The 211,146-nt window shown below is 39.0% G+C and overlaps 2 protein-coding genes across 3 annotated transcripts; one reads left to right on the top strand and one right to left on the bottom strand.

Moving 5' to 3' along the window:
- Window positions 1-7,878: 7,878 nt before the first annotated feature.
- Window positions 7,879-141,640, top strand: LOC139950402 (uncharacterized). Of its 2 annotated transcripts, XM_071949047.1 has the most exons (37): window positions 7,879-8,613; window positions 11,208-11,345; window positions 16,195-16,304; window positions 73,592-73,696; window positions 99,526-99,648; window positions 102,190-102,312; window positions 104,551-104,676; window positions 105,438-105,560; window positions 106,268-106,390; window positions 107,060-107,206; window positions 107,814-107,936; window positions 108,400-108,522; window positions 109,200-109,298; window positions 110,965-111,096; window positions 111,918-112,046; window positions 112,911-113,036; window positions 113,426-113,560; window positions 114,214-114,348; window positions 116,423-116,548; window positions 121,195-121,326; window positions 121,941-122,069; window positions 122,460-122,588; window positions 123,001-123,129; window positions 123,583-123,711; window positions 124,584-124,712; window positions 125,151-125,279; window positions 126,622-126,750; window positions 127,216-127,341; window positions 128,295-128,423; window positions 128,780-128,908; window positions 129,468-129,596; window positions 130,260-130,388; window positions 130,955-131,083; window positions 133,224-133,352; window positions 133,996-134,253; window positions 134,847-134,975; window positions 135,359-141,640. In XM_071949047.1, the coding sequence occupies exons 1-37, from the start codon at window positions 8,474-8,476 to the stop codon at window positions 135,418-135,420; spliced, it is 4,770 nt and encodes a 1,589-aa protein (XP_071805148.1). In that variant the 5' UTR covers window positions 7,879-8,473; the 3' UTR covers window positions 135,421-141,640. The 2 variants fall into 2 exon arrangements, with proteins under 2 accessions (XP_071805148.1, XP_071805150.1); XM_071949049.1 differs by lacking the exon at window positions 116,423-116,548.
- Window positions 141,641-147,638: 5,998 nt separating this feature from the next.
- LOC139950697 (uncharacterized) lies at window positions 147,639-190,257 on the bottom strand. Its single transcript, XM_071949491.1, has 2 exons — window positions 189,984-190,257; window positions 147,639-152,315 (listed from the first exon to the last, which is right to left on the bottom strand). The coding sequence occupies exons 1-2, from the start codon at window positions 190,065-190,067 to the stop codon at window positions 151,005-151,007; spliced, it is 1,395 nt and encodes a 464-aa protein (XP_071805592.1). The 5' UTR covers window positions 190,068-190,257; the 3' UTR covers window positions 147,639-151,004.
- Window positions 190,258-211,146: the final 20,889 nt, after the last annotated feature.

Here is a 211,146-nt window from a genome sequence, read left to right as displayed (position 1 = left end):
TTGGAATGAACAGATCTGATCCTTATCTTTACCTTGATCCGTTTTGTTCATAACACATTCATTAATCTTGAGTCAATGTGCTGCTCGAAGACTTCCCCTTATCTGTTGTTTTAAAGACCGGCTAACCAAACAGCCAAACAGTCTGTCTAAATAGAAACTAATAATGGGGAACAATGTAGAATGAGTGATGTGATTAGAGCTCAATTTCATAAAGCTGTGTATATAAGGAGAAAATACTGTTTGGCGAACTTCTGTGCTAAGCAAAAGTTAAGTCAGGACACCAGTCACGAATTTTGGGCTGGCAACCTGAATCTGCTAAGCAATTTACTCTTCTGTATTCAGCGAATTTCTGTGCTGACAGGGGCACCCCACTAAATAAAAAATTAAATCGTTTGAGCTCATTAAGATTTTGTGTTGGCCCTCAAAATAGTGATTTGAGAGCCCCCCCCCCCCAAAAAAAAAAGGAAATTTCAGCAGTGTAAAAATTATGCCATAATTGAGATCTTGACTTCTTGAGATCTTGAGTTGTTGACTCCTAACTAGATGTAGGATGACATTGGGCCGGGCCCTATACAATTAGTCCTGTTTGAGAGGTGTACTCTCTAAATGCAAAGGAGTGAAAAAGCACTATTTTTCGAATGGTGTTTTACTCTTTTAGATTGAAGTTTGCATCCTTTTATAAAGTGAATTTTTACTTTGTCCTTGAGTGAAACCCTCTAAAGGAGTGTAATAACCACCACTCTTTTGAAAGAGCCATATGACGGACAACTCGAAATGTAAAGAGTTTTTTTTTCTTTCACTCTTATACAGTAGAGAGTGGCATTAAATTTTCAAGATTGACGCTCGGCGTATTATGAAAAAAAATTACACTGATATGTGGGGGGGGGGGGGGACTCGCTCGACGGGCTCAGTGACTCACCATTGGGCAAGATGAATTTGTCCTTTATTGTAAAAAGCTCTGAGGCTTCTAGCTGCAGAAAAGTACTTTTCAATTCAGCGATCCGACCACCAGCCACTGCCGAAGTTGGTGGTATGGTAAATGTAGAACAGCGCCCTCTTTTTAGAAAACCTTATCTTAAAAAAAGTGTTATGAATGGAATTGCAACCATTGAGCCCCGGAGGTTGGTGGGGATTTACGTCTCACTCATACCTCTTGCCAACATCCCTACCTGGCAATGCATCCGACCTTAAAGCCACTGGACACTTTCGGTAAACAGTATTGTCCAAAGGCCCACACTTCGTGTATCACAACTTCTATATAAATAACAAACCTGTGAAAATTTAGGCTCAATCGGTCATCGGAGTCGGGAGAAAATAACGGGAAAATCCACCCTTGTTTTCGCATCGTTTCGCCGTGTCATGACATGTGTTTAAAATAAATCCGTAACTCTCGCTATCGAGAATTGATATTGTTTTAATGTTTTCTCAAAAAGTAAAGCATTTCAAGAGAAGTCTTTCACCATTACCTTCTGTAAACCCTGTGAGTTATTTGTAAATATGTGAACTTTTTGTTTTTCGGCCGAAAGTGTACAATGGCTTTAAAGCCATTGGCTTTAAAGCCATTGGACACATTGTCAAAGTCCAGCATTCTCAATTGGTGTATCCCAACATGCATTATAAATCTGAGAAAATTTTTGCTCAAACTGGTCATCGAAGTTGCAAGAGAATAGGGAAAGAAAAGATACCCTTGTTGCGCAAATTTTTAGCGCTTCAGATTCCTTATAAAAGGCTTCAGACATCAGGCCTGACGAAGTCTTTTGAAATTAAGAGTGAAACAGAAATTACCTCTTCTCGTTACTTCAGAGGGAGTTGTTTCCCACGTTTTATACTATTGCTCGTTACCAAATAGAGTTGTTATGCTATGGTATATTTTGAGTAATTACCAAACGTGTCCAGTGCCCTGAAAAGCACTGGTAATTGCTCGAAATAACTTCTAGCATAAAAACTTACTTGGTAACGAGCATTGGAGAGCTGTTGATAGTATAAAACAATGTGAAAAACGACTTCCTCTGAAGTAACATAGTTTTTGAGAAAGAAGTAAATTCTCACTCAAATATTTTTATTGATTAAGATACCTCAGCTGAGGTCTCGAACAACAAGGCATCATCGTGACACAAGGGTGTATTTTCTTCCGTTGTTCTCTCTCGCAACTCCGACGACCAATAAGTCCAAATTATCACATGTGTTTTATTTTATGCATACGCTGAGATACACCAAGTGAGAATACTGGTCTTTGACAATTACCAAAAGTTTCCAGTGGCTTTACTTTAACTATACTTGGTAAACAGTGGAGCACCTTTGCCCCGATCTCATTATCACTTCCCGCCAGCATGTTCTATTTTTACAGTTTAACATTTAACACTCGCACAAGAATAGCCCCAAATGACATACTGAATCATCAGCTCCTGTGTAACACAATCCTGAGGCTTTTAACGAAAAGGTTAAGGCCAATAAAACAAAATGATTGTCCGCTTCTACTACTCACTCAGGTTTGGAAAATATTTGTAAGAAAACAATACTTCAGTTGTTCTTTTCGTTTTGTTTTTCCTTTGTCCATGTTTGCCCATTCTGTGTTTTCGAAGTTGTTTTGGGGGGTTAATTTTCTGTTATTGCAAAAAAAAATAAAAAAATGAAAGAACAAAAAAGGGAAAAAACAATATTTTATACTATCAACAGTTCTCTGTTGATAGTAAGTTTTTATGCTAACAACTATTTTGAAGAATTACCAACAGAGCCCTTAAAGGAACACGTTGACTTGGATCGGACTCCCATAAATGGCCGACCGTGTTATTGGACGAGGTAAAAAGAAAACCACGCAATTTCGATGCATATTTGTGTAGATCATTGTATTCTACTTTTACATCATCTTTCTAACCATATGCATTCTATAACAAACGGTCACAAAACGCTTTTCAAAGACCAACTCGACAAGCCGCTCTATGAAATTGAGCCCTGTTATGCACACTTGAGACTGTTGGTAGTGGCTAATAATTATAAAGAGATACCTGATTCTTAATCAGCACATGCTATCATCAACCGAATATTTCCTTTGCTCTTGTAACCTATTAATCATGGATGATAGATACCAAAGCTATACATTATCTCGTATACTATTTACCCATACTATGAGCTGTGGGAATGGAGCTTAATCTATTTACCACCATGCATAGATACCTCCATTATTATTATATACAGCCCCGCCCATATACAAGCCCTACCTCTGATCAAATATTGATACAGAGAGATGAGCCTGTAATAGAACAAATTATTATAAACACAAAGCGCTTGCTACCTAAATGGCAAGGACGAGTTTACTGCTAAATGGGATTGATATAGGATTGATCGCCTGCGAACACCCTTCGATTCCTTGGACTTGGTTGGGGTGTGTGTGAGGGTGAAGGGGGGGGCGGGGGGGGGGGGTGCTGCACTACAACAACATCCATCTGAATTCTAACCTTTAGGTTCGGTATTAAACGTTTGGTAATTCTTAAAATTCAATGAGAAGACAATAACTTATAGCTGTTGCAAACAACTTACTAAAAGGACCGATGGTATAACTGCAAAAAAATACTTAACAACGGCCTGATGTTTCGACCCTAGTCTTTGTGATGTGTTGAAAGTGATGGTGGCAAGCAATGATGATGGTGGTGGTGATGGGAGGCGGCGCCCTGACCCCCTCAACCCTTGCCACCCACCCCCTCCCGTTGCCCATTGCATGGATATGCTGAAAACAAAAAGGGGTGCCATTGTCATAATTTTGCTAATCCCTGATCACCGTTCCGTTCAGTACTACGTTAAAATGCAACTCATAATGCAATATGATCACACAGACGTTTGTAAGCGAATAACTCCGGTCCAAACTTTTTGGAAATAGTCAGAATGTCTTTTGTGATATAATATTCACATCTGCAAGGACCATCAAAAACTGCACCACATACAAAACAACAGATTTCCAACCCACTCGTTTATTTTCAGTCCATGCTCATCTCGTTAAGTGTAATTCATTGTGGAAGGTTAATAAAAGACAATGTACCAGAAGAGTACAAAACCTTCAAAAACGCGTGCAGCCGACCGGAGGGAAGTTGGCAAAGTTTGCTTGGGATTAATGGTTATGTTGCACGCAACACGGAACACCTATATACAGATAAACGATAATCAGCAACTGGTTTACACACATTCTATTTTTTTTCTCATCCCCGTGGAGACATCTTTTGTTCTTCCCTTTGTCCCAGTTGTTAAAGGCAGTGGACACTATTGGTAATTACTCAAAATAATTATTGGCATAAAAACCTTTCTTGGTGACGAGTAATGGGGAGAGGTTGATGGTATAAAACATTGTGAGAAACGGCTCCCTCTGAAGTGCCATAGTTTTCGAGAAAGAAGTAATTTTCCACGAATTTGATTTCGAGACCTCAGATTAATTAGAACTTGAGGTCTCGAAATCAACCTTCTAAACGGTTAAAAGGGTTATTTTTCTTTCATTATTATCTCGCAACTTCGATGACCGATTGAGCTCAAATTTTCACAGGTTTGTTGTTTTATGCATATGTTGAGATACACCAAGGTGAGAAGACTGGTCTTTGACGATTACCAATAGTGTCCAATGCCTTTAAAATCCTCAAAAAGTTCCTTGTGGAACACCCCAGTCTTTAGAATTCCCGCATGGAGACCCTTTGTTTTCTCTTTACTGTTTGTCGTCAGTCTCCATAAGTTAGTGAATATTGAATCCGTGGTTCGAACTTTTGTGTGTAATTATGCAAATTTTACCCTGTGACATGTTTTACAAAGAGCTAGAGAAGACTGGTCTTCGACAATAATTACCAAAGGTATCTATAGGCCTTTAAACCTAACGTCTGTTTAGTTGTATTACATTGGGGAATATTTCGCGCTTCCAGCGAATTATAATCTACTTTCAACTGACCGGGATGTAAAAGATATCAATGGACGGAGTGTATAGGATATCAATGACCAGATTATGACGTGCCCGGTGCGTAACATCCTAAATGTAGGCATATCATAAAACCCACATCCAGTTTATTATGACAACCGAAAGTGGTACACCTCGGCACATGGTGGGCTAGATTTCCACAAGGTATTTAAAGGCATTGGACATTATTGGTAATCAGTCAAAATATTTTTTCGGCAAAGATTTAACTTAGTGATGACCAAATGGAGAGTTGTTGATACAGAATAAAACATTGTGAGAAACGACTCCCTCTGAAGGAACGTAGTTTTGAAAAAGAGGTAATGTCCCACTCAAATATTAAATGACTTCAGGCCTGAATCCTAATAATAGGCATATCTTAAGGCACATAATTGTTTAGCAACAATGGTGTTTTTTTCCCCGATATTTATTCTTTTGCAACTTCGATGAAAAATATTCTGAGTCAAAAATTTCACAGTTTCTGATTATTTAATGCATATTATATGCTGGGATACAATGCTGGTCTTTTACATTATTACCAAATGTGTCCAGAGCCTTTAACTTCTCCAGGTGTTTGTTCATTTAGGTGTAATATAATGTCACTTTAATATGGTGTAATATTTTCTAAAGGTTTTTAGGAATACATTTCACCAGATGGAGAGGTGGGGGTCCTGGATTGGAAATGCAATCCACTTCCAAACTTTGGCTAAAAAGTACAATTTTACGCTAATCGCTTTTAGAAGATTGAAACTTTTACGCTATAATCGAAAGTGTCATTTTACTCTTTATTTGACCATTTTTCAAAAGTATATTTTAGTTGATTTAATAAGACCTTGTGTTATCAAGCTAGACGAGAAAGTATTAAACTAGGTCGCCCTGGGGTGTCAGTAGCAGAGGCGACGGGGTGATTTTGAGGCATTTCCGGCTTCCGGGTCGTTCCAGCATCTACCGTTATTGAGTCTAAATATACAATGAATAAAACCCAAGTTGAATGATTGTAATTCTCTCATGAGAGTTAGATGAGGATCCGGGGCTGGATATTACAGCATCCGGGTGTGCATGGAACTGGAAGGACCAACAGGATCCTCGGAAGTCGGGAACAGTGTTAATGGGAGGCGTTGTGCACCACCTCATGAGGTTGAGTATACGCAATAAGATCATAGGCACAACTGTATCTTACTGACCTGCCTTTCACCTTATGTGCCCGATATGGGCGGGAGTGGGGGCACGGGGTACCCCAAAATGTCCCCATACCACCATTTCCCTCCTTTCCTTGTCCACAAGGCTCTTTACGCAAGCACCGACCCGCTCTAATTCACCACGTAGCGCCGGACGACGAACTGCATAGATGCGTGGTCTGCACACGATACATAACAGTACTTGATGCCGTGGGGTCGAAGCATGGTTATTCGAGGTTTTTCAACCTCGTACAACGAAGCCGAAACAGAAGCTTTACAGAAGACAATCCTTTAATATTCCAAGCACAATGGCGATAGGCCTACAATATTATGGGGGAGGGGTACACCATATTGAACACCAAATGTTTGGTGGACCCACTTAAAGCCATTGGACCCTTTCGGTACAGACAAAAAGAAATTCACAGATTTACAAATAATTTACAGGGTTTACATGAAGGTAATGGTGAAAGACTTCTCTGAAATCCATGAAATGCTTTATTTTGAGAAAACGGTAAAACAAAATAAATTCTCGTTAGCGAGAATTACGGATTTGTTATAAACACATGTCATGACCCGGCGAAACGCGCGAAAACAGGAGTGGGCTTTCCCGTTATTTTCTCCCGACTCCGATGTCCGATTGAGCCTAAATTTCCACAGGATTGTTATTTTATATATAAGTTGTGATACACGAAGTGTGGGACTTGGACAATACTGTTTACCAAAAGGGTCCAATGGCTTTAAAATCAAACCCGGTGTCTTCTTGCAAATAAATAAATGCATTTTCAGATGACAGGATTCAAGAAAAATTGAGTCGGGGATATATATATATGTCACTCTCGTTCATTAACGTTGATGTGATCAGTGATTAGTGATGGTGAAAAGTAAGACAAAACAGGAAGACTCTTTGCAACGGTTAAAGTATTTTTTTTTTATTACACAAGTTGTGTATCGTATCTTGTGATTTTTGTTTCATCCATTAGTTTCTCTTGCTTACTTTGTAGAATAAAAGTTAAAGACACTATATTAATCTAATACATGGCCTATGTACGTGAACTGCGTGAACTGCTGGTCGTCGACATTATTTGAACAAAATACATAGGCCCCCTTACTTTATATTTTCTTTATGTGGATTTTGTTTACTATTTGTTGCATTTGGGTTTATTGTATGCAGTCTTTCTACAGTTGATGTTTCATTGCACTGAACAATTTGTTAAATGCTGGGTTTTTATGTCGGGTAGAACCGTCATGGTTTGGAAAGCACATATAATGTCAATGGTTTCCCACTTTCATGGTAGGAACAAAATCACCCCATACACTCTGGACCTACGTTTGCACTTTTGTTTCTTGTGGGAACAATCACCAGGGTGTTGAACGTTTAAAGAAGGGTTTGCTTCCGACGTAAGAACTTCAAAAGTCCATTAAAACCGGAATGACCCCTACCATAATTACCGGCGTTGTGATAAAAGCTACCGTTGATGGGAGCTTTTAGCCGCTAAACTTTTGACCTATTGGTGATTGAAATCCAAGCAGGCAAAACACGCCCACATCAGCGCTGATTGGCTGCCGTTTCATCACAGCTGCCGAAATATCTGATTGGACCAATGAAGATCACCGGCGTGCAATGACTGACAAGTTAGATTGACCAATGAAGTTGCGTAGAATACTCGCGACATGCGTGACTGGTTTTTAGTAACGTAATGTACCTGCATGCAATGCATTTACACTGTGTACAATATACACGTAATGATAATGCAGCAGGCTTGATCAAGTGGTTTAGCATGCCAAAGTTTTGTTCATTCATAGATAGGTCGTTGAGCGTTATCGGCTGACCCTGTAAAGATTTCAAGTCAGGATTTATTTTTTTGCCTCAGCGAAAGTTTATCTGTTGAACTTTGGAGCTTGAATAAGTGGGAAGAAAAGGCACCAGTATTTTTGGTACCGCAGTCACTGTTTGTAAATCAGTGTAGGATTTTACTGAACGGAATTTCTTTTTGATAGTTTTACAAATTGGATACACGTCGCCGAAGAGTTTTTCTGATCGTCTGCTCGAAGACAACGCCACGGAACCGGGAGATACAATAACTAAAGGAGAGTTTTATTTCAGATCTGCTCTCGATCCGTAGCTGTGGAAACGTATTTCTATTTTGTTGGAGTCTTTAATTGGTTTTTACCGAACGGGATTTTCTACTTGGGACCCCAAAACGCGGGAAGTTTGTGGACGTCGCGGCTAGGTTTGAGAGTTGAGAAACCGGCATCGTCGAGAGGAGGAAACTTTTCACCATGGCTAATTTATTCTACCTCATCACCGTGATGGTGATGGCCATTAGGAGAACTTGGGTTTGTAAACACGCAATACCTTCCACCAAGCGGAATGAACTATATGGAACAACAGCAACAACAGTACCAGTACGGAACAGGAGGAGGGGGAGGGGTAGCAGAGCCGATGGCCATACCGGTCAGGACGTCGGGCCTGCCCCTTGCATCGACCGGGAATGAGCTAGGCGCTGGAATGTAAGTCCCCCCTTTGATAGTGTGTTATGTTTACCTACCCGTGTGCACTCTGTTTGATACAACATGAATGCTTTGATTGTTTCTAAATAATGCACAGTGTGATATGGGCCTTGGTTGTAAACCTGAACAACTCGTCTGGCCGTAGAGGAAGATGGTGTGACCTCGATGAATTCTAGCCATGCCTGCGGTTGTATCATATAGGAGGAACAGATCAATAATTGTGTAAAGAAAGTGTTGTTTGTCGCTCGATCTCGACTCTGAAATGGCAGAGAGTCTAGAGTACAAATATTTCAAAAAGAATAGTTGGAACTTTGCATTTCCCAGCATCACGTACTTCCGGTACCCCGTACATCTTCTTGGAATACTTTTCGTATCCTGCCACCACCTTTTCACTCATATTTTACATACTCGAGTTAATAAAAATCAAATTTTTTTTCATAGTAACGCATGAAGAAGTGGTTGCAGGATACTTTTCACTTTTTGTTTTGACCACAACAAGTGAAAGTTCTTGTGTGAGAAGTTCTTAATTAAAAACGTCTCGTCAGTTATTTTATGAAAAGAAAAACTAGGATCTTGAAATCCTCCTAGCCCTCTCAGTTTTCCAATCATGTCTCTCCAACAACTGCACGTCTTTTGTCACAGTGCCTATTGTGTGAGCTTTTTGTTGATCTGTAGTGTTAGCCAAAGTGTTGAATGAACCTTTTTGATTGTGCCCTGTCACGCTATGCAATTTAGATGCTGAGCACTAGAGGTAGCATGTAGGTTGTATGGTATCATTGACTCTATTTGCATTCTTAAAGCTTGTGGTAAAAGAGAACATTACGAAAAAAGGGCCAGCTTGTGGTCAGGCAAATTGAAGCTACCAACCTGATTAAGTGTGTAGTCAATGATCGGCTTCTTTGAAAATAAAAACTACCTAGGGTTATGGTGTGTGTTGGTTTTAATCAATTTACAAAGACACATTCAGAGTTTGCTTAAAATTGACCTCATTAATTACTGAAGTCAGGTCTGCTGAAGTTTTTTTTTTGTGGCTTAATAAAGGGGGAGAGGGTGGTTGGGGTGGACAGGGGGTGTCACCCCCCTTAGAACCATCACACTAACCGTGGATGGAGGAATAATAAAGGCTGTAACTGGGGCGCTGTACTCCTTTCGAAATTTTGACATTCTCGGTCGTACGCTTGTCAAAGACAAGTCTTCTCACTTGGCGTGTCTCAACATATGCATAAAATAACAATCCTGTGAAAATGTGAGCTCAATTGGTCGTCGAAGTTGCGAGATAACTATGAAAAACCCTTGTCAGATGAAGTTGTGTGCTTTCATGAGGGTTACGTTATCACAACTATGCTTTCAGATGCTTGATTTCGAGACCCCAAATTCTAAATCTGAGGTCTCGAAATCAAATGCGTGGAAAACTGTTTATTAACCTCTCCCCATTACTCGTTACCAAGTGAGGTTTTATTATCATAATTATTTTGTGTAATTACCAATAGTGTCCACTGCCTTTTTCCATTCAGCCATGCCATACCATTGGCCCAATTTCATGGCTCTGCTTACCGCCGAATTCTGTGCTTACGATCACGATTCCCCGCTAATGTGCAAGCGCCAAATTTCTGCGCTAGCCTTGTAAGCATAGAATGCCTTGTAACGTGGAGTACGCATGTGCAGAAGCCAAAATTCGCCACTAACCCGTGAAATATGCTTGCCGTAAGCACAGAATTCCCTGCTTCTGTAAGCGCCGATTCTGTGCTTACGGTAAGCAGAGCCATGAGATTGGGCCCTAGGGCCAATTTCATAGAGCTGCTTAAAGCAAAAAATTCGCTTAAGCACAAAAATAGCTTGCTTGTTTTACACATGTTACTGGCAAAAATGTTATGCCACATACATTGCTTGTGACTGGTATTTAGCTGTTGTTTACTTAGCATAACAATTGAGTGGAGTCTCAGCTTGTAATCTGATTTTACTAAGCAAAGATTTTTTTGCTTAAGCAGCTCTATGAAATTGGGCCTTGGTCTGTACCATGCTCTCTTTCTCATCATTGTTGTACAGGTCCAAAAATATCAAATGGTTAGCCTTCCATCCTTGCCCTTAAGAATGTTTACATTGAGTTGAAATTGGGGAAAAAAGTAAGATGTCTTCATGATAATAAAGCAGCCCATCCCTCTACCCACTTTTTGTCTCCCTTCTTCAATTGTTAATCCCTTTCTTTCTATTAGCTTTCTGGCCCTCTCTCTCTTTTCTTGTCATTTATTTCCACTTCACTGATTCTTTTACACCAGTATATCTGTGTGTGTGTGTTATGTTGTCATTTAGCCTTCAATTCAAGAAAGACTGCTTGTGCTTAGAGTCCATTTGCGTTTACACATTTTGGTTGGTAAGAAGTTTGAAACAGCTAAATCAAGTTTCTCATTAAAATAAATTACTTTAAAAAGCAACATTTATAACAGACTGATTAGACATGTTTTGTTGTAAACCCAAATTCCTCATATTATTTCCCCTAAAACCATCTTTTGGAGTTTATCCCTGTCCTCGCATTCCATTGTCAATTACACATGTCATTTTCTCCTAATTGACACACCAGATGATTTTTTTTCCAGGCCACATGTGTGCCCCTACCAGGAGCCCTCCATGATCGGACATCGAAGGCCCTGCGTGAAAGCTTACACAAGAATGGTGAAAGTATGGAGGCCAAATTGTGGCTATTCTGGACAATGGTGTGTCGGCTATGAAAGGAGGTAAGAATAATTAGTCGGGCAAAGTATGATAATGAGAAAAATAATTTGAGAGGCTAATCACCCTTACTGGTTGTTGAAATACTGAGTTGCGAAGGCTGCAGCTACATTGTGCTTGAGCTGTAGGCATGCAAGGGCGCCAGAGACATCGTTCTGGTACACATACCACAGAGTCCGATCCTAACAGAGATCAAAAGTTTTTTTAAATTTACCAGAGGGAGGAAATAATTGGGGCACATAGCGATCTCCCCAACCTCGTTCCCAGTGATGTATGGTCTGGATGTGCCATTTTTTCTTTCTTTCACAAAATGCCTTGCTTGATCTGGAAGTGTGACTTTGATTTTGAAATATATACAAATAAATGGATTGTCTAATAAGTCCAGTGGTTGATTCATTTCTGTCCAAGGGGCTATAGGTCAAAAGAGACTATAGGTCAAAAGAGACTATAGGTCAAAAGACCTATCAAGTCATAAAGCAACTAGCCCCCTCATATTCTTTATCGGTCTTGTGATGCGTTTAAAGGAACACGTTGCCTTGGATCGGACGAGTTGGTCTATAAAATGCGTTTGTAACCGTTTGTTATAAAATGCATATGGTTAGAAGGATGTTGTAAAAGTAGAAAACAATAATCTACACAAATATGCCTCGAATTTGCATGGTTTTCCTATTACCTCGTCCATGAACACGGTCGGTCATTTATGGGAGTCAAATTTTTTACTCCCATAAATGGCAGACCGTGTTTCTTTGCGACGTAAAAGAAAAACCATGAAATTCTGAGGTATGTTTGTGTGGATCATTATATTTTACTTTTAAGTTATCTATCTAACCATATGCATTTTGTAACAAACGGTTTCAAGCACTTTTCAAAGACCAACTCGACCAATCCAAGGCAACGTGTTCCTTTAACTACCAGATATACATGTACAGGGATGGGATTGTTCAGACTTTTGGTTGAATTCAGACTTTTTATGTCGGCCATGTGAATACATACATACATGTACATACCTATACCCAGGCCTGTATGCTTCGTTTTTGAAAGGGCAAGGGCACCAAGGCATTTTCTCCTTGGTAAAGGGCACCCTATGAGGAAATTGTAAATTTGTACTGGAGCATTTCAAGGGCACCAAGGCAATGACAAGGGGCAACGAAGGCAATTGCCTCCGTTGCCTCCGTGAAGTATCAGGTCTGTATACCACTATAAAGCGCCTTTGCATCAAGATCTAAAAGCGCTGGTGAAGAAAATCAGACAATATTTGTTTCCACAAATAAAGAAATCCTGCTCATTTGTCTACTTCTTTGGTGCCTTGGACACTGTTTTCAAAAGCTGCTTGGAATCCATAACCCCCATGGGTTACCAAACGGTAGAAATGGCATCATTTCAACATACCTTTGAATTTGTATCCAAGTTTCAGACTTTTTTGTTAGTAAAATGGCTCTCACCCCTGGATATAAAAGCATGATTCATAATTTGAAATGCGTTACAGCGAAATACGTGTATTTTTACACGCACATACTACAAGTAAGAGCCAAACAAGCACCCTGCAAGCTTTCAAAACTTTTTTTAGCAAGCGCTGTGATGTACATAAGCATCAGGGGTCGATTTCACAAAGGTAGTCCTAACTTAGGACTAGTCCTAGGCAATACTAAGAGATAGGACCAGTCCTAAGTTAGGATGAGTTACTGGTCCTAACTTAGGACTGGTCCTATCTCTTAGCATTGCCTAGGACTAGTCCTAAGTTAGGACTACCTTTGTGAAATCCACCCCAGGGCAGTTAACTCATGAAGAAAAGAAGTTCTGTTTTGGTCTTCTATTTTGTATTTTGTCTTGCTGATATCTGAAAAAAAAAACAAAAAAAACATTGTTTTCTCAATTGAATTAACTGCTCAATGTCATCATATTTGTAGTTCACTAGTAAATAAAGTAAGCCTCGTGCACTGTGCACTTGTGGATTTCCCAAAAAGATTTAAGCCCTTGGGCTGAATTATGCGTTTTTTTTTACTAAAACGGTCGCAGCCTCATGGACAATGACATGCTTTTGTCTGCGTTGTAGTACATGTGGAGGTGCTAAATTCTCCAGTTAACTGTGTGTTTTCTTTTCAAAGCCATCTACATTGTATATTTTAATGGTATGATTTGCCATTTTTGCTTCTTCCGGTAAACATGTAAATGTTTTCGTGTTATTGACGTTTTCACTCAGGAAGTATGAAATAAAACCTTTGAGCCTCTGCAATATCTGTCAAACAATCCAACATAAAATTAACCACCTTAACATCAGAATTTGAATGGCTGTTTTTGAACAATATTTACTGGCAACTTAAGTCACCATATCAACTTTACATTGAACTCCCTGTGCGGTTTTCTGCATTGCTGACAAAATACTTCCTTCCACACAAAGAAACACAATGCTGCTTTTACAAACATGTTCGCCGCCAGGGGATCACGCAAACTGCCTGTTTGTTGTAACCTCTTCACCGGATCGGCTTTAGAAGAGGGGAAGCGGCTGTTAACTCATTTTTCTTCCTGTCAAAATGCACCAAACAGCTACAAGTTTACAGGATACTTACTGGGGAAAAAACAAACTCCATGAAATTTGCTGTCAACTGATCATTCATACATGGATGGATTGCTGGCAAAACAAGCCATGTTTATTCATTTTAAAAACTATAATGATTGGGTTTAAGAACCTATTTGTCAGCTCTAGGTGTTTAAAGGCAGTGTATACTTTTGGTTACTGTCAAAGACTAGTATGTTCACTTGGTGTATTCCCACAGATGCCTAAAATAACAAACACAAGAACATTTTGGAAAAAATAATAGAAAGAAAAAAAAACACACTTGTTTTGCATAGACTCTATGCCATAGAGATAACTGAGAAAGGCTTTATGCTTGAAGTCTTACTCAGATTCATTTTGAAGCAAAAGTGGCCTCTTTCTCTTAAACTATGACTTCAAAGGGGCCCGTTCCTAACAATGTTTTACTATATCGGTGTTCTTTCCCAAAATGTTATTAATCTTTGGAGTAATTGCCTAATTGGCGTTCCCTTCCTTTTAAGGCATCAACTTCAAGAATAATATACACAAATGTATACTGCCTCGGAAAATAATGATCGACAGTTCTTTTGAGATGTTACAGTTCAAGGAAAGCACAGTGAATGACCCATCTTGATTTAGCTCTAGTTTAAAACCGCCTCAAGGAGAATTTTCAGGAAACTCAAGTTCGAAGACCGGAAGTATTAAGAAACTAAAAATGGCTGTTGATGTCAACAGGAGGTTCTGGAGAATGTTGACAAAACATCAGGAATTTAGGCCAGAGGCTGCATGTGTTGATAAGTTCTGAAAATGATTGTGAAATCAGTAAGCTTATTATATTAGAATCACTTGGAAAAGATTAGTGGCGTGTTTAGTACCTTTGAGCAACTGTTCATGATAAACCTTTGTTAAATTTTCTTGATACAAATTTAGGTGAAAAGAAAAGTTATTATTTGGCTCTATCACAGGAACCCTTCAGGACAGATATATATATTGAGAAGAGAACAGTGTTTGTTACATGGACTGTAACAGTGTTTGTTACATGGACTGTTTTTTCCCTGCTTTTTTATAGCCAGTAGCAAGGAGTGGGGAAGGGGCGATTCGTTTCTTTGCGCCTTCAACTCCAATTTTCCGTCCCCCCAAAAATCCAACCTCAGTTTGTTCTTGATTGATGTAATAAAATTTAACCCCAAACCATGCACCAATGTCTGTCATTGTGGGAAAACTTATCATAAAAAATTATGTTTTTGTCCATAGTCAGACATTCATTGATTCATTGTCAAAACTTGTCCGCCATTTCGCCCTTCCTCCCCATGTAAATGGGCAATGACAGGACAGACATTCTTTACATTAGAATTAAAATGCAAGTTTCAAGAATGTGGTCAAACATGGTTTATGAGTCAATTGACCTCCTGTGTAACACCTATGTAAATATTGAATGAAAGCAGATCAATGTATATTGACAAATTTCATTCACAAATAAAGGCACAACAAATAAAGGCGGTAGGCACAACAAGATCTTGTCTGAGGTGCTTGTGGTTCTGGGAAAATAGATTGGTAAATCACACTATTAAACTTGTTTGCGGTTTGTTGCGAAAGCTTTTTTTTTTATTTCATATAACTATAACTAGTGCCAGTTCTGGAGCAGGGTTTTAGCTTGAATTTTTTTATAAAAGGGTGTCCAAATTAGCTGGAAATTTCAAAACTGGGTGTTTACTTACAATATGTATTACATGTAAATTACAGATAAAATGGGCTGTCAAAAAAAACCCACCCAGACACCCCTCCGGCTATCACTAAGTTCTGGAGTGCATCTTGACGCAATTAATAGTTTTTGAAAATGAGAATGTTTTATGAAAAGTGTGACAAAAAGTTCCTTTATTTTTTATGAAGTAATACTTAAAGGCAGTGGACACTATTGGTAATTACTCAAAATAATTATCAGCATAAAACCTCACTTGGTTACAAGTAATGGGGAGAGATTGATAGTACAAAACATTGTGAGAAACGGCTCCCTCTGTAGTTTTTTTTAGAAAGAAGTAATTTGAGACCTCAAGTTTAGAATTTGAAGTCTCAAAATCAACCATCTGAAAGCACACAAGTTCTTGTGGCAAGATGTTTTTTCTTTCATAGTTATCTCGCAACTCCGACAACCAATCGAGCTCAAATTTTCACAGGTTTGTTATTTTATGCATATATAATGGGATTCACCAAGTGAGAAGACTGGTCTTTGACAATTACCAATAGTGTCCATTGTCTTTAAAAACAGTTTTGAAGTTCTTCAACTACTAACTCATCTCCAATTTTCATTGACTTTTGAACAGGACTGCATACTACACTTCATACCGTCTGGTTTATGAGAACTCCTACGTCACACGCTACAAATGTTGCCACGGCTGGTCCCGATTCAACGGTGAATCAGGCTGCATGTATCGTAAGTACACATCATTCATGTTCATTGAAAAGGTTTGAGTATTTTGACGAGACGTTTTTGTGTGTGTTCAGTCTTGGGAGTCTCGACAGGAAACTAGGCAGACTCATTGCTCTGGGATCGCCTACCTTTATTTCCCCTTCTTCAAGACAAGGGTAACAGGGATTACATTACAGAGCTCAGGGTGTGAATCACACAAGAGAAATGTGACCTTTTGAGGTCCCCCTCCCTCTATATGTAATTATTTCAGGAACCCCTTTGCCTCTGCTTGTTCAACTGCTGTTAATGCATCATAAGATTAAAGCTTAACTGTTGTGTTAGTAATGATAAGATAATGTTGAGAGACTATGGAGGCTTGCCCCTAAGACTACAGGACTGGTACGGATTGTTACCGAGGGAAGCTGGGTACATGTGACCGAGCGCCTTACCAGAAGCCTTTTGTTAACTCTCACAAGAAGCCTTACGTGTATGCCTCATATTTTAGAGTAAGGAACAGTAAGCTTGGGCGATACCACGATATTATCGAGTATTGCAATACTAATTTGGAAACGATTTCGATATCGATCGATTTGGTTTTAATCGAAATATCGCTTTATTGCGATACGTCACGATATATCGCGATATCGATTAAGTATCGCAATATTGCTATGTATTTCCTAGCTGAGACATCTCGCACCCCATAGGTTTGGAGTAAAACCAGAAGAATAGGTCATTAGAACACCTCTCTTATGCTATGACTGTCTCTTCTACAACTGTCACTGGTAGTTTGAAGACTGATGATGGCAAATTTAATTAATCACGATTATATCGAATATCGCGATATAATGTCGGCGATATATCGTGATTAAAATAAATCGATATCGCCCAAGCTTAAGGAACAGTGCTCGGATGAAGTTGAGGTGCAGTGTTGTAGCCTTGGTCGGCGGTGCTGGGCAGGCCTGCCAGAACCAATAAATTTCGCCCTGCACTCTGAGAAAAATACACTGTGTTGCCCACCACAGATTTCCCCCAGGTTGCGCCTTCTATCTTAACGTGAAAATTGTTGTTAAACCGCTCGCTCTTGGTGGACTATTGGATTTAAGAGCCCACTGCTAAAATTGGTCTAGCTAAAGCATTGTTGAGGTACATGCTTACTTCCAAGCCTGGGGAGTGTTGTGGTCAATGTAATTTTTAACAAAATCCTCACCGTCAACAATTTGATAAATGTACATAAATAAGTACAAAATATCGATGCAAAAATCCACAAAAACACCCAGTTTTGCAGCTTCCAATTTTCACTGGATCAGAAATACGTTAACATAAAAACATGAGAATAAAACAAGACCGCCAGACTTTTCTAGCATTTAGTTTAGTGGCCTATTGTTAAAACCACTGGCCTCTGCCCTAATACAGTGTAGTCAGTGTAAATTTTGCGCTCTAATCTTGATTGTCCATTTTATGTGATGTGATGACACAACACAATAAAATGCACCTAGGATTCTTTGTTTTTCTAGACATGTTGTAGTTTAAAAACAGATTTCCGAGACTTACTGCAAATCATCACTCCCTCCTTGCTGAAAGGAAATTGTAAGAAATCCTGAGTAGGCTCAGTCAATTTCCTAATTTTACTTCAAAGGGAAGTCTTAAATCGTGCCCTTGTAGTATGCTTATTACATGGAGGTTTTTGTTAAACTAACGATCGTGCATGCATTTCATGTGCAAAATTGTACATTACTTTTTAAGGTGAAAAATATACAATGCAGACTCCTTTTTGTTGGATAGTAAGTAAACTGTGCCAGATTTGATGAACGTAGATTATCTTTTGAAAAGTGAAAGCAAGTGTTTAATTTTTTTTTCTTTCTCAAAATGACTGAAAGTAATTTTTGATACTGCAAAAGATTTTCGATAAAGAATTGTGCGATTGCTAACTGTTTCCATGGCTTGCTTTAAAACTAAAACGGATCTTGCCCGCGTTAAAGAAGTTCAGAAGGGTGAGGGTCTCGCAGTTGTCTTTTCCTTGAAATTCCCAATAGATCTTGAGATTGTCCTCCTACAAGAAGTGCTATCTGCCTTGGCTCCTTGAAGAATGAGTTCAAGGTTTGACTTTTGTAGTGCATTATAAAGCTTTTGCGTTTGCATGGAGTTTTAAGTTTTGTCTTGCTGTAGGTACATGTAGGTATGAGAAGTCACAGATGTTTAAGAATTTAGAGCAAAGGACTCACTTGAAGAGCTACACTTGCAATTCACCCCCTTATCACCATTGCCATTAGTTTGTTCTAGAAGTGAAAACCTGGCATGGGTTATTTGGATTAGAAATAAACAAACTGTATGACTTCACACCAGCTAACAAATCCCCCTACCCTTTATCAATATTATCATTGCTAGGGCTTTTAACTCTAGATATTTAAGATGCCAGCTTGTAGTGTAGCTGTCAGCGGAAGATCAGTTCAGACCTTTCTAATTCTAACCTGTCAATGTGAGATGTTGGTTTTAAGGACCTTTGTGAAGAGAGCGTAATTTCAGTCTCTTAAAAGTAGGCTAGTGACATTTCTTGTGAAACTGTTTGATGTGTGAACCTTGTTCTGCATTTCTGAGAGTTTTCTTTGAGCGATATGTAAGAAAAACATGGCGGACTGAAACAACAGTTTTGCATTTTAGTTTTGAAGTTTTGTTTTGTCTATGAAGAATCACTCAGTTTTGTTGCTACTCTAGAGTTACAAAGAGTTGAGGAAATGTGCCAGGTTTGAACTTACCACCATTATTGTAATAAACAGAATTACAGACGGGTATCATCATTTCCTGCACGCGAACAATTTCCCTTTTTTAAGTTATTAAGGAAAACATGCTATGTGGGTCTACAGATGGAAAAGTAATTTGGAATTATTAGGAAACCTGGTGCATGAATTAAAAGGGGAAAGCCCAGTTTGTTTCACAACTGAATTGTTAAAAAAAAAAAAATCCAGATTTAACTAAAACATCATGTTTTCCTTGAACAGCTCACTTGACTTGATAACTGGGACTTAACGGGGATTTTAAGATTTTTTTTTAAACATAAAAGATTCAGAAGTATTTTAACACTTCAAATTCAAACAGAAATCACAGCATATGATTCAAAAGCTCAAAGAATCAAAAGTAGGTTAGTCTCTGAACGGGTCAGGTCTTAAATTCAGGTCAGAACACTTCATACAGAGGGAAATAATCAAAGTTTTAGTGTCAGTCTTGTAAACGAATTGGTTATATTCAATTGAAGTTCTGATTGACTGAATATCTAGGTTTCTACAATTTATCTTTGTCAAATTGTAAGCAACACTAACAACTGCTGTTAGATGTATAAAAGTGAGACTGGGAAACGCCACGGGGTATGTAATCAAACTTTACCACATTCTTCCACCTGTAAGTTTTTTTTTACTTGATCTGAAACGTGCATTTAGAGTTTCCAATTCATACCAAAGCTAGACTTGATGACAAGTCGTTAGGCGCTTCCTCTTTGTTACTATTCTGCCGTTCATGCAACAGTCACAGTGCGATTATACACACATGCAACAGTCGTAGGTAGCGCGTGGCATACTGGGATCGAGGATGGGTGTACCGTCCCCGTAACTTCACCGTGCTCCAACTGCACCGCTCTCAAACTGCACCGCACTTAACAATTACCGTCTTGACTTTAAGACTATACATGTACCAAAGCTACAATCCCGGCCAAAATGCTTGGGCCACCCTTTCCTGATACAACAGTTCCCTGTGCACTTCTCATTCACATTCACATTCAAAACATTTGGCCTCCGCCCCCCGCCCCCCGCTCAATGTTGACTGTAATTCGGAACACAGTCGGAAAATGGAACCAACATTGAAAGGGGGCAGGGGGGCCCAACGAGTTATGGCCGGGATTGTAGCTAGCTCAACAACTACAACTATTGATGTACATGTACACCACGTCCATTCTTGCCAAAATGCTGTTTGCAGAATTGTGTCTTCTGACTTGATTTGGTTTTCTGGCAAGTTTCTTGATACGTTCTGAAGTTAAAGAAACACGTTGCCTTGGATTGGACGAGTTGGTCTATGAAAAGCATTTTGTAACCGTTTTCTATAAAATGCATATGATTGGAACGATGTTTTAAAAGTAGAATACAATGATCCACACAAATTTGCCTCGAAATTGCGTGGTTTTCCTTTTACTGTGCGAACTAACACGATCGGCCATTTATGGGAGTCAAAAATTTGACTCCCATAAATGGCCGACCGTGTTAGTCGACGAGGTAAAATGAAAACCGTGCAATTTCGAGGCATGTTTGTGTTGATCATTGTATTCTACTTTTACAACATCTTTCTACCCATGTGCATTTTATAACAAACTCTTTTCAAAGACCAACTCGACCGATCCAAGGCAACGTGTTCCTTTAAAAAGGAACTAGTGATGACTTTCTTTGAGCAGATTTTGCATTCTGGAAAATACTTGTTGACAGGAAAATTGACACCAAATTGAGAAAAACAGGAAACGATGATCTTTTTATTTTTTTAACTACAGACAGTGGAAGGTATGAATTCCAATACAATGAACTTGAGGACAAGGAGGCTGTTTTTTTAATCAACGGTGTCTGGCATTTGCATTGAATGCAGCTCCAGATTTTCAAACATAAAAGCTCCGACTGGTCATGGAGAAAACATTCATACTGAATTTGCCTCAGAAGTTACTAGTGACTCGACTTGACTGGAATAGGAAACTGCTTTTGAGTTGGCTAGACTTGTCTATACTTACAAATCTGCAAGTTCAAGTTTTGAATGTCAGTCTAGTTTTCAATTTATTGACTGGAATATATAAACAGATCTTAAGTAATGCACACACATCTGCCAGATATACTTTCAGATCATGTGTTGCAGATGAAATCCGATACCAACACAATTAGCTTTTGTGTACATTTTAAAAGCAGCGCAAACAAACGTGGGTCTTGTTTCTTTCAAATCTAATTCATTCTGATTGTGTATGGATAGCGGAATGCCTGTATCCTGATATTTGAACCTGAATGTGGCCTGTAGAATGCAGTCTTGACATAGTTGGCTAGCAACTGCAAATTCTGTCTGGATAGCGTTTCAGCAATAAATTACACTTTTTAATCATGATCTGAAGTTCTCTGTTCCAATACTTGGTTAATGCAACCTGGACCAGTTGTATGGTGCTGCTTCTCAGACCACGATATTCTGCCCTTTCGGCACCCTCTACAGCGGGCGCTTCTATTTTCAAGTGTAGAGCTCTCTTCAGTAGACAATGCCATAAAATTGGGCTCTACATGTATACCTGGGAGGGCACATCACTTTGGTGACAATTTTTAAAACTTTTGCCTTACCCTGGACGGTCCCTATCCACCAACAAAGAGTTATGTCCAAAGATTAAAAAATACTGGTTTAGTAAAACAGAAAAATTATATCAACTCAAAAAACTTCTTGATTTCTAGGGCATAATTACTTGTTTCTTTTGGAAAAAAGGATGAAAAGTAGGTTAGCAACTTTTGACCTTGCATATTTCCACATGCGGTCTTTTGTGTCTACTGTCTGTCAGCCTTTTTTCCCACAATTTGTTTATTTCTGGTTTCACTAATATCATAGTTTCATCACGATTGTGATAATTTGTGATTTTGTTTTCAAATTTGAAAGCCCTCAGGCATATATCCCCCCTTGTTCCAATCTTTGACTTATACAACGAGGCACAATGAAATATTCTATGAATTTCTTGCTTGGTGGTTTGATTTTTATTACACTGATGACCTACAAAATACATGTACAACTACATGTATTGTAAATATGGACAGTTATTGATCGATTATCACTCGGACTTTGTAAACGGATACCTCCTGCAGTGGTAGTTTTTGGTGAGAGTTGTTCTTCAACAAAAGTGGGATGCCTTAAAAAGAACAATATCATAGATCCTCATACTGCTTTAAAGGAATTGAAAAAGGTTTCTTTGGTGGTAGTACATTTTAAAATTGTAGTAATTTAAATAGTTTCAGTTTTTTGTGAGCAAAATTGATGCTGCCCAATAGGCCTGGGCGACTAGTGAAATTTACTACTCGACTATAGTCGCACCTCAGATAGTTGCAACTTCGACTCTGGTTGTGACTAGTTCGTGAGCTAATTGAAAAAACGGTAGTTGCAACTCTACCAAGCAATCATTAGTCGTGACTAGGACACTAGTCGCCCATGCTTACTTCCCAAAATGTTTGCAAGCTGTTGAGTCACTCTGCTAAGTGCCGAGTCCACTGTCAATGTGTGTATTTTCTACCTCCATGGTGTATTTAGGCCCATACACAAACCCATAACAGACGCATTTATGGAGTAATTTACACATACTTTGCCCAAGCCCTGGGTCCAGCATGCATTTCGATCTTTGCCCTACATTTAACTGTAATGCCAACATCCCCCACTCGTCAGTCTTGCTGGCACCATTCTCAAACAAATTGTCATTTTCAGTACTTAAGATCAAGACTAGGCATTTTCATTTCCGCTTAAGATGTGTCCAAGTTCGGAGGTCAGTTTAACCACTCCTTGATTAAACATTCCTAACCATGACATTAATGGGTGAACCCAAGATAGAGAGAGGGGGGGGGGGGTTGCCAAGCCCATGGCTATGTTCTCTAGTTAGGGTTCAGGCAGGGGTCTCTGAGGCACTCATCAGGTACAGCTGTGAGTGACGCAACCCCGAACCGTTTCCTCCTGATCTGTGTGTTCAGAGACGTTGAAACCTGACAAATCTTTGTCCACTTCATTACCTTCCGATGCGAGAAGAGCTTTACCATGTTGGATGAGTTGCACCATGACGCAACGTTACATTGTCTGGTGTGGTTGGTTTGTGTGTCCCTTTCTTTTGATGCGAGGCTTCTGGGCTTAACTCCCAAGGCAAACAGCTTTTCATCGACTGCATACATTGCGTTTTCTTTTTCCCCCCACTCTCTTCTTCTGACGTCAACTATGGGTTCAGGGGGTCATACTCAAGCTTCAAGGTCATACTCAAGCTTCAAATGTCATTCTTAGGAAGCGAATGATGACACTTCTGAGTTGGGACACTTTGAAAAAGGGCACCAAGGCAAGCCCCAGAGCAATGCCGTTATGACCCAGGCAAGCTCACTCTATTGCAGTGCATGAGTAGCCATTCCCTCCATGAGACCCCTGGGCTAGACCGGGGTTGCATCACCAGGGTGTTTGTAGAACTTATCTTGTTGTCAATATGCAATTTCCTTATTTCCTTCCCCTTCCCCCCCCCTCCATTCCAAATCTGGAACCTGACTTTTTTTACCCCTCCCATTTGCTCAAAAATATTATCAGTCAAATTACTGGAGCTAATCTTGATGCAGAATAGGAAATGCTCCTTAAAAAGTTGACTGAATCATAACATTTTTGTCCTGCCCCCACACAGGCTGCGCTTGAAGAAATAAGGTTATATTTTGTTATCGCACAAATACTGTCGCTAAACTTTATTTGTAAAGAAGGAAAGGAGGATGGCTATGCATTTAAGATTGCAGCTGAATCAATTTTTTTCTCGCCTCGTTTTTTTGTTTGTTAAGAACGTTGCCTTCGGTATTCAGGTTGTCAAGAGTACCATGAAGTGCCTACGTGACAGTTTGATTATTTTGAACATGGACCCTCTGAACGGTGGACGATCTGTGTTTGTAGGTCTTGACACTGGGGTCAGATTTTCCTTGTCCGCAGTGTTCTCCTGTTAAGTCATAAACTGTGACGGGAATCTGATACAAATATGTACTTGGCTGTATTTACAGTTGAGCATTTCTGTGCTGTGTGCATGCCACCAAAGAATGCGCCAATATACGCTTTGTTCAGTTGTGTTTTTAATAACCTTGGAGAACTTGACCCAAATAGTGGAGCAGGAAAAATTGTGAACAAAAACTACCCCAAAACATGATTCAAGTTATTTTCCTAAAATGATACGCCAAGAAAGAATGAGTTTCCTGCGAGTTGATCAAGCTTTTTTTAAACTTTAGTAGAGCAAGTTTTCAACTGCACAGGGTTGTGTATGGTGGAGCAATGTTTACAGAATTGTGTGTGTACATCTAAGTTACACTGCTGTGTACAAAGCATTTACTGTGTCTTATTGCAGGCTGGCCTATTCATGGAAACAGGGTTTATATTCTAAGCCTGGACATTATTAAATGGTCAAACAGTAGGAGGGTTGACTGTGTACTGTGTAGAGGCATTCACCTCATGATATCATATTGCCTAGTTTGTAGTATCATTCCGTATTGCCGCTATATAGACAGTGGACTTTCACTCTGAATATTTTGTAACAAAAATGTTGAAAGTTGCTACTTGCACCTAACCCAATGTTACTTCAAGCAGTTTTACAATACATAGTATCTATCTATCGAGGAAAAACAATGGTTAATCATCTGCTTGCAAGTGACAGAAGTGTATTTCACTCTGCATTTTGGCTTAGAGTCTATATTGGCGAAGCGAAGTTGTTGAAATACTAATCAGATTTCTGATATTGGATTTAGGTTATACTTTGTAGCAGGTCCCTAACCAATGTCCAGAGAGGTTTGTTTGTTTGGGACCTTCTTGAAGAAGAAAAGCAGGCTCCAGGCCTTTCAGAGGCGATCCCTTTCAGCCTTGTGGCATGCTCTGTCTGACCCCAACCCAAGATGACCACACCACTTTCACCCCTGGTCATCATAAATGGTCAGCCTCTGGCTTGGATAATCAGGGATTTTCTGACTGATTAGAGCCGAGTAATTCCTCCCCCCTCTATATAGACCATGTGAAAAGTGTTTCCAATAAGTGTGACCTTGTTTTCTCTTTAGCTAGTCTGGCAGGCAAGATACTGCACTGGTCATATGGGAAAGTTGACATTTTGTCTCATAATTTCCACATCAATCCAAGAGTTATGCAAGTAAAGCCAGACAAGTTTTGAGATGTGCCCCCTTTCATCATATCAAAAGTTGATAAGAATTGGACAGTGCAATCTCCATATACTAGAACATTTTATGTTTCGTTCCATTGAGCTGTGTACAAATTATACCTGCAAGTAGTCCAGGCTTGGTGGCTCTTTTGTAAACATGTGATGTCACAGGTCACATCATCTATAAGATTTGCATTGGCTTCAGCTTTTAAGCAGTTGATCTAGCTGCTCTGTAATCTTACACTCAATTGGTAATTACTCCAAAAAAATATTAGCATAAAACCTTACTTGGTAATGAGTAATGGGAGAGGTTGATAGTATAAAACTGTGAGAAACGGCTTCCTCTGAAGTAATGTAGTATTCGAGAAAGGAGTAATTTTCCACGAATCTGATTTCGAGACCTCAGATTTAGAATTTGAGGTCTCAAAATCAAGCATCTGAAAGCACACAACTTCGTGTGACAAGGGTGTTTTTTTCCTTTCATAGTTATCTCACAACTCCGACGACCAATCAAGCTCAAATTTTCACAGGTTTGTTATTTTATGCATATGTTGAGATACACCAAGTGAGAAGACTGGTCTTTGACAATTACCAATAGTGTCGAGTGTCTAAAGAGAATAACAAATCCAATGCATAGTGTAATTTATAAGTAATGAACTGCACTGATGATAAAGTTTGTTAGTGTTATTGCATAGTTTGATAAGATACAAACAATAAACAAAAGTAAATGCTTGATAATCATGCATTGTAGTACGTGATGCTCATGGTATGCTTTATTACAAACAACTCCTCACTCAGCTGACTTGGGTGTCCTTGTATTGTACTTCACCGCAACACGCACAACAAATACCTAGAGTCTACTTGTAAAAGACAAATTGCATTCTGTCTGACCGAACTTTTAAACCTTTAAAATCATGATTGCCATCATGCATGCCAGTGCCAGCACAACATGGTTGAAATGTTCGATAGTTCAACAGGGCAACAACTCAAACTTGGTGTTATGTTTCAATTTTTAATGTTGGTAAGACCAGAAAGTGAACTTTACACATGAACCATGGATAGTTTATGCAGTGACGTTGTTGGTAAAAAGTGAGCCACAATGGACCGGTAGCTATGCTGATATTGGTTTTATGCTCTGAACAGCCAGTTATATTACTCATAAAAGCCTGGCAAGTAGTGTCGTAAATTTTTACTGAATGGAGATTTGAAAACAAATTTTATTGTATTAATTATCTATGAAACACTTTATTCTGTTGGGTGTCGTTAAAACTCTTATTTCCTTGAGTGATTGATGAGCTATGGCATCTTTCTCACTCCATTCTGTAGCAGGCCTCAAAAATAACCCACGGCACGACACCCACATCCATAGACCTTTGTCATGGTGGTGCAGCCATCTTGAATATCCCCCATTGAAATCAATGTTACTAAAACGAGGCTGGAAAAACAAAATAGTCAGGTTCCTATATTGGCAAAATGATTATTAGCATTCATTGTTGTTATTTGATACGAGGAATATGGCCAAGATGGAGGCAGCATGATAAAGGTCTTTTGCTGTGGTCCCCTGTGCTTTTGCTGTGGTGCCCGTTGCAAAGTTTCAATACAAACTTTTAAAAGTGTCCGTTAATATAACCAGAAAAAAATTGCTGTGCCCCTTCAAGAGCAAAATTCAAGACCATTGGTAGTATGACTGATTGTATAAAGCATAATCAGTTTACTACTATTAGCAGTGCAAACCAAAGTCAAACAGAATTCAACCAAAAAGGGAGTTGGTTAAAGGCAGTGGACACTATTGGTAATTGTCAAAGACTAGCCTTCACAGTTGGTGTATCTTAACATATGCATAAAATAACAAACCTGTGAAAATTTGAGCCCAATCGGTCATCGAACTTGCGAGATAATAATGAAAGAAGAAAATACCCTTGTCACACGAAGTTGTATGTGTGTAGAAAGTTGAGTTCGAGACCTCAAGTTCTAAACTTGAGGTCTCGAAATCAAATTCATGGAAAATTACTTCTTTCTCGAAAACTATGGCACTTCAGAGGGAGCCGTTTCTCACAGTGTTTTATACCATCAACCTCTCCCCATTGCTCGTCACCAAGAAAGGTTTTATGCTAATAATTATTTTGAGTAATTACCAATAGTGTCCATTGCCTTTAAGATGAATGGGAAGGGGTTGGATGGTAAGGGCTTAAAACCTGATGTTCTATACTGCCACTTGCCTCCATCTTTGTCTTGTCCCTGTGTTCAAAAGCAATTCTGATAACCAGTTCCTATGATAACTAAAAAGGAACCTGACCATCTTGACCTGCCTGCCATAGTTTAGTTTACAATGATTTGAACGCGGAAAACAAAGCAAAATAGCTGCTGTGATGATGGGATATTGTGCCACACGAGTAACCCCACTCCGGCAAGGCGCTTTAGATTTCTAGTTTATCAGGTTAATAGCGTGGAACCTTTCTCAGTCGTAATAAGCAATAATCTTATTTGTCTGTCCACGGTCTGTCTGGCATGTAAAAGTTTGAATGAAACCCTTTTTGTCTTTATTCGTAGCTTGTAAAACATGTTTTAACACAGCAAAAAATGTCACCGAGTATCAACCCTTTAACAAGATTTCTTTGTTGGTTTTTAACACTTTTAAAACACCCCTCCCAGCCTGATTTTGAACACACAACAAATTTCAAAAAAATATTGATACATGTTTTAGCTGGTCACAATAAGATCAAGAGAAATCTATGAATACTGGTGTGAACAAAAGGGAATTCCATGGAAAGCGTTAAAGCATGACCACGGAGGGGCATTCTATGCCTATTGACAAAATCAACAGCCTTCAACAGTTGGGGTAAACAGGTTGTTGAAATGTGGCTCTTGTCGTGTGATTTCTAGACTCACAGCCCAACTTTCATTTTTGTTGTCATCATTTTTGAGGTAGTATACTTTTTATTTTAATCACCTATATTTCACATTTGTCTGTAGGCTATAACAAGCGTAAATGCAAGAGATTGTCAATATTTGAACTAAGTATTTCTTGAGAGTGATCAGTCTCAAGTGGTAATACGTACGGATGTCACTTTTTAATGTGGAACAAAATGTACACTGCTGAAAGAATGAGTAGAAAATATGTAACAATAAATTTGTTGAAGCGTTCTCCCATAATAGTGGTCTGGGCCCAATTGCATAGAGCTGCTAAGCACAAACATTTGCTTAGCATGAAAATATCAACCAATTTTCCATTTGTTGCATATTGCTTGTTACTGGTATTTAGCTGTTGTTTGCTCATCCTGAAAATCATGTGAAAATTTGGTTGGTAATCCTGTTTTTATCAAGGCAAAAATTTCATGCTAAGCAAATTTTGTTGCTGGTAATTTTAATATATATTTTTGGGGGGCTGGTAGACCTTACCTTTTTCTGTTTTTTTTTTAAAAAGCAATACTTTTCTTTGATTAGCAAGTATTTGTGCTTGATGTAAAACGCTTTATGAAATTGAGCGCGGGTAAATTTTCCCTCTGTCCATTATTGCTAATCCTGGGTTACATTCAGTACTGGTTACATTGCTACATCAGTTCGCGTTTTTTACTCAACCGCTACTTGCCTACCCGAATCTCAGCCCAACAACACACTTCTAAATAAACCCATCCAGTTGTGTTGACCTTCGGAGTACAAAGGCGTGCATTCCATTGGGTACAAAGGGTGAACAATCTAATACCACAGCTCCTAGCCAGGGTCCTTGGTGGCTGAGTTGTTCAGAGGTGTAGTATGCAGTTGCTATTCCCTGTGACCACTTGAATTGGCCCAAGGTGGGGAGTCTCGCACAATGATCTGGGGTAACACAATGGACTCAGGAGTGCGCTCCATGTTGTAGGGTTATGAGAGAAAGTCTCTTGTATGAACTTTATAATAATACAAATGGAAAATTTATGATCACCTGGGCCCAATTTCACAGAGCTGCACATCAGTTTTCCTCCGGTAATAAGGGGCACTTTATGAGGAAAATGTAAATTTTGAATTGGAACTTTTCAAAGGGCACCACAGCAAAAGCACAGGGCACCACGGCAATAGCTGTGGGTGCGCCAGGTCATGAGGAGGCATGCCATTTGTATTATACACTTTGTATAATGACCTCAAAACTTATTTTGCTGCCACTTCTTGGTTGTCTTTAAATCTTTTTGAGAATGCCTGTATTTAGTTGATGTGACAGGTACTGTACTTGCAGACCAGGAATGTCTTTAAAATGCGGCGACCCAAGTCTGATGTTTTCTTTCCTTAGTTCCCACGAAAATAGGCCCAGTCAGATGAAGGTTTTTTTCACTCACTGTCTGTTTCACCAGTAGTGCGCATACCAGACCATATGTCTGTTTCTCAATTAGGTTCTCTAGTGAGCGGGCCATGTTGGGTCCGTATCTAGACACTCCCTTGGGTTGGGCTTGCATTCTAGCTCTCTTATGAATTCTAAAAAGATTAAAAGCAAGCAGATGGTGCAATGAAAGGGTTATTAGATTGTTTCATTGCATTTGTAACAAACTTAACAAGCATTAAATTGATCAATCAAATGATTAAAGGGTGTGAACAACATCAGTCAGATTTGAAAGTATAACTGTTCACAGATTTACATTTAACAGTGTTAGGCTTAGGCCTGATACTCCAAGGAGGCAATGAAGGCAATTGCCCTTCTGCCCCTGGTAGTTTGCCTTGGTGCCCTTGAAATGCTCCAAGGTAAAAATGACAATTTCCTCAAGAAAGGTGCATGCCCTTTACCAAGGAGAAAATGCCTTGGTGATGTTGCCTTTTAGAAAATGAAGCGTACAGGTCTGATCGTGTACAGTCAGGATTTGTAGACCTCACAATGCAAGAACATATAAAATCTTACATTTTGTGGAGATAGCACTATCTGATTTTTTATCAACTTCAGTGTGCCCTGAGCAGGCCTGAGTGATTCTTTGCTACTAGGTGAGATGGTGACCATGTCCCTGGCAATTTCAAAATGTACCAGTGCAAATTATTTCCCGATTTTAAATTTCCCTCATTTATATTGAGTGTCCTTGATCAATGGAAAAACTTGGCTTGCTCTAACAAGTATCTATAGGTCGGAGTGTGACTTGCTAACTTTATTTTGAAGTTTAATTCTTTCCTATTTGTACTGATGTCTTTCCACACTTTGAACGGCATGGCATGCACCATTACTGACAGCCAAAACATACTGTATAGTAATGAATATGGGAACAACATCAAAATAAGTGCTATTGATAGAAGAACTAATAATTAAGAGATAGCCTATACTATCTCTTAACTGCTAACAAGTCTAGTAGAAACGAGCGTCTTTGGGTCTAGATTGACAAGATCAGTCATCGTCTACATGTATGTGCACATTTAAAAAAATCTTTTCCCTCTTTTTTTTTTTTTTTTTTTTGAGGGGGGGTGGGGGGAAGCTGTGGCAATCCTTTCCCTGGGCAATTTCTTGTGACATTCTACTTCCTCTCATTTCTGTGGAGTCAGTTTCCCCCACAACCTTGAAATGCAATCTTATAAATGTTCCTTCCACTTCCCAGTTGTCCTAATTCCTTCAAATCGGTTCAAGATCTGTTGATAACCGTCTCTCACGTTTCGCAAACTCTCTCTCAGACAACTCATTTATTTATAACCCAAATCTTGAAAATGAATCTTTTCTTGGTTTACAAATATAATTGAAGGAGTGTGGTGGGGGCAGTTAACGTCTATAATGGATTTCAACCATTTGAAGGAAATAACAAGTCCCATAGAGGTGATGCTAATGCAAACTGATTGGTACTTGATTTGATGTGTAATTTGTAACTGATTGCAATTAATTAATGCTTTCAACGGTCGGCACTCTCTGTGTAACTTTCTCTCTTTATAACCCCCCCCCCCCCCCCCCCCCCCCCCGGAAGGAGTTGCCAGTCTAATAATTGATGTCCCGAAGTTCCTAGACTCTTCTTGAAGGGTCGCCTTCTTTGTCTGATCTCCTGTATCGAGTGATGATTAAAGCACTGACACGTTGAAGATCCCGGACCAGACTATTTAATTGTCCTACCTTAGATTGACGTGGACAAAAACTAACAAACTAACATTGATTTTAATAGGAGCCATTTTAGTTAGGAGACATTCAAAATTGGTGAGATCTTTGTTTTCAAGTTTTGCTAACCCAAGAACCCAGTTTACAGTTGTAACATAACAATAGTGTCCAGTGCTTTTAATGGATAATAGGCAGAAGTGTAAAACGGGGAACCTTAAAGGAACACGTTGCCTTGGATCGGACGAGTTGGTCTATAAAAAGCGTTTGAAACCGTTTGTGATGAAATGTATATGATTAGAAAGATGTTTTAAAAGTAGAATATAATGTTCCACACAAGTATCACTCAAAATTGCACGGTTTTCTTTTTACGTCGCGAACTATCACGGTCGGCCATTTATGGGAGTCAAAATTTTGACTCCCATAAATGGCCGACTGTGTTATTGGACGATGTGAAAAGAAAACCACGCAATTTCGAGGTATATTTGTGTAGATCATTGTATTCTACTTTTACATCATCTTTCTAACCATATGCATTTTATAACAAACGGTCACAAAACGCTTTTCAAAAAACAACTCGACCGATCCAAGGCAACGTGTTCCTTTAAGGGGATTCCATATGTATTTGTAGACATGCTGGGCTACCTGTCCAATAGCTAGAACTCCCTTAAGGCACATCAAGGTCACATTTGGATTAGGATCCAGAATAATCCACCTCTGAAAGATTGGTGCTTGATTGACAGAAAATAGCCTTTTTAACTCTCACCAACTCTGCCTGTCAGCGACACACTTTTTAAATATGAGAGAACCCCCCCTTCTTATCCAGACAATTTGTTTCATTCCAGCCTCACTTTGTATGGAAAAGGAAACCAAGAATAGTGTTTGATTTGACAGCACAAAAGGACTAGTTAATTTTGTTACACTATGTCCCCCCCCCCGTTCCCCCATTCCCACTGGACCCCGCATTGATCTCCCAATTCGAGAAAAGGGCGATCAAGACCCCGAAAGGGCGATCAACAAGAAACAGGCTCCAGTGGGAACGCGAGGGCGATCAGGATCTGACCATGCAATTTTGATCCTCCTCGGGAGTAGGATTAAAGCGGGATCTGATCGCCCCTTTGGATTAATGGGTGATCAAAAGTCTAGTGGGAACGTAAAGGGCGATCAGACCTCGCAATTTGCTAGCAAAACAGTGTTCTTTTGAACCCACTTCTGTTCCCCAAAAGGGGGATCAATGTGCGATCACAGGGGTCGAAATTGCCACTAGCCCGCTAGCCCGGGACTACCAGAGTTACGGGCTAGTTTTTCCAGTTTGATAGCCTGAAGGGCTAGTGCAAAAAATAATGCCAAAATCATCATCACAAACAATAAAGAACTATGTTATTGGTGTATTGTAAAGTTTGAGCCGCCTCGCGAGACATAATGTGTCTTTCGGGCTACCAAAATCTAATCAGGGCTACTAAAAATTGTTGGGTACTAGCCCTGCTGACTACCATGGAAATACACTTAATTTCGACCCCTGGATCATACTCCAGTGGGAACGCGATCGCGATTTCACGACGTCAACCGATCTTGTTGCGGGATCCCGATCTCGCAATTGTGGATCCAGTGGGGAACGTGGTCTATGTGTCAATGGTTTTGTTGGATGTTTAAAGCATTGCACCATTACGCACTATTTCTTTTATTTAGGCATCTGGAAAAGTTAGATAGTGGTTTTTATGAGGCTCTCAGCATTTTTTATGAGACATTGTACATCAACCATGCTGGACCGTTTCCCTTCGAAATGGCTCAAACCTTCAGGAGCAAGCTCTACAGCAATGTTACAGCTTTCTGAAGATGATCTGCAAGAAGCAGCTTTTGAAATATTTCTGTCTGGCATGCTGCTTGTATACATTTATCATAATAACAGAACTTCCAAACCGGATTCCGTGTTTCATGAGATAAAAATTTGAGTTTGGAATGGATACAAATACTGAATGTGTTTTCATTTTTCTTCTGACTCATTTGATGAAGGTCCTTTCGCAAATCTCCTCCAAAACGTGTGAATTATTATGAAAGTTACTGTGATTTTCTTCCCGCTAAAAGTAGCCTACACTTTGCTCCAAGAAAGCAATTAAAGCACCCATTTTTCTCTAATTCTCACTAGGACCTTTTTTCCTTTTCTTAATTCATGTTTTCCTGGTTGGGTTTAGATCGTTTAAGCTCAGCCTGACCGGGATTAAAAATCCTTCTCCGGCGACGGACACTTACAGACCTGAGAAGTTTTAAAAATAAGATGATGACTCAGATGATGTGTTGATACAAGACGAGGTCTGAATCCTTGCTCCCTGAGGTTAAGTCCAGGTACAAAAAGTAGTCCAAGAAGTAGTCTAAACAGAACGTTACCGTACCAGATCTTGAATAAATATTTGGATAAAAATTGGGGTGATAAAGGATAGACACAAAATGTATTACAAGGTCAGGTTTCAAAAAAATAATGCAACATAAATTGCTGACTTTTGGGGCAAATTGAGAGCTCGTTTACAATGAAACTGGTGGTTTAAAGGCACTGGACACTGGTAGTCTTTACTCAAAATAGTTTTTGGCATAACAATTTACTTGGTTATGAGCAATGGACAGTTGTTGATTGTGAGAAACAGCTCCCTCTGGAGTAGGCCTATATAGTTTTTAAGAAAGAGGTAATTTTCCACTTGAATATTAAAAGACTTCAGGCCTGAAGCCTTTTATTAGTGTGGTTCTGTGGAGAACTTGGAACTTTTTTTGATACTTTTGAAAAGTATGCTCTGTTGCTCACCAGGACATGGCGGATAAAAAATGCAGGGCAATTGGCCCACCTACTATGAATACCTGGCATTTACTTGTTAAAGACAACACGACTAGTGGAAAGGGACACTTGTTGATAATGTACATGTGTCAAATGACAAAGTGTGTACTGAGATTGTTATAAGACAATTACACATTGTAACTGCGCTGATGATTATTTATTTGTTTTACCACTGTGTGCTCTTGTTTTTGAAACCCTGGTGTTGAGAGGGTCCTTTGGGCAGTTTGGGTCTCATAGCTTAGAGCTGTTTAAAAGCTTATTTCATCAGAGAACCAATTCCCTCTTCCTTCAACTGACTCAAGGTAATCAGATTCAGACCTCCAGTTTTGTTATTTCTTGTTTTTCAGTGTTTGCTTTTTAAGCCCATGGATGTTTGGTTGATATCAAGGTTCTTGCTCAGTGTAAAACATACACCTTGGTTTGTCTTCCAACTTGGTGTTAAAGGACATTTAAATAGTTTTTTTTCTGAATCGTTGACGTTGTATGTTTAGATACTGTAAACAATTTGTAGTCCGAACCCAGGAGGCATTTTGTTTTAGGAGGTACCCCAACCCAACCTTTTGGCTTGGTACATAACTCGACACCCAAACCTACTCAAACGAGGTCATTGCTGGAGAAAAAAAAAGTTTCCCCCCATGGGCATTGGTTTGAATTAAAATGGTGCAAAGCTTCTAGATCTAAACTGATCAAATTGTTAAAAATTACTACCCTCACTGTGTTTTATCTTCAATGTGGGGAATTGAAGATAGTAACTGCAAGATTCGATCTGTCGTGTCCCATCTTCAAGTGTATGAATCACCAGTCATCTGGGATTCCCAACACACTGGTAATGATTTCTTCTTGAAGATGACAAGTTGTCATGAAATGATATACCTCACCGGATGTTTAGACTCGAGTCCCACACCCCCAAGATCCAAATGTTAGATTTTCAGACGTTAATTTGAGCAAAAGTTTACTTCAGGTTGTAATAACAACTTGTTTCTCACTCATCGACGAGGACATTGCACTGCTTACCCGCTGAATGCCTCGCTATCGGCCTTTAGAGCTTTACACTGTGCTGTAACCGCAGCATTCTGTGGTAAGAAGAGCTACGGAGGCAGGGGTCGTATTCCTAGGAGATATTGAAAACTGTAGTCCTAGTCCGTAACTCGAGATAAGACTAGTCGTAACTCTTTGTGAAATCCACCCAAGGTGGACTAGAAAGCTTCACCGTCTCACAAGTCCACTACAATCTCACAAGTGGATATCTAAAGATTTCCTGTCATCTGCCTCATCTGTACGGCACTTGAATATTCTGAGCTTGATGAAAGGTTTGTGCAGGCAGTTGTTTTAGTATGTAGCTTAGTAGAAAACAAAAATGACAACAATTAACTGGTCAGTCCATCTCCTTGGGGAAATGTTTTCCTCGTTCCTATTCTTCATCATTGTTTTTTGAAACAGGGAACATACTTTTCATTTTGTGCTGTTTTGTTTGTGTGGTAAATATTTAGCTGCTGTTGGACTGAACAAAAAAAACACCCAAGGCTGGTTGTGATTATACACCAAGGTGATAGTCCAACAAGGTATTGTGTTGTGTAACGCCACCCATTCTTACCCCTGAAAACCCTCTCTTTCTGTCTATTTTTCTGCCAAGGCCCAAGGAGTTCCACATGAATGCATTTTCCATGTTCTGTTTGAGACATTAAAATTCCTGCTTACAATGGATGGTTTCTTTGTCTTCTTCTGTCACTCAACAAATTTCAAGAAGGTGGACACTATTTTAACGCTTGTTTTGTACTCTACATGTTGCGACTACCTGAAACTTATTTGAGAATTAAGAATAATATTTTATACACGTTCCCCAAGCAAAAAGAGAATGCTGAAGATTTTATTTAGTGTTTAACGCCACTTCCTCAGAAAAAAAAACCCAAGAAAAAAGCAATTACAGAAATTACAATACTGGACAGATGTGCATAAAATCTCCATGCTTGTTACATATTCGCTATCTGTTTTAGGTTCTACATTGTAACCAAAGCCCTCAAAAGTATGTAGGCTTTTACATTCTTAAGGGTCTTAGACCTGGGGATAAAATGCATTGAGGCCGGGGTGTCTTCCTTTGGTAATAAGCAAAGCAGAAGAACACTTGAAGGCCACACAGTGATCCCACTAAAGTCCTCCTGTCCTCCTCTAGAAGGAGATAAGCGAAACTTTGTCAATAACACCATTCTCTTTAGGAATGTGCAAAGCTCTAGGGCTCTGTTGTTGGCTTTTTTTTTTACTTTTGTGTTACCTTCACAAACTTTAAAGGCAGTGGACACTATTGGTAATTTCTGAAAATAATTATTTTCATAAAACCTTTCTTGATTACAAGTAATGGGGAGAGGTTGATAGTATTAAAACACTGTGAGAAACGGCTCCCTCTGAAGTGCCATAGTTTTCAAGAAAGATGTAATTTTCCACGAATTTGATTTCGAGCCCTCAAGTTTAGAACTTGAGGTCTCGAAACCAACCATCTAAACGCACACAACTTCGTGTGAGAAGGGTTATTTTTCTTTCATTATTATCTCGCAACTTCGATGACCGATTGAGCTCAAATTTTCACAGGTTTGTTATTTTATGCATATGTTGAGATACACCAACTGTGAAGGCTAGTCTTTGACAATAACCAATAGTGTCCACTGCCTTTAACAGTCAGCTCCTAAACCTTCCATAAGTCACCCATTTTTCTTGGCTATTGTAAAAAATAAAACACCAGTATTTCAATCCTCCCCTCAGCTTTTTTTGAAGGTTGCATTTTTGAAATTATTATTATTTTTTTTTTCTCCTCTTTTTTTTTTTTTTACTTTATTGTGGCATCATTGTTTCCATTTACCCATATTTTGGGCTTCTAAGTTCTGCAAAGCCAGCAAATGTTTAGTTCCTCCCTAAAATTAATTTTTAAAAAGGCCCTCATCTTAACCTCCTAAATTTGGATCCGCGTTTTAAAACTTGTTGTCAGCAAATTCTCTCACTGCCTTTTTTTTTTTAAATGATGGTCTCTTACTTCAGTGTTACATATGCCAAAGGCTTATTTCATGCAGTTGCTCTGATTTGTGTGTAATCACTTTTTCCCTCAGACTTTCTTGACATCTCACAGCCTGACTTAACTGACAACTTCTTTATTCCCAAGTGCTAAAAATAATCTATTGTTAAATTGACACCCTGTTATTTGCAGGGTATTCCAAACTGAACAAATCCGCATTGTGCTGTGCCTTTGCAGAATACGCTGAAATCATTATACCCAACAAGAGCAGCAGACAAAACCACATTGTCCGACAGACAAATACCCGTCTTTATAGGGCTAAGGTTTAGTACGAATTCCAATTGAAGACAAACTTTTCCTTTCTTCGTGTTTGTTCTGTAAGTCCCATGTTGGTGACTCCAATTCAATGGGTGGCGTGCCAAAGCAAGAATTAGAGGCAAAGTGTGAAAAAAGTATAGTGGTGTTGAATCTTTACGTCTTCGGGAGGTGCTGGGCATTGGGATAATGGGTTTTGGAGTAGCCTCACATAGTTGGCATTGCAGGAAACACTGACTCTGTTGATCTTCGCTGTCAGTAAACTCTCTTATTACTAAGCAAGCATTGATCAAAGAGTGGATGGGAGTCCAACTCAACATTAAATCGGGAAAAATAACAAAAAAACTCAAGAGTTTGACATTCCACTTGAAAGACTCTTTGAATCTTTCTTTTGATGTATTAAACCGAGCTGATCTAACCATTGTAGAAAATCTTTAACAAAATAAGGTGTGATGCCAAATTCTTCTCACTCAGTTACTATGATCGTAGCTGTATCAGCAGTTAAATATTGAGCAACGATAGACCAACAGTTGACGTTGTAGACGCTTTGACCAGTGCTATATTTTCCTCTTATTTTGCTTTGTAAGCATCTTGTGCATACCTAGGCCTTATAAATGCATGCACTCTTGATTTGCTGAGATGTAGAACAAGGAGCCATTCCAACAGCTTTATTCCACACTCTGCATCTCTTTGGAACTCCTTGCCTGTTGCATGTCTCGGATCCCCCATCCTACAATCGTAGACTGTTTTAAGAGAAACATCAATTCCTACCTTCAGCTCTCCTGAGTTCTTTTCACATTAAATAGTTTGTCTTCGTGTAGTAGCCCCATACCAAGAGTGGCTTTGAGCCTTGTTTTAGGGGTGAACTTGCATTAAAAAATTAAAAGAAAAGTCCCATCCTCTCCTATGACTTGAATTAACGAGAATATTGCATGTACATGTACATAGCTGTGTTTTGTAACACTGATAACCATGCTGTACCTTATCTATTAAACTCACAGAGGAGGGACGGATGTCTAGTCCCTGTGATAGCTTGCTCCCTCGTGACTTTTTACAAATACAGATTCCTTTAGGTCAGGTTTTTATTCCCCCGACGCAAGTCAAATGAATTGGTCATGTTTCAGAAATATAACCTGATTATTCAGGAAGAACCCTCACCTGGTGGAACACCCAATTAAGTTAGCCTCTGGAAAATATAGGGTGACTTAAAGACACTGGACACTATTGGTAATTATCTTAGACCAGTCTTCTCACTTGGCGTATCTCAACATTTGCATAAAATAATAAACCTGTGAAAATTTGAGCTTGATTGGTCGTTGGAGTTGCGAGATAACTATGAAAGAAAAAACACCCTTGTCACCTGAAGTTGTGTGCATTTAGATGCTTGATTTCGAGACCTCAAATTCTAAACTTGAGGTCTCGAAATCAAATTCGTGGAAAATTACTTCTTTCTCGAAAACTCTGTCACTTCAGAGGGAGCCGTTTCTCACAATGTTTTATACTATCAACCTCTCCCCATTACTTGTTACCAAGTAAGGTTTTATGCTGATAATTATTTTGAGTACTTACCAATAGTGTCCACTGCCTTTAAATTATAAGAATGAATTGCAAATCTATAAATCCTTTGAAAGTAACACATAAATAGAAAGTATTTGTTGTTGTTTTGTTTTGTTTTCTCCAGTAAAAGTAGATTGCTCGTTCAATGAAATTCTGTTATAGTTTGATCTTGGAACACTGGAAATGTTAAACCTTGAACAGTCACTTTAGTTTAAAGGAACGTTAACATCAGTGAATTAAAATGTCTTCACACTTCTAAAACCAAGAGAGGACACCCAAGATTTGAAACTGAGTTTCATTAATATGTTGACGCAAATGACCTTGTGTGAAATACATGTACTAATTACAAAGGAAATTGCCCGGCAGGTGGCCAGTCTACCCACAGTCTGACCCCTGTCTGGACTTGCTTTCAATACAGTGGGCTTCATGTATCCATGATGGTGGATTCTACAATTTCATTCCAGAACAGTTAAGTCCCTTTTTGAAGGTGGATTTCTAACCTTGGAAAACTCTTGGGGAATAGCCATTTCCCAGGAAATAATCTATAGCCACCCCTACTTGGGACTGGAATACTTGTAAGGGTTTATAAGGGTTTAGCAAGATAACCCTAAGGAAGCTTGCTGAATGTTCATTTTGTTTCCCTGAGAATTGCATATAGTTTGAAACGAGCTCAGCTCGTGAGGGCGATGTGGTTGAAATCCCCCAGAGAAATTCATGAGTTCTGGAGTGGAGAATGCTTTAGTAACTTGAAGTATGTACACACAGTCATAAGCAAAACCTCACTGCTTACCTGTGGAATTTGCTTACCAGATTTTACTGCTTCTGAAAGCTGCTGAACATGGGCTTAGGTTAATATTATGAACTGAATCTTGACGTCAAAACAAAAGCTCCCTCATGGGTATTTTTAGTTTTTGCCAAAAGTTTAGTTAGGGTGGGAAAGGGGGGGGGAATCACACGTGGTTGTAAACTTTTGATGACAATTCCGCTGAGCCAAGGCCTCTTATCGTCGGGCCAGTACTACCTCAGGGACTCAGCTAAAGGTCTTGTGGGGACGGCAGGATGAATGATCTGAGTAAACTTGCAATCGACCTGGTTCATGTTTCTTGATGTTTAATCAATCTTAACAGTGAGTGTGTGTGGTCACATAACCTTAAACCGTGGTTAGTTTACATCATGACTTCACATGATCCTTTCAAGATCACATTCTGGCTTGTGAAGTTGAACACTGTCTTGGATTTGAAAAAGGTCAAGGGTCAAGAAGGAGTGCCGCATCCTGTTTCCTCAGGTAGTGCTCTTTAGACTGAGCTGCTTTACTCTAAGATGGATTTCCACAGAGCTTTTATTAGTAACTGTCTTGGGGCTGGTCTTGGGGTTAACCTCATTTATTGGCAACTTTAAAGTGCAACTGTTGGGAAGGTGTAGTTGTGATTTGAACTTGCAAAGAGAAAATTGAAGTGTTAGTCGACGAGGTAAAAGGAAAACCATGCACACAATTTCGAGGCATGTTTATGTGGATCATTATATTCTACTTTTAAAACATCTTTCTAACCATATGCATTTCATAACAAACGGTTTCAAACGCTTTTCAAAGACCAACTCGACCGATCCAAGGCAACGTGTTCCTTTAAATCCTACCTCTTCACTCAAGTTTTGTGGACAATGTCCCCTTTCAAATGCAGTGAAGAGTTGTCTAAATATAAAAGTTAGAGTTGAGAAGTCTCCCGAATTCTGAAAATCTAACTGAACAGAACTGCCCCTTTAAGGGTGGCATAAGCGAAGCCCGAAGCCCAAGCACCTATTAAAGGAAGGAACCTCCCTCCCCATGATCCTTGGTAGGAAGGATGGGGGCAAGAATGACCCCTGGGTGAGTAATACACCATGGGTGGTAGCCATGGCAACCTGTAGTCAGAATTTCACCTCTTGTGCTGTACTGCAGTGCAGTACAACTTTGCTGTTTAAAAAACAAATTGTAAAATGTCAAGTGAGTAATTGTGTGGTTTATTCAGATCGAACAGCTTGTGTTTTGAGTATTTTGAAAGTCTTATCTTGATCTTGCTGACTTTAAAGAAAATGGAAGAAATCTTCTCCCTTTTCTTAAGAAGCTTCATTCCAATCCTGGGTGAAAAACAGTCCTGAGGTTTGTTATAATTCAGACACATCAAGCATGAACATTTTTTCTCTCACCCACTAGCTTTTCAAGAAACCTAGTACTAGGCCTAACCCACTGGTTTTCAAGAAACAATGGACTCAACTAAACCCATCGACCCCGCTGCTAACCAGAATAGCAGCGTCATCGCCCGGGAAAGCTAGGATTAGGAGTCCAGTGACACGCTCCCGCCCCACTTTGAATCACTTTCCAAAGAACGGCATTTCAGTGAGATTTATGGATAGACTTGTCCACATATAATACAAGGCCATAAAAGTACTCCTTAGAGTAAAAAGAACTAAATCACTAGAGTTGAACTTGTGTGCACCCCCCCCCCCCCCTAAGATTTTGTACCAAATTTATTTTGTACCAAATTATTTTGTCTGAAAGCGCCCTCTTTTCAAACAACTTCTCATGGCCCATGTTAACTTACCCTATGGTGGAACACATACCGGTATAACGTATAACATGTACACTGGGGAACAACATTTTTTAAAGAGTTGAGACCGGCCATTTCCTCGTTTTCTTTGCAACTAGAAAGTTGCATTGTCCTAGAGTTTATATGGTCACTCCGACTTGCATGTCATAAGACACATTGGTCAGAGAAATGTCATTTCCTCTCAGGACTCAAGATGGCCAAATTAAAACAGAAAAGTCAGCAGCCTACCCCTGTGGTGTCAATCTAATGTAAAGTGACAGGGTACTAGACTTAACTGTTGTATCACCAGTTACTTAGATAATGAACTCGGACATCTCTGCATCCAGCATTTCTTCACGGTCGAAAAAACAAAACAAGTTTGTTAAGATTTAGGGTTTTGATAAAAATTTTTGTCAGAAGTCGTTTATTTTCAGCAACAAGTAGAGCGTCAGTGTGTGACTGGCAGGCCTGTATGCTTCGTTTTTTTTTTTGAAAGGGCAAGGGCACCAAGGCATTTTCTCCCACGTAAGAAGCTCTATGAGGAAATTGTAAATTTTCTACTGGAGCATTTCAGAGGTATAAAGGCATTGACAAGGGGGATTGGATATAATCACCTTCATTGCCTCCATGATGTATCAGGGCTAGATTGGTGTTGACTTCTGGTATGACACTTGATTGATGATGATTGGAAAGACATATGAATGAATTTTAATCTGAATGCATTTTTCTTCAAATCGTCATAAGATGGTTACTCCGCAATCAAAAGCTGTCGTACCTTCCTTTAAAAACACTAAATCCCAGTTTAAATTTAGAAAGTTTGTCACATGTATTTGGAAAGATCTGAAGATGGTTACTCCGAAATTGGAAACTGTCACACCTTCCTTTAAAAAGGATAAATTCCAGTTTAAATTTAGCAAGTTCCTCGCTTGTATTTGGAAATGCCGAAGTGCATTTTCCTCTTTTCTTCTGACCCCAGTAAGCCTGCTAGCTTGAGGAGCCATGTAGGAGGCAAACGAAGCAGACGACAAACAAATCCTAGCCTTTCACCATACCGTTTAATAGTGTAGAAAGGCCTAGGGATATTGCACGATATTTGTTTGCCTTCTCTAAACTTTGTGGAATAAGACAGCGTTCATCGCCGTCGCCTTGGTGTAGTTCTCATTCAGCACATTGCGGTGTCGAGACCCGCCGCTAGCCATCCCAAGATCCTTTGGGTTGACAGTAATTGAAACGAAAATGCCCCTCATCAGAATTCCAGAACCAAAAGCATCTTGAGCAGGAAATCTCGTACCATCTCAGCATGGTTTAATGGAATCCCCATTGGAGGCATAGCTCTGGCAGTGGTGAGGTCGTGTCAAACTGAGCTGTCGGGTCAAAGGTGAATCACCTGGTGCTTCCACATGTGGAATTCAAACATTTGTCTCAGAAAAGAAGCCAAACCTCGTTCTTTCCTGGCCGAGGAACTTTAAAAGGAAGTACGGAATCAGGATGAAGGTTTTTTAATTTAAATGTCTGGCTACTTATGGTTTTTAAACTTGAGTTTCAACTCGGTTAGCTGTTTAACATGTAGGCTTATGGTCCTACATTTTCCAGATGTCAAACATCTGTTCAATGTCATTAATTTCCACTTTTGGTGGATTTGGGAGGTAAAAGACCCCTGTTTGGAACAAAGTGTAGCACAGAGGTTGAAATAATGGTAAAACATTCCCCCACAAAAAGTGTATTTGTGACTGTGTTACACTATGGTTCAGGGGTCGAACTTAAGTGTATTTTCATGGTAGTCAGCAGGGCTAGTAACCAATAATTTTTAGTAGCCCTGATGAGATTTTGGCTGCCCGAAAGACACATTATGTCTCGCGTCACGGCTCAAACTTTATAATACACCATAGCACAGTTCTTTGTTGTTTGTAATGATGACTTTTGCATTGTTTTTTCACTAGCCCGTCGGGCTATCAAACTGGAAAAATCAGTAGCCCGGCTGTAAATCTGGTAGTCCCGGGCTAGCGGGCTAGTGGCAATTTCGACCCCTGTGGTTACACTGTGTGTAAGGCCTAAAGGTCTGGTCCCACTGAAGCGACAATGATAACGATAACGACAACGATGCAAAGAGAACGCATTCTATTGGTTGAATTGCTCCACGCAGAATATGCACACGCTCATTCAACCAATGGAATGCGTTCTCTTTGCGTCATTATCGTTATCGTTATCGCTGCAGTGGGACCGGGCCTTGTTACAGAGTTCAAGACACTATGGTAAAAATGCTGTGTAGGCTCAAAAAAGGATTGACTTTTTCTGAATGGGAAACTCCCCTGGTTGTCATAAAAGAAAATAATGGACTATTTATGTTGTGCCTTGATATTGCCTCTGAGGGGGGTATTCTACTAGTACTACAAGGAAGCAGAGTGGAGTTATGCTGTCTGTTATGTGGCTCATTGAGCAGAGTTAAAATACATACAAAATCCGATAAGGGCTAGACATGAAATTATGCTGGACAGGCAGTCTCATTCCAGCTAAAGGGTTTTTAGGCAACTTTCTTTAAGGGTTGAGGTGATCCGGTGATCTAAGACAGGTGTCACCAGTTTGACCAGGTATTTTTTGTTGATACAGCAATAGGTAGTTTTTCCTTCCTCTTTGTGGTTGCCTCCAGCAGAATTAAATGCCTCAAGGTTCCATTGATCTTGGAGGTCTTCTCTTAAAGGCACTGGATATTCTCACTTGGTGTATCCTTACACCCTTGTTGCACAACTGGCTTGAAGTCTTTCAGTTTTTGAGTGAGAAATTACCTGTTTCTCAAAAAAATGTGTTACTTCAGAGGAAACTGTTTCTTGCAATGCTTTATAACTATTCCTCCATGGAACAAGCGACTCATCCACCCTTGGACCGTGTCACTTCACTAGTCCTTCTCACCTTTTCGCTGGTCCATATTTTAAATGAAATAGGGATTCCTTAAAAAAATATATTGAAAACAATGCTTGATAAAAGTAGGCCTAGACTTGGTTCCAAGTCTTTGATCGTGGCCTTTTAGTCGTCCTGATAGGTCCGAATATGTGGCTTTGGATAGCTGCAACAAACAGCGCCCGCTTGTGATCAACCTTCATCAATTAGCCTACGATCAATTTAGATTGCGAGTTAAGGCGCGTGATAGTTAATAATGTGGGGGCGTTTTCGTTGGTGAGATGCAGAAGAATAACCGTGATCTAAGACTTGAATCAAGTCTAGAGTAGGCCCCATTTGTTTACTGAGTATTTGGATGCCATAGTTTGATAATTATTTTATATCACAAGAGTTTGCTGGCGTTTTTTCCCCTGGAAGTTTCCCCTGTTTTGTTTGTTTGTTTTTTTAACTTGGGAAATTGGTTTACCCACGGAGCAATCATGGTTTACCTCTCTCATGTGATCTATATATAGAAATCAATGTGGATACATTTTGAGATTTAATTGGTTGGGTGTTTCCAGAAGGGAAACAAAGCCCACCCCTGTATGTGGTAAATAGGGGACTGGCAGAGGGAATGAATTAGATTAGCAGAGGGGGGATCACAAAGACAGATCTTGGTACTGCTTCTGACATCCAGCTGGTGACCCATAGGACCTGTCAGAATAGTGAGACGGGAATCAAACAAACAAGAAAATCATGCAGTTGCATGTTATGAGTGGGGGGGGGGGAGTTGTTAAAGGCATTGGACACAATTGGTAGTTACTCACAATTGTTGTTTGCATAAAAACTTACTTGGTAACGGCAGTGTAGAGTTTCTGATAAGACATTGTGAGAACGGGCTCCCGCTGAAGTAGCGCAGTTGTTGAGAAAGAGGTAACTTTCTAACTGGTTGGGGTTTTTGAGGTATCGGTGATAATCCTGAGCGAGTATGTCCACACAGGAATCCCTAATAAGAATACATATCTGAGAAGCGTTTCTGCAGTAACGCTTCTCAAATACAAACTGATATGTTTTTACATAACCACATAGTGAAATATGGATTGTGAAAGCTGCTGTATAGGCTTCTAGTTCCACCCAACAGTTTTTATTGCCTTTTTTTAAAGAGTGATAACCAAACCTATAGGCCGGCCCTACCTTCCCTTTAATACAACTGGGGTGAAACCAATTTGGTCTGTCAAATAGTTGAGACAGGGTCGAACAAACATGAACATCATTGGACAGGGATTCCATTGCTTTCTTTGGATTGTAGGCAAACCGAGTAAAAATGCAGAGGTGAAAGAGGTCCTGTCACATAAAGAGCCAAACAGGAGTGGGGAAATTATAAGACTGATTTGTAACTTGTATTAAATTGTGTAATGCAAGCCGTCAAACAGTGAAGGCTTGTGTGTAAAAGATTTTAATAAGGTTATGCTGCAGATGGATTTGGATAGTTGAGGGTGGTTTTGTAATGTGGATGTATGACAGTCTCCTGATCGGGTAACTCCAATGTGGGAACAGGGTTCCAATATGGGAAACCGTTTCCTAATTGGGACAGTTTGACATCGATTGCTAACCCATATAAATCGTAATTGGGTACCATTGATATTCTCATTTGTACTCTCATTCTCATTTGGACAAGAGGTTCCAATCTGAGAGCTAAATCCCAATCGGGAGAGTTTGTGTAGACAGTTACAAAGAAGAAGCCGCTTTGGTCTACCGAAATCATTCCTAATTGGATACCACTGATATTCTCATTTTGTGTTCTCATTCTCATTTGGTCAAGAGGTTCCAACTTAGGAATGTACATGTATATCCCGATTTGGATAGTTTGGATTGTTAGTAACAGAGCAGTAGAAGCAGTTGCGGTGACACACAGTGTTCCTATCAGGTCCAGAAAAATATCCCCAATTGGGATAGCTTGGATGACAGATGACCAGTGGATGCCATCACTATGTCACCCGATTGGGTATCAGAAGCTCACAGGTGGTAAGCACCATCCAAACTTATTCCCCAGCAGATTGGCTCCTAGTGTGGTCCCAGTCTGATGGCAGTTGAAGGATGGCCCCATTTTATCATCTCTCATATGGGAAGCCATTTAGCCTTCATGTCTCAAGAATAATTAAGAGAACTGAACTCAAATGGGGGTGAGACTTCACAAAAGATCCCCCAAGATTTCAGTGTGAAGGGGAGACCACAGAGAAAGGACCTACAGGAAAAAGAAGAGACCTTCAAATATGTTGCGTAAAGCATAGAGAAAGCGTGAAGGGACTGATATTTTTCATGGGTAGAATCGTAGAGAAAGGACCTTTTTCTATGGTGGAATTTAGCGAGGCAGGGTATCCCCTAGGGCTGCTCTCAGAGGGTGGTAGAACAAAATGGTTACTGACCAGAAGTATCAGCAGAAACCAGATGCAAAGTGATGCAAAGTGACTTGTGACTGTTTAGGTGTCATTTTCTCTTCCATAATTATGTATCAGGGTGAAAAAAAAAAATATATAATAATAATTTTTTTTTGCCCTCAACCCTTCAAACCTCCATGTATCTCCAAAGTCTTAACCAGGCATGCACTTTTTCAGAGTGCGGAGTCGAGTCATGGTCTTGATATACTTGTGTCCTTTTGGCAAGACACTGTACAATTATTGTTTGGTCCTCCTTTGGATGGGACGCACAGCCTCAAGCAAGTCCTGTGTGTTGTTGAGTAATGCGCAAAAAATAACCAGGTACACTTAGGTTTGTTTCGACCAAGTGTTTTCTGGCATGTGTATTCCGAAGTCTGGATGAGGTTTCTCCTCGGTATATAAAGATGAAGATGATGAAGGTTCACGCAATGCCTTTTTACTCTCAGTATCAATCACAGGTAACCTTCTGTGCTGGGTTGGGCAAAAGGCTTCATTGTTCTGTTTACATCAGCGGAAGGGTTTTGTGGTCTGGTACAAAGCTCCCTTAAACTGCCTCGGGGCGAAACAATTTGAATAATATTGTCAGCACCCATTGTTCATCCTCCTGAGTACTTTGCCTGTGATCAAAAAAAAATACACATAATTGTTACAACTTCCTGTAACTGTCAGATCAACCACTCAAAGAGTTGTTGAATGGTGGCTGATGGTGCCAATAAATGCAGGATCACAACCAATTCCTGTGTGTGGTTGAAAATAAATTCAGCAGACATAAACTTTTCACCCTTGTTCCCCATTGACTAGTTAAAAATTTGGGTTGTGATTGTCGGTTGTTGGTAGCATATTTTGTAATAAAAGAAGGATAAGTTGTTGGTGATATTGGTTACACGTGTGTATGCTGGGAGAATAATGGTTGGTGGGAAAACCAGTGCAACCATCCTGGGAATGTTTGGTTTTGTTTTTTAAATTTTGTTTAGGAATTAGTACCACAAAGTGGAATGCACATGTGAATGTTTGTGTATTTTGATGATTTTGTCTGAGAAATAGTAGCAACATTAACAAATTGTTTACCTTGAAATGTTTTTTTTTTCTTTTTTTTTCTTCAATGTCTTATTATTATTATTATTATTATTATTATTATTATTATTATTCAATTTATTACAATGTCAACATTTTGAGGGCTGAAACACAGTCTGGCTCCCGTTTGTCTAATCAGAATCACTAAGCTTTACTGCTTTGGTATACAAGGAACATGTCGACATAGCGTTCTTAGGGTGACTGCTCTGGATAACTTTTTTACTTTTCTTGACTTGTCTTGAAATTGAAAACGCACCGCAAGTAATTGGCCTCATATTTGAGTTTTGTTGGTTTTGTGAATAATCAATGGAAAGCAAACAGCGGAAGTAGCTTTCTTGGTTGCGACCCGTACCTGTTCATTGTCCCTCGGGGTCCTTGCAGGCTATGATCATATGGTCCTCATCAGCTCTTAGGAAGGCCTCAGGAACACAGGCAATCAGCAACCCAAGGAACACTCTTTCAATTTTGTTATTTTCTTTTTCACAAGAAATAACAGATTTATTAGTGTTTTTGTGTCATGTAGGAAAACACTAATCCTGGCGATTGTACTAAGATTACAGCTAACCGGTTTGCTAATCAGAAATTATTGATTGATACCAGGCATGGTCGATAATACAAGCCACGGTGACCAACTCAGATAACCTGAATTCTCTACCCACTCATGTTTTTGTTGTTGTGGTTTTTCTACTCAAATATTTTTGTCCGCGGAATGGGTTATTTTTAGGGATAATTTTTTAATGAGGACCTCTTGCGGTTTTGATGAGAAAGTCCTCCTCCGATTCCCTAGGTGGTAAGAAGGGGGGGGTAAATTTACACCCCTGGTGAGACAAAACACCTTACCTAACTCCACTCCCCCAAACACCCCTTAACTATGTTTACCAGGAGGGGGTGTCTGTTATTTAGCAAGGCACAGCACTTCATTAAGAACAGCAAGTTTTTGACAATCACTATGACTAGGTTGGAAACCATTTGCTAGCTCATTATCATATTGTGTGGGGGCCTCAACAATAAATTTAAAGGCGGAGATGGATTCCAGAAGAGCATACTTCATGTGTAGGGCCATAAAACTTTTAAACGACTACTGTACATGTATTTCAAATGATAGCAAGGTTAATTTTTGTTGACAAAGCTGCAGCCAGCTTCTATACCATGTTGTAGCTAAGAGACTTCATTTAGTCTCAGAACTGAGAAATCTCCTGAATTCTGAAAATCTATTCCGTGGTAGTAGAATATAAAGCAAAACAGTTCTCTATTGAGAACAAAATCTACCTAGCAAGTAGATGCACACATGGTGTTACCGCAAACCAAATATATATTGATACCTCACCATCAATGCAATGCCTCAAATCCACAATAAGCAACAATGCTGTTCTGTACTCAATCATCACAGAGTCAAGGAGGTGTTTTTATGGTGTTTGTAATGACACACTAATCGAGGTTGGCTTACCAAGGAAAAGTCATTTAGGGAAGCTGCATCATTGTTGTGATCATATAATAAGTGAAAGTATAAAAGCCATACCCGTATACAAAGAAACTTCCAACTCTCCTCTCGCCTCTTAACTAATAAAGCATTAATCCTCTTATCTCACCATCTTCAATGTTTTGGACATCTTTTATGGATGATGCCAAATACAATACGACCTGGAAGTGTCATTGCGCCGTCTTATAAGTCATCTTCTTTGTACTTGGTGTGAAGTAATCTACTACCTGAACCTTTCCAATGTGAATGGCTTGAAATGTTCTCCTGGACGTTCACCACCAGAGCTACAGTTCCGGGATTATAATTGGTTTCTTGTGGACAAAATAGTAACATTCTTAAGATGAGCTGAGACACTGTTGAACAATTCTAGACGACACCATGGCTTTTTTCAGAGCCCAGACCTGTATGCTTCTTTTTTGAAAGGGCAAGGGTACCAAGGCATTTTCTCCTTGGCAAAAGGCACTCTATGCGGAAGTTGTGACTACCTTGCGCTTGTTTACAGGGGTTCTTCTTTTTGATAGAAATTTGCCTCTGAATGTATGTAGAACATGCACAGAATACATTTGCCACCTGTTTGACATTACAACAATGCAAAATGAACTTGAGTGTCTAGCCAGAGCTCACTGTCTGGTCCTGCACGGACACATAACCAACAGGATCTGTGTCACTATCAAACAAGGATGAGAAAAAGTGGGAAACTACCAAACAATCAGATCCTGAATTGAAGTTCACACTCGTGTAGACTACCTGCTCGGCTCTGGATGCCCAACCGAAATGTTTTATATTTATAGTGAGCTGAAGGTGCTGTCGTGTGAATGTGTAGAGTCGAGCCATGTCACAGAGCACATACTTCAAATGAAGATATGCAAAGCAACAACAGTAAACAATGTCTTTTTTTTTTCAATTTTCAATGGATCCAATTTAGTAACTCTGTTTTTCGATTCATTTCCTTATTCTACTCCCAAATAGAGGTGTCTTTTCCTGGGAAATGGCTATTTCCCAGGAATTTGCAAGGGTTGGCAATTAAGTGTGAAAAGGTCAAACAAATTTTGTGTTGGAATTTCCTGTGGATTTCTGTCTTGTGTGAAATGACACAGGTGATAAGAAATTCTTTTTTAAAATTGGCGAAAATCTACAACAGACCGTACTGAGATTTCTGACAGTTTTATTCTCAGTTGTGAGAGACCCACACTGAGATCAAATAGTCGTAAAAGAATCGTGCTGTCCGACTCCATCACATGTTGATTGCAAAAGAATCACTCTTCGAAAGAAAGGAACTCACCAACCCTGGTACAAAAACCCATTATTTGACAAAACCTGCCCTTGATGAGGTTACATAAAACCTAGCCGCGGCGATCGGGGAGCTCCAAACTGTCTGATAATGATAAAAGAGTACGTTATTTTCCCAAAGTGCATGAAGGAAATGGTGGTGCCATGGGTTGGGTTGGAAAATGGAACACAATGGGGCATCACAATAAAACTGTCCGGATTGTCCTAATGGTGACCAGTTGCGGGGAGAATAATGCAGGGATGTTTATGGCTAGACTGGGGGTCAAATATCCATTCTTATGATACTCTGAAGTTCCGGAAGAAAAAATCTTCATGTCCGTTTTAACAGAACATCATTGTTTAGAATTAGTCTCTCTCGTCCATCAGGGTACTACTTACTGTTAATGACAAATAAACTTATAAAGCGCAGTATTGCCGCAAAAACTGACTCAAATCCTCAAAGGGCTGAAGAAAAGTCTTGGAATAGTCTCAACGATTGCACTATACAAGAGAAATCATTCACTGTGAAATAATTAACAAAAATATTTATTACTTTGGGGAGTATTTTGGCGCCAGTTGAGGATAATTGGGACGAATAATCTTATGGTTTTATGCTATTGCGATTCAAATTGAAGGAAATAATTTTGTGCAATACTATAATCAAATAAGTTTAAAAGTTCAATCAGGAGCTATGTGGTGTTTGTTGCTTTTCCTGTGGCCATTGTGTAAAAATTTGCAACTCTTCAATCTCTCACTCTTCACCTGATCTGAACAAATTTAGGGAAAAGTGTTTTGTCAATGGAAAAATTACAATCTTTGAGGGTTAAATTGGTGTATCCTTGCTCGCCTGACCCCTGTCCAAGTCGGACCGCTACACCACCCACAAGCATCTAACCCGATCCAATTTGACTGCTTCATTGGCCTTTTTAGGGTGCTGAAGGGTTTATTTCAACCCCCTAAATTTGTCACATGGTTTAGGAATTAACCAAACTGTTGGCCGTCAGCTTGTATTTCACTTCAGTCCGTAAAACCCGGCCCACAACTGGAGTGAATGTTTTAAAATGTGACGGTGAGAAGAAGAAAACAAAACAAATCGAGAACGGACCATTATTATGAGGAGGGGGATGTGTGGACTCTTAGCCAATAAGCTTTCAGCCAACCCGGTTGATGTGCAGTTCGTAAACTGGAGGCCAACATGACACAAACTTAAAAGTGTAATGTGGGAAAATTTACACTCGCAAGTTGTCTGAATGTTGGGAATTCAGGACACGAGGTTGGAGGTCCAATGATCCATCCTGTGACAGCTTGGGGTAGTAGAGATGCCAAAGTGTAAGACCTTTTTCATGGCAAACCAAGAATTGGAACATGATTTTTGTCCGCGTTGTAGATTTTCAACTGAGACCGCCAACATAGGACTAAAATAACTCAGTTGGTAGAGTGCTGGCATGTTAATCTGGAAGTCGTTGGTTCAAATCCCGCTCTATTCAAAATTTTCTTAGACAGCCCTGAACAAAATTATTTGTTATGTTGGTTTTGACCTTAAACTGAAATGTGTAGGCCTACTGAGTGCTTTCCGATTCCTGAAGGGAAATGAATCAGAGGCTACTTGGATGGGATTCGAACTATCAATCTCGGCATTGGAGAGCACATGTCTAAATCGCTGGACCACAGAGTCTGTCCATTGATGAGAGGCCTGTGCAAACCTTAAATCAGCAGCAACAGCTTTGGTTTGGATGTGGGCATTTTTCTTCATGAAATTTTTACCAGAGCTGAGGCTTTAACTATTCAGAGCCTTGAAATTGTGCAAAGATGGCTGCTGTTGGTGTATGTACTAAGAGGTAGGAGTTTGTGGCAAGGCCAATGACCAAGCTGGATGTTGTTGTACATAATTATTGTACAATCACGTGAACAAGTCGTTGGATTACAACCAAGGATCCTGTAACAGAGGATATATTACATAACAGATTAGTCATTGTTTCATTTCCACACGGATTCTTTCCCAATATTACCAGACTTCATTATCAGGGTCTGTTATAATTCAAGAGATAAAATAATGCACTTTGTGTATAAACTGGTTCCTCTAAATTACATCACTGATAAGTCTGTATCAGTGAACGATATCCTTTCAGAAAAAATGTGGCAGTTGCTATTCAAAAAAACATCATTTGCTACTCAGTTTTAGCATTCTGTGTGCACAAAATCCGTTCAGTCAAAATATTTTGCTGTGCAAACTGCTGGATGAAATTCATTCGCTGTCTCATCCCCGACAACCCCCCCCCCTCTACTACTACCAACGACCCCATGGTCCTGCAAGGGCCATTGGCTGAGAGATTAGGGAAGTGGTTTTTAGTTTGATGGCTCTAATTTCCTCGTCAGAAATAACAACAGAGGTCGGATGATGTTCAACTATGCGAGTGAATCATTTGCGTTTCCTTGCGGAGTACCGGTATCCTGGTATAATTGTCTTTTTAAGTGTTCGTCAGACACTTTTTTCCTTTCAGATTTGTTTTTGGGGGTTGTGTTTGTTTTTCTTTCGATTTACCTCTGTTTGTTTAGATTTTTTTTTAAAGCTTGGCTTGTCTGGTTCTCGACAATGATGATAATGAATATGCTTCGTGATCTGTTTATTTATTGTACAGATTTTTGTTCCTGGCTGTGTTTTCGCATAATTTGATATGCATTTTGAGCAAATTAATATTAACGAGCGGAGGAAACCCACAAACAAATAAATAAAATAAAAATGAAATAATTAAAAAAACAAATAAGAAGATAAAGAAGTAGAAAGAACAATAAATAAACAAATAATGAATGATAATGTTAAATAAGAAAAAAAAAAATAAATAAATAAATAAATAAAAAAATACCTGTCAAATAAATAAAATAATAGTTAAAGGCAGTGGACACTATTGGTAGTTACTCAAAACAATTATTGGCATAAAACCTTTCTTAGTGACGAGTAATGGGGAGAGGTTGATAATATAAAACATTGTGAGAAACAGCTCCCTCTGAAGTGCCAAAGTTTTCGAGAAAGAAGTAATTTTCCACGAATTTGATTTCGAGACCTCGGATTTAGAACTTGAGGTCTCGAAATCAACCATCCTAAACGCACACAACTTCGTGTGACAAGGGTTATTTTTCTTTCCTTATTATCTCGCAACTTCGATGACCGATTGAGCTCAAATTTTCACAGGTTTGTTATTTTATGCATATGTTGAGATACACCAACTGTGAAGGCTAGTCTTTTACAATTACCAATAGTGTCAACTGCCTTTAAAATAAGCCTAAGGTGCAACAGCTCAACAAAATGTCATCTCATCAGGTCGTGGACAGTCTCACCTTATATCACAATAACATTCAAATGAAATGTAACTTTCAAATGTTACCAGTGAACCCTGGTCCTACACAAAATGTCTACCTTACTTCCAGGAAGTTAGAAAGTTCATCGCGCTTCTCCGGTATAATGCCCCCATTCCGGGGCATCGGAAGAAAGTGCTTCCTGGGACTTGAAAGTCATGTCCAAGCTGTTGGAATACGACTGGTTAGAGAGAGAGTGAGAGCGTTTGCGTGTCAAACGCTGGCTTTTGTTGCCTTACCGGTACTTTGGTAATTCCGGAATTCAAACCTGGTCAACCAGGAGGCTTTGAACTAATTGTCGTTTTTTTCGTCTGGTCTTTGCATTGATTGAAAACTTTGTATGAGGCCACATGTGGATTGATAGAGCTTTTGATGTTACCGACAAATAGAGCACTGCGTGTTTGAGAACTCTGTATTAAAGACACTGGACACTGTATTAAAGACACTGGACACTATTGGTAATTGTCAAAGACAAGTATTCTCACTTGGTGTATCCCAACTTGTGTAAAATAACAAATCTGTGAAAATTTGGACTCAATTGGTCATCAAAGTTGCAAGAGATTAATGAAAGAAAATTGTGTGTGCTTTCTTTTAACAATGTTTTATTTGAATGGCGATGAGAAATTACTGCTTTCTCAAAAACTATACCACTTCAGAGGGAGCCGTTTCTCACAATGTTTGATACTATCAACAGTTCTCCATTGCTCACTACTAAGTAAGTTTTTATGCTAACAATTATTTTGAGACAATAATTACCAATAGTGTCCAGTGGTTTCAAGACCACCTTTTTCCTTGACAATCCCGTGGGTGGCCCCCTTTGTCTAACGGGCATAGATCCCTAACTTTTAAGGTCAACTGCAAGGTGTCCATCCATTTCAAAATGTTGTTTCAACTAAATTTTCTGCAAATAATGTAGAATCATGAGTCAATAAAAATGTAATTTGCTCCGGGATGTTGGAAAGGTTGGCAGCCACTCAGGAAAATCCAACTGTGTGGTGCTCAAACTTATCAAATTTTTACTCTTTTTCTTTTCTTGGTGGAGTTCCAACGCAGCATGGTGCGCCATCCAAGTGTGCACCATCTGCTGTGAGGCAAATTAGAGTATTACAGTTTAATATTTTGGCAACAACTTTCAATTTTCGTGTGTGTAAAGCGCAAATTGTTATCATAATACTCGGGCGAGATATGAACCTCTTATGTCAATATTTTTGACAAAATGGTTTTGTGGATTTCAAAGAAGTTCGCTGTGAAAGCCCTAGCTGGAGAGAAGGGAAGAATGTTGGAACAATCTGCCATGCTGGTCGTGAATGGTCCGTGTGTACATAAATGGCTTATGAGAAGTGCAGATTCTTTGTACTTTCATACTAGTGTAACAGTCTTATTTATGTTTCCCTCCTTTTTTTGGGGTACCCAGACGTGTGTGGAGGGAAATGGTGTGCGAATGTTTTCAAACAGTCAAACGCCTTTCTTTCCTGTGAGTGGGTCACAGTTGGTCGTGAAAGTCTGTGTCGTCTTTTTGGAGTTACCTTTTGTGTTTGCTGGAAATGTAAATGGTATCGATACAGTCATAAAAAGTTACTGACTTCTGAATTTGTCGTAAGAAATATTTTCTGCTTAGCAACTTGATAGAATTTTTGCCAGGGTCGTCATAAACAATTGTTGATTCAGCGTGGTCATTATTGAGATTGATTGAGAGCGATGTTTACTAATTGCTCATAAACTTTCTACTAGATTTGTTTGTACACAGGAGACTTTGACATTGCTGATTGTCAAACCTAATAAAAAATACCACCAATTTATTTTTGTTTGGTCTTGTTGTACCTTGTAATGTTAAAGGCAGTGGACACTATTGGTAATTGTCAAAGACTAGCCTTCACAGTTGGTGTATCTCAACATATGCATAAAATAACAAACCTGTGAAAATTTGAGCTCAGTCGGTCATCGAAGTTGCGAGATAATAATGAAAGAAAAATAACCCTTGTCACACGAAGTTGTGTGCGTTTAGACGGTTGATTTCGAGACCTCAAGTTCTAAACTTGAGGTCTCAATATCAAATTCCTGGAAAATTACTTCTTTCTCGAAAACTATGGCACTTAGAGGGAGCCGTTTCTCACAATGTTTTATACCATTAACCTCTACAGATTACTCGTCACCAAGAAAGGTTTTATGCCAAAAATTATTTTGAGTAATTACCAATAGTGTCCACTGCCTATAATCTGCAGGCCATGGGGTAAGGGGAATATGCAACAAAGTGGTTTGGAAGGCGGGCTGAGTTAGGCATCAAGTCTTGTTCGTGTTTTGCAAAATGTTTCCACCTCTCTAAAGAAAGTTGAGGACATTTGAAAAAAATCAAGCGTTTTCATGTTTTTCGCATTCCTAATCTTCATGCATCTTTCTCGTTATTGGTATTCCAAATTTTTTGTTTGGACTTCTAAGAAGGGCAATCAGTTGAGGCTGCAGTGTGGTGAAGAACCTAAACCTTGCATCTATTGAGACTCCAGTTGGCTGTGTGCCATGATTTGTAGTTTTCGGTTGAGGGGGGCTAGGTGGTTATAGGGAGCTTCTTAAAGCCATTATACACTTTCGGTACAGAAAAAAAAAAGTTCACAGATTTACAAATAACTTACAGGGTTAACAGAAGGTAATGATAAAAGACTTCTCTTGAAATATTATTCCATGAAATGCTTTACTTTTTGAGAAAACATTAAAACAATTATCAATTCTCGACATCGAGAATTACGGATTACAGTAAACACATGTCATGACACGGCAAATTGTGCAGAAACAAGGGTGGGTTTTCCCGTTATTTTCTCCCGACTCTGATGACCGATTGAGCCTAAATTTTCACAGGTTTTTTATTTTATATAGAAGTTGTGATACACGAAGTGTGGGCCTTGGACAATACTGTTTACCGAAAGTGTCCACTGGCTTTAAAAAGTCTGAGGGTAGGAATGATGTTCTGATAGGATCCATTGAGCCATGTGTATCAGTAGGCTTTTCACTGGAATGTTCAAATTACCAAGCTGCAATTCTACCTTGGAGAAATGTTTGGCATAATGTCACGGATGGTCCAGCAGAACATTCTAGTTGCCCACTGGATTTGGGGCGTCTGCCTACAGGGACATTCCTTCTCACCTAGAATGTGCCCGACTTTTGAGATGCTCCCCAAGGCAAATAAATTTAAAAAATACGGACTAAAATAGCAGAGGTGGACAGGAAGTATAGTGAGGAGGTGGAAGTGAAAGCGGGCAACGTCAAGGTGCTGCGTAGGTACAGACTTTTTATGGTTCCTGGCAACTTTGTTTTACTTTTAGATCGACGCAATTTTTATGTTACAAGCTATGTGAGATATGTGATTGATTGGGTAGAACAAAGTAAAACTGCAAGGAGAGGAAAAGAAAATGGGTAGTTCTATCCTTTGGGAATAAGGAGGAACCACTTTGGGCAAAAAAGCCAGACCGAAGTTTTTATCTTGCGGTCCCCCCTCTCTAAAGTTCAAGAAACGTTAGTCATCTTACATACCCAATGTTTTCTTTGCCACTCATGAGGACAGGGGAAGGACAATGAGTGCTCATCAATCATTATAAAGACAGATGATTCTTGTCTGTCCTTGTACCCATAAACTCTTAACTTTCATGGGGTGAAGGGGTTGACAGAGGGCACAGTATGTGGTCCCTGGTCTACCCCCACTCTGTTACCCCTGGTGGTTGATCAGAGTCTGGAGAGGGGGCAGGAAGGAGTGTGGTGGGGGAAAGGACCACATAGGAAGACGTGACTAACCATAAAAACACTTTGGGTTTTCTTCTTTAAAGGGCAATTTATAATGAGTAAGTTGATTTAAACTGGACTTTTTAAAGTTCACTTTGTATAAATATCTGTCTCGGAGAATTGAATGCTGAATTTTCAGTACAAATGTTGACCTCATGAAATCATGAATTATTTTGTATAATTTTGTGCTGCGAAAATAAATAACCGGGGACACAATTTATTTCCTAATTTTCTTCAAAGACCCCTCCCATCTGCTTTCCTTAGAACCGTAAAGAAGTACCGATTACAGATCCGACCCAAATTAATGAGTCTCTTTAAGCTAGGAAACCAATGGGGGAAAAAGAAGTTAAAGGCAGAGATAAGAAGGAAGGGTCTTCTTGCGGAAATGCAAGTCTCAAGACATCGGCTGGGTGAAGAAGGTTCAGTGTTGATCTTAACTCTGCATCAGGTCTGGTTGGCATCTAATGACTGTCTCAGAGGAACTTCGTCGACCAGCCAGATGAACTTTAAAATTTGTTCTGATTTTTAACAGTGTCTAAATTACGGCTTGGTGTTGCAGATAAGTTGCAGTTGTCGAAATGGATGATATGTGTGTGGCTGAAGTGAAAAGGTTGCGCCCGCAAATAAAACAAAATTATACACAGTTTTTGTCATAGTTCAGATAGAAACTGGAAGTGCTGAAATTGATTGCTTATGTTTAAAATGAAGCTGAGACCGGAAATACGTTATTTTCTCTCAGTTTTTATTTTATTTTTAGCAACAAGTGGAGCCTTTTCAAAATGGCATTTTAAACTACATAACATTTCTCAGAAGAGGTACAGGCCTTGATTTGTTTTTGTTCTTGAAGGGGCACTGCAATTCTCCTCTGGTAAAGGGCACTTCTATGAGGAAAATTAAAGTTTGGAACTTTGCAAAGGACACCACAGCAAAAGCACAGGGCACCATGGCAATTGTTATTGGTTGGTGCCGTGGGTTTACTTCAAGGCATGTCTCCATTGTAATGGTTGAAACATTGAGTTCCATTAGAGAAGTAATGGGAAGTTTTCCGCTCATAGTTGGAAACGAAATTGCTCTAAAACTTTGTTTGAATTTACGCTAGACATGCACGGTTCATCAGAAAAGGAGGAAGTCATGCGCGAGAAATATTTTTCCTGTCATGACTACTTATCGCACACTTTAGGTTTCTTAGCGGAAACATTTCAACTGATGAGTACTAAATACTTTGGAAATATCTCAAATTCCAAACTTCATCCTGGAAATGTGGGTGAAAATATTCCTTTCGAACCCATTTCTGACAAGTGCTTGGTTCCCCAGGAATTCCTTGGACTTAACAGCTGCTGGGGTTAATCTGATGAGGAGATGATGTTATGAAGGTGACAATGTGGTTTCTTGGGGGGGCTCTTCTTTTGACAATACTCGCCCAGGAAATGAACTTGTGCTGGATACAGTCATGGTGATGGGATGAGTGTTTGATCCGTTATTCCGTTAGAACCGGATGTCTCGGGACTCTTAATTTTGTTTTTCTTGTTCTTTCTAATAAGCATTATCTACTGCTTTTAAGGACACCTCCTGTGCTTTGTATGTGGATATGATAACTACTAAAGTAGACGCTTGTGTGGTAATAATGACTTCAATGGGTGCGTTCGTTTAGCTTCCCTGGGTCTACCCCGCGGTGCTCACTCGGGTGAGCCCCTGACAAGAGCTAAACGAACGACCACTCACCGCTCTCGTAGTGACGGCGTTTACCTGGGGCCAGCCCCCAAATAACCCACTCCACAAGCAGGGCACTGGGGGGCTGACCTGGGTGAGCCCCTGGAATGACGTCAAAAGCTATTCAAACGCACCGGGGCAGACCGGGGATGACCCAGGGAAGCTAAACGAACGCACCCATTAGAACCTGCTACATAGTGATGTGAAAAAGTCAAGTTTAAAACAGGCCCCTGCTTGAACGTGGATCATCTACCACAAAAAAGAGAATCTGTAGGAGGAAAAAAGATAATTTTAGTAAAGGTGTTTTCAAGGTTCCCCAGAAATATATTAACTTTATATATCAAGCAAGGCCAAGCTCCTGAAACGTGACAAATTTTGTATTGGTATTTCACAGGTTGATGTTTATTAATATTAGTACACAAAGTTGTAAATTAATTTACACTCTGCCAATAAAAACAAAGACTGACTTTCCCTTTAAAGGGTTCGGGAACTTTTTGTAGGACACAAGACACAATGTCCACAAATTTACATTCAACTTACAGGGTTTGAAGTGTATGGTGGCCAAAAACTTGATCCTCAAAAGGTGTCAAAAACCCTTTAATCTTTGGGCTTTAGAGATCCGCACCTGCCCACAGTCCTGACTCCATATCTGTCATGATACCTATACTGGCTGCGACAGGTGAATAATGCAGCCAGGTGAATAATCATGGAGGCCTCCATGATTAAAGTAGCCTTCTGAAGGACGAGGAAAGAAAATTGATTGATTTGTACATTTTGATGAAATAATAACCCTGTACTGGTCTCCATGTGATTCATGTTACTGGGAATTTACAATATAATATGAAATCTCAAGGAAAGTACATGTATGTAGATTGATTGAAGGACAGCGAACTACTGTGTGAGTCTTGTTAGAGAGGTGTCATGGCCAAGCGGATAAGAGCACCGAACTCAAGCTCTGGTGCTTCTGTTCAGCAGAGTGTGGGTTCGAATCCCGGTTGTGGCACTTGTGTCCCTGGGTGAGCTACATAATTGCTTCTATCCTCCTAGGGGTTAATTGGGTACCGGTGAGGGCAGAGGGGGTTCTTGTGATTGATTTAGCCAAGTAGTGCATATTTGTTGCACAGGCTGTAGGGCCTATAAGGTCCACAGTGACCAGGGGAAATAGTGTTGGAAGCGCTTAGAGATGCCCTTTGGGTGTAATTAGCGCTATATAAAAACTGGTTATTATTATTTGTTTATATATAGGATTAAAACAATCAAATGGTTCCACAAATCAATTGTAAACTTTGCCTTTAAAACCGAAGCCTACCCAATGATGGGGTTTGGGGTGGGGGGTCATTAATCATGACTTTACACTCCATATCAAGGCAGTTTTATGACAGTCTGGGTGTCTTATTTAAACATTTCTATGAAGTATGCCTGGTCTGTGTGTGACAAGAAGTACTTCTCGCCCAGCGTGACCTGTACATTCCGTATAAACGTCATGATGCATTATTGTCCAAGTTGTTTAATTTACAGTAACTTTCAGTTAATGTGGACCTTTGAGTGGAATGTGCTATGTTTATTGCCTGGCTGGATGATAATGTTTTATTGGCGGAGTGGAGTGATTGTTTGTGGGGGAGCTGGGGTTGTAATTTTATGTTAGTAAGGGTAAGGGTTATTCATGAACAGATATGTAGGGGAGAGAGGGGTAGGAGTGATGTATGGGGAAATGTTTAATTATCAATCTTGTATTCAGTGTCAATTTCCTTGTACATGTTCGCATATACAACATTAAAATAGTAAATCTTCAATATTCGATCTTCAGTCTTCAGATATAAAGCCTTCCTTAGGCCTCTGAAAGCACATAATGTTATACAACAAGGACAATTTTTCTTTTCTTACTATTTTCTTGACACATTGTGACCGATTCATTCCAAAATAACGCAGGTTTGTTATTTGATGAGCATGTTGGGACACACCAAGTGAGCATACTAGTCTTTTCACAAAAATTACCTAAAAGTGTACTGTTCGTTTTTAAGCGCTCAATGAATGAAACAAATGAGAGACTATCGCAACGAGAACCTTTAAAAGTCTGTTATGTTCTCTTATCTTCAAAGGACTAAGTTTATCTCTAGTCTAGACGTACTGTGATGGGCGTACTTTTGTAACATAGTTCACAGACTACACTGCATGCTGAATCCAATCTGGATCAATTTCTTAGAAGCTCTTAGATTACTCCCTGTTGTATGCAAGGAAACCTAGATGTCTCAGGATCTCGTCTTACAATGAAAAAAGCCCCATCCTAAATTCCTCATGTTGTTTTTTCATACCTGCCGAAGAAAATCTTAAGATTGCATTTAATCGAATTCTGGAAGGAATACATTAATGATTAAAATGAAGACGAGCAGAGTATACTCTTTGAAAGGTCAACACCACACCAGCTCTTTTCAGAGCAAACACACCTCAAAAATAATATTTTACACATGGTTGTGCCAGCAAGCTTACTATTTATTAGTTACTTATGACATTAAAATGGTTTTGCAAGGATTGTGAGTTAGCGTCTCTAAAATACATCCTTCCCAGACGTTGTTTTAAGAGCCCATTGAGATCCAGTAGATTTCTCGTCTCCCGAAAAAGTTTCCCGTCGTCACATTTGGAGGAAGGAAAGGGAGTGTCGTCTCTGCATTTAGGCCCTTACTCTCAACACTCTGTAAAGAATCCCCGGCCCTCCGGCCCTCCCTCTGGCGGCCATCTACAATGACTCATTGTCTTCAGCTGTCTCTTTTAATTTTAGAGAGGATAATCTTGAAGGGAAGGGCTTGGCGAAGATGGCAGAAACCCTCACCAGAGTTTGAGTGGGTTTGGATTGTAGGCCCCTATGTATGTAGTTCCATACTTGAGAGAAGGGACTGGGTGATTAACCCTGTGGTTAACTTTGCAGTCGAAGCCTACGCAGGAACATTTTGTGAATGTGAAAGGCATTGGCTCCAGATTCGGCCGTATTCCAGAAAGTCAAAGTCAACCCTCCTACTGTCTGACCAATCAATATCCTCCACTGTGTTGGTTTTGAATGGTGGATAGTCTATGTCAACGATTTCATGTGCTGAGTGGTTTACACAGTTACACATGTAGTTGGTGCACAGTTCTGCCACCACACAGCTCATGTTGCTGAACCATGGTGGACTATAAAACGTTCATGAATGAACGGTTTCTACCATCCTGTTGACTTTCAGAGGAATGGGGTGTGCTGATGACTTTTGCACTTCCAAAAGTCAATTCTTCCCACCGCCTTTAAAAACGACTCCAGTTTCTGGGGATTTCCTTTCTGCACCTTCAGTAACTTGATACCTCAAACCCTCAGAACCCCCATGTGGGCGGACCCTAAATGATAATTCCTATGCTCATTTCAGACACTTGTTGTGATTTCCAATCATTGCCAGATTTTTCTCAACTGCTGGTTGATTTATGTGAATCTCCAGGCTGTAATTTGTTCTTTTAACCTCATCCCTACCTCACAAGTTGTACCAGTCAAGAGTGGCTTTGTGTTGAAATACCTTATAATGATTTCCAAAAACTGGTTCAGGTGTCATATATCATAATCTTTGGGTGGGCTGGATGTCCCGATTGTCCTTTTTGAAAATGACAATATTGGAGCAGACTAAACAGTAAATAAAACTAGATTCTTAATTTATTATCACACCCCTAGGGGTGTATATCAAAGAGCTCAGTATTTTGTCCTCAAGGTATTTGGATCTTCCACTCTTGGATTGGATTCTAAAGTATAATATGATTGATAGGTGTCTTCATTTGTACACTTCCCACACGTATATCATGCATCGTTCTTTTGTCATGAAGTACATGTAGTACTTGGTTGAGTGCACAACATTTAATTTTTTATTTATTATTTAAACTCAGCGAAAGTTTAAGTCCAAATGGGGTCATATATTGATGTGTTGCGTGTTTGTTGGGTAAGAAGTCTGTTGTGTGAGAAAACTGAAGGAAAAAACAAACAAAAAATAATTATATTTTTAATAATTCGTAACAAGATGAAGCATTTTACAGAAGGGGGGGGGGGGTCCACAAAAACATCTACATTGAGATATACCATGTCAGTTTGTGCAAATTGGTGAAAATATTTTCCTCCCAACTTAACCAATGGTGTACCACATCCTTTAAGACAAATTGCCTCACATTTGGGGGCTGGGGTACCTGACAACCCCAAAAAGGTACCGTAATTTTCGGATTATAAACCGCGCGGCGTATAAACCGCACTTCCTCAAAATATACAAAAAAATATTTAGGTGTCGGCGTATATGCCGCGCGGCGTATAAACCGCGACCAAAATAAAAATAAAAAACATGAAAAAACTAACCTCAAAACACGGAATTGAAGTACGCAAACCTGCCGCGCGTTACGGGTGATTTTTTTATCTCACACTATCAGTCCTGAGTTATACTTTGTTTCCATCAACAACCCTTTTCAAGAATTTGCGATTTGATGATCGGTTGTGTTGACCATGTTTTGTGAACTTCTTTAGGAACAAACTGTCCGTGAATCAAAGATCGGTCGACAACGCACACCGAGAAATAGTTGAACTTTGCCCTGCATCGCATCGCCCTCTGTAGACAAAAGTTGTCCACGTTTGATTAGACTGGGCCCCAAACCTCGAAGCGTGGGTCAGACGTTCAAGCTATTTGTTGTACAATGGGCAGCCGCTCTACTCGATCCGTCCGAAGTCGAGCCAAGATTTTATGAATGGACTTATCACCGGCCAATCAACAACGGCCAATCATCAAACGGCCAATCACCGCATGCGTACACACAAAGGGGCCGTGCTTGTTTGCGGTCCTCTTTGTGGCGATGTGCAGTGACAGGCGGGCGGCACATCAGTCAGTCTTGTATAGTTGCCGCAATGTGGGAGTTGCGTCGTAATTAGAGTAGAAATGTATTGAAGTTACACTATTGATCGTAATTGAAATGATCTATTATAGGATAGTATTCTTTTTGTAAGCTGGCAGCAACCCCCTTTGCGGGACCACATTATTGTTTTGTGTTGGATAATTATTGATGAAAGTTACAACTGAAAATACGTTTATTATTGTGATACTGAAAAAACCCAATAACAGTTTTAAAAATTGACAAAGTTAAATCCTACTTTATTTGTAGGTAAGTGAGATCGTGTTGCAATAAAAATTAACTTCAGACAGTGCGTTGACTATCGTTTCAACATAGGATTCGTCTGCAGAAGCAGTGATAAAGAAACAGTGCGAAGATTTATATCCAAGGAATCCTTTGCCTTCCGTTTTGTTTAAATAGAAAATAGACAAACCAAAACCAAACAGTCCTTTTCAGGGCTACATGTACCACAACACAAACGAGAGTTGTCTATGACTGTTGTTTCTGTTTACAATGTTTAAAGGAACATTTTTTAAACATGTAAACAGCTCCTAAAAAAATTCCTTTATAAAATATAAACGAAATAATAATGGGGACGGCTAAAGTTGTTCCCTCACTTTTATCGTATAGCGGTTGAAACAAAATACGCTACCTTATTGTTTGCGTAATCATAAGGACAGGGGATTCACTTTTATTAAACATCGGAGTAGACGGGAAATAAGGTTGAAATAGGTCTTTCAATAAGAAAAGTGGTTGTTTCTCCCTCCCTTTTATTGTAGTCCCACAACGAGGATCCACAACAGATATTGCAACGACGGACGGGCGGACGGATGTAGCGTGTGTGTAGTAATGTATCCTGCAGCGTGCACATTATGCACATGTACACATGCGAGTTCGTAAAGCTAGCAATCTGTTAATTGCGCTGCTCAATCTCGAAATTGCACAACCGATGTTGGGGGGGCACCGTATTGAGCGATGTTCGCCGACGGGTTGCGCTACGCCATCATATTTGCGCCGCCTGGAAATAAAATTCCCAATGTTACTGGACTCAACAATCAGGCGGTTTGAAAACGTTTTGTTTGACCCCGGCGCGGCATAGTTCTTTGCGTACGTCCATTCACCATTCTGCTGTGCGTGGTTGACCTGAAGAAACCGCTGGCCGGCTGACACGACGAGTGTAGCCTTGATGTCTGACGTCAGTATATAAAGATCGTGGGATAAATAGACAGGGGACGAGTCTATTTCGCTGAGACACGAGTATAGCTTGAATGTCTGACGTCAGCATGTACAGATCGCTAGGATAAATAGACGGGCACCAGTCTAGTCTAACCCGAGTTGCGCTGAGAGGGGGAGCTGAGGGCGGTTGATAAACGTTTTACAAAGGAAACACGGATCGGAATACAATTGTGGTGGGATTTTCAACAGGATTTTGTCATCACACAGGCAGGTTTTTGTTCTCGTTGAAGAAAAAAAACATTATTATTAAAATAGTTTACGAACGATCTTTCTTTTAAAAAATGCCGTTTTTTCTCTTAAATATTTATACGTCGGCTTACAAGCCGCCCGGAGAATAAACCGCAGGAGTTCAAAAAAATGTCAAAATCAACATATAAACCGCGGTTTATAATCCGAAAATTACGGTACTCATTTCAATACAATACAAAATATAGCATTCATCTTTTTACGGCTGTTTTCTTTTGTAAGGGTTCAGCTGTCATGACTGAACCGAGAAGCACAATTCGCAGAAATGGATAAGTCCTAACTCCTGAACAAATGTCCCGAAGGTTTCTGCACACCACTCAGCCCACAGTTGTTATGTACAAACAGCTAACAAACTTATCACTGTCACTGTCGATGACTTACAGCCATGTTTTATTTGTTTAGTTAAAATGAATAGGTTGGATGGTTAGCTCAATGGAAGAGTTGAACAATCTTGCATGTTGTACCTTAGTTTAATGCCAAGTTTAGACAGCTTGCCAATATGTTACTGTCTTCGGTGTGTCATCAATGGTTCTACTCGAGGGCTGTTGAGAGAGTGTCACTTATTAAAGAATTTTACCCACCCATTCGTGCCATTTTTTTCAATCAAACAAAATTACTCAACTGTTTTGTCTGAACTTGCCACTACATGTAGGCCCAGCCAACCCAGCCAGTTAAACAAAAACAACATTTTACAAATAACTAAATAACTTTTAAAAGCCCTGTTGCCCAACAAAATCAAAATGACCAGTATTTTTTGTTAACTGTATGAATTGTTTGAATAAGTTGGTTAGTATCTATCCCTAAAATGCCTTGTCCTAATTTCCCACAAATCCAGTGAGTTTTATCAATTTTTTTATCAAAAGCAGCACTTTTAAAAGCCCCTTTGCACCACAAAATGACCGGTGTTTTCTTGAATTGTTTGAATAAGTTTGTGTGTATCTATGGTAACTCTTGATTTTTACTCCGCTCATCATTAAAAGTCCTTGGAGATTGATTACAAAGACAGGAAGCGAAATCAATCACCCCGCCAGAAATAAAACCAAAATCCCAGAAAGTGTATTCCTTGAATCGTCATCGTGGCTACATAGGTTCTAAACTCTCTTTGAGAAGGTGTATGTGGTGCTGTCAATCATATCGGGGTTTCTTGCGGGGCAGTGTTCTGCCATTGAGATCTCTGTCAACTGACTTGTGGCTCCGTGATGACCTGCTCAACCTAGCCACCGATCCTAGCCGTCCCTGGCAACCTTCCGTGACACATTTCTATCTAGCTTGAGGTGGCCGCTCGGGTCTGAATGTGTCCGTTATTTTAAAACCAATACTTCACACAAACGACAACAAACAGTTAAGGATGAGACAGTTCTGTGGTATTATGTTGGCACCTGTTTTTGTTTATGTTTCAAGAAGTTTGACACTAATCAGATCAGATACGTATTATGAGTTTTTCCTGATTTTTTTTTCATTGGCCAGTTAGCTTGTCTTTTTCACTTGTCGTCAGCTTTTTCACTAGTCCCTATATGTCAATTAAAGTGCGGATGTTTTTTCAACTCTGAACGCGTCAGCCCACTGTATGGGAGAACACTGAAAAAAGAGGAAAAAAAGAAAAGAAGGTAGTACCCTTAAAAGGAAAGACAATTCCATCATTCAGAAATATCGTTTATAAAACTTTTGAAAAGTATAGGTTGCAGTTGTTCATATTGTTCAACTGCTGACCCGTTGTCCCATCAGGTACAGAGCTGTACTCTGGTTATGTTCCTTCCTTTCCTTGGACCATGGAGTTCTTAGGACAAAGCATTTTTTTCCAGATCCTTTTCAACCAAGAAACAACAAACTACAATAGTCAAACATCAACACAAACATTAACCACAGCTTCCCCCAGGATATCCTAAATCTTGACCATTACCTTCTCTGGGAAGTGGGGGTCCTTTCCCTTTAATTCAGGCCAAACGAGGATCATGCTACCAACAATAATCACTGTGGAGGTGTAAACATTGACCATCGATGGTCATGGGGAAATGGTCATGATTGACCTTTGGGTTTTTGTTTCTTTTGGGGTTTCTGTTTGAGATCTTGGCAGTCTAATTTATCAGCTCATTGAAGTGGTGTTTTTATAAGAGATGACCACAGTGACCCAAAGGAAGGTCAAATCTGATGTCAGGAGTGACCTGCTGAAAGTGATGGGAAGGTTGGTCATTTAGGGGTCATCAAGTCCACGGTTAATACCTCAATGGTTTAGGGTAGGCACTGCATCAGAATTTAAAAGCTGTCCATTCTAAGTTGATCTTGTTAGAGTCCACTCACAATATTCACCAGAGCTTGCATTTAACACTGGCCTAGCTACATTGCTTAGAAGAACCTCCTTTGGGCCAGTAAACATCAATTCTTTTGCTATGTGGGCAACTAAAATCTGTGTGACCTACTTTTTCTATATTGCTCATATTTCTTCCTGATCAAGTGTGAGTGATTTATTTCCAAAGGTGTTAATTTGTTTTATTTCCAAAATTGTTAATTTATTTTGAGTGTATTTTGTTGACAAAGAAACAACTATCTTTAATACATCAAATAATGTAATCACAAAATGTTCTAAATCGAGTACAAAAATGGAGACACTTAATAATTGACTTCCTACACTTCAAAATTCTCAACATTCCGAACATCTTATTTATGCCACAGTTGAATAACAACTCAGGGCAAATTACTTGGTAATTCATAATAATTTAACAATCAGTGGTCCTCGCGGTCATTCATTGGTGATAAATTCCTAGTAATCTGAGTTGACGTGTTATAATTTAGTGGACACCCTTCAAAGAAAAGAGGGGGGCCGCCATGTTATTATAGACATTGTGCGCTGGTTGTAAAACACTCATTAGAGTAAACCATGGGTGTTAAAGTCCATGAGGTGTCCGATTTGACCCAATTACTCACCAATCTTCCATATACCTCTGACCACTCTCAGTGACCAGGAATGCTTTAGAATCTGCCGTGTCCCCCCCTTCTTTTTGACTGGCTGGTGACTTTTTCCCTGGACCTTTTTTTCAAGAAGAATTGGAACGTACTTTGTGTTCTGTGTTCCCTTTGACTTAATTGTATTATTTAACAGGTTTTTTTGGGTGGTTGTTGAGGTTTTATGATTTTATACCCATGCAGAGATTGATAAATGAGTGGTCTGGCCAAGTGAATGAATTCAAAATAGTTTATGGTCGGGACTTTTTGAAAAAGGAGCTTATTCTTTTTCTCCTTTTTCTTCTTCTTTTAAATATAAGAGGAATGCTTTAACCCCAAGATCCCTTGAGTAGAAAAGATATAATTAGTTAATTAATTAAGTTAGACTTAATTAATTAATTGTAATAAATACTGGGGTGGCTGTGAACAAAATAAAGCAGGCACAGGCCTGATATTTCACGTAGGCATCGACGGCGATTGCCTCCATGTCCCCCTGGTCATTGCCTTGATGCCCTTGAAATGCTCTGCAGTTGGAATTGACTATTTCCTCAAAATTTCCTCAATTTCCAAGGAGAAAATCCCTTGGTGCCCCCGCCCTTTCCAAAAACGAGGCGTACAGTCAGGTCTGCAGGCAGGGACAAGAAACTGGTTTTCTTCTTTACTAGAATCTTTGTAATGTGCATTGACTAACGACATGCAGTCTGTAAAACGTTCCATGCGGCTGGGTAGGTACGTCTCCTACACACCTGTTGGCCACAGCTGAATCAACAACGTTTGGCATTGAACTTCTTACCCTCAACCAGCTGGTCAAGTGTTAAATGCCTTGTCTGCCGTCACTATTTCTAGAGTTGCAGTTTCTCAAAAGTGGTAGTTTTCAGCTCAAGTGTATGCATGGCAAAAAACATATTTAAGAGGCCTCGAACTTCGGTCTTGAAAGGCCTCGAACTTTGGTCTTGAAAGGGGCATAGCCATTTTGCTCTGGTAAGGGGGCACCTCTATGAGTAGGCCTTAACTTCACGAAGGCAACCGAGGCGATTGCCTCTATACCCCCTAGCCTTGGTGCCCTTAAAATAACTCCAGTACAAATTTACAATTTTCCCCAAAAATGTGCCCTTTACCATGGAGATAATGCCTTGGTGCCCTTGCCCAATCAAAAACGAAGCATACAAGCCTGTATGTAGAAAGAAAAAAGTAAATTTCTATTGAAACTTTGCAAAGGGCACTACAGCAAAGCACAGGCCATCCAGGCAATTGCTGTGGGTGCGGTGGGTTTATTTGAGACCTGTTTCAATACGGGGCACTCACTGCAAGGAGTAGGCTAACCATCTTGTAGAATGATGCTGTTACAGATGTCAACTTGAATTACAACTTGTGGTGGAAATAGATTTGTTATGGTTGAGAAAATCACGGCTATTTTGTACTGCACCTTTACATGTAAGCTGATTACAGAAAAAAAGTAGGAGTTACTGCCTAAAATGTGTGGCTTTAAATGTTTCTAATATATGTCCCTGCTGGGGTGATACATCATGAAGAATGGTGTATTGGCTAATAATGTTCACTCAGTTGACGACTTGTGAGGAAAATGGATTTAGAATGTTTGGGAAAAACACTTCAAACTTCCCCTTTAAATTGATAACAGATAGTCAGTGATAATCAGTGTAAATGCTGCAGGAAGTGAGAATAACAGACAATTAAAAGATGTCTAAATTCCTTAACTTGCTTTATTTTTTTTTTGAGTCATTGTTTTAGACAGTTAGAAAAGTCAAATGAAAGGGGAAGATTTGTTGTATTTTAAGGTTATGAGTTAGTGGAGGTTGAAAAACGGAAACAGTCGCGTCCACAATCTAGATTCGATTTTGAGTCATTCCGCCCGTGAACAGGAACAAAATATAAAATGTTATGACTGTGAAATGTTATGATTTTTAAAGTTCCTGACGTATAGGACGTATAATCAGCAGGGCGGGTGTGCTTTTGTGAATAGGCCGAATGTTGTTATGTTGGTTCATGATGCTGTGTGTGAGAAATCCGAAGATAAACCGTATCGGGTTTAACTTTGAGCTATCCGAACGAAGGTATTTTTATTTTCCCAACCACCCTTCACTGCTTGTAAAGTTTAAACCTGTTTGGTTCTTATATGCCGTCTGAACATGGCTATAGTTGCACATTCTGTGTACATCTCTGACCCAGTCACAAGACTAATGAAAATATCCCTTCTATTTGGATATTTCAAAGTCACACATCTGGGGGTTCTGATCGAGCACGGGCTTTCTGAGAAGTTGTTGCAGCATATCGCACTGGGAATGAAGTTGGGTAGATCCTTCGCACGTTTTTGTACATTACAGACTAAAAAAATAATAATAATGTGCGAACAACAAAAATAATTGTTTCAAATGCACAGTTTGGTTTATTTTTCTGTGCAAAGATAAGTAACGTGTGAATTATGGGGCAGTTTGGTTTGTTTTCTGCGCAAAGATAAGCAATGTGTGAATTATGAGACTCACACCAAACAGGTTCTCCTTGAAGAACTTAACACCTTTGCCAGTAAGCACTGGAAGGACAAATCAAGCAAAAGTGATGACAGAATTTGAATGCCTTCAACAATTTGAAGGCCTTCCCAATGAAGTTTCCCAACAGCTAAACTCAAACTAAAATAACATTGAAAGACTCCATGTTTCCAATTTAGATTAAAGTATATGTTTTCAATAATTCAGATCAAAATTGAGCAACACACATTGTATTTATTTCTTTTTATTTATTTCAAAGAACTTCTCAATGTTGTGACCTGTATTGAAGTGAACCCCTTTCCTTGATTAATGGTGATTTTTTAAAATGTTAATCCCCGAAGTCTGCTACGGATGTTTCTTAGTATAGCTGGCAAAGATAAGAATTCAAGTGACTTCCTTTAAGCCCAGCCCCCCCCCCTCCCGCCACCCTCTCAAATAATAACAACAACAAATACCAAGTTCAGGTTCTGGTTCAAATCTTCAAATCACTCGTCGTCGTCATCGGACAGTTCCAGACTTTTTCTCAATCATATTTGGAATGTGACCAGTCGTTAAATATCAATTTGCGAATCTCTTGGAAATTGTTTTGACAAAGTGGAATAATGTGATTTTCACTGATTACAAATTGTGAACCCCATGAGAGTAAGTTCCTCCCAAGGAAAATGTTTTAAATACTTTTAAGCAAAACCCTAAAGTCCCTTGAGCGATCTGATGACCGGATCCATCGGCACTCTAACAAAACCTAACAGCAGACTGTAACTGCCAAGATGCCCAAAATTTTGGACTCGGTTATTTTTAAAATACTAGATCCAGTGGCGAAACCAGAGAATTGACAGGGGTGGGGGGGGGGGGGGGGGGGGGAGTTCGCATCTAAAACGAAATCCAAGTAGAGCATAATCACTTTCCTTGTGAACCAACCAAAACACATGCATGTGGATTTTGAAGGGGTTGTGGCGATGTGAAGGGTTATACAAATCGCACGGACATAACCAAAAGAAAGTCGAGAATGTTTTTGCAAATTCATGCATAAAATCATTCTCTGACATTTCCATGTCTGGTTTCTAATAAAATCTGAAGTCTATTTCCAAACCTTGTTGACCCGACCTTCTTTTAGCTGAGGAGCTTCGAGGGAGGCTCTTTAGACTTTGAAAAGTCTCAAGACATGTTTCCAAAAAATAACTTCCTTTCTCTTGGGGTTTTAAGCACTCATGGGCCCAATTTCATAAAATAAAGCTGTTAAGCAGAAAACACTGCAAGTCAAATTTATTTACTAAGCAAAATTTTTTGTTCGGGTACCAGCCAAAACAATGCAAAGGTAACATTATTTTGGCTGGTAACCTGTTTCTGCTAAGCAATACTTTTCTGTGCTTACCAAGTTTTTGTGCTTACATCAGGCTTTATGTAATTGGGCCCGGGCGTTACAGGGGGACACCTGTGTGTTTTATACGCGGAAACGGAAGGGAGTTGTAAACGGTTCTTGTAGAGGGTAATTCCAACCCCTGATCCCCTACCTGTCAGAGTTGCACCACTGCCACATTTCCCGAAGGAGGAAGGGGCAGGGGGGTTTATTTTCCTGTCCTTGGATCCACAAATAATTCAGACTAAGTGTAACTCCTGTGGTGAACTATGAACTACATGTATAACATCTTGCAGTTAAATTGCGTTTTTGTGGGTATGCAACGCTCTGTTTTGCAGGTGGTCCCTGGCAAGTTTCGGTTGCCCTTTCAATGGCTATGATCTACTGCATACTTGTCATGTTCCCTGTGTTAGATAGCAATTACGCATACTGATTTCCAGTACACTAAAAAGGGACCAGTCTACTTGTTCACTCTCACTTAAAGGCTGAATTGGAATTAGCGGCAACAGCTACGGCTAGATTCCCGCGTCACCATGCGTTGGGGTATTACATGTCCTTACCAACACCCCTAGCAACAGCCGTAGCCATATATTACTAATTTGGATTTGGCTTAAGGCTGAGTTTGAATTGTGTCTACGGCTATCGCTGCAGTTTTTTGGATCGCCATTTCATTTTGAAGTGTACTGTAGGTTGTCCTCTAGCAATATAGCCTTTGTAACAGCCGTAGCCAGAGCTGTATCTGCCCAAATCTCTGATGTGATGTTTGCTTGTTGCACATGTACATACGTTTAATGAACTTTCAACTTTCTCGGTCAGGAATTTTTTTAAACTTTGCTCTACAATGAAGCTAGGGCCCTTTGACAACTTTTGTACCCCTCTTTTCTTATCAGTAGGAGGGCATGCATCTATAGCGGGGTTGGAACACTGCTATACCCCCTCATGTTTGCTAAAGCCCGTCATTAATTTTTGTCTTCCTTCTTTTTTCTCTTAATCCACAGCTTCCTGCAGTGTGGGAGTGTGTTTCAATGGTGGAACATGCCAAGGTGGCTATTCCCAGATGTGTCTCTGCCCCCCTGGATTTGAAGGGCCCAGATGCCAGTACGGTAAGTCAGTATAACAGACAATTGTCTTGTAGAAAAGGCAATTGATTTGATTGTTATCGATCAACGACCTTCTTTGGAACAGCGTTGTTGGTTTTGTTTTTAAAGGCACTTGATACTGTTGGTTTTTACACACATTTTGTTTTTAAGCATAAAGTTATTTGGTAACGAGCCCTGGAGAGCTGGGCCCAATTTCATAGAGCTGCTTAAGCAAAAATATTTGCTTAAGCAAAAATTTCATTGCTTAGTAAAATCAGATTACCGGCCAAAACTCCACTCAATTGTAATGCTAAGTAAACAACAGCTTAATACTAGTCATAAGCAATGTATATGGCAGGAAATTTTGGCCAGTAACATGTGTAAAATAAGCGAGCTATTTTTGTGCTTAAGCAAATTTTTTGCTTAAGCAGCTCTATGAAATTGGCCCCTGTTCATAGTATAAATCATTGTGAGAAACAGCTCTCTCTGAAGTAACGTAGTTTTTAAGGAAGAGGTAATTTCTCATTCAAATATTAGAAGACTTCAGGCCTGAAGCCTTTTATTTGGCAACTGAAAGCATATAAAAATGTACAAGGGAGTTTTTTCTGTCATTGTTCTCTTGGATTCTGTTCCCAGAATCTTTGTAAAATCTTTAACCCCGGGGGTTATCCAAAGGTTAAAATGCCATCATTTCAACATACCTGCTTAGATCAGGGGCCAATTTCATAGAGCTGCTTAAGCAACAAATGTGCTTAAGCACGAAAATAGCTCGCTTATTTTACACATGTTACTGGCCAAAATGTCCTGCCATATACATTGCTTATGACTAGTATTTAGCTGTTGTTTACTTAGCATAACAATTGAGTGGAGTCTTGGCCGGTAATCTGATTTTACTAAGCAATGAATTTTTTGCTTACGCAAAATTTTTTGCTTAAGCAGCTCTATGAAATTGGGCCCTGGATTAAAACAAATTTGTCAGGAACGACTCGACTTACTCAACCTTGTCAAAGACGTTCCTGAATTGATCATTGTGACAGCATATATTTGATTTGTTTCCTAAAACACTTTGAACAAGATTTAAAGGAACACGTTGCCTTGGATCGGTCGAGTTGGTCTTTGAAAAGCGTTCTGTAACCGTTTGTTATAAAATGCATATGGTTAGAAAGATATTGTAAAAGTAGAATACAATGATCTACACAAATATGCCTCGAAATTGCGTGGATTTCTTTTCACCTCGTCGACTAACACGGTCGGCCATTTACATGTATGGGAGTCAAAATTTTGACCGTGATAGTTCGCGACGTAAAAGGAAAACCGTGCAATTTTGAGTGATACTTGTGTGGATCAGTATATTCTACTTTTAAAACATCTTTCTAACCATATGCATTTCATAACAAACGGTTTCAAACGCTTTTAATAGACCAACTCGTCCGATCCAAGGCAACGTGTTCCTTTAATGTCCAGTTCAATTTGGATGATGAATTGTTACTCGTTCTTTGATTCTTATAAGGGGGTTGATGACTGTGTACGGGATAGATAAATTTCCTGTATAAACACATCAAATCATAATTGCGAGCTGGCATAGTTTTCAAAACCAATATGGATGATATTGAGTGGTCATACCATGGTCATACTGAAGCAGGGTTGACTGTACATTGTAGATGCTGTGGCGGGCACGGGTCGTTATCGGATCCGCGCTTAAATACAACTTGACCCTGACTCTTGCCGACTCAAGTTGAAGTCACTAAGCGGACTTGAGGCTGAGTGGCGAGGTTCGTTTGGGAGGAAATATACCGCCCGACTATAAAAGATGGCAAACCTCTCTGTCAAGACACACACAGTTCCCAAAATAATACACAGTTCCACAAGAGATTTATGAAGAACAAACAGCAATAGATGTGGTTTAATTGTCAACCTCTTCAGTAAACAATAAACGATGAGTAAATGTGGTTTAATTGTCAACCTCTCCAGTAAACAATAACTATGAGAAAATGTGGTTTAATTGTCAACCTCTTCAGTATCCAATAAATATGAGAAAATGTGGTTTAGTTGTCAACTTCTTCAGTAAACAATAAACAATGAGAAACAAGCATCAGTCAATGTGGTTTGAGTGTCAACCTCTGCAGTATCCACCACAATCAATGACCAATACAGAGCTACAGAGCATTAAATAATAAAGTACCAGTTACTTGCAAAAGACACCTACGTTCTACTCAACTATTACCCGTGATTCTCGCGCCTAAGCAGCACCAGCAATCGCCTAGTCAACCTCCTAACTAAAGGTTAAAACGCCACGCGTTAACAAGCACGCGCTGCAGCAGTGCCAACCACACCTCCGGTATAAAGCACAAAAACCGTCAACCACGCCGCCGGTAAACCACAAAACAGCAGTCAACCGCAACGCAGGTAAACCGCAAAACAGCAGTCACCCACACCGCAGGTAAAGCACAAAGCAATCACCCACACCGCAATATAGCCCAGCTATATCGACAACCCTAGGTAAAGCACCAGCAATTACCTAAACGAGTCCCGCAGCCGCCACGTTTGAGGAGAAGGGGACTAGCACAAAGCACAGTCTTCCCTGCTTCAACTCACGTGTACCCCCTGAGACATTCACACAGATACCCTGAACCACAATCCTGCTAGTCAACCACAAAACTAACGTTGGCTAACTCAGCGACGGACTGCTACCCCAAAAAGATCGACAAGCACTCAGCTTCCGTCAATCCTTTCACCCAGAATTTCTCACGATCAACAGCACAAAGCCTTTCAGCTAATCAGTGAGACCTAGAATTCGCTGCATATAACTTGCAATAAATCACGCACGCTAGCGCAGATTGCACAACAAATAACACTTGGGTAATAATCAGAGTAAAAGAACGTACCTGTTTCTTCCTTGAATGCTCGCTGCCGACTGACGATGCACGCATGGTCCCAGAAGTACCAGCGTGCTCCGCAAGCCAACGCATGCGCAGATCGTGCATAAGCTCGCGCATGCTCATAACTACACAATTTATAACATACACCCGGCACTGTCCGTCACAATGCGTTATTGCAGGCTGCCATATTTTAGTGATCAAATCAAAGGCTTTTCAACTTTCCAAGTTGTATGTAAAACTATACATGAAGCTGCTCACAGTTGCCCTGTTGTTGTGTTTCATGGTTAAGGGGTTGTAGCTGTTAGTTGCCAATCCAAATACGTTTTTTGATAGAGTGCCACTCACTTTCTTGGAAATTAAATTATTTGACTTGCACGCATAGCGTTGTGGTTGGATATTGAAGTACCTTTATTATTTCTAAATAAAAACCTCTCCCCCCCCCATCGAGTTAAAAACCTGCTGAAGATGTTATGATAACACCTACTATGCCAATTAAAGTTGTCTACCACAACATTTAACAACTTCTTGGAAACTTGGTTTTAAAAGGAGTTAATCCCCTGTTTGTGTACTCTGTGCTAATAATAATAATAACGGGAAGTTAGTCTGCAGCCATTGATGACGGTGATTGGAAATCACTACTTTGGCTCGTTGGTCTAGTACTGATTATAAAAATAGAACTGAGTGGTCATGAACATCCCTTGAACCAATGCTTGAACATACTTTGATGCATACTGTGTACATGTACACATGAGCCCCCCCCCCCCCCCCCTTTCACACTAGTGTATTCCCCGGGGGCAACCATGGGGGAATAATGGCCAGCCCTTCTAAACTAGGATCACTTAAAAGCAGTGGACACTATTGGTTATTACTCAAAATAATAATTAGCATAAAATCTTACTTGGTAATGAGTAAGGGGGAGAGGTTGATAGTATAAAAGATTGATAGAAACGGCTCCAGCAAATAAGCATATCTCGAGGAATTGCCACCCCTGAAGTGTAGTAGGGAGAAGTAAAGCGGTAGAACATTTTTATGTATTACTTGTTCACATTTCATGATGAAAGTTCACTTGTTGTTCAAACCTCTGAAGTTTTTCCTTTATCCAGTTCTCATGAATGTACTCCAATCGTAATACATGGATTATATCCCGTGATATGATTGGCTATCGCTTAAAGTAATGGCGCCCTCTAGAACTAGATTACTCAAATGTCAAGATAACCGATTCGGCTGGGAGCTGGTCACCAAACAAAGTTGAAGGGTTCACACTTAGTGTAGTGAACTTGTCTATCTTTCTGGAATTTGCGCCTTCTAATACTGGTAATATGAGATGACAATTTTGGGAAATCGTATCAGTAATGGGAACAGTTTTATCCCTTGGAAAGAAAAACCTGGTGTTTGTGAAACTCTAAGTTTAATGGGGAGTAGGAACAAGTTACCAGTAAACAAAATATCTGGGTATTGACCCCTCTGAAGGGGAGCTAAGCCTAGCTGGGATCCAACCACCAATATCAACAAACGGTTAGGGCTCGACCAGAAGCCTTTCGGGGTATTAAACTGCAGAGAAATGAGCCAGAAAATAACAGGTGAATGACCAGAAAGGTTGGTCAGATTTGATTTGCCTTTTTTATTTTTTGACACAGCCATGCATGGCCGGGGAGCCAGCCCAAGAAATTTTGTGACAGGCCCCAAAAACCTGGCAGGTAAAAATCGCTCAGTGGTGTGTAATAATTGGCAATACAAATAGGTGTGTCCAATAATTTTTTCTTTCTTCCCCTTTGTTGAGAGCGAGAGAAAGAGAGAGGTTTGGGGGGCTTGTTTCGAGATGGCATTCGTTTGAACCAGTTAGGCACGTAATTGAGCGTAAGCTTGTAACAAAAATTGCGACAATGACGTACATGCTTGACAAGCGGTCAAACAGAAACAGAAATGCTGTGCTGCCGATTTTGAAGTAGAAAAAAAAAAAAATCAAATTCAAAATTCCAGACAAGGTCATGGCCTTGACAAAGCTCTGCTTCTAATGTATGAAAAAAACATGACTGATATTACAGTGGGACTTTTTTTAAGGGTAGGTCTAATTAAAGCCTACATGTAGTAAAAAAGTATAAAATACCCTTGAACTTTTTTTCTTTTTTTTTCCTTTTTTTTCGGGGGGGGGGGGGGGTGATTTGCCTTTGTTAATCGGCTGTCGACTTAAAGAGTTCAGGATTTTCAATTGAAATTTGGGGGACAAAATCTTGCCAGTGTATTAAGAAAAAAAACAAATTCCTATAGGTGTTGAGTTTGTTTTCTTCATTTTTATACTTTACCAATACATACATATGGAAGAGTTCAACCATAACTAATGACTTCTTTTTTAGAGAAAGAGCCGAGAGATGTAGCTTTTTCAGGAATGAATTTTTTTAATTAAAAGTGTGGAGAGGTGAAGGGAAAGTGACAACACCTCAAAAGACCGAGGGGTTCATTAAAAAAACAAATTCTGAGGGGAACTCTGTGTGGGAGCAATTTCTACCAATTGTCATTATTTTCAATGCTTGGGAAGCTTTTAGATTTTTGTTTTTAGAAAGGAATCAATTTTAGTTTTGCTATTTTGAGTACACTCTGAAGTCCCAAATCTTGTTCCTGTCTTTTGTTTTGCAGTCCTCTTGTAAAAATAAATTCCTTTTTTTAAAGAGGTCATTAATTGGCTAGTACCAGCGATCGTGTTACTTATAATGAGAGTTGCTCTCTTCATTTTCTAGCCTAGGAACGCAGATAATCTCAGGCCTGCACCAAGGCATTTTCTCCTTGGTAAAGGTAAAGGGCCCCCCCCTACTGTATGTTAATTTCTACTGGAGCATTTCAAGGGCACCAAGGCAATGACCAGGGGCATGGAGGCAATCGCCATCGTTGCCTCCATGAAGTATCAGGCCTGTAATCTGTTTCGTTCAAACTAACTACCCAAATAATAATACAAAACACAGTGTATTGTTAGCCTCAAGGGGGAAATGACTCAATCCGATCATGTTCCTGCCACAAGCCATCCTGATGATTGGTCAGGAATCATGTTGAATTTCATGCCACCAGACACGCCAATCAGGGGAGGGAGCTTTAGACAATGCGTTAAAGACGTTCGTTGCTGAGTCATCCGTTGAGTAAAGGTGGAAGGAGCTATATTAAGCACCTTACTGTCCATGATTCCCACCCTGTGTTGAGTTCATATGGTAGAGGTTAACTCAGTATCATTATAACAAGGGATTAAGGTTTCCAGTGAAAAGCCACAGCCCTTTTGTGCCCTTCACCCCTCTTATGTTCTGCCGTTATAATAATATTTGATGATAGAAATCACTATAAATTTACAGTTATAGTTATGGTTAATTATCACAACAACAATGGGGGGGGGGGGGCGCTGTTCACATCTGCAAACTTTATTTTAATCACCTTTAAAACTCTATACTGTAGGCTAGATCCGGCTGAATTGGCGGCTCTGGCTTCCTTTGTTGCTAAGGACAGCTATAGCCAGAGCCACAAGTTTGGAATCAGCCAAAAAGATTCATATTGACCTAGACATAGCCACTTGAAAACAAAACTTCATGCTATTATTCAATTTTTGTAAAGCTTAATTGCAACTAGTTCCTTTTTTTTTTTTTTTTTTTTTACATGTAAGTGTGAATGTATAACTACAGTTCAGTCAGTTAATCTGTTTGTATTTAAAATAAATGTACCCATAACTACAAAAGGGTGGGTTATAAACCAGCCTTTTCTACTCCACGAGATTGTCCCGCTGAGACGTAAATTTAGTCATAACTTTCCCCCCAAGCTGCGCCGCTCAGAAATGAAAAGAAAAGGGGAAAAAATGAAATGGAAATGTTCCTTCCGACAGTTATATGCCCTGAAGTAATTCTTCACCTTGAATGTAAAATCAAAAACGAAACCCTTCAACAAAACCGCTAACCTCTTACTCCGGCAAATAAATCAATTTGATATTTTTCAGGTCCCTAAAAAAATGTGCTAACCTTAAATAAAAGGCAAACACCGCTTGAGCAAGGGTAGAAAAAAAAATTTCACCCGGGGGCTTCAATTATGTCATCTTGGCTTAATAATACCCTTGATGGGGAACTGTGCATGACTTTATAATCAGTTTTTGCTACTTTCTTTGTGTGGTTCGCGCCCCGAGCGTTTGTGGAGCTTTAACAAGGTGGATAGGCCAGGACTCTATAGGATTGAAGTTTTTCATTTTTGTCCGATTGCGGCTGGCCCTAGATCTACCTCAGAGATATGGGCGCACAAGGCTTCGTGGAGACCTCTTGAATAAAATTGTTTCCTTTTGTGTCCGAGGGTTATTATTTGGGGTTTTTTTTGGGTGGAGAGGGGGAATACAAAAATTCAGGCTTGTGTCTGGGCTGGACAATCAAAATTCCTTGTCATCTTCCCTAATCCTTAATAGGAATTGAATTAAGTGTCGGATAATCACTCTTCACAAGAGCGATTAAAATGCCTTTTTTTTGTAGTAACACCCAATTTGACATTGTGAATTTGTATAGTTAAATAATTGTTTTGTAACTATCCATATTTTAGATTCTACTACAAAAAATACGCCACCTCCGATACATACAAATTCATTTACAATTTTGAGGGATTTTAGATCTGGGGCAGATATTGTAGGTCCTTTTGCTTTTTGTATTCTGCCAAGGAGGCAGCTATGTGGAAGAGAAAGTGCAGTACTTGAGTACACACTGCTTTTTTTTTTAATAAGCTTTCTCTGAAACGTCAGCTCATTCAAAAAATACTTCACCTTTAAAGCCAGTGGACACTATTGGTAATTGTCAAAGACCAGTCTTCTTACTTGCTGTATCTCAACATATGCATAAAATAACAAACCTGTGAAAATTTGAGCTCGATTGGTCGTCGGAGTTGCGAGATAACTATAAAAGAAAAAATCACCCTTGTCACGCGAAGTTGTGTGCTTTCAGATGCTTGATTTCGAGACCTCAAATTCTAAACTTGAGGTCTCGAAATCAAATTCATGGAAAATTACTTCTTCCTCGAAAACTACTCCACTTCAGAGGGAGCTGTTTGTCACAATGTTTTGTACCACCAACCTCTCCCCATTACTTGTTACAAAGTAAGGTTTTATGCTAATAATTATTTTGAGTAATTACCAATAGTGTCCACTGCCTTTAAAGGAACGTTACAGAATTGGTAAGAAACACAAATCATGAAGATCATAGATTTACATAAGACTTACACGGCCTAATGATGATGATAGTAGAAAACATCCCTTGAAATATTTCTGCCTGAAATGTCAAATTTTATTAGAAATAGATAGTCTAACTTCGCGTTTGGAGTTAAAATTTGTAATCAGTTGTTCACTATTCTCTTGTGACCCAGATGGCCATTCGATTTCAAACTTCTACAGGTTTGTCAGTTTATGTATATGGTGGATTACATAAAGTGCTTACACTGCCAACAACTGTTTTGTTAGCAAAAAAACAATTTGTGAAATGTTCCTTCAAATGTATTTTTCTCAAAACATGGAATGGAATTTCAGGCTGTGGGTGAAATCACCATTTCATGAAGACAGCAATTATTTTGTTTTTCAATGAATAGTAGTTGTAGTTGCACAGAGATCTTACTGCACCAGTTGAATGACACCAGGGGATGGGAACTAACTATTACGAATTTGTCAATGATGTTTTCAACTTTTAAAACTATCAATAAACTCCAACCAATGAGTGAGACAAAATGAGAACACTCTTTCTGTGTTAACGACAGAGATAGATTTTTCATAACGTCATAAACAGATCAATCATCGTTTCAACCTGGAACTACGGTGCTTCAGTTCTTGCCTAATTGTTTGGGAAACAAGTTCTCAGCGCACCTTGATAAACAGGTAAAAGCCATTCTCTCACAGATCTTGAACTTCAAGGTTTGGGTAATTTTTGAAAAACATATCCTCAGGGAGTGATTCACACGAAGGCAAGAAAACAAAATTCCCTTTTTAATTTTTTATTTTTTATTAAGAGGATTTCTTCTAGTCTTATTCGTAAGTTCCTTCCTGATGGTTTAATTAAGGCACGGCATGGACTATCCACTTTGTCACCATTTATGTAAAGACAGCATTTCCTCGGCCGGTCACACATTAAATGAACCCCAAACTCAATAAGGCAACTTCTTTAAATGTCTTTTCCCTTTGACTCCTTAAGCTGGACGTTTAAGATTGCAATTGACACTACATCTGCCACTAGCCACTTCACATTCACACATATATTCAACAACTCATGATCCCTAATAGATAGAAGTTGCTCGCCAAACGAGGGGGAACACCACAGAATAGAGAAAAAGAGGGAACACTGTTGTCATGATTTTGAAGGCACGGTAAACACAGGATGTTCATAACAAGCTTCCTGCAGCACCAAAACCCACTTACGTGGTGACAACAACCAAGTTAGGAGTTGTTTTTTTCACTTTATTTAATAAGTTTAAACCCATCTGATGGGATTCTTGTTGTTTCCTGTTTCTCTGTATGCTTCAGTTATAAAAGGGCAAGGGCATCAAGGCTTTTTCAAGGGCACAAAGGCAATGTCATGGAGGCAATCGCCTTTGATGCCTCCGTTAAGTATCAGGCCTGCACAGTCCTGTTTGTCTGTAACACTCTGTTGCCCACCTGATACTTACAACATAAACAGTCCATTTACTAAGCAGCCCAGTCCCTTAACAAGTTAACCCATCACTGATCAACCCGTTAACTTTCCACTGATTATGGCGCGTCTCTGATCGGAGTATCACATGAGATGACTTTGGGTTGAGATTCCGCTGCAAACTCTCAACCTCCTGTTTACAGTATTTTTCCCCTGTATGGTGCAGACGCGACCATATGGCAGCCACCAAGATTATACCCAAGGACGATTTTTTGGCAAGCGATTTTAACAAAGTCTGACAGTTTGATTGAATAGGAACATGAATATCTTCCCCTTTCCCCCTTTTTTTCCCCTTCAAGCAAAAATAACCTGTCCTGGGAAGGAATATACTGTATATACCGGGCTCTGGTGGTTGAAGAAACCTTCCTGTGATGTTTGCCTATGATGAGAGTGCTTTTCTTGGTGACTGTCTTATCTCTTGTTTACCCTAAACTCCTTATGACTGTTTTGCTTTGTTTGTAAACATCTTGTAAGATCCTCACATAAATCACAATTATGCATCTAAACCCTTACTCTCAACAATGTTTCACTGTCAGGTCTCTCCTCAATCTAACAAAATCCAACGCCCTTTAGTTACTCAACACAAACTGTTTGACTCTGATTATGGTGGTAGGCCTGATCCCATGTAAAGCTCAATCAGTTTACTAGTTCAGTCCTCAGTCCAACACCATTCAGTAACTCAACACCCAAACTGTTGGACTCTGATAATGGTGGTAGGCCTGATCCCATGTAAAGCACAATAAGTTTACTAGTACAGTCCTCAGTCCAACACCATTCAGTAACTCAACACCCAAACTGTTGGGACTCTGATTATGATGGTAGGCCTGATCCCATGTAAAGCACAATAAGTTTACTAGTACAGTCCTCAGTCCAACACCATACAGTAACTCAACACCCAAACTGTTGGGACTCTGATTATGGTGGTAGGCCTGATCCCATGTAAAGCACAATAAGTTTACTAGTACAGTCCTCAGTCCAACACCATTCAGTAACTAAACACCCAAACTGTTGGACTCTGATAATGGTGGTAGGCCTGATCCCATGTAAAGCACAATAAGTTTACTAGTGCAGTCCTCAGTCCAACACCATTCAGTAACTCAACACCCAAACTGTTGGGACTCTGATTATGGTGGTAGGCCTGATCCCATGTAAAGCACAATAAGTTTACTAGTACAGTTCTCAGTCCAACACCATACAGTAACTCAACACCCAAACTGTTGGGACTCTGATTATGGTGGTAGGCCTGATCCCATGTAAAGCACAATAAGTTTACTAGTACAGTCCTCAGTCCAACACCATTCAGTAACTAAACACCCAAACTGTTGGACTCTGATAATGGTGGTAGGCCTGATCCCATGTAAAGCACAATAAGTTTACTAGTGCAGTCCTCAGTCCAACACCATTCAGTAACTCAGCACCCAAACTGTTGGGACTCTGATTATCGTGGATATAATTTTGAACTTTGATAACAAAGCAGTTCCAACATCATTCACTTACATTACTTCATATACATACACAAATTGTTGGACTCTGATTATGGTGGTAAAAGTGTTGATCAGTTTAGTCATGCACCATGCAGTTATTCAACCTAAAGCATAACAAGTTAACGCCGGGAAAAAAAGAAGAAAAAAAATAACCCTTTCATCGGTGAATTGATAATCAAACATTATCAAACATTTCCTCTTCACTACCCCCCAGCTGTAAATCTTCTTGATAATTTGTTTTTAATTAGAACCATAAACTCGGTTCTTTGAGTCGGTTGCGATGCTGTTTAAAGTATCCCCTTGAGTAATTGACATTTTCCTGATCACTGCGTTCCAACTGAGATGACCCATATTAAAATAACCTTCGTGTTGAAGGAGAAATGTCATTGAAATACAGGAAATGATTAAGGCATTGATGGCAACGATTTGTGCCACTCAAAAGTTGTGTCATTTCAACCCCCCCCCCCCCCCTTTCCAATTCCCTGCTACCTTTAAATACCTTAATATTTAATGCAGGGTGTACTTTTGGTAATAACCCCGCAAGTTAATGACCCATAAAAACTAAATTGGTAAAACACAGTAGGAGGTGATGATGTTTATAAAAGATTGTGAGAAACAACCCCCTTTTAAAATAATTTAGTCTTAGAGTGAGCTAATTTTCACCCAAACAGTTGTCAGGCATCTGAAAGCACACAATTCTATGCAACAGGTGTTTTTTTTTTCCTCTTTCAATATTTTCTTGCCATGTTGATAACCAATTGAGTCAAAATTTTCACAGGTTTGTTATTTTATGCATACATTGTATGTTTGGATACACCATGGATACACCATGTGCGGATATTGTTCGTTGACAATCACTACAAGTATATCCTGCCTTTAAAGGTGTCATTGACAGTCTGTGTTGATGAGGCTCCATGCCAAAACCAGACACTACCTGTCAAAACATAAAACACAAAACTGGGTACCCATCAAGCACCATACGCCTTTAAAGGTACCATTGACAGTCTGAGGCTCCATGCCAAAGACGGACACTTCCTGTCAAAACACAAAACTGGGTATATTTTCTCATTATATACCTCCATACGCCTTTAAAGGTTCCATTGACAGTCTGAAGCTCCATGGCAAAATCAGACACTGTCAAAACACAAAACTTTTTTTTTCTTTCTCATCATACACCATATCCAGTGACCGTGATCCAGTGGTTAGGTGAGTTGCATGACTTGCAAAATCACAAGGTTGTGGGTTCAAATCCCATCAAACTAACCACTGATTTCACACTGACTAGAATAAGTAGTGTTGTCAAGTTACTGAATCGCAATTTATTGATTTGTGCAATTCACAATGATAGACGGTAGTAATGGTATGAGATAGATTGGCTGTTGCCCGCTTGATCAGCTTGATCGTCTAAACAATCAGCGAACAAACAAACATAATAGTAAAACTTTGAATACATTCTTGGTAATTGAAGAAGGATCAATACCTTATAAAAACGCCTCTTTCCTAACCTCACCACTCCCCCACCCCCAATCTAAAAGATGACAAGGCTACCTCTTAAACTTCATAAACATTCACTTCATGTGCACTGACTTGTCGTAATCCGTTAAGTGCGGGCAGAGTGGTCGACTTGTCAATGTCTTCCAGACATGCACATGAGACATCTGGACAATTGTGTTTTTGAACAAAGACATTGAAAGCGAAGCTTTATATATTCCGGTGATGACATTGGATCAATAGATTATGGGGGTTTTATTCTGGATTGTTGGAGAATGTTTTAGTTTTGGGTGGGTGCGTAGTTTCCCTGGAAGCACAAGGTCTGTGGACTCTGATTGTGGTGATATGCCTGATCCCATTTGAAGAAAGCATGACAAGTTTGTATTATACTACGGCAGGCCATAGTTCAATGGAATCAAACGAGACATTGAGATTGAGTTTAAGCAAAACCAGAACCAGGGCAAGAGTGCTCTCATCTTGGAGGCAATATGACAGACCCGGCCATCCATAAGACATCTGGACAATAGCATTAGACATTGACAGAGAAGATGCAGTTCAGCGATGACATTGGATCAAAAGATTATGTAGTTTCTTTGGGGGATCGTTGGGGAATGCTCTAAGTTCAGGAGGGTGTGTGGTTTCTTAGAAGCTAAAAGGTCTGTGCCAGAAGAGTTTATGTGTTAAAAGCCAAGATGTATTCATCATGGGGATGGGCAGCTGACAGATTTATTCTTGAGGAAACTGTAGATGCAATTCCCCCCCCCCCCAAAAAAAAAAAGTAGAGCGTTGGTTTCTGTACATTTACTCACATTGCATGAAATATAGGAACATCCTTCATGTTTTCATATTCCACCCTTGACATGTGCCGCCCAAAACTGATAAAATTACTCAAAATGTACATGTATTTAGGAGAGGTGGAGTAATATGAAAACTGAACCGTAACAAATAAGTACTTAAAAAAGTACACATTTTATTGTTACTTTTATGTATGCACTTATTCAAGCATATGATTTCTCAGAACTTGTCCTAGTTAAGGATTTTCTCAGAATCTCCTTGAGCCTTCAGAAGTTAAGAAGTAAAGTTAGTCACTGGAAAGTAACAAAGAAACAGTCCAAAACATGTAGTTTTGTCTTCTTTGTGATGTCACAGAGTCTAGACGTGCGGGAACCCACGCAGGCCCACTTTCAGGAATTATCACATTTTGCATAAACATACTGACAATCACCGCGTTGATGTTTAAAAGAACTTGACGAGAAAGTCACCAAGAAGCTCTTGCACCACAACCTCATCATTCTCTCATTCAAATGACACCATTTTTGAAACTCCGAGTCGTTGCATCGACACGTAGTAGCTTCTGACTTATCACGCAAGTGGCTGTACTGGTCATTAGTCAAACACACCTGTATGTATACAAATAATACATACCTGGACTCTGAAGAACTTAAATCCATCCACAAACAACACTCCAACGAGAAAGTCTTGTATCTTCTGCTCGTACCCCTCTTGAAGAAGAAGGGATATAAAGAAAGAAGAGTATGGGTTGAGGTTACTCAAAAGTCAGCATTCTTACCTCTTGTTCTGAAGGCAAAACACGAGTGGAGTGCATACACAAGATTGTGAAACACACAAGTTGTGAAACATGTGAATCTGGCCACTGAAGGAGTGCCAGAGGAAACTGTGACTTATCAGAATTACAAAAACAAATTGTATAAAAAGCAGTCCGCTTCTTTCTTATGTCACAATATATTATAAATATATAAAAAAGTACTATAGGTTTGCGTTTATATAACTGGTTGAAGAGAAGCATGCTATGTTTGAATAGAAAGCACAATGACGAGGAATCAAACCCACACTTTTTGAGTTAATATTACAGACTCCACTCTCTGTTATGGGTTTGTTCAGTACCATCTGACTAATCTTTGCTGTAAAGGATCTCTTCTCTAAGTCACTCCATCAAACAGTCCTACAGATTTTTATTTATACAACTGGTTGAAATGAAGCAAGTTATGGTTAAAAGCACAATGACTAGTATTGAACCCACACTTTTTGAGTTGATATTACAGACTCCACTCTCTGTACTGGGTTACTATTATTCAGTACCGTTGAATGACTGATCTTGGAAGTAAAGGATCTCTTCTTGAAGGCACCCAATGGATTGGAAAGATCACCTTAATTTGTATTATCGATGTTAACCATGTGTCACCTCGGGACTTTTACCTACCCGATGGAGAAATAAGAAATTAACTTGTTTTCTTAAACAACAGGCAAAGAGGACAATCGTCAAGGGATGTATCAGTTTTCTTATTTAATCTATAAGACTAATTTGAGATCAAAAACTGCAGGAAACTAGTAATAACTTCAGGGCAAAATAGTTTCTTCTCTGCAAAAAAAAAAAAAAAGTACAAGTAAGTTGAAAACTCTGTAAAGACAACGGCCAGGACGGAATATGAGAGACCCTTGGTGTATGGTGTCATTTCAGTCAGTTGTTATGCCAGCATCAGGTGTCAATGTTTTTGAACAGCCAGCACGCCCGGCCAGTGGAGCCTAGAGATATTTTTGTGGGTTTTTCTTTTATGTGGCCGGGGCATAGTTTCTGTCAATATTGAATCGAGAGCAGGGAAGGGTTGAGAAAAAAATGATTTTTTAAAGATTTATGACCGGAGTAGTAGCAAGCCCTCCTGGGTCTAAAAAGATCTCAAATAGTCAAAGAGGTATTTCTTGTGTTTTTCCCAGAACTTCTTTATGCTGTGGATTTAATTGGCAGACTTGTTGTTAGACATTAATAATAGTCATAACCGCAGTCTCAGTGTTACTCATGCTGCAGACAATAGGCCTGCGGTACACAGTTATACTGACTGTTTTACTGCTTAATACCAAACCACATTCTTAACAGAAAAGGCTATCAGTGACACCCCTCCCCCTTTCTTTTTAAAGGAATACTAGATTTTGTGTCGTTAAAATCGCTGTTAGTTACTCAAGATTAACCCTCAAAGACTCACTTTAAGTCAAAGTATATCATTGGTTTTTGGAGCCATTCGATTGTTTTAATCTTACATACATGTAGATAAAATCAATACAACTAACCTGTGAACATTTTAAAAGGTGGTAGCGTTTTTTGTTTTTTTAGTTATTGCTGAAAATCTGGAGTTGTTATATCCAGGCAGGAAGAATAATCCATAATTGGAATACACAATCTAAGAAAAAAAACACACATCTGACAGTAAGTTTCTCAGGTTCAAATTTGTTGGGGTTATAAACTGATATATTTACTGGAAATGATTCTCAAAATACTTTGAAATCTTTTGCACCAAGTATGTTTTATTTTATTGCCATTAATTTTAAGAGTGACTTCTAAACGTAAACCTTTCCTTTATGGTTTATGCTTCTTAGACTTTTAGGAGCATAAACCCGCGTTCAAAACACTCAACATGAGGTTTATTTGTTGAGCGAAAAAAAAATAAATCAAAAATAATGAACGGTTTTAGGTGTCTGTGGTCGCAAAACCAAGGGGTCGTAATTAGTGGAAAGCCATGGTGTATAAATACCGCAAGTACGCTTAAAGCAACAAACAGGTCTTGTTTTTGTGACGCAAGAAGGCAACTATTTATACTTTTAGAGAGAACACTTCCCCGTTTCCATGATAAATGTGGTTGAAATCAATCCAAGAACTTGAGGGTAACGGAAATATAATTGAGAAAACTTTGGAACTCGGATGAATGTTTACTTTGTAAAAAGTCTTTTTGTTGGAAATTAAAAAGAGTGATGGTTTCTGTTTCGAAAACAAAAAACCACAGACTTCTTGTTTTATAAGAGCATGTTACACCCCAATACACACGGTCTTGGTAAAGTTTGATTAAGACCTGGTTTGAGCTAGTTATTCTATAAACTCAAACCCTTTGCGGTACCTACACTTTAAAGAGCAGGGTCTCAAAACACCCTAAAGGGGTTACTACTCCCCCCATCACGTTCCACCCTGGGTTGCTCTCTGGAGGTCAAGAGGGGACCAACACTAATGTGACTGTTGTGACTCAACGTCATCTTGGCCATAACCGCCAAGGATGAACAACAAACACATTGCTATCCTTCTCTGAGTGCGCAGACCACTCAAGACCAATGTGACAACAGCTTGGGCAGATAAAGTTACAAGAGTTATTGGTTCGGAAGATTATAAAGTCGCCCCAGTGGTGCTTTTTTTGGTTGTGGTGGTGGGTGGGTGTTCGCTTATGGATGGGGGAATACTAGCACTATAAAAACATAATGCAAGTTCCCCCAAAACAAGTTTAAGCCATTGGACCCTTTCGGTACAGAAAAAAAAAAAAAAAAGTTCACAGATTTACAAATAATTTACAGGGTTTACAGAAGGTAATGGTGAAAGACTTCTCTTGAAATATTAGTCCATGAAATGCTTTACTTTTTGAGAAAACGGTAAAACAATATAAATTCTCGTTAACGAGAATTACGGATTTGTAATAAACACATGTCATGACACGGCGAAACGCGCGAAAACGGGAGTGGGTTTTCCCGTTATTTTCTCCCGACTCCGATGTCCGATTGAGCCTAAATTTCCACAGGATTGTTATTTTATATATAAGTTGTGATACACGAAGTGTGGGACTTTGATAATACTGTTTGCCGAAAGTGTATAATGGCTTTAAAAGCCAATCTCAGTAAGGAACTGCGAGAAGAAAACATTTCAGATGAAAATAACTCAAGGGATGTAAAGGTAGGAATTGAGGTTCCTCTTAAACCAATGGAATGGAGGGAATTATGTACCAGGCAGGGAGTTCCAAAGAGATGCAGTACTTGGAACAAAGCTGTCAGCATGACTTTTTGTTCTGCAACTCAGCAGAGCAAGAGTGTATGGGGTGAGAAGAAGCAGAAACAAGCTTGGTTTCTTAACATGGAGTGTTTTGACCAAGTTTGGAGTTTTGGGGTTAAAGCGCTTACACAAGTCGAAAATCTCCTCAGCTTCCAGGATTTGTGGATTTGTCCAGGAAGCTATTTCGGAACCCAATTCATTTCACTTAATACTTTGTCTTAATGTAATCATGCTTCAGTAATGCACCTCCTCCAGCCTGGCACCACTTGCTTCCCCTTTGACCTTTCCTCTTCATTCATGTGAGGTTTGGTATTTGGAGGGACTGTCAACGTCTTGAGTGGTTTGGGGTGGACCTCTTGCCCCTTGTCCAGGCCTGGTGTGTGTTCCGTTGATGGTTGTCAACATCTCTCCCTTCTCATTTTAAGACTTAATGCAGCTGAAGACGCTGTGTTAAACATTGTTCACGGTGTGCAAATTTGTCACCAAATCATACAGTAAATTCTGATACTGGGATGATTCCTAAATGTTTGTTCCAAACTCACAAAAGTCCTGTGAGAGAAGAATTAATCAGTGGTCAGAGATGTCAAAGTTTTTGTTGGACTCTGGTTTTGTTGTGGTTGTTACCTTATGTGGAGTGTAGTATTCAGGGATGAATAGAATTTCTTTGTGAGAGAAAAATTAATCAGTGGTCAGAGATGTCAAAGTTTTGGTTTTGTTGTGGTTGTGTCCTTATGTGGGTTGCATTATTCAGTGAGGAATCTCACTGGAATGTGAAATGCTGAAAGGGGGAAGACAACAACACCTCATAGGTATCATAGTGTCCCTTAAAAGCTTTTACATGTAGTTTGTTCAACTTGTGAAGAACCGATCCCTTTTGTGAAGATGCGTGTAAGGATTGCGAGTTACTCATACACTATTCATATGGAGATGTTTTGTTTAGAGTTCCCTTCTTCTTCAAGGTGTGTGGGAAGAAAGGCAAGAATTTATTACGAGGGGGGGAATAGGAAAGGTCGAAGGATTACGTACGTGTAGCAGATGTTAGGTCCAGAAGGTTGTGTCCATGTTACTCAACCACACATTGACCATTGCAGGGGTGACCATTCTTGATCAGTCACAATGGTCATCCTCCCCTGTGCTTTTTTTTGGTCACTTGCGCAACCTCTGTGGTCAGAATGTAAGGACAAAGTTTTGACCATTCTTGTCATCAGTCCTTGATTCAGAGTTAAAAGACTGTCCCAAGAGACCCCTGACCCCATGAGTCATTACTTGATTATGCAGAAGATGGATTTAAAGAAAGTGATGTAATGGTTGTCAAAAAGGGGGGGGGGGGAGATGCATCTGCACTCACTTTCTTCACTGTGAAACAAATGTGTTTCACGATTCATCTTTAAGAACTTGCACTATCCTCTCAAGAAGAGTGAGAGATATAAGATAAAGATGAGTATTGATAAGTGCTTAAAAGTGTCCTTGTTTCATTTCAATTATGGACATTAGTGAAACAGCTGACAGACCAGTGAAATGACAAGCTAACTAGTCCTGCTGGCCAGTTACTAAAACAGTTAAAGGGCAAATCCTGATATGTTTTTTTTTGGCTGGTAATCTGTTTCTGCTTAGCCCAATCGGTGCTTAGCACCTTTGTGAAATAAGGACCACCGCTGTCTCATTCTTGAGTTATGTTTGCTTCCTATGTGTTTTGGCTGTACTTTGTACTAAGTACTTTGCTGTGCTTAGCAGCTTTGTGAACTTAGTCCCTGTACTGTCATTCTTGATTTTATATCTTGCTTCCTCTGTGTTTTGGCTGGTAATTTTTTTCTGCTTAGCATATTCTTCTATGTGCTTAGCGGCTTTGTGAAGTTAGGCCCTCTGCTGTCATTCTTGATGTCATGCCTTGCTTCCTATGTGTTCTGTATGGATGGGATGGGATGGGGGTGATGCCATAGCTAACTGATGAATATCATGTTATGAAAACATCTCCTAAGTCATCCGCCACTTCAAGACTCTGGCTTTTTATTCCAGGCAAACCCTGTTGAATACACCTTCATAGTGGTAGGCAGCTCTGCATAAAAGGCAGCAACCACACAAAATACATACAGAGGAATTCCTGCATGTTACAGTCCTCATTATTAGCCAGAAAGTTAACAATTACCCAACACTCTATTTGACAAACACAGAGAGGGACCTGTTTTTTTGTGGATTGTAATTCCCCGGCAGGAGGAGCAGTGGCCTGAGGTGCTCCCCACCGTGCTCAAAAGAAAACCCAAAAAGAAAACGGGTACACACACACAGGACTCACGACTCCATACAAATAAAAACCTGTATTGAGTTCCCCACGCTGTAAAGAACACCATCACAAAAGACAGTCAAAATTGGCTGAGGTTTCCTCTACCTGTGGATGTTACGTGTCTGTTTTCTTCTCAAGGAATCTGAGTTTCATAGAGAGAGCCAGAAACCGGGAGGGGGTGGAAATTGGCAGGAGGGATTGTGGTGTGGTGTCAGCGTGATTTTCACTAACAATAAGAAGTCGGGTTTTAATGTGTTATTTACGGGGTCGTTATGATGGATGACTAATTACTGCGATGATTGTAGTGGGTGGGAGTTTTTATACAGCAGGGGGCAGTGATAAAAATAAAGAGTATTTGGCACCTGAGTCATGAATGGTTGAGTGAAAGCATGGAGAAATAGACTGGAGCTGGGTGCAAAATGGAATCAATAAAGAGTCGGAATTTTAAGAGTCTGATTAGGCTAAGTTAAAATAAATATGTGTTTCGGTACAACCCTATGTCAGCTTGAAACACTCCAGTTTTGTATTTATAATCCATTTTTTTATATATAATTCTTTGTCTTGGAAATCCTGAACTTAAACCATTTCCTCTTTCCCAATCCCCCAACCCCTCCCCAGGTACCAATCAGTCAACAGGGAAGGTCCCAACTGAAGGTTGACCTGCCAATAGAAATCTTGGTCCTAATTGATAAGAAATGGATGGAGCCTGCTATTTGTCCCAGTGGTCAGTGGATACTTCCTCCTGTCCACACCTCTTCAAGGTGTCCTTCCAAGTCCTTTAAAGTCTTGGTGCAAGACATTTTTGTTGAGCTGGTAAAACCATAGAGAAAGGACAACTCTATGGTAAAACTAGCCTTGCTTAAGGCAGTCGAATTATTCACTCCGAAAAGAACACCGCCGCTGTATAATAAAAACCTGTATTCACTGTGCGTAACATCGCACGACACGATGCCCCCGTACACTATCCGCATGCGGTTAATGGTACGAGTGCGGATGACTTTTGTGCACAGTAGTCGTACGATGTGACAGTGTGTATACGGGTGGGTCATGCGGTGTGATCGCAAGCACCACGCACAGGGTATATGGGTGGGTTTACAGCGGCATCTTTTCGGAGCGAATAATGCGACTGCCTTGAGCAAGGCTATGGTAAAACCCATCTCTATGACTGTACACACTCACACACGTGTGTAGGGCCATAGAGAAAGTCCTTCCTCTATGGTAGGGCCTATATGCCTGCAACCATACACCTGTTGGTGTCCCTACTTTGTTTATTCTAATTTCTGGCAACCGCTCACAATATTAGTTTTGTACACGTTTTCTAACTGTGGGCTATTCCCAAACCGAGGACCTTATTGCCCTCTTTTGTTACACGTCCCCGGTTTGAATGTGTATACCTATTAAACGCTACAAACAGCATGACTATTTTCCACCTATAGATGAGTATTCCTAGAATCCTAAACAAAGGATTTGAACTGCCAGTATATATCCACTGGGGTTGTCTCAACAGTCTAGTGCTAAGACATCTATTCTAGCATTGCAAAGGTTGGAGGGTTCGAATCCCACTCGAGTGATTTGCCTGTTTTTTTGAAATTTTACATTATTGACCCATTTCACCTGACATCATCATCAGAATAATCTTGGATGCGCCATTTTGGTGGTCAATGTCAACGTGTGTTATTCAGTGAAGTGCACATTTTTAGGTGACGCGGCATTTACACGTATGCCTATTGACCACCAACATGGTGAGCGTGGCATCCGCCGCCGCGTGTGACGCGCGTGCAAGGGGTCAATAACAGAACTCTGTGTAAAGTAAGGGTTAAAACAACTTAAATTTAATTCATGTAAAACTTGCTTTTTCCGTTGTTAGACAAACTCTGAATTCTCAGTTCTTCCCAAAGCCCTGTTGATTGATAAACAGTAAGAGCATGGCGGTAGAAATAGTACTTCCTTGGTTTGGTGAGAGGAAGTAAAGGTACAAGGATGTCCCTACACCTTGAGTGTCTACACAATGCCAAGACAACAGGTAGACCAAGAGGAAACAGGAACCAGTGATTGTTTCCAGATGCCTCCGGTATTTGTTAGAGAGGCCCTAGGGTCCACTTGAGCTAAGAGGGGCTTCTGTGGCGGCCTTGTCTGGAATACTCCAAGTAATGTACTAAGGTGTCAATTTATGAGTCTTGGCCTGTGTTTTCAATGTTGGAAAACAGTGCTGGTGGACAGAGTTGTGGAATTGAAATGGCATAAATTTTGCAGTTAACTGTCAGGATTATCCTTGATCTGAGAGGTGTTTGGTGTGGACAAATTACCTTTGTCTCAATAAAGGGACACTATGCCTTGGATCAGTGCCTTGGATCGGGCGAGTTGGTCCATGAAAATCATTTGAAATCGTTTGTTTAAAATTGCATATATGGTTTGGAAGATGTTTTAAAAGTAGAATACAATGATCCACACAAATTTGCCTTGAAATTACACGGTTTTTCTTTACGCCAATTTGTGGAGTCAAGTTTTTTACTACATAAAATGGCTGATCGTATTAGTTCGCAAAGTAAAAGGAAAACCATGCAATTTTGAGGCATATTTTGTGTGGATCATTCTACTTTTAAAATGTCTTTCTTAACCATATCGATTTCATAACAAACGGTTTGAAATGCTTTTTATGGACCAACTCGACCAATCCAAGGCAACGTGTCCCTTTATTGATTGTCTGGTTATAGTTAGTGAGCCATCTGGTTAAAGGTTCTCTCCCTGGATTGGCTGGAATGATTTACATCTCAAAGAGGCAGAGGGGAATTGGCTACACCAATATTATGTTGTCATTACTTTCCATTACTTTCCATTTGGAAACTCACTGACACTTCACAGGTTGTACCCTTTTTAAGGGTTGTAATACCTTTTGTAGATCAAGTTTTTGGCCATGACCTGAATCCCTTCTCACTGTGAATGAAGGTGTATGTGATATAATATAATCTACCTCTAGAAATGTCAGCATCATTAGTCGTCATCTTTTTGAGAAAAAGTGACAATTACAGAACAATGTTTTTAGGAGATTCGCATAATCCATTGTACATTCTAAAATATTTTCTGTCTCCCTGAGACAAAAACTTTTTTTTTGTAAAAAAAGGGAAACATTTTAGTTTTTTTTTTTGAACTGCATGTCAAGACCGTTCAAAAACTACGACGAGAAATTTGTTTTCACATCCTTCTTTTTTTCTCTTTAAAAAAAAACCACAATCCATTTCTGTCATTCAATGTTTATCCACACACATCCAGAGCTATATTTATCCCTGAAAATCCCTGACTTCTTGAAGGAGGTATTAAGACTTCTTTTGTCTCTTTATACCTACCCGCACCCCCCCCCCCTCTTTCATTGCACAACATCATACACTGGGATCTTAATTCCTATGTCCACAGTAAAGTCCAAGATCGTGTCAAGTATTGACTTAAACGATCCCCTCGGCGGCCGATTGCACCTGCTGGTAGGGAAGAGAGGCAAAACAAGGGAGTCACTTCTGGAACGGTTCTAACAAAACACTTATAGCTTTAAAGCCATGGTACGGTCCTGGTTGAAAAAAAGAGAAACCGAGACTGGAGCCTTGCATGTGGGTTTTCAGTCCCTACCTATAGTTGCCTGGGTTTTCAGTTCCTACCAGGGGCCAATTTCATAGAGCTGCTTAAGCAAAAAATTTGTTTAAGCACGAAAATAGCTCGCTTATTTTACACATGTTACTGGCCAAAATTTCATGCCATATACATTGCTTGTGACTGGTATTTAGCTGTTGTTTACTTAGCATAACAATTGAGTGGAGTCTTGGCCGGAAATCTGATTTTACTAAGCAAGGATTTTTTTGCTTTAAGCAGCTCTATGAAATTGGGCCCTGATGTTGCGTGGGTTTTCAGTCCTTACCTGATTGCGTGGGTTTTCAGTCCCTACCTGATTGCGTTGGTTTTCCCCCCATAGGGTTTTTCCTCCCACATCTAAAACTGAACTTTTCTTCTTTCCTATTCATCCAACGGTTATTGGCGCTAATTGTAAAGTTGGATGTCTAATCAAATAAATACAAATAAATAAATAAATAATAGATATAGCAATTGGTAAGGAAAGATAACTTGTGAAAAGTATCTTGATATACATGATTGAATCAATAAAACCATTTAAGATATGCACTAAGGTTTCAAAAAAATAAAAGTTAATTTCCTCCCTCCTTCAAACAAAAGAAGAAGGAAAAAAAGAAAAAAAAATTAAACCATGGAGATAGAAAATAGAATGTTTTCTCTTCTACGTTTAGGTTTTCGCTCACTTCGCTTTAAGGAAGTCCTCTTAATAGTCAGAGGTGTCAATGTCACACATTCGATATCATCCAAAGTGCTACAGCACGTGATTAACAAAACATTGACAAGTTTCTAAAGTATAAATGACTGCATGTGGTGGCTAAGAAAACAGGACATTCCAGTAAGGGTTCCTCTCATGGGGTGGATGAATCAAGCCCTTACGCCTACCTCTCTCTACACCCCCTCCCCCCCCCCCCTCCGAAATGGTCTGATTTGTGGTGATGTTTCTTGCACAGTAACTTTGCTTGAGTAGGCCTTTCACCTACCTCTCTCTACAACCCCCCCCCTCCCCCCCCTCCAAAATGGTCTGATTTGTGGTGATGTTTCTTGCACAGTAACTTTGCTTGAGTAGGCCTTTCACCTACCTCTCTCTACAACCCACCCCTTCCCCCCCCCCTGAAATGGTCTGATTTGTGGTGATGTTTCTTGCAAAGTAACTTTGCTTGAGTAGTTTTTTTTCCAATGCTATTTTGGGGTGGGTTTTCTGTTTATTTGCCTCTTTGCATCTCACAATATTGGGCCTATCGTTTTGTCTTTTTCATAAACTATATTGGTCCCTCCAGCACCTTTTGTGAGTGGTACAGCGATTATCACTTAGTGAAATTTTTCTTATAATAAATTATTTTGGTCAATCCACAGTTTGTGTGGTTGGTTTTCTAATAGAACATTCTCTAGTATTAAGTTTAAGATGAGTTGTCAGTATCGCTATAGTGATTCGTATTGTGACATCACACTTTGCTTGGCAAGCTGAGTAGGATCTCTGTGAATAAATAATCGAATCAATAAATAAATAAACCAATTTGTAAATGAAATTTGCCCTGTGTCACAAGACTTTTGGTGGCTCCCTTTAATCGTCATCAAACACGCTTCATGTTTTCTCACATATGAAAAGTAGCATTCCATGGAAACCTGTGTTTGGATTTGAAAACCACCGTAGCAAATTATTCCGGATTATAGATTTGAAGTGCGTGTACCAACCAGCTACAAGTAATCCGTCCCAGTCACCCTGCCTACTTTCAACACTTACTTGTTGACAAAAGGATTATCACCAGCAACATGGGCTGACCACAGTCCCAAATCAAGAAGTCAACCGGAAGGTTTACTCCTTTTGCTTTCTTTCAAACTTCTCGATCGGTGGTTTTTCGTTTTTATATAACAATGGAAAACAAATTGTGAATGGACGTTCCAATAGCAACAACAATAATCCCTTAGTGAAACGAAACTACATGAAATAAATCTACCATGATTTGACTTTTGAATTCTACAGGGAAAGGCAACAAGGATAAAGGATTTGTTTTTATTGGTTCACATTTTAATGTCAGGACTGTGAAGTTTGTGGAAAAGTCATGCAGGAATGAAATGATCGGCGCAGGGAAAGAAACTTGTTTGTTGATTTAGGAAATTCTGAATGTTTGTTTGAAAATGAAACCTCCATGGTAGAAATGACATCACAGAAATAGGGTAGTGTTGTGAGAATGTTCTTTTTAATGTTCGGTTTGCGGGTTTAAAAATAACCTTCCCTCTCTCCCGATCAAACCTTAACTTTTACAAAAGTTGCTGTAAATTTTATCTTAGGTCAAATCAAGAATATGTTGCTGCAAGCTGCATACCAACCTAAATGGCATGGACCCAAACTCAAAGGGACCATTTGAATTTGGGTCCAATGCACTTGATCATAATTGTTTCTTTCCACCCAGGAGTACAAATGGGTACTAGTGAGATCTGGGATGGACTGGCATACTGTCCATGGGGAATAAAAATACTCTCAGTTTTTTTAAGGAAACCAGACATTTGATGGGAAAATGGCCGCCGGCTCATCACAGACTTTACTTTTTACTTTTACTTTGCAACAATTTGTTCTTAATTTTTCTTCCTCTTTTGCTCTTTCTTATATAGATGTAAATGAGTGTATGTTCAACAATGGAGGATGTCAAGGTGATTGCTGTAACAGTATTGGAAGCTACTACTGCAGATGCTCACCTGGGTTTGAATTATCACATGATGGTGTTACGTGCATAGGTAAGTCTAGTTCAGAACCGCACATGCTCATTTGAAAGAAAAAACAAAAATTAATATTAATAATAAAAATGATAACAATAAGAGTAAAAAATTATATAGAGCCAAATCCATCGAAAGCACTGGCTCCATGACGCTTTACAGAGATACACTTAATAACAAAATCCCTAAATAGATAAACAGGAAAAAAATAAGGTTTATAAATGAGTTTAAAATCAGTTAAAGGCAGTGGACACTATTGGTAATTACTCAAAATAGTTGTTAGCATAAAAACTTACTTGGTAATGAGTAATGGGGAGCTGTTGATAATATAAAATATTATGAGAAACGGCTCCCTCTGAAGTAATGTAGTTTTCGAGAAAGAAGTAATTTTTCACGAATTTGATTTCGAGACCTCAGATTTAGAATTTCAGGTCTCAAAATCAAGCATCTGAAAGCACACAACTTTTTGTGTCAAGGGTGTTTTTATTTTCATTATCTCGCAACTTCGATGACCGATTGAGCTAAAATGTTCACAGGTTTGTTATTTTATGTATATGTTGAGATACACCAAGTGAGAAGACTGGTCTCTGACAATTACCAATAGTGTCCAGTATCTTTAATTTATGTTTTATAAGGAACGAATAAGTAACACCAACAAAAACCTGGCAAAATCAGTCTTTAGAAAAATATGTTTCTGTTACAGAGCAATTATTTAGTCAGCTGTTTTTATTTGAGTACATTTGCCGTTAACAGAACAAGAAATTAACTGTTCCAGTTTCATAATTAGAGTGATTGTTTCAAAACATATTAATATGTCTCATATTAATTTGCCAGACAGACATATTAAGAAACAGATTAGTAACACACATTTAAACAAGGCAAAACCAGACTTGGTGTATGGTTAAAATCGGTACGAAAATACGTAGTCTTTGAAAAAAAAAAAAAATTCTGTTATAGAGCAGTTATTTAGGCAGCTGTTTTTGGTTAAGGATATATCGAGCAAGAAATTAACTGTTCCAGCCATATATCCGATGTGTTCCCCCAAACAGTTGAACGTTGAGAGCATTGAGATGAAAAAAGTGGATGAACAACTATTGAAAAACACAAAAGTGTTCATGTTTTACCCAAAACATGGAAATTACATTTATCCTTTGTGTCGGGGAAGTCCCAGCATATTCCTGGGCGTTGCTGTAATCGTCTGCAATTCATGACATCCTCAGAACGTGCGCTTTACGGAAACATTGTCACTGTTGTTTTTGTCGAACGTGTAACACATGAATACCTGTCATTCAATTATGTCAGGTGGGTTAAAAATAGATCGGAAAGTTCGTATCTGCCATGCCGGGGCAAAGCCAAGGGAAATGTTTTTACGTGACGCTGCGAAAAAACACGGATTAGTTCCTTATTTTTTGGGGGGGGGCAAGATTGAGTTCAGAAGTGTTTTGTTTTTGGAAATTTAGACGACCTATATTTAAGGGCTGGAATTTCAAGTGGCAACGTTGGAGATTATTTCAAGGCCAATAAGGATGGGCTGGCGTCTGGGTCGTTCAAATCGGAAAATTGATAGTTTCCACCTTACAAGGAAATAAAAAATGATAACATGCATAGTAAAAAATATAGTAAAGAGAACACATTTCAGTATTTTGGCTAAGTCATGCTACATTGATCTAAGATGTGACTGAAAGTAGGGTAAAAGGAAAGAGGTCATGGTGAATAAAGGTCTTGAGAAAAATCCTACCCCAAGTATCCATGTAGTGTACATTAGGCGAGGTCATGGTGAATAAAGATCTTGAAAAAAATCCTACCCCAAGTATCAGCCACGTCGTGTACATTAGGCCTATCAGGACTCAGGCCTAATACTTTACGCCCTTTGTTGCCTCCATGCCCCCTGGTCATTGCCTTGGTGCCTTTGAAATGTTCCAGTAGAAATTTACAATTTCCGCATAGGGTGCCCTTTACCAGGGAGAAAATGTCCTTGGTGCCCTTGCCCTTTCAAAGACGAAGCATACAGGCCTGAGGATTTTTCCCGATTTCAGGTTTCTTGAAGCTTGAGGCTTCTTGAAAGAATTAAAGGCAGTGGACACTATTGGAAATTACTCAAAATAATTATCATCATAAAACCTTTCTTGATTACAAGTAATGGGGAGAGGTTGATGGTATAAAACATTGTGAGAAACGGCTCCCTCTGGAGTGACATGGTTTTCGAGAAAGAAGTAATTTTCCATGACTTTGATTTTGAGACCTCAAGTTTAGAATTTAAAGTCTCGAATTCAAGCATCTGAAAGCACACAAGTTCTTGTGACAAGGGTGTTTTTTCATTCATAGTTATCTCGCAACTCCGACGACCAATCGAGCTCAAATTTTCACAGGTTTTATATTTTATGCATATGTTGAGATACGCAAAGTGAGAAGACTGGTCTTTGACAATTACCAATAGTGTCCAGTGTCTTTAAAGCAGCCACTAAAGGGAGAAAGAATGTTGCTATATAGCTATAAACCCAAATGGAAAGGTCGCCCTCTATTGCCCAACTTGATAACCATTTTTTCTGCACCTGTCCTCAGATATCAATGAATGCCGAATTCAGAACGCAGGATGCCGTGGCTCTTGTCTGAACACTGAGGGAAGTTTCACCTGTGAATGTCCAGTCGGTCAGAAACTACAATCTGATGGAAGAACCTGCATTGGTAAGCTGACCTTAACATCCCCCCACCCCCCCCCCCCAAAAAAAAAAAAAAACACCCTGAATTTTTTGCAGAAGTTGAGAACATTTCAACTGATGCGAATTATTTGTTGCAAATTTCTGACGTTAAAACTCATAACGCATTCGCAGGATGGTTTTTGTACAGGGATTAGAAATTTCAGACATTATCTGAATTTAGACTTTTTTATGTCTGCCTCGTGAACAAAAAAAAGCTGTCATATTCTCCATTTTGAACTAAATCCTTGTTGTTTTATCTACATCTGTTGTGGTTAGGATACTGTTCCAGAAGTGCTCCTTTGAATCTGTATAACTCTAGGGGTTAGCAAAAGATGTGATCATTTCATACCTCCTAACACTCGGAGCATGGCTTCAGACATGCAATGTCTCTCACCCCTGGTTATATGACCAGTGGCCGATTTCACGAAGCGCTGGGATTAATCCTAACTCGAGTTAGGACGGGCAACCCGTCCTAACTTAGGATGGGTTCAATTCGTCCTACGTATTTGGATACGGAACTGAACCCGTCCTAATCCTAAGATTAATCCTAAGTTAGGAAGAGTTTGGTGAAAATCGACGGCAGGGGTGGAGTTACACGCAGGCCACACAGGCCATGACCACCGTTGCCCCTGGTCTTTGCCTTGATGCCCTTTCAAAGGTATCACATTGACTTCAAGATTTACCAATGGAAATGCTCTTTGCAAAATGGAAACGGCCTTGCCCTTTCAAAGGTGAAATTCCAGACCTGTATGACGTGGCCCACTTCAGTAAAAGAAAAGTAAGTTTCAGGTGAATAATTATTAGTTTAATTGGTACTCTACTGCACAGCGGAACCATTGGAGCGGATGTGGAACGTGCTCCCCGGCAGACAAGAAAGAAAAAAACATACAGTGTCAGTCAATCCAAAGACGTCATAAACCTAGTTTACCCCGCCCTCATCGCCCTCCTACCCCCTCCCCAGAGAAATTAACGTGCCAAAAACTCCTTCTAGACTGGAGTGGTGAGGGATAGTTAGTTACTGCATGGTGGATTTCCTCCATGGCCTCAGTGTGTAAACATTATGCACACTCACTGTATTAAATTTTACATTACACACCAGGTAGGTTTTCCCTTTGCTGTTGGAAGGCAAAAACATTGTTTGCACTGAAAGTGGGGTTGGAAAGGGGGTGTAAGCTACTCTTTTGCAGTGGAAGCTTCGGGTATGATTTGCATTATTGTAGGGTCAACTGGAGAGGTTGTTGGGTGTTGTATGGGTAGGAAGTCTTTGGGTGTTCTTGTTGTTGGGGTACAGGGGTGTCATTGGGTCACGCCCAAAATGAGGCCATAGGGGTTTGGGAGCTTAGCTGCTTTGAAATGTCATGCTGAATTATCATATCTGTAGCTTGGAAGAAAAGACCCAAACTGGATGCATTTTTATTTGCTTTTTGATATTGAGAAAGATGAAATTTGGCAGCAGAGATGCTTTCAGGTGGAAAAACATGCGGGGGCTGGTAGGGAAGGGGAGGTTGGCCTACTTACGAGCATCGCTAGTTCCTTTGGACGTAATCGGGCATCCTGGTGTGTCTTGCCAAGTTCTGGTTTGAGTTGGCCGTGGGGGGGGGGGGGGGGGGGGGTTATAAATGATGTGGATTAATGTTCCACAGAGGCACGTACTTCCCAGACGTGTTATGCACGGATGAGTGGGGGGATCGAGGATTGAGGTTAAAGGTTATCTTGATATAGGGGAGAATTGTTATGCACTGTGGTACAGGAAAATAAGGAACCGTGAGGTTTCTATGAACGATAGAAGAGGTTTCAGAAAGGCTGCGATGTCAGTTATATAAAACAAATATTGAGTGGCTTTGATTCGTGGAATGGAAGGACTATTATCACTCGGTAGAATTTGGACTGTTCCACTTCACTCTGCTTCGCCTCGTGAAATGGAACAGTCCAAATTTTACCTTGCGTAATATTCCTCCCATTTCACTCTGAGCCACTCAATATTTGTATACCATTTCTTCTCTGTTCTTTGTCAAAGACTGAATGCTCAAGGTGTTAATTTCTTGTAAACATTGTTTTCACTTTTTTTTCACCTAAATGTTTTATGATTTAAAAGAGACCCATATGATTGTGTGAAATGTCGACAATAAACTATTATCCCTCGGGGTTAAACAAGATTTATACAAATATCTTTTTGAAAATAAAATAATAATAACAAGTTGAAATTGACTTTTTTCATTTCCAGCTGAAGACCCGTGCCTGGTGAGGAAAGGTGGATGTGATCATGAATGTATATCGCAACCTAACGGACACTTCTCTTGTCAGTGCTACGACGGCTTCAAACTAGAACCCAATGGGATGACATGTGCTCGTGAGTACTGCCCCCTATAGTCCTTCGGAAGACTTCTTTTTCAGGGGGGGGGGGATTAGAGTTCTATCTGAAATCTGAGACAGGCCTGATACTTCACCAAGGCAGGCATCCCTTGATGCCCTTCAAACGCTCTAGTAGAAATTTCCTCAAAGGGTGCCCTTCACCAAGGAGAAAATGCCTTGGTGCTTGCCCTTTCAAAAACGAAGCATACAGGCCTGCTGAGATGTGTGCTTTTTTTGTGTGTGTCTTTGGCGAGCGGTCTAATTCATCAGACCCAAGCTCTGGTGTTGCAAGCAGCAGAGTGTGGGTTCGAATCCTGGTCATGACGTTTGTGCCCTTGAGCAAAGCACCATAATTGCCTTGTAAAAGGTTGGGAAGGTAGTGCATTCTACTCTACCAGCCAGGCTCCCATGTGGATGATACCCATGCCTACATCCCAAGGAGTAGGTGGCAACTCGTCTCTGGTGGCAGTTGATTTTAAACAATATTTTTACAAAAATGTAGTAAGCAGAATCAACCAGGGAGCTCAGATAGAATTAACACATCTTGCTTCGACATTAACTGTGAAAGCCTCATTGGTTTTGAAGCTCTAAATTTGCCAAAACCTCAGCAATAACTTTGCTCTTGTTTTTTTGACAGATTCAAATGGAACTCTCAATAAAAGCCAGACATACAATTGATGTAACTTGTGAGTTGTTCTTTGTAAGCAATCAATTGTTCGATTGTAAATTGATTGATTCATTTATAATTGATTGATGCAGGTGCGTATTCGTGTAGTCGAGATAACGGCGGCTGCCATCAGCTCTGTATGACCTATGAAGATTCTGTACGATGCAGCTGCCATACTGGATTTTACCTCCTTCAGGACATGAAGACATGCGCAGGTATGTAACTCTAAAGGTTGGTTTATAGTCGATACGCGATGGAAATCTTGACGCGCGATCCTTAAAAAAAAAAACAGTTATGACCATAATCTGTGTTTTTTAGGATCGAGCATCAAGATTGCCATCCAACGACCATCTCACGACCGATGGTCGCGCGAGCGACCATAAACCGGCCTTAAGGGCTTTGTCACATGATGCAACATCAGAAATACAGGGCTTGCACAGTAAGCGAAGAATTGTGACCGTAAGCCAAGAATTCAGAAGATAGGCCTAAGCAGATCCACAAAATTTTGACCTGATGCTTTTGTTTATCTGAATGTTGCAGTTTGGGGTATTAGATTCTAGGGAAAGTGGAAGGTAATATTTAATTGAAACATCTCCCAAGGGGAAGGAAGATTATGCTGTGACTTTTCTTGTTTTCGAAGACAAAGTATACCTTGGTTTCTGGAATCGTTCAATTGTATACAAAATGTAGATGTATACGACAGTGAATTCTTACATGTAGCAGAGTAAAGGCTTCTCAGATTCAAATTCCGGGGCAGAACAAAATTATACCATTTTACATAACCACATTACTTCAAAGTGAAATGTTTCTCAAAATGCTTCTACTATCGAAAGCTGCTGTAGTCTTTTAACCCAGAAGTTGTTTAATGCCATTAATTTTACGAGTGATTACTAAAATGTATGCCTTCCCATTTTATTAACAGATAAAGATGAGTGTGAGATGGGATTCAACTCATGTTCTCACTTCTGTGTCAACACTGAGGGGTCATATCGCTGTGATTGCCCACCAGGCTACCAACTTCAGCCGGACGGAAGATCATGCGAACGTAGGTTTAATTTGATAGCACAGGGATGTGATTTCTCCCAAAATTGTGTACTGGAAATCTTTTTTTTTTTTTTTTTTTTTTTTTTTTTTTTATATTATATAAATTAAATATAATTCATAAAACATGAGATAAAGCCATATAGATTGCACCAAATTGCTGAGTAGTGCTATTAAAATCATAGATAATTGTATGTTAGCAGGCTTAGAACTCGCCAGCTTTCACGATCAGGTTTTTTTTTTTCTCAACAGCCTATCACATCCCTGATAGCAAGAAGTGGTAGGGGAAAGATAACGAATTTTGAAACCTATATTGTCAGGCTTTGTGATTAATTACATGAAGTTTTAAGCAGAGGGGTTTGTTTTGCTGTGGTGCCAATTACAGAGGAATAATATCAAAATAAAAAGTTGACATTCGGTGTATAAACCAATATGAATGTCAATATCCAATTTCAAAATAAAAAGCTAACATTCGTTTTATAAACCTATGTGAATGTCAAATGTCCAATTTCAAAATAAAAAATTAACATTTGTTTTATAAACCTGTGTGAATGTCCAATATCCAATATCAAAATAAAAAGTTGACATTGTATAAACCAATGTGAATGTCCAAAGTCAAACTAACTTTACCCTCATTCAATATCTTCAATTATATGTTTTTTGTTTGAAACAGAGGAGTCCATGGTGATTATTGAGGCAGTCAACCCATGCAGGAATATCAACTGTCAACATAACTGCACCGTCATAGCCAGCAGTCGTACAGCAATCTGTACTTGTCCAATCGGGTTTCAACTCCGTATGGACCAGTTGACTTGTGAAGGTATAATTTTTGTTTGTTTGTTTGTTTGTTTGTTTGTTTGTTTGTTTAGATGATCTTCCCGACAAGAGAACTCCCACAAGGAAAAAAAAGCACCAAGCTGGCAGCCGCCAATTGGTTTAACTTCTATGATGATGTATTGCACAAATCAAGAAATTGTGATTCAGTTACTAGACAAGAATAATTAGTCTAGTCGTTGTGAAATCAGCTGTTAGCTTGGGGGATTAAAACCCACAACCTGGTAGCAAGTCCTGCGGTCTAACCACTGGACCACTGTGACCTAGTCGGGTCCATGGATGCCCATCACCAATCTAATTAGTGCGATCCAATTAGAAAATTACAACCATTGTGACTTTTGAGTTTTCCCTAAAGGCCAAAACAAAAACAAAATTATTGTTAGCATCCCTGCCCCCTTCCTTTTTAAAAATCTGCCTCCTTTTAAATTATAAAGATCTTAGGCGATTAAAAAAAAAAAAAGGGCCCTCCTCTTTTCTGCTTTTCAAAAAGGCTTCGCATGTTTTTGTTTTTATTTGGCCAAAAGCTACGACTACAAAGATTTCATTTTCAACTTGTCTTTCCCCTCCCCCTTGTTTCCCTCCTTCTCTTCTAGATGAGAATGAGTGTGAGAATGGTCAGTCCTGCTGTCACCATGATTGCTACAACACGGAGGGTGGTCACTCATGCGGTTGCTTTGCTGGTTTCGAATTGGCCGACGATGGATGCTCATGTAATGGTAAGTCAAATCCTAGCTTGAACTCTTGGTCCTTAAAGCCATTGGACACTTTCGTTAAACAGTGTTTTTCAAGGCCCACACTTCGTGTATCACAACTTATATATAAAATAACAAACCTGTGAAAATTTAGGCCTCCAAGTTCTAAATCTGAGGTCTCTAAATCAAATTCGTGGAAAATTAGTTCTTTCTCGTAAACTATGGCACTTTTTATAGAGGGAGCCGTTTCTCACCATGTTTTATACCATCAACCTCTTCCCATTACTCGTCACCAAGAAACGTTTTATGATATTAATTATTTTTGAGTAATTACCAATAGTGTCCACTGCTTTTAAAGTCAAGTTGTTTATTGAAAACACATCTGCAGATTTTATTTAAATGCTTATTTTAACCCATTTTTCTGTTAATTATTAGGAAGAAAGTTGCCAAGATAAACAAAAATGTGTTTTGTTTTGTTTTGTTCCAGATATTGACGAGTGTACAAACAACCAGGGAGGGTGTAGTCAGCTGTGTCAAAACACCGCTGGCGCCTACGAGTGTTTCTGCTACGAAAAACACATCTTAGACTCTGACGGCATAACATGCAGGCGTAAGTATTCCTTAGGACTACTATCTGATGTGGTGACTGTACATAGCCAACCCTCCTACTATCTGACCATTCAATCCACTGTGGTCTTGAATAATAGATTTGTATGTGTATTATGGTAGCTTTCAATGTGGTACCATGTGGTTATTGTAAACAGTCAACCCTCCTACTGTCTGACTTACTTTCAATATTATCCACTGCGGTTTGGAATAACAGATTTGTATGTGTAATGTGGTACCAAGGGGTGAATGTACACAGTCAACCCTCCTACTGTCTGACCATTCAATATTATTCAACTGTGGTTTGGAGTAATAGATTTATATATGTATTATGGTAGCTTTCAATGTGGTACCATCTGGTGATTGTACACAGTCAACCCTCCTACTGTCTGACCATTCAATATTATCCAACTGTGGTTTGGAATAATAAATTTATATGTGTATTAAGGTAGCTTTCAATTTGGTAGCATCTGGTGAATTCATTCCGCACGCGTTGTCACAAAACTACCCTTTTACCAGTTTGTTTGTTTGTTTCAAATTAATTTTTGTGTGTGTTCTTGGAGTTTATTTATTGAGTTCACCCATTACAAAGTTACTCTTCCTTTAGATGAGTGTGACACCATGGATACCGTTACATTTTGTAATGGTTTTCCTTTTTTCCACCATCTGTTTCATCACTAGGTGTGCCAGAGCTCAGGACGCCATCACCAAACCCTCTTATCCTCCCATCTGGTGGACGCGGAGACTTTCAACCACATCTGCAGCCGGATATTAGCATAAGTAAGTCTTACATATTCATGAGCTGATAGTGTTTTAAGGAATTACGTCATGCATATTCAAGAGCTGGCAGCTCTCTCTGAGGGTTGTGCGTTTGTTTCTTGTGCAATAATTTTATTTGTAACTTTTGAAATGTTTGATACTTGTGGTGCTTTTTAAACTTGTGCTTTGCTGTTTTTCTTTTTGAGAGTAATAAAGTTTCTTCCTACAGTGTATGTCTAATGATGTAGCAAGGATTATAATTTTTTTATTTTATTATAATACTTAATTCATATGAGCTGATTCTATTCCTTTGTTTGTAGATTGGTTTCTAGCTTTCAGATTAGAATTGTTTGAAGCTATCACAATTTAACTGAAAAAAAAAAAAAAAAAAACATAATTCACTCAGCTGACGATCACCTTATACATATTCATGATTGTCAAAGTTGCCACGACATTTTACTTTAAAATCACTGAAAATAAAATCCTCTTGAATTTTTTGTTCTAGAAAACAACATTTTTTTGTGCATGAAGCCAAAGGAAAGCAACTTATATTAGGAGTAAAAAATATTTTTGTTCGGCTTGTGTTGATTGCTTTTCCTCGTTACTAGAGAAGTTGGCAAACAACTTCCCACCTGCCCCACCTCAGGAAACACTTTGTCAGCTTCCATTACTCCACCGCACTCATTTGATCCGTCTCTTTTTTTAAAGTCTTGCTCCATTACATTATCTTTGTTGAGTTTAAGCCAAGGAGCACTGCCTCCTGCTTGATACATAGTTGCAGACTATTTTGGGGATGAGGTCTAAGCCGTGCATAAGCCAGATATAGCCTTGTTGTGACCTTTCTAGCTGTTAGGGGTAGCTCCACAATGCTACAACACTGTAAAGTTGTGGTAAATTTGTGCGTATTGACCATAGAAATAGAGCGTATGTTATTCAGTGAAGTGCGCATTTTAGGCGACGCGGCATTTACACGTAAACCTAATGACCACCGACATGGTGAGCATGGCATCAGTCGCGGTGTGTGACACACACGCATCACGTCCGCCATACCTCAAAAAGGCTTATTGGGCGAAGCTCCTAAAGGTCGTTTTCCAATAACCTTTTATGTTTTGATGATGTTATTCCTGTGATTTGGGTGTTTCGGGTTAATCTTTGATATGACAAGCTTACCGAATTGGTCCTGCTGGCTGGGCCCAATTTCATAAAGACTGTATAAGCACAACAATTTGCTAAGCACAGAAAAACATTGCTTACTAAAAACATTTTACCCGCCAAAATCACATTAAATTGACATTGTTATGACTAGTACCCCACTCAATTTTTGCTTAGCAAATAATTTTGCAAAGCAGTTATTTCTGCTAAACAGCTTTATGAAACTGGGCCCTAGTCACTAAATAAGTGAAGGGCAAATCCTATCCGCTATGGCGACCTAAGTGTATGTATTGATTGCCTGGGCCCAATTTCATAGAGCTGCTAAGCATGAAAATTTGCTTAGCATGACATTTCTTCCTTGATAAAAACAGGATTACCAACATAACTTCCCTTTTGTTGCATTTCCTAGTTACTGGTATTCAGCTGTTGTATGCTTATCTTGAAAACGTAGAAATTTGGTTGGGAAATCCTGTTTTAATCTAGGCAAACATTTCATGCTAAGCAAATTTTTATGCTTAATTTTTGCTCCATCCAGGATGTCTACCAGGTGCCTTTGGTACGCAGTGTGAGTTCAGCTGTAGCGATTGTTCTAATGGAGCTATGTGTAACCAAGAGCAGGATGGATGCGACTGCCCACCGGGCTGGACTGGCTTGGTCTGTAACGAGAGTAAGTATCTCTAGTTGGTAATATCACACTGCTCTAGAATGGCAAGGGTCTTGGGTTCGAATCCCACCCCAGTAATATGCCTGTGATTTTTTTTTCTCACAAAACTCGGGTAAGTACTGAGTATACAGTGCTTAACACACATCGGTGTATATGGGTATAAAACCAAAATGAAAATCTCATACATGTTTAAATTTGCATCCAGTTTAAAAGGCACTGGGCACCTTTGATGATTGTCAAAGACAGGTATTCTCACTTGGTGTATCCCAACATGCATAAAAACAAATCTGTGAAGGAATTAACTAAAGTACAGTAAACTTGCGGGTACAACCGAGTAGTAATTATCTTTTGTGGGAGTAATGGCTCTGAAAAGAGCTGAGAAAATTTGGACTCAATTGGTCATTGAACACTTGCGAGAGAATAATGAAAGAAAAAATACCCTTGCTGCACAAATGTATGTGTATTCAATTGCCTAAAAAAAGGGCTTCAGGCCTGAAGTCTTTTACTATAAGAGTGAGAAATTACCTTCTTTCTCAAAAACTATGTTACTTCAGAGGGAGCCATGTTTCACAATGTTGTACACTATCAACAGCTCTCGATTGCTCGTAACCAAGTAAGTGTTCATGTCAAAAATTATTTTGAGTATTTACAAATAGTGTCCAATGCCTTTAATGCCTGCAGTATGCGTACATCTAGACCATCCCATTGTAGTTGATAATGTGGTTCTACTTATTTCAAGGACCAAATACCATAGCTGTAGTTTTGATTGTTGCCTGTTTTATTTGTCTTGATTCTGAGTTGTATTATATCCATTCCTGTTCCAGCGTGCCCTCTCAATACCTATGGTCAGGGATGTAATCAAGTTTGCCCCTGTGTGAATGGCGGTAAATGCGACCCCGTTAACGGAGGATGTACCTGCCCTGCCGGTGTCCATGGAGAGTACTGTAGCGATGGTAAGAACATCACTTTTGACCTTGCGTCAATTTACATTGCACTCATAGAGTTATATCTAAGAACTAGAGGGCGTACTGGTGGTGCTTCTTGCACAAACATGAAAGAACCTTAAGGAGACACGCGCGCGCCATTCTGTACGTGTGTTAAATATGAAACACACGTTGGAGTTTGTGTTTATTGAACGCTAGGCGATGCTGTTTTGTCAACTTAGAAAATGGCCGCCTGCGCGCATGCCGGGTCGCGTATTTAGGCCAGTGCGCCCCCTTGTTCTTGTATGTAACTCTATGATGGCACTTCATCATGGTTCTGGAGATTGACAGTAAAATCTGACATACATGTGTCTATATAAACTGACAAATCATCATTATTGTTTCTAGTTTTCCCTCCATGGGAAAGGTCTAAAAAGCGTACATTGTGCCACTTTCTATTCAAGCTGAACAAAATTAAAAAGAAACTAATGAATGGAAACTTTTATTTTATTTAAGTGTTTTTCAATTTGTGTTCAATCTCCCCAGATTGTTGTTAACAAACCTTTTAAAATGCCTGTATTTTTTTTAATTTTATGTATTTACTTAATGATTTATTTGTATTATTAATAAGTACTTGCAGTTTGTTTTTCTGTTTTCAAAGCTTATGAATTTTCTTGAAAAATATATTTGTTTTTCATTGTTTAAGTATTTTGTTTCAATCTTGCCCGACATTTTGATTATATTGTAAACATTTGTATGAATCCTTCCTTGTTTCTTGTTTTTCTAGCTGATAAATGAAGTTGAAAAGGTTACTTTTTTTTCTCATTTTTTTTCTTCAATCTTGCCCATTTTTTTGAAAATTTTGTGAATTTTGTTTCTGAATCTATCCTACAGGTTGTCCAGTTGGAATGTACGGCAATGAATGTGACCGTTACTGCAACTGCCCAAGCAGTGTTCCCTGCGACAGACGTTTCGGATTGTGCTTATGCCCAGGCTCATTTGGATCACAGTGCAATCACAGTAAGTTATTTCCTACTTAGCCTTAGGGCTGTGTTATGGTAGTGCGTAAAAGTTGCAAGAGAATAATGAAGGGAAAAATATCCTTGTTGCACAAGTTTGTGTGCTTTCAGATGTAAGGGCTCCAGAAAGTCTTTAATATTTGAAGGATAAATTACTTCTTTCTCAAAAAACTACATTACTTCAGAGGGAGCCGTTTCTCACAATGTTTTGTACTATACCAACAGCTCTCTATTGCTCGTTAACAGGTAAGTTTTTATGCCAACAATTATTTTGAGTAATTACCAATAGTGTCCGGTGCCTTTAAGTTCACGTCATCTGAAGTGACTAGATTCATAGCCCCAACTCACAGACAGTTGATTTAATTTTTTGCATTTTTTCTTTTCTTGTAGAATGTCCGGAGTTCTTCTTTGGGACAGGATGTACAGAGCGATGCGACTGCAGTATACATTACTCATCGGGATGCGATGCGCTAACTGGGACTTGTGCCTGTAAGGCGGGTTATGAGGGAGTACGATGTGAGAATGGTAAGTGAGATCAGGTGATGCATGGAACCAGTCTAAGGTGATGTAGTGATTTGCCTTCAATCCCTTCTCTCAAACTTTTATGATAATGGGAAACTTTTGAGACGCTGGCGGCAGCAGACAAAGTGGTACTTTTTTGGGGCTCTGAGCATGCCCGCACATGCTCAGTATTGCACATTTAGGTCTGAGCATGCGCACTTCTGGCGAGAACTGTAAAAAAGACCGTCCAAAAGTCTCCCACTGCAAATATTTACTAGATTTAATAATTACATCGGGGATAAAGAGTAATACTTTTGGTTTTAACCTTGCAGCGATCTATGGCAAAAACTGTGAATATCTGTGTAGCATTTGAAAATGTTTTGTTTTGTCAACTTTTTGTCACCATCCGAATAGTCATGAGGATGACAAGTGACAAAGTGTCAATATTTGTGTAGTTTCGCATTAAAACTGTAGTGACCTCTTGTGACACATTGTTCTTCAAAAGGTACCCCGAAGTATTGCCCTCCCCACTCCGTCACAATTAACGTGAAGTCAGTTGTCACTTTCAATAAACCCAACTGGCTTTGAAAATAAATAAAAACCAGTTTGTCACCAGGTTTGTCATTGCTCCTCCTCCAACTCATTATCGTCATGATGTAATTTGTCACTTATTGCAGAGTGCCCGTCAGGCCTGTGGGGCGAGCAGTGCCGTCACGTCTGTCAATGTCCCGATGTGTCATCCTGCAGTAAGATCACAGGTGACTGTACCCGTGAATGTCCTGCAGGTTACTACGGAGAGGCTTGCGAACAACGTAAGTCAAAAAAATTACAATTCTGATTCTTGTTTATGTATTTGATTGATTCAGGCTTTAAAAATATGCAAATAAGAAAGATAATGAAATGCAAAAGGAAGTTTTGGGATTGCCAAAAAGCAAAAACAAAATCATTATAAACAAGAGCACTCTTTTTAGATCCTTTGTTAATTGTTTATAAACTAAAGCATGATCGAGACCTTCTGGGTCCAATTTCATAAAGCCTTGTAAGCACTAAAACTTGCTTAGCACAACAAACTTTTGCTTAGCAGAAAAAAGTTTACCAGCCAGAATACCATTGCTGCCCCCGACACCCCAGACATTTCTTGCTTTGCCAAGAAGTTTGCTAAGCAGTATTGTCAACTCCAACAGCTGTATGAAATTGGGCCCCGGCCTTTGTTTCAGAAACACAAAGTTTTTGTTTCAAATTAAGAATAAGCAGGTGTTTTTTCTGGTAGAGTTTAAGATCATTCTCAGATGACTCAGTTTACAAAATTGGTAGTCATCTTGTTTGAAGGTCCTGGGGGTTTTCAATGCCAGTCAAGTGGTATTTCCTCATAGCTCTCATCTTGAGTCAAATGAAAGCCGGGATTCCATCTCAATGCCCAATTTTTATAGCTGTGCTTACCACCGAATTCTGTGCTTAAGATCATCATTCTCCGCTTGCACGGCAAGCGCCAAATTTCTGTGTCGGCATAGAATGTCTAGTAATATGGAGTGTGCACGCGCGCACAAGCCAAAATTCCATGCTTACCCGTGAAATACGCTTGATTTAAAATCACAAACTTCTTCAAGTGCCAATTCTTTGCTTACAGACAGCAGAGCCATGAAATTGGGCCCAGATTTTTTGTCTTTTTATCTCTGTCTTTGAGACATTTGTGCCTTAACTTTCTAGCATTTGTGAAACTTTAATGACCGATTAAAAATATAGGAAGTTCCTAACTTGTTAGTAGTTAATTTGGGGATAATTTCTGTTTTTACCTGGCGATTATAAAACAATCAATTTTCTTGTCACCAGTTTGGCAGGGAGATTTTTCATTTTTGTTTTTGTTTTTTGTTTTTCTGGCGATTTGTTCTTAATTGATCTATGATAAGTTAAATTGAGATATATTTTAAAAAGTTGTATTATCATATCATGCATGTAAGAATTGTGACCTTATCTTCAGAATGATCCTCATGTTTTTAAAAATACTTTTTTTATTAACCATATAAAATTAACAGTCACAGTTTAAGATTACAATTTTTGAAGAGGTTAAAGATTTGCCTGAACTGAGCTGTCTCTAGTGAGAAGTACAAACTCAAACTGCTGACTCATTTTTAAAGATCGGTCACAAATCTTGTACACAATATTCTGAAGCATGAAACAGAAGTCATCAACCATGGGCCTTTCTCAAACCTTGGTTAGGGCTCTGGCTTAAAGGCAGTGGACACTATTGGTAATTTCTCAAAATAATTATTAGCATGAAACCTTACTTGGTGACGAGTAATGGGGAGAGGTTGATGGTATAAAACATTGTGAGAAACGGCTCCCTCTGAAGTGACGTGGTTTTCGAGAAAGAAGTAATTTTCCACGAATTTGATTTCGTGACCTCCAATTTAGAATTTGAGGTCTCGAAATCAAGCATCTGAAAGCACACAACTTCGTGTGACAAGGGTGTTTTTTTCTTTCATTATTATCTCGCAACTTCGATGACCAAATGAGCTCAAATTTTTACAGGTTTGTTTGTTTATGCATATGTTGAGATACACCAAGTGAGAAGACTAGTCTTTGACAATTACCAATAGTGTCCAGTGTCTTTAAGCTCCAGGCTCTGTCTGCTGATATTCAAACCATCGCTTGCAATACTCGCTGCTCAAAAAATGCAGGTTATAGGCTGAGCTACGTTTCCACTGCGTAACGCAGCCTGAGCCTGAGTCAGAGCCCAAGCCAAGGTTTGAGAAAGGCCCCCTACTATCATCTGTTTATAATTTTGAGTTGATTTCATACTCTCTGCCGCTATTTCATGTATCATTTATTTCTTGATTTCCTTCACACTGCTGCCCGGTAATCCACTCTGTGTATCTGCACACATAGTGTGCGATTACGGGCGTTATGGAGTCAACTGTAAATTTGACTGTCGTTGCGGAGGCAACAACTGCAATAAGATTACAGGTGCATGTTTCTGTTCGGCTGGCTGGACAGGCGTGGATTGTGCCGAGGGTGAGAATGACTATGCTGTGCTTGTTATGCCGAGGCCAACATGGTATTTTGGAATCATCCAAACCCATCCAAACTCTTAACAGTAACACCGTTTGATTTTAAACAAACACTACAATTCCAAGGCAGCAAAATAAAAAAAAAATAAAAAATGTTTCCTTTTTGGGTGTTTGTGGAAAACCCTGTGAACTTTATGGCTGCCTTGCCTCAACTCTACGAATTTTTGTAATTTTGTAACCAACAAAAATATTAATTGATTTAAAGCATCTTTTTATATAAAAAAAATATAAAATCAAAACGGTTTTATGCTTTATACAATTTTTTCCTTTTGGAGTTTTGCTTTGGAAACACATTCACCGATAAAATGACATTATTTCGTTCCTTTAAAAGAAAAAGGCAAAAGGACGATCACTGATAGAAGTGACATCATCAATACCTGAGCTTGATTCCATAATGTCATCTTGGCCGTGCATGCATGTATTTTATGTTATAGCTGTGGATGTCTAACGGTAGCATGTAGCTTATAGCAATACTAAATCTTTCCTCTAACACATTTGATTTATTAACCATGTAGACTTAGCGAGACACGGAGATACATCTCATTTTCTGCGCAAAGAGATAAACTTCTGACTATAAAAGAAAGCAATATCTTACTTGCTGAGACATTTTTTTTTTTTTTTTTTCCAAATTTTTTTTTCACAGGTTTGTAATTTTTTGTATACGATTGGGATTCAACAATTGAAGACACTGTTCTTTGCAAACTACCACAATTTGAATTCTCGGGCATTCAAAAGCACAACGATTTTATGCAGCTAGTTTTTTTTTTCTCTTAACGTCTTGCAACTTTAATGACCAATTGAGCCTAAATTTCTGCAGGTTTATTATTTTATGCATATGCGGGAATACACCAAGTGAGAAATACTGGTCTTTGACAATTATCAACAGTATAAACCGCATTTAATCCTGATTTTACTCATACATGTACACTACAGGGTTTTGATCAAAGTGGTAATGGGAACCCCCACCCCCCCCCCCTCTTTCTCTCTTTTGACAAGGAAACCCTGATGTCAATTATGAAGTTTCAGAAACAGGTGTCGCTGTTGAGTCATTAACACATCAAGTTCAAAGGTCATAGTCAATAGGGAAGGCTAGCCTAGCCTTCTCATTGTCACATACATTCCAATGAATTGAACATTTAAAAGATATGGGACAGTAATCGGCATGTTTTGAAAAGAAGAAAAAAATTATAAGAAGGAAAACATTATAAGTTGAGAATAATTCACTTTATTTGCGATTAATATTTTCTTACCCAAGTTTTTCCACGTTCCCATGATGAAGAAACTATGCATTATTGGCAGAGTAACTTCTGGTTATTGTACTGGACTATTATCCATGTACATGAAATAACGAAACCTGAGAAAATTTGGGCTCCATTGGTTATCAAAAGATGCAAGAGAATAATGGAAGGAAAAACAGCCTTTTCGTTTCATAGAATTGTGTGCTCTCCTCGGATTCAATTTTTTGGGGGTGGACAATTACCTTTATCTCCAAAACTACATAACTTCAAAGTGTAGCGTTTCTAGCAATATTTTATAGAACAAACAGCTCTCCAGTGCTTTTTTCCAAGTACGTTTTATGGTAATTAATTTGTTGAGTAGTTACCAATAGTTTACCCTCCCTTTATTCCACGGAAACTCCAAAAATAAAGAGTCAAAAAAAAAAAAAAAAATCCTGGAATTCGGCCAAAGGTTATTTCACCTCAATAAATGGTTTGGGTACTTTTTGTCTGACACAAAACACAACATCCACAGATTTACATTAAACTTACACAGTTTAAAGATGGTAGAAAGCTTCCCTTAAAATATTACTTGCTTAAGGTGCTGTCTGAGAAATGAGTGAAACAATCTCACGAAAATAATTTTCTTTCTTGGGAGATGAAAATTATTTTAGCATGTGCAACCTATTTACCAGTACTGGTAAACACAATGTACGTGCTAGAATAATTTTGGTGACACTGTTTTACTCATTTCTCATAAACTACAGCACCTCCGCTGGTAACATTTTAAGGTAAGCTTTCTACTATCATCATTGTCTTCAAACCGTGTAAGTTTTATGTAAAACTGCAGTGTTTTGTGTCCTACAAAAAGTATCCATACCCTTTAAAACTTGAATGTCAACTAAATCTAATTAGTGAATGAGGGATATTTAGATTGAAAGCTTCAGATGATTAGGAAGTTCCTGTACGCAGTTCACATGAATAAGCAGTTTTAAAGAAAAAAGACAAGAAAAAAATGTTTCAGGCTGACGGATCAAGTGCAGTGTAGCTATATAAGCTTGCTTCTAGTGCGGGCCTCTAATTTAACCCACGTCATCCACAGAAAATGTCTTGGTGCCCTGTGCTTTTGCTGTGGTGCCCCCGACAAAGTTCCGACACAAATTTAAAAAAAATGCTCGTAGAAGTGCCCCCTTACTAGAGGGAAACTCAACGCTTTTCTTTAAATTATGACAAATCCAGTTTCTACCCTCTAAGAAGTTTTCAAATCAGAAACGATATTCTCCCTTCTTGAATCTGATATCTGATTTTGAAATCAAAAATTGCTATTTATTTAGCCTAAAAAGTATCTCGCATTATTTCCCATGTCATACCAATGCGCCCCTTGTACTCACAACATTTTCACTTTTTTTTTCCTCCAAGGGTTAAATATCATCGCTGAAAATATAACACCTTTAGGTTCAGGACAAATATTACCAATGATGTAAATTTTGAAATTAAGAAACATAAAAATGTTGTTGATTGTTAAATTGCACAGCACTTAGTGAGAACCGAGATATCATTATATTATAACAATAATGGCAAAGAATTCAAATACTTTCAAATCTTTGTAGCTTTGAGAAGTTTTTGAGACTTGTATCTTTTGTGTTGATGTGTCTGTCTTCTGTTTGTAGTTTTCTTTCTAGCCTTCTGACTTAGGTCCAGATTGGATCAAAACTAACTACTCTTACTCCACCCCATTTTATCCCCCTCTTTTCTAATATAGATGTAGTGGTGTACATGTAGGTATCTGTGTCAGTAGTGCATGATAGACGACTAGAATTGTTTAGCATCGGTAGAAGGAATATTAACAATCACATGTTTACAAACAAACCTTTGATTTGTTTACAAACAAGAATTTTTTTTACAGTTAAATGGAGTGGGAAACTTTTGTCCCTTTAATGAAGATCATTGTCATGGTTCTTGTCATGCTCATTGTCATGGCCGTTGTCATTATTATGACCATTGTCATTGTCGTGGCCATTGTCATTATTGTGACTATTGTCATTGTCGTGGCCATTGTCATTATTGTGACTGTTGTCATTGTCGCGGCCATTTTCGTTATTGTGATTGACATGACCATTGTCATTGACATGGCCACTGCCATTGTCATTGTCCACAAGAGGGGGTGACTTTACAACATGATCACCTGACCATCAGATTGATTCGAAGACCGATTTTAAAGACTAAAATTTGAAGACCAATTTTTGACCAATATTTTTCTGTAAACTCATACTGCAAACTTTCTCGAACAGGTGTCATGCCAAGAAAATCTGCCATATTGAAAATCACCCTCTTAAAACTCGCTGCAAAGTCACGCAATAAATGTCCCTTCGGACTCATTTTTTTGCCAAGAATTTTTTTTCTCCACCATAATGCAAGCCAGTTTTACCTTCTTAAACGTAGCGGCAGCTAGTGTAAAGATGAACGACCCTATTTTGTGAGAGCGGTAGTGTTTTCCTGATGAGTACAGTCAGCCTTTCCGATGTAACATCCTTAAACATTCAAAACTGTGATTCATTGTTATCAATCAGAAGACTTTCTCATTCCTAAGGGTGAGAAATTCCAGGCCCGTCTGGAATTCAGAGTGGTTTCTTTTTCTTGTCGTGGGGGGATAAGTCAGGCAAATTTCCCCATGACATTTCAAGCCTGTATGCTACTTTTTTGAAAGGGCAAAGGCACTTAGGCTTTTTCTCCTTGAAAGGACAAGCACCCTGTGAGGAATTTTTAAATTTCTATTTGAGCATTTCAAGGGATCCAAGGCAATGACCAGAGAGCATGAAGGCAATCACCTTCATTGCCTCCATACAGTATCATATCAAGCCTGACATTTTACTCAGCCTTGCTGTTAATGAGATACAGTGTCATGAGTATCCATGAAATCTTCTGCAGTCGAGCGGTACCTCCTGGCGCTGGCCAGGGCAAGGTACTTTATGATCTGCCAAAATCTAGCAAAGTTTCCCAAATGGTTGAATCGGTCTTTGGTTTCAAACAGAAAGCAATCCCATAGGGCAGGAAAGTAAGTTTGACGCCTTTAGTTACTTTGTCATCCCAGCCCTTGGTAGCACAACAACAACATTTCTTGCAGGAAAATCTTGCTTAGCAGAAATAACTTCCATACCAAAGTGATTAACCAATGTTTGCACCCGGTTCCCTGCTAATTTTCACTTTAGCAGAAAAACTTACCATGCACAGTTTAATCAAGTTGCTGGGCCTGACTCCAAAGATCAAGCCCTCCAAACTCTGTGTCGACCCCTGACTCCAATCAGCAATCAACACTTATGTTGGCTTTTTCCTTGTTACTTAACTATATTTTTTCTTTGCTGTGGTATGATAGAATGCCCTGACGGTACCTGGGGGTTGGAGTGTCAGGAGAACTGCACATGTCCGCTATTCAGCCAGCTGTGTGATAAGACCAATGGAGAGTGTCTGTGCCCGCTTGGTTTCTTTGGAGCCGACTGCAACTCAAGTAAGTTTGGGAGGGTTGCGTAAAAACAGAGATAACGTTTTGCTTATTGGCAGTTTCGCTGTCTCAAGCGAAAGGGGAGTTTTTAGAGAGTAGTATACTTCAAAAACAACTGGATCAGAATTGACCCGGATTTGAATCCATGGGGGCCAGACCCATTTCTGGGTCAGTTTGACCCAGAATCTGTGTCAATGTGACCCGGAATCTGAGTCAAAATCCCCGCTTTTAACCAAATTTCTGGTCACAATGACACGGATTCTGGGTCGCATTGACACGGATTCCGGGTCAAACTGACCAAGAAATGGGACCAGAATCCGGGTCAATTTTGACCCAGGAGTTTTTAGAGTGAGGATTATCTCAATTCAGCTTTAGAAAGCAGTTAAAGACAATTTAACTTTGACATAATTCTTTTGGAAGTCAATTTTGTTCATAAAGAGGACACGTCAAAGGGGCACATTGTCTTCAAGTCTCTTAAATTGTCGCTTTCTGATAATGGAAAGAGTGGGATTAATTACTAAGTTTATTTCATTTTTAGAAACTGCTTAGATTATCACTCAGTCCTCCCTCTTTATCCAAAGTGTAACTATATTTCTTCTATTTTTCTTGCACTGTATCAGGATGTCCCAGAGGTCACTATGGTCTGATGTGCAGACACCGATGTCAATGCCAAAATGGAGGGGCTTGTAATGCTGAGACTGGGATGTGCACCTGTTCACCAGGATGGAGGGGTCCAACATGCAGTGATGGTATGGCTTAGGGGCTGCTCTATTCATAAAAAAGGGTGTTTCCATTGTGGAGGTTTAATAAATCATTTTATAATTTTTTTATTTATTTTTTTTTTTTTTTTTGGGGGGGGGGTGTTTTTTTTTTCAATATTGAAAACAAGCGTTTAACAATAATGAGCAATTGTGTTATACTTTATCTGAAGTATGGAAGCTCTTTGAAAGATAAATCATTTAGGATTTTTATTTAAATAATTTTTTTTTTTAATGTTGAAAAAAAAAGTGGTTAATAATAATGACTGATGGTTTAAAAAAGTTCCTCAGAAATTTACCCTGCCCCTTCGAAATTTAGAACATCCCTGAAATAAAAAATCACAACAGAAGAGTCAAAATATTATTTTTTTTTGTATATAGAATGCGGTGCTGGACTTTTTGGTCAGGAGTGCCAATCCCGATGCGAGTGTGAAAACAATGCCGGGTGTGACCCCGTAACTGGTGACTGTATCTGTACGCCTGGCTGGTCTGGCTCCACCTGTGATGACGGTAAGTGACTCCGCCCAAAAGCCAGGCCCTCTTTCATGACTGATAACCTGTAGCCAATCTAAACATCGGGGTTGCTTTGTATGTTTATGATGAAGAGAAATGACGCCACCCGATAGCCAGGTCTCAAATTTGGAGGAAAACTCCACAAGACCACGCCCACTTGTTGCTCAAACTATTTACTGGCTCAGACTACAAGTGCGAAAAAAAATCTTCCTGACTTAGTTTATTTGGTTTAGCACTTTTAGAGTTATATTGGTCTCATTTGTGTTCATGGGAATTAAACTTTCATTAATAATGCTTAATAGTATGATTTTTACTTTTTTGTTTATCAGACTCAAAATCAACATTTGTAACTATTTTTTTTTTTTTTCAAGAACAACTGTACTATTTTCTTGTTTATCTTTTCCTGCAGTGTGTCCAAAGGGCGTCTATGGTGAGAATTGCGACAATGCCTGTGTGTGCATGCACAATGCGAGCTGTGATCATATCAGTGGAGCTTGCATGTGTGCCCCAGGATGGAGGGGCGCTATCTGTGACAAATGTAAGTTTCTCCTTCTTAAACAAGTCTTTTCTTGTTTATTCTAAAAAATATAGTGACACCTTGCATAAATGGAAATGTTGCAGTGACGCTGAGGTCACAAACTCATTTTGACGCACAAAGCAGCTATTGCCTGAAGATTTGCCTCATTTGGCCTCAGTGAGTGTACTTTTTGGCCTCAGTGAGGGCGCGTTTTGACCTCAGTGAGGGCGTTTTTTGAAGAGCGTGACGTCAAAAGCAAGGGGTTTATTCAACACTTTCCAACTGCAGCCAGCTTCAAAAAAAGAATGTATATAATAACTCAAGATTCCATTGAATGAATTTGCCCAAAAGATATGAGTGTTTTCTCATTTAAAGAAACTGGGTTTTTTTTTTATGTTTTTTGTTTAAGAAATGTTTTTTTTTAAATGGCAGAATTATGATTTTTTTTCCTGTTTATTTCAACCCACCCCCCAGCTTGTCCGGATGGTTTCTATGGTTATGACTGTCAGAACATCTGTGCATGCAGCAATGGAGCTCGCTGTGATCCAGCAACTGGAGAATGTAATTGTAAACCAGGCTACACCGGTGACCTCTGCGAAGAAGGTACATCAAGAAAAGTCCTTTCTCATCTCCAAACATTTTTTTTTTAAAGTTTGTTTCATTTCATTTCTCGCACAAAAAAACCCACAAAAATACCGTTTTACTTGAACAAGAAACAAACTAACAATGATTTACAATATTTGCAATAGGGAGATTAACAAATAGCGCATATTAAATGAGGGCAACAAATGGAACAATGAACTGGAAAGTTCTTCAATATAACTAGAAACAAAATCTGTATACAACAATGAACACTTTTGGAGCAGTGTAAGAGATCGAATGCGTTGTCGTCTAATCTTTTCCTTATTTGTATTTATGGCTTAATGTGGCACTCCATTTGGCCATTTCGTAAAAAGGCAGACACTATAGCTTACTGGACACAACACTATGGCACTATTAGGTTTGGGTAAATTTGTCTGTATCACGCATGATATTCTTCCTACTTTGTCTGTTTTTCCCCTCAGAAAAGTTAGTAAAACTGTTAAAAATAAGGCTTGAAATTCTATTAGAGCTTACACCTTGTGTACAGGTTCGTCAACCTGTACTAGTTAAAATGTTCCTACCTTTTTCTAAGCACCATGAATCTTTGCTGCTGTATACACCAAAACCAAACAATGCACTCCTACAGTGGCTTTGTTGGGTGTTTTGGCATTTTGAATTTTGCAAATAGTAAAGAAGAGTGGACTCAACAAAAGTTGCCTCTTGAATAGAAAGAGTGCTTATTTAGGTTTTGCTCAGCCACTTTAAGTTTGCTTAGCATCGGTTTCTACCTATTAGCTTTAGGATACTTAGCCCATCAGTTAAAATTTTAACTGAAGTTGTTGTTTTTTATACGAATTTTCTTTTTAATGGATTCTCTTTTTGAATTTTCTTAGAGTGCTCCTCGGGCGAGTGGGGAAAGGATTGCATCTACCCCTGCGACTGCGAGAATGACGCAATTTGTGATCATGTGACCGGACGTTGTATCTGCGCCAATGGATGGAGAGGAATTCGCTGCGATGATGGTAGGTCAAAAAATGGCATTGTAGAAAAACAAACGTCCTTTAAGTTTAGGACTGTAGCGGTGTTCTTGGGGGGGGGGGACAAATTCAGTTTATATGATTTAGGAAAAAAATTTATGCAGCCTGTGAACTAAGAAGAACTACTGTACAGCAATCCCTTAGATGGGCAATGATCCCAAACTACACATCCAGTTCTTTAGTTCTATCCTTAAAAAAAGGTCTTCAAGATTCACCTGTTGTCTTATCTGTAGCTTGTTGTGACCATCCATTTTGCTCTTTCTTTTCTCCTCACAAGCGCCTTGCATCCTTTGGTAATTTGGCGCTATATGAGTCAAGTCATTATTATTGTTATTGGTAGGGTAAAACCAAAAGGAGTATTCTTTGATTAAACATCTATTAAACTATTGTTATTACTATTAATTTTTGATTTTGTTTTCACAGTTTGTGCAGCAGGTTTCTTCGGTGTGAACTGTGCGCAGCATTGTATATGCCGCAACGGAGCGCAGTGTAACTCAGTGACTGGAGAATGTGACTGCCCTGCAGGCTACGTTGGCCACGCCTGTCAGTTTGGTGAGTTTTAACCTTTGACCTACTTTATTCAGAATGGAGTCATTTCTGAGTTTTACATTTTATTCATTTATTATGTATTATACATGTATACAAACAAAATGACAAGCAGCAGTAGCTGAAAGGGTCACTTAAAGCCATTGGACCCTTTCGGTGCAGAAAAAAAAAAGTTCACAGATTTACAAATAATTTACAGGGTTTACAGAAGGTAATGGTGAAAGACTTCTCTTGAAGTATTAGTCCATGAAATGCTTTACTTTTTGAGAAAACAGTAAAACAATATAAATTCTCGTTAACGAGAATTACGGATTTGTTATAAACATATGTCATGACACGGTGAAACGCGCGAAAACAGGAGTGGGTTTTCCCGTTATTTTCTCCCGACTCCAATGTCCGATTGTTATTTTACATATAAGTTGTGATACATGAAGTGTGGGACTTGGACAATACTGTTTACCGAAAGTGTCCAATGGCTTTAAGAATGGTCAAATATAAGTAAATGTAAAAATAAAAACAATCACATATTAGAGGGCAGTAGAGTAAAAAGTACAAAAGTTCGACAAAAACCTTTATAAAAAGGTTTAAACAAAGTTTCTAGCAGCTTAAAGACATTGGACATTATTGGTATTTGTCAAAAAAAAGTCTTCTCACTTTATGTATCTCAACATATGCATAAAATAACAAACCTGTGAAAATTTGAGCTCAATTGGTCGTCGAAGTTACGAGATAATAATGAAAGAAAAAAACCTTGTCACACGAAGTTGTGGGCTTTCAGATGCTTGATTTCAAGACCTTAAGTTCTAAATCTGAGGTCTCGAAATCAAATTCATGGAAAATTACTTCTTTCTCAAAAACTATGTTACTTCAGTGGGACCCGTTTCTCACAATGTTTTTTAATTAGTGAAGTCTTGGCCAGTAATCTGACTTTACTAAGCAGGGATTTTTTGCTTAAGCAAAGTTTTGTGCTTAAGCAGCTCTATGAAATTGGGCCCTGGACGGTTGCTAGCTACCACCAAAAACACACCAAATTGGACTTTGATAAACGGTCATAACTTAAAAACTGCAACACACATGTATACCGCCCTCATTCTGTTGTTTAAAGCGATTGTTGAGCTTTCGTTTGATGTGATGTACCATGTTCAACAGGAGATGCAATTGACAAATTTTGAGAAAAACACGGTTGAACATTTATTTTTATTAATTTGTGCACCAAAAGGTTAAATGAAAACATCCTCTGACTGACACTGTATTGGGGATAAAAAAAAGCTTCAATTTAAAGGTATTGATTCGTCAAATGAGAGCATCCATTTTATTTTTTTTTAATTTTTTTTTTCCATTTCTACAGAGTGTGCCCCAGGTTTCTATGGTACCGGTTGTGATCAGATCTGCCAATGTCTAAACGGAGCTGATTGTGATCGAATGGATGGCACGTGTGACTGTCCAAGTGGCTGGTTCGGAGACAGCTGTGAAGCAAGTAAGATATTCAAAGAGAAGAGGGAATACTCAAAAAATAAAAAGTTCCTTAAAAAATAGCTGTGTTGGACTGATAGATGAAACTAGGAAGGTGGTGATAGCATCTAAATAGTTTGGAACACAGCCAATAACCCTGGGCAGGGTAACAATATTATAAAAACATATTTCAGTTAATAAGTTTATTAACATATTTCAGTTAATAAGTTAATATTTCAGAATAAGTCATACGGAAAGGAATTTAACTTGGAACAAAAAAAAACAGTCGTCAATTTTGTCATGTAAATGTTACTTTAAGTTCACCTGTCTGAAACCAAAATTTTAGCTTGACCGACCCAGAGTTGCTCCTAATCTATTTGAGCCGACTTTGGTGCACCTGTCTGAACCAGGTGTTATATATCTTCGACTCACAATTGATACCCAATTGATAACCCATTTCTTCTTTGTTTCCGTGTTCATCGTCTTGTAGAGTGCATGGACGGCTACTGGGGAGAGAGTTGTATGAAGAGATGTCTATGTGTAAACGGCGACTGTGACAGAGTGACGGGAAGCTGTACCTGTACAGCTGGATGGAGGGGTTTCTACTGTGACAAACGTAAGTTTTGAATTATAACGATTACCCAATTCTTGCATCTAGAAAGAGAACAATGATTCTGTTTATATCTTTGTATTGAATGTTGGGTGAAATAAAGGAAAGTGACCAACCATGTAAACTTTACCCACAGTATCAAATCTGTGCTCTTTTAGAGCTTGAAACAAAGCAAAACAAATTGCAGCTGTGTCAGTAAGAAACCTAAGTAAGTGAGGTTTGTGGCAGTGTGTGTGAATCTTTTTGAGAAGTGCTGGTTCTGAAAAGAACCGGGAGTTGTCAACCACCGGTTCTACTCGAAACCAACACTACTCAAAAGAGGTTTACACATGCTGCCACAAACCTCACCTTTTTCATGCTCCTTTGCTGCGCTCATACACATGAAAAACAGTTTCACCCTGATGACTGACAAAAACACAAAGTACAATACAATCCATTGTTTTGTTTCATCGGATTTATTAAAGCATGGGAAATGTGCCGGTGGTAGGCCGATTATGAACACTCAGCGGCATTACCAAAAGCCTGAACAATTGGAATTGTTGCAACAACGCTATTTATACCCAGTCATTGCTTGGATGCATTGGTTTGATAAGGCGCGCTGCACTCACGTGACCAGTGCAGCGGGTGCACTCATGTGACCAGTGCAGCGGGAGGCTGGGCGTCTATTGTTAGATGTAAATCATTTGATTAAAACTACGTTTATACTCTCTCACCATGCAAAGTTTCAAGACCTACAGTGTACTTTGGAAGAAACCTGTCATATTTCTTGAAGATTACCTAGCTGTCACCTCCTTTTCAGATTTATTGATGACAAAAATGGTTAGTTGATCTGATCATTTGATCAAACAAATTTGTTATTACTCATTCGCTCACCCACAAAATTCAAAATTTACCCTCAGATGCCTTTATTTGACACTCTTTGACTCTCAATGACCCTCTTTTATTTCCCCACATCTCAGCTTGTTTTACTGATTACTACGGTGAAGGATGCGCCGAGGAGTGTTCATGCGGAGAGGGTAACCCGTGTAATCACATCACAGGAGAATGCACTTGTCCATCAGGTTTCAGCGGTAAAGAGTGCAGCTTGCGTAAGTTTCCCTTTCGTTTTAATTTTTTTTTCTGAAACCTGCAAGGAGCCACTTAAAGGTGGGGTCATCGATTGGTCTTTTTGTCAACAAAATGCCGATTTTTGTTGGGGGGGGGGGGCACAAAGATGAAAGTCTCTAAAGATCTGGTCTCCTAGAGCAAGCCAGTTGAAATGTTGAGATCACTGCCACCAAGTATATACTGATACAATAGAAGTTACATGTGAAAGTTTCAGTTGAATACCATGTCTACTTGCTGAGAAAACAGTAACAAAACCTATTTTTTTAAGGCACAATTATAAAGAAAGTTACTTTGCTCTTTAAGTAACAGATTTTGTGGTTTCCTTTTTGTCTTTCAGCATGTCCTGAAGGCTCGTGGGGCGATAACTGCGTTGAGGAATGCACCTGCGTTGAGAATGCTCTCTGTGATCCAGAGACTGGAGAATGTTCATGTAAACCTGGCCACCGCGGAAAGAGCTGCAGGAAAGGTAATTATTGTTATTGTCATTGTCTGTGTCAATGTCATTGTCATTATCAGTGTTAGTGTTAGTTTTGTGTTGGTGTCACTGTTAGGGTCATTGTTAGTTTTGGTGACATTGTCATTGTCATTGGCACAGTGTTTATGTGAATGTCGGTGTTAATAATTGTCGGTGGGCGCTGTTTAGCTGCTGCCACTAAACAGAATGATGCTCAAAAGCCAAACTTCTTGATGTTTCAAGATAAAACTTCTGCACAAATTTATCAACCAGGCGCAATAACCTTATAGAAAATGCTTAAGTATGTATGTATGTAGTGTTGGTGTCATTGACAGTGTTTTTGCCATTGTCATTTTAGTGTTGTCGTCAATATCAATGTCATTTTATGAACCATGATCGTCTTAGACCCAACAGTCTTCACAACCGAACATAAAGTGTTGCATTTCTTATTCACCCGCATCACTTATTTTCAGCTCTGTGAATTCCATCGTTTAGTTTTTCATGAAATGTTCATGGACATTGACCCCTTCTAGTATGCTATTATCATCTCGCCTTTGTTAACTTGTCACAGAGTGTCACCCTGGTCATTTTGGACCCAACTGTAACCAGGTGTGCACATGTTTTAACGGCGCAACATGCAACTCAACCGATGGGACGTGCGTATGCCTGCCAGGGTGGGTCGGACCAACCTGTAACCAAGGTAAGAACGCGACATCAATTAAATTCAAAATTTATTTTATAGAATTGATATTATTATTATTATTATTTATTTGACCTCAACAAATGCAAGTACATCAAAAAGCACAGCAAAAGTTAAACACAACGAACCAATCAAAAAATAACAAATACAATAATTATTCAAGCAAAAAGCACACAATAAAAAATAAAAAAATAAAAAATAAAAAAACAGAACAGAACATGACAGGAGGGCAACTAGAAGAGCAAAAAAAGGAATGAATTGAAGAGGAGCACGCAGGCATGGGGAGTAAACCAACTGAGGGAAACAACTGGACAGACCAACAAGGAACAACTTATGTGGGTCAGGAACAACAAAAGTAAACTTGATTACTGTTGCTCGGAAGCATGTTGTCCCACGCATAAGTAGCACTAATCCAGAGGATTAAAGGAAACACAATGGACATTGAAGAGTAGGCCTACTCTTCTCAAGATACAACGTAAAGTACAACAATTAATCAATCTTTTGAAGAGGTAATTAAATTGAGGCGGTTTTGATATCGTTTAGTTTGCCTGAAATATGGCTACTACAACTCTGTTTTGAACCAAGGCATCAAAATCAAATTAACAATTTCAACTTGCATTGAGGTTTTCCTTGTTTTTTTGTTGTTTTTTTTTTCGCTTATAGCTTGCCCCAAGTCAACCTATGGTCAGTTCTGTTCAGAGTCTTGCGACTGTGACAACTCGGCCGATTGTAATCACGTCACAGGAGAATGTCAGTGTCCACCCGGCTTCGCTGGGCAGCACTGTGAGAAGAGTAAGTAGATTCTTTATTGTTTAGCTGAGGTATCATAATGTGGTGCCCTTATAGGATCAGCCTCACATGAGATTCAGGTTCATCAATCATTAAAGGGAAGGTACACGTTTGGTAATTACTCAAAACAAACATTAACTTAAAACTGACTTAGGTAACGAACATTGTAGAGCTGTTGATAATATAAAACATTGTGGGAAACGACTCCCTCTGAAGTAACATAGATTTTGAAAACCTGAGGCTGATGGTTTAAAATATTGTGAGAAAAGGCTCCCTCTGAAGTAGTGTAGTTTTCAAGAAAGAAATAATTTTCCACGAATTTGATTTCGAGACCTCAGATTTAGAATTTGAGGTTTCGAAATCAACCATTTAAACGCACACAACTTTGTGTGACAAGGGTGTTTTTTCCCTGTCATTATTATCTTGCAACTTGGATCACCGATTGAGCTTAAATTTTCACAGCCTTGTTATTTTATGCATATGTTGAGATACACCAAGTGAGAAGACTGGTCTTTGACAATTACCAAAAGTGTCCACTGTCTTTAAGATTTGTGTTTCTTGTTGTACAGTTTGCCAGGCTGGACACTACGGTCACAACTGCTCCTTGATCAAAGATTGCCATAACGGCGGCCGACTCAACTCCAGCTCTGGACTCTGCACATGTAGTCTCGGCTGGCATGGACCAACATGTCAAGAAGGTAAGAAAGGAATCAACACAAATTTATTTGAAAGAAACTAGGGAACAATTTTTCCACAATAGAAATACAACTCATATTTGCCAAATTGGCAAGAGAATTTCTGTGTATATAAAGATACACAAAAAAAACCAGTGTGTAGTATTTATTGTACTTCAAAAAGAGATAGCGTACAAGGGAAGGCCCTGTTTGAAGAATTTCAATTAAAATGAAACGATGAAATACTAGCGTTTCCCAGCTACAGATGCAAATTGTTTGCCTGTTTGTTTCAGGCTCTTTCTTTTGTTTATAGTCTGATATGTTTGCGTAAGCACGCACACACCGATTAGTTCAGCTTCTTTATATTTGATTGGATCAATTAAGGGTCTTGTAACATCAATCATTTGTTTGGTCTTTGTGGTAATTAGATCAAATTAGATTAATTAGGAAATATTAATGATTTACAAAACACATGTCTCGGATAGTCAGACTCTTAACAACACCTCAACGTTCAACCTTTGCGTGTGAGCAGGAGTAATCAAATTAGCGGATAATTGCTTCAATCAGAGTGAATCGCCCACTGTAATTTTGGAAGCTGAATTGTAAATTGATACAAATACTCACCCACTTTGAATTTGTTTTGAGATTTTAGGTTCAAGGTACTGATTTTCACCGTGGATATTTTGTTTATTGACAAGCGGGGTACATTGATAAGTGAAATGTATTAAATAATTAGCTACTACCTCGGGGTAGTTAGTGATTTAATGTAGATTTGGTTATTAGTGACCGAAGTGACAGGGTTTTACTGTCAGGAGTTAACTGAGTGTGAACAATGTTATTTTGTCAATTGGTCAGAGAGTGTATAAAATGAAATCCATGAAAGGAAAGGTCATGACTCGTTTTCAGGAAGGCTTAGTGTTAGATATTTCTTCTTAACAAATTTATTTTGTAGTTTTATTTTATTGAGTTTGTTTCTCTTACATTTTATTCTTTTGTTTGTTTGTTTTCTTTTAGTTGTTAGGTTTGTTTTTTGGTTTTTTGTTTGTTTGGGGGGGGGAGTTCTTTTGCTGTGAAAATTGAATAAAATATGTCACTATTAAGTGAAATGTATTAAGCAATTAGCTACTTCCTCGGGTAGTTAGTGATTAGATGTAGATTTGGTAATTAGCGATTGAAGTGACAGGTTTTTCTGTCCGGAGTTAACTGAGTGTGAATGTGGTAACTTTGTCAATGTCAGTTGGCTAAAGATTGTGAAAAAACATGCTTTAACTCGATCTCAGGATGGGTTAGATATTTCTTCTGGAAAAAATCTTTGAATATTTTTGTAAAGTAATGTTTTTCCCCCATAAATGTTTTTATTTGCGGTTTTTAAAGGGGGAGGTGATTGATTTTATAGTTATTGTTGTTTTAGTTTCTTTATGGGATTTGTTAGAAAAAAAAATCAGAATTGTTTATGTTTTTGTTTAAATGTACATCTTGCTGTTAGTTGTTGTTGTGGGGTTTGGGATTTTCTTTTTCTGATCCAGACTGGAGTTGGTTAAAATTCAGCTGGGTTTATTTTTATATATTTTATTTGTTTCAATATATTTATATAGTTTGGTTCTTTTTGGGTAGGAGGGGTAAACAAAATGTTTTTTTAATTTTTTTTTTTTATCTAGACTGAAGCAGGTAGAGATTCAATTCGAGTGCTTCTTTTTGTTTAACTTAACAAGATTTGTCATTAACTTTACTTTACTTTCGGTCTACACCAAAGTTTGCTACAGAAACAACTACCTGAATATAACTAAATGACATAAAAATGCTCACCTGATTTTGACTTAAAATGAAGTAAAATAGTCTTAGTTTGGTTATACCCTTACCAAGTTGGCCTACGTACTATGCCTGTGATTTTTGGGGACTGAACTCTGGAAAGTACTGATACAGTGCTAACACACATCAGTGTAAGCAGGCATGAAACTTTTCAACTGATCAGCTGATTTTCTCTTTTTCTTTTCAAAACAGTGCCATAGAAAACTGAAAAACACTGTGCAAAATTTAAGTATGATCGGTTTTGCAATTAGAATGTTGCATGTCTGATGTGAGGGTAAAAACCAAATATTAATATTCTTTAATCCCGATGCAAATTCCACATCTAAAACAAATCCTCTTGTTCCTCCCCTCACAGAATGCCCAGCCAGTCAGTATGGTCCAAACTGCCAACTCCAATGCGCATGTGAGAATGATGGACGCTGTGATCGCATGACTGGTTGCTGCGAATGTGAGGATGGCTTCTATGGTCAACGCTGTGAATATGGTCAGTCAGCTTCTCTTTTCTTTCCCCAACCCAACCCCCCTTTTACACTTTCATTCCAATGATCTTATTGGTTAGTGTTAGAGAAGAATGCAAAATTTGATTTTTTTTTTTTTTTTTTTTTTTTTCATAGTCCTTTTAAACAAAAAAACAATTGTGCATGTTTTATTGTTAATTTTGTGGTTTACGTCTGGTATTTGTATTTTTTTTAACTTGGCTGCCAATGCAGAAAATAAACATACCAGAATAATAATAATTTTCTAAAAATTAAACGAGCAGTTCACTCGATGTGGAACCCGGTTGTCTCTTGAAAGACTACAGCTTTTCATGTCGTTCAGCCAATTGAGTTTACAACTGTTTATTCGTGGGCCCTACAGTTCGTACAACAAAATTATTGCGACCAGCTGTTTAAAAATAGGTTAAAGGAATAAGTAAAAGGAATAATCAGTGCTGCAAATCATTCTACAAATAACAACTTTTAAAATTAATGGTTTTTTTTGCTAATTCTTCCATCAGGATGTAAACCTCACTTGTCTATTCAAAAATATTGTAGTAACCCTTCCTCAGGGTGACAGTGTGTATTATGTTCCCTTTTGAAAAAAGAAAAACAAAAATCAATTTTTAGTTTTCTCTCCAACCCGCACAGTTTGTGATCCTGGCTACTACGGGTCTTACTGCAGCCGTCAATGTGAGTGCCACCCATCCGCAGAGTGTGACCCGGTCAGCGGTCAGTGCCGCTGTCCAGCTGGCCGGACAGGGCCAGAGTGCAAGCAGACATGCCCCATGGGCTTCTACGGTGCTAACTGCTTGGATGTGTGTGACTGTGCTAACCTCTCCATGTGCAATGCCAAGACAGGAAAATGTGAATGCCCACCAGGATTCAACGGGCAACACTGTGAACAAGGTAGCCACTTGTGACTTTAAGACCACAACCCTTTTTTCCCCTTTTTTTTTCTTCCTTCTAAAAACTGAAATAAAACTAGTAAGAACATAAATATGAAACCATATGGAACACCCCGGATTGCAGAGTAGGGCTTTTAAAACCAAAGCTAAATTAATAAGCAGGCTTGGCCCTCGCAAGCTTTTGCGCTCGCAAGCTTTCATGCTTTTTGTGCTCATAGTTCAGGTTTCTTTTCAACAGCCTATCACATCATTTGATCAACCAAAATGAGTGGTTGGTCAACCCAGGTAATTTTTTCGTTTTTTTTTTTGTTTTACATTTGAAAAGAGCATAATCTATGCTTTAATGTTGTTAAACCCCATGTTTAACAACTATTAACATCTGTTATAAACCCCATGTTGATACAATCTTTGGTTCAAAAGTTGTTAAAGTAGAAACACCAATAGATGTGAGAGAATAAAACTGAGTAAAAGGGGTTTAAAAGTCGAGGTGTTTATTGAAAATACATCGGCACTTTTTTTTTGCTGGGTGAGATATTGCTTCAGTTGTATCTTTGACCGATTTTGAAATTTGTTTTTTTTGTAATTTGTTTTCAGAATGTCTAGACGGCCGTTACGGACCGAATTGTCAGTTCATCTGCTCCTGCACCAACGGAGCATCGTGCGATCCAACTACAGGGAGCTGTAATTGTATAGACCAGTGGATTGGACCCACTTGTGAACAAGGTCAACTTTTATACCTCGCACATCCCTCCCCTTTCTTTGTCACATCCTTTCCCCATTTTCATAGAGCTTTCGTCTATGTTATTCTCTGCACAATCTTCAATCGACAGCTCAAGACTCATCTTTTCATCAAATAAGCATTTTAAATCCAGATTTTTTTGTGGCAATTTGTTTTGGTATAATATGTTAAATAATTGTTTACTAGTGGTAAGACACCTGCTCTAGCAATGCAATGGTCATGGCTTCGAATCCCAATTCCCAACCAATTGATTTGCCTGTGGATTTCTTTTTACAAATCTCAGGAATCATACAGTGCTTTATACACGTCGGTGTGAGGGTATAAGCAAACTATGATATTTATGTTTTCTTTCCTTTTCTCACAACAGGTGGTCCATTACACTTTTCATCATCATCAGCCAGGCGAGGGGACATGGGTCCTCGTTTTTAACTTTCTCAGCATGTTACCGGCAAAATTAAACGTCTCATTCATCCAGATTGTATCACCGTGATAGGAGTGTTTTGCGGAGGTATGTGAGTGAGTGTGCAAGTTTTTACAGCAATAGGAAGCGAGGCCTTAAACACCAACATCTACTTGTGGGACAAGTTTTTTTTATACGAAACTGCGTAATGCAGTTCTTCGTTTGTTTGTACATGAAGCATATTGCAGGTTGGTGTGCTGCATGGAACTTGTTGCCCACGATGGTCGGGGAAAAATAAAAAATAAACCGAGAATTTCAAATTATTATATTTTCTTGTTTTACAAAAATATATCTTTAAAGGTGCAGTAGACTGTGTAGGTTTGGTGCATGTTGAAATCCTGGCTATTTCTTGTCACAAGAGGACTAAGAAAATCATGAGATGTGCCCAGAGGAGGAGGTATTCAAAGTTTGCTCATAAACTAGCCTTTGATTTTGGAACCTTAAATTTAGTGTTCTGGATTGGTCATCATTTTGTGACTGCGTCTGGGTCTTAAGTTTTGAGGCATCGGTTTTAGTCCTCAATTAGGGTTTTCAGATAAGGTGCTCAGTTTTGAGACCTCAAGTTGAGTTCTCAGTTCTGTTTCCTCTTAAGGTTCTTGGTCTTGGGTTCTCAGTTTTGGGTTCCAGTTTTGGATCCTGAGTCTGGCTACTCTGTTTAAGAAGTTGTATGCTTACCAATGCTTGATTACGAGATCTCAAATTCTAAATCTGAGGTCTCGAAATCAAAACCGTTGAAAATCACTTCTTTCTCGAAAAATACACTACTTCAGAGGGAGCCGTTTCTCACAATGTATTTTACGATCAACCTCTCCCCATTACTCGTTACCTAGTAATGTTTTATGCTAACAATTATTTTGAGTAATTACCAATAGTGTCCACTGCCTTTAATTGTCACGAAACAAAAAAACACTTCCATCAAGATTTTGCCAAGAAGAAACAAGATTAATTCTGTAACATCGAATGCGTCTAACCAAATAGAAAATAACATAGCATTAATTTATTAGTGTTGATACTAAAGTTGTACCAGTCCTTCCAACGGTTAATAAATATATATTTTTTCTTTCCGGTTTAACTTTCATCTCAGTGTATGATACAAGATTGATAAAAACAAAAACATCCCAGAATGACCCGCCCATAGCTAATTTGCATATTACTTAAACAATCGCAAAGCTTTTACTAATATTAAGAGTATTTTTGTGAGAGAAAGAGAGTAAAGTTTTGGGCTGAAAACCAAGGAAGTATATTAAATAAGATTGAAGGTAAAATTTAGTGCGGCATAATAAAAGATACGTTAGGACTGTTGAGTAATTTTAACAAACAATTAAATTTTTCATTTAGTCTAGAAACTTGGCGTGCCTATTTATAGCTTCAAATATGTATATAGTAAAAACAAAAACAGCATTTTTTGCAAAATCCTTTATAAGTTTAAGGACTTTTTTTTTTATAAACAAAAACATGTATTTTATTATAAATATGGCATTTGGTGCTCGAACAGAGGAGCTTTATCTCTTCTTTTGGTATATCTTCCTCTCTTTTTTATTTTGGTTGTAACTGTTTTTATATATTTATATATAAAATAACAAACCCTCATAAATAACATGTACTTGTGATAGAAAAATCATGTTTCCTTATTCTATACTTGCCAGTGTTTCGAAGACAAAATCTTTTCACTACAAAAGTGTCAAACTTAATGCGATGGACCCTTTCTCGTTAATTATGTAAATTACTTATCACAGGTGTGCACAAAACTCTACTTGGTGAGCAAAATGAGGGAACATCACTTTTTTTTTAAGGGTCTGCTGGTGGTTTGACTTATGTACATCTGCCTAGTGCAAAACTCTACCGCATTGGCCAATCAATAGTGTCTGTACACATGCGCGAATGTAATTTGCATAGTCATGGTAATAATGGCTAATTGATTCAAAGCTTGACCACGAACAGTTGTCAATCATTTCAAAAAAAAAAATTCTCAAAAATAATAAACCATTGCAGTATTACCTTTTGTTAAAATGTAACAGAGCTTTAGTCGAGGGTGAATTTATTTTTTATGTACTGGGACGGGGCTAGGTAAAACAATTATTTATATAACAAAAATGTGAGTGCGGGAGGGGAAAGATATTTTCATATTAACTGTGATGTGTATCTTTTATTTCCCTCCTAACGTTCGGAACTGAAATCTCAAGTTTCGGGGGAAACTACTTTTGTTTTAAATGAACAATGTATTTTATGCATTTAAAGACAGTGTACACTATTGGTAATTGTCAAAGACCAGTCTTCTCACTTGGTATATCTCAACATATGCATAAAATAACAAACCTGTGAAAATTTGAGCTCGATCGGTCGTCGGAGTTGCGAGATAACTATGAAAGAAAAACACACCCTTGTCACACGAAGTTGTGTGCTTTCAGATGCTTGATTTCGAGACCTCAAGTTCTACTTGAGGTCTCGAAATTAAATTCGTGGAAAATTACTTCTTTCTCCAAAACTACGTCACTTCAGAGGGAGCCGTTTCTCACAATGTTTTATACCATCAACCTCTCCCCATTACTCGTTACCAAGTAAGGTTTTATGCTAATAATTATTTTGAGTAATTACCAATAGTGTCCACTGCCTTTAATGTCTTTTTAATATTGTGGAATTTACCAGGGTATAAAGATGAAGCGGTAGTTCTACGGTTTTTCTTTGAGAGATAAGTTGCATTCTTTGGGTTAGTGTTTTGCTCCCTTAGATGTGTTTGAAATCATTGAGTACATGTTACAGCATGACGAGGGTGCTAATGTAAGTTTTCCTTGGTTTGTCTGTGGCTCATTGCACCAATGCAGTGCTTAATTGCTTGACCTAAAAAACATTTTGCATTGTGAGCAAGCCCACTGAAATACTGGATGGTCGCCCTGCCTTTGGTGCATGCAATAGACACTATGCCATGAAGCCATCTTTCAGCCATGTTGCCACTCCAGACTCAAATTTCAGTGGGCACTGGGTATAACTATGGGGTGTCCTTGCTTAGTGATCATTGGAGTGCCAAAACGGTGGCTTCAATCTCTTTTCACTGGTGGCGATCAGAACCCTTTGCACACAGGAATGTTCTTGTCAATGGCTTGAAAACTCAGTGAAGTCAAAACGAGCTTGAAACTTTTAGGTCAGACTGAGGCTGACTGTATAAATGTCATACAGCTGTTTAGCAGGAAATGGTGCTTAGCAATGATTTCTGCTTAGTGAAGAGACTAGCAGGAAACCAGTCTCGAACAGTGTACATTATATTGTATCTTGGCTGGTAACCTATGTCTGCTTAGCAAGAGTTTACTGTGCTAAGCTAGTTTGGGGGCTCAACAGCTGTATAAAATTGGGCCCTGCTCAAAAGCGAAAACAGGCATGAACAATGAAAAGGGAATCTGCGTTTGAAAGAATGAGTGATAACTTTTTATTTTAGAGGTGTTCGAATTTTGCTTTCTGCGTCCGGTGTCCTTAGTTTTTTAAATAATTATTTGGGTATTTATTAATTATAGCTCATTATTATTCATGTGTTTATGACAGAGCTCCATGTGCACGGAGCTTGTGGTTGGTAACTGTAAGAAGTAACTGTGTTTAAGCTGGCTTTTTTTATTTTTTTTACAATATGCAGTTTTATGGCTGTTAATGATGTTAGTATAAATCGAGGAGCTTTTTGTTGTGCAGCCGTATTGACTTTCCGTTCAAAGCTTTACTGACTGGGGGCATTTTCGAAACCATGGCTATTGGCTCAGGCACCGTCCGTCAGCTTGAAGTCCAGACCGAAAATGTACATTATTTTTCAAACTTACTGATTGGTGCCCAAGCATAAGACGAAGCCGTCATTTCCAAAAGGCCTAAAGGATCATAGCAGAAGGATGAAATGGTACGTTCACTGTCACTATGTTGAGACTGGATTTGTTAGTGTGCAGAGTGGATTTGACAAAGGTAGCAGGGACCCAATACATGTTTATTTAGTCCTTTGTTTTCTGAGTCTATGTTCGCATTCTGCATATCTGTTTGCCATTCTTTCAACAACAAAACCCTTATCTGTTTATACTTCTAGTACAATGTGTGTTTGCGTATTGGAATTTGGGTTTTTAAAGGATTCTAATTTCAGGTATTCACGTCAGCAGCTCGTTTATGTTTCTTCAATGGATACAGATACTAGATTCTTTTTGCATTTGATGTACCTCTTGCGTATAACATCACTAGCCAGAACAGCGCCCCCATTTCAGGTAAAACAAAATAAAGGCGTCTGATTGGTTGGAAGTAAAGAGACATAGAAAGGGGCCTATAGAAATTCAGTCATTCGAGTTAAGTTTATCATTGTTGATCTTTGTGGAAGGATGTGACCATTTTTTTTTTTTTTTTTTTTTTTTTTGCTGCTACATGGTAAGGTATATTAGTTAATAGATTCAGGTTCTTTTTTATTATTAATGAAATAAGCCTGAGGTCCAGAAATCACTACGGTTATGAATGTCAAACGAGTATTCTGAGAAAGAGTATTCTGAGAAAGAGTATTCTGAGAAAGAGTATTCTGAGAAAGAGTATTCTGAGAAAGAGTATTCTACAGAATATTTCCATTTTATTACGTCTTGTGTATTTACATACTCGAACTGTGGCTGTCTTGTCACTCAAAGCTTAATGCTTTAATGTAAACTTCTTCTTTTAAACTTCTGTGGTGGTAGCTTTCTGTTTTATAAATTTATTTGATTTTTTTTTTACACACACACACAATTTCGTTTTTGCTTTGCGTTTATGGCTTCTCATAGTTGTCCAATCTTGAGTGGCAAAGACGTTGGCAATATAGAGGTATATTGGTTTTACAACATATTAATTGATGCAGTTGTGTCAATGTGATTTTCGTGCGTACGGATTCGTCAACTGATGACGCATGAAAAAAACAAGATGGCTGTATCCGAATTGGCGGTTTTCGGACACTCCATCAGTGTAGTTCTGTGATTATTTCTATGACCCTTTTCGAAAACCCCGGCTTTGGATTCGGCTTCAAGCCCCGTCCTCCCGTCTGAAGCCCTGAGCGCGTACGAAAAGCATCCGCGGGGCCAAGCTAGCCTGAGCCGAATCCTAAGCCGATGCCGTGGTTTTGAAAAGGGACTTTATTTTCTTCCGATGGTTAAGACTCAGCTTGCATGATGGCTATGCTTTTATAATAATAATTATCAATTTTTAGAAACATTGTATATATGTTTATTTTATTTTTGTTTATCTCAGTGTTTGTAACACTGACATATGGGTGCTAACAGTAGAATGTTTGTTTGTCATCAATAATTATGTTGTAGGATTTTGTTTTTGTATTTAAAGAATTGTAACTATTTTGTTAAATAATCGAGCAAAACAGCAAATGAAAAAAAAAATCCCCACTATATTATAATCTTTCTATGCAAATTACTGTTATGTAACTACAAAAACCCTTTGGTTGGTAAGCATCTTTATTTAATCTTAAGACCAAATGATTTTAACCCGAATTACCGATGTATCGGTTATTTACGATAAGTCTAAAATATTTTCTTTCCCAAACACAGTGTTAAATTTGCTGTGGCCGTAACTACATGTCTCAGTTACCGTTATTTATTGAACCTATTTCTAATGTTTAAGCCACGGATATACTTGTGTTGTAGTATACAATGTTACAAAGCTGCTAAGCGACAAATACTGCTAAGCAGTTTTAATATGCTCATCTTCTTTTCAGTTAAGAATACAATAATTTCAAAGAGCTGCTTAAGCACACAATGTAGCTAAGCACAACAAAATTATGCTTACCAGAATGAGGTTATCAGCCAAACTGCTTTGTCACATATTCAATTTGTAACCGGTATCCTGCTCATTTGTGCTAAGCAGAACATTCTTAAGCAATATTGTCCGCTTAAACAACTCTATGAAATTGGGCCAAGGTGTCACCAGCAGCTATATATGAAATAGTTATCGGGTTTAATCCGAAAACTAAACAGTCGTCGGGTTTAACCGAAAAGGGACATCCTTCAACCAATTACCCCCTTTTTGCCCATAATGGTTTTTCCTTTCTAATTTAACTCGTTTGCAGAAACATGAATAATTTGAGTATAAATTCTACAGTAAATTGACAGCTCTCCACTTTAATGCTGGTTCTAATAAATCACTGTTTTGTATACTATAGGTAAATGACAGAAATGTAAATAAATTCAACGCGACAAAATTGAACTGTTCTCTTTGTAATTGTGTCAGACGTCTGTTGTCATATTTCTTAAGTGAATCTAGGTCTATATATTATTGTTATAAACTATTATTAAAAATACATGACTGCTAACTAAAATGCAAGTCAAATTGTTTGCGCCACCACCTTTTCCTTTGTTTTTAAAAAGGGCGTTCAGCTCATAGCATTACACAAAAGAACGCACTTCAAGCAACCCTCCCCCCCCCCCCCCCCGCCACGTTACTTCAAACCCTAATCCTTATCAAAAGTCCGAAGAATTTCCTCATAAGCATCTATCTTCTTTACTCTAGTTGCAGACGACATTCACTTTGTTTTAAACTATGTTTCGAGAATATGTCACTCTGTGCGCCGACGCTCCATTCACTTGTACGTGGTTCCGATTGATCATTTTTCAAATTCTCCCTACCTTGTCTCCGCAACTCTTTTGGCGGGAACACCTGTTTGAATAAAAGACGCATCCTTTACAAGCAAAAGTGGGCGTGTTGTGGCTGTGTGGCGACATTTTGTTTTTGAGCATGCGATGCTACAATACACACAAACAACAGTGGAAGCATGGTGCCGTGAGAGATACAGATAGTTTTAATGGAGTTTCGCGTTGTTTGTTTTAAGTATACCAACGTCGAATGTAGGTTCTTCTTGCAAATAAAGACGAGGATATAAACTTGCAAGATGTCGGCTTTATCATGAGTGAACTCTGACATACAGGTACGGAAGTATTTATGGTTAAAATGTTACATTTTGGAGTTCTTTATTCGTCCACAATTTTGAAAACCAACTTGTTTGAGTTGCATATACCTAACTACCACGTACATTTCACGTGCCAACATGTCCGACACTAGCCCTGGTAGGACGGTGCAACGGAGGAGTCCAACCTGGACCCAATTTCATAGAGCTGCTAAGCACACAAATTTGCTTAGCATGAAATTTCTTACTTGATAAAAACAGGATTACCAACCAGTTTTCCATTTGCTGCATAATTATTGCTTGTTACTGTTTTTGAAGCTGTTGTTTGCTCATTCTTAAAATCACGTGGAAACTTTGTTACGGTAATCCCGTTTTTATCAAGGAAGAAATTTTCATGTTAAGCGAATTTGTTTGCTAAGCAGCTCTATGAAATTGGGCCCTGGGCTTTTCCGACACCTACTTAGAATTTTTCATTCTTACGGAACTGGCCGTGTTTGTCTTTGACCAAGTAACACTGTGAACTGTCATACTTCATGGGGTGAATATTAAAGCAGTGGTAAAACATGTAGGACTATGTGATACTGTTGCTGTTAAAAACTTTATGACGGAGAGATGTGTGGTAAATTCTACTCAGCATTTTGTTTATTTGCATCAAGGTTAAATAATAGTTTGGCTATACCAAGTACCAATGCACCTTTTTTTGTAATGTACTGTTCAGTATTTGCGGCACTTTCACGAGTGCATAATGAGCAGTTTTTGTTCACCAGCAAGAAAAGGCAAGAAAACCGGCAGAACATAAACAGTTCTCACATGGCTCGACTGCTAGACAATCCCCGCTAAAAGCAACCCTTTGTGTAAAATGTGAAATTAGTGGATAATTCTGCCATAATATTCATTGCTTAAAATATTTGCATCTGAGAAGCACTGAAGTTTGGACAATTAATCTTCAACAATGTGTTAGTAATCTTTAATGAAATTAACAAACGCCTCCGCATCTGCACCGAAAATTGTCCAGGTGCAAATAATGTTTTGTCGTGTAATTGGAAATGCAGGAGAAGAATAGTAAAAAAAATGTACACGGCTGTATAGGATTTGTGTCTTCAATCTTGCTTCCTGCAGTACGACTGACTACCTGCACTTAACGCATTAAAGCTCAAAGCTCGGTACTTAGTAGTATGGTGACCGAGGATGGGTTGTAAGTTCGTTGAAGAACGTATAATCCATGCAGAGTCTTAGCTCGTTGTGGGTATATGGATGGATCAGCGAAAGACATCTTTAGAGTATTGTTTTCTTCTATTTTAACAAATAAATATAAGGTCTGCTTTATAGTTCTTCACCCCCCCCCCCCCCCCAAATAACCTCAATACCTCGCTGAGTGTTTGAATACTGGCGCATCTATAGGGCCTGAGCCTATATCTTTATATGTGTTCTTAACCTGATTGTTTTGTGTACAGGCAGCTCTCAGTGATGGAGAGGCACGGCGAACATCAAACCTCTTGAAACGTGGCTCAATATTATTCAAGAATTAATTTTCGATATAGAAAACCATTTCTCAGAGTGCTTTATTGTTTGATAATTTTATGCAATTGTGCCGAATCACCAAAGCTGTTTATCTTGTAAAAGTAACTCGCTGGAAAAGCATAGAGTTGATCACATTCCACAAAATTAATGTAAAAAAACTTGTAAACAAAATACCGCCCCCTTGTGGTGGTTTATTTATTCAGCATTATTTTTCTCTTCATTCGGTAGTGAACGGCAGCGTTTTTGACCACGGACTTGTATTAAATCACCATTCAATGACCTGCCCAACAGGCTGTTGGACACACACACACACAGTAAACATTTGGACCTGTCACTGTCAATCAGAAGATCTCCCATCCTCAATTTCTCGAGTACTTTCCTCCCCCAAAGTGTCACTTCAAATCACTGCTGCTGCCCACTTATTGCATTAAGCCATTCAATCTCTTGACCTGTCCACTATTAGTAAAGGCTCTACGGACACTGCGTCCACCCAACCTCTGTCGATGACCAAGAGGGTGCTAAACTCGACAAGTGTATTTGTGGAAGCCCGAGTGCGATGTGGCCATGTTAACACTTATTCACCCATCTAGTCTGAAACTATCAGCAAATTGTGAGACTATTTAGGTCAGATTAATATAAGGTTTTGACAAGATGGAAAGACGTTGCTATACAGAGTCGAAAAGTTTGGCCGTTTGAGCTATTTTTTTGCAAACAGAAATGCACAAATGAATTTGACTATTCATTTTTTAACCTGAAATGGTTGGTTGGCTAATGAATACAAAAGCTTTGTTTGTTTTATGAACAAGCTTTAGCTCCTCCATAAATTGTATAATTAGACACTGTTTTTAGTAAACTGATCAAAAGTTCAAGCAGACAAAGCACTGTGAAATCTTTCTCCGATTGACTTAGTTTTTGCTCATCCTAGCTTGCTTTTACCAACAAGATGATTGCGATTATTTTGTGTTGCAGTCTCAACCTGACTTTCTTTGACATGAATCCTTACTCACTGTGTATGAAGATGAAAAGTACACACCCCTTTAAACAGCCCTCTCCGATTTTACTAACTCTATTAAACCGATATGATAGTTGTACACTTTTCTCTTTGCCTGTCTGTTTTTTTTTTTTTTTTTTTTTTTTTTTAACTTTAAGCCCTCCGTTTCATTTCTTTTCCTCATTTATCTTCCAGCGATCTCGCAGGTACCACCGTCTCAAGAGTTCCCCAGTACGGTGGCCCCGTCATGCCATGACGCCAGACTCCACCACTTGACTGGACTCAACGCACCCCCGCCGGAAATTCATGTTGGAAATGTAAGTTACCCCCGCAGCGAACAAATCTCATCTGCTCTCCCGTAAGCTCAGAGGTAAAAAAAAAAAATCCCGAGTTTGTTTTTTTCGTGGTAATTTTCCGCCTCGTCTTGTCGTAGTCTGAAATGCTATCCTCTTAAGAAGTTCCTTGTATGTCTTGGTAAAGAACACAATGGAGGCTCTCTTGGTTGCATCTTAAGGGTTAATTTGGGGAGTCTGATCGTATGAAAACCCTAAGGATATAGAAGTCTTAGAGTCGACTTGAAGTGACACAGTGCCACTCTTGAACTCTACTTAAGACATGTTTGTTAGCTGTGTAGATTCGTTGTATCAGGGTGGTGTTTCAAAGCACCTTTAGGCTGTGCTCTTTTTATTTCAATTAGTCAATGAAATATCTTCCGCGTTTTTTTATTCTTGTCACCCAGTATAGTTTTCATAAAGTATTATCGTGTTTCGGTTTTACTAAAGGCGATGAAATGTTAGAAGATCGAAGTGCTTTAAAAAATGAGGGGAACAAAAAAACAAAAACAAAAAACAACATTGAGCCAATTTTGACATCACCAAGGTGAAAAAAATGGGACAGAGATTTTTTTTCCAGAATTTTTGTTTCAAAGGTGCCGGGTAATGGACAGAAATGTAATGTGATATGAATCCCCATGTTCAGAGCTTTTGTCTTAATGTTGCCGGTTCGCTCGTGGGATAATTCCCGTACTGACGTCAGAGGATGGTGTTCTGATGAGTGCTCAGATGTTGTGTTTAACAAGAACACAGTTTATTTGTTAATTTGCTCATTTATTTATTTTTCGATGAGCGGGTAGTTAGTTGATTGTAGGGTCTTTGAACCTTTAGGTTTGGCGAGTAAAACATCGAACTACCTGCAGATAATTTATTGCATTACAGTTGTACAGGAATTTTTTTCTGAGTGGTGCACGAGACGAGGCCCCAATTTCATAGAGCTGCTCAGCACGACAATTTGATAGCATGACATTTCTTCCTTGATAAAAATAGCATACCAAACAAACTTCAATTTGTTGCATATTGCTTGTTTCTGGTATTGGGGTGTTGTTTGCTTATCGTGAAAATCATGTGGAAATTTGGTTGGTAATCCTGTTTTTATTAAGGCAAACATTTCACGTAAGCCAATTTTTGTGCTTAGCAGCTCTTTGAAACTGGGCCCAATTTCATGGCTTTGCTTACTGCCGAATTCTGCGCCAGTAACGTGGAGTACGCATGCGCACAAACCAAAATCTACTGCTTGCCCCTGAAATACGCTTGACGTACGCATAGGCTTGCTCTATGACGTACGTAAGCGCAGAATTCCCTGCTTCCAAGCACTGATTCTTTGCTTACGGTAAAGCAGTACCATGAAATTGGGCCTCGACCGTTGCCCGGGGCTTTTAAGCTTATTAAGTTGTTGAGTTGAAGCTGGAATATATTGAAAAACTTTGGACAGCTCTACTTCAAACTAACCTCGTCCATAAAGTTGGAGTAGTGCTGCGGCATTTTCTTTAGGGAATTATTAAACCCCTATGCTCTAGAACTTCGGACAGGAAGGGAAATAGTATGGTCCAATTTTGGGCGTCGGTGGCTAACAGGTTGACACGTAAGAAATGTTAAATTTGCATCGAGCCTAAAAAATATTTTAACATTCTTTGTTAAAACACGTTGACACGTATTGGAACCAGACCAAGTTGTTTGCGCGTGGCAGAGGTCTTTTTGTCGAGGTCTTAAAAGACAGTACTCCCAGTTACTCATGGTTTATGCATTTCCCAAGCCCAAGCCCATATTAGCAGACTTTTTTATCAACAGCTCACGGCTATATTCCGTGGAAAGGCAATAAACTCTAACCGTTGTCAAAATATCCAATTCAGACCGGTCAATGGAGGTCTTTTGCAATGTTTTTCTCCTTTGAATTTATTGTATGATTGAAGACGCTGTCTTTGAAAAAGGCTGGTCCCTTTTGGGTATTGAATTACAAAAGGCATGAATGCACACATGGGAGGCACAATAAAGAGGGCTGAGGCAAAATCATCAGAAGTCAAAGGTCATATACAATATCAGTAGGATTTGAAACTTTGCATGGGGGAAATACGATATAGTATTTGATGATCTCTAATTGAGTTGGGGTGGTTCTGGGAAAAAACACGTTGGTTTCAACTCGACGTTTCGAACTGTATGCTCTACTATGCTAGGCATTCTACAGTTAAAGGGCTAGCGCAATTCGGCGCTTGCCAGCCTGCAAGCACAAATTGGTCACGGTCGTAATGCGAATAATTCGGAGGCATGCAGAGCCTGAAATTGAATGATATGCTTTTTGTTATTTCTCTCGGTTCTTTTAGCGGTGATTTCCTTGGCAGGATGTTTACCGAAGCCTCATACAAGATGTTGTTGTTGTTGTTCCTTAAAGTCATTAGACGCCGTCTTGAAAGAAAGAAAAAAAAACACGTAAAAACCACAGTCTGCGAAGCTCAATGATTGCTTATCGATTATTTCCATTCTCTGGTTCGTAAATTCATCTTTTTATTTACAATTTTCGAAAGTCATCACCAGTTTATGATGCGTCTAAATAAAGTGATACTTTTAATGGCAATTATTCATCATCGATAGAAGATTATTGTATTACACAATAGAGACTCCATTAATGAGTGCATTACACAATCGAAACACCGTTAACTGGGCTTTGGTACAATTATTGATTATTAACTCAATGTCGATAATTAATAGTTATCATTAAACACTACTTGGGAGGTTTCTATAGAAAGCTATTACCCATGTTATTTAATACGACTGTGTGTACATGTACATCAATCATTTAAAGGGAAAGTATACGTTAGGTTAATCACTCTTAGAAATGAATTGCAATACAAACTTACTTGGGTTTTTTTTTTGTTAAAGAAGTACACCATCTTTCTGGTTGTATGAACAATTTTGAGGATTATTCCACTTCGATGTAATGTTGTTATGGAAAACACATAAGTTTATTTTAGCCCCACAAACTTTTAATCTGAGAAACGTTACTGAATAATACACTTTTCGGATTGTGTTTTCCAATTACTTATTGTTCTTCCCGCATGGAGATAACCGCTTCCAACCTCGTCCCAAGGGGGGGGGTCGAATTGTTACAAGGTTGACCGCTCTCTCACCCTGGTATTGGTTCATTTGCATATCCACAATTTTTGGATACGGATGCAAATTAAAATAGTCTGGCTACTTTTCGAAATTCACATCTTCGTTATTATCTCGTAATACGGTACCAGATTTAATAGCTTGTATGAACATTGTTGGTTGCCAGCGGCTGGCTGTACCTATGAATATGGAACATATTCTAATATTGTAAAGTCGTTGTCCAATCAGGGTCCAAGTAGGGAGTTTCCATCCAAGGGTTTACTATTGTAAACATGGTTGAAAATACAGTAAACCATGGGGACGAGGTTGAACCACTTCGGATTTTCGGCGTTTTTATCAAAAACGCGACCGTCATTTTGAAACAAAATGCTCACATTTATTTACTTGTTTCTATACCTTTTGTATCAGACAATCGATTGCGGTTCCCATAACAGAATGTATACTTTGCTTTTAAACTTAAAAATGCCAGTCATGAACAGATGATTTAAAGTGTTTTGTATTAAAAATAAATTTACATATCGATGACCATTCAAAATAATCAATAGTATCTATAAACCTTTTATAGAGCGGACTATCAATTTATTTTGTCAATTTAAAGTCAAGAAATTATCACTTTTTTTGATTACGTATAAATTATTCTATCCAGAGAAAGTGCCTATAACAAATAATGAAATCCTACGCAGGGACTTACGTTTACTGCAGGCTTTAGGCTAACTATAATTATTATCATTTTTCTACTGAAGTACATGGTTAAGAATGCACCCCCCCCCCTCAAAAAAAAATTATTATAATAGTAATAATAAATATAACAATAAAAAAATCATTATCATTAACATTTTTTTAAGATGATAATTAAACAAATAAACAAACAAATAATACATTTTAATAAAATCAAATAAAATCGTACATTTAATCTGGTATTCAATACAGCACGTGTGGGTTTGTCAGGCCTTCGAGACAATGGGTTTTGCCCAAACTTTATTTGCGTTTGTCTGTTGTTTGACAACAAGTGGTTCACATGGTCCGACAGCTTTTGTATTTGTTTGTATTTCTTCATTAAACAGCCGTTGCTTACTGAATGTTATTGAAAAAACAATTAGTTGTAACCGAACAATTATTTATAGTAGAGTTCCTTAAAGCTAATTGATTTTACTTTTTTAAAAGCTCAGCATTTCTAAATGAAGTCTGCATTTATTTGTCATAAACACGAACATAGCTCGAGCCACAAGTCTATGGGAGCGTGAAAAGTAGTAGATTTTGCGTTTTTATCTTCAAGAAGATGATCTCGGAAAAACAACCATTTATAAAGGGTCTAGGCGTATGTACTTTTTGTAGGACAAAACACATTGTCCACAGATTTACACTTAACTTACACAGTTTGAAGATAATGATAGTAGAAAGCTTCCCTGGAAGTATTACGTGCTGAGGTGCTGCAGTTTTTGAGTAATGAGTAAAACAATGTCATGAAAATAATTTTTGTCTCACTGATCATGAGGCGAAAATTATTTTAGCATGTAAAAACGTATTTTCATGACATTGTTTTACTAATTTCTCAAAAACTACAGCACCTCATCAGCATCTAATATTTTAAGGTAAGCTTTCTACTATCATTATCTTCAAACGGTGTAAGTTTATTGTAAATCTGTGGACATTGTTTTTTGTGTTACAAAAAGTACCCAAATCTTTTAACAGTAATTTCAGGTTGTTCTATAGGAGAACAAACTGCAGATTATGTTGTTGCATGTTGTAGTTGCGTTTATGAGCACTAAATTGTTGCATTGCCAGCAACCTTCGCCTCGCCGTTTCTGCCCTTGACGCAGAAACATTTTGATATTATTTACTGACTTTGCATTAATTGGCGATCTCTGAAAGTTTAAAAACAAGGTTTTCACCGTCACTGTAAAGAAAGGCAACACAAGGTGTTGAAAAACAGACAACTTTTAAGCTTAGCACACGGTACTGTTCACATATAAGCGGAAGGCAAAGATGCACAAAGGTGCAGATGTTTAGAATCAAAGAACTATGACCTAAATTAGTTGAAACAAAAATTTTAGGCTCAAACAAGGGGTTTCTGCTATGCAACATTTTAATTGAGCTGGACTTGATTCCAAAGTTTCTTTAAGTTTCAAATTAGTCGATTTCGTCGATTGTGCGGGTACTTGGCAGCTTGCCTAATAGTTTGGCAACTTGTCTAATAGTTTGGCAGCTTGCGCAATATATTTTAGAAGCATGCTTGAAGTAAGCAAAATTGCGATAGAAAGCGCATACAAAGAAACCATGAATGTTAGGGTTGCGTGCTTGCACAACGTGTTACGATTGCGTGCGGCATGCAGAATGCAAGATTGCGTTTGAAAATAGCCCTTTCATAACTTGAAACACATGAAGAAACAACTTTTAACATCTATGGATGAACAAAATAACAAGAAAACTGCACACTATTTACACACCAAGCAGTGACAAAGAAGACTTGTTTTTTTGGTGGGGTTTTCAACGTCAAGGAATAATGGAGGCTTATAGTAAAGTTTACTTCTTCCCCAATTAAAAACAACAACAGTGCGAGCCCAAGGAATTGGCAGATAGCATCATTTGACCCTATGACTTTTGACCTTTGCAAAATGACCCACGCTCTAAAAGTATCCAGTCTGTTTAGCTAAAAGTTCAGTATAAAGTTCGACCATGTTTTCATGTAGGTAAGATTGACCTACGCGTGCCATCCTATCGCCTGTCCTTCTTTTCTGGAACCCGCTTTGCAACAAGTGGATGAAAAACTCCGTTCATAAACCCTGCTCTCTTATCACCGTCGACAAAGCCGGTGCTAAGAGGGTCGAAATCGCCGTGTACAAAGCTTCGCTTGTCTGTGAAGCCAGCTGAGAGCGGGTCGAAGGCCCCTTTCCCGCCGAAACGCTTGTCTGTAAAGCCAGCTGAGAGAGGGTCGAAGGCTCCCCTACTGCCGCCGAAACGCTTGTCTGTGAAGCCAGCCGAGAGAGGGTCGAATGCTCCTTTCCCGCCAAAACGCTTGTCTGTGAAGCCAGCTGAGAGAGGGTCGAAGGCCCCTTTCCCGCCAAAACGCTTGTCTGTGAAGCCAGCTGAGAGAGGGTCGAAGGCTCCTCTACTGCCACCAAAACGCTTGTCTGTGAAGCCAGCTGAGAGAGGGTCGAAGGCTCCCCTGCTGCCACCAAAACGCTTGTCTGTGAAGCCAGCTGAGAGAGGGTCGAAGGCCCCTTTTCCGCCGAAACGCTTGTCTGTGAAGCCAGCTGAGAGAGGGTCGAAGGCTCCTCTACTGCCACCGAAACGCTTGTCTGTGAAGCCAGCTGAGAGAGGGTCGAAGGCTCCTTTTCCGCCAAAACGCTTGTCTGTGAAGCCAGCTGAGAGGGGGTCGAAGGCTCCTCTACTGCCACCGAAACGCTTGTCTGTGAAGCCAGCTGAGAGAGGGTCGAAGGCTCCCTTTCCGCCAAAACGCTTGTCTGTGAAGCCAGCTGAGAGAGGGTCGAAGGCCCCTTTCCCTCCGAAACGTTTGTCTGTGAAGCCAGCTGAGAGAGGGTCGAAAGCTCCTCGACTGCCGCCAAATCGCTTGTCTGTGAAGCCAGCTGAGAGCGGGTCGAAGGCCCCTTTCCCTCCGAAACGCTTGTCTGTGAAGCCAGCTGAGAGAGGGTCGAAGGCTCCTCTACTGCCGCCAAAACGCTTGTCTGTGAAACCAGCTGAGAGAGGGTCGAAGGCCCCTTTCCCTCCGAAACGCTTGTCTGTGAAGCCAGCTGAGAGAGGGTCGAAGGCTCCTCTACTGCCGCCGAAACGCTTGTCTGTGAAGCCAGCTGAGAGAGGGTCGAAGGCCCCTTTCCCGCCGAAACGCTTGTCTGTGAAGCCAGCTGAGAGAGGATCGAAGGCCCCTTTCCCGCCGAAACGCTTGTCTGTGAAGCCAGCTGAGAGGGGGTCGTATGCACCCATTCCAAACCCTCTTTTGCCATCATCTTCTTCAGCAAACTCTTCGAAGATTTCTTCTTTTTCCTTTTCTGTTAGCTTCTCCTTGTCCTGAAATAAAGTGAACAGAACGTATAGTTAGTGACGTTTTTTAGTTTATGCCTCAAAAACATCAGCAATAAAACACATTCGAGATAGAGTTTGGAAATGCCAGATTCCAGATTGGAAACACCAGATTCCATTTTTCCTCGGGGGATTCTCGGGGGATCCCCGGGGATCCTCGAGGGATCCTCGGGGATGGGATCCTCGGGAATCCATGGGGGATCAGTGGAGGATCCTCGGGGATCCATGAACGATCCTCGGGGATCGTCGGGGATAATCGGTTGATCCATCGTGGATTCCCGGGGATCCCTGGGGAAATTCGGTTGATTCATTGGGGGTTCCTCGGGGATCCTCGGGGGATCTTCACATAATGCTCGGGAGTTTTCGTAGTATACTCCCATAAATGGCTCACATGCTGGCACAAGTTGGTGCTGAAGGCATGCATACACCCTTTGAATCAATATAAGGTACAGCCTCTGCAATACTGTCAAAATGGCTGCCTCTGATTGTGCTGATATGAATCAAAGTAGAGAACAACTTTTGCCCGTTTTTTTTTTTATATCAAAACTGATTTTTATATTCGTAAAGCAAACATTTAAAACTTAGGATTGATGACACATGCAGCGTGAAGTTTTTGAAAATTTATAGCTAAAAAAGTGCTAAGCGAAGAGTAATTTAATTCTTAGGAACGGGTCTACGGTGTGATCATCGTTGGAAATAACTGTGTGAACAGGATTGTATATAATAGCCCTGACGATGTAGCAGATTGAGAATTACTTCGTGCATGGAGCAATGACTCAGTCTTAATGGTACCAACATAGGATATCAATGTCCAAAATCGGACAGACGTGTCGCAGCATCCGTAGTCATTGTTTGATATCAGATCCTATACTGTAATTGCAGCCGGTCTGTGCATGTGGTTCTCTAGGCTACGGAGCATTATGTTTGCATACATTTTGATATTACTGTGCGATCGGGTTTAAAGTGAAGTAATGATGGTTGCACTTTGCTTTTTGTGTTTTGAGTGTGTGTTTTAACTCTACGTACACTTACGAAGTTCAGACCTGAGAACAAGAGTAGCAATGTATGGACTAGAAACACTGTGTTTTAAAGTTTCGTTTGAAAAGGGTTCTACTAGTAAACAAAACGCAATATCAATTATGTCGTGTACATATTTTTAGGTCAGCCACACAGCCCCCTAAGACCAAATCCTCCGCCAGATTTACGTTGATGAAGGTTTAAAGACATTATTAAGACCTTTTTTTGCAGTGCTGATTGTCTTTAATCCAGCCAATATTCAGAGAACAAACAACAATGGATCATCAGTTTGATTGAGTGTAAGGAATCACACTTGAAGGTAATTATACGTGACTGGTTTATGTATTTACCCGATACATTATCAAAGACGATGTTTTGGAGTGTCTTATTTGTAAACCATACGTCATTTACGTGAGAGATGATTTCCACTCTCCTCTCTCCCATCCTCTTGAATCCATGAAAGCTTCAAGTCTCGATTCTTCCAGGGTATTTTAATTGTATGCAAACTCACGTCTTGGACCGCGTCTAGCCCGCGTCTAGATAGCTATTTGATCGTCGTGTGGCAGTGTAAAGAGGATATGAATTACTCCCATGATGACTACATGTTATCTTAGAATCGGACAAGGTGGATGGATGGAGGTGCGTGTGCTTGGTTGAGAGGGTGACAACTCTCCTCCCCCACCCCTTCTCTCTGAGATGACACTCGATCATTTTCTGAAGCCCTCGTGCGAGTTGAAGTGTTGTCTGATGTCTCACCCAAGTTTTTGGTCAAGGAGCAACCACTTCTTATAAAGGAAGATTTTAAACACTGTTTTCATCTTTCAATTATTTCCCCCATCTGTCACAACCATTCTGTGTTTGGGTTAATCAGGGTGAGGGCACTCCCTCTCCTTGTAGATGACATACACTCATTTTCCTTTATTATAAGCGCTTGCTCGTTTAGAGGAGTTGCGTGGGGAGTTTGCTGATTCGTTTTTGCTTCAAGGAGCAACAACTTCTTTTGAACGAAGATGAAATTATGTTATTTTCCTTCAACCATGTCCCTTGCTGTCACGACCCTGCCATGCTTGGGTGATAGTGCTCTCCATCTCTCGCTAAATTTGATCTTTAAAGGCATTGGACAACTTTGGTAATTGTCAAAGACCTGTATGTGTATTCTCAATAATTAAAAAATCTGTGAAAATTTGGACTCAATTGTTCATCAAAGTTGCAAGAGGATAATACCAATAAAAACTTACTTGTGCTTTCAGATGCCAAATGCTTTCTTGCCTAAGAAAAGTCTTTTAATATTTGAGTGAGAAATTGCCTCTTTCTAAAGAATTACGTTGCTTCTTTAAGCCCACGTTAAGCCGTCTTCAGATTGTTTTGGTCCATATAGCGGGACCGGAATAAAGGTGCCCTTTTTCTAAACCAACATTGTGCCGTCTTCATAACGTCTTGAAAACTATTGTGGGTTTAGAAATGAATTTAGCCTTGTCTAAAGCAATGTTATACCGACTTAAAGTCTTGAGAGCTAAAAGGTTCGGAATGAATGTACTATTTTCTATAAAGCAGTCTCCATATATGTCTTGAAACCGTAGGGTTTCAGAATGAATGTACCATTTTTTAAACCAAAACTGTGCCGGCTTCAAAATTACTCGAAAACTACGGTATGTAAGAGGATTCTGATTCTTCGGAAATGAATTTCTAAGGCAATGTTTTACCTGACTTCAAGTATTAAAAAACCAAAAATTTCGGAATGAATGTACTCTTCACTAAAAGCCAACGTTGTGCCGTCTTCATAATGTCTGCGTCTATATATAGGGGTCGGAATAAATATACTCTTTTCTAAAACAATGTTTGCCCGTCTTCATAAATGCCTTGAAACTACAAAGTTCGGAACCAATGTACTATCTAACAATAGACCGCCCTTTAACGTTGGGTTCTCATTTCCCCCTTTATGAAGCGCCATCCGCCGCCCTGCCATAAAAATCCGGGAAATATTTTAATAATACCCGACGCTTAATTTTCTATACATGTACTTCTGAAGTCATCTAGAATAAATTGAAATAACACAAATTTCTACCCGTATCCCTTTTCACTTATTTATTTGATACCCTGGAGACACCCCCCCCCCCCCCAACTTCATCTGCAATCTGGGACGACAGCCCCTGATGAGTTTGGGAAAAAACACAGCAGTGTGGGAATTTTTCAGATGTCACTGATGTGTCATCAATAATAATAAAATGTCATAGTTTTTTCCTCTCTCTCTCTCTTCTTATTTTTTCGTTGGGTCGTTTTGTATCTCTGAGTCCGGGCAATAAATCACCGTATATCGAGTTTGAGTGCCATCACGCCAGCGAGGTACGGTACCCTAAGTAAACAACGGTTGTACGGATGCGTAGTTCGGCCGTGAAGGACGGGGGAGCAGTCGAGCGGAACGAAATGAAGGGTTTCTTCTACTGGGGCTGTGTATGAAAATTACCGTCTTTTAATGAAAAAGAGCAATTTCGTTGGAACTGAGGCTTGGAGCGATCTGATGAATAACTATATAAGCCTAGGCTTTATAAGAAGAGTCTATGTTTGTGAGATTTTGTTACAGTTTTTTTTCTCGTGGTGATTATTTCTTTATATATCACTCTATCTGTATCTGTTGAGTTTTGCAACAAACTCCTCTTAGGATATATAAGTTGCAGCCGTCGATTTCACAAAGAGTTATAGGACTCGTCTTATCTCGAGTTATGACGAGTTACTCGTCCTAACTTAGGATTAATCTTAAGGTCTGCATGCTACAGTGCAGGGTTGGGACTCGTCCTAAGTCATAACTCCAATCCTAAGTTAGGAAGAGTTTTGTGAAATCGACGGCAGGTGTGGTGTGGCAAGTATAGACAAAATTTAGTGGTGAGCTCGCCTTATGAAAGTGGTCATTTGGATTTTACCCAGCCTAGTATTGAATGAGTCTATTGAAGGAGCTTCTCTTATACATACTGGTCGTCGGTTTCATTCAACGAGTGTTCTTGGAACAAATGCAAATTTGTAATAGTCCTGATTGGTTGAAGGGTGGTTGAACGATATGATTATGATTTCCCAGTGAGAGTTTGGTTTCCCTGTGGTTTGAGTTGATACTGGTCCGTGTTGATAGCAGTTTTATGGTGAACAGGTTTACATATGAGTGTTAATAGCCATGGAGATTGCTCTAATCTTCTGATCACTGGGGAGACGCTACTCCTTCGACGGGTGTCTTGATTCCGACAGGGCCCAATTTCATTAAGCCTGTAAGCCAAAAAATGTGCTAAGCATGAAATTTCTTCCTTGATAAAACAGGATCACTACCAACCGAATTTCCACATGATTTTCAGGATAAGCAAACAACAGCTGAATACCACTACCAAGCAATATGCAACAAATAGAAATTTGGTTGATAACCCTGTTTTTATCAAGGAAGAAATTTCATGCTAAGCAAATATTTTTGAAATTTGAGCCCTGGCTTTATGAAACAGCAAGGAACATAATTGTGTGAAACAATACGTAATTCCAGCGCACAATTTTTCTCCCACCCTCCCTCTCAATCATCGCTGACATTGCATCATCGTGGCTACAGTCACTTCGCTACTAACAAATTGCAAACTCATGTAATTTAATTACGTTGACGATATCCTTAAGAATGTATAAAGCACCTCATTGTACGTTGCGATGCATAACTCAATTATATTAATAATAGGAATAGACAAGGGAATGTATTTTTCTAGCCACAGTCAATAGGTTTTTTTCTCGTCGTGCCCAAAATGACAGGCTTTCAATCTCGATTTGTACAACATGCAATAATTTGGTTATTTGTGTGATAAGAAGATAACTGCGGTAGCCCAAAACAGACGGGCGATTTTCGATCGGAAGAGGACAGAGCTAGATTCAACGCGTCGTCCTGCGTTGAAGTATGCGGCGTCCTTAACAACACCCTTAGCAACAGCCGTAGCCGTAGATGAAGCTGCCAATTCGGATACGGCCTTCTAAATCAGCTTGTTCTTTAGAATGGGCCCCTGTCTTCATCCACGAGGATAAAGACAGGTCGCTGCTCCTTGGATCCAATGATTCCACTGGATACAATGATCTCATTCGATAAACGTGCAGTGACATTAACATTCCATTAGATGCCCAAACAGTACACTGCTGTCACGTCCGCAATAGAATTTGACTGCGTATCTCTATTTAAAAAGAATGTAGGTCAAAGGTGAATATACACGCCGGTCTCGAGGCAGGTCTCTGGCGTTATTCACAAGCCTTGAAGTGTGACGTCAGATGTTCAGGCTACCTGTTCATACACATTGCATTCCGTCCATTTAACAATTAACATTGAGCGCGAGAGGGCCAATACAAAATGTCAGTTACACTCACGAGCGACATCATAAAGTTGACAAAATGATAAATTATCAAGATAACTCACTCAAGGTTATAAGTATCAAGGCGTGGTTTGCCTTCCTGATTTAACTTGTCACCTTTCATGAAGTAATCCTCCTGTTATATTCAACAAAATGGCGCAGCGGTTTCAAAATGTATTGTTTGGGAGATTAGTTTTAACCCTTCTCATGAAATTTGCTAAATAAGTTCAATTAGGGAAGCACAGTTTTCAGATTACTCGACAGAGTCTGTATTCAGTATTGATTGATTGCATTTATTTGTGGAGATGAAGTTGAAAAGCACTACAATACCCCATTAACAACTCGATTTGCCTTTGGGTAGTTCGCGATAGACGAACTTTGATTGTGATTTTGATACTGTGGAAATAAACTGATAGTGATACCGATACTGAACGCCATCTTTACTAGTGACGTCACGCGGTATCTCTGTACATTACCAATTCGAGCAGAAACATTTCTGGGATTCTGCTGAAGGATTGGTTTCAGACATGTTTCAATCACAACTATGGCTGTGAATGTGTGTCTGTATTACAATTACCCCCGTTGTTTCAATAGTACCGAGTTGGGGGAGGTGTTTTATCACGAAACCAGTGCAGCAGTGAATGCATCAAAGATCCTGTACCGTTATTTAAACGCACACACGCCAGCACAGAGAAGAAAAAAATTCATAAGCACAGGCACTTACTCTCAAGTGCTTTTCTCATTGTAAAACATGACAATACAAGTCCAGACTATACCCTGCCACACTGCCCGAGAGAGAGAGAGAGAGAGGAAAATTAATGAAATTATGAAGAAACGCCGACATATTCTCGAAAGTGACCTTTCTATTGCACTCCTCCTCGCGAAACTAAGAGGAGTCAGTAATGAGAAATCTAACCGATAAAGGAAGGGTTGTTATACGGAGAAGGTCAATGGATGGCAATCGAGGGGGAACGGGAGGTAACTAATGACAACATTACACATGCAGTTAGAGTGAAAATCACACTTTGATGTTACAGTACAACTATTGTTTGTCTCACTAAAAGCTTCAAAGTGGCATAGGCATTGTTGATTTTTTTCAGCGAGAGCCATACTCCAACAGTCCACGTGGGTTGTCATTTTTTTAAACTAAGATTTCCCTGAGTTTGGAGTGGACTCAGATATTTTTTCTAAATTACTAACAAATTAATATCCGCAAAGCTTATACATTGATAAGGTAGAGCCAGCCGATAATAGCAATCTGGAAATCTGTGCGGTTGATAGTTGTTTTGTTATTTGTTTAATGATTCTTTATTGGGGTTTAAATATTGTGTGTTCAAGTAAATCTCTTATAATTAATTCATGGCAAAAGATACCGCAAACCCCCACAGGGATCAACGCATTGTCCTGGCACATCAATTTATATTTAACTCAAGGCTTAGAATAATATTGATATGAAAATATCATTTATGAATGAAGGACTCCCTCCCAATCGGAATGCGGTAGACTGGAAATATGTCACTGCTCGTAACACAAAGGGCCAGCTTTTAGTATTCCATACGAGACCTTTATTAAAAGGCGTAAGGTGTTCAAGCTAGCATGACGTAGGTTTGTAGCCAAGGTTTGGTCGGGTCTATACGGCGTTGTTTCGACAGGCTTGAACTGTCTCCATGCGTAAATTGTAAGCAAAGCGAATACATAGTTATCAAAAACAAAGTTCATACAAGACCTTGTGCATTTTGAATAATTAATTTATTATATTTTTATTTTGAATGATGTTCTGAAATCGGAAAGTGGGTAAGGGTTTGAGCGTAGCAAACTGACGCTGATTGACGGGCGTTTGACGTTGTCTGTCTGTTATTTTGACTTCCAGTGTAATGAACACAAAGTACACAATTCAAACTCATTTTGCATCTACTTGTGTATACGTCATTATCACAGGATACAGTCGGGGTACTGCCCTAGCTTTGTCACAACAATATCATTTTCTTTTCACTTTTAAAACAACATTTCCCTAGGCCCTCTGTATAAATACAGTTCATGATCCAGGTGGGCTAATTGCATGAGAAACGTAGTCAGTGAAGTCGTAAATCGTAGTGACGTGTCGGCAAAACATTAAAGCGTCTAAAACAAATAGATTCAGGGCTTAAACTAAATTGGCTTTGGCATGATCATTCTTCTAAACGGCTCCATTCAGTAGTGTGCTTCTGCCTATTTTGTCGACCCCAAACAAATAGTATATAGTTTTGCAAAGACTATAATATGGTTTAGCATTGAACTGCGCAGTTCTAGTGCTAGTTTGCAGTAACACCGTATACATGAAATCTCGCTTTGATTTGTAGTGAAAAGAGAAATGGTGTAAAAATCTCGACGTTTCGATCAGTGTGTTCTGATTGTCTTCAGGAGAAAGCAAATAGCACCGGAGAGATGTTGATTGTAAAATATTGCCTGAAACCACACCCTTTAGAGTAATGTAGAAAGAGATACATTTACATATACATACAATTTGAATCTGAGAAAGGCTTCATGCATGAAGCCTTTGTTCAGGCTTCTAAAAACATACAATTCCATGGATGTTTTTCTTTTGTTATTTTCTTGCAACTTCGACGACCAATGAGCCCACAAATTCACAAGTTGTATTGTACGCCAATAATGGGATACACCAAATGAGGTTACTGGTCTCTGACAATTACAACGAGTATAATTTAAGAGCTGGGGATGAACAAGTTATATATGTAACACGTGACAGTTTTTTGTTTTTGTGTGTGAATATTTGCGGAAAGCACGCATTATTCACGTACCGACGTCAAAATGGTAAAGCATGTTGGTATCTTTGCGCATTTTTAATCAAACAGTACAGTTAACCATATCCGAATTAGTGGCTTCAGCTACGGCTACGGCTACGGCTAGATTTCCACGTCATCATGCGTTGAAGCACCACACGTCGCTGGGAACACACTTAGCAACAGCCGTAGCCGTGGAGCTGCCAATTTGGATACGGCCTAAACACGCCCTAAAGGTCATGCACGGAGCGGATTGTGGTTCAAGATGCACGTTCCATTGAAAATGGCTACTGGACAGCTTTCCAATTTTTAGACTTCTATATTTAAAAATCGGCAAGCTCTTGACACCACCCGACCTAAATCCACAACCTGAAGTAGACTGTAAGATGTAACAAATGTTTATCTTTAAAAAGAATGACCGATTTCTGAAAAGGTGGGATGGGGCCGATTATTGATGTCGTTCTTAGTGCTGTGTCGCATTTTGAATGACAGGCCGACATTTTGAAGTACGCGGCACTGTTTCTTCAACTGTACTGTAAGTGGTGGCTCGTAGTAAATTATGGAAATAAAGCAAATGTCAGTCAACGCCCGACATTGTGACAAATGGTTGACTCTTTTACCGTTGTGGAAAATGGCCCATATCAAATATTTGTATTATATTTTTCCCACTTCAAAGACCTGATGAGGATTGCGTTTTCGAGAAGAATATCAGATTCAAGCGACCTCTGATGAACTGTGGTTGGACCACCAAGTTGTTGGATAGCATTGTCTTATCATTGCGCCTACGTCTTACTTAAGACGTAGGATATAAAGCATTCATGGTTCTAAAATAAAATCGCTGACTGAATCCCCACTCATTTTTTATTTTTTGTTTTTCTTCCAGTCATTTAAAAAAACTCTTGGTGACTTGGATTAAAAAAAAGTAACTTCAAATACATTTTTTATTTTTTATTTATTTATTTGTTTATTTATTTATTTATTTATTTATTTTTTATTTCATTTTATTTTGTATTTATTTTATTTATTTATTTATTTTATTTTATTTTATTTTATTTTATTTATTTATTATTATTATTTTTTTTGGGGGGGGGGGGAGTGGGGGGGTAGAGTGTGCTTTGGTCACTTAGTTTATGAAAATACTATTTATATCATTTAATTTAATTGAACAATACACCTATATTTCCTACAGTTGATATGGCGGTTAGGTTTCTTTGCCGATATGAATGTCATATATTTTGCCCCATGAAGTGGAACTGTGTGTTGTAAATCGTTACCAGAATCAATAGTGTCAACTCCCTATAGCAGGTGTAATGGACAGTAAAGGGGGGGGGGGGTCCGTTCGATCAATTGTATCTCTCATCACCCACGACCCTGTTAAAACAAGCAAGCGTGAAGTACCTTAGAGTTAGGTCAACGAGCCCCGTCGGATACACGCAACGTGACACGCTAAGATTCCGGAACACTCTGCTACTAGTAGTGTACTACGCGCGCGGTCTCCCCTCAACTCCCTTCCAGTCAACCCTGTAAGAACTTCACTCTCTTCCCTTTCTCTCTTTTTCTTCTGGAGATAAAAATATCGCACCAAGGCCATCTTGGAGATTTCTTTTCCAAGATCCTCTTTCCTTGAGACTGAAAGAGTCTTTTCAAGTGGGTCACGGTAGTCGGGAACTCCCCTGAGGCGATGGTACGGCCTGCTACCTCTCGAGAGGCGACCGTGAGAAACACTGAGCTTGCAATTTGCTAACTTTTTTTTTTATCAAAATGACGAGGATTATGATTTATTCGCCTTTGACGTAGAACCAAATCTAATAAATTAACTTTCAGTGTTGTATGGAAAATCCATATTCTCTTGCAATTTTATTGTGTTACGGAAGGGAGACTGTGGAAATGTAGGGTAGGGTCAGGTTCAATGCCAAAATCAGCGCGCTGCAGGTAATATTATTATTAAACAAAACATCATTCAATAGCAAAGTGTATTAATACTGAATTCGGGTTGTAATGTGAAATTGGATACACTTGATTAATTTGTTTCAAACGGAGACAATTATTTAAAGGGATGCTGCAGTGAATTAAAATAAAACAATTAATTTTACTGTCATTTATTTCTGATATATGTATTGAACATCAATAAAATGTGTTTTGTTTTTTCCCCCCGACATATCTCACTTTCATAATAAGCGAATAAGTCGTGCCCATGCCCCCCCCCCTTGTGGATTGTTACCGCCCCCTACCATCGACGTCACGTCGGGAATTCAAACATATCGTCGGCAAAAAGAGTCTGGTCCCTAACTACACGCGCCTAGGTTCCAGGCCACACAGGGCACACGTCTCTACATGCACACAGCCAGGGCTCGGGTTCCCGACATGACGTCACGTTTATGCTCCCTTTTAGGGGCGGGGTGGGTTCCCCTAATCTCTTGAAAACCATTTTTTTAAATACTTGCGCATTTAATAAAAAAAGTAAAAAAATATTTCAGGTTTAAAAAGTCATGTTTAATCGTTTCAATTGTTAAAAAAAAAAACACTGCAGCCACCCTTTAAAGCTCAAATATTGTGTATGTTTTTATCAGTGACGTTGGAAGCTTTGCATGGTGTGGGAAATGAGAAGTTTTTTTGGTATAATGGGTACAGCCTTGTATAAAAATCTATTTTGGGGGAGTGTCAGCTCTGAAAAGTGCCATTGTGGTCTCGACGTTTCGAACGGTATACTCTGCTCGTTTACAGGGGATCAAAACCATTCTCTTGAAGACGAGCAGAGCATACTGTTCGAAACGTGGAGAGCAGACCGGCTAGCCGCGGCTCTTCAACACGTCTCTCATAATAGAGAACTGACACATGGTTGTATCCGAAAGTTTGCTAGTTTCAGTTACTTCTTACAGACACTGGACACTATTGGTAATTGTCAAAAACCAGTCTTCTCACTTGCTGTATCTCAATGTATGCATTAAATAACAAACCTGTGAAAATTTGAGCTCAATTGGTTGTCGAAGTTGCGAGATAACTATTAAGAAAAAAACATCCTTGTCACACGAAGTTGTGTGCTTTCAGATGCTTGATTTCGAGACTTCAAAGTCTAATTCTGAGGTCTCGAAATCAAAATCGTGGAAATTTACTTCTTTCTCGAAAATATACGTTACTTCAGAGGGAACCGTTTCCCACAATGTTTTATACTACCAACCTGTCCCCATTACTCGAATGCCAAGTAAGGTTTTATGCTAATAGTTATTTTGAGTAATTACCAATAGTGTCCAATGCCTTAAGCATCAGTAGCGATTAAACAAGAGTCAGATGGAAGTCTAAGTATTTTAGTTGATCAAGCCTTTTGTTGAAAATATCACTTTGAAACACCCGTATACATTTTCGGAAATGCAATGATAAAAAGGTAATTATAATTCATCGGCGTATAGCTTTGGGGTCCTTGTTTGCAATTAATTTTCTAATCAATATTGGAGCATGTGGACAACATTGGCTGTCAAAAACCAAGCTGCACATTGATTTTGTTACCTTGAAAAATCAGAACAAAACGCTTAAAAAAAAAATAATGTCCTCTTTCGAGAAATGGATGTAGGCCTATGTACTTTTGACGTCTTGCAAATATCACTGCCTTAAGTTAACTGACCATTATCTTCTCTCTTGATTAATGTTCGTTATTAATTTATTTGGATCGTGATGGAATCACATTCTCGAACCTTAATATTTACAACCCCGTGGTGAAGTCATAAATCATGTTTAATTTAGAACCCTTTTCAAAAATTGAACAAGTAAACAATAACCAAAGAGCTCTTTCATCGAGATTTCCTGACAATAATCTGGAAACGCACGTTTCCATGGAGACGGAGACATCAGTTTATCCATATAGTTAATGAAAACCTTTTAAAAACATTTGTCAATGTTTTTTTCTACAATTGTATGAACCGATTCGTTTAAAATTTCCTTGCTAAATAGCACGAGCTATATTCCTTAATAAAAATACATATTTACGGCAATTTGCTGCCGACCTTTTAACCAGTTCACCAATGAATCACGACAATACAGGTGAGTCAACAAATCCATCAAACGCGTTTCTGTTTAAAAAAGCACAAATTGATGAATAACTTTAACAATAAATTATAATATTCTGTTCTGATACCAACAAAAACACGCTGTGGCGAGCCCGAAGTGGAATTAAAAGTTTTCCAGCGCACACATTCTCAAAAATGCATCCTCTTGGAGTATACTTTAGTTCTTTCCTTTGTCCAAGTACTGAACAGTTTCCCAATTACTGTCTACACTAGTTTCCTTGCGGAGCAAACCGGTCTTTAGATTTCCCCCTTGGGGTCCTTTTATTTGTCCTGGTTTCGATTTGTCCCTCGTGTCCATAACATACCGAATCTGAACACACTCAACTGCAAACAGATCTACTTTGGCAAGAAGAAAACTTAGGACGAGTCATTTTACCTCGCCATTCGTTAGCCACCAAAAAACTGAGTATATGACCGTACCTGGATAAACTGTCTTGGCTACGGCTATTGTCATTGGCAACAACGACTGTATTGAAGCATAAGCAGTTTCAGTGAGTCAGCCAAAGCCTCTGTCGAAGCCGTGAATGCGGACACTGCAAGCCCTTCTACCCAAAACACCCTTAGATCAGCAAGCTGTGACGTCACGCTGCGTGATTTGAATTTCAATGAATGCCTTTATCAAAACGAACGGTTATCTAGTTTTATATCAACAGACTATAAACTAAGAGACTATAAGAGACTATAAACGTAAGCAGATAAACGCTCACAGGTACCTCCGTGCTCAGAGCATCTCAGATCAAGATGTCTGATTTCTAAGTCTGGGTGGGTGTATCTGTTATCAAATCGCATCATGCATTCCAAAACCCCCTGCTTTAGTATAGCTACACAGTAGCCGGTATGTGCATGGCCCAAATAGACACTCAATTAAGGACAAGACTCTAAATTACAGGTGTGATGTATTTTCGAGGGGGTAGACGACCACCATTCCGTGCCCCCGAGTCTGAATCTGTTCCCGCCAAATTTGTAACGGTATTCACGGACACGCGGCGGATTTGTCTTTTATACATCAGCGGTCGGAAGGGATGGTGTTTTCTTTCAAATTGGGGAAGGCAAACTGTTCACATGATCACTAGGACTTCATCAAACCACCGAGATCGAGTTCGGAGATATGGAAAGTGTGTCACAGAAACCGTAATGGAGCCGACAGGTAGAAGAAGTATACGCAAATCCAAATGATTTGTTTTCTTTCTTTTTTTTTCTTTGGAAGTTAGTCGAAAATGGTTTGTATTCGGACTCAGAAAACAATTTGAACTGTAGCGAAAAGTTTCAGTGAAGACCAAAGATTGTATCTTCTTTGCTTGGACCACTCACTCTAGAATAATAGGGCAATATGCAATTATTTAAAAAGGGGAATTGTCAAGCTTTAAAGCTCAATTAGTTTTTATAATGACAAGACAGTTTAACTTTTAGCCATACATTGTACATACAGACACGATGCTGCCAATGATATCAGACAGATTACTTATTTGTCTCCAAACATGTAATGTTGAAACCCTTAACCGGGGTTATGGGTATGTTCCCAAATGGAACAAAACAGCAAGTAATCTGCTGACATTACATATGTGTGTCAATGAGTATTAGTGGAATAGTCTCTTGTATAAGTAATTACTGCAACCTGCTGGCGATATCCATTATGATGTCAAACCTCTTATTCACTCATTGAGGATTTAATCGCTTTGCTTGATTTCCAATTCTAATTAGGCTGGTCCTCCATTTTTGTTTATAGGTTATCGGCATTGCGATCGGTGCTTTATAGGTCTACTGGGAGCGAGACGAAGATGACCGGCAGGATAAAGGTCAGTTTTCAATTTTTGTTCATCGGAAAAAGAGTCTGATTGACGGCTTTGTTTTTGGTCTATAAAAAGTTGAGCTACAGCTATGGCTATGACTTTCGCTAGAGTCTTGCTTGTGAAGCCGTAGCCTAAGGCCAACAAAAACATGTTTAGCGACCTGCCTTTGAGGGAAAAAAGAGGGGGCAATTTTTTCCTTCTTTTCTTTTTTTCAAAATGGCCGCCTGACACATTTTTTAAGAAAAACTCTTTTTCAGAATCTAGTTTCCGTCTGAGACAGTTCAAACGTATCTTTTTTTTTCGATTAGACTACATTTTTTTTTAAGGAAGCGGGTGCTGATTTTTGTTGTATATTTTTTTATTGATATTGTTATTGGCCTAACTCGCGTAATCTACTGTCAAATTATTTCGCGACACTTTATATATTTGTATATTATGCCACACAATATCAGCCATGCCGAGTATGCGTATGTTCGGCACTCGGCTGTAAAATATCTAAAAGCAACACCTAGTTTATATAATACTATTATAATACCAGCCGTCGCACAGCCCCTTACCGATTAAACTTCAATCTAAACGTGAATCAGCCCCGACCGCCTCCAATAGCATTTCTCGACAAAGAGCCTTCATCGGAAATCGATGCCCCCCAAAAAATCTATAACACTCGCATGATGTTGATTTACATTGACCATGGCTAGCTAAGCTAAACACGCAGCGTAAACACCACCTTTAATAAACCGAACCCTCTAACGACAAATTTGCATTCACGGTCACTTGCTGTATACAGCTAGTCTCTTGTCCCCCCTCGGAAACACTATCAATTGGTGTTTCCAATCAATTAGGAAAGCAAATGATGAATTGCGATCCGTTTCCTTAACAAAACACCTCCGTTTCCAAGATAAGGACACGATCGCCCTGGTAACCGAATATCGGCGACAGGGATAAAGATTTTTTTTCTCTCCGAGTATTAGAACCCCCTCGTTTGATGGTGATTATTGTAGACTATTAAATAGGTTTACGTGCATGATACGGCCCCGGCTGGAAGAGGCGATTCAAAAAAAAAAAAAAAACGAGAGCTGTTTCTTAAGGAGCGGCGCCGGGCCGTACTCCTTTCTCTCTTGTTGTCAAAATAAAAACGGAAACCCCGAGTTTAATAATAATTTTTGCACCTGTCAAATGGATTCAGAAGCTTTCGGAATTAGGTTAAATTAGTAGCTCTCAATTTGGGAGAATTGAAGTCGGGGATAACAAGAAAACACTCTTGAGATATTTTCTATGGGACAAGGGCTATCGTGTGATGGGCCCGAATGTAGATTGCGTTTTAGTCGATCCACGTGATACGGGGGAGGGAGATGGCATTGAGGGAAGGGCTTAGGGCAGTATTTTGAAAAAAGATTGGGATCGTGAAAAAGGAGGGGGCATTAGGGGGTAGGGCATGACACCTGTGGGGTACGGCATGACACCTGTGCGGTACTAAAAAGGTGGGTTGTGATCGATTTATCATGGTTTAAGTAATTGTGGTCAAGTTTGAACACGGGGATAAAAATTGATGCGCTTTCATCACACTCCTAATTAAGTTCTAAACTGTGATTTTGATTTTATTGGCTCGGGTCGTTTCTAACAATTTTTGTTCAGATAACAACAGCTCCTCCACCCCAGTGCTTTTCACCAAATAATTTTTCAAGGCGATTCATTTTTGAGAAGGTGAACTCTCTCTTTTACATTAATCAAAACTGAATGATATTACAGGGGCATCGAAATATGCACTTCTGATGTATCGATCGACATTGCTTACTAACACACAACTAGGTATCCTCGTTTACAATTAAAGGAAAATTAAATGAAACATGACTTGCGCGTTGGTCGTTCACAACAGTGTCTTCCACTTGATCTGAGATTCGGACTGGCCTGAGTGTACGCGTTGATGTAGAATGAATATTACACCGTGGTTACTTAATTGCACATCAGCCAAGCCTATTAAAATTGCACATCAACTAATGACATGAAGGGTTGTCACCACTACAGAGAGCAAGTACAGAGCAAGGCCGGTGAGCAATTTTTTTTGCACATTAGAATTGCAATCCTCAAAAAAAAATTGAAAATAGAATTAGCTGTTGCAAACAACTGACCAACCAAATCGACCGATGGTATAAATGCAAAACATTTTGTTTTTATTTTAAAGATTCCCTTTTCCTTTCTTTTTCGATTTAGAAAAAAAAATCCCCAATCGAAAAGCACTACGACAGTTTTAGCCCTGGCGGCTATATACACTTTCGTGTTATGCTACTGCAGTGATTCTTCCTTTGTGTTGTACACAGATACAGAGTCTTAATTGTACAGCACAGAGGAAGAGTCCTAGAATATAGGGCTATACGACAGTGGCAATTTTGATGTGCAGAGAAAAAAATTACTGCCGGTGACGATCGTCGCACTCTTCCTTACACCTTCACCGTTGTTTGGCGCCATTCGTTAGAACAGCGATCGTCGGCACATTTTGATGGTCAGGGTGATAAATAAATCAAACACAGAACTTGAAACAAATGATGTTATCTTCTTTTTTTCATTTTAAAGTGTGACAGATCAGTCAAATTTATCACTTGATTGATATTCTGTGTTCGTTTGAAGACACAAAAAGAAGCGAAGTTCAAAAACCCCACTTGAGGGGTGTGGAGGGGTTGCACGAACGTTGAGGGTGTTTGTATTGAAGATATCGCTGTAGTGCACTCGTGATGCGGATCGGTCTTTGTTCTATTCAAGAATGGTTGTCCACGGCACTGGACACTATTGGTAATTACTCAAAAAAACTGTTCTAAAACGTTTTCGACGAATTGATGACATTTTCACAGATCGCGGCCGGGCAAGATGGTGATTTCATTTAAAACTAATTGCTAAAATGAATAAATGCTCTTCCAAAACAAAATCCCTTTTACAAATAACTAATAACGATACATTTTGATGTTCACGATTACCCTGGAAACTCCCACATCGATCATGTGTCTCAATACTACACCCTAGACCTTTTTCAAGAGCAGACATTCAGTAGACTGATGACGTCACAGTTTGTCCGCCAATTTGCTGACGAATGAAAAGCCATTGTGCTTCTTCTGCACAACTATCGGGTTATAAAAACAGGTTTAACCATAAACAGCACTTATATGAAAGTATCAGTAAACGAACCGTGATGATCATCAAAGTTGGTGTCTATACTTCGAGGCGCATCTTTACGCTCAAGACTGTCACGTAACCCTTGATAGTTTAAAACATGTCGAGCTGATTTTTCAATGTACTGCACTCAAACATCGGGATGACCATGACCTTGGTCATCCGTAGGGAGTGTTTTTATCAAAGTGCTCCACTGCACTAAAATCCTCTAAATGGACGATTTGGTATGCAAATGTAAAAAGGGTAGAGTTGTCACTTCTTTAAGGTGGTTTCATTGAATATCAAAAAAGCAGTACTATTAACAAGAACCAATTGTATGGTGCTGCTTATAGGGGAATTCTGCGCTTACAGCCCGTATAATCACACTTTCCATGGGTCAAGTAAGCGCATAGCTCCCTGAGACGAATACCATTTTTTCAACTGGATCCAGCCTTATAGCGACTGACAAAGCCGTTGAAGAAGGAAACAACCACCTTTGAGCTGTCCTTTTGTGTCTTTAAGATGCAAATGTTACACTGTAATTACATTAATGGATGGTTCATTCAAACATGGTCCCACCTCAAGCGAATCATTTGCTTACAACTAGGGTTGAAAGCTTAATTATGTCTTGGCCTTTCGTGAACCATGTCACATGGAAGAATCTCCATATATTAAAGTTAACTCACGTTTGTTTTATTAGAAGGTAATTACAACCCATCCAAGAGGAAGGCGCCAGACTAAATAAGAAACCGAAATGAACGGAGACGTGTCGCCCAATAAAAGCTTCAATACGCTGCGACTCTTAAAATTATCCACGTCAAAGCAGAGGCATCATGTCCAACCGCGACTTAAAGATGTGTGTTCACAGATAAATCTGGTGATTTCTGTGCGTCTAGCTCGACGTCACGATATTGCAAGAGAATTTTTCGTAACTTTTTGGGGGGGTTGCGTAGAATTATGTGCTTTCAGATGTATGCTGAAGCTTTACTCATATCTTTAAATACACTACTTCAAAGAGGGTAGTTTCTAACAATGTTTTATAGTATCAATAGCATCTTGGACACTACTTTTCAGAGTAAATACCTAACCCGCCCTTTTTAAGCAACAACATTATAAATGACACTGAATCCGCCGCAATGTTGCATTTGAACAATGTATTTTACCTTAAAGAAAAATATAAATCATTGATAAGGAGTGTCCCTTTACAAAAAAACATAGCTCTGTAAAATAATTCTTTAATCAAGTCAAGCACGGAGTCCCGAACCGCGACTCTGAATCGGCAATAATTATAGCCGGTCAGTTAGAGGTTGTTCGTGGGGCTAATTTCCTCTATCAGACATCTCTCGGTCTTTTTTTAAACATTCTCCCAACAGTATCGATGTTGAAGCCTTGACGGGAGACTAGGAAATCATCCCTGTCGTGTCCAAGGTCGAGTTCCGGATTGATGATGCATTAACAGTGACAATTGCTAATCCGGAACCCCCCCCCCCCCTCCGGAACGGCCGGATTGTCAGGATGAAAGATCGACTTTCAAACAGGAGATGCTAGAGTTTCGGAACATATAGCGCTCGGTTTCCCATTACCCATTAGCACAACTTCCGAAGTTGAGTATAAACCATTGTACAAAAATGTTCAACCGTCAGAATAAAAAAATGCACATTTCCCCCGTGTTTGCTCCGGAACTTATTGTGCACTTCAATTTTAATTTGATTTGTCTTGAAGATTTGAGTGGGTGAATAAAGTGAGTAGTTGTAAACAAAATTAATTGTTGTAAAGTTCATGACGAGTTGAGAACTTGGATAAGTTACAACTTTACTTTTTGCCGATAATTGATTCAAAAGTGCATTAGAAAGAAAAGATCTTTCAGTCCCTGATAGTATTGACAGTCAATCCTTTCCAAAGGCCCCGGGCTTAAAACATCAATATTGTTATACGCCTACTTCCCACCCTCGGAATGTCCTTCTTTGTTTCATAGAAACTGGCGCTCCACTTAATTAGTGTACATTTCGTTTTCATTGATTTGAAGTGCACGAAAATGAGACTAAGTTGACTTTTCAAACGACGTCACCGCAAGCTACTATATTGATCACACACAATTCACTTGATGTTCCTCATTTGACTTTCTAGTTTTGGAGAAAGAAAAAAAACCCAACACTTTCGCATATATATACCATTAGGCAATACACAACTTTTAACTGTACGTCCCAAATTGTTGCTGCATGTATTTTCATAACGGACGTCCATTATATTGACGTGAATTAATGCCTGGATCCCGGCAATAAATCCTTTTGTTTTCAATTAACTACCGTATACAACAATACGTTAAGGTTTTTTCTTGTGCAAAATCCCAAATGAAAGCTTGTTACTTCCTAAAATCCATCAAACCAGTCAATTAAAATTTGCCAATAATCGGCTGATAATCGGACCTATCTGAAAAAGTGATTTGTAATACCGACCAACTCACATTAAGATAATTTTGGATAAGTTTATTTTATTAATCGTCCAACAGCACAATATAAGCGCAAAATGACAGGTTGAATTGTGAAAAGAGAAGAAATGGCAAGTTGTAGATGTGGGAGGGAAAACCAAATTGGGGTTATGGGGGGGGGGGGGCATCAAATCAGATAAAGACTGAACACCCAATCCACCTGCAAGGGACCGGTCTGGGGTGGGGTGTGAACCGGGGTCCACAGTGAAAAGCAGGGAAAGAAACCATTGGTCACACCATTGATTCCCCGTAATTGTAAAACAAACCCCTGCCAAAAGTCTTCAAAAGTCTTCAAGTTACCGATGTTCTAAACCAATCGTCGGACGTTGGAATATTTTCTTTAAAATGTCAGTCTTTTTGTCAATCCTCGATGAAGACAAACTACTCTCTGAATGTATACGAGTGAAAAACAGCACTCTTTATCGATCTGTCCTCCATATGGCTCTTCAAAAAGAGTGGTGGTTATTTCACTATTTTAGATGGGTTTCACTCCAGGACAGAGTGAAAAATCACTCAAAAAGATGCAAAATTCAATCTTAAAGAGTGGAAGCCCACTCGAAAAAGAGCTGTCCTTCATATGGCTCTTCTAAGAGTGCCTTTTCACTCTTTTACATCAAGAGAGTCACCTTTCATCACAAAGCTCGGTTACTAACGGACACATGTTTCCACTCCTCCGGGCCTTAAGAATTGTACCATTTAATCCTCCTAAACTTTGCAACATCCGGCACTTTCGCCCAAAGCAACAGAACATCTAAGACGCGTAGGTTGTAATCCTATCTTAGGAAATTAATTAAAAGACAAGACTTAAAAGTCGGATTAATCTCTTGGACAAGTTGAATCCGTCTTTAGACTAAGGGGATTGACGATGATTTTGACGTAAATAGCAAGCGGCTACAGCTTACCTCCTCATAATGCTTATAGCTTCAAGAGGGGACACATGGCTTGGGGCTTATTAAAGAACATGAAAGATGACAGCTTTTAATGAGACTTACTATCTATAGACCTTATGAAGTTGCCGATCGGAATTAGCAAAGGCACTTGTATGTTTGACTTTCTCTAATAACTCCAATGACACCAAAGTGTCCTCGCTATTAGATAGGTCTTTGTTAGCTCTTGTTTCTTCCCTTTTTGGTTTAATAAAAGAAGCCATTGACAAATGAAACATACGACTGATACATTCATGAGAACACACTTCCTCATATTAATCCTAGGGGTTCAGAATCCCGCTGTGGTATCTTTTTCAAAAACTGGCCACAAACTTTTGAACACTATTCACCTCAACATGCGGGTCGCCACACCCCACCCCACCCAATGAGTCTTAAAAACTTCTTTTTCATCATGTTATGTTTGGCGTGGAGAGCGGTTAAGAGCACCGGACTTAAGCTTTTGTGTTTCTGATCATAGTGTCGTTCGAATCCCTGTCTTGACACGTTGTGTCATTAAGCAAGTTATTTATTGTTTCGCTCTTGGAACAGAACATGAAGGCATCAGTCTTGTGTGATAAGAACACAGTTCTGAGAAGGGTTTGACTTGGTGTTTCAGGGGTGGATTTCACAAAGGTAGTCCTAACTTAGGACTAGTCCTAAGCAATGCTAAGAGATAGGACTGATCCTAAGTGAGGACCAGTAACTCATCCTAACTTAGGACTGGTCCTATCTCTTAGCATTGTCTAGGACTAGTCCTAAGTTAGGACTACCTTTGTGAAACCCACCCCTGGTGTTACAGCAGCTATGATACCTAGTTTTGTCCATTGCTGTAAAGTGTTTGATATCTGTTGCAAATTCCTTTTGTATATACATCTGTTGATATTATTTAGAATAATTAATATTTAGACATAGTTTCCCCTCCAATAACAACATAACAATCGTGTTGCGTGTATAGTCGAGGCCGGAAGGTAACAAAGCTGATCCCTTGCGAGTTCGTTAACAAAATAGCAATCCACCAAGTTCGGGTAACAGACGAAGGTGACCATAATACAATATCAGAATTACGATAATAAATTTTTTTCTTCTGTCTCAGCCTCTGAGACCCTTCGGGCGTCAGGCAATGTTCTAAAATGATATCACTCGTTATTCGGTCTGCCGTTGAGTGAATATCGATATCAGACCAAATCACGCACACGCAGCAAAAAGAATAATAAGAAGAAATACAAAACTAGAACTATTGCTAAAACACCTGCGGTTAAAAAGAAAACGATACGTGCATTTTTGTGCATTTCCGGTACACTATAAAAAAAAAAAAAAACGTGAATCCTTTGAAATGATCCATGTGTGGGGTGAAGGAGGGGGTGATAAACAAATGAAGACAGTTTCGATCCAGCAAAGTGTGCTCTCCACATTACCCTTTTTAAAAATTTGTCTGCGTTTTGTAAACAGTCATGTAGTTCTTGCGCATGCAGTTGTCTATCGACCGGACGGGTGTACACAATGAACACAGCGCAATGATTTTTCCCCCGAGACTGGTGCCAAAGTGAATTGAATTGCCTCTTCGTCCACACCGAATGTGACTGTTGTTCTGTAGTGTATATTGACGGGTCTTGACTGTACTTTTCAGATTGCAGCCTTTAATGCTCGGCACAATATTATACCACTTGAACGAACGGGCGGCACATTATAAATACATTTTTGGATGGTCTTGATTTGGAAGTTTTTATATATATGCACTGATAAGCAGTGGTTTCACAGTTGACCATTTTTTCCAGACTCAAACCATTAAAATTACAGTATCAAAGGAAACGACGTCTATATAGACTAACTAAATTCAAAGTGTCCAACACCGTTAAAAAGAGGAAAGTGCACAAAATGTAGATAGAATAATAACTGTTATGGCGCCCCCTTTTAGTGCTTTTGTAAAAAGTCATAGATCGGTTTTTATAAACGTCAGTACTGATTTAAATCATAAGCCAACTTTAAATTCATAAATATACAATAAAGCCACATGTCAACTTTAATCTAAATAATGGTGCTTACTTTTTGATAAATTAACAGCATTGTCACTGTTCATCAAGACCGTTGAAGCCCATCCACTTTTAGCGACATTACAGCGGGTATCTTTCACAAAGGGACACCGTGGACAATATTTGCTCCAAATCAAAAGTCGCCTTAAAGACACTGGACACTATTGGTAATTGCCAAAATCCAGTCTTCTCATTTGGTGTATCTCAACATATGCATAAAATAACAAACTTGTAAAAATTTGAGCTCGATTGGTCGTCGGAGTTGCGAGATAATAATGAAAGAAAAAAACACCCTTGTCACACGAGGGAGCCGTTTCTCACAGTGTTTTAAACTATAAACCTTTCCCTATAACTCGTTACCAAGTAAGGTTGTATGCTAATACTTATTTTGAGTAATAACTAATAGTGTCCACTGCCTTTAAGGCGATCTTTTGAGATTCATGTTTTCCGAGACGCTTTTAATGGTTTCTTATGTACTTACCACTTACCGTCAAAATTATTTTGCTTGATGCTTGCTTCAATTACCATTTAAAAAAAAAAAAAAAAAAAAAAAAAAAACCGTAAGTTTACTAAATAATAACTCTGTGTTAAAGCACGGACGGATGCCTTGCTTTAAACACACAAAGAATATCTTACACTATAGGGACGGCAATACGCAATGCTCAAAGGATACAGCATTGTGATGTCCTAACATTTTGAAAGTATTTACACATTCTTAAGGCACGTGTAGTTCAATTGTAGCAAGCAGTGAATGCTGTATTGAACGCAAAACTCAAAGCAGGATTTCTAAAGGGTATCTCTATAGGATAGAGTCTGCGCTCTGATGGCATTCAGTAGTGGCGTACAACGAGTAGTATGGGCGGAAGCTCCTGCACTGAACCATTGCCCCTCGTGCCCCTAAGTGAGTTCCAGGCAAAAACCCCACAAATGAATGGTTTGAAAGAGAGTCCGTTTAATGCTTAGAAGAAGAAAAAAATGCCGACACAACAAGGGAACGATCTGTAATTTGAATTAAAGAGTGCCCCTAGTCCGATTCCATGTTATTGGATTTTTTTTTTCTTTCTCGGAGATTGCGATAAGCTTAACAGTTTACATTTCTAGTGAGTATAACGTCGGCTCTAGAATACGGGAGTCAAGGGTTCGAATCCAAGAAGGAGTAGCCTGTCGTGTCCTCAACAGAAACTGGAAAACACTGTGTGTGGTTAATATCGTAATAGTATATGAAGAGGTTACCGTGACTACTACCGCCTGCTACACGTACTACTAATATTTACACAAAATGTGTATACATCAATTAAATTTGAAACCGACACAATTCTTTTCTATGCAAACCTACAGATATAACATTATATTGCCAGTGTTCATATTTATCTTCTCGGTTTCTACCTCCATTGTTGAATCATACCCGCGGTTTACAAGCCAAGCTATGTCGCATTGTCGTTATTACGAAGCTGGAAATTTACACAGTTCCCGCGCATGAACCCACTTGTACAAGTAATAGCAAACCGGGGTACCAGTAACTCAACATTAATTTTGTTTAATCTGGGTTGTTCAAGGGGTTTACAACTCTCTCGTTAAACATGGGGTACAATGAAGTTGCCCCGATTTTCAAGCAGCGCAAATTGATTCATTCCACGTACCCCCTCCCCCCTCTCGACTTGACGCTGAAGTTATAATATACCCCTGAATAAATTTGCTATGAATTTGTCAAATGCAAGATGTAATTCTCTTGAAGACGGTCAGAGCACACTAACCGAAACGTCGAGCTCTTCTTAGAACCACCACTAATCCCAAAAGAGTTTTGTTAACATGGTATCACCGCAAACCTTACTTATACTTAGCAAGGTAAAATAATTATTGCCGCAAATTGGTTTATTTTTCGTTTTACCACTCGGAAAACACTCTGATGGGTGAACAGAACGAATAAGGATAACAAATAAATAAACACACCTGCATGTATGAAATTAAGCTTGTCGAGATATTTTTTACTGTAGGCTGGAAACGTCAGGCCATGATCTATTTCATGTAATATTGGTTGGTAAAGCAGTTCGCTGCAGCTACTTAATCTAAATTCTCAGGTTTATTACTGTAAAGAAAGACATGAACTAACTATTAGCAGAGTCCTTTTTAACGCCATTTGACACTCTCGGTAAACAGTATTGCCCAAAGGCCCTCATTCGTGAAAATTTAGGCTCAATCGGTCATCGGAGTCCGGAGAAAATAACGGACAAAACCCACCCTTGTTTCCGCACGTTTTGCCGTGTCATGACATGTGTTTAAAATAAATCCGTAATTATCGATATCGAAAATTGCTAATTGTTTTAATGTTTTTCTCAAAAAGTAAAGCATTTCATGGACTAATATTTCAAGAGAAGTCTTTCACCATTACCTTCTGTAAACCCTGTAAGTTATTTGTAAATCTGTGAACTTTTTTATGTTACTGTTCCGAAAGTGTATAATGGCTTTAAAGCTAAAAATAAAAGCTGCATTGGTGAGGCCGTCGAATTTGTGTGCGATTTAATAGGAGCTGAACTGATATTTTAGTTCAGTATACAGTCGATGATAATGTTTCGCCTCTTCCAACATTTTTCATCTCTGGATATCAGCAGCAGCCAATATAGCAACAGCATTGTCCATTTCTGACTCGAGCTCCGTAAATTCAATGCTCTCGCAAATTTAATATTGGAACCAGAGAGTGTATCAACAAAAGATGAATTCAATCAAAAGATTGCTTTTTCATTCTTTGTCTAAAAAGACAATGGAGCCCCCCCCCCCTCCCGAATTGCAGAGAAGTTGGTTTTAGGTCAGCAAACGGAGTTGTTAATTATAGAAAACGCACAAACTGATCCCCTTTTTATTTATTAAGAGCGAGTGCACCCAAAGTAGATGTTTACATGTTTTTGTCAGCGTAGATTTTAATGGATTTGAAGTGATTGGTGAAATGTGTTCATGGTTTGTTATGGGGTTCGATGTATGTACAGGTTCCGTTTTGACCCAAAATAACCTGATGACGTCACCACTCACGATGAATCTTTGCTGCGCCATTTTGGGGATTGGGCGCCCTGTGTATGATTATTCCTTGCACATGTCATGTGATACAAGGACGGTTATAGACGGGTCTCCTGCCCTAAGGATGAGGATTAAGAGAGGCACTGTTCTGAGTTTTGATCAAAACAGATTGTTTCATTGATAAAAAAAAAAGTATATTTCAAGAAAAAATATTTCAACGGAAGTCTTTACAACAAAATTATCTTTATATAACCTATGTACGTTGTGTTAAAAACTTTGAACATTTATATATTTACTCTTTACCAATGTTATGCACACCCTTTAATTAAGCAGATCAGTGCAATTTGGCACTTGGCCCAATGTTTAATATGTTAATGAAAAGGTACTGCTTAGTAAATTTCTTTGCTAAGCAAAAGGTAAATGGGCACCAGTTGTAGCAATGTAAACTTAATAGAGTTTAGGCTGGTAATCGGTTTCTGTTTAGCAACATCTTGTTTGTGCTTAGCAAGTTTCCCAAGCTTCTATTAGGCTTGATGAAACTGTTCCCTGATGAATCAGCTTTTCATCAACCAAACGCACCACCCGTCGGTGATGTACGATGGTTCATATAGCAGCTTCTCAGAATTGATTGTTAATGGACACAGAAACCTGTGTACGATAATGAAACAAGTGATTTTCTCTGCACACCATACAGTGATTTCAAACAAGTATTTTCAAGGATCGGGTCGCATCGTGCAATGGTGACGGAATGCAGCAATCAGCTGATTTGACAAGGCGTAATAGGTCACCTTGCCAGGTTTCTTTTGATTGCACCTTTCTTGAAGATCATCACTCAGATGTTTCTAAGCAGGGTCCAATTTCAATAAGCTCCTTAAGCACAAAGGGCAGCTGAGCACAGTCAAATTATGCTTACCAGAATCAGGTTACCAGCCAAACTACCATATCACATGTACAATTTGTGACTGGTATCCTGCTCATTTCCGCTAAGCAGAAACTTGTCAAGCAATATGGAAGGTTTCTTTTGAGTGCACCCTTCCCGGAGATTGATTAATACTCGTGATGCTTCCAAGCAGTGTTTAATTTCAAAGAGCTGCTTAAAGACACTGGACACTAATGGTAAATGTCAAAATCCAGTCTTCTCACTTGGTGTATCTCAACATATGCATAACATATCAAACTTGTGGAGACTTGAGCTCGATTGGTCGTCGGAGTTGCGAGATAACTATGAAAGAAAAAAAACACCCTTGTCACACGAAGTTGTGTGCTTTCAGATGCTTGACTTCTAAACTTGAGGTCTCGAAATCAAATTCGCGGACATGCGCGAGAGTGAATCATTTTGCATACTAATGAGATACGTCATTCTCGAATCAGCCAATCAAGTTTGCCCACGTTACGAACTTTTGTCACCGGCCTAATTCTATGGACGAGTGTTTTAATGGATTGAGGAAAAAGTACACTGCACGCAAAGCAGCTGCTTCGGTGGTTTACGGATAATTCCGCATAAAATGCGCTATGTTTAACAATGATTTGCGCATTTTAAAGCCAAAGGGTACAAATTGAAAACCAATTGCCGCGCGCACGCTAAACACTGTCACATGTTTAAATTATATGACATCAGCCTTTAGTGCATCGCAAGTCCTGCAGCTGCATCGGTGGTTTACGGGTAGTCCCGGATAATGCGCCATGTTTAACAATCATTTGCACATTTCTAGACAAAAAAAGTTCAAATTAAAAATCAAGTTACACATGTGACGTCAGCAAGTTAGCTATAGTCAACTCGTCCTCAGTTCATCCCTGTTCAATCTCCAACGACTTGTACATTAATAACACCGCAGCAGACTGTGTATAACTCGGGGCTCTTGATTCTTCGTTCAAGCCCCGTAATTGCCTGTACGGTTGTCAAGTTTTTCATCGGGTGAACCGCGTCGATTGGCCCGTGCGGTTACCCGTTCGACGCACTCCCACCCTTTTTGTTTGACCTTGTCACATTTTCAAACGACCGAATGTAGATAACACAATTAAGTCCTTTCACCGCAGCAGTGAACTGTAGCAAAATACAAGTTGATGAGTACAACCTTAAAGGATTTGTACATCTGTATGTGTTTCCCAACTATGGCAATGGGAGACTTTGAAACGCTAGGTGGCAGCAGACTTAAAATGTAAATTTATAATGTATACGTAGTTCCATGCGTGTGCGCAGTTTCGAGAACAATAGATTTACCTATAGTAAGTCTGCCGACTATAGAGCTTCCTATTAAGCTGAAAAATCGCTGAACAACTTTTTGCTAAGCAAGACTGCACATGATACCAGTCACATAATGGTATATGTGGCATGGCGTTTGGCAGGTGACCTTATTCTGTTAAGCAAAGTTCTGTTGTGCTTTAGCTATACGTTAGGCATAAGCACCTCTATAATTTATTGGGTACTTGTATCTCCAAAAGGCCCCCTTTCAAATCTATCACCTAATTGACCTAATATGTCCGTATTCCCTTTGCGTTTGTTTGTTTGAAACAGAGCTCGCAGCTTTAAAGACGCTCACTGATAATCTGTTGGAACTTGGTTTCTCTAGTTCTTTAATAATATCAGAATGTGGTAGCCATAGAGTTAAAGGTGTAAACTGAACTAAAATCCGTCTTTGTACCAAATCATCTTTCTACCATGCAATACAATTAAGTAACGTGAACTGCGTATGTAAATCGTTCATTTTATAAAAATATAATCGATTCTGTCTATAGTTTTAGATCATCAAACCTTGATTTTTTTTTCCACAATAACAAATTACATCACTATATTTTGTTTCCTCTCTCTTTCCCCTTTACTTTTCCCCTGTTTTTTCTTTCTTTTATGTTTGATCGTCTCCTCATCAAAATAATCTAACCTCGCTTGACTGTTTTTCAGCTGTCCATTTTGAGCGTAACACAGCAGACCATAATAATTGATGTACACAATTAAGAAGAGCTAATGTCATTTTCCCTTGATCCTGACCTTTGCGCAGAAGCAAATTATGACATTAAAATTTTAAGGGTTTCGACTGATCGGCCATCATTCATATTGGAAATACTGTATTAAGATTTTATAGAAGTTTGACGTCTACTATAGTGTCACAATTTGAGCCCCGGGGGTTTCAGTCTTTCATAATTGCAATCAGTTTTTAAATATTAACATCCGTTCGGCATGCTTAATTTTCTAATGAACAACAAAGACACAGTTTCCTAGAAGGTGAGAGAGGTGTCAGGAACTGGAGGGGACCCTAGGGCCACGTACTGGATGCCCTTTGTTTGGGTCATAGAGGTTGATTATAAATATTATCATTGTATAGTTGTCTGCCTTTGATTTGTGTCGTGTCGTCATTCTTCCAGTAATATTGTGGATAAGTGTAGACCTGTGCTATTGAACGAAACACCTGCCACATTTGATCTTCTTTCGCTCTGTTGAAAATCACGTTCACCTCTTGAATGGAGTACGGGATTTATTTATCTCATTAATCAATATTGTTGTTAATTTTGTTTCCACTGATTGCAATTGCAATTCGTTTCTTTGTTTCTACAAAGTGACAAGTGTGTCAAAAATAATTAGATTTTCGTGTCAATTCTTGATGTACTATATATGTTAACATATTCAACAAAGTTGAGGATCTGATTAATTAATAGTTACGTAATTAAATTAATTAGCAAAATTGACGAATGGTAATTATGTTCAATTTGTTTGCATTTTCGAAGTGACAAATAATATTTAAAAATAATCCTGGTTTGACTTTTGCGTTTTGATGAAGTCACAAAACCATTAACTTATTTTAATTGTTTATGCAATATGTTGCTCTCGTCTGGGGGAGATCTGCTTTTGAGTGAAGAGTGCAGCTTAATTTCGATAGCGAACTTTCAAATGTGAAATAATAATAAGCAGTTTCTTGAACAATAGTTTGAAAAAAAAAAATGAACATTGAACGTGATTTTCTACAAAAAGAACACGTCTTTTGGCTGCGGGGACTAAATCTTCGCATCGGGAAAATGGTCACGAAATGTCAACAAGCTTACGGGAAATCAAATAAGAAAACGGCTAGACCGCCTTAAGGACAATCTTTTGTGAAGTATGAATGAAAGTATAAAGTATTTTTGATTCAGTTTGATTGGTTTCTTTTTAAAACCTGGGTACATCTTTTAGTAACGGCTCTCAATGGGAAGACAGTTGTATCAATGTGATGGAGACAATTCAATGCAACATCGACCGTACAAGTTTAACATTGAATATAACCCGTACTATAGCATACATAGACAAGCTTAGCTTGAAATTACTACAGAATAACGTCTCTGAAGAGGCAAGGTATACCCGCCCGTCTGTTTTTGTAATGCTTGATTGTCCGTATCGTATAATGTAGGCCTATACAATAAAACTAGCATGCGAAAACTTCATTTTCTAAAGGATGCATTTTTGAGATATCGCCAAATATTCAGAGCGAAGATGGATGATGCAGGAAAAATAATCTCTATTAGGCATACACAATCTGAGAAACGTTACTACAGTAACGCTTCCAAGATTCACATTTTGGGGGCATAGACATGGATATATGTGTTACATTATAACCACATTACTTCCCAGTGAAATGTTTCTTAAATTTGCTTTATATTATAATATAGAAAACTTCTGTAGGCTTCTACCAATAGTATTTATTTCCTTTATTTTTAAGACTTTTAACAAAGCGATCCCTTTTAAAGTGGAAAGACTATCATATCAATGTGGAACCAATCCATGTAACATCGACCATACACAATTTGAAATGTACCCCCCGTAATGTAAAATAGTGAAAAATTCACTCTTTTGTCAGTCACGTCTTTTGAGAGTGACAGTCAATCTGTGTCACTCTTTCTGAGTGAGAGTGGTATGGACTTCACTCTAAGTCGAGTTGACAATACCAGTCTTTACTTTCACTCTAAAGAGTCGTCTGTCAAAACGAGTGGCTGTTCTCCCTTTTGCATAGTTTTGTTATCAAGAGAAGAACCCGAACACACAAAGAAACTAGCTCAGAACACTTAAGAACAAGAGGTATCTTTAAAATTTGAAATATCAGGGACGACTAGCTGTCAACCATTAATAATCCATACCATCAACCTTGTAATCCACAACTCAAATGACAGTTCACAAACCCTGAGTGGAGTCAATTGCCACCATCCATCGTCCAATACTTTGTACCGCTCACAAATCGAAATTATCGGTTTGTGGGTTATTCGTGATACTAGGCCGGGATCAAGGACTATAACTGGCGCTTGAGACGGGAGTGCACATGTGTGACAATTCATGGCCGATTCGATATTGGCCAACAATGTTCAGGGACAAATGCTGTGGTGGACGCAATTTTTATTGTAAATTTAACGATCAAGAGGTATAGAGAGACGATTCTGAAGGATATTGAGGCTCATATTTAGATTGATATTACCTCTACCCACCCACCCCGCCCCCAAAATAACAATACAAAAATCTATACTTTCAAGAGAGATGATTCCAAACTAAACTTGGAAAGTTTCATAGAACGTGTGTTCTTGCTTCTGACGGGGACATTATAAGCTCCAAGAAAAGTAGAATACAATGATCCACACAAATATGCCTAAAAAAATGCGTGGTTTTCCTTTACTCCCATGTAACATTTTTGACTCCCATTAATATCCGACCGGGTTAAGTCGCAAAGCAAAACTCGTACGATCCAAGACAACGTGTTCCTTTAAGTCGAAGAAAAGATTTCCTGGATCATCCAAATGCAGCATACGTAAGCTGTGTACTCTCTCCTCAAGATATCTATGGATCAACATCTTGATTGTGTCACATACTCCTTCAGGAGAAAGTGGCGAATAATTCCGCTGATTTCTAACAACGTTAACTCACCCCGAAAACAAAATTGTGAGGGGAGATGTTTGATGCAATCTTAAAGAATGGAGAGTAAAGGGTCTTGATTTTACGAAACCAAAAATGTCCTTTTAGAGTCATTCGACCGTAAAGCTTATCCACTGACATCGGTGTAACCTTGACTGGAAACTCACTTATAGCACACCGAGATTGAATTAAAACAACTTCCAACGATTAACAGAGCAGTATGACTTATTTTTTCTTCAATGTTTGTTCCATTTTATAGGGGGACAGATTTGGAAATTAGATTTTCATTCCGTGGCTGACCCGCTCTTAATCAAGTAGACGCGCGTCTGGATGGCTAGGCTTCGGACGCGCAATCGAGCAGACACTATATTATGAGATAACATAAAGCAATGTCACTGTAATGAGGAGTGGATTTCAATATTTCTTATTTGTCTACAAACCGTTCGTGCCCTACCTTGGGAAGGTAATGATGAACTTTTTAAAAGTCGCTGAGACGATGGTCAAGTTCCATTCGTCAGGGACCGTATTCGTTTCTGTAATCACTCTTAAAATTAATGGCAGTACAAACGTGTGGTGAGAAGGCTACACCTCTTGATGGTATACACTTCGAAGCAATGTGGTTGTGTAAAAAGAAGTAAATTTTAATGCCCCCAAAATTTGAATCAAAGAAGCGTTTCTGCAGTGGCGTTTCTCAGTGTATGTCTTCCTATATTATTATTCACTTCAGGTTTTCGGCGATGTCTCAAAACGCGACACACCTTTTGAAATGAAATGTCCACAATGTTTAATCGTGTACATCAACATTTATATAGGATTTAAACAATCGATTGGTTCCAAAACCAAATGTATATTTTGCCTTTACAATTTCAACATTAAAAACAAGGGATTGGTCGTTACACCAAACGGTACAACATTTACTGGCTGTATAGGCATCATCGTCCAGCCCCACTCCAACCTTCTCTTGAACAAGACAGATCTAGAGCACGCTCGTCAAAACGTTTAGAACAAACCAACAGGTTCTTCACTGAGCCAACACTTCTTGGGTTGGCTTGAAAACAAAGAGCTTTAAAGTTATGTTGTTTCCCAAGACGTTTTAAATGTCCAACAACTGCGGTGCGTCTTACCAAGTACGTTTATATGTACTTTAATTTGTTGAGTAATTACCATAGGACAACCCCGCCCCCTTTGAGTTGTTCTCTATTTAAACTGAGAGGTTGTTTTCAAGATGAATTAAACTTACTTCAAGATGCTCCAAGTTGGGACCTTATATCCTTAAAGCGTACATTAGCAGCCTTGTTCTGCTTAAACACAAAGTAGCAGGGAATGGGTCACGACCAACACACATTACGTGGTTTTTTGGCTTGCGATCTCTCTCTACTTAGCCTTGTCATATTATTGATGTTGTTAAATAATGTGCTTTACAACTTGGCACCGACTTTAATCAGATAAATCGCGGAGCCAAGGCCCTTATATGGCTAAATTGGTCCTGCATTATTGAACGCACAGCTTTCGCGACAAGTCCGTTCAGATTTGAAAATAGAGTTAGCTACAATCACCCGTCCATGTTCGGGTCTGTGATTACGCGGTGCATTCCCTCGTCGCCATTTGTACCTGTTAGGTGGGTGCAATGGCTACACATTAGCCATTTATTATATTATAATTGCCGCGCCCGATGGTGCGTGCAGTTTTTGTTGGAAGATCATAAATAAATAAATTGCATGAACAATTATTCGTGTATGATAACGTGTTGTACGTGCTTCAACAACGATCATTTTGTTATTATCATAACAACTACATGATTAGAAATACATGTATACCCTCTTATTGTTTGGTGTGTCTTAGCATACAGTTACAAATCTTTGAAAAGTATGACTCATTTGGTCATCAAAGTTGCAAGAGATTAATGAGAAAAAAAAAAAAAAACAAAAAAAAAAACACTCGTTGCTCATTGTATTCCTTTAGATGCCTCAAAAGGGCTCCAGGCCCGAAGTCTTTCAATATTTGAGTGAGAAATTATCTCTTACTCATAAACTACTACTTCAGAGGGAGCCGTTTCTCACAATGTTTTGTACTTTCAACAGCTCTCAATTGCTCGTTTACCAAGTACGTTTTTATGCTAACAACTATTTTGAGTAGTTACCAATAGTGTTCAGTGCGTTTAAGTGGCATGAATGCACATTGTGGATTAGTCGACCTCCATGGTCACACGGAAGTCTTTATGTCAAAACAACACAATATTTAGTCGTTGTTCTTTGGTTGGAGTTCTTATTACTATAGTTGCTATCAAAAGTCGCTAAGTTATATTTAATACTAGACTATTAATACTATTAATAGACTTAGAAATTGGTTTCCCGAAACGTCTTGGTTAGAAATTTCATCTTGCAAAATTATGTTTACATCCATGCACAATTTGATTTGGTAAGCAGTATCTCTTTGTCTTTGCATTCTAAACAGAACGATCTAGTCATCTGGAAAAAAGGTCCGCCAAACATTGTCAAAAGTTGTGTGATCAATTTGTCACGTCTTTCAATAAACGGCGTCCATTACACGTATTGGAAAACCCTGTCTTCTTGTTTCATAGCCCCAGTTTAAACATACTATTCTCGCCGTCAAACAATGACAAAACATCGAAGGCGAGAGACAATCTGGAAGATGATCTCTGAGACGGTATTTCTTCGTCAATCTAAATTGAAGATGACAAGTTAGAGTGCATTATGTCTTGTAAGGACAGACATTGTATTTACACAGTCAACCTGCTTGTCATGATCAATTAAATGACATTTATATAGATAACAAATGTGGGTTTGTATTAAGTCTACGGATAAATCCACTTTGAAAGATTTGCAATATCTATAAAAAGCAGAGTGTAAATATTATGCACTGTTATAGCTGCATCACTGGGGATTGCATGGTATTTGATAGCCGTTATGGGGATGTAACTTTAAGTGGTCTGATGGTGTGAAGTGAAGATAAAAATCCTGTTAAGACTCTGAGATCGTGTGAGCTGTTTTGATTCCTGAAACAGCCAGACTAAAATTGTAATTTTTATTTGGAATGACTCTTTCTGTCTTTTGTACAATACTGACTTAAACTGCGAGACGATTCGGACAGCCACACAAGTGGGAATATTGTTCCTGCGATTCAGGGCTAAACGCACAAAAGGGTTTTCACTGACCGCCCGAAAACTAAACATTCCTTGCCCGATAACACCATAAGCTGTTTGTAAATCCTGTTTAAAGTAAGTTTATTCCTCCAAGGCCCCCCTTTGTAACGATAAAATAATGCATTTTTCCCCTTATACTTTGTAAATATCTAAACTGATGAAGTTTACTGATGAAACAGAAAGTTACCGTCTTACTTTGGATTTACTGGGTGTACTGTCTGATCTGAACCACGGTAAGCCATTTGCTAAACAAACTTAGTCCGAAAACAGATACACCCTTGTTACGTCCTCTGTGTGATACCACATTCCTTAACCTAAGCCCTGAGCTTTTAATCCATAAACCGTCTAACTCATTTCTCAAACAAGCTCATAAAAACAAACTAATGTTAAACATTTAGTTTCTATTTCTTGTTGAAATGTTGGACTCTCAACTTCGAAACCATAACGATTAATATTTGTTCAAATAAGTCCAAATCATTCAACTTTGTTTTCGTCAAGGTTTGCAGATTTCGAAACGAAATGTCCAAGCATCAAAGTAATATTGAGTTATAACATAGTACTATCTTAGGAAGGAACAGTATGAACAAATTTCACGAGGAGGGCTATACACACTATACTGGACGAATACATCATTAACAAAACACACCCAGTCTTAATATTTTAACAAATTCTATTTTCTCCTTTCGGGGTTTGCAACTTTTGGGTGTGGCCGGGATAAAAATATTTATATAATCGAAGAATGAAACTTTGTTTGCCATTTTGATATATTTTTGAGTTGAAAAAGGGGTTCGGCTGAGACAATTTCGGGAAAGGTGACGCGAATTGACCGAGAAGCCCAACGGCGACAGAGGGGAAAGTGACTAGATACCAGGTTTTTATTGTAAACAGTTGAAATACACACAACCAACTTTAATATAACATTCGGAGATTGTGTCTGCGTGTAGTTTTTGTTTTGAGTAGACAATGAATAGTTTTGTCCTTAAAAGTATTTTGAAGTATAAATGGTTCTTGAAACACGATAGTTTTTGACTATTGAAATCAAAACTAAATTTTTTGCACATTTCTTTGAAACTATAATAGCATTCCAAGCAAAAACTTATACCATATCCGTCTTTGTACATAATGAAATAATTTTTTTATGTGAACATTTTTGTTTCAAATCTTTCCAATGCTACGCACACCCTTTCAATAAAAATTAAAAAAAAAAACCTGAAGGGTTTACCAATGCAGTCACATATACAGTTTTTACAAAAACACTTCATATAAACCAACATCTACACAATGACTGATAAATCAAGATTAGTATATGGCAAAAGACACAAAGATAAACGCTCGCAGTTTTGACATTCTCAAATCTACGCACGATAATTGTTTGGGACTGACTCAATTTATTAGAGTGATGTGATGTTAAGTGGTGAGGTACGCACTGCACCATTGTACTTCACCATTGTAATCACGCGCTCGAATGTTGGTATCCTCAAACCTAACCGCATTACCAAACAATACGTGTATTCAAACACGCGTCATGCAGCGACACATACATGCTCATACTCTCCTCAGTTATTTTTTTAACACATTGCCACATTCAAGTTCCAGGGCAATAATAAATCTTGTTCATTATATAAATATTTAAAAAATACATTAACTCATGTTGTTTCATTCATATTTTAATATTAAAACAAGCATGACTTCCCCGGAGCGGAACTGCAGTTTGCAACGCTTTTATACATTGTCTGTCCAGTTTCTAATTGTAATTTTGTTTGTCCGTTTTCATTTAATTATAAGCCGAGATAATTTGGTTATTTTTCTCAAATTTATATCCGAGCTTGACCACTGAGGTTTTTTTCTTTTCATCTGAGAGAGGCATTCCTTATTGGTGATGTGGCTTTACACACAGTTCACCTTGGTAGTTTCCACGTTATAAAGTGTACAATCGGTTTGTGCGAACCGTTTGACTGTTGTATTCCTATATAAATGTAGATGTATACAATAAACGAACAACAATACACTAAACAAACCTGTGAAAATGTCATAGTCGCATTTTGGTGAAAAATCAGGGGCGGTTATGACCGCGTATATTGAAACAATACTCAGTATTTGGAATACACAATCTGAGAAACGGATCCGTCTTAAGTCAAATTTTGGAAGTCAGATAATAACTGATATAATTTTCCATAATCACAGTACTTTGAAGTGATTCTCATTGATTGAAATGATTGCCATCCATTCTGTATCTTTGTTTCTGTTCGGTACTGCACACAAACTCCACTATCGGGATATCAATGGTGCAGGCGCGTGGTGACTAGCAGTGGGGCCCCCGAATAAAGGTAGACATATGCATGACAATAATCTTGTCCTTCTAAGAGTGATTAACAATTGTATACCTTATAAATGAAATCGACAGTGTCAGAGAGATTTTCTATTTTTTGCGTATTAAAAATTCAAGAGCGCCGGTGTAGAGATATGAAAATAGCAAGCCTCCAAGAAAACTGATAAGTGTGTCAACTTTTTATACGAGGGAAAAAATCAATAACCCCTAAATGTTTAAGAACAGATTCTGTCACAGTAAAATTACCACGCGTGTAGTTGTCTTGTATATGCCATATCAATACTACTTGTATAGGTACTATAATTTTAGTTCAACCATTTTTAACAACATAATATGTCATGGTTTGACAGTAAAACCTTGATGTAAAATCACCACGCGTGTAGTTGTCTTGTATATATGCCATAGTCAGTACTCTTTCTGGTCACTATAATTGTAGTACAACCAATTTTAATTACACAAATGTCACGGTTAAACAGTAAAACCGTTAAACAAAATTACCACGCGTCAAACTGTTTTTATCTGTACTCTTTAATGTCACAGTTTAACAGTAAAACCGTGAAACAAAATTACCACGCGTCTAACTGTTTTTATCTGTACTCTTTCATGTTACCACACAAAATACAGCCATTTCGGAGCTGTAAGTCAGCAGTGTTAAATATTCTGACAATATGTAAGTATCCTGAGCTGTTTTTGTTTACACTCACCTCAGAATCCTTGCTAGCTGGTAGTGCCATGCTAAGACCGATCACGGCCAGTAGCAGCACCACAGAGTGCATGATGAGCCGCATGTTTTCCTCCCGTACTAGTTGTCGTGTGTGTGTGTGTGTTCACTGCAGCTAGAGTCTGTTCAACACTGCTTGCTTGCCGAATCAGGTGTAGAGTGGTTTGCCTCCTGTGTATTTCTCTCTCTACAGTAATCCACTGCCTTTTGCCGATTTAAAAAAAAACTTCCCTTCTCGAGGTCTGTCTGATTTGGTTGTCTTAACTTTCTCCCAGATGCACCGCTGACTCCTTTTATAAGGTTTTTATGTTTAGCCCACCGCGACCAATCCGAAGTGTGGCACGGCCACTTAGTATGCATAAATGGTGCACCTACCTGCGCACTGTGCCACTGCGCTGCCACCTCACGCGCGCTGGCTCATCTCGCGGGAGTGGCCTCGCTGTACTTCCGGAAAATGTGGAGGAATTCCGTGACGTCATGATATCAGGCTCCCCCAACAATTAAAAATTGCGGGCCAAGAAAACTAGACAGCATAAGCATTGGTCTTTTGCGTAGGCCGAAGTGCTCGTTGCGTTGGTATCTGAATTCAGCAGGAAAACATATAGCGGCCGTCACGTCAGGAGTGGGGTTCTTTTGTTGTTGATTTTTCTGTTGTTAATTCCGCGGAAAGGAGGGACGGGGTATTAGTAGTAAATAAATCAGTTTATCATTTCTTCATCACGATAGTAGCAGTTATTTTTGTACGAGTTTGAAGGCACGGAAGTGATTTGTTAGGTTGTGATATAATTATACCATCAAACAAAATTGCTCTTAATATTAATTTGTTTTAATAAAGACTTCACCCAATGTGATTTCCTATTATTAAACCTTATGGTATAGGATTAAATACTATTTGTAATAATAAGGCATAAAAGAAGAAAATGTTATGTTGGCGTAACCCGACACACCCTAAAAATACGGTCGACCTGGGAAAAAATTTAATGATTAAAATCTATTAAAGGAATAAAAATAAAATAAATGTCATCAAGAGTTTACAAATATACTATTTGTAGTGTGTAGCCTTGTTCTATTTTGTTATAGTGTATACTACCGGCTTAAACAATTAGAAAACATGTCATTTTCGTTGCTGTGAGGGGGAGATCCCTACCTACCTACCCTTTTTGGAGGCCCGTTATGCCAAAATAACATATATTTTGTTATGCCTAAGAGAATAGTGATTCTATAAAAACCTGACGTTTCGATCACTATGATGTGGTTGTCTTCAGAAGCTGTGCTTTGTTTTATTTGTCCGTCTTCTTCTCCTTCTGAAGTAATGTAGTTTTCGAGAAAGAAGTAATTTTCCACGAATTTGATTTCGAGACCTCAGACTTAGAATTTGAGGTCTCAAAATCAAACGTCTGAAAGCACACAACTTCGTGTGACCATGGTGCGACAAGGGTGTTTTTTGCAACTTCGACGACCGATTCAGCTCAGAAATGTTCACAGGTTTGTTATTTTAGGCATTTGTTGAGATACACCAAGTGATAAGACTGGTCTTTGACAATTACCAATATTGTCCAGTGTCTTTAAGCAGCAATAACTGATGTACCCGACCATACACATTCCTTTGAATACAATATAGCTAGCTTTGTTTGCTCTTGTTAGTTTATTTGGTGACATAAGTAAAATTATTTTTTGATCCCAACGCTCATTTTAATTAAGCTGACATGGATGTCTTTGAATTTTAGGGAAACAAGCAATATCCCTATTCATCTTAAACAATCCATCCATGTCATTTCATCACTGCCCACTGCTGAATAGATGGAGCGCATAATTATAGTTACCCACCTCAAGAGAAAAGGCTCATAAACATCCGTATATAGTCTTGAAAATAGATCTTGCGGAACAAACTAACGAGTCGTGTTCTATTTCTTGTCTATATTCTATTTCAAAGGTTTACATGCATGTTACTATTCCACGTTTGCTTATGTATTACCGGTCAAGCCTTTGCCTTAAAGGAACACGTTGCCTTGGATTGCTCGACGTGGTCTTTGAAAAGCGTTTGTAACCGTTTTTTATAAAATGCATATGAAAGATGTTGTAAAAGTAGAATACAATGAACCACACAAACATGCCTCGAAATTGCACGATTTTCCTTTTACCTCGTCGACTAACACGGTCGGCCATTTATGGGAGTCAAATTTTGACTCCCATAAATGGCCGACCGTGTTAGTTCGCACAGTATTTGGAAAACCACGCAATTTCGAGGCAAACTTGTGTGGATCATTGTATTCTACTTTTAAAACATCTTTCCAACCACATGCATTTTATAAAAAACGGTTACAAACGCGTGTTATAGACCAACTCGTCCGATCCAAGGCAACGTGTTCCTTTAAAGGCACTGGACACATTTGGTAATTGTCAAAGACCAGTATTCTCACTTGGTGTATCCCAGCATATGCATGAAATAACAATCCTGTGAACATTTTGACTCAAATGGTCATCGAAGTTGCAAGAGAATAATTTTGAGTAGATTACTTTCAGTAATTACCAATAGTGTCCAGTGTCTAAAATGCATGTCATTCAAAATAGCCCAAAAGTGAAATAAAATAAGGTTTTTTAGTTCTCTGCGTATTTATAATGTCCACCATCGGACTTATTCATTAAGTTATACTGTGTATAATATTAATCTAATACAACAACTAACACCAAATCTATCAAATTAGTTATTTGACGGCAGAGGGCACTAACAGATGTGACATCTATGTGTGTAAAAAGGAAAAGTCAAAAAGAGTCCTAGAGAACCAAAAACAAAAGGCAAATACTCTTGTCTTCGCCGCCTTCTCTATCAATTAATGAGCCTCGTCCATCCTGCCCATTAGTGTGTAGCACTTCCAACAAAACACAACCAACGGTGTGAAATTGGCTCCAATTTACTCGAGAGAACGCACTGCCAATTTGCCCGCGCACGCCACTTTGGAGATGTGGGTTGAAGATTGAATAGGAAACGTATACACAGTGGGTTACCATAGAGCAAGAGCTAATATTGGACATGGAATTAGCGGTGGGATGCGGCCGCGCTCCCGGGGAAAAATCACCCCCTTCTCCGCCCACCAATCCACGGTGCGGCCGGTATTTCCAATTTAGTGCGAAGTCACTAGGTATCAATCGATTGTATTGTTGATTTTTAATTACTGTGACAGAGGTGAATACTGGTGTTTCTACGAGCCGAGAAAATTGGAATAAATAGAGTACCATTTTCTTATCTTCTTATGAAAATAGTGTTGTGTCGCAGGGAGAAAGTGTGTCTTTGGATTGTCTTTAGAAACCTTCAAGACGTTTGGTTCGAGAGATATTTGTAGGGCAAATTGTACAAGTGGTCTTGAATATTGCTTGGATTCTTGTGAAGTTTGATGCGCGAAGCCATCTAGTGTTGCTATCAATATTCATTCAATTTCATGTGTTTCTTTGTTTGTTTCCGATTGTTTTTTTATGTTTCTGACAAAAAAGGGGGAGCAAATAATGTGCGAGCGAACCTCTTAAATAGTAACATTGGGGTTCTTGGTGTAGCTTTATCTTTGTCCCATATTAATAGTTAACCCTTTTAGATCAAATTTTGTTTAAAGTGCGGTTATTGGCCGTATGGACAGTCTAATGACATCATAGGGACTTACTAAGAAAAATATGTAATGTAGCCTACCTGTATTAGGGCAATATGGATCTACTAACAGGAAACTGCTATGGCCATTATGTACTGCGACCTACTGACAATTTTTATATTGACCTACTAAAAAATATTATGGACCTATAATAGGGCATTGATAGACCTACTTATGCAATGCATGTACAAAGGCTTTATGGACGTGCTAGGAAATCATACTTGACAAAACAGAAATCATGGAACTACTGAGCATATAGCAGCAATGTTATACTGACCTACCTCAAGGCATAAGTGGACCTTCTAAGAAGTTATGGACTTAAAGGCAGTGGACACTATTGGTAATTGTCAAAGACTAGCCTTCACACTTAGTGCATCTCAACATATGCATCAAATAACAAACCTTTTGAAAATCTGAGCTCAATCGGTCATCGAAGTTGCGAGAATGAAAGAAAAAAACACCGCTGTCAAACGAAGTTGTGTGCGTTTAGATGGTTGATTTCGAGACCTCAAATTCTAAACCTGAGGTCTCAAAATCAAATTCATGGAAAATTACTTCTTTCTCGAAAACTGATGGCACTTCAGAGGGAGCCGTTTCCCACAATGTTTTATACCATCAACCTCTCCCCATTATTACTCGTCACCAAGAAAGGTTTTATGCCAATAATTATTTTACGTAATTACCAATAGTGTCCACTGCCTTTAATATTCCAAAAAAATAATGGACCTACTAGGCATTGTATGGAACTACTATGTCATGGACCTACCTATAGGCCTCATAGGCCTACTACTATATGGGAAACATCATTATCGACATGCTAACACATGATATACCCCGTGGTCCTGTTTATAAATAATGTGGATCTGCTGAGAAGTTAGATGGACTTGTATGAAATAAATTAAATTGAACCCAAAAAGAAATCAAGGAGCCAAGAGAGCGTTTAATATAGTCCTATTCAACAGTCAACGGCTGAATACCAAGCTTCAAAATACCTTTTCCCACATTAGCCACCTTTGTATATAGGTGCCCAGTACGCTAATTCCCGGTAGCAGCCCATCGTCGCCTCCAATCAGAAGTTTTGTAAGGAACATTGTAAACACAGTTCCATTTTAAAAGTAAGCTTAACTGTGAAAATGAACTGGAATGCGTGTAAAAAAAAATCAATCAAAAGTCACTTCATCTTTTAAGTTTCAAGACGGATCATTTTGCATTAAAGCTTTGTAGAATGGTGATGAATCATACATTTTGAGGTAGTGTTTTAGTGTATATGTTTCAAATATATTTGCTGGAATCTGAGATATTATATGAATTGTCGTCACAGAACGGTAAAAACTGCGCCTGTGTGCTGACAGTGTGATATCGTTCTTGTATACTGGGTTTCGCGTTAGAGACGCCATTATGATATCTCCTTCATCAATAACTCACTGTTCTAATTGCTTTTTATGAATAAGAGACCTGTAAAGTAACGCCACTGTGCCATTATCGCGGTAATGAGCATACAGTAGAAACAATCAGACAGTTAATCTTGTGAATCATGTTAAGGTTGGGGGTAATGCAATACAACTAGGGAAAGAGGTCCTCATGTCGTAAATAGCGTCCTCTTGAAAATCACGGTGTCTCCTAGGGGTCTTAAGCGTGTATTACGTGTCTTTTAACGGTCCACCGGGGGGATACATTTCCCATCAGGATCTTTGGCGTAGACTGGGATTTATTTAAATACTAAATCAATTGACTCATGCTCAGTCATGATTTTTTTCTTTTTTTTCTTCTTCAAATTACTAAAAATAAAGTATTGAATAAACTTGACTATTGATCTGTTGAGGCATGGCAGATGTACTACCTCCCCCCCCCCCAAAAAAAAAAAAACAGCGTAGAAGTATAAACAAAATAGACCTTTATCACGGTGTGGTAATCTTGATTTTACTCCATTCCAACAAGTTGTGACCAAACTGAGGCTGAACAAAATAATAGAGTGGTGCCATGCGCAATGAATGTTAGCATTCATTACTGTTATTGGAAACAGGTAACATGACCAATGGTGACGGCGTGATGAATGTCTATTGTGTATGCTATTCCTCCCCGTGTTAAAGAACATTACCTTTCACGTGAATAGCCGAAAAGCACATGAACCTCTTCTGTACTTTCCTCATTTTTAACCCTTCCGAAGACTGTATGCTCAACAGGATTTTTTCAAGCAAGTTGGTTTCCCCTCCATTTATTTTAGTTTGGCAGCCTGTTTATAAAAATAAAGACTGTTTCCTTGTTCTTCGCATTATTCATTTCACCGGGTCCTTTGGACGTGTGTCCGTGCTCAAACACAATGACGATTCGAATAGGTGACGCATTGCGCACGTACGGTACCGAAGACACCCCGCTAGGCAAAGCAACCTCTCAGAACCCGGAAGTGACGTAAGTGGCGGAAGTGACGTCACGTTAGCGCGGGTGTGCTCGGGTTCAAATATCTTTAACATTGCCAAACACTCCGAAAGTTGTTGCTTGCAATGATTTTGAATTCGGATCAAAACTTGCATTTGATATTAATTAGGGTGAATTGATCCTGAAATCTTACTCTCTGTTTGTTTGTTTGTTTGTTTGTTTTTCAGAAAATGAAAAAAAGAAAAATTTACAGGAAAACAGCCGTCAAACACTGATTGATACAGGTCTGCTATCGAACGTGGTGAGTGTGTTAGACAATTATATAATTAGAAAGCATACCTCAGTATTAGTGACACTTATTATGTTCAAGGTTAATTTATGCATCGACGTCTTACCGCCTCCATCTTAGAGGTAACACGTTTATGAAACAATGGAAATGCCCCGATGCCTACGAGCAATCTTTGTTTTGACATTTAGCCGAGGGCGCCCTACTGAGATGACGTCGTATGCATATATTACTATTTGCTGAATCAGAAAATACACTTATCGACACCCCTTACGTTGATGCTCGGGTGATTGAACGAAACTCGGCCCTTTGAAGAGGGGCAATATACAGAGCGAAGACCCTAAACAATTTGTTTTTCTCTGCAGAATGGAAGTCTTAAAAAAACAAAAACATAATCTTAACACGAACTTGCAAAGATTCATTTCAAAATCAGTCGTCCAAATCTTGAATTCTAAACATCTCGAACACTTTCAGCATTGATTTTTTTTTCTTTCTTTTTCTTCAAATAATTATGTAAATATCAAATCAAATTGAAAAATCCTAGCTTCGGAAAAATTTAGAAAATAAGTTGAGAGAGAGGTTGCTAGATATTTTTGTTGTTCCTCATTCTTTAAGATCGTTGTCACCCGCAGCACTCGTTCGCTACGCCGTCCTGCATGTCAAAATATATTTACTTTCAAATGGAAATATGACGATTAGACTCGTACGGTGCACAATTCTTGAAAGCTTGAGTGACTACAAGAGTAGAGATTTTAAAGGGCCGATGACAGGAGAACCTGTTTACATAATTTTAGTTTTTGCCTGTGTGAAGGTTCTACGTATTCAGACTGGAATGAACGAGTGCGTTCTGGATCGAGCGAAGCATCTATTTATTTTGTTCAGAGAGCTAGGACCCGTTGAACTCCGGAGTCCTCCGGTTTTGTTTTACTTCAGCTGTGTTTGTGCAAAATGTTTAGAGCAGTCTTTGTCATCACACAAAAAAGACGACCCAAAGTTTCCAATAATGACTGTTAAGCAACCGAAACCCGTACAATTACCTTGATGTTCTTTTTACAATTTGTTGCTATTTTTTTCTTCTCATGCTCAATGTTCACCGTTGTGCTTGTATGTTGTACTGTAACAGTTCTAACTAAAACATGGGGAGACTGCCAACCTCCGGCTGGATAGCTTAGTTGGTAGATTGCCGGTACATTAATCCGGAGGTGCAATTTCTACTCCAGTAAAACCTTTTCATAGTTCAAACCCCAATCATGCCTGACATAAATGCAACTTTAGTATCATTAAAAATATACTTTAAATAAGATTAAAAAAGTTTAAACTTATTTTAATAAGATATTAAAAAGATAAATAAAACTAGCTGTTGGAAGCTGCTAACCAATTCGAGAAAGACTATGCCATAGCGTCAGGCCATTAATATTTCTTGCAAATTGTATTCACAAAGTCGTTAGTTTCTTTAGTTTTAAAGGCAGTGGACACTTTTGGTAATTGTCAAAGACTAGCCTTCACAGTTGGTGTATCTCAACATATGCATAAAATAACAAACCTGTGAAAATTTGAGCTCAATCGGTCATCGAACTTGCGAGATAATAATGAAAGAAAAAACACACTTGTCACACAAAGTTGTGTGCGTTTAGATGGTTGATTTCGAGACCTCAAGTTCTAAACTTGAGGTCTCGAAATCAAATTCATGGAAAATTACTTCTTTCTCGAAAACTATATGGCACTTCAGAGGGAGCCGTTTCTCACAATATTTTATACCATCAACCTCTACCCATTACTCGTCACCAAGAAAGGTTTTATGCTAATAATTATTTTGAGTAATTACCTTTAAAAAGGTCCTTTACTGAGGTAAAAAAAAGGGGGGAATATACGTTTCGAGATTATATTATGTCCACAATCCCCTTCAGTCTACTTCTAGGGAAATGGAGCAAATGGGATGGTATTGATTTTGCTTCGGTTTATCCAACTTTTGATCAAATGCACGATTGCATTTTTACAAGGACGTGTTCGTCGTACACTACACTAATCAAAGACAACAACGAGTACAGATAAATCGAATATCGTTTTTGAGTTTATATAATTGCAATTCTAGATTTACCTCTTAAGTGTAAGAGACTTTTACCGATACTGCAAAAACAAAGACAAAATATACATAAAATACATACAGACACATCGAATATGCAATTATTTTGTGATATTGTAATTCGTGTTTATTTGGTAATAAGAATTTAATACCTGTAACAGGTATTCTAATAATGTTCCGTTCGTGTTAACACACGTTCTGTGAGTTGTGATAATGAAATTGCCCGCAAATTCTAAAGTTTGCCCTGCGTGGACCAGGGGATCGAGGCGGGCGGGGGGGGGGGGGGGGCACTTCCCGTAACCGTCTCTGATAATTAGTTCTGAAAGAATTTGCTTTGACTATTTAACTGCCGTGGATTTGATTTGTGGATCGGGGTAGCTTCTACTCCAAAGAGCCCTGTCGACGAAAGACTGAAAACTTAACAAATCCATCATAGTATATTAGTGCCATCAACTTTTAAGTGCAATGATGTGATTCAAATGATTTGTTTAACTAAATGTGAGCATTTTTGAAGATCGCGAAATGTTTGAAGGAGTCCTTTTTTTATCAATCTAAACGGTGGACCTTCCCGCATAATATCTTATACCATGGATGTTTATAGACTGAATTAATAAGTATACGTATTAGTGTTTATTGAGTCTATTTCATTTAATGTGCACACGCACATAGCAACCGTGAAAACAAAATCTACAAGGGATGTCGCACAGTTGTTCACAGCATTGGTAAATAATTACAGTATACATATTTGCCGAGAACTGAGATTCAAATTAGACCATTTTCTGTCCTACAATAAAATTCTCGCGTTCTTTTCTTTTGAGACCGAAATTAATCCATCAGTTTCCTATGATGCCCCACTCCACAAAGACGACCATTTCCTCCACCCTCAATTTCCAATCAGTCTACAACGGTTTGCATCCTTCCCGTTCTTTCATTTTAACCGTGTAGGTTGGGCGGTATACATTTCTTTCCCAACCTTCTCTTACGGCTTGTCCCAGGGCACTCGAAGTACCGAGGCGGTTACAATAACCACCCGGGCCCTCTCTCGCATGATCTTAAAGACAATCCAGAGTTCCTTAAGTGGAAATCGTTGAGACATCACGTACTCTATACAGAAACTCCCCAATAATTAAGGTCGCATTGCATATTTTGTAACAATTTTTTTCTTTCTTGCTTCTTCTTCTTCTCTCGAGTCGTTCTGGCGAGTTTGAAAACTGACCGAATAGTTTGCGAAATATATAGCGCCAATAAAGCGAGCGATCTGACCACGTGAGAGATGGGTGTCTATAAAGGTTGTTGAGGAGTAGATTTTGGCGATGTTTGTTGAATTGGTTTCTTGCCGAATCTGATCATGTTTGAGTTTTGGAGAAGCACGTTTGGTGTATATAGATTTAGTGCCAAGGGCAAAATGTCATATGATTATTCATCCACCTCTGTAGTTTCTGAGAAGAAGGGTTCAACTTATTAACAAATGGCGTTAGCTCTGAATTATTTATTCGACAACACTTGCTATATTGTTCAGAATTGATTAAATGTTTTTGTTTGGTTTTGCCGAGAACTGAGATTCAAATTACTTATACGTGGAATAATCACCGATGGCTCCATAATGGATCAACTATGCAACAGTTCGACGTTTCGATCGCAGTATGTTCTGCAAGATTGCTTCAGGAGAAAGCTTTTAAAAGGAACTGCTAACATTTTTAAAAGCGAGACATTGGGTCAACTTCACCATGACTCTCTTTAAAAGGGATATCGTTGAAAAAGCTAACCTTTGTTCAAGTCGTATTTTATGAAAATGTATTATGACAGTGGAAGCCAGTGGCCTGTTAGTACTGCCAGTCAAGAAAACAAACAAAGGAGAGATACCCTCTTGGCGACATGAGTGACGGCTAACTGCTCTTCTCCACATGTCTAAAACACAGGACAGTTATCTCTTGAGACGTCGTGAAATTAGTCTCCTTATCAAGAACGCTCGTCAAAACTGTCAACTTTTATGAGTCGTATCCATCGTGAAATGAGGCTATCTCGGGATGCAAATAGACAGAAGCAGTCGTTCCGATCTCATTCTCTTAAAACTCCCTCCCACACGCTCGCTGAAGAGACGTGTTATGGTTTGTTATTCGGTAAATATAATAAAAACCCATGATCCCATTCTGCGCTTGACAGTAAAAACCGTGGAAAATGTCCCGGCCGGCCGCGGGCCATTATCTCCAAACGCACTGCGGTGTTTGAAAGCATTTAGACGGCACTCGTGTTTCGGATATTGGGGACATTATATTGCTAAAGATTTCAGCCCCCAAACGCCACAATCGGTTTCTTTACGACATATGATACACGAAGACTAAAAAAAAAGAACTCGAGCTGAGTTGGGGGGGGGGGTGCTGTCGACATCGTATATCACTCAGAAACATAGAAGGGACTCTCAGCATTGGAACCTTTAGACATTGGAGGTTTTGTAAGTTTTTCACCTCCTTGGGGAGAGATGGGGGAGATTATTCCTCATTTTGGATTGTTATTATTTTGTGTCTGTTTCTTGGTGTAATACGATACGATTTGAATGCTGAGCTGTCTACGTGGAACTGCTGAGTTCCTACAGAGACGTGTTCAAAGTCCCCGGATGCAGATGTATATATTTTTGGGGAGGGAGAATGATGCGCATGCCCAGATCTTAGTTCATTCAGGCGCAATTTTTTTTATGTGCACATCGAAGTTGCCATTGTCGACGGTAGTGCTTTTCGATGGGGTTTTTCTTCTTCGAAATCGATTAAAAAAGGGAATCCTTAAAACAAAAATCAGGACACAGTTTGAGGTAAGCAATTTTGATGTCCAGAAAAAAAAATTGCCATCCGTACTCTCCGTATGCACTCGAAACCTTTTTTTTTGTATAGACTTGGGGCTCACATATTGATATCAAAACAAATATCCCACTTCAACTGATGGATGTTAATCAGGGTATCTCAGAGTCTGGTGAGTCCAAAAAGACGATCAGAGCATACTGATCGAAACGGTGAGTCGTTAAAGGCAGTGAACACTATTGGTAATTGTCAAAGAGCAGTCTTCTCACTTGGTGTATCTCAACATATGCATAAAATAACAAACCTGTGAAAATTTGAGCACGAAGTTGTGTGCTTTCAGATGCTTGATTTCGAGACCTCAAGTTCTAAACTTGAGGTCTTGAAATCAAATTCGTGGAAAGTTACTTCTTTCTCCAAAACTAGGTCACTTCAGAGGGAGCTGTTTCTCACAATGTTTTATACCATCAACCTCTCCCATTACTCGTTTCCAAGTAAGGTTTTATGCCAATAATTATTTTGAGTAATTACCAATAGTGTCCACTGACTTTAACCACTGGTTCTTTTCAGAACCAACACTGGTCAAAAAGAGATATTCACATGGTGTTACTGGCAAACCTCTCTTATGTTTAAACCATTTTTTATTCACATCTGAGTAGGTTTAATTTTGTTTCAATTCACACTTGACAATCAAGTCCACGACACTATTAAATTGCAAAATATCCTTTTTCTTTCTAGAAATGATCCTCCTAGACAGCTTGAAGGTCTCATAAACCACAAATAAACAAAAAATCTGTGTGGAGGTATTTTTCTTTAAGAGATGAGAGATTAAGAAGAATGCCGTGGATTGAAAATGGAGTTACCAAAATAAACTACGTCACTATCTAAACAACTACGTCACCATTGTGCGCGCAAACACTCTTTGAAATCGGAGTGCGCTGTGGCGGCTGCGATTTTTGCGATCATATCGTTGTGACTAAGAATTGAAGACAGGATGGTAGTGTTTTTTCCTTTCTGTAATTGCTTCACAAGTCTCAAGGAAAGTGGAGGTTTCCATATTCATGTAGTTGTTCTGATAAATAAGACGCCAAACTGTTTCAATTCCAATCCGTTGATCTGGTTGTTTTTTCAAAAGCTCGACAGCAAAAAAAGAACATTTTGATAGAGGGTCCGATAAAAGATAGGGTCGGTCGGTCGATTATTCTAATTTTATTATTGTCTTTTTAAATACAATATGTTGTATAAATTGTGAATTTAAATTCTCTTTGTATTTCAATATTTAGTCAAACACAAAACTTTCACTGTATTAACTCCTGTTCTTTATTTTATGAAGTGTATTTTATGAAGTGTATTTGAACAGTGTTTAAGTTGTTGCAATCTACAATCATGACAATCAACTTGTATTTTGACGTCACGATTACGTCACTGCGTGCTGGTGAGTTGATTGGAAATCTATAATACTAGTTAACTGGAATGGCACTTTGTCTGTATTCAATAACTGGTCAATGGGTGACGTCATAAACTGACTCTCATGATCCCAGCTCTCTCAAACTATCTGTAATCAGCGACCCTCGAAAAATTGCTGCCTTAACCTTTGAACTTATGACCCGATGACCCCCAAGTAGTGATTCCCCTCGATACGACCCCTTTGATTTATGGTGAAGTTGACGTCCGCCCCTATACATCTATATTAGACGCCGGAAACCTTTCATCAAATACCGTCATCTAGCCAAAGTCACGCCGGGGAAACCTTGGCTTGGCATTCAGCCTCACGACACGGTCGGGTAAGACATCGTTGGACATTTTGTTTTTTAATAAAGAGAGAGAGAGGGGGGGGAGGGGACTGATGATGAAGTTTTTTGAGAGTTTGAGATAAGATCGCGTGGTGCCTTCGCCATCTTCATCTCCAAATCATTTGGATGATTTCATGCGGATGGAAATTAGGGACTTTGCGGCACAAAGGAGGTTTGGGTGGTAATTTGACTTGTTGTCTTCGATGGTATTGTACTTACATGCAGCTTCTTCTGTCTGACTCCTTGCAAGTATTATGATACGACTCGCGTATCCAGTGAAAAGTGGGACTAGAGTGTAATTTGGAACACCGGCCTTGGTTTGGCTTTATGGTTTTTTTTTTCACCCCATGCAACAAAATGGCATTTGAAAGTTTTAAACTTAAGCTGCCGCTACCATTCCAATGCGTGGGTTTGCGTCTGTATACTGAAACAAAATGGCCGCCTAACATAACCTTTACTTGATTAATTCCGTATAAGTGGCTTAAAGCCATCGCTCAGAAATGTCAGCCATTTTTATTATTAAAGATCAACTGTAACAATGATACTGTAATAACATTGTACCTGGTTGTCGTTGATGATATCGAATGATGCCCCCTGGCATCGACTCAAAATATCAGCAAACCATCGGGGGAAAACATGACTTTTTACCGTCGGTAATATCCAATTCAATCAGGGTCCTCTCATCGTGTTGTTTTGACCAGTCCTTCAGCTTTTTACTCAACCTTCTCCTTCTTTCTCTTCAAGTTATTTTGGCTCTCAATTTCCTTGTATTTCCCTTCATTTCTCTCTCTTCATTTCCCACACCGTTTAACTCTTAAAGGCACTGGACACTGTTGGTAATTACTCAGAATAATTTTTAGCGTCAAAGCTTACTTGGTAACGAGCAATGGAGGGCTGTTGATTGTGAGAAACGGGTCCCTCTGAATTAACGTAGTTATTGAGAAAGATGACATTTCTCATGCAAAAAAAGTACTTAATCCTGAAAGCGCACAAAGTTATGCAACAGTGGTACTTTTTCCTTTTCTTCCAAATTCGATGGCCAATCTGAGACTACACTTTCACAGGATGTTTCTTGTGCAAACGTTGGAATACACCAAATATGGGAAACCTAGTCTTAGACAATTATCAAATGTGTCCAGTGCCTTTAACTGGTCGACGTATCATTCCAAGATCCCCCGGCCGGCAGGAGATGTTCATTTCCCGGCGGGCCCTAAAGACAGCCTAAGGGGGTAAAAGCGAACGAGGTTTAGTTGGGGGCGTCTTCTGTCTCAGAGGTTTTGAGCTCTTAATCCGAGAATTGTGGACAAAAACGAGGGCGAAATTGTAATCGATCAAGTATTGCTCTAACATAATGTGAATTTGTAGTTGTACACTATGCCGATATTTGACAAAAAAAAGGGTGTCAAGACTCTAGTGTTTAATTGGATGGCTGTAGATATGTAACTTCACATGTGTTAAAAAGGACTATTTCGTAGGTAAACAGGGGCTTTATGGTTGGCTCTGACTTCGGCTTCGTCGGCCATGTTGAAGCCGAAACCTCACATATTTTTATTACACTGAGACAGAGTCGTATACAAAATGAATGGTATCCGCAAGAGCCTTTTCCAAATTCGGCTGTAAAAAATATATCACATTGGGGCAGTGTTGAAAATGACTTATAGTTGACTTTGTGATTCAGACGTCTTTGGTTTGTCTTGGAGGTCGTCTGTATGGTTTTAAACTGTCTGTAATTAATGATGATTTTCTCCTTGTTTCTGCCCATGCTGTATCCACCTTTAATAATTACATCAAAGTCAGTCAAAATATTTGATTTCATGTGGTATTCATTACAATGGTGTGATTTTCAACCAAACCCTCTAAACACTATCCACTTCAAAACAACTTCATAACCACGTAGGCCTGCAGTTATTTATTCACTTGGATTTTCTTTCCACACAACTACCCCCCCCCCCCCCACTCTCTCCTAATAAGATCAACTTGTGTCACCAACAAACCAAATTTGAAATCTTTTATCCTCCGCAAAGCGAGACCTTTCTCGTGGATTTTTGAAATTAGATTTTTCAGAGCCTCCAAAATGTCACCAGGATGTTGAAGACCGCGAGACGACGTGACGTATGAACGTCGCCGTTCCCCAAGAGATACGCGCGCGTGCCTCTGACACATTTTTCCGACATTCTGTCTTAATTTTGGCGGCAAACCACCAGGCAATGTGATTCCATGACCATTTGACGTCGTCCACGGGGGAAATCACACGCCGTTTCGTACCCCTGCGAGCTCACTGGCACTCAGTGAAAACAAAAAAACGATCGGGCCCCTGGTTGTTTGTCACTTTGTTTCATAGCAAAGCCGCTGGCTTGTCAAATTCAATTAAAAGACGCAAAGGTTGTGCACGTTTTGATAAACGATGACAGTTTTCGTTGTTTGCTCGTTTTGGGAAACTCATCCTAATCCTCAACCGAGTCTTATTATTAATTCGGATCGTCTTTCCAGGTATATGCCTACAAACATGGAGGACATTTTTTGAAATCATCGAATTATGTATTCTAGGTTAGGCCTGATGTTAACGTTTACCAGGAGAACTGAACTAAATCACGGATAATTAATTAGATGAAGTGGGCATGATGACAATGTTAGAATGTTTCCTGTTTTGCTTTCCTTTTTTTTCTTCTTCTTTTTTTTTTCTTCTTTTTTTTTCTTTTCTTGTTTGCTATGTCTTTTCCATGATGCGTTTATTGGGTAAATATTCCCTAATGAACACCAACAACCAGTTTCGTGTTTGCAGCATGGCTCTTTCTATTGATGTGTCTTGACGGAACAGCCAATCAACTATAACAACCATGCACAAAGCAACAGGAAGATTTTAAATATGGCTCAAAACTGTCTTTCAACTAATCGTCCGAAGTGTATGCAAAACATACACAGGGACACTGCAAACTTTTCTTGTGAGTTTGTTTCCAACAGCCAATTAAAGAAGCCGATAGAATTACTTCCACACTCTGCTAAATGGAGAAGAACAAAATAACTACATGCACAGTTACCTAAGAGCGCCTATAAACTTCTGGAGAATTTGTCACCATGGTCCTGAGCACCAATCGTATGGAATAGAAGTATCGCAGGATGTGCGCACATACTAGGAGAACTTTAATCATCTATGTCAAGAAAACGTGATTTCAATTTCAGAGTTTTTTGTCGGCTTGGAACGTGGCCGGGATGGAAACGGTCGTGTGGCGCCCGTTTCAAAGCTTGATTATACCCGGGACTGTATTACGAGGAGCTTTGCTACGCACTGACGGAATGTTAACTTCTTTTTCTATATTTTCTAGATTTTTTTTTTCGTCTCTCTGGTGGGGAATTTGTCCGTTGGACAGTAATGGTTATCGGTTTAATTTGCTTTGATGATTTGTCAATTGGGTAGATGTGGCACCAGTGATGAGCGGCTGGAGGTTTTTTATTTAATTTCTGTTGGGTTTTTTTCTTCTTCTTTCGGATGGCTTTGTCGTGGTGGAAAAATACAGAAGTTGGCGATCGTGCTTACTTTTCGATGATTAAAGGCATTCTAGTGGCCTAATTAAGTCAGTGCAAAACTGCAGATCACTTGTGTTCTAATTGGGATGATTTGTGTAGTGTTGTTTTATTTTGTACTCTTCATAAAACAAATTTAGTTTCCTGCCGACACCTAGGATTGAGTTTCTGTACTTTTGGGTTTGGAGTGAGGGTTTCTTTGCTTTGTGTTAACAGGTTTTAATGGGTAGATATTGTGCATGGTTTGGCTCAGTAAAATACGAGTACAGTTAATGCCAGACTTTCGTTATTGTTGAGATTGTTTAAAGAATTTGGGTACTTTTTGTAACATAATGTCCACAGATTTACATTTAACTTACACCGTTTGAAGATAATAATAGTAGAAAGCGAACCTTAAACTATTAAATGCTGAGGTTCTATAGTTTTTGAGTAATGAGTAAAACAATGTCATGAAAATACGTTTTTACACGCTAAAATAATTTCCGTCTCATGATCACTGAGACGAAAATTATTTTCATGACATTGTTTTACTCATTTCTCAAAAACTACTGCACCTTAGCATGTAATTTTTTCAGGGAAACTTTCTACTATCAGTATCTTCAAACTGTGTAAGTTTAATGTAAATCTGTGGACATAGACCCTTTAAAGACTCGAACGAAAATGTAATACAACAAGTGATCTTTGCTGAAACTCATTTAAAATGTTTCAATTAATGTTATGTTTATACGATCTCGTTCTCATATACCCCTGCCCTTTATTTCGAAATCATTTACATGGTTTTTTTCCAAACTTGTTTTTTGTAATCGATTACAATCATCGTACATTAGAAATTCCAAGACGCCTGAGTCAAGAATTAAACCACCTTTGTATGATCATGGGTATGATGTTCTTTTTTTAGTAAATGCTATTTTAGCGATTTAAGGGCCAACATTTGAACCTGCCCAATTTTAGGTAGGCCTACTGTATTACCTTTATAGTAAAGTCACTGGACACTATTGGTAACTGTCAAAGACCAGTCTTCTCACTTTGTGTTTCTCAACATAAATGCATAAAAAACAAACCTGTGAAAATGTTAACTCAGTTGGTCGTCGAAGTTGCGAGATGATAATGGAAGAAAAAACACCCTTGTCACACGAAGTTGTGTGCTTTCAGATGCTTGATATCGGGACCTCAAAACCTAAATCTAAGGTCTCGAAATCTAATTCGTGGAAAATTACTTCTTTCTCAAAAACTACATTTACTTCAGAGGGAGCCGTTTTCACACTGTTTATACTATCAATAGCTCTCCGTTGCTCGTTACAAAGTAAGTTTTTATGCTAAAAATTATTTTGAGTAGATTACAATAGTGTCCACTGCCTTACAACTGTACATACGTATGGGCTATAACAAAAAAAGTGTCGTTATACCTAATATTGACCAAATTGTACCAGCATTAGTACCATTAGAGCGATGAAAAAAAGGACGATATAGTCCTGCACACCTTTGCTTTAGGAAGAAAATGTTTAAATGTGGAGCAGTTTACCTTGTGTTCTACAGCTTGAGGTTCAAACAAATTTGACCCACACTTCTTGGCTGATTGGAACCTCGGTGCTAACTACGCTATTTGAATTCATACCCAATTATAGGAGTGCTGTTTTACCTTCGTTGTGTATTAAAGACAGTGGACACTATTGGTAATTACTCAAAATAATTATCATCATAAAACCTTTCTTGATTATGAGTAATGGGGAGAGGTTGATAGTATAAAACATTGTGAGAAACAGCTCCCTCTGAAGTGACGTAGTTTTCGAGAAAGAAGTAATTTTCCACGAATTCGATTTCGAGACCTCAAGTTTAGAGTTTGAGGTCTCGAAATCAAGCATCAGAGAGCACACAACTTCGTGTGACAAGGGTGTTTTTTTCTTTCATTAATATCTCGCAACTTCTACGACCGATTGAGTTCAAATTTTCACAGGTTTGTTATTTTATGCATATGTTGAGATACACCAACTGTGAAGACTAGTCTTTGACAATTATCAATAGTGTCCAGTGCCTTTAAATGTTACACAAATGAGGGGTACAACACCAGTTGTCGTTTTGCCCGATATTTACCAACTTGAACACAGATTTTGTATCAAGCGGTTTAACGCAGCAGCAAAATTTCACACAAAATTTGTCGCATATTTTATAGAGTGTATGTATAGACACCGCAGAGAGACTCAAAACTAGCATCCCAGTGTGTTGAAAATGTTATTTTGACATCCTGTTTATATTTCAATAGTGTTTGTATGCGTGACAATAGTGTCAATTTAAACACCCCCGTTTTAGCAGTGTTAATATTACGACAATGTCCCCCTTTTCGGATGACTAATGCAGCTGATGTTTAACCGTATCAATTTTAGAATGAAAACACAATTTGTGTGTTTGACCGACGCTGTCAGCGCCTGGGGTTATATCTAATAGGGGGAGCAGCGAGCGGCGACTCCGTGCCCCTGGAATCCTCTCCGAGCACACAGCCACGGAGAAATCGAATTGTGCCTTAGGCTTGTTACATCCTAATTGTAGGTCGATGTAGTCTGTACTAAGTCCAGAGGGACCACAGATTATATTTTGAAATATTAAAGGTGTTGTGCATGGTTTATTATTTAGGTATAATAGTTTTGGTTTGAAGAAAGACAAATTGGCTTGAGCGAGACATGAACCAAAGACCTCATGAGTCTCAAGTCCTGCTCCAGTAAATTAATGGGGGTTACATACCCAAAACTATTTTTTAAATTGTACGCAGTCGGGCTTTTTGTGGCTCATCACTTGATATTTGTTTTAGATATAATATCACAGAACGACGGAACCTGACAACAGAAATTAGATAGAGTAAATAAAACTTGCAATGTTCTCTTTGAAAACAAAATCCAAAGTCAGTGTTGGCCTGGATTCTCGCCTGATCCATTTCTAGGTCAATATGACCCGAAACTGTGTCAAGCTGACCCAAAGCTTAACATTATTGTTATTTAGGTCATTGGGGATAACACAATAACTCGAGAAGGACTTGGCAGCAACTCTAATCTCAGCGGGGCATTTGTGTCTGTCAACACACCATTTTTTGTTTGTATTTGTGATTCTAACATTTGCCGAGAATTTCCTTGAATATTTAAGACGACCGTCTTAAATCCTGGGGAAGTATTGCACTCGACCTTTGGAAATCCTCAAATCCTCTTCGATGTTTGTCTTTGTAATAATATTCATCAAAAGAAGGTCGTTTTGCTTGACGGTTTTCACGAGGAATTTTTCAATTTACGTGGGCTAGAACGAAGCCTTTTTTTCACGAACTGCTACTTGAAAATTGCACCTACTTTACCAAGAACATAAACGAAGAGTCGAACAACAATTTGGTATGAACGCCTCAAAAGTATTATACAAACAATATTATAAACATAAGTATCCGTAAGTTTTGTGCTATATTATGCTAATATTATGGCATTTTTTACAACCTCGAAAACTAACATCAATAAAACATGAGCTTGTAAGACACCCTTATTCCACAAAATTGTGACATGAGTGGCAATCCTTAACGGGGAATCACCCGTGCGTGCCCGTTCTTTGTCACACTTATTTTGTGCAGAAACATGAGTAACATCTCGTTTACAAAGATTGCTAACAATACGGATCAATACGCTGAGTCGATAATAACCCTCCACTAGTTCAATGTAGAATACAAATCGGGACAACCCCCTACGCGGGAGAGTGGGCTTACCGGTTACATCAGCCCCCGGAGAAAATGAGCCAAGGGCTGGGGCAATGTTCCTCGACGTTACCCCCGAGGTTTGATGAAGGCCGAGGGGGGAGTTCTTGAGGCAACCTCCCCTTGACGTCGTAATTGACTTCCTATCGACCTGGCGGGGTTAACCTTGTTGGACTAAAGGCGCTGATTGCAAGAAAGAAAAAACACCACAAATCATTAAAGTATCAAAAGAGATTCTTGGTTGAATGGCCCTTCCAATCCACGGCCTCGTCTTCTCCTTCACTGTCTTTTATTTTCTTGCATCTCTCCTCTCGGTTTATGGTTTCAACTTGAGTCAAGGCGCGTTGGAAAAAAAATCGAATCGTGTGTCTTATGGACGTATCATGCTTCTACTGTTGAAATTTACAACATTATATTATTGTGACATTAATGTGTGTCTTTGTCAATATTTTGATTAAAAAAGCTAAGCATGAGATATATATATGCGCGACGACCCAAACCAACCCACGCAGTTCAGATACAGTCACTGTACACTTGTGGACGAGTGTAAGTCTACATAGTGTTTCAAGTCCTTATGTTATGTGGACTTATTTGATTTGTTCTTAGGTCCACAATTCGTATATATGTAGCATTTAATAAACACCCACACACATCATGGAAAGTACTTCCGTAACTGCCATATGTAATGGGATACTTCTTTTGTTGTTCTATTGTTCCATTTTCAGAAGAAATTCTTTCTGGGGTACCACTCAGAACAATGAAAACATTGTGGGGAGCATTGTTCCATTGTTAAAAGTACCGATTCCTCCAACTTTTCTATCTTCAACCGGATGCCCTTTTTAACAGGTCCCAGGTTGTGCGTATCCCTGTTAACCCAAACCCCATTCACGCACCCACACTTTTCCCTACTAGATATGCCAATTATGGGCAAGGTTAGGCTT

This window comes from Asterias amurensis, chromosome 18 (assembly GCF_032118995.1).
Source record: "Asterias amurensis chromosome 18, ASM3211899v1".
In the NCBI taxonomy this organism is placed as follows: Eukaryota; Metazoa; Echinodermata; class Asteroidea; order Forcipulatida; family Asteriidae; genus Asterias; species Asterias amurensis.
The sequence above is the reverse complement of the archived record's forward strand: the minus strand, read 5'-3'. Positions and strand labels throughout refer to the sequence as shown.

What these genes read in the sequence shown, in the direction of transcription:
- LOC139950697 (XM_071949491.1), bottom strand. Translation starts at nt 190,067, where the DNA reads ATGCGGCTCATCATGCACTCTGTGGTGCTGCTACTGGCCGTGATCGGT. An exon ending in CAGCTAGCAAGGATTCTGAG is followed by an intron (nt 152,316 to 189,983) that starts GTGAGTGTAAAC and finishes ACTTTATTTCAG; the next exon opens with GACAAGGAGAAGCTAACAGA.
- LOC139950402 (XM_071949047.1), top strand. Translation starts at nt 8,474, where the DNA reads ATGAACTATATGGAACAACAGCAACAACAGTACCAGTACGGAACAGGA. An exon ending in GGGAGTACGATGTGAGAATG is followed by an intron (nt 113,561 to 114,213) that starts GTAAGTGAGATC and finishes CACTTATTGCAG; the next exon opens with AGTGCCCGTCAGGCCTGTGG. An exon ending in TGGACCCACTTGTGAACAAG is followed by an intron (nt 134,976 to 135,358) that starts GTCAACTTTTAT and finishes TTCTCACAACAG; the next exon opens with GTGGTCCATTACACTTTTCA.